Below are 288,358 nucleotides of genomic sequence, written 5' to 3'. Positions count from 1 at the left end.
ATTGTCATATATGGTCTGGTCATTGTTCATTTGCATATTTAGTCTCATATGTACATATTTGCATATTTAGTCATCTATACATATATACATGTATTTGCATATTGAGTCATACATACATATATATATGTATATATATCACCATTACCCAGGGCAAAGTGAATCTTGACTTCTGTGTTTGAAATTATATCTTTGATGTTTTTGAGCACATGTAGTACAGAAAAATGCTAGAGCCACTTTCTATGAACAGAAGGCTCCCATTGCATTTAGGGAGGTGATGGTTTAAAGTGTCAAGATAATTAATACAAGGAGTTATAACCAGGCAAAAGTGTTCCCCAGATATTCATGCAAGTTGCAACATTTTCTTCCTTATTTTTAAGTTTCTCTGATCTGAGGGAAAAAGAGAATGTGAAAAGCGCAGGATAAGAAGTGAGTGCTAGCAGGATCATGGAATCTGGGTAGCAGAGTACTGGCAAAGAGCAGGCCTGGAGGCGCTGTGTGGAGCACAGGAAAGGGAGTGTTGGGGACCAGAGGAAGGAAAGGGAGGAGTAACTGATGAAGGAGTGTGGGGTGGGAGACTTCCAACAGACAGCCAAAGACTTGGCTGCCATCACACTTTGCTCCTTCAGACTGCCTCTCTCCTGCTCTCATAGAAATATAATTCTTAGCTAAGCACTTGGCTACCCAGAAAAAAAAAAGAGATTACATTTCCCAGCCTCCTCTACAGTTGGGTGTGATCAGATGACTATTTCCTAACCAATGGGATGTGAGTAGAAGTGATGTGTACAACTTCCAGGTTGTTCTCATACCAGATACAGGAGTGCCGTCTCCTTCTCCTTTCCTATTGGAATGTGGCCATGATGGTCATGAGTTATCTTGGACCATTTAGATGCGGGCAATGCCCTAGGCACAGAGGAGAAACAAGATCGAAGGAGTCTGGGTCCCTTCACCATAAAGCCATTATACTTCCCCAAGACTATTTATGTCCAGGTTGTTACCTGAGAGAGAAGCAACTTCCATCTTGTCTGAGTCATTGAAATTGTGAGTCTTCTTACACTATGTCACCTGTGTCTATGAGGTTTCCCTTCTCCATTCATCTGTTTATCTGCTCTGTTGTATGTAATAGAACTTGGTGCTCTGCTTCCCAACATTCTCCTTGGAATATGCCTGGAGACAAGTCTGCTGGTCTTATCCCCAAGGCATCTACAGGGAGTGGCCAAAGGGGAAAAGCAAAGTAATAAACAGTGAGTGGCATGTGTGTCTTTTGGCTCTGGCTCCATAGCATCCACTAGCAAGCTGTTACCACACTTGAACCTCAGACTTCCGCATGCTGGGAGCCAGTCTCCTCAGAGGCTTATAGTCCAAGAATGCCATGAGGCTGCTTGGGGGGGTTCATTGTCATTCTTTCTTGCACACAGCTTGACAGCTTTGAGGCTCAGGACAACATTTTTTTGGTCCTGAATGGATGCATCTGTGCTAAGCATCATGGTTCTGCTCCAAGTCCTGTTTCTGCTCATCAGCTGTGTTGTTAATAATGTTGGTTTCTTTTTTTCTTTCCTCCTTTCTTTTTTCGTTTTGATCTCTCAGCAATTCACCCCCAGGACAATTCACTCCAGGACACCTGGTGAGCCCTAAGGAGACCTAGCTCTTAGCATGCTTAGCACTTGTAAAACAAGGACTACTGACTTTCCTTGCCTATTGCACAATTAAATTAACATTCATAAAACTTCCTGAGATGTTCCGGACACAAGCCATTACCTACAACATTTTGCTGTATTCCAGAGGGCCCTTTCTATTGCTAGCTGCTGGAGTTCCATAATTCCTTGCCCTGGTTTGTGCAGAGGGTGGCCAAACAGTGGTCTCTGTACTGTTTCCGCTGGCCTGATTAATTGTTGCCAGACTTGCTGTTCTCAAGGCTAGAAATCATGCCAGCTGAATCGGCTTTGTGTTCAGGACATTTGCCTTAAATGACACCAAATCCATTCTTGACCCTAATTATATAAAATATGCTTCAATAATTTCCCACTTGGTGAATTAAAATAATGCCAGTACTGCTGCTTGAACCTCTCCTCCTCACTATAACTTGATTAAGAAGCATTCAACGATCTTGAAACATGTCATAAATTTCTTCCCATGCTATTATTCTTGGGGTCCCCCAAAGAGCTGCCAGGAGCCAAGTCCAGTGCCAGGACTCTACTGAAAGGGACTGAGATGGATTGTGGGCTGAATTTTAAACTTAGGATATTTCCAGCAGCAGACTCTGGGCTTCTTTTTGACGCCCTCCCCACCTTTCATGCACAAACGTACACTATTTGGTTACTAATAATTCTTGTTCCTAACTTCTCCCCATATAACTCATTTCCACACATGCATTCTTTAATATCTGACATCTGTCAAAGTTTTGCCAAAAAGCTGCATTGGTGCTCCAGCATCTGAGTGGCCAGGGTTTTTTGTTTTTGACTGCATTCCAGATGGATGCTTCCGGCCTCATTGTTTACCATGAGACACACACAGCTCTTGCTTCCTCTCATTCTTCTTTGGGCACCAGGTTTCTCTGTGCTTCAGTGGCTACGGAAATCTCTCCTCTAAACACATCCTGTCAAACACAAAGACCCAAACCATCCAAAACTAGAAGCCCGACTTGGGGTTGTTATGCTTGTTTCTTACTGCCCAAGTGAATCAGATTTTACACATTCTAGCAGCATGTGTCCTGTTAACCAAGAGGGGAGGACATGATATTCTGTCATTAGGATAAAAATGTCCTGATTGTACTTCACGTCTCCGATGGGATGCCACACCATCATACATGTCGAGTTCTTTAAGGTGTTCAAATGAGTGTCTCTAATGCTACTCCAGTTGCTGAGATGAAAGCTGGCTTGACAATGATCCTCCTTGATCGACACATTTGTTCCAGCTCTATTGCCAAAGCCTCATATTCATTTATCTTCTCTGCATAAGGCCAAGAGGTTCAACCCCCTCTTTATCTCACTCTGGGATGAGGCTTGGGCAGCCAATGAAGGGTATCTCCCCAGGAAGGTTTTGTTTCTTTGCTTCTTAAAAAGCACCAGAGGGTCTCTTCATCCAGGGAAGACTCAGGAACCCCTAAACTCGTCATTACACTCCAAGTACAGAAGGGGGCAAGAAATTTCTCTCTTTCAACAGGGTTCTTTCTATAGACTTCTACAGTGATGTGTCCTCTCCGAGTGAATTGGATTGGTCCTGGGTTTCAGACTAAATATCCATCATAAAATTTGCCTAGCCGTCCACCAATTTACCCATAGCACACTGCACGTGCTCTCTAGGTAACCACGGCCAGAACCTCAGCTGCTGCGGCCTGGGGGTCATTCTCCACTGGGTCTCTCCTGAATAAATAGTGTTATCCCCCTGAGACCCACATCTTCCTGCTGCTCCCCCACAATGAATCCTCAATTCAGCATACAAATGTTGAATGCATACTCTATGCCAGATGAAGCAGGCAGAAAGTTCTTAACAATGTTTTAGTCTTGCATCTCTGAAAATTCCAGGACAGCTCTGGACTCCCTTTGTAGAAAAATGCATGTGCTATACATATACATTCTTTTAGGCAATCTCCTGAGTCCAGCCAAACAACTCCAGGTTAAGAACCCTCTGAATGCAAAGAAACTGCCTAAGACTTAGACACATGTAGGGCTGAGATGTAGCTCTGTTGTTTACCAACAGTAGGACCTTGGAGAAACCCCCTCCAACTCTCTGAATCTCAGTTGCTTCAACTATAAAAAGGGACTCTGGTAGTACTTGCCTCAGCCTCCTGGCATTTAGTGAGGTTTTAGTGAGAGAATGGATCTAAAGGCAGATGATTGTTATTGCACCTGAGCACTTACCACACACGTGAATTGACCAGGATTTCAAAATCTCACCTCTTGGAAAGGAGGGAGGTGAAGATTTGTGATTGCCTATGTTCTTCAGATGAAAATTCCAAGGTGGACTAAATGACAGGGTTTGACAAATTGAATCTAAATCTTATTATAACGCAGGGATAAGAAGGTGACCAAATATTAGGAACTATGGAGGTTTGCAGATCTAGTTCAGCCTCTGATTCCACCTTAGAGAGCTCCTCATCTACCAACATGCTGAAGACCTATTAATAGCTTGGCCCCATCCTGGAATCGTTTCTGTTGGTTGATGTCTCTCTGAGGATTGAGAGGCTCGCATGAGGAAATTGATTCAGGTGAAAGTTCAATACAGCTATGATTTATTTGGCCCAGAACTAATCAAGAGGGAAGTTTCTTGGGGGTATTAAAAGGGATCCCTTTCACCCGCAGTGCTTTAATAGCAGTTCTCCAGGGTTTTGGCCCCGACTTCCACTCTCCCAAGATGATTTTAGGTCGGGAGTTTTGGTGGCACCACCAGAAATATAACTGGTGCCCAATATCTGATCCTGCATTCTGTTGACGGACATTTTTGGTGAAGGATCCAAGCCTCAGCTTCCATTTGCCTTTGATGGTTTTGTTGACACTTGAACCTGGAGTGGGTGTTCCACCAGTAGGCAGGGAAGTAGGAAGACCTGAACTGTTTCTGTTCAAAATATGAACAGAACTGGACAAAATCTGTTCTCAAAAGGTTCCTAGAAGCTTTAAAAAACAACATTTGATTGTGTCTTCTTATAAAAGTAAAGCATGACAGCTTGTTGTACAAAAGGTACATCAGCAGTCCTTTGTGCCAAAAGTTTGAACATCACAAAAGTTTAGGAAGCCAGGGAGGGAGGAACAAAGAAAGGAAGTAATGAAGGCCAAGAAAAAATCAAAACCAATGAAAAGTCAATGTCAGCAGTTCCCAAATGAGCAAAAGCCAGATCTGTAGCTAATGACCAGAGCACACATGTCCATTTATATGGGCCTGAGAATCCTCTTTACAGGACCATTTCATGGATATATTTGAGGACACTGATTGCTACCCCTCCTCTTAGTTAAGATTTTTCTGGGTGGAAACATATTGCATTAATCCTCATTTTTTATGAGAAAGGAAATAACATTGGGCTGTTTGAAGAGTCACTAAGGATACTGTCTAACATTAAACATTCAATTGTATAAAAATAGATAATAACAAGGAACACTTATAATGGGCTTTATAGCAAACCTCAGACTTGGGTAGACTTTCATTCTTTTGATCCTCACAACAGCTCTGTAAAGCAGATAAAACAGACAGCTTTTATTAATCTCATTATGGAATGAAACAAGGCTCTGCAGGGTGTCCAAGACTACAGTCTGTCCTGTGTCAGCTTTGTGGTTCTCTTCAAGCCATCAGACCACAGCAAGAGAGAAGGAAGAAGCTCTGTGCCAGTAGCTAAGGGGAAGAGGATGGGAATTGGAGACATTCACCCCTAGAAGGTCCTGAATCAAGGGTCAGAAACACCCTTCATACAATTCAGGGCTGCATTGGTCTTACGATCTGAGGGGCAAGTACAAAATGAGGCTGAGAAGGGATGGTTGAGATGGCAAGGAGGTCACTGGAGTGATCTTCAGAGATAACCAAGGAATGTGTGAAGCCCACATCCTGTTGTGGTAGGACTTTAGTGAAGGGCCCAAGACTCTGCTTCCATTTGCTTTTGATGGTTTGTTGATACTCAAATTGGGGCTGGTAATCTACTAATGGGTAGGGAGAACCTCAAATCCAGGTTTTTCTGGATTCTTTAGTCTAGCGCTTTCTCCACTTCAGTAAATGGTTTGCATAGGAAACCAAAAATGTGTGTGCATCGTAACAACTCATTTCTGGCTGCAAAGTGAAAACCGTGAATCAGCTAGAATAAAGTCTTGTGTGAAGAATATGATTGTAATCACACAGAGGTGCCCAAAATGATGGAAAGGGGCCAGAAATGCTGGAAAGTGTCTGCATCGTGTGCCTGAGCCACCTAGGGATGGAGAATCTCTGGTTGGGGGAATGCTTCATTTCTTCTGTGAGGAGGTAAGTGGGGGTAACTCCCCTGCCTGCTAGATCCATGACTCAGCTTTGTATAGCTTTCTTTTCAATTAGCCAAGGTTTCCATGTGTATTCCCCAGAGCATGAGTTCTTTAGAACGTTAACAGGAGTTATGTGAAGGAAGGCTACAGGGCCAAGCATGGTGGTAGGTTAAACACAAATTCAGCAAGCTTTTCACCATGGATCATTCAGACCCTTTAATATGCCAGGGTGTGCTGTGCAGTTCCAGGAGGGGCATTCAGGATGCAGGTGTTCCCAGATTTATTTGGCCATGGGACCCTTGCCACGTGAGCATCTTGGGAGAAGGGTGTTCTGTAGAACAATTTGTCTATAGATGATTCAGATCTTCTCATATTACATTCAGATGAGCAAAGAAAATGTAGCTCCTTCGTTTTTCCCAAATTGGTCTAATCTTCCTCATCAGAGCCCACCCTGTAATGGGGGAGGGGCTTGGCGGGGGTAGGAGTAACTCTATTTGGTTAGGTCCAATGTGCTTGATTAGATCCAGTCATTTAAACGGTCTTTCTAGATCTTTTCAGGACAATGCTCCACTTCCACCTCTGCTTCTCTAAGGTGACATGTAAGTATAAGGGAGATGGCTATTTTTGCCATGACCCTATGATGTTAGAGGGAAGTTGGGGTTCTTAGGTAGATGTGAGGTCTATCAGTTCCTTGCTAGTCTCTGCTGTGGAACAGCTGGCTGGGACTGCTGCATGGGTGGTGACCACGGGTCTAGGTGCCCTCCTGGTGTTCCTGCTGTCTTCTGCTGCTGGTGTAACTCACAGACTGACCTCTCTCAGGCTGACTTGGTCCACCATGGCTTCTGCTGGCACTACAGACCCTTCTGAGTTTCTGCTCCCATATCCTCTGCTCTGGGGCCACACTACCTCTCACCAAGGTCCCTTGGCAGATCCAATGTCTCTCAATTCAGTTTCCTTGTCCCCTAAGAGGGCACATGGGGACAGTGGGGGGTATCTTTCACATCACATAGGAGCCAAATGCCCTCCACTAGATTATGCTGTGCCCCTGAGTTTTCTCTGATGTGGCTGCACATGGAGGGTTCTTATGAGAGCTTACAGGGTAATCCCCTCCCAGGAATTATTAGTTCCAGAAGTTTTTTGGCCAATTCATAGACAATCGTGCCATCTGCAAACAAAGACCATTTTATTTCTTCCTAATCTGTATACCTTTATTTCCTTTTCTTATCTTATTGCATTAGCTAAGACTTCCGGTACAATGTTGAAAAGAAGTGGTAAGAGGGAACATTCTTGCCATGTTCCTGGTCTTGATGACAAAGTTTCAGATTTCCCCGTTAAGTATGATATTAGATGTTTTTTCCTAAAAATTTCCAAGTGTATTTTTATATTTAATTTGTTTAAAGCAGAATCTAATCAAAGTTGCCCTGCAATTGGTATTAAAATATGTATTTTTATTTAAGGAGTATTAAGTAAAGTACTCAATTAATTGGTGTCAAATTAATGTTTCAAAAAGACACTGATGAAATAAATGTCTTTTTACAGCTCATTTACTCTAACCATAATCCTATCAAAATTAACCTGAAATTCTTAGTTTTTATTTTTTTAATGTGGTAAAGTTATTTATATTGACTATGATAAAAGGATATTATCTAACACATATTTAGTGTACATCTATTTTTTTAAAAAGCTTTATTGATATAATTCACCCTTTTAAAGTGTGTAATTCAGTGGTTTTTACTATGTTCACAGAATTGTGCAGCCATCACTGCTATTCAATTTAAGAGTATTTTCAACACACCAACAAAAAAAATCCTACACCCATTAGCAGTCACTCCACATTTCCTCCTGACATCAACCTCTGTCAACTACTTATCTACTTTTTGTCTCTATGGATTTACCTATTTTGGACATTTCATATAAATGGAATTATACAATATATAATCTTTTGTGACTGGTTTCTTTCACTTTGTGTAATGTTTTCAGGATTTGTCTATGTTGTATGTACTGGTATTTCACTCCTCTATGGCTAAATAATATTCCATTGTCTGGATAAATCACATTTTGTGTATTCATTTACTAGCTGATGGACATTTGACTAGGGTTGTTTCCACTTTCTGGCTATTATGAATAATGTGGCTATGAACATTCATATACTTTTTTTAGTGTATATTTTCAGTTCTCTTGAGTGTATACTTAGGAATAGAATTTCTAAGTCATATGGTAATTCTACATTTAACATTTTGAGGAAATGTCAAGCTGTTTTCCAAAGTGGCATTATTGTATAATAATAATTATTATTATGATGATTTTTGAGACACTCTGTTACCAGGCTGGAGTGCAGTGGTGTGGTCACAGCTCACTGTAGCCTCCACCTCCCTGGGCTCAGGTGATCCTCCCACTTCAGCCTCCTGAGTAGCTGGGACTATAGGCATGCACCACTGTGCTCAGCTAATTTTTTTTTTTTTTAGGGATGCAGTTTTGCCCTGTTGCCCAGGCTGGTCTCAAACTCCTAGGCCTAAGTGATTTACCCACCTTGGTCTTCCAAAGTGTTGGGATTACAGGCGTGAGCCACCACACCTGGCCTTTATCATTCTTTGTTGAAATAAGTATGTAGGGTCTATTTAAGAGACAGCAATTGGTTTTACTGCTGTCCAAATATTTGCTAGCTTTGCCAATATGACTGAAATTTCCCCAATCTTACTGCTTAAAGCTAAGACATTGAATGCCTTACGTTAAAAATATACTCCTTTAATAGAAATAAAATATGGAGCCAATTCCAGTTAGAAGATGTTTATCCACTTGGCCTGGGTGAATGGAACATCGATCAGGTAAATTTTTTTATTTTTTATTTTTATTTATTTATTTATTTTTGAGATGGGGTGTTGCTGTGTTGCCCAGGCTGGTCTTGAATTCCTGGGCTCAAGCAATCCTCCCACCTCAGCCTTTCAAAGTGGTGGGATTACAGGAGTGAGCCACCGTGCCTGGCCTGGTCAGGTAAATTTTGAAAGGAAGGATTGGTCAGGAAAGGTCCAGGAAGCCCAGTCTTGCTGGAGAAGGGCTGGCTTGGGGATAGATGAGAGTGAAGGAGGGGAGGAGGAACAATCTGGAGGAAAGAGTTCTGAAGAAAACTATGCAGGAGTGCATAGGGCATATGTTACAGTTTTGCTCAGAATTGGTATTCCTTTTTTGTTATTCTAAGGCTGAAATTAGAGTTAAACACTTATCAACATTAAGTCAGTCCTAATTAGATTTACCTTTTGAAAAGAAGTAAATCCAGTGGCCTGGTCGCAAATGTTTAAAAACTGGCTCTCTAGAGGGAAAAAGCCCTATTTGCAGGATTTGCTCATTTCTGTGGTGTAACTACACTCACCCTGCCCAATTTCATGCTACCAAAGTGATGGTATTGAACGTGTCGTTGGGAAGAGATATGCATAATTGACTATCTTGAGCTGGTAAGAGCTGGCTCTAACACACCACTGATTGAAGTGAGGGATTAAACCAACAGATAGAATCAGGGTGTGGCAGCTTATGAGAAATTGGAACTAGCTAGATTAGCGGGTATGAGAAGAGGAGGCAGTATGAAAGTAGGCCAGTCCCAGATGAGAAGAGTAACTTGGCATAGAAAGGCCACGTTCTGCAGGTTGAATCTTGGTGCAGCTCTGAGTTTCTCTTGTACAATGCAAATATCCTTCAGAAACACAGAGACCTACTCAAAAGGCTGCTGCCACAGTTCTGTTGCACTTTGATAATGGTGCAGTCATTCAGGCCAAAGTGTTTTCTGCTGCTATGAATCACCTGATGAGGCTTGCGTGGACTGACTTGGCCTCCCAGAGGCTGAAATGAAATCAAAGAGACAGGATAAATGGAAGCTTTTCCTTCCCTTTGGTGTAAGGCTATGTGGTGTGAGCATATTTTCTGTTGGGAATTAGTAGCTTGGAGAAGAAGGCTCAAGCAAATCTGGACCAGGTGTTCACTCCATTTAGTCTTAGAGCCAAGAAAAACCATTTTCTAGACACTGGAAAGAAGTAAACGGAGAATGCCAATTAATGATCATCTTTCAAATTCTTTCTTCTCATCCAATGGACTGGGTTTTGTCTGGCCTTCCAGGCTCCACTAGGCAATTGAACCTCATTTCTGCAGAGAATTTTCTGATGATGATGAGTCAAGGCACCCAGTGGGGAGTTTTAAAGATAGATGACTTCCTCTATGAAATCAAAGCTTTACCTGCAGCAGGATCTATAGAAAGCTAACACAGGCAGTAGAAAAGGAGAAATTCAGTTACTCAATTGGGAGGTGCAAGCAGAAGGCCATGGGTGTCAAATCACCAGGCTGATGAATTTTTCACAGAATCTAGTGTTTTGGCAGAATTGTCCTGAGTGACTGGTTGCTTAGGCGATGTGCAGACAGCTTTTTTCTAACTCAACGGAATGCCAAGTATCTTTTTTCTTTACCTGCTAGACCCTCAGGGAAAGAAATCTGTATATTTTAAGAAGGCGCATATATTTCCTTTGTGAGCAAAATGAAACCGAGGAGATAATCTTAATAAATTATGATTGTTCTCTTATCCTGATGAGGAGAAAAGAAAGGTTGATTCTCCTTCTAGAGCAGTCTCTTGATCTATCCAATCTATTAAAGAATAATTGAACCAACAACAATCATTTCCATGAAGTATCTACTAATTACGCAGCTCTATAAACAGTCTCTGCGTTCAGACATGCCAATTGCTAAAAATGGATCATTACATCACTAAGGGTGTTGTTAGAGCTATAACTACTCCCAGATTCAGAAGATCTAAGCCTGAAAAATGAGTGCTGATGTTTTATTTTCTCTTTCTTGATTGTGCCCCAAATTTCACCTCATATATTCTGAAACCTATGCTTTACTCCAAATTCTAGTCTTTGTATTAAGATATCTCAAAATACACCATTTTCTTTAAACGATTCACACATTTTTTAACCTATTCAGCAAACTCCAAGAGAGCTGATAGAAAAGGTACCATGAACCAAGCCTGATATAGTCAATTCTAGCCTCTATTTTTATCTTTCAAATGAGGGAGTTGGATTATGTATGAATTAGGATTAGGCTCAATTGTAACAGAACCAAAATAACAGTGACTTAAATTAAGCATAGGGTTATTTCCCTCTCACGTAAGTGAAGCCTGGTGGTAAACCATGCAGGGCTGGTACAGTTACTCCATGATCATCAAGGACCCAAGCTCCTTCTATCTTGTTGCTCTGCCATCCTCCAAACATGGCTTCCACTTCCTGGACTAAGATGGTCACTCTAGCTCAAGCCATGAAGCCAACATTTCTGCTTTTAGTGAAAAAGGGCATGTCTCCTCTCTGAAAAGGTACCATCAGAGTCACACTCAACACTTTCACTTATAATCCACTGGATAGCTGCCAGAGAATCTGGAAATTGAGATATATACTCTGAGACGCTATTGATCAGCTAAAAATTGAGGATTCAGTTACCATGGAGGAAAGGGAGTATAGACATTGGGAGGAGCTAGCTGTTACTACCACAGATTAAAGCAGTGATTTTTAAATTGTGTTCTCAAAATCCTAGGGTTTCAGTATGTTGTACAGGGGCTACTGTAGGTTTGGGATGGGGGACATGTGGACAAATTTACATTGGATTCCAGAACACTTCTCAAAATCTGGACACCTGGATCCCCCTTTTTGAAGTTCAAATGTGTTAGGACATTTCTGATGGGTGCAAGTGGTGTGGACTGAGAGCCACTGACAGCTGACTGGTGAGAACTCCCAGGGTATCAGAAGAAGGGATGCTTTAGTGGTACCTTGGGCTGGTTAAGGGGAGATTGGATTCTGGAACAGAGTGCCAATTCTGAACAAGAACACATTAAGCTGGTGCTAGGCCAGTGTTCAACACTGACATCATATGACACTGACGGAAGAAATAAGTGACAACTGAGCCCTGAAATTGGACTAAGATTCTCTATTTTTTAAAGAGGATTGTGAGCCAACTAATAGAGCAGAGTTTCTCAACCTTGGTACTGTGGACATTCAGGGACGGATAATTGTTTCTGTGCATAACTGTAATGTGCATTGCAGGATCTGCCCGCCAGATGCCAACAGTATACCTCTAGCTGCAAAACTGAAAATGCCTCCAAACATTGCCAAATATTCCCTGAGGGCAAAATTGCTGATTTAAAATCCATGTAATGCTGTCCACTTTTATACATTGCTAATGGGTACAACTGGACACCAATCCTTTCATAAATTAGATGGGCTACATATCAAAGACCTTAATATGTTCATGACCTTGACTTAATAATTCCACTTCTTAGACTCTGCCCCAAGAAAACAATTTGTAAAAGGCTTTCTGCCTGAACATATGCATTCCAGTACTATTTTCAATACAGAAAATTTGGCAACAATGGAAAAATGTTAAACATTAGGGAAACAGTTAAGTAAATTATGGCAGATCCATGTACCCACTGAAATGTGCTTGTGAGTCTATAATAACATGGGGAGAAACTTACGATATAATAAGTCAGCAAACAAAAAACTATGCAGAGAAAAAGACAAGAAGGAAATTCACTAAAATGGCAGAGTCTGGGAGTGGGTTTGGAATGATTTTATTTTTCATCATTTCCAAACTAAGCTCCATATGAATGACTTTATAGCAATACCAAACTATAAAACAAAACTTTAAAAAATATCTTATTTAAAGAAAATACCCTGGTGCACACTCCTTGTGAATGGTGTCTGTCCTGGAGAATCCACAGAGGTTTATAAGCATTCCCATAAGCTCAGGCTATGGGGATATAGGCAGACACAGATATTCCTTCTTGCACAGAGTTGTCATGCTTTGTGCCAAGTGACCCTGCCACCCTTGCCATAATCCGTTGAACCAGGAAATCCTGTTAGAGGTAAAAGCTCCAGTAGGCTGGGTAGAAGGAAGCCCAATCACCTATGAAAAGGCTTGACCCAAGGCATTGTCGGATAGAAGCCTTTGATATTGGAGAGTGACAAACAGGATCGATCAGGAATTGTGCATGTAAAAAACTTCCTGAGGAAGCATCTCTGTCCACTCCTGAGAGATTAACAAGGACAACCAGCCCTTAAGCAACTGTGAATCTCCAAAGGTGAGAGGTATTATTGTGGTTCTCCACAAAGCCACAGAGAAGGCTTTCCTTGCTCCTTCACTCTCTCACAAAAAAATTCTACAATGCATAGCGATCTTGACAGAGTGTGACCCAGTGTCTACACAAAGCTTGTCTCTGTGTCAGTGTGTATAGGAGACATATAGGGCAGCTAGAACCCTTCTTCTTCTCCTCAATGGCCCCAAAGGACACACCACAGATGAGTGGCATGGAAAACTTGTTAAAGTTCCAAATGCCAAGCTCCTCCACAGATAATCTCACTGGATAGTCTTGGGGAGTGGGGCATTCAAGGATTTATATTTAAGAGTTCCCAAGTAATTCTGTTGCGTAATTTGGTTTTGGAATCATTGTTTTACTCACTACTGGAATAACTCTACCCTCACGCTCTAACTCTGAAGTAATCCTTAACAATATGAGGTATCATCAAAAAATTAAATGTAGAGTTGTCATGTGATTCAGCAATTCCATTTCTAGGTATATACCTAAAAGAATTTAAAGCAGGGTCTCAAAGAGATACTTGTACACCCATAACAGCATTATTCACAATAGCCAAAATGTAGAAAGCAACTCAAGTGACTGTCAATGGATGAAGAGATAAATAAAATGTGGTATATACATACAATGGAATACTATTCAGCCTTAAAAAGATAGGAAATTTTGACACATGCTACAACATGGGTGAGCCTTGAGGACATTATGCTAAGTGAAATAAGCCAATCCAAAAGTGACAAATACCATATTATTACACTTATATGAGGTACCTAGAATACACAAATTCACAGAGACAAAAAGTAGAATGACGGTTGCTGGGAACTGGAGGAGTGAAGAATGAAGAGATATTTTTTAATGGCTATGGAGTATCAGTTGGGGAAGATAGAAAAGTTCTGGAGGTGGATGGTGGTAATGGTTATACAACAATATGAGTGTAAATACCACTGAACTCTACACTTGAAAATGATAAATTTTGTTTTATATGTATATTTTATGTTTTATATATATATCATGACAACTGTCACTTGGCACATAAAATATATATATAATGCTTTATATATCTCTCCCTCTATATATAAAAATACATATACATCTTTTGACACACACACTTACACATTCAGCCACATACCATCAGCAACCACCAAAACAAATCATGAGATATTTTTTCTAGCAAGGAAATAAACTGCCCCAAAGAAATCATAGCCAATAAAATAACTTTTTTGGGGGTGCAAAACACTGTCAGAGATAAAAATCTTTAGGAAATAAAATTAGTACAAAACAAACATCATATCAGGGTCACTCATCATAAAATAAACAGAGAGAAACAGGAAATGGGAGACTAAAATTAATCTTCTATTTAAAGGAAAAAAATCATTCCCAAAAGTTTACAAACAAATCTTTCTGGATCTTTAAAAACATCTCTGAAATGTTGCAGTTTAAAGACCTTAGAATACCATCTCCATTCCCCACTCCCTGAAGTGTGCATTTACTTCCTCTCTTATAAACTTAATCTTTTTGGAATGTTCAAATAGATTTGGTGACTCTGGTGAGTGCCCAGCAGAAGAGCCCTGTTTCAGCAGGGAAATACTTTAGGGTGGGCAGGACTTGCTATAAACAAGATGGAGACAGACAAGATGGGGAGCAGGGGAGACTGTGTAATATATGATGCTGCAAGTGGGAGGAGGCATTTGGCAGGAGATTTCACAAATATGAAAGTCTGCTATCAGGATGGTAAGCTGCTAGTCATTGTTTTCACAGACAGTGAGACCAAAAAAAGTCAGCTTTAAATACAGCATGAGTGATGTTTAAATGAGGTGAAAATTCAAAACAACAGTGGCTTTAAAAACACAGAAGTTTATGTTTTCTTCATGTAACAGAATCCAGAGGTAGGGAATGATGTGGCAACAGTGAAGTTGTCAGGAACTCGGCCCCCTTCTGTCCTTCTGTCTTGTTGTTCTGTCATTCTCACTTCGTGGGTCGATGTGACTATTTGACTATTTAAGCTTTGGCCATCAAGTTATATTCTGGCCCCGGGGAAAGAGGAGGACTGAGGAGGCCCACTCTTTCCAGTAACAGAAGCTGTATATTGGCACTCCCATTTATATCCAGTGGCCAGAACATAGTCTCATGGCCATACCTAACTATGAGAGAGGCTAGAAAACGTGGTCTTTATTCCAGGGAGCTGTTTACCCAGTTTAGATAGGGAAAACTAATATTGGGATAGAGGATTTGCAATCTTCGGCACTGGAAAGTTAGGTCAGAAGATAGGACTCCGAAAGTCTTTTTCAGTCCAAGTACTGTAAACCTTTTACATGAGACACTTCTAGATGCTCTGGCTGAATCGCTTCAGTTAATCCTTACAACTTCCCTGGGTTTATGGTCTCGTTTCCACTTTACAAACAAAGCACTAAGATTCCAAGAATTTATGTAACTGAATCCAAAGCAGCTCCATAAAGTGTGCTATTGGCCTCTAAGTTCTTCAGGATCAGCCCTGTGTGTTCCCAAAGCCCCTTTCCCTGTGGCACCAAGAGGTGGTAAGCAGAGTCTGGCCAGGGGACAGCTGCATTGGTCTATTGTAGGTCTCTCAGCTGTAGGCATGGTCACCTCTAAACACATATGTCTTCTTGACTCCACACTCTGCCATGGAGGAGGCCAGGAGCCTGTTGCACGGAAACTATGCACATCATCTCAGCTCTCCTTTTACCTGGGTGTCTTGAAAACCAAGGCTGGGCTGCTGGCTTACTTGGGTTTTGAGCTGACGTTAGCATTCTGGAGTGGACTTACTCATTCTCAGTTTGACTGCTGCACTCTCTTTTGAGAACATGCTTGCGCTAAAAGGTGTGTGTGTGTGTGTGTGTGTGTGTGTGTATGTGTGTGTGTGAGAGAGAGAGAGAGAGAGAGATGTTTATTGCAGGCCTCAGAGGACCAAAGAGGAAAAGGGGCATCAGCCACAGAGCTGGGTCCTGTCCAACCCCACACACCTGCTCCCCTGCCATGCCTGGCCCCCCAGTGCTGAGACATCTGTTGTCAGGAGATAATACCTGAAACCAACAAAGCTGAGAAGAAGTCTCCTTTTACTGGCTCTATTCTCTCTTGACAGATTATATGGGTTCTTTTCATATTTTCAAAGAACCTTCTTGGGGGATTACAAAATTTAATGTTTAAATCACTGAGGATGAGAAATAAGCCAAGAAGAGCATTTTTAAAAAGGGACAGGTGGCCTGATTTTGTTCCTGCCTGGGAGCTGCTCACTCCACCCCAACACTCAGAGGGGAAGGTTTCTCCTTAGGGAGCCGGCTGAGAGCAGCCTGGAAGTTCTGAAAACACAGATGTCTCTGTGTTGCTGTGGAAAGACCATAGAGGCTTCTTAATTCCACAGCAAAGTCATTCCATGGGAGTTTGGGGCTGACTTCCTTAGAAGCACGGTTCCCGTGAGAGAGGACAGAATCTTGGTCACCTCTTCCTTTCACAGACCTCCTTTCTTCCCTGAACTACACCTCCACCGTCTTGCCTTTTGGCTGCTAAGTCAAATCCTTCTGAAAAGCTCTTAATTTCTGTTTTTAAATATCTTTTCAACAAAAAACATACAAGTAAACACTTGTTTGTTATAAAAAGTTTAGAAAATAGATAATTTTTTAAAGGAAAGAAAAATTGCCTGTTTTTCTATTTCCCAGGGTTAATTGTGGCTAACTTTTAATTTATTCTTTAAGCACTATATATATGTATTATATATACAAGCATGTGTGTATATAAAGCTTTTTTTAAAGGAGAAGTCAGCCGGGCGCGGTGGCTCATGCCTATAATCCTAGCACTTTAAGACGCTGAGGCGGCAGGATTGCCTGAGCTCAGGAGTTCGAGACAAGCCTGGGCAACACGGTGAAACCCCATCTCTATTAAAATACAAAAGAAATTAGCCGGGTGTGGCGGCCTGTGCCTGTAGTCCCAGCTACTCAGGAGGCTGAGACAGGAGAATTGCTTGAACCCGGGAGGCGGAGGTTGCAGTGAGCCGAGATTGCGCCACTGCACTCCAGCCTGGGCAACAGAGCGAGACTCTGTCTCTACAGAAAGAAAAAGAAAAAAAAAAAAAAGAAAAAAGGAAAAGTCGAGTCTGGCTATTTTATAACCAATTTTGGCACTTTCTACATTAATAAATATACATTTGCAATATTGTTCTTAATGGCTGAAGATATCCCATTGCATCACCATTTTTAAAAATATCCCCTCTTATTGAGCGATAAGATTAATATGCTGCTCTAGTTTTTAAATGATTGTTATAAACAAGATCTTATGGCACATTCTTGATTATTGCCTTAGAATAAACTCCTAGAAGTAGAATACTAGGCAAATGCTTTGCAAGTTTTTAGAAGTTTTTGATATATATGGTCAAATAACCTATAGAAAAGTTGTAATAACTTACACTCTTGTCTACTGTATCTGAGGGGATTCCCTACATTCTAGTTTATGGTGGACACTATGTTTTTCTTTAAATTTCTGGAAAGTCAATGATATGCTATAATCTTTTGGAACAGAACCACAATTATAGATCTGTCCTGTACAGAAAGCTTTTCTTCCACTACAACTCCATCTGAGAACTCAGAACCGAAGGCTGCCAAAAAAGGAGCCAAATTAGAACCAAATTCAGATATGTCCGTGTTCCAGGACATCCTTTCATTTCCATCAGCCTCTGAACATGCATCTGGCCAAACAACTGTCTGTTATTTGTGACCTAGGCTGGATTCAGTGCTGACCTAGATAGAGAAGACATTGTATTTCATTATCAGCTCTCTCAACCATTTGGTCCTGGCTAAACAGGTTACCCACACGGTTGGAAACTTCATCAGTCAACTAGCTTTCCTCTTGCCAGTTTTTTAATAAAAAATATTTCCTATCTTGCTCTTTACCTCAAAAAAGAAGGCATAATGACTTTTTTTTTTGCCTGATAGCTAAGTAGCTTATTTTTTTTAAATCTTGATAATCCTACAGATTCTATCACAGCACCCGAAAGCTCTGAGAGGGTAGAAAGAGATAAAGGAGAAAGATCGAATTCCCATGGTCACAAGGACTTGGGCCTGAGGAGTTGTCTCTGCATGCTATCAAGCTTATTTAAATATTTGAAATATTTGTGGTTGAGGGGGAAATGCCAATTATCTTCAAAAATGAGATTCTGCTCTTGGCTACAAATGTTTTTCCAAAATCCAAGGATTAAAGCAGATTGTTTTTCCAAGCTCGTGAGCTATTTTTATCTGCAACAATATGGAGCACATACACCTGTCTGCATGCACATCAATGTGCCAGGACACTTGTGTTCCATCATGTTGAAGGCAGAGCTATAAAACAGTAAGATTTGTACCTTAACACTTAACGTGGAAGTTTATTGCTATGGGATGAAGGACTATCTTTTTTTATAGTTACATATTTTCTCATATGCTGTTTTGGGATCTCAAAATCAGTCACAGGAAACAAATTAGACATATTTTTATTTATTTATTTTTTTTAAATATCAGTAGCTCTTAGGGTACAAGTGGGTTTTGGTTACATGGATGGATTCTATGGTGGTGAATTCTGAGATTTTAATGCACCGTCACTAGAACAATGTACATTGTACCCAGTATGTAGTCTTTTATCCCTTCCCCTGCAACCTCTCCCAACCCTGAATCTCCAAAGTTCTTTGTATCACTCTGTATGTCTTTGTGTCCTCTTAGCTTAGCTCCCATTTATAAGTGAGAACATATGGTATTTGGTTTTTCATTCCTGAGTTACTTCACTTAGAATAATGGCCTCCAGCTCCATCCAAGTTGTTGCAAAAGACATTATTTCACTCATTTTTTAGCTCAGTAGTATTCCATGGTATATATATATACCACATTTTCTTTATCTGCTCATTGGTTGATGTGCATTTAGGTTGGTTCCGTATCTTTGCAATGTGAATTGTGCTGCTATACACATGCGTGTGCGTGTGTCTTTTTTACACAATGACTTGTTTTATAACTTTAATTTTAATTTTATTTTAAGTTGCAGGATACATGTGTAGGATGTGCAGGTTTGTTACATAGGTAAATGTGTGCCATGGTGATTTGCTGTACCTATCCACCCATCACCTAAGTATTAAGTCCAGCATGCATTAGCTATTTTTCCTGATGCTCTCCCTTTCCCCACTCCCCCGCCAACAGGCCCGAGTGTGTGTTGTTCCCCTCTCTGTGTCCATCTGTTCTCATTGTTTAACTCCCACCTATGAGTTTGGTTTTCTGTTCCTGCATTAGTTTGCTGAGGATAATGGCTTCTAGTTCCATCCATGTCCCTGCAAAAGACATGATCTCATTTTTTTCATGGCTGCCTAGTATTCCATGGTGTATATGTACCACATTTTCTTTATCCCGTCTATCATGTTGGTGGGCATTTGGGTTGATTCCATATCTCAGCTATTGTGAATAGTGCTGTAATGAACATGCACATGCATGTATCTTTATAATAGATTGATTTATATTCCTTTGGGTATATGCCCAGTAATGAGATTGCTGGGTCAAATGGTATTTCTGGTTCTAGGTCTTTGATGAATCGTCACCCCATCTTCCACAATGGTTGAACTAATTTACATTCCCACCAACAATGTGAAAGCATTCCTATCTCTCTGTAGCCTCGCCAGTATCTGTTGTTTCATAACTTTTTAATAATCACCTTTCTGACTGGTGTGAGTTGGTATCTCATTATGGTTTTGATTTGCATTTCTCTAATGATCAGTGATGTTGAGCTTTTTTTCAAATGTTTGTTGGTCACATAAATGTCTTTTGAGATGTGTCTGTTCATGTCCTTTGCCCTCTTTTTAATGGGTTTTTTTTCTTGTAAATTTGTTTCCGTATTATACTTTACTACAATTCTAATCCTCATACCAACCGCCTCCTTAATCGAAAATAAGATACTCAAATGAACCTGCCTTTGTAGTATAAACCAATACACCGGCCTTGTAAGCCAGAAATGAAGACTTCCTTCCAAGGACAACTCAGAGAAAAAGTACTTGACTTTACCATCAGCGCCCAAAGCTAAGATTCTAATTTAAACTACTCTCTGTATTTTCATGAGGAGGCAATTTTGGGTACTACCCAAGTATCGACCCATCCCCCCCACGACAATTCCATGTATATCGTGCATTACTGCTAGCCACTATGAATATTACATAGTACTATAATTGCTTGAGCGTCCATAGTACATATCAGACCAAATTCCACATTAATCCTTTCCCCCATGCTTACAAGCAAGAACTAGAATAGAAGTTCCTTGTAGACTCTGGATATTAGACCTTTCTCAGATAGATAGGTTACAAAAATTTTCTCTGGTTCTGTAGGTTGTCTATTCACTCTGATGATAGTTTCTTTTGCTGTGCAGAAGCTTTTTCTTTAGTTTAATTAGATCCCATTTGTCAATTTTTGCTTTTGTTGCAATTGCTTTTGATGTTTTCATCATGAAATCTTTGCATGTGTCTATATCTTGAATGGTATTGCCTAGGTTTTCTTTGAGGGTTTTTATAGTTTTGGATTATACATTTAAGTCTTTAATCCATCTTGAGTTAATTTTTGTATAAAATATAAGGAAGGGGTTCAGTTTCAATTTTCTGCATATGGCTAGCCAGTTCTCCCAGCATCATTCATTAGTAAGGAATCCTTTCCCCATTGCTTGTTTTTGTCAGATTAGTCAAAGATCAGATGGTCGTAGATGTGTGGTCTTATTTTTGAGTTCTTTATTCTGTTCCATTGGTCTAGGTGTCTGTTTTTGTAGCAGTACCTTGCTGTTTTGGTTACCGTAGCCTTGTAGTATAGTTTGAAGTCAGGTAGCATGATGTCTCCAGCTTTGTTCTTTTTGCTTAGGATTTTCTTGGCTATATGGGCTCTTTTTTGGTTCCATATGAATTATAAAATATTTTTTTCTAATTTTGTGAAGGATGTCAATAGTAGTTTGAAGAAAATAGCATTGAATCTATAAATTACTTTGGTCAGTGTGGCCATTTTCATGATATTAGTTCTTTCTATCCATGAACATGAAATGTTTCTCCATTGTTTGTGTCCTCTCTGATTTTCTTGAGCAATGGTTTCTATTTCTCCTTGAAGAGGTCCTTCACTTCCCTTGTTAGCTGTATTCCTAGGTATTTTATTCTCTTTGTAGCAATTGTGAATGGGAGTTCATTCATGATTTGGCTGCTTGTCTATTGTTGGTGTATAGGAATGCTTGTTATTTTTGCACATTGATTTTGCATCCTGAGACTTTGCTGAAGTTGCTTATCAGCTTAAGAAGCTTTGGGGCTGAGGTAATGAGGTTTTCTAGATATAGGATCATGTCATCTGCAAACAAAGACAATTTGACTTCCTCTGTTCCTATTTGAGTACCCTTTATTTCTTTCTCTTGCCTGATTGCCCTGACCTGAACTTCCAATACTATGTTCAATAGGAGTGGTGAGAGAGGGCATCCTTGTCTTCTGCTGGTGTTCAAGGGGAATGCTTCCAGGTTTTTGCCCATTCAGTATGATATTGGCTGTGGGTTTGTCATAAATGGCTCTCATTATTTTGAGGTATGTTCCTTCAATACTAGTTTATTGAGAGTTTTTAACATGAAGGGGTGTTGAATTTTACTGAAGGCCTTTTCTGTGTCTATTGAGATAATCATTTGGTTTTTGTCTTTAGTTCTGTTTATGTGATGAATTACATTCATTGGTTTGTGTATGTTGAACCAGCCTTGCATTCCAGGGATGAGGCCTACTTGATCATGGTGGATAGGCTTTCTGATATGCTGCTGGATTTCGTTTGCCAGTATTTTACCGAGGATTTTTACATTGATGTTCATCAGTGATATTGGCCTGAAGTTTTCTTTTTTTGTTATAGCTCTGCCACGTTTTGGTATCAGGATGATGCTGGTCTCATCAAATGAGTTAGGGAGGAGTCCCTCCTTTTCAATTGTTTGGAATAGTTCATATAATGACTTCTTTTCCTTTGGGTAGATACCTAGCAGTGGGATTGCTGGATCAAATGGAAGATCTACTTTCAGTTCTTTAAGGAATCCCCATACTATTTTCCATAGAAGTTGTACTAATTTACATTTCTACCAGCAGTGTAAAAGTATTCCCTTTTTACCACATTAATGCCAATATCTATTGTTTTTTGACTTTCTAATTATAGCCATTCCTGTAGGAGTGAGGTAGTATCGCTTTGTGGTTTCAATTTACATTTCCCTGATGATTTGTGATGTTAAGCATTTTTTTCCATGTTTGTTGGCTATTCATATATCTTCTTTTGAGAAATGTCTATTCATTAGACCTATTTTTAGAATTCTCCATTGTTAATTGTGTGGTGTTTTTATGGTCTCTCTGCTTTTGCTCAGGCATTTACTTAGTCATGCAAAACATCCTTGTTGGGGGCCCACTTTGAGCAAAGCCCTCTGCTGAGTTCTACGGAAGGCATCAAGGCAGAAGCCCTAGTCCAGCTCTTTCATCAACCAGTTGATGAAGGAGTCTTAGTTTATACACCTTTAAAACAAGACACTTGTGCTTACTATCCCATTGGGCATTAACTTCCCTACACTGTGAGCTCCTCATGGCAGTGCACCTTTTCATATACCTGCTGACCATTTGTATGTCCTTTTTGGAAAAATGTCTGTTCAGGTCTTTTGCACATTTTAAAATCAGATTATTTGTGTTTTGTTGTTATTGAGTTGCATGAGTTCCTTATATATTTTGGGTATTAACCCCTTATCAAACATACAGTATATATGGTTTGCAAATATTTTCTCTGAATCCATAGCTTGCCTTTTCATTGTGTCGATTGTGTCCTTTGCTGTGTAGAAGCATATGTGGTGGTGGCAAGGTCCTGGGCAGTCCCTAGTTAGCATCCAATGCCACAAATCAGCGACATGTGACTCACTCTGGAATGAGGATGATCAAAACCTTCATGGAACTGTCCACTCCAGCTATGGATGCAAGCATAGGTAAGCCTGACAGATGCTGAAGTCACAACAGAGGTGTCTGATTCAGAACCTCACACAATTTATAGTCATATATTTGTTGATATTTTGAAATTTTTTATGAAAACTTTCAGATGTACATGATATAGACAGAAGAGTATAATGAAACCTCAGACACTCATCACCCCACTCAACAGTGATAATACTGCCTCCCATTACTCCTTGCCTTTGAATCCCAAACATCCTGCTGTTCCATCCCTTATGCGTATCTGAGATTTATAAGGACTTTTTAGAAATGTAACCACCATGCCATTATCCACCCTAACAAAGTTAACAATTATTCCTTAATATTAGATTAGTTCTCTCAAAGATATCTCTTTAGGATTTTTTTTTTTAAAGTCAGAATCCAAACAAGGCTCATTCATTTCATTCAATTGTCATATGTTTAAGTCTCTTTTATTCTCTAATAGTTCCCAATTCTGACTACATCAAACTGAAAAGCTTCTGCACAGCAAAGGAAACAATCAACAAAATGAAAAGACAACCTATGGGATTCAGAGAAAATATTTGTGAAACATATATCTCATCAGGGATTAATATCCAAAATATATAAGGGACTCATACAACTCTATAGCAAACAAAAACAACCTGATTAAAAAATGGGCAAAGGACCTGAATAGACATTTTCCCAAAAAGGACACACAAGTGGTTAGCAGGTACATGAAATGTGCCCAACATCACACATCATCAGGGAAATGCAAATTAAAACCACAGTGAGAGATCATCTCACACCTGTTAGGATGATTATTATCAAAAAGACAAAAGATAACAAGTGCTGGTGAGGATGTAGAGAAAAGGGGACCTTGGACACTGTTAGTGGGAATAAAAATTGATACACTCATTATGAAGAAACAGTGGGAGTTTTCTCAAAAAATTAAAAATGGAACTACCATATGATTTAGCAATCTCACTTCAGTGTATATATCCAAAGGAAATAAATTTAGCATGTTGAAGACATATCTGCACTTCCATGTTCATGAAAGTATTATTCATAATAGCCAAGATATGGGATCAACTTAAGTGTTTGTTAACAGACGAATGCATTAAGAAAATGTGGTAAATATACACAACGGAATACTATTCAGCCATAAAAGAAGAAAATCCTGCCATTTGTCCCAACATGGATAAACCCAGAGGATGTTATCTTAAGTGAAATAAGCCAGACACACACAAAAATATTGCATGATCTCACTTTATTGTGGAATTTTAAAAAGTCAAATTCATAGAACCAAAGAAGAATGGTGGTTACCAGTGTTAAAATAGTTAAAATAGTTAGTTGGGAGGTCATTAGGCTAAGGAGGTAAGGCCTTGGGTCTTACCTAATCTTAACCAAACAGAAACTGCCAACAAATCTCTAATTAGGGATTTTCCACTGAAATAAGGCTACTGCTCCACTTTAACCAATCAAGTATTTTCTTTGCCTTACTTTCGTGCTCATCCTATAAAAGTCTTCCTTTTGTGCCCCTGCAGGGGAGTCCCCAAACCACCTGTGGTCTGGAGCTGCCTGATTAATGAATTGCTGTCTGCTCAAATAAACTCTTTAAAATTTTAATGCACCTAAGTTTACCTTTTAACACCACGGATAGGGAGTGCAGCAAAGGAAATTGGGAGATGAAAGTAGGATGTACAGCTGGGTAGCTGTAGTTAATAATACTGTATTGTATATTGCTAAGAGAGTAGAACATTGAGTGTTCTACACACACACACACAACTATGTAGAGTGATGGATATGTTAACTAGCTTGACTGTAGTAATCATTTTATTATATATATATATCAAAACATCACATTGCACACTTTAAATGTACACAATTTTTATTAAAAACCAAAACAGTTCTCATTCCTTTTTGTTTCCTGTTCATGTTATTGATTTGTTGAAGAAACTTGGTCATTTATCTTGTAGAATGTCCCACAATCTAGATTGGGCTGATTGCCTTTTTGCAGTGTTGCTTAATTTGTTCTTCGGTACCCTATATTTCCTGTACACTGGTAAGAGATCTAGAGGTTTTTTAAAATTCAGGATTAATTTTTCAAAGGCAAGAATGTGTCATAGTTAGTGTTGTGTATTTCATGTTGCCTCACCTGGGTAGACACATAAAGCATGGTTATCTCACTAATAGTGATAGATCAGTGGGTTTAGATGGTGTCAGCCTCACTGCTCTGTTATGAAATTCCCCATCAACATTTCCCCTAAGGTTTTCAGCATCCACTAATGATTGTTTCCTAAATTAATTATTCCACTAAAGTCACAAATGGAATTATATAATTCCTCCTGCATTTAATAGTGGAAATTTTTCTATAAAGAAATTTCTCCAGAAACAATTCAATTATCCAGAAATATAGTTATACAGACTAGAAAGTTAAAATAAATGTTTTTTTCTATTTACCAATTTTTGAAGTAATGAGCTGAAGCCCTAGCAACCTCTAGTGGAGAACCATGATCTTCTCCTTTCTTTTCTTTTTTTAAAGTATTATTTCGAACTCATGGATTTTTATATTGCTGTTTTAATCTACTGTTCTATTTTTTGTTGTTGTTGTTGCTAAGAATTTCCAGTCTTCTGGAATGGAAACCCTTCAGGTTGACCTCTGGGTATCTTTTACATAGTCTTCATAGTTTTTTATAGTTGTTTTTTTTTTTTTTCTGGCACAAGATGTCCCAGGCTCATCTTGTACATTTCCTACTCACCCTTGGAGTCAGTCATCTCTCCAAGGAGCTCTGCCTCTTATATTGAGAAACGGTATTTAGAGACCACAATCTGGGCACTAGGGGTGCTTGTCATCATCAGACTTTTTCAGTGGATAGCACTACAAATAAATATTTTTTAGAGGGAAATATTGTAATTTCATACTCTATTTCCAATTCAAATTTCAAATTACAGAGTTTCTATTTAACCTTACTTCAATATGTAGACCTACTATAATTTATTCAACTAGTTCCCTATTGCATGATTATTTGGTTAATGCCTGTCTCCTGACAGACTCTATGTTCTCTATGATGTCTGCTTTTACTTCCTTCGGTGTCCCTTGTTCTTAGCACAATACCTAGAACATAGTGGATGCCCAAACGTGTGGGATAAATGGATTCTTGAATGTGTGAAGGTCACTTCTAGCCCTGGAATTCTAGCCTCCCTAGACCCAGCTACAACTCACTAAGTAAACGCACCTTCAAAATCACTGGAGTTCCTAAACCTGAGAGTGTACCTCCACCCTCTAAGTAAGAAGAGACCCCCATGAGAGATTCCTGGCCATGTCCCAGGCACAGGGAACTCAGGGAGCTGAGGCATGGAAAAGGCAGAAAAAAAGGAGAACTCTAGAGATGGAAGCCATCAAATGGGAAATAGAGAAATTGATCACACCTGCCTGTGGCCCCTCCATGTGTGTTTTGCTCAGTTTAACCCAAGACTGTTTTCTTTTGCTTCGAGGAGTGGCGGTGCTACAGGCTTTCCAGGTGCTACGGGCTGCAACAGAGGAGGCCTGTTGCGGTGTTTTTCAGTGCCTTTTGTGGTGGTTTTGATCTTTTGTGCACTCCCTTCTGACACTCACAAGGAAGACTTGTAGAGTGTCTAATTGTTTACAGGACCATGGACCCTCACAGTGATTTCAAGAGTCTGCAAGTGATGTGCTTGAGGTTTCACCTTGATGAAGTGGCTGAGCTGGGACTTGAACAGATGCCCCTGGAATGCTGAGTGTCTTTCCCTCTGATTACCTCCTTCCCCACAAAATTCACTTCAGAGAAACAAGAGGGCTTGGGCACCACTTTCCTTATGCCCCAGTGATTCTTCTTCCCAAGAACTTAGTTGAGATTGCCAGTTGCATTTGCCTTTGTTGTTGTCAGTGTCCTGTGGAAAAAGGTTGGCTGGTTATTCAGAGTGGAACAAAAATATTTTGAGGCCTCCTTTTCCCACTCTTGTTAGTGAAGGCTTTTGTACTGCCCTGGGGTACCTCCTTGATGCATATTCTTTGTTGATGTTATTGTTGTTGTTTGTTTGTTTGTTTGTTTTCCTTTTTAATTTATAAACAATATTTTCTCCAATTCTAGGAGTTATATGTGTGAGGAGATTAGAAGATTGAGAAGATTAGAAAAATGAAGAAAAGCATAAAGAAGAAAAGAAAGCTTGTCTGGTCTCCCGCCACCCTGAGTTACAGTGAGGACTTGGTGGGCTGCCTTCTGTATTTTTGCCTCCCGTGCCCTCCAGATCCATGCCCTGTGCTGCTCTGTGCCTGCAGCCTCATCAGCAGGCCCTGTGCCCTCTTGTATGACTGGGTTTGGCTACTTGGAAGGCCTGGCAGAAGGAATGAGAGTAAAGTCAGTGAAATTGTTCCTCTGGCTCCCTCCCTGCAAGGTCACCTTGTTGCAGATCACTGCTCCTCTCAAGACCGAGGAGCCTAATGAGACGCTGTCTCCTGTCGCGCTCTGCTTACTGTCCCTTACCTCTCTCCTTTAGATGTAAGGATGGTAAGTGCCTAGCAACTGCACTATTGGTTGTGCCCCTACCCACCTGCACTTTTGTAACTATTCCCTCCCCAGGTCATCCTATGTTGAGCGTGCCATCTGTTTTCTATTGGGAATCTGATTGATTTACTTCCTGACTCACTGACATTTCAAGGCCTTCCCCCTGAAGTTCCCACTGCCATGAGCTTTCCCGAGGTTTCCAAGCCATGCATGGTATCTAGAATAAATGTTGGGGGCCTGAGGAGAGAAGGCCTCTAATTTTCTGAGTCTTGCCTGGTAGCACCCCCAACCTGACCATACACAGAGCGAGGCCCACATCCATGTGTTGTGATATGAGGGATTCCACACCTCCACCCACTCCCAAGAAGCTCCAACTCCTGCTGCTGTTATCCCTTTATTAAAGTCACTCTGTTGGTTACCTGAATTATCTCCAGAAGGTCCTCCGCCAGTCGAAGAGAAAGTTGTAAGAGAAAAGGAATGAGCCACAGCTTGCTCAACCCAAGGTCTTTGTGCATATTCTGCCTCAGAGCCCCACTCACGGACTGGCTGAATCCTGCTGACCTCTGTGGCCTCAGCTTTAATGAGGCATCCCCTGCAAAGCCTTCTCCAAGCTCTCCACCCCGGTTAGGGGCCCTTCTTCTGTGCTTCCTCATGACTCTTATTACAACGTGTTGTAACTCTCCTCATGAGGCTGTGAGGTCTGCGAGGGTGGGATCTGTGTCCCGTTCACCCTTCCACCTGGCACTTGGCCATAGCACCTGGCACATAAGCACTCCATACATATGTTGAACATTGCATGTTTGGGATATCCTCCAGTATGAAGTTTCCCCATGAGATCCATTTTGAAGGACTATTTACAGTGGGAAGACACCTTGATTTGAATGAGCCAGCCACCTCCTCCTTGAATACCATATACATTAGAATCCATTTGCCCATCCCCACAGGCACTGATGTGATGGGACCCTGAATAGGTGTGTTTATTGGATGTAGGGGTGGAGTGTAGAACAAAAAGCAAAACTTTGTCAGAGATCTTTATGGGGTTTTGACATGGGAAGGGGCAGAAGAGTATAAAAGCAGAGCTACGGAGATGGAAAAAGACTCTTTTTATTCCATCATTTTCCCAAGAATCAGGTGTAGAAAAAAAAATACCTGTGCTGCTGAGGATCATAGGGAGATAGACTTCAGATGCAATTTCAGTCTTCTGAGGTCACTTATGCTTTTATCTACCTTTTTCAGCTTTACCTGCTAATGTGGGGGCAGGGGAGCTTTATGCATTAGTGAAATACATCTCTATTTGCATAAAGAAACACTGGAAGGATATACGGGAAACTAATAAAGTGGTGACCTCCAGGGGATGGAGGCGAGGATCCTAATAGACTAGGGTAGCAGTGGAGAAAAACTTCTCAATGATTCCTTTTGATATTATTTTGACTTTTGAATCATAAGAATACGTAAGCTATTCAAAAAATAAAAAATTGCATCTAAAAATTTTTCCTTGAGAAGAAAAATAATCCTCAAATATTTTTTACTTTCACCCACTTAAGTGGAGCAAAAGACTCAATGTTCATCTATTCTACCCTTTTACACATTCTTATGGAAAAACCATGAGACTTGTGTATAATAACAAAATGTTGCTGTGTGAGCAGGGCTCTTTTGGGAGGGAGTGGTATTATGTAACATTTGCTTTTGCATGAAGAGTATTGGTGATTCCTATTTGAACCACAATGGATGCATATCTTTCAATCTAATTAGAAAATTAGAAGACCCTAATACTGATGTGGTAAATATAGAAACCTAAACATTGTAAGGGAGAGCAGATTATCTGCAATCAACTACGTGGATAGCACAGCAGTAGCCAGTGATGTGTGAGAGAACAAACTTTGCTTCCTTCTAAGTGTGGGACTTCCAGACATCTACAGGTATGGATGCACAGCAGAAATTTTGTTGGTTGCCGCCTGCTGCACGGATGACAGAATTTGGAGTAGAAGCCTGAATTAAAGTATTCAGGTCACATACTGCTTTTGGTTCACAAATTCCAAATTCACCCATTCTTCCTGATTCTCTTAATAGGTTACTAGTAAGAACTCTCCATAAAAGCGACAGTTGGAGGACTGTGTGGCATTCACTCAGAAGAGCAGAGGGGATTTACCTCTTTGGAAAGCAGTTTGCACTCATCAGGAGAATTCTTGTATCCCACCAGTGCTTTGAAGCCTGCTTTGAAAATGACTGTTAAAATTACTGCATTGGCAAAAATTTATAAGCTACTCTGCCGTGAGATAGCCAAAGTCCTAGAGAATTGGGACTCTGTGATTGAAAAGGCCACTCACCCAAATCATGCTTGTTCCCAGTGAGGAGCAGCCCTTCAAATGATGAAGGTCCTTCTGAAGCATCAGTGTTGGCATCTGGGACACTTTTTCTAGAAAGAACTTGCTGTGTGAACTGCAAACACTTGGGGGAATCTTTTCACAAGGAGGTTCTAAGAGCTGAATAAGCTTTGAGGAGCTCCAGCCCTACTCTACTCCAGCCCTATAACTTTCAATCATAACCAAACTTCCCATGGCAATGCTATGGTAGGGCTTTTGAAGCAGTGGCTTTAGACCCACTTGTTTCACTGTGCTCTGGTCTTCTCAATCCTCTTGTCTTAGGATCTTGCCAGCAACTGCCCTGTTTTTTTCCCTATCTCTTAGGTCTGATTCCTCACTCATTCTTCGGGCTTGAAGACCCTCTTGGGCTTCCCCAGCTTGGACCATTTCAGGCTGTCATTTGTGACTTGCACCTACTCTCTTGTTCTTCCTACATCTGTTCATTTCAATTATCCACTCACCTGACCCACCTGCAGTTTCATTTCCAGTTCCAGCGGCCCAGAAGGGAGGTGAGATGTAGCAAAACTACATCTTCAAGTCTCCTGAATCCAAACACACCTGCCACGGTTAACCATCGTGTACACCTAGGGACAAGTCTGTGTTCAGCCGTGTGCTGTGGATCTGTACTTTGCAGGAATTGAGAATATGTATGAATTTGAGGTTGATAGCTAGGTAGATACTGAATTATTTCCATATCACTTGGTATAGCCATCTTCCCACCACCATGACCACCTAGACCTTTCCTCAGAACTCTCTGGACCTTCCCTTAATCCTGCAACTTAAGGGGCAATGCCTGGCCAACTGGGGGTGGGAGGATGCCAGTGGGGCTTTGATTGGGTACCCTGACCAACGTTCTTTTAATTGGTTGATACCTGAGCCATACTAGTTGATATAGATCTTAAATATCAACCTGTGCAAATGTGCTGTAGTTTTAGACATTTCCATATCAAAAATGAAAAAGAAAAAAAAGCCAGACATGTGACTGCCATGTCAAACATTCTCAGCCTGCAGTTTCTTCTCTTCAAAGGCCACCCCAGAGGCATGAATGTTGGTTTGCAACAAGGAGATTATTTCATAAATATTGCTCTTTGCCAAATCCCCAGAGGCTCTTGAAGGTTGGGTGCTAATAAAGCTTGAATTATTATTAAGCATGTGGTCTATGTAGGTCATTGCCAAGTACTGGCCTGATGAAAAGTAAAGAAAAACAAAGCAAACACAATAACCCCAGATAGAGCATGGATGAGGAACTGCAACCCCGTTCTCCAAACAAGAAACACACCTGAAATCTCTTTTCTTTTTTGTCTTGAGACCAAGAAGGACTTGGTTTCCCCACCTGTAAAATGAGGGTCATAAGAATCACCTGCTTCACTAGTGTTTTAGAATTTTTGACAATATGCTTCTTTAGAAGAAGGGGGGCGGCCAGCGAGGAATAGTGTTGGTAGACTCAGCTTTATCCTGTAGCTTTAGGTTTTCAGTTGCTGACACATGTTGCAGTATTTGGCTTTTATTTTACCCAGCAACCCCAGAAAGGGGGTGTGGTAGGAGTAGCAAAAGGAAATGCTCCAAGAATTCAAGGTCTTGCCTGAAGGAAACCGCAGATGCCTTAGTCAGATTCTGCACGGAGGCTCTTTTCCAGATGTTCACAGGGAGATGACCCATGTCAAGCTTTCGGCCACTTGGGCAAGTTTCAGGATTGTTCTTTAGGGAGAACCTCTTCCTGAGCAATGAGGAACATGTGCATTTCCCAAGCATCCTGTTGGGTGGTAACGTTCCCTTCCTTACCAAGGTGCTTCCAGCTGAAAGGGTGTCAGTGCAAGCAGGAGAGGCAGATGAATGGTCTGGGGCCTGGGGTTAGGCATCTGGAGGAAGATGGTGGGATTGGAGGTATCTGGGGGTTATTGCTGGATCCTAGATTTGGAAAGATGCTCTGGGGGAGAAGGCAGTAGATCTACTTGTGCTAATATGGTCTCTGGCAAGAGGATTCCAGGCTGGGTCGTCTCCTCTGACCCTAGCAGAGAATGGGAATCCTTAAGAAGGAAGCGTAGAAAGCACAGGAAGAGAGGAACTCAGGCTAAGCTGAAGGGAGGAGGGCAGAGCTGGCGGAGTTGTAGCACAGTGGAGACCACACCGAGCCCTAAGTATGCTCCTTTTTTTTAAAGAAGAGAGAGAGAGAAAGAAAAAAAAACTCAGCTAATGTTTACTTCCTCCTGTTTTACAGAATATTTGAAGTGAACCTGTACCTTTAGTTTCATTTACATATGAAATAAACACATGTATTTATTTGGCGCCAGGCACTCTTCCAGAGTTTCACAAGTTTTAACTCATTTAGTCCCTGTGACAGTTGGAGGTAGTTAGTATGGTTACTCCCATTGCACTGTGAGGAAACGGAGGCACAGAACGGTTGAGTGACTGGTCCCCACAGTTATACTACAGATGAGGAGGAGCTGAGATTGGACTCTAGGCAACCTGGCTTCCAAATCTATGCTCTTGACACTTGACTTAGATTTTTTAAAATAGACTTTATTTTTTAGAATAGATTTATAGAAAATTAAGAAGACAATATTGAGAGTTCCAATATATTCCTTACCTAGTTTATGCTATTATAAACATCTTACGTTAGTATGACACATTTGTTACAATTAATAAAGCACTATTGATGAACTATTATTAACCAAAGTTCATAGTTCATTTGGATTTCCTTAATTTTTACCTAATTCTTTTGTTCTGTTCCAGGATCCTATCCAGGATTCAACATTACATTTAATCATAATTTGTCCTTGGGCTTCTCTTGGCCATGACAGTTTCTCCAACTTTCCTTGTTTTTGATGACCTTGATGATTTTGAGGAGTGATGGTCAGGTGTCTGGGAATATGTCTGATGACTTTTTCTCATGATTAGACTGGGGTTCAATCCTTGATTCTTGATAGGTATAATGCAAAATTCCACACTAGTTTTGTTTTTTTGTTGTTGTTTTACATACTTGTTTCTTTTTGGAGGAAGAAAGAGACTCCTGTTTTGTAGTTGTTCTGGGTCATCCGGTTCCATTTAAAAAGAATAATCTTAACACAGACTCTCCAGCTGTTATGAGGCAAAAGGGCCCTTGGTCTGTGTTAGCCTCCATATTTCAGGATTGCAGGTTGCATTCAGCTCCTTCGCGGCCCTAGGCTGGCCCTGTTCATTCATCCCTGTTAAGACTGGACCCTGGCACAGAAAAATGTAAAAGGAACACTGTTGGGGGCTCGGCACTGTAGGGCTCTACCCTACCCACTTATCTGTCATCTGGTTTTACTTGCTTCCTGGTAAGCAACTCTTCCTCATGCCTTTGTCTTACCCCACTTAACCCAGAGCGACAGCCTGCAGCATGCACATGGCTAGCTGCCTCCCAGCTCTGGACCCTTGATGCTGTCTCTGTAACCTTTCTTGTTTTTTCTGCTGTCTTTGCAGAGGCATCTCCTCAGTTACTCCTGCATGTGCACATCTGTAGGATTGCTACCCGCCACCTTCCTTAGGGGCTGTCCTTGTAAGTGGACCCAGGCACTCAGCAAACCCACCATCCCAGTCTACAGCACTGTCAGATGCCTCCTTGTGGTCCAGACTGGGGACACATCCCTTTTTTCTTCTCAGAGAGAACTCAGATCATAAAGATATTTACATATGGAAGAAGTGCTTGAGATATGGTCTTGAGATTATAAAAATACACTCAACCTTTTAAAACCATGGCAACACAAGAGACAAGAAGGCTGAAAACTAAAGTGCATTTAAATATGGCTGTAGGCTACAGGTTTGGAAATATAGTTTTTTAGGAAAACAATTAGAGGGAATAGAGTCCTGCCTTCATTCTCACCTGTATCACTTAGAGTCCCACCAAGCTCTAAGCCCAAACCCCAATACATGTCTGTTGGCTGCATGAGTGAATGAACCTACAGAAGAAATTTCCCGGCTGCCTCCAACAGGTCATAGCCCATCCCTTCTCCATCTCTTTTCCTCCTTTCCTTTGGTCTGGACAGTCGGATAACAGGTTTGTGGCTCATGTTACCTTCTCCACCTTCCTTGTGATACATTGAGTTCTTGGCCGCAATTCTTCATCTTTTGCTGCATCCACACCCTTTGCTATGGAACTTTGCTGATCCTTTCACAACTTTGGAAGAATACTTCCCCACCCCTTGACTTTGGGCTTGGCCATGGAATATTAGCAGATGTGATGCACAGAGGGGTTGAAATGTGCTTGTGGGACTGTGTGTGTCCTCTTGTACCTCTGCCATTGCCATGAGAAGAGCATGCCCCAGCTAGCTTGCTGGTCCTCGGAGGATGGCAAGCATGTGGAACAGATCTGGACCAAACTGCAGCCTGGGGCACAACCCTGCTGATCCAAGCCAAGATCAGCCAAATACCCACTGATATGTGATGTGTGAGCAAGTAACAAATGCTCAGGGGTATGCTACTGAGGTTTTGGGTTGTTTGGTGCCCAGTAATAGCTGATGGAGACACCACTCTACCTTCCAGTCTCTCTTGGAAATCTATACAGGCAGAAGTCTTCTGGCAAGAGGAGTCTTCATGTCAAATCCTGTCCCCGGAGACCATTCCTTCCTTATGTGAGCCTAGTGTGACTCACCACTCCCAGAAAGCATTAGTGTGTTAGTAGCAACGGTAATTAATGTTTACCTGGAGTTTTATTAGCAGAAGGTCACTGTGACATACAACTGTCTTAGGCAGTAGAGAGGCCAGGATTATTGTGCCCATTTTGCAAAGAGAAAATAAAACACTCAGACAAAGTGAGTGATTCACCAGGGCTGGATGAGGAGGCAGCTGTCTGAAGGGAGAATGAGATAAAGGAGTTCCTTACACCCAGGGGGAAGTCACATTTGTGTGTGCGTGTTTTCATTTTTATAACTTTTTCATCATAAAAGGAGATGTATGTCAATTGTAGAAAAATAGGAAAATGTAGAAAGCATTGAAAAAGTCCTGTACTACCTACTAGTGTTTTTATTTATTTCTGTTTATTTTAATGCATGTATATTTGTTATATATCTTTCATAAGTTAGAATTATGTTGTATATAAAAGCACTTTCCCCATGGCATTTAACATTCTTTAAAGACCTAGTTTCTAATGTGTAGTATTATGTTCTATGGACTAATTCTAAGTTGTGTTAGCATTCTCTATTTTTGTAAATGTAGCTTGTTTATGATTTTTTACTATTAAAAACAATGCTTTCGTGAACATCTATGTTGGTGTGGGAGATAATTTATGTATTAAGTGCATGGCACATGGTATACTCCCTTCAGTGTAATAAATGGTAGCAGTATAAATATTTGCCTAAATACCTGACTATTTCCTTTAGAGTAAACTTTGAGATGAATTTGCAGAGTTAATAAGTTTTAATATTTAAGCAGTTTTTGATACATATTGTTGAATTGCTTTCCAGAAAGGATGTCCCATTTATTTTACTAATGATAGTGTTGAAGGAACCCATCTCACAGCCTCCTGGCTGGCATTGAGTATTCTCCGGAAAAAAAAGCACTGCTAATTTGACAGGTGAAAAAGAGTAGCTCTTTGTTGCATTGTTGATTACTAGTGAGGCTAAAAATTCCATCATAATTATTAACCATCAGTAACAGGATGACTCAGAGGGACATTTGGGTCAGGCCCTGGCTAATAAATAGCTTTGAGTGATTGAATTATCAAAGGTGGCCATGCTGCAGGTTTGAATAGAATTGCTAAGTCTAGATGCTAAGGACTGGAATGGTTCAAGTGTTGACTTTATGGGCAGGAGTTTATTCCCAGTCCTGCCTTGCTCAATGGAAAGTACTTTCAAATGGACAAAATTCTGACGTAGAAGTGAGACAGGACTGAGAAGGGGATGCTGGGCTTTGGAGTTGGCCAATCAGTCAGTAAGAGCCCCCGTCAAAAGAGGAGCTGGGAAAAAAGCCCCTGTTCAGCTCTTTGGGGACTGGGGCTGCCAGTGGTAGCACCTCCAGAGTTCGTGGAGGTCCATGGGGAACCATCAGGTGTATTTGGACCTACAGGCAAGTCTGTTCTCAGGGAGGATGTGGGAATGTGAACTCAAGTTTTCCCACCTGGTGATGTTGTGAAATGACTCAGCCACCAAGCTGGTTGAACTAGACCAGCCCCTGCCACACTCCTGTGTTTCTGTTCCTCTAGGCATGGCTGACACCCCCTCTCTCCTTCCCCATGACTCCCCAACTCCAAACCAGAGTTCGCTTGCAATCGCTTATTCGCCTGCGTTGTCACTTTTTTTCATTCACAAGTTATACTCCTCCTCTTGATACAAGCTACTTGAGAGTGGAGATAGGATTTTATTATCTCTGTGTCTTCAACAGATATGAGTGTGAGAATGAATGAATGACACAGTAGCATCTAGAGTACACCAAGAGTAAACGAGGGCCTCAGCATCTAGTTGGGAGAAACAGCCAAAGTTTATTCTTTATCAATCTGTTTCACCACAGAGTTTTGCTGGATGGAAAAGTTACACCTCAGATATCAGGTTCTGTGGTTGGTCAGGTATTTGGCAGAGAGTGCATCACGCATCCTGGTGCCCTGAAGGGTTTTTCTGTTTTTGCCCTGCTTTGACTTTGCACTGAGAGCCAAGTCTCATCAAAAGGAGGATTTTGTTTTAACCACCTGCCCAGCTTTCTTCTAACGCAGTGGTCCTCAAACTTTCTTGAGAATCAGAATCACCTGGAGGGCTTGTTGAGACACAGAGAGCTGAGTTCAAACCCCTAAGTTTCTAATTTTATCATTTCTAACAAGTTCCCACTTGGTGCTGTGGCTGCTGGCCTGGGACCACAGTTTGAAAACCACTGGTCCAAATGTTTTCATCTGGCCCTGAACAAGATGCCAGACTGACCTTCCAAATCCAAGAAAATAGGTATATAGAATATTCGGCCACTGTGCCAGGGCCCAGCTCTGCTCATCCCTATGTCAGGACTGGGCTATCTTTTCTTGGCAGGAAGGCACAAGTAGACTGGGCCATCCAAGCCTGAGTTAGACGGCCTTCAGGGCCTACAAATCACTGTTGCAGGGTCTGAAACCTTATCAGGGTATTCAGTAGCTTCCCATAGAAGCACATAAAATTGAAGGAAGATAGAATTTTATATCCTGAGAAAAATCCAAGCTCTAGGACCCCAACTTTGTACATAAGGCAGTGGCCAGGTGTCTCACCTGACCCCTTCCAGAGCTCATTCAAGAGATGGCCCAGCTCATGGTAGTCCATGAGGGCCTCTGTGTCCTCTCCATTCTGCCCAGTCTGTGACCTCGATCTTTATAGAAGAAGCTGAGAACCTAGGCTAAGACTTGCTTTCCACCAGCATCATCATCACACTTTAAATAAAATCTGAACTCCTTACCATGCCCTCAGGGTGCCTGGTGCTCTGACCATCCCTGCTCTCCAACTGGTCAACTTCACTGCTGTCCCTCAAAAACCAGGCTTGTCCCATCTTGGAGCACTGCAGCTGCTCCGCCTAAAAGCTGGAACCCCACATGGGACACTAGGCTGGCTGTTCAGGCATTTCCTCTCCAGAAAGAGCTTCAGTTCACCCTCCATAAAGCAGCCCCGCCTTCCACCTGTACCTTCTGTCCCTAGCTTCCCAGTACTTGTCACCATCTGCTACATGCTTACTAATCTGTTTACTTGTTTATGATCTGCCTGCCTGTCCCCTCCAGAATGTGAGCCCCACGAAGGCAGGAACCTTGTCTACCTTCCTCAGCTGTGGCCCCAGCATCTCGAACACACCTGGCACATTGCACATGTTCCATTAAGATTTATAGAATACACTTGTAGGCTCTGCCAGATATACCATGGAAGGCAGGGTCTGAAATGCTTAAATAACATACCCCAGATCTTGACTCGGAAATCCAGAATCAGGCTCCAGGTTCACTTCCTAACGACTTGTTCAGATGGGAAGAGCCGGGGTCATAGGTGAGGCTTCTGTCCCCACACCTGTTGCTCTGGACGGGCCCCTCAACTTGTGTTGGCCTGACCTGCCTCACCTGCCAACGGGTTGGATAACATTTGTGTTGCCCATCCCCAAGGCTATGTCAAGGCCCAAAGGCAGTAGCTGCTGGGAAAGTGCTCTGCTAGGAAAAAGGTGTGGGGCAAATTTGAGTTTTGGGCTGGTTGTACATCTCCATGGCTTTAAAATCTGCACATGGCATTTAATTTTAGACGAATTCTCCATTCTTGTTGTGGTTTAAAAAGCAAAGTGTTGTTTAACTTCTTCATAAGCTTAAGGCAAGTTCATGACAGACTAAAAATCTAAGGAGTTACATTGGAAAAAGGAATTCTAGAATTTGAGGCTCTGCCAAGGGATTCTTCCCTTGGTCATTTTTTTGCCTTCATTTCCTGCCCCATGAACACACTTCCCAGGGACAGTTAGGGGAAGACCTCAAAAAGCAATTTTGTTTGACATCAGATCAATAGCTTGCTTAGGGACATCTGAACTCCCTATCCAGCCTGATATGAAGTCCTCTTTAGCTATCTGGCCTCCCATTTCTGACTTGAGCAGGGAATTAAAGGAGAAAAGTCCTTGTGGTGAAGTCCTTGGGGTAGGGTTGCCAGAGCTAGCAAATAAAAATACACGGTGCCCAGTTACCTTTGAATTTCAGATAAGCAACAAAAAAAGTTTCACTATAAGTATGTCCCAAGAGATATTTGGGACATACTTATACTAAAAAAAGAGTATGTGTTATTTATCTGCAGTCTAGATTTAACTGTGTGGCCCCTATTTAATCCAGCAGCCGTAGTCTTGGGCACACCCTCCTATCTGCCAATCTTGGCCCTAGGAGGAACAGGAAGACTACCTGCACTTTTCCTAACCTGTTTTACCCTACAAATGAGAATGTTTTGCTATTAGTCTCCACTCACTCCAGCCCCTTTTCACTCTGTCCTGGTCCTGGCATGTGGGTCATGGGCAATAGATGGACGTGACCTTAAGTAACCCGCCTGCCAGGGCTGCTGCTGAAATGCTGCCCTTGGAATCAGCAGGGTACTTACCAAAGTGTGATGCCAGCAAAATGCTCAGTTCATAAGACAAACCAGGGCAGGAATGTGTTATAGCTGTGGGAGCATTTGATTCTTAGATAAAGGGCCTAGGATACCCAGAACGCTCCCTTGAATGCGGAGCAAAACTTCTGGGTCAGCTTATTTATTTTGGTATTACTAAATACCACTTTGATTACTAATAATACCTTGCACTCATGTTGTGCTTTTCATCCAGGGATCTCTAGGTGCTTTATTAACATTTGGCAGCATAGCCTTAGAACCTTTGGATTACATAATTGTACAGAGAGATTTTTTTTTTTTTTTTCTGAGATCGAAGGCTTGGCCCTTCATGGAAGAGACCTAGACAGAAGTTAGAAATATTTAAGTCCAAACCTGACCTGGGTGATAGACATTTGGGTACATATTCCCCACCCCACCTTTTTGGAGTGCTAGCCTCTCAAGTATAAGATTAGTACTGCCTTCCCCACACTTGACCATGTTTTTTTTTAGAAACCCTCAGTATTTAGCACAATAACTGGAACATGACCAGTGCTGAGTATATGTTTGCTTAAATCAATGGATGAGTGATGAACAAATAGATGGACCTGGAAGAAAACTCTGGGTTCCTTCTTTCCTTTATATTCTTGTGGGTGGAGTGTGAGGCAGGATGCTGTCAGCCCCATGTCCCTATATCCTCAGATCCTTTCGCCCCTTCTGGGCACATCAGCTCCCCTGTGCCTCCTCCCCAGCTGCACCTGCCTTTCTTTGTTGGAGGATGGCCAGCAGCTACCAGAACCCCTTTGCCTGCATGCACCATGGGATGCAGACCTGAACCAATGGCTGGGGGATGCAGGGACAGAAATTCTCCCTCCTCCCTGATGGGGACACTTGGGTGAGCCCTCTGAGAGATTATGCCAACATCATCCTTCAGGGGACTCTGCTTGGCATCATAACCTTTGTTTGTTTTCCTACCCTTCTCAGTCCCTTTCCTCACTCTACTTAGGATTTCCTTGAGAATACGTCCTAGTGAGTCACTTGCACCAGAATCTTCTCTCAGGGTCTGCTTCTCAGAACCTAGCTTGATTGAAATGGGGGCATTTGGATGTGTGTGTGAGTGTGTGTGTGTGTGTGTGTGTGTGTGTGTGTTTGAGATGAAGTTTCATTTTGTTGCCCAGGCCGGAGTGTGGTGGTGCAATCTTAGCTCACTGCAGCCTCCATTTCCCGCTCCCGGGTTCAAGCGATTCTCCTGCTTCAGCCTCCCGAGTTGCTGGGATTACAGGCGCCCACCACCACGCCCAGCTAACTTTTGTATTTTTAGTAGAGATGGGGTTTCACCATGTTGGCCAGGCTGGTCTTGAACTCCTGGCCTCAAGTGATCTCCACCTGCCTTGGACTTTCTAAGTGCTGGGATTACAGGTGTGAGCTACGGCACCTGGCCAAAATGGGTGCATTTGGATTTCTTGACCATGGCTCATATTTCCAATCATGCTGTCTCTTTTTCCTGCAAGAGGAAGGACCTTCTAATGGAAAACAACAACAACCAATCTTACTATTGGGTGAGAAGCAATAGAAGACAAGGAACAATCAGGACTTTATATATCTACCAGGACAATTCTATAGAGTTTCAAATTGGAATTTTCTTCAGCAAAGACAGCACAGCCATGGATTGCTGTCAAGTAAGCTTCAAATTCTTATGCACACAAGCCAGCGGCCCTTCTTACAGGCTCCCCTCGAAGGGGTGGGAGAGCCTTAAGAAACCTCCCTGCAAGGACCAGAAGTCAATGGGGATGATTGAGAGATGGAGGGAGGGCTCTTTGATGGGAGGCCAGGCAGGACCTGGATCAGAGTGTTTTTTTGCTTCCTCTTATTTAGATCAGGGAGCTTGGTAGCAAAATGGTGGGGGCGGGACACTGAGTCAATGGCAATGGCCTGTCACTATGTTTCCTGGGAAGACTTTAAACATTTGTTTAAATTCAATTCAACTTTTTTCATTTTATTTTTAGTTGACACCCAATAATTTTACACATTTATGGGATACAGAATGGTATTTCAATGCAGGTACACACCATATAATAATCACATCATGGTAATTAGCATATCCACCACCTCAAACATTTTAAAGAGTAATTTCTGCATTCCCTGGGTCTTTCTGGTCCCAGGACTTCCGATTTGTAGAGACCGAGTTCAGTTGTTTGGAGGGGCTGTTTCCCTGTCTCCATCCAGGGGTTTTAGGAAGACAAGATGGAATGGCATTTAATAACTTTTCTGACAGTACTAAAAGGGTGATGGCAGGGTTACGTGTCCCTGAGCTCCCTGAGATTTTACTGGTTTGTAATATTTTAAGGGGCCCCGGTGATCCTTCTATAACCTACTTCAGAGGAAAACATTTATTATTAACACTGGTTTAACACTTAACTTTCTAGGGTATTTGTGGATGACACAGTCATACATCTGCCTTTTTATAGTGCTTTGCGGCAGAGCACAAGACCTTCTGGCTGACACCTCATAGATCATCGAAATTAAGACCTCTAGGCAAGCAGAAGAAAGCAGGGTGGGGGTGGGGAGGGGACAGCAACTGGGGATAACTCAAAAGGTTTCCAAGTTAACTTTCCTTTAGAGATAGACCATTTTCATTACAGAGTAAATTATTCTTAACATTAAGATGTCCTTGTTTCCGTGGCAACCCACAACAATTTGAAAGGAATGGTTCTCGGTGGCCATACAGTAAAGTGATATTTCCTACCTGATTGGTGGCAGGCAATGATTAACTCAGAGTTGGGATCAGCCAGCCAGGGGTCAACCTCCAACTGTTTTGCATTCAACACCTCAGCCCTTCTGTGTTAAAGCCAGAAGAAATCTGGAACTCCGAGATCCAGGACTAAAGTAGGTTCTCTATCTCCAACATAAATTGTATCATTATAGTATATGAATTTTTACTGGAGACTTAAAATATTTTATTATCAGAAAACTATGACCCAAGGAAGAAAAATGTCTAAGTTTTGACTGAACTTCCCTCTTGGTTCAGGGTTGGCTGGCAGTTTGGGATCTCTTTTGTCTGTCAATAAAAAGACAGGTAAGAGATCATATTATGTGGTTTTGGATGCTATTACGCCCGTGAGCCTCCTTCCCTCAAAGTGGCCAAATGTGACATTTGGGGAATGCCTTATTTTCCACTGCTCTTTAGCCAATCATGTCTCCAGAGCTTTATCTGGGCCACAAAACCCACTTTGTAACAAAGGACCCAAGGGAGTAACCATGTTTTTGTCCCCATGCACTGGGACCAGCAATATTTTTGAGAGAAAAAAAAACCATGATAAAGGAAATTCTCTGAGAAGAGGATTAAGGGTCCCAAAACAGCCACTGGGGCAATTCTTGCTGGAGATTACATAAAACTTTGCATCTTTTCACAACAATGCGGCTGCTGTTTGCTCTGGACTGTCAGGAATCAACAGTGTGTTATATGAAATGTAAAACCCATCCATCTGCTGGGATCCTTTTCCTTTTCTTCTTTTGTCAACGGTGTGACATTAGCAACACCATATGACATTTGCGTCATGCATCAAGTACATGCCTGTTGGTTTCCAAATGATTTGTCCAGAGAGAAATAGAGCATTACGACCCAAAAAAGGCGGGCGAGGAGAAGGAGCTCTGCCCCCTGCTGTTGCTGATCAATAAAGCTCCCCTAAAGGCACTGTACCACAGAAGCTGGAGAAAAGCAGAAAAAGCCTTCTGCGCTCTGGGAAAAGGAAAAACAACCATGGGGAGAAGCTGCAATTGCTGCTATCGGAATGATAAAAACAACGGCCTGAAGCCATTGCCTGCCTTCATGGGCGTCCTTTCCTCGTGTCCAGGCATCCAATCTGGAGTAGTCACTACCGACTCATGTCGTATTTTTTGTTTTTAAATCCTAAATGATGAGATATTTCAGTCTTCTGTCTCAGTTGTATGTGTGTAGGGGGGGGGTATATTTATAAGGAACAACAAAACCCCTTTAAACTGTTGTTTTGATCCACCATGGCACAGAAGTCTTTCTGGTAGGTGAGACGGGGGTGTCTGCCCATAACCTTCATGCTGAGGAAGACACAGCTCCTATTTAACATTACCCATGTTTGCACGGCTAATCAGAGGGTGTGCACTGCCAGTGAGTCCATCATGAAGGTGACTGAATAGGACTGGATTGTTTGGTGATGGATAATAAACTGTTCAGGGTCGATGTAAAATGCGTGGATCCATTCCTTTCCTGGGAGCCTTGCATCAAGTGCTTATCTGCTGTCATAGTCTCCTCCTCTGTGCCCTCCCCAAGCCCTCCAATCCCTTCTGTGGCCCTCCTTCCTCCCTGCCTCCCTTTCTGTCTCCTGCCTGCACAAGTGCCAATACAGAACCTTCACTTCCCTCCGCCCCAATCATCCTTTCTCCCTGCTGACGTAGGCAGGCCAGTGTCCAGGATGAAGAAGTCTTTTCTTTTGACCCCGTGAACGTGATGGGCAATGCCTCTGCAGGCCAGTGGGTGGGAAATGCTTTTGAGTTGTGCTGACAGAGAAACATGGGAGGAAGGGGCTTCATCGGACCCCTGCCTTCCCTCCCTCATCTAATTTGGACCCAACCAACTCCAAGGCCTCCTAGTATGAGATTCATCCCTCATCATTGTCTTTATTATTATTATTTTTTTTGAGACAGGCTCTCACTCTGTTGCCCAGGCTGGAGTGCAGTGGCACAATCTTGGCTCACTGCAACCTCTGCCTCCTGGGCTCAAGCAATTCTCCCACCTCAGCCTCCTGAGTAGCTGGAACTACAGGCACCCACCACCATGCCTGGCTAAATTCTTTTTATTTTTATTTTTATTTTTTGTAGAAATGGAGAAACGGGGTTTCACCATGTTGCTCAGGCTGGTCTTGAACTCCTCAGCCTCCCAAAGTGCTGGGATTACTGGTGTGAGCCACCACTCCCGGCCCTTCATCATTGACGTTTAAGGTGTGTCTAAGCCCCTTGACCTAGGCTTGAGCAAAGTCACCACTTTAAAGAAGTAAAGTTATTGATCCCCATGATGAGGAAAAGGCTTCCCAGACTCTGATGTGTAGACCTAACCACAGGCACAAGGGGAAAGAGAAATGTGTGACACCCTCTCCCCGCCGAGTCTTTCTTCGATTTCCCCTGAGAAGCAGTTTAGCATAGTGGTTAGGGCCATGGCCTTTGGGGCCAGACTACTTGGGTCTGTGTCTTGGCCCTGCCAGTGGCATGTTCTGTGACCCCGGGCAAGACATTTAATCTCCTAGTACCTCAAGTTTCATATCTGAAAAATGGGGTAGTAACTTACCTGCTGTATTGGGTTGTCAGGAAGATTCAATGAATAATACAAACAAAGTACTTAAACTAGTGCTTGGTTATTGTAAACACTACTTAAGTATTAGCTCTCATATTCTACCACCCAGACGGGGCCTAATTCACGAACACAGGGCCCTGGACTCAGAAGGGCTCCATACTTGGCTTACTGCTTTGCTGTCATCATCTTGAAATTCTTAATAATTTTATCTTTGAACTTATGTTTTACAAGTGAAGTCAATAAGACAACAAAGCATCGACATGAACAGAGATGTGCAAGCTTTATTTGTGTATAGCATTTTTGATGATGCCACATGAGCACAGAATTCCAGGTGATCCACAATGCAAGGGAGTTCAGTGAAACTCAAAATAAGTACAAGGGAACCATGTTACCCTATAACTGAGAGCTGCAGGTAACCCAGAGAGGCCATGCTTTCCATCCAATCAGAACTTGCCTTGAATGCAGAAAGAGGACAGTGGGGTTCTAAGAACAGCCATGGAGCCCTATCATGTTCTTATTTATGTTACTTCCCTGTATTAACCAGCCACTTACACTGAAAATGATGGCAGAAGGAAAGGGAAAAAATAGGGCAAACACAGTTCCTTTTCCTTTCAGTCTTTCCTTACTCACCGGTAAGATAAAGGTGGAGAGAGTTGGTAGAATGTACATGTATCAGGAAAGGAAATAAGAACAGTTAGTTTTATGCCGCATTTCCATTGTCCTTGTAGGAAGGAGACATGTAAGCAAATATGAGCTATAAGATACAAATTGTGGGCCCAGAGTGGTGGCTTACATCTGTAATCCCAGCACTGCGGGAGGCCGAGGTTGGGAGATCATGAAGTCGAGAGATCAAGACCATCCTGGCCAACATGGTGAAACCTCGTCTCTACTAAAAATACAAAAATTAGCTGGGCGTGGTGGCGCGCACCTGTAATCCCAGCTACTCAGGAGGCTGAGGCAGGAGAATTGCTTGAACCCAGGAGGTGGAGGTTGCAGTGAGCCAATTGCACCACTGCACTCCAGCCTGGGCAACAGAGTGAGACTCCATCTCAAAAAAAAAAAAAAATACAGATTGTGCCACTTTGGTGCATCTGAGTTAGATACTCTTATACATGCATTTAAAACTGGCATTGCATAATATAAACTAATGGTAGAATTCATGCAAATAACTTTATTTATACTAAGAACAACATTACATAACAGATTTTTAAAAATGTCATGACGTCAGAGAGAGATCACAGAAGAAAGGCAAAAGCTTTACATTTTAGTGCTTTTAACAACACTTTCCCCCCCTTTTTTGAGCAAGGGTCCTACTTTTTTATTTTGTACTGGGCCTTGCCAATTATGTAGCAAGCCCTGCTCGCAGGCTAACTCCCTTCATGCCACTTCTCTTGAGTCTCTTGTTCAGCCTTGTTTCTCTTACAGCTTGGGCAGGGTCTGGGAGGCGGAAAGAGAATTGCTGAGGTATTTTTCAGCTGGGGTTTGACTTCCAAGGGGAAGTCAGGACTCTTCCCCCAAATAGTTTTTTGAGGCCTCATGGTGACCTGTGAACTGTACCACCCCTAGCTGAGAAAATGACAGTAGTACTCACTCTTCAGCAACCAAAATCTCTAGTCCAGTGTTTGCCGGATGTCAGGCCTGAAAGGAAATTTCAGCCAGAAGAGGAAAGGAGGAATGATAGCGAAGACCCACATTTTGCGAGGGGTCATTACCAGCCAGAACTCAGACCTGAGGACCAGCTTGGTGCCTTGTTTAGAATGGCAAGAGTGGAGCAGGGTTGTCATTTCTCTTCCTGGGATCAAAATCAGACAAATCTCCTATTTGGCTTACCAGGCAATAAGTGGATAATGCCAGTGAATGTCAGTGCAAATTACAGCTCTGGCCTCCTGTCGTCAGCTTTGTGCTGCTTCTTGTCACTTTAATGCAAAGAGACAGCATGGAGCTGATAACAAGCCAGAAGGGTGGGGGATCGGAGGGGGTAGCTGTGTCAGGGACAAGAAAAATACATGTCAGAGAGAATGATTCAAGACAGTAAAAACCCACACTGATGCTTTTTCTTGTTTGCCTGTTTAAGGGGTTGGGTGCCAAGACAATACCTCTTGAATATCCAAAACTAAGCAGCTACCTCATCTATTCATCCACCCAAGCATCCACCCACCCACCCATCCTCCTCTGTAAATGAGGGCTGGACTGAGCCTCTTGGTACACTGGAATTCTTTCTTTTTTTTTTTTTTTTCCAGACAGAGTCTTGCTCTGTCGCCCAGGCTGGAGTGTAGTGGCATGATCTTGGCTCACTACAACCTCCACCTCCTGAGTTCAAGCAATTCTTGCACCTCAGCCTCCCAAGTAGCTGGGATTACAGGCATGTGCCACCACACGTGGCCAATTTTTGTATTTTTTAGTAGAGATGGGGTTTCACCATGTTGCCCAGGCAGGTCTCAAACTCCTGCCTCAAGTGGTCCAACCACCTCAGCCTCCCAAAGTGCTGGGATTACAGGCATGACCCACCATGCCCGGCTGGTACACTGGAATTCTGAGGGACTCCTGCACCCACCATCTGTTGAGCACAGCCACTTTGCCACAGTTGAGTTTAAGTAGATGTTTGAAAAACTCTTAGGAGGAAACATTTCTCTTCCTAGCAAAAAACAAGAGCTTTGGGGAATTTTCGTCAAAGTCAGCCCAATGACTGCTCAAAAGCTTTGGTTTTACTCTATTAAATTACATTTTTCTTAAACTGCTGGGTGAATGTTACTGTCTCAGAGACCCCCTCAACTGACAGATAAGATCTCCCTTCCAGCCACCTGAAGAAAGAGTGAGTCTTGCATTTTACATGCCAAGATTTGAGTGTGTCCATCTGTCTTGGAGCCTGCAAGGGTCAGCTTACAAAAATATGCAGCCTCACTTTATCTTCCACCCACGTTACAAGTTTGAGGAACGGGTACAGTCAAGGCAACAAGAATCCAGGTCTTTCTATAGTTGTGCTTGCTAGCAAATTAGTGTCTGAGAATTTGGAAACAGTACCAAGAGGATAATTATAAGGGGACATACCTTATATATCTTCTTAGTTTCCCTCTATGGCTTCGTACCCTCTTCTGGATAGTGCCCATTCACTCCTGGATGCCCTCCACTTTTGGACTGGGTGAAACACCTCACCATGGGACATGGGATCTGGTTTCTTGGGCAGTCATCAGGGACTGGATAATGCAAGGTTAGTAACTATTCAGGGAGTGGACATTGACCTAGGCGACAGAAGACAGATGGGCGCAGGGCAGATAACTTCCCCCATCCTACTCTGTCTTGTGGGTGCCTCTGCATCATTAATCCTTCCTGCAGCCTTTTCAGAGAACTCTTTATACTAAGTAAACATGCAACCTGGTGTCCCATCCAAGATTATGGTGGGTGAAATAGGTCATCACAGTAGTGCATTGCATTACTTCTCATGACTTCTCTTCCCTCATTTTCTGCCCCCTCATCTCCATTGCTCTGGGCTTGCAACTTCTAAGCAAATTAGAACCTCAATCCTTGCTCAGGTTCTGCTTTCTGAAGGACCTAGACCAAGGCAGGAAATCGTATTTGTTCAGCACCTGCCAAGTGCCCACAGGTGCTTGTGATATATTCAAACTGGTTACGGAACTTGGAAAGCTCATTCAGAAGAGCAAGAAACATGTCCCAAGGGCACCTAGGAAATCAGCAGCAGAATGGGAGTAGAATTGTTAAAACTGGACTGAAGCATGGCTGATGAGAAAAAGAAGGAAAAGAGGGAGGAGCAGAATGGAGATTGGGTGTCATCAGGTCTTTGGGTGCCAAATGAACAAAGAGGGCTTTTGTGTCGAGACTTTCAGGTTAAATCCCAGGCATCCAAGTTGGTGACCAAGTTAGGAAAGATTTCTGTTTTGGGGATTTAGCTTATACAACGCTTTTGTGTTTTCTTTGTGGCAGAAGTTTTTAAAGAATGAGGAAGGGTAAGCTTTCAGTACCAGTATATTAGTTATCTATTATTGCCTGACAAATTATTCCACTACTCAGTGGTTTAAAATAATAATAATCAGCTGGGCATGGTGGCTCATGCCTATAATCTCAGCACTTTGGGAGGCCAAGGTGAGCAGATCACTTGAGGCCAGGAGTTCGAGAGCAGCCTGGCCAACACAGTGAAACCCCCGTCTCTACCAAAAATACAAAAATTAGCCAGGTGTTGTGCTGCGTGCCTGTAATCCCAGCTACTTGGGAGGTTGAGGCACGAGAATCGTTTGAACCCGGGAGGCAGAGGTTGCAGCGAGCCGAGATTGCACCACTGCACTCCAGCCTGGGTGACAATGTGAGACTGTCTCTAAAAAATAAAAATAAATAAATAAATAAAAGAACAGTAATCAATTATTGTCTCTCAAAGTGTCTGTGGGTCAGGAATTCAGGGGTGGTGTGGCTGGGAGGTTGTGGCTCTGGTCTCTCATGCGGTTAAAGTCAAATGTTTGCTGAGATTACAGCCAATTGAAGGCTGACTGAAGCAAGAGGATCCATTTCCAAGATAGTTCACTATTAGCAGGAGACCTTAATTACTTTCTTCAAGAGCCTCTCCCTGTGGTGGCTTGAGTGTTCTCATGACGTAGTGGCTGGCATCCCCTAGAGCAAACTGTCCAAAAGACCAAAGCAGAAGCCGCCGTGCCCTTTATGGCTTACCTTCAGAAGCCACTCACCGTTCTCTTCACCATACTCTATTGGTCACACAGAAAGCCCAAGTTCAATTCAGGAAGAGTACGGCTACCAGGAGGTAAGTGAGGATCCTGCCCGGAGGAGCAACATTTTTGGAGACTGGACCACAACCAGCATCCTGGAACATGAGAGCTGGGAGAGTTCTTAGAGGTAATCTGTTTCAATATTCTTATTTAGTAGCTGAAAAACCCAAAGGTCAGAGAGGTTAAACAACTTGCTCCAGGTCGCTTAGTGAATCATCTGTTCACACTTAATTCAGGGTTCAACAGTGCCTGCAGGAAGTCCATTTTATGAGGCCATATGAGAGCCGGACCTCATGGTCAACCAGCATCACTATGCTGATGAAGAAGGAAGGAAGAAGTCAGGAGTGATGCATTAAACAAGAGTTGCCAAATGAATACACTGCAAAGCTGATTATAGAAGTCCATTCATTTATTCAAGATATATTTATGGAGTGCTTACTTCATATTTGGCATTGGCTGGGCACTGGTACAGAGGTAGGCAAAAACATGCTCTTGCTCTCTTAGACCTTGTGGTGTAGTGGGGAAAACAGACATGAGTTGTGTAGTTCCACAGATAATGGAAGTACTATGACTATGACAAGTGCTTTGAAGAGGAGGCTGAAGACTGTGACAGCCCAGAATATTAGGTTTGTTCCAGCCAGCGATGCTTCTCCAAGGAAGTGATGATTCAATTATCACTTGACAGCCTGAAAGTGAGTTCTAGTATCAATGAGATAATGATTTTTGTTCAAGTTTTGTTTTTTTAAGATATTATATTCTCCACCTCCAAAAGTTCCATTTGAGTTTTCTTTTATATCTTCTACTTCTCTCAGAATTGAGTTTGTGTTTTCCTTGAGTATCCCTTCATATATTTATGAGATTTATAATAGCTATTTTAATGTCCACGTTTGCTAGTTCCATCATCTCTGCTGTTGCTGGGACTTCTTCTATTTTTCCTCCTGGTTATGAGTCATATACTCCTGCGCTTTTGTATGCCTGGTCATTTTCTACTGGATGCTAGATAATGGGAATTTTACCGTGTTGGGTGTTGGATTTTGTTTTATTCCTCAGAAGAGTGTTGGGCTTTGTTCTGGCACACAGTTACTTGGAAACAGTTTGATCCTTTCAGGACTTGCTTTTAAATTTTGTTATGGTGGTGTTATCAAGCAAAAGAGCTCACTACCTGATGTATGAGAAGCCATCACCATGTCATCAGGTTTTTTCAGAAAAGGAAAGCCTTTCCTGTGAGTCAACCAACAAGGCGACAGAAGTTAAGCTCAAATCTGTCTCCCTGTGCTGGCTTTAAGGCAATGTTTTTTATTAGAAAAGGTTTAGGGGGTAGATTTTGGGATTAGTAGGTGATTGGTAGGAGGGAAGGGGAGGTCTGGAAAGTCTTTGGACGTGTGTAGTTTCAAAAAATGTTATTTTATGGATTGTATGTGTAAATTTGGGGGAAGTGAGTATGAATCACGTGGTGGAAATTTATACTGTGACATCAGTAACCTTGTTTTGCCCAGGCTCCAGTTGACCACAGTGGTCCCAGCCAATTTCAGCCAGTTTTTTTATCTTACAAAAGCAGAGAGAGTTTCAGCATTTTAGCAAGTTGTTTCTTTTCTCATCCATCATCCTACAAACTCAAGAATTTCTGTCAGTCATTAGTTTCTTTAACTCTTTGGGGCACAGTGCCATAGGTCCAGGAAACCTCCAGTCTAGGGCTAAGCTAGCCCTATTCTTAAGCCAATACCATTCTCAAAATGTTATCCATGTATTACATGGCTGGTGTATAAATATATTTTGGCTGGTGAGAATAGCAATTGTTCCTGGCCCTGTAAAGACTCCAGGAATTATTCTATCTGCACCTTTTAGGTGGTTCTTTTCCCTGCCTTGAAGAATTTTCTCACACGCATGCACTGATCAGAGATCAAAGACTTGAGGTTTTTACCTGACAATCTCTGGAGTTTTCTCTCTGCATGTAGAACTCCCTCCTCTCTGGTTCCCTGCCCTGCAAATTTGAGCTGCCTTGGCTCTGCAAAACTCTGAACCGTGTCTCCTCAATTCTGTAAGACCACTGGGCTTCACTGTGGTTCTCTCTAGGCAATGAGCTGGTGTCATTGCAGGGCTCACCTTACTTATTTCCCTTCTTTCAGGGATCACAATCTTGCCTTGACTCTTAAACAAGGTTGAAAATTGTTGCTTCCATATGCCTTGTCTAGTTTTCTAGTTGTTTAAGGCTGGGGTAGAAATCTAATCCCTGTTGCTGCATCATGGCATTTTTTTTCTTTAATTTTTTAAAACAGCTTTATTGAGGTTAATTGATATATTTGCATCTATTTAAAGTGTACAACTGACAACTTTTGACATATGTATATACACATGAAGTCATCACCAAATTCAAGAGAATGAACATATCCATCACCTCCAAAGGTTTCCTCATGCCCCTTTGCAGTCTCTCCTCCTGGCTCCCTTGCCCCACCTCCCAGAGCAACCACTGATCTGCTTTTAGCCATAACAAGTCAGTTTGCATTTTCTTAAGTTTTGTATTAATGGAATCATGCAATATTATTCTTTTTTGTCTGGCTTTTTTCACTCAGCATAATTATTCTAATTTATTCGTGTTTTTTATATCAGTAGTTTCTCCCTTTTTCATTGCCTAGTAGTATTTCATTGTATGAATGTACCTCACTTTATTTATTCATTCGGTTTATACCATGTTTATTTATTCATTACTGATGGACATTTGAATTTTTCCAGTTTTTGGCTATTATGAATAAAGCTGCTGTATATATTCATGTAAAAGTTTTAGTATGGGCATATGCTTTCTTTTTCTTGGGTAAATACCTAGGAATGGAATGGCTGAACCATATGGTTGGTGTATATGTGTAACTTTTAAAGAACCTGCCAAACTTTTCCAATGACATTTGTTTTAAAGCCAGTTTTTATAATATTTGTTTGTTTTTAGATCCATGTGGTAGTGTGGCAAATCTTTGAGATATTTGGTCGTCAATGTTCAACTTCTTTTATTCTGAAGCACTAACTATGCTGTGGCAACTGTCACATTGATAAATGCAGTGCCAGCCTCCACCAGCTTGGCAAGCAGACTTTTACCCCAAAACAGAGGAATGACAGGGGGAGAATATGAGGGGCTCTCAGTCCGCCTGACAGCAGTGAGAAAAGAGTCAGAACCCTTGGACCTTTTGCTTTGAGGCATTTAAATGGAAATAAAAGTAGATTTATTCTTTTTGGATAATTCATCCTTTTTTGTGATTTTTTTGAAAACACGAAATGTTTGAGAACTTAGATCAGAGGTGTTTTTGAAGTTTTGATCTGTTTCCTTGATGTTGTGACTTTGAATCTCCTGTCTGTGAATAAATTCAGCCTTTGTTTCACCTTTCCCTGCTGAACAATGCCAGTAAGTGTGAAGGAAATATCCAGTAGAGATAAGTAGCTTTGCTTTGATCCATACACAAATCAAGCATGGAGTTCCTTTTAACCAATAGAGGACTTGGATTCACAAATGCCCGCCTGGCTCTGAATCATGCACATATTTTATAGAATGGGCAGCGGCAGCACAATCTATTTCTAACAACCTCCTTCCCGCTCCAAAATGCCCCAGCGCAGATGGACGCTCTTAAAGGAGTTGCTTACGACAGCCACACACACTGGGCAATATTTTCATACTTCCACTAATATCTCACACAGTTTGAGATTTCTGGCACTTGGCAATATTATTATTGAAGTGCAGAGACCCTTGAAGGCTGCATAATGCCAGGGGAAGGGGGAGTAGGGGTGGAATATAGCATGGAGGAGAGTGCTGATTCACTCTTCAGCATCACTGTCGTTCTAACTCTGCAGAAGAAATGGAAGATCTATCAGATGCCTCCATCATCTGATTTTTGTGCTGTGCAGCCCATCCCTGCTGATGGCCTTGGAGGAGATGGCAGCTTCCCTGGAGATGGCAGTCACCTCCTTCAGAAACAGCATTGTCCTGAGACTCTGAGGCCGGCTGGCTTAGCTCACATCGCAGCTTGAGGAAAGCCATAATACAATGTTAATGTTCATATTCATAAAGTACCAACGACAGAAATGCAAATGACCCCCTCACCACCTTTGCTTAGCTTGGCCTCCTGGTAAATCTTCAGCTACAGGGTCCCTGATAGTTATTCTGTTTCCCATTGTTGGTTTTAGGCTTTCTTCTTAACATTGAGGTTGCTTCCTGTTTTGTTAAGTAGATTTCAACCTCCCATCTTCTCATCCTCAGAAATAATTTGTTTGCATGGAGCCTTCATGGGACCTGAAGCCACCCTAATGCTGGCCGTGGCTCTGCCTCTGCCTTGAGGCAGAGGCCACTCAACCCAGACTGTGGCCCAGCCTCCTCGCCTGGGAGAAGTCCCAGTGAACTCCCAATGCCCTTAGCCAGACTGGTTGATACAGATGAAGAGTTAGACACAGGCAGAGTTGAAAGTGATGTCATAGTTAATGGCAGATTGGAAAAAGAAGAGCCAATCCTTGCCAGGCACTCCAGTTGTCCAGCAGGTGACAGGTGGAGTCCCCAAGATGTCTCCTTTTTGGCTTCCACCTCCTTTGGGATGCTTGTTGTGCTGGGGAAATAAACATTCAATTGATATTGTTGCCTCCAAAGCCTTGGTACTGTGGCTGAATGATTGCGGTTGTCATGGCAGCAAGCAACATTTTCATTATCATCTGTGGCCTTTCCCCCTCCCCTGGGAATTGTTTGACATGATTCTGGTTTCATTCTAGTTCGGTGCCTTGTCTTTTGGGATGGCTGTCTCCTTCTTGCCTCCAACAGGGGAGAATTCCTGTTGGTTTGAAGGGATGGGATAACATAGGGAAAGGTGGGTGGGAGCAGGGTGAGAGGAGAGAGAAGAGACAAAATGTTTTGTGTGTACTGGGGGAGATTGGGATGTGGGGACAGACTGTCAAGGGAAACAGAGGTGGGGAGGGTCATGCGGAGGGGCGGGCAGGCTCCTCAGGAAACTCCATGTTCATATGTGCAGACAGGTAACTACAAGGATCATGGCCCCTCTCAGCATCTCCCTGCACCAGGCTTGTTTGAGAGGCCTGTGTGGTGCCCTGTGCCTTCCCCTAGAACGTCAGCTTCTGGTGAGCTTGGGCTGTTTTTGCTCCTCAGTCTCTGCCTCCCAGGCTACACCATGTGCCTCATAATCATAAGCAATTCAATGCAGAATGAATGCATGCACGGACAGACATTCAAACACTTCTTAAGAAGTTATTATTATTGGATAAGGCTTTGAGGGACTGATTGATGGGGATCAAAATCACTAGAGACAGACGGTCAAATTCACATGCCAGTTTGTGGATTTGTTCTGGGAAATGCAGCTTTGCAAACAGTGGGGGATATGAACTGGCTGGTCGGTGGGTTCTCTTCTTTGAGGGAATTTCCCCCCTTTCTGGGGCATTCTGTGAGGCTGTCCCTCAGATGCACTGATTACTGTGGAAGTGAAGCTGGTGTCCTTGGCCAGGGTGGTTGGCCAGCCTCCCTGGTGCCTTCAGCTTCTGGGCACCCCCAGTCTGAGATGCTTCAGGCTCCTGGCCTGCAGGAGGAGGAATGAGACTTAGAAAGTGACTTCTTATCTGCTCAGGGCCACCCTTTTGCTCCTCTGCTTAGGATGTGTCTGTGTGTTTGAGAGCATGCACGCCTGTGTGTAAACACACCCAGAGACTTCCGGCTTCCTGCAAAGGACAGGGTACAAGTGACTGAATCAGTGGCTCTTCTACTCAGCAGAGCAAATGTTCAGACCTCTTGGAGAGAGGAACAGGATGGCAGAACACTTGCTCCTGGGGTGCTGACTGGCACATGGGGACCACCGACCAGCCCCTACGCCTGCCTATGCCTGGGGAGCAAATACCACAGGGCAGCTGCAGGGCAAGTCACTTCCAAAAAGACAAAGTCCACTTCTTGAAACCTCTCTTCCTTCCTCACAACTTGGCTCCTCCTAGATCCTGCTCAGGTTGCAAAACTGTGAGGGTGAGAGGAAAATGAGACCCTGGAAGAGCAGTCGTCTCCAGGAATGTGTGAGATGTACCCCTAAAGTTCTGGGAAGCTGGTGGTGTCAACACCTTCAGAATAGACAGGGAGGAGGGGAGGGAGGGACAGAGGTCTCAAGCCCTTCGGGCCCCACTGAAGGGCAGCACCTCCGAGCTGGCAGACACCCTGACAGTGGCACAGTGGTTCTACTGCCCGGCAGGCAGGCCGGTGGCTACAAACTGCTTCTGGAACTCAGATTTCTCAGCAGTTCCAGGTGCCACGAGAGGAGGCAGAGGATCCCAGGGCAGCCGCATTTTTGCCCATGTGTCATGCTGGGTTTATCAACCAAGGGCCCCACAGAAGCAGAGGGTACATTCAAAGTGATAGAGTGAAGAATAATTTTGGAAAGAGACTTATCCAGGGGGTGGGCAGGGTGAAGGAAACCAACCCTGAGAACAGAGTTGGCCAGGGACTAGCAATGGCAGGAGGCAGTAACCACCCTGAAGAGACAAAGGAAGGGCCAGTGCTAAGGAGTCTAAGGAGGCCAGGCACGGTGGCTCACTCTTATAATTTCAGCACTTTGGGAGGCCGAGGCGGGCAGATCACCTGAGGTCAGGAGTTGGAGACCAGCCTGGCCATCATGGTGACACCCCATCTCTATTAAAAATACAAAAAGTAGTGTGACGTGGTGGCAGGCGCCTATATTCCCAGCTACCCAGGAGGCTGAGGTGGGAGAATCGCTTGAACCAGGGAGGCAGAGATTGCAGTGAGCTGAGATCATGCCACTGCACTCCAGCATGGGCAACACAGTGAGTTTCTATCTCCCCCACCTCACCCCCTACAAAAAAAGGAGTCTAAGGAGCGTGGCTGCACATGTCACACTGTCAGAACCCCAGCCCTGCAGAGGCCACCAGCCCCAAGACCACCAGGGAACCAGCCAGCTGGGCACTCAGCAGGTCAAAGAAGCAAACAGCAGAGCTCAGGAGCCAGGGACAAAGGGAGAGTAACCAGCACTTAGAGCATCCAGAGAGCAAAGGCGATGCTAAAAAAAGAAAAAAAAAAAAGCCAAATCTTGGACCCCCTCTATTCTACCCACAAAACCTGGGTTCAACTCCTGACTCTGCCTCTTACTTGTTGCTCTTGACCAAGTTTCTGAACTTCCATGATCCTCCAATCTTCACTTCCATATGGGCATGATGATAACTTCCTTGGCTAATAAAGGAGCCATATAATGACCGTGATGGTGTTAGGTAGGCTGTAAAGGCTATGTTGTACTTTCCCCCAGTATGGTCCCAGGGCTCCTTTTGGAGTAGGGCTGCTTACAGACCCTTCTTCCAGGCTCCTTTCGGTGGGTGGCGACAAGGAGAGAGTGAAATGAGAATGGTGAGGGGAGAATGCCTCTGGTCTTGCTTCCTGGGGATGCCCCATATGAAAAGCTGGACCTTGTGTTCCTTCTTTTATGGTCAGAGCTCTGTGTCACCTCATGCCTAAGCCCAGCCCTAGGAAGAGGAAAACGCTTACAGTGGAAAATCTTAGCTTATGTCTAGTGTTGGCAGATACCAGTCTATGAGAACGAACAGGGAGCACACAAGGAAGCTGACCCATGCTGACCAAACTCACAGGAGATTGACAGATAAACCCCAATGCTACCTTAAACACGTGTACTGAATTCTTCAAGTTCTTTGATGTCTGAAAATCTGCCCCGAGTGCAAAAAACATCAGAGGCTCTGTGTGACTAATCATGTGGCACTGTCTATAAAAGAAAAGAAAAAGGGTCCGTTAAGTCTTTTCCCCAAAAAAGGCAGGAAATCAGGGAGGGAACAAGTTTGTTGTTCTTTGCCCTTAGTAACTCTGCTTTTAACTCAAGCAAAAACACTGGATTAGAGGAAAAGGATTTATATCCACAAAATATCCCCTACTAGTGTCTCCACACCATTCTTCCAGCCTCTCTCCACCTTTGCCTCTCCCTGCTCCTTTCTCTTCTCGCCTTTCTTCTCTCTCTAGACTCTCTTAGAAGCTCGAAAATAGTCCCCAACTCTTTATGGCAGAGTAGCTTCAACTTCAAGGCCTCATTTTCTTTCCCAAGCATTTATTAATACTAAGGTCTTTTTTTTTTAGTTTTTTCCAAAAAAAGATAGTTCCCTCCCTAAGAGGAACTCCCATGCCCCTAGGATAATAGAGTCATTGCATCATCTTTCCTAGACAAACCCTTACAGCAATTTTCCACCCCAGTTTCCCCTAAGCACCCCAAGGGTTTAGCTATTTGACCCACCCCAAATGCTACTCCTTTTAGGGAAGGTTGCTGACCCAACTCCTTGTTTCTTCCTGGCTGTCTTTGGAAACGTGTTTATCATGGAAGCAGGTGGTGTTGCAGTAGGAATGTAGACAGAAGAAAGTTGGCTGTGAGATCCTGGACAAAGTATGTAACCCCCATAAGCCTCCTTGAGGAAGGAATAAAAGGCAATATACAAAGCTGTTGCAAGGACTGATGCATGTAAAGATCCTCTGTCAGCCGCAAAGCTCCATGAAAGTGATGATTGTTTATGCAGGGGGCTATGCTGGCCAGGATACCAAGCAAGGTGGCATCGATTGCCTGAGTCTTCATGTGTCTTCCTTTCTTGATGACAGCAGCCTTACTGATGCACTGGTCCACACACTCTGGTGCTTCCTTCTCATGTGCAATCCAAGGCCATTCCTGTTGGTACATAAAGAACAACTTTGTGAATAGGGGACTAGTGCCCTGCCAGAGATAGAACATCTTAGGCTATGGAAATTTTCAGTTTTGGGGATTTAAAAGTGCCCCTATGCCTACACACAATCCTTGCCTCTGACAACCTTATAGTTTACAGCAGCAGTCCCCAACCTTTTGGCACCAGGGACCGGTCTCATGGAAGACAATTTTTCCATGGACTGGGCGTTTGGTGTGGTGGGGGATCGTTTTGGGATGAAACTGTTCCACCTCAGATCATCAGGCATTAGATTCTCATAAGGAGTACATAACCTGGATCCCTCGCATGTGCAGTTCACCATAGGGTTCATGCGCCTATGAGAATCTAATGCCACTGCTGATCTGACAGGAGGCGGAGCTCAGGCAGTAATGCTCGCTGGCCCACCACTCACTTCCTGCTGTGTGGCCTGGTTCCTAGCAGGCCGTGGACTGCTCTCAGTCCGTGGCCCGGAGAATGGGGATCTCTGGTTTATAGCAGGCAGCAGTTTAAAAATCATTTCTCTACTTTTGCTTCATTACACACACAATATATTTATTGTATATTAATTAGAAACAATAGATGGATAGAAACAAAGGGAGAATCCATTGTAGCTCCTCACCCAGTGAAAACCACTGTGACATTTTAATGTTAATACAGCCATATTTTTTCTGTGTATTTGGTGTGAACTTTATGACATTTTTGTGCATAGTAGTCATGCTTTTTTATTTTTCCAAGTCAAATCAAAACTATCTCAGTCATCCGCTTTTTAGATTCATTCACTCACTCAACAGGTATTTACCGAGTGTTTATTTTGTGTCAGGCACTCTTCCAGCTGCAGAGAATATAGCAAGGAGAGTGAATAAAAAGTCCTTTCCTTGCCCAGCTGACATTTTATCTTAGTTGAGGGAGACAGACGATAAACAAACGAGTAAGAAATATAGCAAAACAGCTGGGGATAAGGGCAATAAAAATATCACAGCAGGGGAAGGGCTTTGGGAGTGTCAAGCAGGCTTCAGTTTAAGATGAGTGCTCAGCAAAAGCCTGAAAGCAATGGCCTGAAGGAGAGAAAGGATTGAACCATCTGGAGACGGAGGTAAGAGGGTTCCAGCAGAAGGGACAGCACATGCAAAAGCCCTGGCATGTCCTTGGAAGCACAGGGAGATCGGGGTGGCTGGAAGAGAGCGTGTCAGCGGTAGGAGGGAGTTGGAGATGAAATAGAGAGGTCACCAAGTCTGACTGTGTAGGGCCTTGAGGGGTGGTAGAAGGATTTGACTTTTCTCTGATCATGATAGGGAAGCATTGGAGGATTAGAGCAGAGCAGTAACATGACTTAACCCTAAGAATAAACTACAGGCAGGAAAAGGTAGGAACAGGGGGACCCGTTATGAGGCTATTGCAATAATCCAGGTGAGGGACAATGATTACTTGGACCAGGAGGACATTACAGGTGCAAGATGAGATGGAGTCTTGATATATTTGAAGGTAGAACTGATGGGATTTCCTAGTAGAAATATGAGACAGGGAAGAAAGGTCAGAGGTGACTCCAAGATTATCCTGAGGCAACCAGGGAATGGAGCTGCCATTTTCTGAGGTAGGAAAGACTGTGGGAGGGTGGAGCTTGAGCAGACAGATTAGAAGTTGGTCTTAAAATTTTAAGTTTGAGATGATACATAGCCAAATTGGATGTCAAGAGGCAGTCTGGGGTTTGGGAAGAGGCTGAGGCTAGAGATACAAATCTGAGTTTTGAAACCAAAATATTGATATTTAAAGCCACAAGATTATTAAGGACGTGCATGTAGACAGAGAAAAGTTTCAAGGAGTGGGTCCTAGATTAAAAGGAAGAATGACCTCTTCTTCCTGGGGCAACCCCAGATCCCTGGGTGGCCCAGAAACTGACCCTGAGTTTGTACAAAAATGGTACAATTTCCATTCTTAAGTGGGAAGAGCTCTGACCCTTAATATTTGACTACAGCAAGCTTCTCTTGCCTTTAGTGACCACCCCACATCACAGATGAAAGATGAACCTTTGTGGTCAGATAGATATGGCTGAGGAGTATCCCTTGATGACCTCACTCCTTGTACCTCCTGCTCAAGTTGCCCAAATTCCTCCAGTGCATGATGGTCAAGGGCACCCAAAGCTAGGATCTCAAGGTCACTATTCATAGTCCCATGCACGACCAACCCCACACAACTCCACCTGCTCTTGCAGTGCACAGTCAGAATCCTTTGGATGTCCAGTTCTCAGTTTCCTTCCCCTCACCATGGGTAGCCCCCAGAGATCAGTCAGCTTAGCTTTCAAACCTTGAAACAAAATGAGTTGATTCCACTCCCTTTCTTGCAGTATAGTGTTACCTCCAAGAGAAGACCCTGAATGTTAAGGTGTTTGAAGGGGGCCCAGTGAATGACATCCCCTTTCTCACTTTCTCACTTGAACCAATTAAGAAATAATTGAACCAATTCTGAACCCATTAAGAAATAAAACAAAGGAGTAATAATGCAGATGAAAGCCAGAATGTCACTTATACAGATAAAGCAGATGTTGGAGAAAGGCTCATCATTGGCTTCATGTCCTTCCAAGTGCTGAACCCCTGAATTAGGCATCTCACCCACCCAAACATGGCAGAGTTGGACCAAGGATCCGGTCCCTATGACATGTACAACATGGGTGAGTAGACCCAAGAAGTTCTGGGCTGTGCTGTCCAGCTTCTCCTCCCAAACTCACAATCAGAATAACCTCTCCCTCCAGGGCAGGGGGATTGAAGAGGGTGGAGAGAGTCCAGAAGTGCCATATCAGGGGTGCTGTCTCCACTTGGATGGAAACATCTTATGGGGATAAGCTATCCTCACTTTCAAACCTTCATCAACATAACTTCTAAAAGACAAAAGACTCCTTTAGCATCCTTGGAAGTGGTGATTCACTCTTCCAGTGGTGAACAAGGGGAACCTGGCACAGCTCTTACAAAGACAATGAAAAACAAACCACTATGTCATGTGTAGATATCAATATGCAAAGAGATGTGCACACACATGTGGGCACACACAGACACACGTATGGATTACACAGTATGCTTATAGCATATTTTATAACTGCTCCTTTCACCTAAAACATCAAGACTCTCCTTCTAATACATATACTTTTAAAATTGCCTTAATGGACAAATGTCATTCCATTGTGTGGTATACCCATCTTTTAATAACCTGTCTCTTATTGTTGGTTTTCTGGTTTGCTTCCAATCCTTTTCTACTATTAAAAAAATACCTGAACCTTCTTTTAGCTAAATTGGCTCATATTTTTTATAATTTCCTTAAGCTAAATTCCTGGAATTGGATTTGCTGGTTTAAAGGGCAGGCAGGTTTTCAACACTGGTTACATTTTGAAAATTATGTAACAGATGTCATTGATGTAGTCCAATGTGCAAAGGACAAAGAGAATAGACAAATAAGTTAGTTTACCTTTCAGGCTATGAGCTCCCATAGTGGACCTCTGTGTCTCCCACAAACCCTGGGACTATACTGGGTACCTTAGAACTTCATCTCATTGTGTGTTAGCTGATGGACTGAAGAGAACTAATGGGAAGGGATGGTTATATATGGGCTTTCTGTATATGACAAAGGCAAGTGCATTTTCAAGAGTGAGTAGAGGCCTCTGCCAGCTGGGTAGAGGCAAGCATGGTGGTTCTTTTGCCAGAATTCCATGCTGTTTCTCTGTGCTTGAGTGATTTGGTTTGGTACTCTAATACCAAGCCAGGCAAGGATACTACAGGAAAAGAAAATTACAGGCCAATATCTCTGCTGAACATAGAAACAAAAATCCTCAACAAAATACTAGCAAACCAAATTCAACAGCGTGTTAAAGGATCATACACCACAATCAAGTGGTATTTATCTCTGGAATGTAAGGATGGGTCAACACACGCAAATTAATAAATGACATACCGCATTGACAGAATGAAGAATTAAAATAATGAGATTTTCTGCATCTCAATAAATGCAGAAAACGCATTTGACAAAATTTAACATCTTTTCATGATTAAAACTCTCAAAAATTATAGATAGAAAAAATGTACCTCAACATAGCAAATGCCCTATGTGAAAAGTCCACAGCTAATATTATACTCAATGGAAAAAGTTGAAAGCTTTTCCTCTAAGATTGGAAACAAGATAAGGATGTCCACTCTCACCACTTCTATTTAGTAAAGTACTTACTGGAAGTCCTAGCCAGAGCAATAGGAAAGAAAAAGAAATAAAAGGCATCCAAATTGGAAAGGAAGAAGCAAAATTGTCTGTGTTTGCAGGTGATACCATCTATTAAAAAACCCTGAAGACTTCACAAAAAACTATTAGAACTAATAAATTCAGTAAAGTTGCAGGATACAAAATGAACATTTCAAAGTCAATAATCTATCCTTTCTTTTCCTTTCTTTCCTTCCTTCCTTTCTTCCTTTCTCCTTTCTTTCTTTCTTTCTCTTTCTTTCTTTCTTCTTTCTTTTTTTCTTTTTTGAGACACAGTCTCCATCTGTCGCCCCGGCTGGAGTGCAGTGGCATGATCTCAGCTCACTGCATCCTCCACCTCCCAGGTTCAAGTGATTCTCATGTCTCAGCCTCCCGAGTAGCTGGGATTACAGGGGTGCACCACCACACCCAGCTTATTTTTTGTATTTTTAGTAGAGAGGGGGTTTCACTATGTTGCCTAGGCTGGTCTCAAACTCCTGACCTCAAGTGATCTGCCTGCCTCCCAAAGTGCTGGGATTATAGGCATGAGCCATTGTCGTGGCCAAAAATCAGTAATGTTTCTATACACTAACATTGAACTATCCAAAAAAGAAATCAAGAAAACAATCCCATTTATAATTATAATGACATATATATACACACACACAAAAAACGTATTATAGACATATAAAACTTAGAAATAAATTCAACCAAGGAGTGAAAGACATACACTGAAAACTATAAAATAGTGATGAAAAAATTGAAGAAAACACAAATAAATGGAAATATATCTCATGTTCATGGATTGAAAGAATTAATATTATTAAGATGTTCATACTTACCCAATCTACAAATTTATGCGATCGCTATCAAAATTCCAATGACAGTTTTCACAGAAATAAAAAATTGTAAAATTAATATGCGATCACAAAAGACCCTGAATAGCCAAAACAATCTTGAGCAAAAAGAACAAAGTTGAAGTCATCACGCGAATCAATTTCAAAATCTGCTACAAAGCTATAGTAGTGAAAAGTTCATGGCCATGGCATTAGAACAGACTTGTACAGCAGTTGAACAAAATACAGAGACCAGAAACAAATTCATGCATTTATAGTCAATTGATCTTCAACAAAGGTGCCAAGAACCTATAATGAGAAAAGGACAGTCCTTTCAATGAATGGTGTTGGGGAAACTTTTGCGTGTGGAATATCCCCATGTAGAAGAATGAAATTGGACCCATATCTCACACCCTCTACAAAAATCCATTCAAAATGGATTAAAGACTTAAACACAAGACCTGAAACTGTGAAACTACTAGAAGGAAGAATAGGGGAAAGCTTCTTGACATTGGTCTGGGCAATGAATTTTTAGATGTGATTCTCCAAAAGCACAAGCAACAAAAGCAAAAAGTAGACAAAAAGGATTGCAACACACTAAAAACTTCTACACAGCAAACAATCAATAGAGTAAAGAGACAGCATAGGGAGTGGGAGAAAACATTTGCAAACCATACATCTGATAAGGGATTAATACCCGAAATATATAAGGAATTCAAACAATAGCAAAAAAAGTAATAACCGAATTAAAAAGGACCTGAATAGACATTTCTTAAAATACATATAAATGGCCAACAAGTATATGGAAAAAATGCTTAACATTATTAATCATCAGAGAAACGCAAATTAAAACCACAATGAGGCATCACCTCATACCTGTTAGGATGGCTATTATCAAAAAGATAAAATAAAAGTGTTGGTAAGGATGTAGAGAAAAGGGAATTCTTGTACACTATCGGTGGGAATGTAAATTGCTATAATGGAAAACGATATTTTAAAAAATAAAAAGTAGAACTACCATATGACGCAGCAATCTCACTTCTGGGTATGTATCCGAAGGAAATAAAACCAAGATGTTGAAAAGATATCTGTACTCTCGTGTTCATTGCAGCATTATTTACAATATCCAAGGCAGCCTTAAAAAAAGAAGGAAATCATCTCATTTGCACCAACATGGATGACCCTGGAGGACATTTTGCAAAGTGAAATAAACCAACCAGAAAGACATACACTGCATGATCTCACTTATATGTGGAATCTAAAACAGATGAACTTATGAAAGTAAAGAGTAGAATGGTGGTTGTCAGGGACTGAGAGGAAGTGGGGAGAGGTTGGGTAATGGGTATGAAGTTTCAATTAGACAGGATGAACAAGTTCTGGAGATCTATTGCACAGCATGGTGATTATAGCTAATAATGTATTGTGTACTTAAAAATAGCTAAGAGATTAGATCTTAAATGTTCTTACCACAAAAAATGATAAATATGTGAGGTGACGTTTAAGTTACTCAGAATGATTTAATCATTTCACAAATGTATACATATATCAAGACATCACACTGTATACTGTAATACATATAATTTGCATTTGTCAATTATACCTTAATAATGCTGGGAGGAAAAAAAAAAGAAAGAAGAAAAAGAACACCCTTCTGACTTCCTTTGCCATAAGATCCCCCCAGATGGCCTGCTACCAGAACTGCTATCTGTGAGCTCAAGGATGGGCACGGTATTTGCTTTGTCCCCAGGTCTGTGCCTGAAGCCTGGACCCTCATGAGCTATTTTCACTCTCCATGATTCCTGGAATGCTTGTGCCTCTTTGGATTGTGTCTCTGAGCAGTTGTTTAGTTCAAGGGCTAATATTTTCCTTGAAGCACCTCCAGAGAAAACATGAATGCACACAGCCCCATGAAAAGACTTGGCTGCTTACACCCCTGGTCACAGGATGATTTGTGTAGTAGCGGGAATAGAAGCTGCTAAAGGGTTTTCAGCTTCTCAGGGATAAAACTAAGGGAGTTTCTTGCTGTGACCAGGAAGATGGCCCTCCAGAACACGGAGGGGGTTCCCACCTTCCCTTGGTTTCCCAGAGCACGGTGGAGAGGTTAGGACTCAAACAGATGTCTGTTCAAATCCTGGTGCTGACGCTATCTCACTGTAGGAATGTGAATGAGTTACTTAACCTCTCTATGCCTCAGTTTTCTTGGCTGAAAGTGAAGGTAGCAACACATAGCACTTAGGGTTGTGTAAGGAACTAATTGGATAATGTGTATATAAATTACTTGGTTTATGGTAGGTGCCCAATTGATGGTAGCTGTTAGTCTGCATCAGTACCACTAAGTGTAGACAATCAGGAAGCCACACTAGAATGCCAAAGAAATGGATAAAAAGACCATTGAACATCTCTCAGATATAACATCATTATGACTCCAGGGCATAGCACATAGTTAGCACTTGGTAAATATTTGATAAACTCAATGAATGAATGGATCAATCAGTATGTCCTAGGCCATCTCAGACATGCAGGTAGCAATGAGGGTGAAGAGCTCATCTCTGGAGGAGCTAAGAAAATCCCTGTGATGATTATGCTATTAATAAAGCAGCAAATAATTAAGAACAGTTGCTCCATGCCTGATGCTAAACTTCACAACACCCTTATAAGGTGGTGCTTCACCCACATTTTACCTAGGAGGAAACTGAAGCACAGAGAGGTCCCATAACCTGCCCTATCTCATGCAGTTAGAGATAGTGGAGCAGCGTCTATGTCTGGATCTTGGGGCAGGAAGGTGGTGGAGCAGTGCCTCCTCCCGCTTGGTTAAAGTGACAATGGGCAAGGAAATTGAACTCAATTTAGCACTGAAGGCAGATGGAGGCATTTCCTGAATGAGGACAGGATACGGGGTGGTCACTCGGTTGAGGCCAGTTACGTGCATGGTGCCACCACAGTGAGCTCCTACGTGGCCTGATCAGGTTGCTGAGGCTTCACATGCTCTTCTGTTTGGAGTTGGGAACTGCACTGCCATTTATTAGATGATCCCAAAATGCCCTGATGTATTGTACACTTCAAAGTCTGCTTGGTCATGTTTCAGTATGTTTTCACCATTTTCATCATCCAGCTGAGTAATTTTACCTAGAATAACAAACAACACACAGCTATTTAAAAGATCTTTATCACTGACATTCCTACTGCAAACGAATGGCATTGCTATTATAAATCTGAAGCTCTCTAGCCCACAAACCTGTTTATCCTTTTTGTTTGTTTGTTTAAGACTTAGAATACAACTTTGTTAATGTGAAGTTTCTTAGGGCATTTTTATCGCCCCTAACAAATGACAAGCAAGAAAAATATCAGGACTAACAATGTCCTCTTAACATGGCCAAAGGTGATCGAATGGGGAAATACTGGGGGGCCTGGCATGGGTCACCAAGCCCCGTGCCACATGAGTGAGGTCACCTGCTCCCCAATTTGCTTGGACTATGGCTGTGAGTGCCAAACGTGAGTCTTGGCCAGCTCCTGGGGTGTCAGTTATGACACCTGCCAGCCTGTCCTGACCTTCGTCAGGGATGACACTGGCTGGGTGAAGGGTGACCCAAGGAAGCTCGTCCATTGTTGGTACCTGACCCATGAGACGTGAAGGTCATTGGAGCTGAGCCAATCACATCAGCTCCCACTAGGATGTGGCCCAGGTCCCCAGGAGAGAGAGGATTGGTCCACTGGGAGCAGTAGAACCTACAGGGCCCCAAAATTGAGAGGGGCTGTGGCTCCCTGGGAAATTGGGATCGTAAACTTTTGACAGTGCTTGACTGTAGGTCTGGTTCTCTGACTTTCCCTATTTCACAGAGAGGACTCATCATGCCTGGGTTGCACAGTGTCCCCTCCTAGAGCATTCTGGTTGAAGGCCTTTGCTCCCCGCTTCCCTGTTCCATCCCTGGTCCTAGCTGGGGCAGGTGAGAGGAGTCCAGAATTGGGCAAGTTGGGTGGCTGAGTTCCATCTCCTTGGTGCTCTGCGTGAGTGTCCAAAGGACCTTTCCGGGCCATAAAGGGATCACTTGCTGCTCATCATTGCCAATGAACAGTTCTTCCTCCCTAAGTTCCACATCTCTGCTCAGGAGCCTGAGTATCTGGGGCCTTTCAACAGCCAAAAATAAGCTACCATGTATGAGGTATGGCTGTGCTGCCCTTCAACTTTTAGCAAGATGGTAGTGGATTATGTGAAGAGCCCACGGCTGGCCCTTTCATGATTTATGTTGCCTCTCTGAGCCTCATCTTGAGGAGCACTTTGAGAAGGCCTGACCCATGCCCAACAAAAAGCTGATCTGCCAGAAGTACAGCTAGTGGGAATGACTGGTGACCTTGCCAATCCTGCAGGCCCCTCTGTGACTTCACTCTTAAGCTAGGCCACCGTAGAAACCATTCCTGGTCTCCATCTGGGTCTAAGTGGTGGTGGTGAGGTCCTGCCAGTGCCTGACCCTCCCTAGAAGGAGCTCTTCGGGGTTCTTAAGCTGTTTGTGGGATAAGCTCAGATAGAAACAAAAAGCAAGCTTACAAAGGACCAAAAGACTCCTATTGTCTTTGGTCCTCACTTTCTCTATCTGAAGACAACGAGGGAGTTGGACAAGCCAATCCCAGAGCCTTTCATTGCCCTAATCAAGATCAAATATAGAAATGTGAGCCAGAGGGAAATACAGGAGCCCTATCAAAGCTAGGCATGATAGGGCCTAGCTTGGTGTCACAGAGAGGAGGGCTCAAGGTAGGGGCTAGGAGGAAGACCCCAACCCCTATGGCCTGTTTGAGTGTATTATGTCCCCACCACATCAGCCAGTGTTTACAGGTTCTCTCCTGGGTTCTGATCTAATCTGATCTACTTCTGCACTGGGCTGCTCCGTCTCCCTGACCCCGTCTCCCCATCATCTGGGAAATTTTTCCACAGTTCCTGTTTCTCTCCTGAGCTTCCCCTTCTCTGAGCCCTTAAGGGAAGGACAAAGTAGGACCCTCAGGTTGGGATTTCTGACTGCAAGCAACAGAAATTAACCAGATCTCAGCTGACTCGAGCAAAAGAGAAATGCATGAAAGGACACACAAGTAGCCCCAGAGAAAGGCATGTATCAGGGTCAATTGATTTTTATCCTTGTGTGGCTCCACCAAGATTGAAATTCCTGGGAAGAAAGGATCTGCTTGGCCTTATGGGTTGGAGCGGGACTGGGCTAACATTTCTACCTACGCTGAAAGCATTTTCTAATGTCAAATGAACTGCTGTTATAGAAAACAAGGAGAACATCTGTTGAACAGACAAAAACAACCGATGCTTATCATTGGCTCATGCTCGTTAGAACATTCTGGAAACACTTTAGGATAGAGGGAGAAAGGTCTTGCTATTTCTGCTCTTTGAAACTGCAAATAAAGAAAGTTCTGCTTTTGGAATCTGACCTGGCCTTAAGATGGATCTGTTTAACTTGTCAGCATGTTGACAATGATAATGCCTTTGTTAATGAATGCCTTTGTTAACGAATGTTCCACATTCATTGACTTATTTTTTCACAACTCCCTGTAAAAAAGGGAAGCAAGGCATTATTATTCCCATTTGGCAAGTAAGGAAAACCAGGGCCTAGGCATGAGTGGCAAGAACATAAAGGACATGCCTGTGGCTACTCCTCTCCCCTCATTCTTGAACCCTCAATGAGACCAGAGGCCCAGCCCAGTGACCTGGCTCCTTCACCTTCTGGCTCCTTGATCTCCATAACGAAGATAATGATGTCAAAGGACCTCCCTGGCCAGTATCTTTAAAAGGGAAATGACGATCAGGCGGGGTGACTTATGCCTATAATCCCAGCACTTTGGGAGGATGAGGAGGGTGGATCACCTGAGGTCAGGAGTTTGAGACCAGCCTGGCCAACATATGAAACCCTGTCTCTACTAAAAATACAAAAATTAGCCAGGCGCGGTGGCACACGCCTGTAATCCCAGCTACTCCGGAGGCTGAGGCAGTAGAATTGCTTGAACCCAGGAGGCAGAGCTTGCAGTGAGCCGAGATCATGCCACTGCCCTCCAGCCTGGGTGACAGAGTGAGACTCTGTCTCAAAAAAAAAAAAAAGAATGGTAACCTTAGACTCTGAGAAATTCTTCCATGTTTTTCCTAATATGCATCTCATGAGCTGCCACATTTCCTTCTCTCGCACAACTTCAGGGATTGCAAGCAGGTTTTGCACTCCAGTTGCCAGTGACTGAAGTAATATACTGGGAATCTTAGGTCAAGTGTGTGTGCCTGTCTGTGGCTGTTAATGTTCCAGTGAGCCCCCGGAGCCAGCCCAGTGCCTTCCCAGGACAGGAGATGACCTTCTCTCCGGGGATGACAGTGAAGTTCCTGGAGCATTGGGTGCAGGAACAGGGCAGGTATCAGGTACAGAGGCCCAGATTGTCGCTTTGCAAGCAGGCTGTGTTAGGCTCTAGCTGTCTCTCACTCATTCCCACGGTCTATATATTCCCTTTGTTTCCCCAATTTTCTTCTTTCTCCTTGCCTTTCTCCTCTTCCTCAACTTGTCTGTCTCTCTCTCTCCTGTGCTTTCATGTCCTCTTTCCTCCTAGAAGCCCAGCCCCCTTGGTTTCCTCTTGTCCCTCTCAGGGACAAGAGTCTAAAAAGACAATATGGCCAGGCACAGTGGCTCAAGCCTGTAATCCCAGCAGTGTGGGAGGCAGAGGCAGGTGGATCGCCTGAGGTAAGGAGTTCGAGACCAGCCTGACCAATGTGGTGAAACCCCATCTCTACTAAAAATACAAAAGTTAGCTGGGTGTGGTGATGTGCGCCTGTAGTCCCAGCCACTTGGGAGGCTGAGACAGGAGAATTGCTTGAACCTGGGAAGCAGAGGTTGCAGTGAGCAGAGATTGTGACACTGCACTCCAGGCTGGGTGACAAGGTGAGACTCCTTCTCAAAAAAAAAAAAAAAATTAAAATTAAAAAATAAATAAATGAAAATAGAAATAAAATAACCCATGGGTTATTGTCCCTGGGTTTGTCCCTCATAGAAGCCCAGCCTTGGCAAGTGCCCTATCACATATTATCTATTATACGAGCAGCGCCATTGCTATCACGATGGGATCTGTCATGGAAAATGCAGAGACTTTGAACCCCAGACTCAAGGTTGAATCTTCCTCCGCCGTGTGGCTTGGAGCAACTTGTTTCACTTTAATGCGCTTCAGTGACCTCTCTATAAAGTGCATAATCATCATCATTAGTTCCCGTAGAGAGTGCATGAGATGACAGGTGCAAGGACCAGCCCAGGGAGGTGCCTCGGTCACAGGGAGTGACTTTCCTAGGAGTCTTCTCACACGTGTCACTGTGCCTGGGGCCAGCTTTCCTGGGAGACAGGTGAAAAGCCAGGCCAAAAACACAGGAATGTTTCTGCTGGAATGTGTCCCTTCCTGCCCTCAAGATCCCATCTCCTCTTCTAGCTTTGTTCTCACTTTTCAGTTCCCTTAATGTGATATCTCTGGTCACTCCACACTGGGCCACCAACGGGAACTGTGAATGATAGAAAAGACCCATCCTGGGGAGTCATGAGTGAGCATGGTCCAGCTTCCCATATCCTGCCTCCAAGGCTGCGGTTTAATCACCAAACCATCTGAGCAGGTGTTACACGTAATTCGGGCCAGGTGTGGTGTAGGGAGGAGGTGTGGAATGACTCAGATAATAGATTTTGAAGTCAGGGTTATGTGAGTACAAACCCTGACACGTGTCTCCAAACCCTGTGACCTTAGGCAAAGTTACTGATCCCCTCTGAGACTTGGTGCCCTATCTGTAAACTTTGGTGATGACCCCTTTCTTAAGGGATTATAGGAAGCATTAGAGGTCATCTGTGGAAACCCTCTGACACACACAAGGTGTGCAATCAATCCTCCCTCCCCCATGTTCTCCACAGCCAGAACAAGAAAGAATCGCACATGCTTGCATGGTGCTCAGTGTGCCCCGAACTGTTCAAGCGCCTTGCCTGTATTGTCTCATTGTATCCCATCACAACCCCATAAGGTCACTTATGTTATTATCACACTCATCTTACAGATAAGAAAACAGAGGGATGGAAAAGTTAAGTAACTTATTCAAGGTCACCTAGCATGCCAAAGCTGGGAGTGACAGTGGCTGTAATTGGTGGGCATTTGAGCTCGACTTGCATGGGAAGCTTTGGTGGAGAGGTGGGGGGTTCTATGCCCTAAAGTGCACACAGGGCTATAGAACTCCCACGACCCCCTTGCAGATGCTGCCCATGGGGTATGCAGAACAGTCACATGAGCCCAACTATCTAAGGACTTTGTCTGCAGGGGCTGCTGGATTTGTGGCCACCAACTTCTGCTGGACCTGTCTTTCACTGCATTTGCTTGGCCACAGTTTCTCAGGACTGTCCCCTTTTCTCTGGAGCTCTTTCCAGCAAGTTTATTAAAAAGAGGGACCAGGTGAGCAGAAACAGCTTGGATGTCAGAGACCAGGAGACTTCTGGCCACAGAGCCTGAACCATTTACTCTGTTACCTGAGATTATTTTTTCAAATGTCAAAGGCCTAATTTAGGATGACCCAGATGTTCACCAGTGCTCCAATTAATAAAGAAAAATGTATTTAAAAAGCCAACTGCAGAAGCAAACACATTTTGCTTTCGCAATTCTGTTGGGCTGCACCCTGGCCTTGACCTTAAAATAGCTCAGTTTACGTGCTGACAGCATATACATACACAGTCAGGATTTCCTGTGTCTCCACCTCACCATTTCCTCTCTGCCTCCGAGCTGGTCCCCTTCATTCCTCTTCCTCTCCCTCCCCACAACTTGTTTAGGTCTGTGAGTAAATGTATAGGAATGTTCTGGGAAGCAGGAACATTTAGACTCCAGCCAGACAGGAGTTCAAATTCCACCTCAACCATTTCCCAGCTATGCAAGCATGAGCATTTCACCTCTCTGAGTGTCAGATTTTCACTGGAAATTGTGAGAATACATGAAAATGATTTATCCCAGAGCCTAGCACAAGGTAAAAGAGCAATAATTGGAAGAGACAGAGAAAAGCCTTTCACCAAAAGCTAAGTGTGAGTTGGAGGCAGGGTGCGGCCTAGGGGGCCCCTGGCTGGCTTTTGGAGGACCTGCATGCCATTTGTCTCCCTCCACGGCCTCTGCCCCAGACATGGATTAATCCTGCTCTCATTTCTGCCTCTGAGATGGGTGGGCCCCATCTCTCCACAGAGCTGTCTGCGACTCCCTCCTACCGAAGTAAAAGGGACTTTTCCTACATGTCTGCCCAGGACTCAGCCAGACTGATGAACTGACCTTGGGGAACATTTGAACAGATTGAGGTGATGTTTTTACCAAGGCCCAGGAGCGATGCTTCAGGCAGCTCCAGCTGTCCGCTCGGCCTGTATTTCCCAAATATCTTGGACCAGGAGTGCCAAAAGCAAGCCCCTGGTCCAAGACACCTGGGAAATATTGGCCATGAACTATTCTGGCCATTTAGGAAATACTGGCTGTAAACTATGCTTAACACCAAAGGAGGACCAATGGTAGCCACTTGGACAACAGTAGACAGAACCATAGACGAAGATCTTTGCCTTGAACTTGAAGTCACACTGCTCAGGTAACTGTTCTGCCAATCTGTGCATCCGTGACCTCTACCTTCCCATTGCAATCAGGAGCCAAGGTCCAAAGATCATGGTTAGACCCCACTCTGCTTGTGACTCATGCATGACACAGGGCAGGCCATTACCCTACCGTTCTGGCTGAAGGCAATAATCGTGTTTGACCTCTCCCTGCCTCGTAATGGTGACTCGGAGGATTAATGAGGAAATGAGAGCTAAGCTTTGTGAATGCCAGCCTTGTTCTCACGCTGGCTCCTCTGATTATTCCACAAAGCCAATGAGAAATAGCAAAGGTCAAAATTCTCTGGGAGGTTGAATATTCATGTTGCAGGAGGCGCCTCTCCAGGTGTGGTTCTGTGCTCATGGTCTGTGTGTCTCTGTTGCCAGGCCCCAGGGGGCACACTTACAAAAGGTGTATGGGGTGATGGTGGTGGCATGGGTGTGGCATCTCCAGGTGCAGGCCACATGCCTGGGTTGTTTCACATGGCAAGTCAGCCACAGAAATGGGTCTTGCTAGGCCTTTTGGAAGCTTCCAGTGGTGCACCTCACAGACTGAACAGCCCCTCTCAAGATGAGGGTTACCATAAGCAATGCCATCATCTGTCTCACTGAGATGCTGCTACTCAACATTGGCTCCACTTGTTTTCCACAGTCAACCTTCATATGTAATTTAATTTTGCTCTCTCTTCTGGTCAGTTGACAAACCCTGCAGCACCATCTCTAGGATGCCATGGCTGAGGCCAGAGCTCTAGGAGGGCAGGAGCAGGGGAGCAGATGGGACAGTCAGCTGTGGCCCTGCTTCATGCAGCCAGCTTGGAGGAGCTGCTTCCCTCGGTGCTGTGGATTTTTTGAGTTAAAATTGAGAGCTTCCGGCCGGGCGTGGTGGTCACAGCTGTAATCCCAGCACTTTGGGAGGCCGAGGTGGGTGGATCACGACGAGGTTAGGATTTCAAGACTAGCCTGGCCAAGATGGTGAATCCCCGTCTCTACTAAAAATACAAAAAATTAGCCAGGTGCGGTGGCAGGCACCTGTAATCCCAGCTACTCGGGAGGCTAAGGCAGGAGAATCACTCGAACTTGGAGGGCAGAGGCTGCAGTGAGCCAAGATCGTGCCACTGCACTCCAGCCTGGGCGACAGAGTGAAAAAAAAGAGAGAGAGCGAGAAAGAGAGAAAGAAAGAAAAGAAAGAAAGAAAAGAAAGAAAGAAAGAAAGAGAAAGAAAGAAAGAAAGAAAGAAAGAAAGAAAGAAAGAAAGAAAGAAAGAAGGAAAGAAGGAAAGAAAGAAAGAAAAAGAAAATTGGGAGCTTCCTTGGTAAAAGGTCTGGACAGCATCAAACTGGTTACCTCCAAATCATCAGACTTAGGGGTAGAACAGATTATTTCCAGTTTAAGTTCGTTTGATAAGTAGTCACTCAAATGGTTCAAAAATCAAAATAATATAAATTAGATATGATGGGAAATCTTGCCCACCTCTGCCCTGGTTCACCCAGTCCCTCTGCCATACCCCTATGGGAAGCTACTTTTATTAGCTTCTTATGCATTCTTCTAGTATTTCTTTATGCAGATTCAAATATGTATTTTCATTCTGCCACCACCGTTAAGCACACAAAAGTTAGCATATGGTATTCCCTGTGTATCTGTCAGAATCTGAATAGGAAGCAAACGGCATGCTCCAGCCGGGTAACTGAGGAAGGTTTAACTGTTCACAAGGGTGTGTGGACTAGGTGTGCAGGAGGCAATGAGGAACAGGGCTGGCAAATGCAGGGGAGTCAGAGAGAGAGAGAGAGAGAGAGAGAGAGAGAGAGGGTGCCAAGGAATAAATACCCCCACCTCGCTCCCTTCCCACTCTCTGGGCCTTCCACAGGGCCCCCGTTGGCCAATCCCTACCAGAAGTCATAAGGCAAGGAGGCCTGGCAAGGAGGCCTGTGGGTGCAGTCTTTACAAGTCAGCCTCCGGACACAGAGCATTCTGGAGGCAGGTATGGACAGCTCAGGGGTCCCGCGGAGAATGCATAGCACACCCTCCAGGGACACTGCCTTTGATTACCTGACAGTGTATCCTGGAGATCTTTCCATATTACTCATGAGTTAGATTTTAACATTGCTCCTGTTCCACTTGCTCACCTTCTGCCCAGCATTGCCAGCGCACTTCTCCCAGGACAGCTGCTGCGCACCACTGCAGAGGGTATTACACCATCCGGCCATCACATGGCCTAGGTCCCAGTGTCCACCAGCCTGCTGGAGTAATCCTTTCCTTCGAAAGCCAAACATAGATCTCCGGCCCCCTTGTACATCCCTGCCAGCAGGCCAGTGCTCTTCTGGGTACTTCCAAGAAATGTTAGGGTGTCACAGTCTCCTCGCAGTCGCCTGACCCCCTCCCTGCTCCTCCTTGCCTCTGGCTCTTGGGCCATTCCTTTGCACACCACAGGCTCACAGGCTTTGCCTGAGCATGGACAGAGCTCTCTCCACCCCATGCAGTGCCTCCAACGCATAGCACATGTGAAACACTCTGCCCTTGGGGCATAGGGACAGCAGAGGGTATTAAGGCACAGAGAAGGAACACAGTTAACATCTATCAACTGTCCTCACTGCTGGCAAAATTCATTGTTGGCCCTGCCCCAGGGAGTTCTTTCTTGGCCATCTGTTTCCCTGGGCTCCTGCTATTGCCATTGCTGGGCCCTCCCCTCCCATCCTTCCTCCATTTCCTTTCTCCGTGGAGACCCAGCCCCACGCCACACTGCCTGTCCTCCTGCAGTTCGGCTGCTGCCTCTTTCTTCTACTGTCTTATACGAAGCAACTGAGCTCCCACTTGCCTCGCAGTCTCCCACAACTATGAGTCCAATAACTTGTTCTCTTTCTTCTTTTTAAAAATGTTATGTGTTTATATTTTAGAGATGGGGTCTCATTATGTTGCCCAGGCTGGTCTCAAACTCCTGGCCTCAAGCATTCTTCCTGCCTCCGCCTCCTGAGTAGCTGAGATTAGAGGGGTACACCACCAGACCCAGCAATTAACTTGCTCTCTCAAACCAAAGGGCTGTTTTCTCTCTAGCTGATTCCTGCTAAACCCCTATCCACATTATCCACTGGAAACATAACATGGGCCACAGAAGTAATGCTAGATATTCCACTAGCTATGTTTAAAACATTAAAAGGAACAGGTGAGATTAATTTTAATATATTCTACTTAACCCAATACATACAAAATGTTATCTTTTCAATGTTTACGCAATAGAAAATTATAATGAGATATTTTCATTCTGGCAGATCATGAGCTATTTTAAATTTGGTGCGTAGTTTGCACTTAACAGCACATCCCCCTTCGCACGAGCCGCTTTTCTAGTGTTCTGTAGCCACATGTGTCTAGTGGCTACGATATCAGGCAGAAGGGCCCTAGAGTGCAGAAAGACCTATAGCTAGCTTTTTCTAAACAACCAGATGCCCACCCTCCACCACTCAGCGGGTACAGTGAGTTCATGCTGATGAACAATGTATATTTCATTGCGCTTGCTTCTCTCGCCATGAAAACCTCTATGCCCCCTCGTAGCTCACTGAGACGATTCCAGAGATGAGTTTTATGATCTTTGTCCCGGACTCTTGTGTCTTTGTCTCCTGCCCTGAGGCCAGAACCCCACCTCAGCTGCTGTTTCCAGAGCCTCTGGGGAGTGTCGGCACTGCCCCCAGGGCATTGGCTGTGTTCTTCCAGGTGCTCCAGTGGCCTTAGCCTGTGAGTCCTCATTGTACCAAAGCTACTCCATGTACCTCCGGGCAGGAGAATGCCATGCTCCCTAACTCCTTGTCACACCAAGTCAGCAGGGCCCCCCAGTGGTGTTGTTTGAATATAAACTCACAGTGGAAACAGCTCCTTTAGGAGGACTGAGGTAAGAATCAATATTTGAGACAGGCAACATTTGTCCCTGCTACTCCTTTCTCTTTTCAAGCAGCTGTGCAAACCTCCTTTCCTTGCCTCATTTATGTTCATTAGTATGTGGGAAAAAATGGGAAGAGGCAACACAGTGTTTCCTAAAGTAGTTTCCTAGGATGTTACTTTGCTTTTACTAGAGGGGGTCCTTTATCAAATAAATAAGTGCTGAGTTAGGCAGGTATCTGAACTATGGATTTCAAGCCTTTGGTACCATAATGTGTGCTCCAGTATCCATAGTATACAGCATCTTTCAACTCTTCTGACTGTGGGACTCCCTTTTCTGTAGCTTATTATGAAGGATTAGAATTTCGAGAAATGTTTTTTCAGTGTCCTGATAAATACATGAAAATCTTTCTCTAAGTCTAGTTAGAAGTTTCTCTTCTTCCTGAGAGCCCTGGTAGAAGCGGGGTTTTGGGAAACAGTTCTCAACCCCTTGGACACTAGGCATCCTGCTCCAACCCCAGCTCTGTACTCTGTGTCTGTACACTCTGCAGGGCCACCATGCACCTGCCCCTACCCCCACCAGTTCCCAAGCAGATATCTGATTGATGCAGGGAGCTGAAATCCCCAAACACTGAGCTCAAGCCAGACTCTGGGGACTTGCTTTCTAAGCAAAAACCTGTTGCTGCTACATGTCCTGAAGGCCCTGAATACAGCTCCCTCCCTCATTTGCTTATCTTTAAAATATTTTTTATTTTTAATTTTATGAATTAATCTACTCTTATTAGCATTTAAAATAATAAATCTCCCTGACATCTGATTGGCTGCCCAGAAATAACAGCTATTATCAGTCTGGACTTCAACCTCCACTTCTTCCTATGAGTTTATTCACAGTGTAAGTACCTATGAAAATTCAGGTTTTGTTTTGTGTGTTTTTTTTTTAATGTAGCACATTGTATGTATTTTTCTGCAGCTTTTTAAAAAATGTGATGTCTTAGAGCTCTTTTTACATCAGTACATGTCAGTAACTCTGTTTTCAACTGGGCCATGGAATTTCTTAATATTGATCTGACCATTCTCTAACTGATGACCATTTAGAGTGTTTCCAGTTTTCATATTTGCAAACAAATTTGTAGTAAATGTCTTTGTGTACACAGATAAGCATATCTCTATAGTTCAGAACCACAATATGGATGATTAAATTAAAGGTGATACATATTTAAATTTTATAGATATTGCCAAATTGCCCTCCAAAATGACTGTACCAATTTACCCTCCCATAGAATAGTACGGAGAACCCATTTCCCCACATCCCAGGCAATTGTTAGAATCATCACATTTTAAATTCTTTGGTGAAGTTGTAACCACCTGATGAGTTTCCTGCCTGCTGCACAAATAAAGAGCATGGCATTGCAGTGAAGAAAGAGGATTAATTGATGTGAGGCTGGTCATGCCACCTGGGAGATGGAATTATTACTCAAATCAATCTCCTCAAGATTCATAGGTTAGGAGTTTTTCAAAGGTAGTCTTGGGGAAGGGGTTGGGGTGGCTATGCAATGGGTGCTTGCTGCTGTTTGGTTGGGTTGGAGATGAAATAATGAGGAGTTGAAGCTGTTCTCTTGTGCTAAGTTGCTTCTGGGTGGGGCCACAGGAGCCATCAGTATCAGATATGCAAAAAACCTGAAAAGATATCTCAAAAGGCCAATCTACAATAGTGATATTATTTGCAGGAGTAATTGGGGAAGTTGCATATATTGTGCCCTCCAGAATAATGGGTGGCAATCTACACCTTAGCACAGGGGTGTCCAGTCTTTTGGTTTCCCTGGGCCACATTGAAAGAAGAGGAGTTGTCTTGGGCCACACATAAAATACACTAAGACTAACAATAGCTGAGGAGCAAAAAAAAAAAAAAGTCACAAAAAAAATCTGATACTGTTTTAAGGAAGTTTATAATTTATGTTGGGCCACGTTCAAAGCCTTCCTGGGCCACATGGGACCCAACTAGCTTGCCTTAGCAGAATTCAGGCTCCTCTTCTCCTCCTAGCCTGGTGGCCTTCCATTTGCTTTATAAAGGTGATTGAGTTTTGCGGAAGGGCTATTATCATTTAAACTATAAACTAAATGTCTTCCAAAGTTAGCTCAGCTGCTTAAAAACTAAAGGCTGGCTAGATCAAATCTTCCCCACTGCCATAATTTTCTCAGTGATATAATTTTTATAAAGGCAGTTTCAAAGTGAGGGTGAAGGGAGGTAGGAGAGCAAAATATTTAAGAGGCAGCATCCCAAAAGGCAGGCCCCTGGTCCAACAGGCAAGTTGGACCCAACTCTGAGGGAAACAGGGTTAACAGAGCAAACTGAAGAAGACTTTAAAAGCAGTGCAGTTAATATCCCCAGAGGAAATGAGGAGGACATTACATCCATATAAAAGTAGGCTGATATGAAACTAGAAACAATTAGAGGGAGTAGAAATAAAAGTTTGACTATACAAACTTTTAAAAACCATAAGAGTTGAGATGAAACTGCTGAAGAGCAAGTGATAACTTGTAAAGTCTGGTTGAAGTTTTTACCAGAAAGGGCACACAAATGGACAAAGATGTAAAGGGTGTGAGAAGATAATTAATAGACATAGGTCTAGAAGTTTGAACATTCATCTAACAGGATTCTCAGTAGGAAAAAAAAATAATCAAAGAAATAATAAAAGGAAACTACCCTGAACTGAAGAAACACTGGCAAGAAAAATCAAAGTAGACCCACACTTCAACACTGATTTTTTTCACTTTGTCTTCAAAATCTTTTCACATTAGAATATAAACATCATTCTACCTCATTATTTCTGATGGTTGCATAGAAGTCCATAATGTGTGCATGTACAAATACACACCTCATAATGTATTTAATTATTTTTCTGTTCATGAACACTCACGTGATTTCCAATTATCACTGTTACAAACAATGGTCCAATGAATATCCTTGTACATACATTTTTTTTCTTTTTTTTTTTTGAGGCAGAGTCTCACTCTGTTATCCAGGCTGAAGTGCAGTGATATGATCTTGGCTCACTATAACCTCTGCCTCCTGGGCTCAAGGAATTCTCATGCCTCAGCCTCCCAAGTAGCTGGGACTATAGGTGTGCACCACCACACTGGGCTAATTTTTGTATTTTTAGTAGAGTTGGGGTTTTGCCATGTTGCCCAGGTTGGTCTTGAATTCTTGGGCTCAAGCGATCCACCTGCCTTGGCCTCCCAAAGTGCTGGGATTACAGGCATGAGCCACTGTGCCTGGCCACGTCTTTGTGGATATGGGTGAATATTTCTGCAGAATGGATTCCTAGTAATGTTTTGTTTTGTTCTGTTTTGTTTTGTTTTTCCTTTAATATAGAGCCTTGCTCTGTCACCCAGGCTGGAGTGCAGTGGTGCAATCTTGGCTCACTCCAACCTTCGCCTCCTGGGTTCAAGCAACTCTCCTGCCTCAATATCCCAAGCAGCTGGGACTACAGGCACTCACTATAATGCTCGGCTAATTTTTTGTCTTTTTGTAGAGACAGAGTTTTGCCATGTTGGCCAGGCTGGTCTCGAATTCCTGACCTCAAGTGATCCACCCAAAGTGCTGGGATTACAGGCATGAGTCACCGCACCCAACTCCTAGAAATGTTAATGCTAAATTGCATTTAAATTTTTTATTTATAGCTGCTGCCAAGATGCCCACTGGAAGGCTGTAACAAATGACATTTATGAAATTGCTGATTTATCATATCATAGGCAACACTGGATTTTAGGGCACATTTCTTTTGTGTCAATTTGATGAGTGAAAAGTATAATTTGCATTTATCTAATAATATGTAAGATTGAGCTCTTTTCACCTATTTGTTAACCATATTCATATTCTCTTACGTAAATTTTCTGTGCTCTTTATCCATTTTCCTATTAGATTTATTGCCTTTAAAAAATGAATTTTAGAAGCTTGCCTTGTATTCTTTCTCAGCTCTCAATGGGCCCTTTTCTATCTGACATCTTTCTTTAGCACTAGGACATTTTCTTCTACTGTATCCTTTTTATTTCCTTCTATTCATTCTCTGGTTCTCTCCTCTGGAAATCCTATAAGAAACATATATCAGTGTTTGCTTCTATACTTCATATCACTTAACTTTAAACAAGATGGCATCTCTTTATTTTCTTTCCTAATACATTTGGGAAGAATCCTTTAGCTTGATCTTCCAGTTTACTAATTTGGTTTTCATTTGTCTAGTCAGCTCATTTCTTGAGTTTTTGTTTTTTTTTTAATGGCAGTCCTGGTTTTAATTTCCAAGGATTCTGATTGTCTCTTTTTCATAGAGACTTTATTTACTTTTAAATGGATGTGCTATTCTCTTAACTCTCTCTGGCATATTCATTTTAGTTACTTAAAAGTTTCTTATGTTTTAGGTATAAATTCTACTTTCTCAGAGTCAGTTCTATTTTTGTGTTTGGTGCTTCTTTCAGGCTCTGGCTTTTCTGAAATATCTGGCAATTCCTGCCTGTCTGTTGATGTTTGTAGATGAACATATGGACTGAAGAGTGTTGGTGGCTGGAGGACATTTCCTTACTCCACGTGAGAATGCCATTGCTGTGGCGGGGAATGTAGCTTCTTATATAGGAGCTAGCCTCGGGTTCCTGTGTGTGTACAGGGGAACCGTTATGGACAGCGGAAGGGAACTAGCGCAACCATCCTGCAGACCACGCGTAACTCGCCCTTTCTCCTGCGCTTATTGCTTCCTTCTGGAATTCCGGGCAGAGAGGATTCACTCTGTGATGATTTGCATTCAGCTCTGCAGCATGACAGCCTCTGTTTCACTTCATCATCAGTCTGTTCTTTCCTGTTTCCCAGAAGTTCCTTAATCTCCTAGACATTGACCCTACTCCTGACTGTCCACAACCACTACCACTCAATTTTTATTTTTGGATTTCTTCTGTCGTTTCAGTGAGATTTGGGGAAGAAAAGAGGCAAACATCATTGTGTCCTTAGCTATGTTGAAGTGTAAAACACTTATTCTACATTTAGAATTATTTCATGAGAATAAGTTGCCAGAAGTAGGGTTACTGGATCAAAAAGCAGGAATATTCTTAAAGGTGTTGATACATATTTACAAACTGTTTGCTAGACTGAGTAGTAGAACAGAGGGGGGGCGGTGGCTTTGGCAGGGAGATGGCTGGGTTACAATCTCAGTTCCTTCACTTGCCAGTTGTGTAACCTGAGTTAGGGAACCACTCTGAACCTCAGTCTCCTCATCAGTGAATCGGGGATGGTAATGGAACCAACATTTAAGAATACTGTATGGACAAATTGTGTCAAACATCTTCACCAGGACCCAGCCTATAAAGGTGTTTGATAAATGCTGTGAGTCAGCGTTTTTTCAAATAAGTGGTTTGTCAGCATCAAAAAATTGTGGATTCAACCAGGTGCTTGGGAAGCCATTCCCTTTCACGGCCACTGGCATTTCATGCTCTCAGATAAATCACTTCCCAGCTTGGTATCTCTATTTCCAAAGAAAGAAGCCCCCTTCCTACCTGCCTTTCTGTGAAGCCTTCTGTGAAGATTCACTATAATTTATAAAGCCCCTAGAAATGTTCAGAAAAAAATCTTTTTTCATCCTTGGGGGTATTTTAATGAAGGGTCCTGAGCCCCTGCCTCTAGCTCCAGAGTCGCTACAAGATATATTCCTCTTTCTGAGATCAGTCAGGTAAAAACTACTGTGGGAGAAAATGTCTGGTCTTTATTCTGGGCCAAATTCTGGAAATTTAATATCTTCCTCAGTTGGGGTATTGTTCTTACAACTTCCTTTTCCTATTTGACAGCTTCTTAATAAGAACTCTCCAGCAAATCTACTCCAGGGAGGCAGTCTGAACCTTCACCACATGCCAGTCCAGGATGCCAGGAGCTGAGTGTTTCTTGTATGCCCAGCCCATAAGAAGGGCTGGAGGTAGCTCTCGCTGGAAACTCTGAGGCCACTGGCCCAGGGGGGCAATGACCTCAGGGTATTAGGAAGCATAAGGATGAGAATATTTAAAGAAACCAACTCAATGGCAAAGAGACAGAGAGAAAAGCTTCTGGAATTAAGGCAGGCCCAGTGCAATGGTCAGCCAGGGCCAGCACTATGAAAGGTCATTGAGGCAAGGTTCTGGCAGAGTGGATGAGGCAAAGTAGGCTGGGAAGGGAAGGGAAGAGGAGAGCTCATTTGGAGAAGTAACAGGAAAAGTTATAGGGCAACCACAAGGCCTAAAGAATCTTATTTTAATTTTATCTTTTTATTTTATTTTTAGTAAGCAGTAAAAAATTAAAAACAAAAAATCAAGGTGCAGGGCATGAACTTGACCAGCACCTGGCCTTTACACGGTAAGAGCCACCACTGTTTAAGGATCTCTTCCCTTCTTCCTCTTTCCTAGCTCCACTTTCACTGGGGCTGGTGGCCACCAAACTGGAAGGGGGCTGGATGGAGGTAGGTGGGGCCATCGGGAAGTGCCTTGCAGAGGCTAAACAAGGAGAAGTCAAGGAGGATGCAGGGTATGGGTGAATGCCTCAAGGAGAATAGGGATTCATTCACCAAAGAGACTCTTCAGTCCCCCATCCGTTAGCCCCTATCTGGACACAGTTGGCCTTTCCCTCTGCTCCCCGAAGGGCTGTGCAACTAGCACAGGAGAGTGCTACCTGGGAGCTGAGTATTCCTTGACTTCTTGCTGGTGAGATAGGAAACAGGCATAGAAAGATTAGGTAACTTGCTCAAAGTCACACAGCTAGGAAGGGGGAAGCTGGCATCATACCCAGGTAGTTTCTAAAGTTTCTGCAAGGTATAAATACAATATCCCAAGAAGCTCTAGGAAAGCATTACCAAAGGTTCCCAGATGGCTCTCAGAGCATCTACGTACTGTGGGCAAAGTGGTCAAAAGCAGAAAGGCCTACACACGGCTGGATTGGAGAGCAGGGAAGGATGGCTGTGAGCAAGTTAAGTCATAGCCCTTGGGAAATGTATTCTCACTCTACTGTCCCCAGTAAATTGCAAATTCTCTTCATATTTGGGAATATTTGTATTAGTCATTCTCACACTGCTATAAAGAAATACCTGAGACTGGGTAATTTATAAAGAAAAGAGGTTTAATTGACTCAGTTCCACAGACTGTACGGTAAGCACTACTGGGGGGCCTCAGGAAACTTACAATCATGGCAGAAGGCAAAGAGGAAGCAGGCATATCTTACATGGTCAAGCAGGAGGAAGAGAGCAAACAGGGAGATGCTACACACTTTTAAACAACCAGATCGCGTGAGAACTCAATCACTATTTTTTTTTAATTATTATACTTTAAGTTTTAGGGTACACATGCACAACGTGCAGGTTTGTTACATATGTATACATGTGCCATGTTGATGTGCTGCACCCATTAACTTGTCATTTAGCATTAGGTATATCTCCTAATGCTATCCCTCCCCTCTCCCCCAACCCCACAACAGTCCCCGGTGTGTGATGTTCCCCTTCCTGTGTCCATGTGTTCTCATTGTTCAATTCCCACCTACGAGTGAGAACATGTGGTGTTTGGTTTTTTTGTTCTTGTGATAGTTTGCTGAGAATGATGGTTTCCAGCTTCATCCATGTCCCTACAAAGGACACGAACTCATCATTTTTTCTGGCTGCATAGTATTCCATGGTGTATATGTGCCACGTTTTCTTAATCCAGTCTGTCATTGTTGGACATTTGGGTTGGTTCCAAGTCTTTGCTATTGTGAATAGTGCCGCAGTAAACACACATGTGCATGTGTCTTTATAGCAGCATGATTTATAATCCTTTGGGTATATACCCAGTAATGGGATGGCTGGGTCAAATGGTATTTCTAGTCCTAGATCCCTGAGGAATTGCCATACCGACTTCCACAATGGCTGAACTAGTTTACAGTCCCACCAACAGTGTAAAAGTGTTCCTATTTCTCCACATCCTCTCCAGCACCTGTTGTTTCCTGACTTTTTAATGATCGGCATTCTAACTGGTGTGAGATGGTATCTCATTGTGGTTTTGATTTGCATTTCTCTGATGGCCAGTGATGATGAGCATTTTTTCATGTGTTTTTTGGCTGCATAAATGTCTTCTTTTGAGAAGTGTCTGTTCATATCCTTCGCCCACTTTTTGATGGGGTTGTTTGTTTTTTTCTTGTAAATTTGTTTGAGTTCATTGTAGATTCTGGATATTAGCCCTTTGTCAGATGAGTAGGTTGCAAAAATTTTCTCCCATTCTGTAGGTTGCCTGTTCACTCTGATGGTGGTTTCTTTTGCTGGAGAACTCACTCACTATTACAAGAACAGCAAGTGGGATGTCTACCCCCATGATCCAATCACCTCCCACCAGGCCCCTCCTCCAACACTGGGGATTGCAATTAGACATGAGATTTGGGTGGGGATATAAATCCAAACGATATCAAGGTTAATAGTGAAATAAATGGACAAGGAATTATTTCATTTTTCTGTAGGGCAGGTCTGCTAGTGATAAATTCTGTCACTTTTTGTTAATTTGGAATATCTTAATTTTGACTTCATTTTTGAAAAATAGTGTTGATGATTATAGAATTCCTAATTGACAGTTTTTTACTTTCAGCATTTTGAATATGTTATCGTGCTGCCTTCTGACCTTCATTTCTGATGAGAAGTCTGTTATTCATCTTATTAAGAATCCGTTTAATGTGGTGAGTCTTTTTTTTTTCCCTGTTTCCAAGATTTTGACTGTGTTATGTCTTGGTGTATATTGACTTGAATTTGTCTTGCTTGGAGTTTATTGGGCTTCTTGGATGTGTAGATTAAAAGTTTTTCATCAAATTTGAGTTTTTAGCCATGATTTCTTCAAATAGTGTTTTGCACTTTTTCTCCTCTCTCCTTCTGGGATTCTATTATACATATATTGGTACACTTGATGGACTCCTACTGGTTTTTGAAGCTCTGTTTATTTCTCTTTATTCTTTTTTCTGTCTCTTGACCAGAATGGATAGTCTCAATGGACTTATCTTCAAATTTACTCATTCTTCTGCTAGCTAAAACCTGCTGTTGAGCCTCTCTGGTGAATTTTTCATTTCAGCTATTGTACTTTTTGACTCCAGAATTTCCACCTGGTTCTTTTTTATAATATTTGTCTCTTTATTGAAATTACCTATTTGGGGCAGGACATTGTAATATTTTTCTTTATTCCTTAAGACATGGTTCTTTGAACATGTTTATAATAGCTGATTTAAAGTCTTCATTTAGTGATCCAATATATGGCCTCCTTTATGAATAGTTTCTGCCAATTGCTTTTTTCCCTGGATATTAACTATACTTTTCCGTTTCTTTCATGTCTTATAATTTTTGTTGAAAACTAGACATTTTAGATAATATAATGTGGTAGTCTGAAAATCAGATTTATTCTCTTCCCAGAGTTTATTGTTGTTATTACTGTTTACTGAGTGACCTTCCTGGATTACTTCTCTGAAGTCTTTATTCCTTGTAGTGTGTGGCCACTGAAGTTTCTACTCAGTAGCTTAGTTGTCAGTTAGTTATTGGTCAGAAGTTAGTTTAAATCCCTTGAACCAATAAGTCTTCTATCCTTCCTAAGGGACTGTGTGTGTGTTGAGGCATGCTTCCAATACACAAGCAGTTTACCCCTCAGCCGTAGCTTTCCTGTTTTGCTTGTGCAGAGCTTCGAGGTGAGCCAGAGATGAGAGATGAGGCCCTTTCATTTTTTTTCCTAGGCATGTGCATAGTTCTGGATGTGCATGTGGTTTTCTGGATTGCCAGGGATCTGTCAAAACTTTTCAAAATGTGTTATGGACATCTCATTTCCTAAATCTTTCTTTTAAATTTTTGGCCTGCTCTTTAGTGTGGATGCTTTAGGGATGGGATTTTTTTTAGATGCTCTAAACCCCAGCTGGTACCTCCAAGGCTGCCAGTTTTTATAGTTACAGTAGAGCTAGGCAGTGATTGTTGGGAGTAGGTCAGGTCACAAAGCCATAAACTGACCAACCTGGGCAATATAGCAAGACCTCATCTCTATAAAAAAAAATTAAATTAAAAAAATTAGTCAAGTGTGGTGGCATGGGCCTGTAGTCCCAGCTCCTTGGGAGGCTGAGGTGGGGGGATTGCTTGAGCCTAGGAGTTTGAGGTTACAGTGAGCCATGATTGCACCACTGCCCTTCAGCCTGGGTGACAGAGTGAGACCCTGTCTTTAAAAAAGTAAAACAAAATAAAGCCATAAATTGCTACTCTTATGGAGGTTCAGTAGTTCTTCTTAAGTAAACTTGTATTGTTGCAAGCTTTTGGTTGATTTTTGGAGTTAAGAAAAAGTTAATTTTAACAATTTTTTGCCAGTGTTTTCATTACTTTTATGAAGAAACAGATTTATGAAGGTTCTCACTCTGCCATTCTGGTCCTCTATTAATTTACATTCAGCAGTTTTTCCTTTTTTGTTAGTCTAACAATACCACTGTAGACATTCTTGTACACATGTCCTTTAAGCATTTGTCTGATTACTCTTAAATAAATTTTTCATGCTGGATCAAGGAGATAATGCTTAAAATTTTTATACCCCAGCAATGTAATAACAGTGTGGTCCCTTCAATAACATGCTCAACTCCTTTCCAGAATTGGGTTTGATCATTCTTTTACGTCTTTGCTGGTCTGATATGCAAAAGAATCATTTTTTGTTTGAATTATCATGTCCTTGATTACTAGTGAGAATAAATATCTTTTCTAATATTTGCCACTATTTGCTCTTCTTTTGTTTATATTATAGCTTTTCTCTATTCCTGTCTCCTCCCGTCTCCCTCATTCTCCCCCACCACATCTCCCACGAAGAGCCTGAACTCTTTGAAAGGTTCAATTCCACTATTGCCTTATAAACCAATATATCTAAGTGCCAATGAAAAACTGTCTCAGACCAACTCAGAAATGCATGATGAAGTCATCACCAAAATGTCTTGGTGTAACAGATGTTATAGCTTCAGCATCAGGGGTGTTATTGCCTTGTACAATTGCTTGTGTGATCCCATTTTCCTGGGGTAGCACGGATGACACTCCCAGCCTAACAGGAATCGGTTTTTCTGCTTTATGATGCACTCTAGAACCGCTAATTATGTCCATGTCACCCCCAGCTATTTGTTATCTCTTTCCTTCTCCAGACTGAGAGATGGAGGAGAGAAGTCAACCTGGCTTGTCCGAGGGGTGCAGGATAGCCTGCAGGAGCCCTGCCCAGACTTTGAATGTAACTCTCCCAGTCACAGCTTTTCAGGGGCCATCTCACCTGAGTCACCATGGGGACAAAGTACAGGAGGACCTTGCCTTACCCTGCTCATGGGAGACTCCGTCACAAGAGCTTGTCTCCTGCGGGAAAAGGAGGCCCAGGAGACTCAGGATCCCATTCTGGTTCTGCCTAGAGTGTCGCATCCTGGAGAACAGGAGGATACCCTCGGGCAGCCCTTGCCTCTTACAGAATCAACACAGTCAACAGGAAGATGGGAGGTGGGACTGGCTGGCTTGAAGTCCTGTCCAGCCCGGCCACTTATGATTGGGTTACCAATGAACACCTAGCCCCTGCGTGAATATTCAGAGGTTGGGGAAGTGCACCCTCCTCAACCCTCACCTCCTGCTACCCACACAGGACACCAGTCCTCAGTTTGGTCTGGGGAGTCAAGCTGCTTGAGCTTGAATCCCACCTCCACTTCCTACTGGCTATGTGACCTTGAGCAAGTTATTTAAGCTCTCTGTTCCTCAGTTTCCTCACCTATAAAATGGGGACAATGCTATTACCTACCTCAGACAGTTGCTGGGAGTGGTTCTAAGAGAGGTAACAGATATACAGTGCTTCCAACTGTGACTGATAGACAGTAACCACTCAAAAAATGTTAGCAATCAAAATGCTTTAGAGTTTAGCCACTGCTCCTAGCCCTGCCCTCTGCAGCCATTGTCTATCTCAACAGTAGGAAATCTGCTAGGGCTGGGGCACACTGAGCACTGTGCCAGGATGCCCACCACCTGGGGATGGATGAGGAGACAGGCTGGTGGAACCCTGGAACCCTGCTCCTGCACTGTTTCCTGGGAGAAGAATTTGTGCCTGCTCCCAAGTGCAATATATGGAGCCCCATGACTTAGAGTCAGAAAGATATGCCTTTAAGTGCCTGCTCCTTATTGACTCTCCATGAGACCTTCATAAGGGTGAATTCCTTAAGCTCTGGGTGTCGATTTGTTCATTTTGAAAATGGAAATCAGAGTATGCACCACTTGCTGTGTTAGGGGAAAGACTAAATTGCTAATGCCTAAGACCTGATAAACACCACTGGCACCACACTAAGGATTCATCTTGGGTTGTAAAAAGTGACATTCTGCTCTTATCATAAAGAGCCCCCCGCCCTCACCTCCACAACCCTATTTCGAATAAAGGACATACCAAAGTTTCTGCAAATTTGGTCTTATCTAAAGCCAAGCAGAGGTGGCTTTTATGTGATGTGACATAAAAATTCAGACTGAGCCCTGTTTTGCTTTCTCTTTTGGCTGCTAACTTGACCTAGCTGCCTTTCTTCCCCTCACACCACGGGAGCTCGGGTTGCCAGGTAAAATCAGCACAAGTCTAACACTTCCTGTCAGCTCAACCTGAGTTTCTTCCACTTATGCTGTCTGCAGTGGCTTCGGCATCCCAAGCCAAGGGGCCAAGGGTGCTGTGTGGCTGTGCTGACACATCCCCTTCCCCTTGAGTAGCCCTGGGACCTGGGATGCGGGAGAGGGAGCAAGTGAGCCAGTGCTCAGAGAACAGCCACCTACAGACCCCCAGGCAGGAGACCCCAAAAGGCCTCACTTAGCCTCCACAAAGAACCAGGCCCTCTTCCTCAGCGGAACCATTTCCAGAACGCAAAGCATCCTCTGGGGAGGTCCAGCTGCTGTGCCTTTGCCACTTCTCAGTGCTGAGCTGGTTTGGCAGGGAACGTGGCAGGCAGCAGTTGGCAGTCACAAGGGTCAGAGGAGCATTCTGTGGCATTTTTACAGAGTCACGTTTCTGACTTGATTGAAAGTAGAATCTTTAATAATATATAGGTTTTAAGTGACTGAGGGTTGCTCTTGCCAAATCCTAGCATAAAGCATATTTTTACAGCTGGGATGAGAAATCCCTGAAAAACGGCACTTACCATGGAAACGCTGACACAGCCTTTCATTCCCTTCACAGTGATTAAAATCCTCATTTCAATTTGTTTTTCTTTATTTTGAGCTAGAGTCATTTGCAAGCCCAGGAATACATCTCTCTGTGAAAGAAAACGAAATGCTGCCCTCTGTCAGAAATAAAATGGAACTGTTCTTAACTCACTGCAGTGGTACAAATCTTGCCTTGAAGAATCATGAAAACCCAGGAAATCAGGCTTTCTAGCCAGAGTAGAAACTCCTGCAGAACTTACCTTGTTTCCTAGGGAAAGTAAGACAGAGACGGGAAGGCAGGCAACCAACGGTGTGTTATCAAACCAGGGGCCGCTATGGGCACCTGGAGATTTAGCCTTTGAGGAATTCTGGGAGCCATTGTAGCCAGTGCACTTCAGGGCCATCCTGCCTACAAGGTGGGATGCTCTGGGGTGTTTGTTCGCCAGTTCCCACCAGTCACTGGTTTCAAGCTGCCGCACATCAGTTCTTATGCATTTCTGGCCTGCTGCTCATTGCAGGCTCCAATGGCCAGAGGGAGCCCTCAGGCAAAGAGATGCAGATTTGGCAGTTGGAGGCCCAGCCCTTGCGCTGGTGAGGCCTGAGTGCATATAGGGAGCCCTGATCTGTCCGTTGATCCCACTCTCCATTATCCCTTTTATGCTTCTTTGGACTGTTTTATTTGCAAGTATATTTAATATGGTTTGGATGTTTGTCCCCTCCAAATCTCATGTTGAAATGTAATCCGCAGTGTTAGAGGTGGGGCCTAGTGGAAGGTGTTGGGGTCAAGGGGGCAGATCCCTGATGAATGGCTTGGTGCCCTCCCCATGGTAATGAATGAGTTCTCAATCTTCGTTCACAGGAGAGCTGGCTGTTTAAAGGAGGCTGGCACCTCCTCCTCGCTCTCTTGCTTACTCTCTCGCCCTGTGACATGCTGGCTTCCCTTCCCTCCTGCCATGACTAAAACTTCTTGACGCCTCATCAGAAACTAAGCAGATGTGGGCTCCATGCTTCTTGTACAGTCTGCAGAACTGTGAGTCAAATAAACTTCTTTTCTTTATAAATTACCCAGTCTCAGGTATTCCTTTATAACAACACAAAATAAGCTAACACAATATTTCATTCCCTTGGGGTTCAGGGAATTCCCTGTGTTTATCCAAGTCTTATCATCCATGCTGAACCAAAGGCTCAGTGATCCTACTAACCAAATGCCCAGGAATGTCTTTCTACCTTTCCGAATCTTGTAATTGGAAAATCCATAATTGACCTGGCCACATGTCTTAATTTGCCAGTGAGAGCTCAGCAGTGTTTCTCATTTAATAGCTGATGTGGTCTCAAATTTCCCAACCTAACAAGGCTTCATTCAACTCTGCAGATCATATTAGAACTTGGCCTAATGAGACCTGAGCATTTCCCTGATTCTGCACATGGTCAGAGCTTGGCAACAGGGTTTTCCAGAGTGTTCCACAGATAATCAGTCTGGAGAGATATTCCTCAGAATGGGGATTCAGAGATGAGATAAGCCTGGTAACATCACTAGGTATAGCACCCTCTTAAAGATCATAAGGCCCACCAGGATATTAAAAGCTCTGAGAAGTCCTGCAGGGAATAAATCCAATTAGCTTTGTTTAACTCAGTGTTTCCCAACTTATTTCATCACTGGACTAGTTCTTCAATGAAACATCTATTATCATCCTGTAACATACCAGATATAGTACACTTAACTGGATTTGCCTTTTATTTGTTTTCCCCCCTTATTTTAGTGAATTTTAAAAATATTTTTATTATGCAAGTATGACATGTTTTGTAGAAAGACTGGGCCAGAGGCAGTGGCTCACGCCTGTATTCCCAGCACTTTGAGAGGCCAAGGAGGGCAGATCATGAGGTCAGGAGTTCAAGACCAGCCTGGCCAACATAGTGAAACCCCATCTTTACTAAAAAAAAAAAAAATACAAAAAATGAGCATGGTGGTGGGCGCCTGTAATCCCTGCTGCTTGGGAGGCTGAAGCAGGAGAACTGCTTGAACCCGGGAGGCAGAGTTTGCAGTGAGCTGAGATCATGCTTTTGCACTCCAGCCAGGGCAACAGTTCGAGACTCCGTCAAAAAAAAAAAAATAAAAAAATACTGAAAAAATACAAATAAGGAAAAAAGGAAGAAAAGGCACCATGACATAATTACTGTGAACATTTTGGGTTCTGGCAGCGCATGTGTCCATGTTTCAGCATTCCTTTGTGAGAAGCAGTTTTTATTATAACAAAAATTAATCTGTCTTCCCAGATTATATTCGGTTTTATGACCCTTGATTCTAAGTAGCAGATTTCATAAAAGAAAACACACATTCTAGCCAGCAAAAGCCAAAGAACCATTCTGAATTATTTCCAAAACCCCAGGTGGAGGAAAATTCCTCTACCATATGTTGCACCTTTTATGGGAAGTGGCAGGCCAAGAAAATAAATGAATTGGTAGGAAGAGGAAAAAATGTGATTTCTCAACCATGGAAAAATATTTATTATAAAAAAGGCAATAATGAAATACACTGAAGAATTTGGAAGGTTGTCTTTGGAAGATGAGCCCAAAGGTGACTTTCTTTGCTGCTGTAAAATCAAAGCATAAAGATAAGTATTTTGTAAAGCATCCTCTCTCCCCCGACAAAACCAGTCACAGTGGGAGTTAAAGCAGAGTAGGGAACACCGTGTCTTGGTTGGGGGAGAGAGAGCCTTGCCTGGGAGGTGACACAGCCCCTGGGGTAGGGCCAGGTGCGTCTCTCCCAAGAAGCACTGGGCTTGCTGCATGACCTCCAGATGCGGCAAGCCATGTGTGGGTCCATGGGTGGCTGCAGGGGAAGCAGGAGGTACAGTTGGTCACAATGACATCAGAGCAGCCCTAGGAGGGAGCACCTTAATTACCCCCTTCACAAATGGTCCCTGAAAACCTGAGCATGTTTCTTCACTAGGGGCTTTGCCCTGGCTATCTGTTCCTTCAGACTGGCATCATCTTTCAGGTCTGAGTTTAGAGAGGGCCTGTGAGGAACCCTAGAGCACATAGCATTGGGGCAGGGCCAATATTTGCCTGACTGCAAATCCTACAGTCTCAAGCTTTGAGCTCTCACAGGGTTTTCAGATAGTTACAGTTTAAGAAGGGAAGATTTCTGCCTTAAACTTGGCACGTATGTGCTATCTGAAGTCTTGGGAAGAATATCTGATGCATAACTCCAGATCTCCTTCTTTTCAAGATAATGGCATGTCTGAAATGGCTGAAGACAACTCTGATTCTGTCCTTTGGGGACTGGAAGACCATTCTGGGGTCGGGGTTGGGTACAGGCTCTGTGCACACAGTCACAAGCCACAGCCCCCTTGCTGCTAGCCTGTGTCCCTTGCCCTCTTGTAGCAAGAACCAGCCAGTCCTCCAAGCTCTGTGACAACACTGCACAAGGCATGGACCCAGAGGAAGCCCCTGCAAACAGAGCCAGCTGCCCACCGATGATGGCCACTGAGTGCCAACCAGATGCCATACTGTCCTACTGCCGGAGGGGGAACCTAGAGAGAAACATTCACTTTCATTTTATCTCATCTTCTTGTGTCTACTCCTCAGAGCACTATCCCTGACCCCCTATATAACACAGCAGCCCGTGTCACTGTCAAACCCCTGATCCCTGTTTATTTTTCTTCTTAGCATTTATCACTCCCTCATATCATGGTGTCTCTCTCTCTCTCTCCTTAATGATAGGCAGGGACATGAACCATCTGTTCACCTTGATTCTCCAGCACCCAGAACACTGCCTGGTACCAAAACATGCTCAATAAATATCTGTTAGTTGAACGTCTGCCTGTCCTTACAGTACGATGGGTACGTATCAGAGCTTCAGGAGTCCAGGTAAGGGCTGGTTGGGTATTCAGTCAGTTTGACTCCAGTCAGAATCCTGACTTCTTCTTTAGTTATTGCAGTAGGCGTCCGCTGTCAGAGCAGCAGTGGATGACACTGAGGGACCTGGGCTCTAGCCCTCTTCTCCTCTGTGACCTCCAGCAAGTCCCTTCCTCTCTGCCCATCAGCTTCCTCACTTAGAAAAAGAAGTGAGATGGACTCTAAATATCTTAGGGTAGGTTTCTATCCCCAAGGCAAACACTAAAAGAAAAGTGGTTGATTAGGAAAGAAAACCAATAGGGGAGTGGGAGGGTGGGTGTGACCAGCTAGGAGGAGGCCATGCAAGGGTGCAGTGTCAGGCAAAGTGCCCTGAAGGCTTCCCCTTGGCTTCATCTTGCAGGGAACCCTGGCAACAGTGCAGGTCACACCCCAGAGTATCTTGGTCAGGGTGAGGCTGGAGCATGTACCCCTGCATTGTCATCCTTGGTCAAGTGCATCCCTAGAGGGCTGTAAATTCCAGGCATTTCCAGCCCTCCATAAGCACAGGCAGAGTGAACTACAGCAGGCTGCAGGCAGCCCTCAGATAAAGACACAAATGCTGCCTGTTGGGGTGGGAATGGTAAAGGGAAAGACCGCAATATGGGTGGAGTGTTGACATGGTCTCTTATGTGAGATTTAAGAAGGTCCTTTCCCACACAGTACTCAACAGTCTTTCTAGAAATGTGAGTTTTGACAAAGGACTTACCAGGTGTGCCAGCCTGTGCAAGTTATTGAATCTCTTTAAGCCTCAACATACTCAGCTGCGAAACCAGGAATAATGACATCTCCTCTACTTGTATCCTTACTAGTTTAAAGATGCCCCTGATTCGCTACAGAGGGTTGCACAAATGGCTAATGATGCTACCATGATCATTCTCTATTAGTTCTCAAAGCAATTTTAAGGGATTCAGAGGCTTGCTCTTCATATTAGTGCATTACTATGTGCTATACCATGTAACACACCAAATTTCAGTGCCTTTACACAGTGAAGGAATATATTTTTACTTATGTAACAGTACAAAATGTTTCTAGGTTGTTCTTTGTTCCCTTGGCTGGAGAAAGGGAACAAAGTAGATGGGGATATCAGCTCAAACCAGTCATTCAGAGACCCAGGCTGAGAGAAGCTCTCCCACCTTCATCACGTAGCTTCCAAGGTTACCCAAGATCATCCCGATGCACATTGACCTTGAGCAGACAGATGGGGAATAAAGAAAGGGTCATGCACGGAAGGCTTTCATGCTCCCGTTCCATTGGCTGGAAGTCAGTCACATGACCACATCCAGCTGCACGGGAGGCTGGGAAGTGTGGTCTAGCTATGGACCCAAGAAGAGAAAGAAAAAGGTTCAATGATGGGAGAGCAGGCTTTGCCACACTTCTGCATTTTACAGCTGTCATCATGAAGACATGAAGCTACTCCCTCAGTAGTCTGGCTTTCACAGGTTTTGTCTGTGCCTCACCCCCTCCTCCTGCCCTAGGCCCACTCTTGGCAGGCACCCTTGCCCTGCCCCCTCACACTACCCACACGTGCTCATGGACTAGTTCCTGGATTCCTGCTGTATCTCAGCCTGGAGGACACACCTTACCATAGTGGGTTCTTAATGGGGGCAATGAGGTATATTTGTGGTTTCAAAGTTTCTCTTACAGATTTTTACAACCTGGTAGGTGGTACCCAAAGCTCCCAACTCAGCATTTAAACACAGAGAGCTCTTATTTCCTCCCTTTTTACTCCTGTCAACACCTGCCACTTTGGGGCTGTTGTTGCTGTGTATAATTTATAATAACCATTTCAGAAAGAAGGTATATTCCTACTGGCCTGATGCACGTCCAGCACTTTGGCTCTTCCAAAGGAAGAGGATGGCTAGAAATAGGATCTTGTTTCACCTTCAGCATCCCATAGAAGATGAATACTTCATTTTATGTACAAGACAATCCAGGCACTTCCTGAGAGTCAGAGACTTCCTTGTGTAGCTGGATTTCAAAAGAGAAAGCCTGGGTTCATGCCTGAGAATAGAAGAGAACCATAGCTGCTTGGATCCAGGTGGGCTTTCAGACCTCATGTTTCTGGATATTAGCTTGGTTACCAAAAGCATGTGGAACCCAGCAACAAGACATTCAGGAGCTTCTGTTCCATCCCTTCTCCCTGCATATCTTGAATCTAGGAGTATCAATGATTGGAGATTTGCCCTGAGAGATAAGGAACCAAGTCTCTCTTTATTTGTCTTTTAATCCTTCCTTAAGGGCTCTGTAATTCAGCATGTTTGGAATTATAAACAGCTACATTAGTGGTTGACTATGGACACGTTTCTGTAACACCTGTACCTAAACTACAAGAGTGTGCTCTTAGGGGTATCCTCTATTTCCCAGGTTTGGATGAAATTTGAGCCACAGAGATCATCTGTGACTGTAGATTAGGAAGCAAGAGTCCACTAATGTGGCCTAAGACCCCTTCCTGGGCCTCAGTTTCTTTATTTGTAAAATGGGGTGGCTGTACAAAAATGATCCCTCAGGTTCCTTCCAGCTCTGACACCCTTCCATTGGATTCCTGCCTTGGCCGATGGCTGACTCACTCTTTGAAGAACACGCCTGTGGTTGCAGTGGTGGTAGTTTCCTAAGACTCCAGGCGAGGGCAGCAGGCAGTAAACGGACGCTGCTGCAGGAATTCAGGTGAGGAGCATCTCTGAGGCAGGGAAGGATTTCCAGAAGAAGAAGGGCTGTGGCCACCATGACTCCTCTTCCTTTCTCTTGTGATAACGTAGGCTGGGGCATCCCCCCATCCCTATGCCCTCTGATACCTGATGGTCCTCTATCCCTGTAGATTCCACCATCCTTGTTAACTACAGGGCTGCCCGTATTTCAGGCCTCCTCCCTGTTTCAGCCCTGGAGACCATGTGCTGCCTAACAGCCATCCTGCCTGCCTGAACATTTATTCCCACATCTACGCCCTCCCATCCCAGCACCTCATACTCTGTTTCAGCCTTGCTTTCTCCACCCTTTTCCCCACCATCACCTCCATCCTATGGGAATGAGAACACAAATGACTGCCTCCCTGAGAGTGAACAGTTGCAGTCACAGCTTCTAAGGAGTGTGGGCCAGGGCTGGTCCTCAGCTGTTGGCTCACAACATCTTCTTTCTGGAAACTCAAAGGTACTGCCTAGAAAAACCCGCGGACGCCATGCTCTGCATACACCTCGTGCTCTGGTGTTTCAGCAAACAGACCCTGGGGTCCTATTTAGAAGCACAGGAAACCTTTTTGTTCATCCTCTGCTTGCACTTCTGAACCATGCCTGGCTTCCTGTCAGCCCCAGGCCTCTGCACATGCTGCTCCTCTCCCTGGAGGACCCTCAGCTCTTCTTTCCCCTGCCAGCTCCTTCTCCCACTGCAGGGCCCGGCTTCAGAGGCCTCCTCTTTTTGGCTCTTCTCCCCTTCCTGCCCCTGCCCAAGTCTGTGTTCAGATCCTGATTCCATTAAAACAACAAAAACCTAATCTGGCTGACAAGCAAAATGGGAAATTGTTGCAGGGACATAAGATATCTCTCAGTGTGGCTGGGAAGTAAGATAATTGGATGTGGGAACAGGAGAGAAGAACAACCTGGCTGTCCAGTCTAGGTGCATCCCTGGAATGGGCAAGCCCCATTCATTGTCTTATGTGTCTCAGCCAAGCTGCAAAGGCCCAGAGAAAGTGTGATTGGCTCATGCCATGCAGTTGGCCCTGGGCTGACAGTGGACTGGTTTACAGCCCCTCCAAGACTCTGTCACAATGTGGGACAGGCAACTCCCAAATAAACTCGAGGTGCTGATGGACAGGAGGAATGGAAACTGAGGGGGCGGGCAGAGAGCAACACAACAAACTCTGAGACAGAGAATCATTTGCAAGAGGTGTATTAGGGAGGGTTCTTGGGATCAATACCTGTGGAAGGAAGGGGATGCAGGCAGGATTGAGCAGGAGAAGTTGAACTGAACTGCAGTGCAATCCCAATAAAGACCTCAGCTTTAGAGATTTAGAGCCCTAAGTTGGGGCAAAAGACCAAGGCCTTTTTACCTCTGGGTTGACCCAGGAGGCCCATCTGAATTGGAAGCAGGTGTGGCATTGGATAAGGCAGTTTTCTTGAGCTGAAGTGCTTTCCTGGAAGAGCTGCTGATAGTGCTCTTTGCAGCTGCAGGAAAAGTGCTCCATTGCTGAAGGGGTACCTGGGCAGTACATCTGGTGTGCACAATAGAGCTGATGGATATCATGGTCTCCTTCAGTTTTCAGGGCTGCCTCCCTACACCTTTATTGCTGTGGGATCACACCTTTCAAATACATTTGATTATCTCTAAAATAAACACCATTAAGGAAACGGACCTGCTGCCATCTATCTGATTTCAAAGTAAAAAGAAATGAACGTTGGCTTATAAGCTCATTTACAATGCTTGTGCAGCCAACCACCGCTGTCCATTAGAGCAGTCAGCTGGGAGCTGCCTGGGGTGGGAGACGCTCCTTTACCAGGACAATCCTCTCCTGACGGCAGAGGGCCTCCTTTGAGTAATTTCCCCAGATGCAAACGCATCCCTCACGGACCTTCTGAGGCTGATCTCATGAAGCTGTAATACACTCCTAGCTCCCCTTGGAAATCTGAAAACAGTGAAACCCAGTCCGGACCTGTTCCAAAAGTCTCAGCTGGCAAGGCCGGGGGAGAGGCTGGGATCTGGGGAAGTGGCTCAGAGCCCAGGAGTTATTGTAGGGACAGCCCTGTCAGGCCTCTATGGAGCAGAAAACTGCAAGGCCAGAAGGGATGCATCCCTTGACACCTCCCCCACCCCATGACATCACTCACATGGCACGGTTGGCCTTACCCCGCAGCACTTGAAGATGCTCAGACCTTGAATCGCTCCCAAGGTCACACAGTGACTCACATGCTGCTTGTTAGCATCATCATCTACTGTTTCTTCTTTTTCTTCCTACAAGAAAAGGCGTGACAGAGGGATTGTGCCAAGTGGGTATTAGAGCCTTGTCAGGGAAGGCAATATTATACGATTCTAGCAGCTTGAAATAATGACGCATAAGAAACCTAGCTCATAAATTTACCATTGCTATTTGTCTATGGATTCCGTGTCATGGATTTTTTGCAAGTCACCCAGTGTTCTCACGCAGCTGCACAGGGCTGCAGTGAATACGGACATCTGACACCCAGAGAGAGGGGCAGGCCACAAGGCTGAACACGAGAGCACACCCAGGAGTATAGGGAACATTTATTTCCTCTGAACCCATCCTCTCTCTGCTGTCTTCAGAGGTGAAGAACAAAAATAATGCTCAAAAAGATTGAAAGGACTGGTAACCTTGCTGCACAGAATCATTATTCATTTCTGATCTGAATACATTAGCAAGCCAAAGAAAAATCCAGTATACAATATGCATTCAGACTCCATGACCCTTATTTCCCATTCCGCAACTTCGAACATTGGCTCGGTGACTGAGCACAGACCCTGCAGGCTAAATCAAGGCAAGCTGAAGCTGGAGATGGTTCTGGACCTGTTGGTGAAATCTCTAAGTTAGCTGGTTACTTTTCAGTGCCTAAGCTGTGCATGGAACATAGATTGAATGTGCAATACCAAGCGCCACAAGGAAAATGTCTTCACGTTAAAGGAACAGAGCCTTGCTGACTGTGGTTGCCGTTCTTCACAATGGATAGTCCTGTGCTGCAAAGACTTTTTTTGGATCCCCGCCAATGTTAGTCTCTGCAAGACAGAATTTGATTTAATGCAGCAGGAACTGAAGACCAGCAAGACAGAATTTGATTTAATGCAGCAAGTACTGAAGACCTTACTCTTCAGGGACCCTAATTCTATGTGGGATCGTGGATTTCAACGTACTTTCTGAGAGCCACACTTTTGGCTAAATGTAGCACATCATTGGGACCTGGTCCCAGCTCTTTTATTAACTGTGTGAGCCTTGACCATGACATTTGATCTCTTTGTACCTCACTTTTCTTGTCTCTATGAGGTGGGTTAATATTCTGAAATACCGACTGAGTTTTTCTTATCATATTTTCCTATACTCAGCCCTTTCCCCAACCCTTACTCTTATTTAATCAGCCAGGCTTTGTTTAGCTTATTTTTACATTTCTTTGCCTCAGGGAAGCAGTGTAGATTAGAGAAAAAGGATATTTTTTCCTGACTTTTAATGTTTTAGGCCCAATAGAGCTCAGCAAGAATATGAAAAAGATAATAGATTTGGAAGAACAATAATGTAAAAGCAAATCATCCTGATGCTAAAACTAGAGATTTCCCTGGCTGCAGGAAAGAGCGACAGAGCAGAAAAGATTCTACAGACCTGCTTGGTCCATGAGCTGGGGAGTCCTGCATCCAGCCTCCTGCATCCCTGGTGAGTTCTGGGACAACAATAAGACAGGTTTGGGAGAATCTGGGGACAGAGAGCAACTGGACCCCTATTCTTGGGTAAAGCCCAGGAAGTAGTAAGACTCCCAAGTTTGGAGGTAGGGAAGTGAGACAGGGAAAGGAGAAAAACCAGCAGATATATGCTCATGAGTGGGGTAACCACTGTGGGGAGCTGGGGCTCAATTCTGTGGCGGACCCCTGAGAAACCATGAAGAACACAACTGTTCCATTGGAAGACAGGGAAGATGCAGCATTTGTCCACTGATTCTCTTCCTTGTTGGATGAGAGTAGCCCAGGGGATAATCTCCCCTTCATTTCTTGATAGAGCAAGCACCCACAATGGTGAAAAACACCTCATATAGAAGAGCAAAGAATATACGTGCGTGGGGAGGAAAACCAGCAGCATGTAGGGTTCTCTATTCCCCATCTGCAGGCAAACTCAGAGGTGGCCCAGGAGGGTATGGGATGAGACACTCACAGCAGTTTCTACATGAGAGTGATGTCCCAGCTGAGTAATCGGGTTCAGATAAAATGAAGTTGAGTAGAACAATAACAATTCAAATCTTGCACTTCTATATGAACGAATCATGGTTTCCCAGGTAGCTGTTCTTGTGCAAAATCCTAAGAGTAGCCATTGAGTCTTCTCAATAATCCATGAGATGGGCATTAGTTCCATTTTACAGACAAGGAGACTGAGGCTCTGAGAGGTTCAGCAACAAATCTCTGAGACAGGATTTGAATTTGTGTCTGCATGACTCCAAAACCTTCCATTTGTCCCCTTGAACTCTATTTCCTGACCAGCTCTTGGTGTCCTTCTCTCCTGACATCTAACCCCACAATTAGATGATGACCTCCCTCTTGACCCTTGAATCTGATGGCTGACATTGTTCTTACTTGCTCTGGGGCCAGCCCTTGTGGACAATGCTCCATCTTATTTATACCTGTGCGTGGCAGAACACTTTCAGTTGCAAGTGACAGTATTCAACTTCAAAAGCTTAGTTGTTGTTTTGTTTTGTTTTGTTTTGTTTTTTTGAAACTATTTGGGAAGGATCTAGGATATTTCATGTACACCTGGGAAAGGCAAAGGTGCTGATGGGTCCCAGAGATGCCTGAAACTAAAGGCTGTGAGGCTCTCTCTCTCTCTCATTTCTGTTTCTCTCCGAGTGTCAGCTTTATTCTTGCCTAGTGCAGGCTGGCCTCCTACATATGGCTAGAAACAGCTGCCCCACTTTTCTCAGAACCAGCTAGAGAAATTAAGAAAAGACTGTTTTGACCTTGCTTGCACAAGCTGTCCATCCTCAACCAATCTCGAGGCTGTTCCCAGAGAAGGTAGAGCCACTGTGAGCCAGGAAGTAGCCCTAACTGGAGTGTGTGAAGCCCCTTCCAGCCAACATGGATTCAGACACTAGGGCTCCATCTTGAGAACCTCATAGCCCTTGAAACAGGGCTAAACACATAGTAGATGCTCAGTGAACATTGTGGCAGACTGCATTTCCTAAGATGTGTGCAGCAATGTCTCTCAACCCACATTATCTTCTTTCAAAGTGATTTCTCTCAGTGACACTCTTCTCATTGAGATACTGTGTTCATTCCATATTCCTTCCCCTCAATTTGGGGTGAACTTCTGAGGGTATTGAAAATGACACTTGGTTATTTCTGGGTCATAAAAGTCAATATAGCTTCTGCCTATATCGGGATGCTTACTCCTGGAACCCAGCTACCATGCTATAAGGAGATCTAAGCAACCATATGGAAAGGACCCATGTAGATGCCATAGCTGGCAGTCCCAGCTGGGGATCCAGTCAACGGCCAGCATCAATCATTAGACATGTGAGTAAATGAGCCTTCAGTGGTTCCATACCCCAGCTGTTGGGTCACTCCCAGCTTTCAAACCTTCCTTCACAGCTGAGACTCCAGATATCATAAGGGCAGACACAAGCTGTTCCTATTGTGTAGTGATATGGTTTGGCTTTGTGTCCCCACCCAAATCTCATCTTGAATTGTAATCCCCATAATCCCCATGTGCCAAGAGACAGACCAGGTGAAGGTCATTGACTCATGGGGCAGTTCCCCAATGCTGTTTTCATGATAATGAGTGAGTTCTCACAAGATATGATGGTTTTATAAGGGGCTCTTACCCCCTTCGCTAGGCACTTCTCCCTCCTGCCACTTGGTGAAGAAGGTGCCTTACTTCCCCGTCCCCTTCCACCATGATTGTAAGCTTTCTGAAACCTCCCCAGCCATGTGGAACTGTGAGACCATCAAACCTCTTTCCTTTCTAAATTACCCAGTCTTGGGCAGTTCTTTATAGCAGTGTGAGAATGGAGTGATACATGTAGTTTCTAAATTTCACACCCACAGGATTCATCAGCATAACAAAATGGTGGTTGCTTTACCCTACTAAGTTTGGAGTAGTTTGTTACACAGAAATAGTAATTGGAACAAATACTGACTGGTTGCTTTGCTTATGTGATGCTATTTGACTGTATCCTGTGGCCCAGAGTGATTTTGTGATCTCGTCCTTGCCTAGCTAGTTATTTGAGCTCTTAGATGAGCAGGATTTTTTCCTAGTAGAGATGTGTCTCTGTCCTCTGCTTCATTCTCCTATACCTTCCTTTCCTCCCCCTGCCTAGACCTTGATAAAATGTCTTGCATTTTGGATCTCATCTCTAAGCTTCATTTCTACTATTGGTTCATAATGTACCTTTCGTGTTAAAATATGACCAAGCCACATAAAGACACAAGAGTGGCAATGAAGGGAAAGGTAACAACACAGTATCTATATTAGGTCATGAAAGCAACTGCAGCCTGAGCATCTCCACTGACGTCTGTGCATCTCTCAGGACTGGTAGGCAGAGCAGTCATGCCCGCAACTCACCCAGGCTGACAGTGTGTCATAGAATCTGTATGAGTTTTGATTCCTTATAAAGCAGATCTTGAGACTAGAATTTGGGTACAGATAATTTATTTGGAAGCTGTCTTGGTTTGTCCTGGCTGCTATAATAAAATACCTTAGATTGGGTAATTTATAAACATAGAAATTTGTTGCTCACAGTTCTGCAGTCTGGAAAGTCCAACCTCGAGGCACCAGCAGATTCAGTGTCTGGTGAAGGCCAATTCCTCGTAGATGGCACCTTATATCTATGTGTCCTCACATGGCTGAAGGGGTGAACAAGCTCCCCTGGGCCTTTTATATAAGGGCACTAATCCCATTCATCAGGATTTTGCCCTCCTGAGCTAATAATTGTCTCCTAAAGGCCCTACCTCTTAATACTATTGCATTGATGATTAGGTTTCAACATATGAATTTTGGGGGACACAAATATTCAGACCATTAGCAGAAAGTGGTCTCAAAAAAGCATGGTAAGAGAAGGGGAAAGAGAGTCCAAGAAGGGAGGAAAGCCAATAGAGTATATAATGATGATCAGATTAGCTGTGGGTACTGGTGCTGTAACTGGGGTATAGTCCTACTGGGAACCCACTAAGCAACTATGCAGATCATACCTCAGAAGTGTCTTATCAAGGGGCCAGAAGCTGGGGTATTTATCCACCAACTCTTTCCCCTTGTTAATTGAAGGTTGCTTCTGGTAATGGACTCCCTGGAATTCCTGCCCAGCTTCTCATACATCAAGCACAGTTCTACAAGCAGAGAACACCCTGGGGAGTAAGTCACAGGTACTGTGGTAAGAAACTGGCAGTGTGGAAGTCCTAGCCAGAGCAATCTGACAGGAGAAAAAAATAAAAGACACCCAAACTGGAAAAGAGGAAGTCAAATTATCTCTGCCAATGATATGATCATATACCTAGAAAGCCCTAAAGACTCTTCAGAAAGACTCCTAGATCTGATAAATGAATTCAGTAAAGTCTCAGGTTACAAAATCAATGTACACAAATTAGTAGCACTGCTATACACCAACAATGATCAAACTGAGAGTCAAAAAACTCAATTCCTTTTACAATAGCTACAAAAAGAAAAAACCTTGGCAAATAATTAACTAAGGAGATCAAAGATCTCTACAAAGAGAACTACAAAACACTGCTGAAAGAAGTCAAAGATGGCACAAACAAATGAAAATACATCCCATGCTTACGGATGGAAGAATTAATATTGTGAAAACAACAGTAATACCCAAAGCAATCTACAGATTCAGTGCAATTGCTATCAAAAGACCAATATCATTTTTCACAGAATTAGTAAAAACAATCCTAAAATTCATATGGAACTGAAAAAGAGCCCAAACAGCTAAAGCAATCTAAATGAAAAAGAACAAATCTGGAGGCATCACATTACCTGACTTCAAAGAATACCACAAGGCTATGGTAATCAAAACAACATGGCACTGGTATAAAATAGATACATAGACCAATGGAATGGAATAGAGAACCCATAAATAAAGCCAAATACTTACAAACAACTGATCTTCAACAAAGCATACAAGAACATACAGTGAGGAAAGGACACCCTATTCAATAAATGGTGCTGAGAAAGGTGGAGAGCCGCATGTAGAAGAATGAAACTGGATCCCTACCTCTTATTATATACAAAAATTAACTCAAGATGGATTAAAGACTTAAAACCTGAAACCATAAAATTCTAGATGGAAACCTAGGAAAAACTCTTCCAGACATTGGCCCAGGCAAAGAATTTATGATGAAAACCCCAAAAGCAAATTCAACAAGAGCAAAAATAAATAAATGGGACCTGATTAAACTAAAAAGCTTCAGCACAGCAAAATAAATAATCATCAGAGTAAGCAGACAACCTACAGAATGGGAGGAAATATTTGCAGTCTATGCATCTGACTAAGGACTAATACCCAGAATCTACAAGGAACTGAAACAAATCAGAAAGAAAAAACAAACAATCCCATTAAAAAGTGGGCAAATGACATGCATAGACATTATACTGCTCAACATCACTAGTCATCAAGGAAATGCAGATTAAAACTCCAATGAGATACCCCCTACCCTAGCCAGAATGTCCATTATTAAAAAGTCAAAAAACAATAAATGTCATAAGTCTACTTTTTGGGCTTTGCTTCCAATGACAATTTAATTTTCAGAGCCTTTGCTGTGCAGTTTGGCCTGAGGGTGTATCTAGTGCCACTGGGGCTCCCACTGATCCCTGGATGCTGCCTATCGGGCAGAAGGAGCTTTTCCAGATCTCAACCACCTGGTGCCTCTAATGGGAGAAAGGAAGTCTCTGGCTCACAAAAGCAAAGATTGCTTTCTGGGCTGGGCACTTGTGGTGGGATACACTTGCCAGGGCCACCCAGTCACCAGGAGGAGGAGGGGAGTCTCCAGCCCACGGGGACAAAGATACTTCTGGGGCTGGGCCACCTGTTGCAATGAGATCACTCTTGCCTGAGATGCCTGGCTGCCCAACTGTCTCTTGGAAGGGGAGGCTTATGAAGTCTTAGGCCCAGTGGGGAAGGAGAGTGCTGTTCTTGGCTGCTTATTGTTATCAGGGATCCTGATCCGTGGGTGAGGGACTTAAGCTGCCCTGCTTCCATGTTGTTCCTTCAGTGGTGGGGTCCCCAACCCATCAGCTTCCCTCTTTCCACTGTTTAGAGTTCTCCTTTGGTTGGCCATTTCAGAGTTTATAGTTGAGGCATTTCCAGAGTTTATAGTTGTACTTACTGGGGAGAAGCAAGGAGAAACAACTGTACACCATCTCATCTCTGTCTTGTTTTGTTGGCACAAGAACCCAAAATAGCCACGTGGCAGTTCCAACTTCCAACTTAATGGGCCTACTGTTGAGTGCCCTGGTGTAGGCCTTCTTCTCTCAGGGAACAAAACCTAGACCAACAGAGCCCAACCTTGTGAAGGGTAGAATAGAAAATTCTGCATGTGTGTTTTTAGTTACACGAGTGAGACAGACCACTGTCACTGCCACCCCTTGACTCCTGAATCTGTTTACTGTGGCTCTGGGAGATGTGGTATACATAACAGTTGCTGGTTTCAAGCATATATCACACCCCAGAGGGCAGCGCCCCAGCTGCTCATGGTCTCCCAGCTGGTGCCATGATGGAGTCTTCAGGAGGTCATGCTACTCTTCTGCCAGGGCAGCTGCTTCTGGGTGATGGGGTACATGGCAAGACAATGAAGTCCATGGTCGTGAGCCCATTGCTGCGCTTCTCTTACTCTCAAACAAATTCCCTTGTTGGAAGGAATGAGAGATACCATGATGGTGAATAAGGTATTTTACAAGTCCATAAATGGGGCAGTTGGCAGAAGCACTGTGAGCAGGGAATGCAAATTCATGTGCGGGACTTATATCTCTTCTAATGAGGACAAATCTCTGCCTCCTCTACGATGAAAGGGATCCAATGGACTCTACCCACCACAAGGGAGCTAATTAATTCCTCAGGGAATGGTGGATACTGAAGAATGAGCATTGGCCTCTGCTGTTGGCAGGCACTTAGTGGTACCAGTAACCACAGCACCCACAGTGGAGAAGTCCAAGTTAATGAGTCCAGGTGAATCCTCTGTATCTGCCACCATGTTTTCTTCCTTCCATCTCTCCTCTAATCTCCTCCTCTTCCCTCATTATTTCCTTTTTCCTCTTTTTTGTTTTCTTCTTTCTCTTTACTAAATGTGATTGTTTTCCTTATATAATAACTAAAATGAATTGCTATCTCATATCTCTGTACCATTTAATGATCTAGATCTTCGTTTTTTCTTAATTAAGGTTAACATGAGTCGATTCAGGTTTTTTCCATTCAATTCATAATTTTTTTTCTCCATTCAGCACTTTAAATATCTCCTTTTACTTTCTGGCTGGTATCCACTTGGGGAGTTACAAAGCATAGAGGCATTGTGACTCAGCGAAACTGGCAATGGGTCCTTCCTGTGCTGACTTTGCTGAACTTATATTATCCCACCACCCATAGATGTCTTTATCTCCTCACACTGGGACCCTCTGAATCTTCTGCATTCCCGTCTAGTTTTCTGTTAGGGTGTTCACACTGACCTCTGCTATTACTTCTCCTTGAGGTACTCTTCAAAGCATCTTCAAGGCCACTAATATTTTCTCTTTGCTAGCATTTTCATGCCTCCTCCTTGGGGACATAGGAAATATCTGGCCGTGCTGTTGCACCATCTGCAGACTTTGGGAAACTTCGTGAAACCATCAGAGCTCCCTGGCTACGCTGTCATCCCTGGTCACTTCTGGTCCACTATGCATGGCTTGATTTTCCAGCTCCCTCATTTTCCCTTCAGCTTTGTCCCTTCTTCTATGTAGTCCAGAGAGTGAATTTTTTCATTTTGGCAGAGAACACATTTTTCTTCATTTTCATTTTGTTTTTTGGTTTTAAGAACGAAACCTTGCAGATAGAATCACAGCATCTGTGCCTTCCTCGCTGATCTTCTTTCCCACTCCGTCTCCAAAGGGAAACATTATCCTCAAGTTGATTTATATTTTTCTTTATGGAAATTTTTATACTTTTAAAACATATATTTATCTACAATAAATTCTATCTACTGTGTTGCCTGTTCTAAATCCTTTTATTTGTGGTATTGCATCAGAATGCACATAGGATTTTTCTATTAGCTTTATTAATTTAACATTATGGTTTCAAGATTACGTTTATACATGTGGCTCTAATTCATTAATTTTAGCTGCTGCTCTGCATGAATACTTTACTATTTATTTATCAATTCTTTCATTGATATGGACATTTACACTGTTTCCATTTTTTTCTTTTTGCAAGCATAAACCCTCCTTGTGCAGGACCCCTTATGCACAAGTGTGAGTTTTTCAAGGCATACACCTTTAACAAGAATTGCAGGAATTCTAGGACACAGGCTATCAACACCTTTAACTTTATTAAATATCAAAAGATTGCTTCACAAAGAGTTGCAGCAATTTACATTTTGACGAGCAATGATTAAAAACCACCAATCTCCAGGATCCTTGTCAATATTAATACTGTCAAGTTGTTTTGTTTTGTTTTGTTTTACATCTTTGTCAATCCAAGGAATGGTATCTCATTTTTGTTTAAATTTGTGTTTCCCTGGTTAATAAGAAAGTTGAAAACTTGTCATATGTTTATTGGCTATTTGAATATCTTTTGGGAACTGCCTTTTTATATCATTTACTTACTTTTCGCTTGGGTTTTGGATCTTTTTGTTATTTGTGCAAGTACTACCTGAAATTTTGGGTAGTAATTCTTAATAACAATGTACAAATATCTTCTAACAGTCAGTGGCCTTATTTTTTGTACTTTATTTGTGATATTGTTTGTTTTGCAGGTGGGCTGGTAATTAAACTCTCATCTCTTGGCTTCAAACTCACTTCAACAGCAACAGGAGATTTCACATTTAACATAACAAAAATGCCATTATTTTCCTGTGTGGTTTATATTTTTGTGACTTGTTTTTTTAAAAATTTCCTATCCCAGTGTCATATTTTCCTACATTTTCTTTAAAAACTTTGAAGTTTTGTCCTTCACATTTAGTCCTTTTTTGAGCTCACCTAGAAATTATTTTTGGATATGGCATTAGATAAGGATCTATTTTATTCCCACACACATTATCTATATCTTCAGCATTATTTATTGGATAACCCGCCTTTCCTTTATTGATGTGTAATACCATCCCTGTCACGTTTCCTTTCCATGTATGTATAGTCTATTTCTGGGGCTCTCTGTTTTGTCCCTTTGGTTAATCTTTGTGTCATTAGACAAATATTATAGCATCTTATTACTGTAGCTTTATAATGAACTTTGACATATGGTAGGGTAAGATCCCCCCTCCTTAGTCTTCTTCAGAATTATCTTGAGTCTCCTTAGCCCTTTACTTTTCCATATTAATTTTAAGATCAGCTTATCTCAAATTAAAATATAAAAAGAAATGCTTTGAGAGTTTAATTAAATTTATGCTGTATTTATATTTCTCAGGGGACAAATGACATCTTTACAATATTATATTTTTCTATGCATGATCATAGTACATTTTCCCATTGTTTCAATCTTTTCCTCCTATGTCTTTCAATAATATTTTGAATTTTGTTTATTAAAAATCTTGTTCATCTTTTTTATTTTACTTCTAAATAGTTTTGTTGTTTTTGTTCCCACTCAATTAGTATCTTTTTAAATTTTTATTTCGTAATTCTTTTTTGCTGTATGTATAGAAGCACTGCTGGGTTTTTTGGTTTTGTTTTGGTTTTGTTTTTGGGATTTTTTTTTTTAAGCTTATCTCCAGCAATCTGAGAAAAAGCATCAGTCTTCATTGTTTATCTAAAGATTTCTCACATTTTCCAGGTGGACTGTGACTCTTCTGCTTTGAAAGCCCTTCAGTGGCTCCCCATTTCACCCAGAGGGAAAGCCAATGTCCCTACCATGGCCTGTGGTCTTTCCCCTCCCCTGATCTCTCTGACCCCCTCTCTTGCTTCCCTGCCCCTCCGTTTCTGCACTCTAGTCACACTATTTACTATTCTTTGAAACACACTATGTTTGTGCCTGCCTAAGGCCTTTGTACTGACTGCTTCCTGTGCCTGAAATCCTCTTCCCCAGATTCCCACGTGGCCAATTCCCTCAGCCCCTTCAAATTTTCAACTAAACATCACTTTCTCAATAAGGTCTAATCTTGGCCACCATATTTAAAATTTTAATCCCACCTTACTCTACCCTGGACACTCTTTATCATTTTATTCTCTTCTACCCATAGTTTTATCATCATCTAAGACATGACATCATTTATCCATTTATTATGCTTGTTGTCTCCCCCACGACTTCGTTAGAATGCAGACTCTACAAGGTGAGAGAATTGTATCTGTTTGGTTCACTGACATATCCCAAGTACCCAAAAGAGGGCCTAACACATGTTATGGGCTAAATAAATTTTAAATAAATGGATAGATACAGCATATTAAAAGAACCAAGATGCTTTGCAGTAAAGAAACCTGTTTGTTTTTGTTTAACCCAGCGTTTCACGGACTTATTTGACTATAGAACACTTTTTATTTTTTGCCTGACACCCACTGTCATCCCATGGAGATTTTAAATATGATGCTATAACATCTTCAGTCCAGTGGACAGTCATTTTATGGGGCCTAACGTTTGGGGTAAAACAAGGGCTTCGTGGCACTCTTGGAACACCCAGAGCTGAAAAATTCAGCTTGCTCAGTGAGGTCACACAGTGAACCCAGACATTAATTTCCTCATCGGAGAAATGGGATCTTAAGAATCAAATGCTCTTGATTAAAGTCTCATGACATGGGGTGTTCTAGGTAAATCAGGGTAAGTGGATCTCATACAACTTTCAGAAAGTTAGATAGTAGACCCAACTGTAGAGCCACACTGACCATAAGGAAACATGCTTTAATAACTTAGAAAGTACAGTGGGATCTCACAGTGCCTCATAATGTGGTGACTGGTGCTTCGATGTCACTGGGATACCTGAGAAGGCCAACACTTGGATAATATGAAAGCTGGATGTCAGAGGATGTCAATAAAACCAAAGGTGTCCTTCGCAGAGTCTCAAATGTCGTGCAGGATGCAGTTATTTCTAGTTCATTGGCTAAACCCAGTTGCGGCAGGTTGAGATTCCAGGAGACTCTGAAACTCTGAAATTTGTATGCTGGTGGTATATTGAGGTGTCTCATGGGAGCAACATCTGTGAAGGCTGAGGGAGGCAAAATTGGGCAGAGGGAGAACTTGAACTGCAATGTTGTTGCAAACTCAGCTGGTCTCACAGGGAACTCTCAACTATGATGATCCTGTAGAGATATCTAACATTGAGGAAGAGAGCTGAGCCTTTTTCCCCCATATTAATAAGGAGCTGGGGGAATAAAAACACTGGCCTCTCTCTCTTCTCATCCCCTGATCTCCTACTAGTGCTTCTCATTGGCCAAATTTCTTGCTAAGCTGCCCCTTTCCCAGTCCTCTGATTAGAGAGAAGCTTTTGTGGGTACTTTTTCCCTCTTTTGGTGTTTCTGGGTTGTTAGCTTCTTCAGCTCCAAGCCTTAGATATATAAGGCAAAAAGTAAGCCCAGAGAACTCACTGCCATGTTGTTCCTTAAGTCCTGAGGTCCCTAGTTAGTCTGCATTCTTCTCTCTATCTTTCATGGCATTTTTTGGTTCATTTTGTATATAATATCCAGGGAATTTAGATGTACTTAGCAGGAGGAATAGGGAAAAGTACGTTTACTTCATATTCCTGGAAATCCCTGATCACTTTTTTTTTTTTTTTTTTTGAGAGTGAGTCTTGCTCTGTTGTCCAGGTTGGAGTACAGAGGCATGATCTCGGCTCATTGCAACCTCACCTCCTGGGTTCAAGCAATTCTTCTGCCTCAGCCCACCAAGTAGCTGGGATTATAGGCACATGCCACTGCACCTGGCTAATTTTTGTATGTTTAGTAGAGATGGGGTTTCATCATGTCGACCAGGTGGTCTCGAACTCCTAACCTCAAGTGATCTGCCTGCCAGGTGAGCCGCCTTACTCAGCTTTTTTTTTTTTTTTTTTTTTTTTTTTAAAAAGTCTCCCTCTGTTGCCCAGGCAGTGGCATGATCTTGGCTTACTTCAACCTCCGCCTCCCAGGTTCAAGTGCTTCTCCTGCCTCAGCCTCCTGAGTAGCTGGGATTACAGGTGTGCGCCATCACGCCCAGCCAATTTTTGTATTTTTAGTAGCGACAGGGTTTTGCCATATTGGCCAGGCTGGTCTCAGGTGATCCGCCCTGGCCTGGCCTCAGGTGTTCTGCCTGCCTCGGCCTTCCAAAGTGCTGGGATTACAGGCATGAGCCACTGCACGCAGCCCACGTTTTAAAATTAATATAAAAGAAGTATTTTTAGGAAGATGATATGACTTTTTACAGTGGTTTATAATTGATAAAATGGATGCTGGCCTTCTATATGGAAAAGTTCTCAGCTTATGTGACTTGATACTTTAAAGACTTGGCTTTCCCACAGATCTCTTGACTCTCTTTTGCAGAATAGGTGCATATAACTTCTGATTCCTTAGTATAAGGTGGCCCATTAATTATGGATATCAGTTACCAATAGTTCAGTAAGCCTCCAATGAGAACAGCTATAAAATTCAAAGTGGTCTCTTTTTTTATGTTTTTAAAATGAAGCAAATTTTCTTCTACAGGCCAGGCCTAAGTCTATAATAAGATGCAAACAAGTTTAGTTAGAAAAAATAATTTGTCAACCTGAAAAAGAGCCTTAGAGAGACAGACAGGATCTCTAGAACAAAAGATTTTAATTGCAAATTGCAAAGCGTTGCAACTGGGGATATATGTGCTATGAAAATCATAGGCCCACACAAGGAAATTCAGGACAAAGGGAAGTTTTTAAAGACAAAGAGAAGCCCATGCAAACTGCTTTGAAAGAAAGCTCATTGGTTACAGGCACTCATTGCAGGAGTTGCTGTTAGTCCATCAGGGAAGAAAGCCATTGCTGTTCAACTGTCCCGGTCCAAGGGTACTATCTGAAATACTGTAGGCCAGAGGAAATTCCTGTGATGAGCTCTCCTTGCTCTGTTTACAAGGTAGAGCAAGCAGTGCAGGCATTTCAGGAAATCACGTCTGACAGCTTCTTCTTCACGGCCCTCTCTGACTTCATTTTGGTTAGGGTTTTCACATAAATGACTATTTTGTTACTGTTAACTTCCACATGTTGCAGGAGTGACATCAATGAAAATGGTGGAATAAGGACATCTAAAAGTCTCTCATCTATAAAAACCATGAGAAGGCCAGGCACAGTGGCTTATGTCTGTAATCCCAGCACTTTGGGAGGCCATGGCGGGTGGATCACAGGTCAGGAGATCGAGACCATATTGGCTAACACAGTGAAACCCCATCTCTACTAAAAATACAAAAAATTTGCCGGGTGTGGTAGCATGTGCCTGTAGTCCCAGCTACTCGGGAGCCTGAGGCAGGAGAATCACTTGAACCTAGGAGGCAGACTTTGCAGTGAGTTGAGATCACACCACTGCACTCCAGTCTGGAGACTCTGTCTCAAAAAAAAAAAAAGAGAGAAACTGGCAAAAAATATTAGAATAAACTTTGTCTGAACTCTGGAAATTAACAAAAGGCTTGTGGCAATTCAGAAAGCATTAATTTAAGAAAAACGGCTGAATCTTGGTAAGAACAGTGAATTTGGTGATATGTAATTTGCTCCACATTAGTCCCCCCTTATCCTCCCAGGACATGTTCCAAGATCCCCAGTGAATGCCTGAAGCACAGATAGTCTCCAATCCTATATATACAATGTTTTTTTCCTATGTATATGTGCCTATGATAAAGTTTAATTTATGAATTAGGCACAGTAAGAGATTAACAATAACTAATCATAAAATAGAACACATAACAATATACTGTGACAAATATTATGTGAATGTGCTCTCTGTCTTTATCTCTTCTTTCTCTCAAAATATCTTATTGTATTGTACTCACCTATTTTCAGACCATGGTTGACCATGGAAAGTGAAACCGTGGGTAAGCGGGGGACTCTTCCCATACCTAATGTGCAGTAGTCTTAAAAACTAGCATCCTACAACCATGGTAAAAAAACACTAGCAGCTAGGCATCCACTGAAGGGGACAGAACAGAACAGAACAGGGTTAGAGCTCCTTCAAAGTTTAGTATCAGAGAATTGTCATTATTTGGCTTTTATTTTTGTTCCCTGGAAGACATCACTTGCAAAGCTCTCTTTATTTCACCTGATTCAGAAGTCATTCAGTGGAATCCCCTTTTCTTTAGGGGAATTTATGGAAAAGATGAGAATCAACTATTAAACTATGCAGCTGCCTAATGGATAACAGTAGGGCAAACAATAGGTTAACCAAAAACATAAAAGGAAAATTGAGGAAAGAGATGTCCACATAGAGGATTTGAAAAGCTCTGACCTATTCCTGGAAATCTACAGGCTGTGCTCTAAAGCTGTGCACATGGCCAGGGCTGTGTACATGTTAAGGGAAGACCTGTGAAAGCCCTAAGCTCTCACCTCTGTCTGACCTTGAGGCTCTGCATGAAAAAAGTGAAGGGTAAGGCAGAATTGTCAACTGCCAATCTGAGTGTTGAAGAGGTACATCACCCTTGGCAAAGTCTGGGAGACTACCAGTTCCACATATTTGAGGAAATATCTTTCCAACCCATACCTAACAAAGTAACAGAGCAGGGACACCAGTGGCCACAGACAACAAAGATTTACACTAATGCAGAATTAGTTGAAAAAAAGTCATAAACAAACAAACAACAACAATGACAAATAGCAACAATTAAAAAAAAAAAAAAAACCTGGGAGGGGAAATCTGATTTTCAGAGTTGCCATACTGTATTATCTAAAATGTCCACATTTCAACAAAACATTGTAAGAAACAAAAAGTATGACTAATACACTGGAAAAATGGGCAATTGGTAGAAACTGTCCCTAAGGAAGCCCAGGCATTGTACTTACTAGAAAATAGTTTAAATCAGTTATTTAAAATATGTTCTAAGAACCAGTTTGAGACAAGCCTGGGCAATATAATGAGACCTTCTCTCTACCAAAAAATGTTAAAAATTAGCTGGCATGGTGGCACATGTCAGTAGTCCTAGCTACTTGGGAGGCTGAGGCGGAAGGATCCCTTGAGCCTGGGAGGCAGGGGTTGCTGTGAGATGAGATTGCACCACTGCACTCCAGTCTGGATGACAGAGTGAGATCTGTCTCAAAAATAAATAAACAATAAATAAATAAATAAATAAACTATGTTCTAAGAACTAAAGGAAACCAGGCCTATAGAAATAAAGTGTGAGACTAATGTTTCAATAAAGAGAAAATATAAAGAAAAAGGTAGAAATTACAAAAACGAACCAAATAGAAATTCTGGATTTGAAAAGTACCATCACCGAACTGAAAAATTTATAAGAGGTTCCAAACAGCAGATTTGAGCTGGCAGACGTAAATAAGCAACAAACTCAGAGATAGGTCCATTGAAATTATGGTCCAGAAAAAGGAACAAGGAAAAATGAACAGAGCCTCAGAGACATGTGTGACACTGTTAAGAGCTGAATGTTTGTCACCCTCAAATTTATATGTTGAAACCCTGTGACGCCCAAGTGATGGTGTTAGGAGGTATGGCCTTTAGGAGGTAATTAGGATTAGATGAAGTCATAAGGGTGGAGCTGTCGTATTGCCCTTAGAAGAGTTATGAGAGAGCCTTCTTTCTGTCTCTGCCCTTCTGCCATGTGAGGATATCGTGAGTAGACGGTTGTTTATAAGCCAGGAAGTAGGCCCTCACCAGACATCATATTTACTGGCAGCTTGATCTTGGACTTCCCAGACTCCAGAACTGTGAGAAAGAAATGTTTGTTGTTCAAGTCACCCAGTCTATGGTTTTTTTGTTATAGTAGCTCAAATGGACTAAGACAGACACACCATCAAGCATATCAACATACGTATAATGGGAGTCACAGTGACAAAGAAGGAAAAAAAGGGGCATAAGAATGTTCAAAGGAATGATAGCTGAAAAGTTCCCAAATTTGGTTAAAAACTGTCTACACATCCAAGAAACTCAACAAATTCCAAGTAGGGTAAACTCAAAAACATCCACACCTATACACATCATACTCAAACTACCAAAAGCCAAATATAAAGACAGAATAACTATCGAGGAAGTGAAAAAATGACCCACAGAATGAAAGTTTTTGCAAATTATGTGTCTGATAAGGGTCATGTATCCAGAATATTTAAAGAATTCTTACAACTGAATAATAAAAAGACAAATAATCCAATTAAGAATGGCAAAGGTTGTATACATATCTAAAGAAGGTATACATATAGCCAATAAGCACACAAAAAGGTGCTTGACATCATTAGTCATTGAGGAAATGCAAATCAAACCATGAGATACCACTTCATACCTACTTGGATGACTATAATAAAAAGGATAGAAAATAAGTTTTGGAGAGGATGTGGAGAAATTATATTTTACATATTATATGCCTTAGAATATTATATATTATATGTATCATCATATATTTTAATTACATACTATATATCACATATTATATATTCATTTTATATGTGAACAAAAAATGATAAAAAAGGCCAGACACAGTGGCTCATGCCTATAATCCCAATACTTTGGGAGGCCAAAGTGGGCAGATCACGAGGTCAGGAGGTCGAGACCATCCTGGCCAACATGGTGAAACCCCATCTCTACTAAAAATACAAAAATTAGCTGGGCATGGTGGCGCGTGCCTGTAATCCCAGCTACTTGGGAGGCTGAGGCAGGAGAATCACTTGAACTCTGGAGGCAGAGGTTGCAGTGAGCCAAGATAGCGCCACTGCACTCCAGCCTGGCGACAGAGCTAGACTCCATCTCAAAAAAAAAGAAAAAAAAAGAAAAAAAAATACTGTAGTTGCCAATAGAATGATAAATATACCTGCGATATAAACTTAAGGAAAAGGAGAAAGACCTAAAACTGCAAGTTCACTGCGAATGTTGCAGTGTATGTGGTGATTAAAACACAGCAATAGTCTTATGTTGGAGAAATTAAAGATTTTTCTGAGGTATTACTTTTTAAATAGATGAAAATTGAAAAAGGAAATATAAGCACTGCTCTAATTGGTTATTTTGACTTTCCTTGAATATTGCCACATCATGGCATAGATGCATGATAGTCTTGTATGTATCTAATATTCAGGGGGATTAATAGCCAAAGTTAATTATTGGCTAAGTTTGGATATCCAATGTTAACTTATCAAATTGTCAGAAAACAGAAAATTGTGAAGTGAATCACTTGAAAATGGTGTATTTTTAAAAGTTTGATTACCAGCACATCACACATTTTCTTTCATATTGGACATCAGTCTTTTAATGAGCCTGAGCTACAATGGATACACACACAATGAGACAATAGAAGGAGAAAAGAAAGAGATGGGAAAAGAGTGTAAGTGGGGAAGGCGGGAATAACCAAGAAAAGCTTGATACAATGTGCGGGAGCTACTTACATGCATGATGAGAGTTAAATTCTGAGTAAGAGCTGTGATGAGAACCTGCTGATGGCTTTCTGTGGGTTGGGCTAGACTTTTGATGCTAGGATGATGGACAGCTCTCAAATCCTACATAAAATGCAACTGCTTTTCATTCATTTTGGAGCAAAAATAATTTGCTTCCTCCCTTCTAGAACTGTGTAGCCCAGATTTCCTTTCATTACAAAAATTTTCAAATATTCTTAAAAACACAATAATACAATAAGCCTCTATCTGCCCAATCCCAGTTATCAACCTGTTGTCAGTCTCATTTCATCTACCCATACTTTTGTATATTTGTTTTACGCTGGGGCGATTTAGTGCAAATCCTGACATCATAGTATTTCCCCCCAAATTACTTCAGGATGCATTTCTAGCTGATAAAGACATTAAAAAAATATGACCACCACGCCATTATCGCGCCTAAAAAAATTAATAAAAAATTCTTCATATAAATGTTCAATTAGCATCTAGTCAATATTTTGGCCAAGAATGCCTCAGAGTTGGTGCTTTACACTTCGCATTGCATCACATGAGTAGGCACATAATGCTTGGTTATTCCACTTTTGTAGTGCCAAGATGGAACAGTGCATCCAGGTGTTATCACCCTGATTTTTTCTTATAAAGTTCTCCATCAACATTTCACCCAGTGGTTTCAGCATCCATTGAGGATTGTTGCCTAAAATTACTCTAAAATATTTACTAACTGTATCCTTCCATCTGCCTTTATTAGTTGGAATTGTCCACACAGAACTTGCATTACCTATCTGGTTACACTGAAAAGCAGTTCATGCAGGAGGGACAGGACAAATGCTGGAATCTTTCCCTTTCTTTGTCAGGATCCCTAGTAACATTGAAGATTGACCAGTAAATGTCTATTTTTCAAAAGTATCATTATAAACATGGATTTTGATGCAGTCAATGGCAATTTCAGTCTACTGCATTAATTTTTTACGCTTAAATTGTTTCATTTTTAGCCAGTGGGAGACACTTCAGGTTGACCCCTGGGTGCCTTTGATATGATGCACTAAAATTGACAGTTATCTCCTTTTGTGGCACAGCCAGGACCATCTTGTACATTCCCTGCTCTGGGTGTGAAATCAGCCATTCCTCAGGGAACTCTGATTTCTTTTAGTGGGAAATGGTATTTAGAGACTACAATTCAGGCATAAAGGTCACTCATTGCTCCTAGGCCCTTTCAGCAAACAGATCTAAGATACACACATGTCTTTTTAGAAACAAAGAAATAACAAGGTACTGGTATTTCCTATTTACTTACGAGATTACAGGGTTTTCCCATTATTTCTTTGGTTGTACAGTATCTTCTTTTCTTATATCCTCCCAGCTTTTTCTGCCTCCCTGAATTTGGTTGGATAGGCCCAAGACCTAACCCCACAGTGGCTTCAGATCCATCCTTTAGCCCCCTCCCCAATTTTCCATCCGAGCACCTCCCAGCTCTGAAATGTAATGAAATGTCTGATAGTTTCCTCATTAGAACTAACGTAGTGGAAATGAAATGAACTTGAGGGCATGTGCTGAAAATCTTCCTATTCCAGGCCAGCCCAAGGTCATGTGAGCCATTGGATCCCATAACAGTAACATTTCCATGTAAACCCCTCACAGCTTTCCCAGGAAATCACTCCTGGCAGAAATGCCTCCCTAGCAAAATCACAAGCAAAAGTAATTAAATGAGGTTGGTAGTCAAGAGCATATCGCCAGAGAGCCCATCTCTGATATTCCTCTGAGACAAAGCTGAGTGTTTTTCCATTCTTTCTTTCTTAAAAAATTGGAGTCAGGTTGAATTATGTTCCATAGCAACTTCTGCCAATGAAGTTGTCATGGTTACAGGTGAACTGGAAAGTGAGCAGTGACAAGCTGGGCTTGGAGTCCCTGAGCTACATGTCTTAAAGATACATCCATTTGTCTTCTGATCCTGGCCAGAAAAGTAATGAGAATTAATAGCATCTCCCAGCAAGGTATAACCTTTGGACAGATGCAGACCAGGGGAAGATAGAGCCAAGGGCCTCTTCAAATAAATATTCTCCTCCAGAATCCAGGGTCACGTTATTCCCCCATGCCTTCATCTGCCCACGCATGGGTGATGGGGCTGAATCACTGTGTGCTTGCAGCTTCCCAAATGCAGAAACCGTGAGCTTTCCCAGGGATTCTCCTTAGATTAGAAACCAATAAATAATATCTCCCTCTCATCTATGGTAGTGCCGTCCAATAGAAATAGAATGCGAACTACAAATGCAAACCATGTATGAAATTTTACATTTTCTAATAGCCTCATTTTAAAAGGTTAAAAGAAACAGGCGAATTTTAATAATTTATGTTTAACCCAGTATATCCAAAATGCCATTTCAATATGTAATTAATATTAAAATGAGAAATTTTACATTCTTTTTTCATACAAAATTTTTGAACTTTGGTGTATACTTTACACTTATGGCACTTCTCAATTCATTATAAACTCTCATTGGAAATACTTGATCTTTACTGAGATTTCATAAATCTTAACAGTTGAAAAAGTTGGTTCACATACTCAAGTTAATCCAAACATACTTAAGGGTTTTAAAATAACAAACTGAGTATGTTCTAAATATTAAATTTAAATGAATTAAACTGAAATAAAATTTAAAATCTAACTCGTCCATCTCACTAGCCACATTTCAAGGACAAAACAGCTACCTGTGGCTGAGGACTACTACATTGGACAGCATGAGTCTAAGGCTTTGCTACTCAAAGTGTGGTCCCAGATCAGCAGCATCAGTATCATGTGGGAGCTTATTGGAAATGTGTTCTTGGGCTCTACCTCTGATCTGCTGATTCAGAATCTGCATTTTAACATGATCCCCAGATGATCCTCATGCGCATTACAGTTTAAGGAGCTCTGCTTTAACGGAAAAAAATCTAAAACTCTTAATGTGGCTTTTAAGGCCCTTGATGAGCTGACCACTGCCCCAATTTCCACTCTCATCTGTCATTCTCCAAATCCATTTTCTATCTCTTCTTCCACAATTCAGTCTCTGTTCCTGCTCTTCTCCACTTACCTGGAAGGCTCTGTTTCTTTTTTTCCCATGGACTATCACCTTCCTTCCAGACCCATTCAGATGTCACTTTCTCTGAAACCTTTTCTGATCCTTGCATTCTGGCAGTGTTAAACATCATTTCTCTGCATTTTGTATCACTCTGTACCTTTGCTACAGAGTCCTGTTCTTGCAGCCTGGTTTTAACACCTATTTACTGTGAAGTCTTGGGCAAGTTACTCAACATCTCTGATTTTCACTTTTTCATTGGGGAAATGGAAATTATAAAACTGCCTTCATGCACTTGCAGGGATTATAGATGCAATAATATTTCCATGTAAAGATATCAGTAGTTTCTAAGTCATGGGGCATCTTTGGCCACTTATCATTTATGTAACATCTTAGACAGTCACTTAAGCCCTTCCGGCCTCAGTTTCCTCATCTGCAAATAAAGGAATGCGACTAAGTATTAGGGTTTGAATATCTGTTCCTCCAAAACTCGTGTTGAAATTTAATTGCTACTATGGCAGTATTGGTGAGTGGGACTTTTTGCTTTTGTTTTTTGAGACAGACTCTCACTCTGTCGCCAGGATGGAGTGCAGTGGCGCCATCTCAGCTCACTGCAACCTCTGCCTCCTGGGTTCAAGTGATTCTCCTGCCTCAGCCGCCTGAGTAGCTGGGATTACAGGTACCCACCACCAGGCTCAGCTAATTTTTGTATTTTTAGTAGAGACAGGGTTTCACCATGTTGGCCAGGCTGGTCTAGAACTCCTGATCTTGTGATTTGCCTGCCTCGGCCTCCCAAAGTGCTGGGATTACAGGAGTGAGCCACCATGCCCGGCCAAGTGGGTGGGACTTTTAAGAGGTGTTTAGGTCATGGTATTAATTAATGTCATTATTGCAGGAGAGGGTTCACTTGCTCTTGCTATCGTTCTCTCTCTCTTTTTGCTCTTCTGTCATTCAAGGCCTTCTGCCATGGTATAGCACAGCAAGAAAACCCTCACTAGAGGCCAGTACCTTGATCTTGGATGTCCCAACCTCCAGAGCTGTGAGCCACACCTTTCCTGGTCTTTATAAATTACCCAGTCTGTGGTATTCTATTATAGCTGCACGAAATAGACTAAGACACTGGAGCTCTAATATTATGTTTCTGAATTACATTGTTCAGTGTGAAATTTCCTTAAAGACATGAAATGATGCTGAAATTTTTGCTCCTTTCAGCTTATGTGAGCACAGTCTTTCATTTTCCAGAGTTTGCTTTTCACCCATCTCTTTGGCTCTTCTCTAAGCCCTTCCCCTGGTTTTAATTGGTTGGATCTGCTTGTGGTTTGATTGACTGGTTAGAACATTAGTCTGTAACACCTATCCCCAAGAGCATAGGTGGGATAAGCAATCTGGGTGAGAAGCGATACTCTATGCATTGTACATAGTCTGAAACCATTCTTATTCTTTCTTAGTGCATATTTGACGTGTCCAATCCAATGGATATTGAAGAAGAAACATCCAAAACACAAAGTAACACACCTAAATTATGATTGAAAACATATGCACGTTCATCTGCTAGAGCAGAAGAATGAAGGAATCTATGCATGTATGAGGGCATCAGGTGCTCAAATTTGGCCAAGAGGTGGTTTGTTGTGATTGTTCATGAGGCCCATGGGCTACTGAGGTCCTGTGGTGGATTCCATCACTACTGCCTTCTTCAGGGGTTTCTCCCTCCAGCCGCAACTGTTGTGCACATGTTATTGCCCAGCGATTGCCATTTTGATATGATCCTGACCCTCCCTACTTGAAGCAGTCGCTTGCTCCTGGAGAGGCACTTAATCTCTTCCTTGAGACTTTTTAGGAATTGGGAAATAGAGTAAGTTCCTCTTTGTTGGCCTGGCATTTCCAACATAAATCTTAAGGATTATGGTTTCTCCCATATGGTGGAAGCTGATCTATGGTGAAGGGAAGAAAATGAAGCCAATATGTAGAGAGAAGCTGAGACAAAAGATGGAGCACACCCATATGGCCTCACTCCTGCTCTTTCAGGATTTCATGAGCCAATACATTCCATTTCTATCAATGGTCATTCCAATTGGATTTCATTTACTTACAACCCATAAACTCTGAATTCTTCTTACATATGAGGTCCTGGTGTGGTTGGCTGGTTAGCCTTCTGCCAGTGCCACAGATATTGGGAGTGCTGACCAGGCTGTCCGGGGGAGGATGCTCTAGACCTAGATCATGACCTGGCATCCCAGTGGCAGCAGCATCCCTAGCATGCAGGTGTTACTTCAAACCATTAGAACACAAAGCTCTTAAGCATCCAGGTCACAAAAGTAGCTCACCTTGTTCCAACTCATTCTAATGCTATGTGGGGAGAGAACATCAAGCCAGGGGACACAAGTGTCCAGGCCCCCAGCTTTTACATTTCTCCATGTGAATTGAAATTCAGATCCATAGCTTGTAGATATCAGTCTTTTGTGAGGATAATCAGTTTGAATCAATTCTCTCCAATTGATCATTTCTAGGGCAAGTGCAAGACAGTTTCTGGGCAAGTAAGTTTTTGTGGCACACTGAGTACTGACAGCTTCCCAGAACAGCAGCACCCTGAGGCCTTTTGCTGTTGCTCAGCCTTCTTCTCCTGGCACCCATATGCCCACCACATGTCTGGCTTCAATATTCCTGAAAGCTCCTGAGCCTTGTTTGTTTATTGTTTTTAGAAGCTTATACAGTTTTTGGGGTTTTTCTGAGATAGGGTCTGGCTCTGTCACCAAGGCTGGAATGCAGTGGTGTGATCTCAGCTCACTGCAACCTCTGCCTCCTGGGCTCAAGCAATCCTCTGACCTCAGCCTCCCGAGTAGCTGAGACTACAGGCATGTGCCACCATGCCTGAGTTTTTGTTTTTTTTGTTTTGTTTTGTTTGTAGAGATGGGGTTTCACCATGTTGTCCAGGATGGCCTTGAACTCCTGAGCTCAAGCAATCTACCTGCCTATGCCTTGCAAAGTGCTGGGATTACAGGCATGAGCCACTGCACCCAGCAGAAAAGCTCTTATAGTTTTCATATGTCAAAAAGTAGAACTTCAGAAAGAATCTGATAATACTAACATTTTTAAACACAGAAAGAGAAAAATGTTTAGGTGAAGAGGTCATTTCCAAGTCACAAACCTACATGAGGTGTTAGGGCAACTCAAAATACTACAGCTCTGGAACCATTGTGCAGACAATACAAGATTCTAGGGGGTAATTTGATAAAGTTTACAATGGAATTTTGTTTTTGTAAAAAAAATTCTCATCTCCTCCAAAATTCTTTTAGGTTGACCCCAGACAAGTATTGGATCTGAATGTGAGGTTTAGAGGCTCTCTTGCTATTAGGAAGAAAGCAATGCAAGGGAAGGGTGTGGAAAATGGATGAGAATTTTTAACAAGCAAACATTTCCCAGCATCTGTACTGTCCATGTGAATTAATTATAAACAAGAGCAGTGCAATAGCCTGTCTCTGAAATGGCCCCTATGGTCTCCCTGGCCTGGTAATTCACACTCTTGTGTAATCTCCTTCCACTGAGTGCATCCTGGACCTAGTGAATCACTTTTAACATGTAGAATACAGCAAAAGTTATAAGATATCACTTCCCAAATTAGGTTGCAAAAAGACTGTGACTCTTTCTTGCCAGCCCTCTCTCACTGTCTCTCAAAGTCTTTGCCCTGGAAAGCCAGCTGCCATCTTGTAAGCTGCTCTATGGAAAGGCCCATGAGGCAAGGAACTGATGTCTTTGGACGACAGCTGGAGGACCCAAGGCCTCCCATCAGCCACATGAGCCAGCATGGAAGCAAATCCTCACTGAGTCGAGCCTTCACATGTAACCAGTGGACCTTTGTCCAAACACCATGATTATAGCCTTGCAAAGTGCTATAATCAGATAAGCTGCATCCAGAATAACTGACCCATAGAAATTGTGAGATAATGAATGTTTGTTGTTTTAAGCTGATAAGTTTTGAGGTACTCTGTTATAATACAAATGACTAATACAAATGACAATGTGAGAGCCAAGAGAGACCCCTGCCTACTTCTCCAGCCTTATTGTTCACCACTTTTATCCTGTGCTCCAACCATAACAATTTAATTTTTTTTTACCATTTCCTAACACTCTATGTGCTCTGGCTCATTGGTAGGTTTCTGCATACTCCATTCCTTCTTCCTAATATACTAATCTTTACCACCATCCCCCCAACTTCCTTGTCTATCTAATTCCTATTTATTTTTCAACTCTCAGCTTAAATATCATTTCCTTTGGGAACCCCTCCCTGAGCCCCTAGGTCTGGGTTAATGCCCATGATAGTGCCCCCATCACATCCTGTGTTGTATTAATGTTTACTCAAAAAATTGGCTGTCCACCAACCCTAATAGGCAGTAATTGCCACCATGACAGAGATTGTGTCTGTCTTGTTTATCGCTGCCTTGTGTCTTCTGAAGCAGGCCCAGAGCCTGGCATATAATAAACAATCAATAAATATTTGTTGAACATTGTTGAGAACTAGGAAAAGAGGATTGTAAATGAAGGAAGATGGACTGGAAGCTAGAGTAATTAGCCCCCACAAAACTAATCAAAGCAACAACAAAGGAGACCCCAGCTTGGGATATTTCTGAAAGTAGAGCTCATGGGATAGGAGTTAGGTGGCTTAGCTGTGAGTAGGGCAGTTGAAACTGTTCTCTGAGGTTCATGTATAAAAGTGGGTTGCTTTCCACGAATGCCCAGAAGTGAGAGAGAATTTAGGTGGGGTGTTGTGATCAAATCTAGGGGTGGGAAAGGAGGGAGGCTGTATGGAAGAACATGTCGGGGGCGGGGGACTTTAATTGGATGTTCACACCAGAAGTGCCTGTCTTGTCACAATGTTAAAACATTTTCAAATCTTCTGGTTATGATCTTCTCACAAGGCAGAGGCATTTGGAAAATGTGCAAAGCATTTCTGGGGTCTTAAAATGTGTCATTTGCCAGCTTTACCATCCAAGTCCAGTTCCATCATCTATCTTGGACCTCAATTTTCTGACCCATAAAATAGGAGGAGTCATCTAAATCATTGCTAAAGTCCCTTTAACCTCTGTAAAATAAGTAATTCCTCTATGATCTGAAAGAGTAAGCAATTGGCTCATGTTACTGGTATAAGTAGATTCTCCTCAATGGAATAAAATGTAATAATCTCAAACAAAGTAAAAACATGCACCATAGCAACAAAGAAAATTAAGCGCTTATTAAAAATAGAAAATGATAATTTTACAACATCTGCGTTCATCTCTAAGGCACTTAAAGGAAAGTGGTTTGGGCCAAGGCAGATGAGTCAGTTCCCTCATTCCAATCTATTTGTGATTCCCATGAGAATTGCTGTCACTTCTTAAAGACGCCTTTTGCCAAGACACTTGTGATCTATGGGTAAATGAAAAAGGCAGGTTACAAAACAAGGCACACAGTATGACTTCTCTTGGCATGTTGATGTACTCACACAAAGAAAACCTTTTAGGAGGTGATATACCAAAAGGCTAACTGCAGTGCTCTCTGGATGGTTAAATTAAGGGTAATTTTAAATTACGTTGTTTTAGCTTCCATGGCTTTTGCTTTTGCCCATAAGAAGCATACTATTACTCCTTCAATAAGGCAAGCACAAAAGCTTTGTCAAAACTCCTTTTATTTCCAAACTTGCACATCCTGAGTAGTATAAGCCTTGCAGAAAGAAGACTGTGTCACAGACATCATTTTATCAACAGAGCTCCAGCGATCTGCAGTGTGAGCAGGCTGGGCTCCCTGGGGCCTGCGTCCAGTCCAATCTCCACCTACAAGCATGTCTCTGATGTACCCTTCAGAAAACAGAGGGATTATTTCCTCATGTTTTCAGAATTTTGTGTAGTAGAAACTTTGATTAGGCAAAGGAGGCCTTTTCCAGCTTTTAATTATTATGACATTCATAATTCTTTTTAAATAATGTTTTCCAAGATTCAAATAAAATGCACTATAAGTTGATTGTAGACACTTTGGAGAATATAAAAAAGTAAAAATAAAATAAAAATCACCTATAATCTTACCACTCACAGAAACATGTTTCATCCATTGAAACATGTTGGAATATGTTCCATTTTTTTTCTTTGCTCCCTCCCAAGCTTACATATGTGAATATCTTGATGTGACCAGTCATGTCCTATTTTTTCCATATAAAACTATATCTGAAGCATTCTTCCATATAGTTGTTTTTCAAAAGCATGGATTTAAGTGGATTCATGAGATGCTATCATATAGATGTGTCATAAGATACTTACTCTCCTGTTGTTGGACAGTTGGGTTGAAGTCTTGCTTTCTTTCTTTTTTGGCTACTGTAAAAATATAGTTATTATATTTTCCTGGATTGATGTTTTTGTCATGACGAAATGTACCTGTTTCTCCCAGCAATATACTTCTTGGCACTTTAACACGCTTTATCTTCAGTTTCTATTTGGTTAATTCTTGCAGTGTTTGTAGTGTTTTCAATCCTTGTGCTTTCTTGTAAGCAGCACATAATTGAATTTTATTTTCCTTGATCTAGTCCGACCTTCTTTGTCTTTTAATGGAATATTTAGTTCATTTATACATAAATGTGGTTGCTGATATCTTAGGGGTTTAAATGTCCAATATTATTATTTGCTTTACCTCTGCTATGTTCCCTTTTTCTCTTTCCCTGTCTCTAATTTAATCATCTTTGTTGTTATTTCATTTTCTCTCCTGTTAAGGTTTGTTAGTTCTCTGTCTTTTTAGTGGTTATTCAAGAGATTTCAACATGTGTCCTTGACTTTTGAAAGCCTAATATAAATTAGTACTCTTATCATTCTTCTTCAATTTTGTGAGGTTCTTAGATCATATAACTCAACTTACTCCTCTTTTTTGTATAATTGTTGTCATATATTTTAATTCCATATGTACTTTAAACCCCACAAGACATTATCATTAAAATGGTGTTCTACAGTCCATAATCCTTTATATTTATTCACATATTTACCTCTACATTTTTTCTTCATTCTTTTGTGAGTTTGCATACTTCCATCTGGGATCATATCCTTCTGCCTGGAAAACACCTTCACTATTGCTTTTATTACAGATCTGATAGTGGTAAATTACCTCAGTTATTGTTTGTCTGAAAATGTCTTTATTATCCCTCTATTTTTGAAGGCAATTTTTGCTTGGTATAGAATTCTATATTTGTAGTTATTTTCTTTCAGCATTTAAAAAACATTCACATTTTTAAATTAACATTTAATTTACTCTGAATTTTATTTTATTTTATTTTTTAGAGACAGGGTCTCCTTCTGTCACCCAGGCTGGAGTGCAGTGGTGTGGTCACAGCTCTCTGCAGCCTCAAACCCCTGGGCTCAAGTGATCCTCCTTCCTCAGACTCCCAAGTAGCTAAGACTACAGGTATGCACTACCATGCCTGGCTAATTTTTTACATTTTTTTGTAGAGAAGAGGTCTCGTTTTGTTGCCTAGGCTACTTAAAATTTTAACAACAATTAAATTTTTTTATTTTAAAAATGTTTAAATGTTTAAAGATGCATTTTGATTTCCATTATTTATTTTAAGAAGTCAATTGTCATCCTTACTATGACTTTTTAAAATGCAATGTGTCTCTTTTTTTCTACCTTTTAAGATTTTTTTTCTTTATTTTTGTTTTACAGCAATTTTACTAGGATTTGCCTAAGTATGATTTTCTTTGTAGTTACCTTGCTTGGATTTCATTGTGTTTCTTAATATTTTTAATCAAGTTTTATGTCTTTCATCAGTTTGGGAAAATATTTTGCTATTTTCTCTTCAAATATTACTTCTGTACCATTTCCTCTTTCCTTTACAGGGTTCTAATTATATGCTTATTAGATTTTATTTTTACTATCTCCCATTTGTCTCTGAAATCTTTTCCATATTTTTTCTTTTTTCTCCTCATGTGTCAGCTGGATATTTTCTACTAACTTAACTTCCATATTACTAATTCTCTCTTCAGAAACATTTAATCAGCTATTAAACCTATCTAATGTGTTCTTAATTTTCTTTATTATATTTTGCAATTCTTGGATTTTCTTTAAATATGTTGAAAAATACATTCCAATTCTCTGGCAAAAATTTTCATTTTGTCATCTGCTTTCTTAAACATATTAATAATAGTTATTTGAAAGACTATGTTTAATAATTCTAATATATGGATCACCTCTAGGTCTGTTTTTATTGTCTGATTTTTCCTTTCTGCTGTCTCTCGATATCCTGGGAATTTTGGTTGAATGTGAAACATCATGTGTAAAATATTGTAGAAACCCTAAATGAGCCTTTAGCTTATGGCAGGCAGTTAGAGTTAGGACAGATCATGTTAAGCCAATTGCAGATTGAGGGTGAGTATCAGTTTTTTTGAGGTCTAATTTATTTTTAGCTAACCTTTACTCCCAGGGTGTAAGGTCTCTAGGGATTCCATCTGAAAGCCTGAGTTATTTGCCAGAGTCTCTCTTTTTTAGTGGGACTTCAAAACCAATTTTTATCCCCCATCTCTCTGAGGCTGCAAAATCTGTTAATCTCTTCAACCTCTTAGCTGACACTATCTGCTCAGTTTCTCTAAGCCTACACTATTGGTGATTTTGTGATTCCGTATCACTTAAAAACTTCTTTTTGTTGCTTAGCATCTCTGGCTACACCACTCATGAATCCACAGATCTTTTGTTTGTTTTTGTTTTTTTGAGACAGAGTCTTGCTGTATCACCCAGACTAGAATGCAGTGGCACAATCTTGGCTCACTACAACATCTGCCTCCTGGGTTCAAGCGATTCTTCTGCCTCAGCCTACCAAGTAGCTGGGACTACAGGCACGTGCCACCACGCCCGGCTATTTTTTGTATTTTTATAGAGACGGGGTTTTGCCGGTGATCCACCCACCTCAGCCTCCCAAAGTGCTGGGATTACAGGCATGAGCCACCATGCCCAGCCCGTTCCGCAAATCTTTTGAGGGGAAAACAGCACAGAATGTCAAGTCACCTTATTTGATTTCCCATGTATCCTGAATCTTGGATGCTCAAGTTATGGCTGTCTTCGTAACTTTCCAATCCCTAAACAGATTTGCCTGAGTCTGAGCTTTCTAGCTGTTTTCAGTAAGAGGTTTCTTCCTGCAACAAGCTAATCTAACATTATCCTCTTTTTTGCTACTCTAAATATTACTTCAATTAGCATCCTTATACATAAACCTTTGTCTATATCTCTCCAAATTCCTTTGGATAGATTTGCCATAATGGAAATTTCTGAGTCAAAGAGTACACATTTTTAAGGCTTTTGATACATATTGTCAAATTTCTTTCTAGAAAGATCATATCAACTTACATCACCAGCAGCACTGTGTGAGGGTGTCCAGTCCAAACTGTTAATTGATTGCTATATCATATAGTATGCCAAGCTTTATAATAAGCAAAGATAGCTTCAAATGCTTGGAACCAATTTATTTTTACTCTGAAAATCAGAGTCAATTACCCAACATTTGTTGAAGAGGAAAGCAGATGTAGGTATTAAAAATGTACAACATGATTGGCATGTTACATATGTTACCTAAAAAAGTTCTGTTTTATAGGTATAGTCCATTACATCAATGCCCCAATTCCTGACCTGTCTCTGTATACATGTTCTTTTCACTTCTAAGAATCATGGATTCAGAGCTCAGCAATGTGACTTTCTTTGGCCAATGGGATTGCTGACTGACATGATACAAGCAGAGGTGTGAAAAAGCATTTACACCATTGGGCCAGTGCTCTTGCAGTTTTGCCACATCCATTAAAAGGGCCTGCTTCCCCTAGCTTGTTGGTACCAGTACAAGGGGAAGAAACATGCAGAGCAGAGCCATGCAAGGTAAACTTCTCCAGCCAACCCACATATGCATGAGCAAGCCCAGCCAGGATCAACTGAGCCAGCCCCTGCTGACACACAGACACGTGAGTTATAATCATAAATGATTGTTATTTTAAACCCCTGAATTTTGGGGTAGTTTGTCAGGCAGCAATAGCTAACTGATAACAAGGTATCATTGTATACATTTTACGAAGGAGAAAACTGAGGCTTAGATAGATTCAAGTTTATAGCCAACCTGTGTTACATACTTACTTATTTTATGCCAGGCACCTTTCTAAGTTCAAAGCTTATGTTATCATGTTAAATCTCCTCATAACCTATGAAATAGATTCTATTACTATTATTGCCATGTTACAGATGAGGAAACAAGTAACTTGCCCAAGGTTATGCACTTAGTAAGTGGTGAGTCTGGCATTGAAGCCAGGCCTCTCTTATTCCAAATTCCATATTTTATCCACCTCATTATGCTGCTTCTACTAAACTAGGTATAAGGGAGTGGAGGTGTGGCAAAGATAGGGGGTTAAGTTAAAAACCCTGAACCCACAGAGCTTACAACCTGGATGGGAAGACAAGGTGTGCACACAAAGCATTCAATATGAGTATAAGGTAATGTTACAATATATCAGTGCCAAAGGCTTTCAAGGTCATGTCTCCAGCTCAGCCCATTTCATCTGAGCTCCGCACATGTTGATCTGCAACTCTGTGCTTAACATCAATCGCTATTTCCCACTCTGATCCATTCTCTGCCTGACAGCTATCTTTTTTTTTTACATCTATCTTTTAAAACTCAAAATCTAATCATATTGAATCTTGAGGACATTATGTTAAGTGAAATAAGCCAGTCACAAAAGGACAAACACTGTATGATCCCCCTTATGTGAGATACTTAGAATAGGCAAACTCATACAGACAGAAAGTAGAAGGGTGGTTTCCAGGAGCTTGGGGGAGAGGATAATGGAAAGTTATTGTCTAATGGGTATAGAGTTTCAGTTTTACAAGTTAAAAAGGGTTATGGGCATGGATGGTGGTGATGGTTGCACATTACGAATGCATTTAGTGCCACCAAACTGTACACTGACAAATTGCTAAGATGGTAAATTTTGTTATGAGTATTTTACCACAATAAAAAAATTTGGAAGAAAAAAGTGTAATCACTTCCTAGCTCAACATCCGTCAATAGCTTTCACTGCTCTGAGAATAGAGATAAAAACCATGAGCACAGTTTACACGGCACTGCATACTCTGTTCTGTGCTCACCTCTTTAGCCTCATTCAGTTCCAATTCTCCCACTTGCTGTTTCCCTCTTCATCTCCAGCTTCACTACCCTGGTTCCTGGTGCTGAGGGCCTTTGCACATGTCATTCTTCCAGCATAAACTGCTTTCCAGAGTGCTCCCACCTCTATTTAGATAGCTCACATCTTCAAAGTAGCCCTCCATGATTTCTCAAACAGGAGCATGTTTTCCTGCCATCCTCTTTTAGAGCTCTTGGTTCTGTTCTTTGACTTCACTTTGTCACTGGTTTTATTATATACTTGTGTGCTTATTTGATTAATTTTGGTCTTTCCTGCTAGATTTTGAGCTTCAGGAGATCATGGACAGTGTCTGTCTTGTTCTTCATTGCAGCTACAGCATCTGGCACAGGGCTTCATATGAAGTGATAAATTAATGGATCAATGAGGCAAAGTACAGGAGATGCTGTTGGCTCCTGCTCCTACCACATCCCCTCAGCCTTCCTCACTCCCTTGTATATTGAAGGCTTTCTAAGGAAAGTACCCGGGATTCTCCATCTGAGGGCTTTCTTTGGAATGTTCAGTCCACAGGTGTGGGGCAGAAGGAAGTGCTGAGACTCCTGAAAACAGCTCCTGCCAAGATGGATGGTAAAGCCTCCCCACTACCCTAGGGTGGCTCTGAGGAGCACTCTGCACAGCCTCCAGAGTTTCCCTCTGGACTGAGCTACCACTTCCTGCAGTGATGGCTTTAGTTCACCCTGTGTTTGGCTTCCTTCCCTTCCTTGTCTCACTTCTCTCTCCCTGGTTAGCTTCCTGATACCACCTCTCAAATAAACCAACTGAAAAGAATGTCACAACAAATGAAAATCATGGGGAGGGAGGAGACATCCCCATAGAGGGTGATTTGGATAGTTTCTATGCAGCACCTGGGCTGTTAATTGGACTTCGCAAACCTGGAATTGGAGAAGGAGCATGGATGCAGCTCTATTTGCAAAGCTGCAAAGGAGAGGTGTAGAAAAGTGAGCAGCGGCCAGGCGCGGTGGCTCACGCCTGTAATCCCAGCAGTTTGGGAGGCCAAGGCGGGTGGATTACGAGGTCAGGAGATCGAGACCATCCTGGCGAACACGGTGAAACCCCGTCTCTACTAAAAATACAAAAAATTAGCCGGGCGCAGTGGCGGGCGCCTGTAGTCCCAGCTACTTGGGAGGCTGAGGCAGGAGAATGGCGTGAACCCAGGAGGCAGAGCTTGCAGTGAGCCAAGATAGCACCACTGCACTCTGGCCTGGGTGAAAGAGCGAGACTCCACCTTAAAATAAATAAATAAATAAATAAATAAATATGAGCAGCCTGTGTTGGATCTCCTTCCCTGCCCACAGAATGAATGACTTTTCTTCTCTAACAAGCTGTGTTTGAGTTGTTTTAATAATTCTTTTCCATCACCTTCAGGAACCTTCCTTTTCCTAACTGGCAAATTTTAATGTGACAGTGAGATCATTTGTTCTTTAGGTCACATTGCCAAATCAGTCCTATTACTATTTTTGCTTTTTACAAAATGTCTCTTTCACAGTACAGGATCAAATACTTGACAGAATAACAAAATATGGGACAGAGCAAATTAAAGAGCCTGGTCTCCAACCCTCAAAGTCAGGCCAAGGGCTGGCGATTTCTCTGGTGAACTGAGGAGGAAAGGGGTGATGGAAATATGATCAGAATAGGACAAACAGAAGGTTTCTTCTCTTTCACCCCACAGTCATTTAAAATGTCTGTCAAATGATTGCCCCCATCCAGCTTGGCTGTGAACCAGTAGATTCAATCAGACTAGAAGCGGGTTTTTTTGGTTTGTTTTTCTTTTCTTTTCTTTTCTTTTTTTAAATAAAGGAAACGAAGCCAGCAAGCCTACAGCCTTCCCTTTGATGGATGTAATTCAGCCAAAATGCCCAAACGTACGTTGCAGATTCTCCAAAACACTGATAAATATCCCAAATGATATATTGCCTAGTGAAGGAAATGGTTGAAGAATGGTGTTTCCCATGCAGAACTAGGGACCCAAGTCTCCCTCTTGATTTGGTGCAAGAATTCCAGAAGTGGCAAGGCTGCTCACATAGCATCTGGGTAAAAGTCAACTCACCCATAGATGGGCCTCCACAGGCTAATCTGCAGATATTTTCTTGATAGAATTTGTGTATGATATACAGCAGATCATTTAGGTTGTTTGAAAAACAAAAATAAAGCAGAGTCTCAGTGAGAAACTCAATAACTGAGCATTCATTACTATCTTCCAAGCTTTCTGAGGCATTATTCAAGGCAGAGACCTTATCTATCTTGTTATTTTCAGAGTTTTTACCTGGATATAACATATCCTCCAGTCCTGCACCTCTTGACAATAAGGCAAAAATCTGTGCAGGCTGATGGAGATACACAAGTGGGAACTAAGTCAGAGACTACAGATGACTCTGGGGTCTTGTGAAGAGCTGACTTGTTCAGGCTTTCAACAGGTGGAGTCAATGCTAAGTGAAGCTGGTCATTCTAGTAGAATGAAAAGACATTCAGGGAGAACTAAAATGGACCATAGGGAGAAAATTAAAGGTCAATAATTTTTTTTTTTTTTTGAGACGGAGTCTCGCTCTGTCGCCCAGGCTGGAGTGCAGTGGCGTGATCTCAGCTCACTGCAAGCTCTGCCTCCCGGGTTCACGCCATTCTCCTGCCTCAGCCTCCCAAGTAGCTGGGACTACAGGCACCTGCCACCATGCCCGGCTAATTTTTTTGTATTTTTAGTAGAGACGGGGTTTCACCGTGTTCGCCAGGATGGTCTCGATCTCCTGACCTCGTGATCCACCCACCTCAGCCTCCCAAAGTGCTGGGATTACAGGCGTGAGCCACCGTGCCCAGCCTAAAGGTCAATACTTTTTTAATGGGTTCTGTCTCTCTCTCTCTCTCTCTCTGCTCTCCTTCTCTCTCTGCTCTCCTTAAGCATCTTGGGTTGGGAGTCCTCTCCAACCTTGAATGGCCAACTGAAAATGTACCTCCCTACTGCCTTACTAATTAATAGTTAATAAGTACTGAACCATCACTATGTGATAGACATTGTGCCAATAGCTTCCCAGGCTTATTCTATTTAAATTTACACTGCCATATACTAAGATGGAGAAAAAAGTCTTAAAACGTGGCAATAGAATTTCTTTTATTAAAAAAACTGTCTTTTGAAAGCGTGAAGTATTTGATGAGTATAGGAGATCGTACAAATTGATTCACTGAGTGCTCTCTCCAATGAGAAACTCCATCTCCAGACTTTGTGCAGGTTGGGGATCACCTAAGACCCAGGTTCCACCAAGCAGATGCAAGCAGATGTAAGTTGGAAGAAGGAAAGGAATTCCACAAGGTGGTATCCTGCATGCGGAAATGGCAGAGAGGAGTTTGGCTTCTCTATGGCTGGCAGGGACAGGTCACTTCCTGCTCATAGGAGGGGCAGCATGATCCTGGGGCCAAGATGGCAGCTGTTCCCTCGGCAGTTTGGTTCTCGGACATTGTGGTTGTAGGGCTTTTCCTAGAAGCCCGTCTAGAGTCTGTTTCTTCTTCATCTCAGTGACTCTGTGGGTCACCTAACATCCCTTGATAAACCATCTTCTGCTTAAGCCAGCCAGAGTGGATTTTGTTGTGTGCAACTAAGATCGTTTCTGACACACAAGGCAGAAGATGAATCCTCAAGGGCCTGGGTCCAGCTAGTGCTGAGGCCTCAGAGAGCCGCAGTGACTGCCCTGCATAAGGCAAAGAGAAGCAACTGTGTTGAAAAAGCCAAGGGCAGGAGGAGAGGAGAGGAAAGCAGACAGCACACACACGGCATGGAGTAGAGGAAGCGCCAACAGAAGCCTCCATCATAGTTGCAGACGAAGAGCAACTAACTTGGATGTTGTTTGCTATGTGGTGCATGGGACATGACACATCCCCAACTTTGTCAGTTCTTTGGTAAAGTCTATTACTCTATGACTCTCACAAATGCTTTATATAAGTGAGGGTTTGTTGCAGGAACTAGCAAAGCAGCAAAATTTCTTTGGACTGATGCCTAATAGCAACCATGATGGAAGTTCACTGAAGCCATGGGGCGGCCTTGCAACCAACCAGGCCAAGAAGCCGGGAGGATCCAAGTGCCTTTCCCTGATTCTCAAGGAGCAAGGAGCCCCCAGCTGACATCTGTGCATCATGCCTGCACAGCATCATTTCCATTTTCTGAATGAAAAATTTGAGGCTTAAAAGGGTCATACAGTGACTCAGGTGTTCATGGTTAGATCTGCCTGATTTCAAAGCCTGAGCTCCCACTCATAGTAAGCTGCCAGTTTAGCCATAAAGCCAAATTAAAGTACCAGGAAAAAGCATATGATAAATACCAAGCCAGCAAGTAGAAAATGCAAAGGGGACAAGTCCCTTTGCTACCCAGTCCCAATCTGGGGATCCCTTACTGTCCACATGGACATTGCAGAGTTGAGGGTTCTCTATGAGCTGCCTTCCCCTGGCCTTTGCTCTATGTGGCTTTCTGATGATCTCACCTTCTCTTGGGTCTCAGCTGTGAGCTCCCTCCTGGTTCTCTCAGAGATCACTAGCATTGTTGTGGCCCTGGTCATACCCTTGGCTGTGTTCTTTGCTCCCTAGAGTCCTTCAAAGGCAACATTTTATCCCTCGAGAACTTGAAAGATAGGAAAGAGAGAAAGTGCCTTTCTGTACTTTTTCAATGCCCTATCTTTATCACTTTGCCACATGCCTAACACTGATGGAACCCTTACTCAAACTGGATCAAGCAAAAAGGAAAAAAAAGGAGAGAAGGGAATTGATTGGCTCATGTTTCTGAAAATCTCAGGGATTTTAGCTTCAGGTCTGGTTGTATCCAGGGACTCAGAGGGTCTCTCATTCTCTTACTCTCTTTCCTTTCCCCCCCCCCCTTCTCTTTACTGCATTTCTTTTATTCACCAATAGAGACTCACCTTAGGTGCCTCTTGGCATATTCCAGGCTCACATTCTTAATGACTCCCAAAGAAAGGGGCTTCTCTTTCTCAGGAGATACAACTCAAGTCCTAGAACTGACTCTCATTATCCACTTCTGAACCAAATGCTGTGGTCAGGGGTAGAACTGCTGTAATGGCCAAGACTGGGTTATGTCCCACCCCTGGCACTGGGACAAGAGCAGCCTACTCAAACCACATGGACCGAGATAGAGGAGGAATGGCTTTCCATGAGAACTCCAGGGAGTGTCCCCACAAGGAGAACAGATGCTGACTGAGCTAAAACAAGAAACATCCACTGTTCTGCCTTTACTGCCTTCTCTACACCCAGTCTTACCTTCTCCTTCACCATATACCTTGTTCAGAGCATCACTCCTGGGCTCTGTTGGAATCTATCTGAATGCATCTCCTCCCTTTCTCAGTGGAACTTTCCAGATCGTGGCTCTGCAAGGGACACACTCTGGCTTGCTGGCCATGTCTGCCCAGCCTTGCCTCATTTTATTCCCAATGTTCAGCACAGTGCCTGGCACAGATACAGTGTTTGGACAATGTCTGTGGGCTGACTGGATGAGGCCAGGGGAGCAGAGAGGCCACCAAGCTCTTTTTCATTGCTGGGGTGGACCCAGAACAATTCCATGGTGCTGTCTCAAGACTGTAAGGGAAAGACCCCAGATTCCAGGCTGACAGAGCCATTGTGTTGGGATTTCACTTGGCTCTGCTTCTTCTTTCAAGTTGCCAAATTTCTTACAATAACATATGCCAAAGGGCTCACCATACATGGAATGTATCCCTTAGTTGAAAAGAGCCCCAGATCCGGGGTCTGGGGAAGGAGAGAGAGAAGCCAGGATAGGTGCTGCTTGGGAGTGAGGTACAGAGGAAAGATGTCCCAGGGATGATGCTCTCTTCCTACCTGCTGAGGCCTGTGATGTTTTCGTGGGGAGAGGGGAGGATGGAGGAGGCACCAGCTGTACTCGCACAGGTGTTCCTGCCATGAACATACAACATGGGACGAATTGACAATGCTTCACTGGGATGACTCTCAAATGAAAATCTCCACTCCACTGTGGCTGTTTGAACAGTCAGGGCTGTAAAAATGGTCATTTCTCCCCATCTTGATCATATCAGAACTTTGAGTCCTTCTTTTCCAAATGCCTCACGAATTTGAAGAAAGTACAAAGATGTGGTTGGATGATAACCCAGGGCTTTTTCCTCCCCACAGCTGGGGCTGTTCCCATACAAACCAACAATGCCCTTCCAGGGGCCCTTTCAGGATTTCATTTAGCAGGAGCAGTTGGTAAATGGACCCACCAGGGACCTGGAGAGCCATTTGCTTTGAGCTACTATATTAGTGCTGTGTCCTGACAGCCGGCCAGGCAGGAGGCCCACAGCACACAGACCCAGTGGGAAGACTGGGCAGCCCCCACTCATGAATTGCCAACTTAGTGCTACCGGCACTCCTCTGAATATAAAAGAAAATGACTGCTGTTAACTGGGTAACTGTGATGGCCTTGGAGTGTCTGAGAACCTAGTTTAAGACAGACAATCTCCAATAAGCTGACCTAGAAAATTCCTGTCACCTCTGCCCCTATGCCTCTCTGGGTCTCAGTTTCTTCCCCCGAAGATGAAGGGTAGACTCCCATTGTCTCCAAGAGTCTTGAGTGTTAACAGCCACACACTGAGCTTTGCCTTATCTGCTTCCTCTACCTGGAAGAGAACAAAAGGAGAACAGTTATTTACAGACCATTGAGCAGCCCTCTTCAATCTTGGAGATGGTCTGCCTGTCCTCTGACTTCCTGTTGAATGCTTACTTTGGGGGCATTGCAGCTACAGGGGAAGTGTTTGTGTCATCTCCCTACTTTTGTGCTTTGGTTCAGAGAAGGGAGGCTGCACCCATACTTCTGCTCCATGTCTCTTCCCACCTCCCTCTTGGGAAAAGGAGTTGATAATCCAATGGATCCAAGCCTGACATTCACTGGGGCTTTACGCTTAGTACAAATGCATTTCCATAAGCCCTTTCCTGCTGCAAGTAACAGCTTGTAGTGTGTAAGTGCACGCACATATGTTAGAACACATCTCCAGGATAAATTCCCAGTGGAGGAATTTCCGAGTCAAGAGCAAATGCATTTAAATTTTTAAACTTCTGATTGTCCTCCAAAAAGGCTGTACCTCATTGCAGAGTGCTAGTAATCTACCCAATATCCATTCTCCCTTAGTAATCAAAAAGCTACATATCTGGGCCTCTCTTGTAAATGGGGTGGCCAATGAGATGTAAGCAGACGTTTTGAGTAATACATTTAAGAAGGCCCCTTTGCTTCTGCACCTTCCTCCACTTTCTGTGTGGATGTCTGTCTTGATGGCAGGAGCTATAGCAACCTTGTTATAACCTCAAGGATGGAAGGTGTGTACTAAGTACTGGGATAAGAAAGGCCAAATGAGCCTGGGTCCCTGAAAATCCTTGTAGAGGCTTCAAACAGTTCTGAGCTGTTTTCTCGTAAGTAAGCAAACAAAGTCCTAATTGTTCTAAGCTATCTCAGTCAGGCCTGTACTGCTAACAGCTCAATGTAGCCCCTAACTGATTCACACTGACTTTCTCACCAATAGCCAATAGTGTATGTACACCCCTGTGTGTGTGTGTGTGTGTATATATATATATATATATATATATATATATAGAGAGAGAGAGAGAGAGAGAGAGAGAGAGAGAGAGAGAAAGATGGAGTCTCACTCTGTCGTCCAGGCTGGAGTGCAGTGGCATGATCTTGGCTCACCGCAACCTCCACCTCCTGTTTTCAAGCAATTCTCATTGCCTCAGCCTCTTGAGTAACTGGGATTACAGGGGCCTGGCACCACACCTGGGTAATTTTTTTATTTTTAGTAGAGACGGGGTTTCACCATCTCTGGTCTCTAACTTCTGACCTCAAGTGAGGCCAGGCCAGGCTCACTTGGCCAGGCTGGTGTCAAACTCCTGACCCCAAGTGATCTGCCTGCCTTGGCCTCCCAATATGTACACTATTTTTGACCATAACATTTCCAGTGGAATTATCCTCCAAGAAATCCAAGATGTGGGGCAAGAAAGACTGAAGTAAATTACTGAGTTGTAGATTTCAGAAGCAGCCATATTCACGAGGTAGCTGTATCTATTTGAATAAATGAGCCACTAAACAGATCCAAGCAAGTGACCCATGATTGTCCTGTAGCGTGTGTGGAGGCCAGTTCATGGGGTTCTCAGTCATGTATTTCCCAGGATGTGTACCACATGGACTTCTTTTCAACAAAACCCAGAGTATTTACCACTAGAGGATGTGTCTTCCTTTTGTCACTCATTCGGAAAAAAAATCTCCTTTCGTAAGCCTGTATGGGCTGGACAATTCAAATAACAGTCATCTGCAGGAGCAAAGGAGAAGGGCAATGTTGAGGATGAAGAGGTAAAAGAAGGGAATGATTCAGAATTATGCAAATTGCACACGATCACAACTTAAAGTTGATTAAAGGCACTGCAATGAGTTAATCTTCAATTTCAGGAAATAAATGTCTTTTATAATTATCCTCCTCCCAGGTAGCATCTAATTATCTATAAAAATCAGTGCATAGCAGGGGCCTTATCAATGCCCTGATTTCACCTCCTGCTCTTGCAGGATGGTGAATACTCACTGTGGGAGGGAAAGTGGAGGGTCCCCATGGCAAACAGACTTGATAAGCTCAGATGCTAGCAAAATGGCCTATCATGCTATCAATGAGCTGGCCAAATATAACTTTGAATTTAAAATATACAATAGGGAAGATTTACAAAAATTATGTGTTATCAAAAATGATTATTACATTTTAAATGCATTCTTTTAAAATTCCTTCAAAACTTCATTTCAGTGCTATATCTGGAGAAAGAAGGCATGGTTGCTTGGCTGGGGGAAGGATCCTTGTGCTTTGCCTCTTCTCTCACAGCAGCTCCCCTAGGCCTTACTCTGGTCTCGTTTTTCTGATGTGGGCACAGCTTCCACTGGATTATCTGGCTTCCCATTTCTCCACTTGCTTTGTGTCTGAAGATCACTTTTCAAAACCCAAATAGATGCATGGGTTTTAAACTGAGTAGAGTTATAACAAGTTGCTAGAATTTCTTCATGCATTTAACAGACAAGTACTTTTTAAAAATCTTATATATTTTTTGACATGGCCTATACTTATAGGGCCACCCTGTAACAGAACAGTAGAAGCAAGACTGGAAGAGGATGGAGGGAAAGAGAGATATTGCAGGAATTTACACAACTTGGCAGTGGGGAGGGACAGGGAGCAGAAGAGGTGCAGCGTGGCATTGGGGAGAATGGAGGGAGAGATGGCAGGTCAGAGATGTTAGTGTGGCATCACACCAAGCTGGGTTCCATCTCTGTGCCTCCATTTGCCAGCTACATGGCCTGAGGCAAGACACTGAATGACTTAGCCTCAGTTTTCTCATCTGTAAACTAGGGACAAAATTAATCTACTGCATAAGGTTGTAGTGAGGATTAAATGAGATAATTTCAACATAAAGCCAAACACATGATAGGCACTAAACAGATGGTATCTCTTATTATCATTGTGGTAGGCAGCCTCCAAGAAGGTCTACTATGATCCTTGTCTCTTGGTATTCAGCATCTTGGCATGGTCCCCTCCCAGAATGAATCAGTGCTGACCGATGTGATCAACAGAAGGCTGCAGAATTGATCATTTATGAGGCTCTGAGCCTTCTCAAATGAGATCATGAAAAGGAGTAGCAGCTGCCTTGGTGTCTTGAATCAATTGCTCTGGAGGAAACAAACTGTCTTGTCTTGAGGACATTCAAGCAGCTGCATAGAAAGGCCTGCATGGAGAGATGCAAACTTTCTACCCCTTTGAGCTAGCCATCTAGGATGCGGATCCTCCAGGCTCATTCAATCAATCCTTCAGTTGACTATAGCCTCAGCTGACATCTGACTGCAACTTTATAAGAACCAATCAGCCAGGTCACTTGCAGATTTTGGACCCAAACAAATGGTGAGACATAACAAATGATCATTGTTGTTTTATGCCACTAAGTTTTGGGGTGATTTTTTATGCAGCAGTAGATAACTAATATGGGATGATAATATTCATTATCTGATGTTACATAATCAGATTTGAAAACCTAGTGGCTCAAAAATAACAAAAATCATTGATTATTGTGGTTTCTGTGGGTCAAAAATTTAGATAAAGCACAACAGGGACAGATTAACTTTGCTGTGATGTTCAGGGTATCAGCTAAGGTGGCTTGAAAGCTATGGGCTTGTATTAGTCTGTTCTTGCACCGCTATAAAGAACTACCTGAGACTGGGTAACGTATGAAGAAAAGAGGCCTAATTGACTCACAGTTCTGCAGGCCGTACAGGAAGCACGGCTGGGGAGGCCTCAGGAAACTTACAATCATAATGGAAAGTGAAGAGGGAGCAAGCACATATTCACATGGTGACAGGAGACAGAGCTTGCAAAGCAGGAAGTGCCACACATTTTTAAACCATCAGGTCTTGTGAGATCTCACTCACTATCATGAGAACAGCAAGGGGGAAATCTGCCCCCATGATCCAATTACCTCCAACCTGGTCCTTCTCACAACATTGGGGACTGCAATTCACCCTGAGATTTAGGCGGGGACACAGAGCCAAACCATATCAGGGCTGGAGTCATCTGAGGGCTCATTCGCTCATATATCTGGCAATATATATTGGTTGTCAGTTGAAAGCCTAGCTGGGGCTGCTGGCTGGTATACCCATTGTTATGGACTGAATGGTATCCCCCTGCCCTCGAATTCATATGCGGAAGCCCAAACCTTCAATACGTCAGAGCATGACTGTACTTGGAGATATGGCCTTTGAGAGGTAATTGGGTTAAAATGAGGTGATTAGGCTCATTTTTGGGTTAGGCCATAATCCAATCTGACTGGTATACTCACAAGAAGAGGAGATTGGGACACACAAGAGACACCAAGGATGGGCATCCATAGGGAAAAGGCATGGGGGGGCTCAGTAAGAAGGCGGCCATCCTCAAGCCATGGAGAGAGGCCTCAGAAGAAACCAACCCTGCTGACACCTCGATCTTGGACTTCCAACCTCCAGAACGGTGAGAAGTAAATCTCTGTTTTTTAAGCTGCCCAGTCTGAAATTTTGGTATGGCAGCTCTAACACATTAATACACTCATGCAGGTCCTATCCATGTAACCTGAGCTTCCTCACAACATGGTGAATCTGTTCCCAAGGCAACCAGAGAGAGACAGAGAGAGGCTGTACCACTTTTATGACCCAGTTTCAGAAGTCACATAGCATCACTTCTGACATTTTCTGTTCATTGAAGTGAGTTACTAAGTTATGCCCATATTTGAGGGAAAGGGAACTAGACTCCCCCTTTCAAAGGAAAAATAGTCAAATAATTTGCAGACATATTTAAAAACCATCCCAATCTTTACCATCACCACCATGTTCATCATGCAGATTTTAAGATACTAGCAGGCCAGCCAGGTGGAGGTGTGTATGCCCCAAGCAACTTGGATTGGGAATGTGGATCTGGAATTCAGGGCTAGAGATGTGGGTTTGGAAGGCATCCACACAGAGAAATAGAAAGGGAATATGACCCCAGACAAAGGGAGAGGGCTTGGCCTTGAGGAATGCCTAACTCAGCTTGGCACGCATGAATACGGATTTAAAATGCTGGGAAAGACCTCAAAAAGCCAGCTACCTAACCCACCTTGGATATTTAATAAAAAGAAATGTACTAGTTTTTTCCAGTCTACTAAAGCTTCCTACCAGCAGTGCTCCACAGCCAGAATAGTTTTCAAAATATGATGGACTCAAAGATGATCAGTGTCTGCAAACTGGGTCCTAGGTGACCTACAGGCCATCCTGTTAGATCCTATCCAGGAGATTCAGCTTTGGCCAGAACCCAATCCCTGTCCACCTCCAGCAAGGGGCTGCTCTCTTGGACTGTTAGGTGCCTCTTTCTATCAGTGACTATGACTGGCTATCTTGTAGAGACTCATAAACTCAACACAGGAGCTTTTTAAAACTTAGAAGTTTTTTAAACAACTTATATTTAAAATAACAAAACAATATATGTTCACTTCAGAATAAATTCATACAGGTAACCAGCAAGATGACAATAAAAAAACACCCATAGTCTTACCACGCTGGGTCATGGCTCATTGAAATTTTGCTGATATCCTTCTGTGCTCTGTGCTGTTACTGTGCGCAAATATATTCTTTTTAAAAATGGGATCTTATGGAATATTTTATACTTTTTTCATTAAATATGATATAATGTGAAATGTCTTCCACTCTATTAAGTTAATACTATTTTGCAGCAGCCTTTCAATGATTTCTGAGATGATCTGTGATTTTACTTAATCCTGCATGACTGAGGAATTAAGCAGTTTCCAAATTTGTTTTTTTTCCTACTTTTTATCTTGAAATAATTATAGATTTGTGAAAATCTATAATAAGGTAGTACAGAGAGGAATCTCTTCATCCAGTTTCCCCCAATGGTTACATTGTACGTAATTATAATACAATATAAAAATCAGGAATTTAACCTTGATAGAAAGTTTGTGTGTAGTTTTAGTCATTTTATCACATGTGTAGATTTGTGTAACCACTACCACAATCAAGACAAAGAACTATTTCATCAGTACAAAGGTTTCCCTTCTGTTACCCTTATATATTCACACCTACACCCTGTCTTCAACCTCTGACAACCACTAATATTTTCTCCATCTCTATAGTTTTGTCATTTCAAGAATGTTATACAAATGGGAACCAGAGTATGTAACCTTTTGAGACTGACTTTTTTTCATCCAGCATAATGCCCAAGTTGTGGCATGTGTCAATTGTGCCTTTTTATTGTTGAATGATATTCTTTATATAGATGTAATCACAGTTTATTTAACCATTCACCTATCGAGGGGCATTTTGTTTGTTGACAGTTTTTGACAATTACAAATAAAGAAAGTAGGAACAATTGTGTACAAGTTTGTGTGTTAACATAAGTTTCCATTTCTCTGGAATAAATGCTCAGGAGTGTGATTGATGAGTCATATGGGAAGCATATGTTTAGTTTTTTAAAAGAAACTACCATGATATACCCATCTGTGAGTAATATATGAGAGATCCAGTTCTGCGCATACTCACCAGCATTTGGTATTTTATTTTTTAAGCTGTTTTGTAGTTGTTGTTGTTGTTGTTTGTTTGTTTTTGAGATGGAGTCTTGCTCTGTAGCCTAGACTGGAGTGCAGTGGCGCGATCTCGGTTCACTGCAACCTCCGCCTCCTGGGTTCAAGTGATTCTCCCCTGCCTTAGCCTCCTGAGTAGCTGGGTTTACAGACGCGCACCAACACATCCAGCTAATTTTTGTATTTTTAGTAGAGACGAGGTTTCACCATGTTGGCCAGGCTGGTCTTGAACTCCTGACCTCGTGATTCGCCAGCCATGGCCTCCCAAAGTGCTGGCATTACAGGCATGAGCCACCGCGCCCTGCCTTTTTAAGCTGTTTTAAATAGGTGTATGGTGATATCTCAGCATAGTCTTAATTTGCATTTCCTTTATGGCTAGTGATGAACATCTGTCCTTATTTGCCATCTGTATAACTACTTTGGTAAAATATATATTAATGTCTTCTGTATATTTAAAAATTTATGATCCAGGATACAGTTTATCTTAATATATATACCAAGGTGCTTGAAAAGAATGTGTAGTCTGTTGGTGGGTGAAGTATTATGTAAATATCAATTAGATTAGGATGGTATTAGTGTTGATCTTTTCTATATCCTTGCTGACTTTCTGTCTAGTGTTCTATCAGTTGTTGAGAGAGGCATGCTGAAGTTTCCAATTACAGTTGCAGAGTTGTCTATTTCTAATTATAGTTCTATCATTTGATTTATTTATGTTAAGGCTATGTCGTTAGGTGTATCCACATTTAGAATTATGTCTTCTTGGTGAATTGACCCTTTTATCATTATATAATTATCCCTTTTTTATTCTTGGTAATTTTCCTTGCTGTCGATTCTACTCTCTCTGAAAGTAATATCACCACTTCAGCCTTTCAGTTTATTATCATCTAAACAACACTATTCAGCCTTTGCAGTCATCCACAATTATTAGAATTTCTTGGTTAGAGGCTTTTGACTACATGTTTTTAAAGGTTTTTGGCTGTATTGACAAATTGCCCTGCAAAAATTTACCAACTTAATACCTTAACATTTGGGCTAATTTAAAATAATCATAAATTAAAGGCAGGGCTTTCCCAATTTGATAGGTAGAAATCTTATAACTCTATGGAGGTGGAGTTGGTGGTGGTAGGTGCATCTCTAGAAGACTTAAGTTCAAAAAAAGTCAAGAGATCTAAAAAAGAAGTCAAAAGATCTAAAATTCATAAATCAAGAAATAGGGGCATATGTATATTCTGAGAATCCGCGGGAATGCCAGATGCCACAGCCATAAGTAGCTGCCCTTGAGGACTGGACAGCCAGGACTGGACGGTGGGATAAGGTGACAGCTGGTTAATGGAATGGTGCCGCAGAGGACTGGTGCTTTTGTAAGTTCTCTGTAGCATTACAATTTTTAAAAGCATGTAAACGTATTAATTACCTTGACTTTACAATGACATTTGGTTGTTGGTTAAACTTGCATTTAAATTTATTATCAGAACTCCCATAACTGTGTAATCCTAACACTAAGTAAAACTCAGCCTCTCTGGGCGCAAATTATCACTCCCAACATTCCGCAGGCTGGTGGCGGCGCGGGCTGTCCTCGGACGCAAAACTACACCTCCCAGGATTCCGCGAGCCAAGGTTCTGGCCGGGGCCAGGGCAACCGAACTCGCGGCTCTGCGCAGGCGCACAGGCTCCGCGCCGGGCTCGCCCGCCGGGCAGGCGCACGGCGGACACCTGCGAGCCTGGAGGTGGCGGTCGCTGCGAACCCGGCGGCGCGGCCAAACCTGTGCTGGCTGCCTGGGCCTTCTGGGCCTCCTGGGCCAGAAGCTGGCGCCGGGGGCGGCGGCGGGGTGGGAAAGCGGCGCCACCGTGGGGCCTCCTGGACGCGTCGGCAGAGGTGGCTTCGTCCCGCGGAGTCCAGGCTTCAGGTAAGACGCGCGCGCTCGGGGCTGGAGCGGACTCCGACACCCGCCTGGGACTTGAAGTGGAGGTGTCGAACCCTCGGCCCCCTGGAGGGGACGACGCGGTGCCGGGCCCCGGGGTGAGGGGGAGGTTCTAGGACGCCTTCGGGAGCCAGGAGAGTTTGCAGAACTGAGGGGTGACGTGTGAAGCGAGCTGAGGGAGGCGCGGGAGGTGGGCGGGGCGGGGGTGGATCCTCAGGGTCGGGGGCCGGGGATTGGGGGTCGGGGGCCGGGGGCCGGGGGCCGGGGACCGGGGCAACGCCCTGGGGCTTGCCAGTTCGAGCCCTCAGCTCGTGGCAGGCACTGGCGTCGGGTCCTCAGGCCCTTTTGCTTTGGGAGGTGATGGGTGGTGCACATTTGGCGGGGGTGGTGGGGAGCCACGCGAGGTGCGCGGAGCGGGCCTGGGCCTCCCGAACTGCCTTTGAAGGCAGAACCCCGGCAGGCCTGCAGCTGATCCCTGGGCGCCTTGGGGGCCAGTAGGGCACCTACCATGTGTGTCCGGTGGTAAGAGCTTGCCACGGCCTGCTTGGCAGTGCGAGTAGCCTCTGAAGAAGGAACCCAGTGAACTCCTGACTCCATGTGTGTGTTTAGGAACCCGTCTCCAACTCACTGATGGGAACTCTCTGCTAAAGTATGTGACCCTCAGGCCAGAGTCTTGCACCAGGTGCAGAGCGACCAGTGTCTGCCTACTTTATTGCCAGCCAACACTTAGAGCGTACTCTTGGGAGAAGCAAGGCTCCGCGTGGAAAGGGATGACTTCAGGGTTATGGGGCGAGCTTGATAGGACTTAGTAGCTAAGAGCATAGACAGAGGAGGTTTCATTCACCAAATGTTTACTACAATATGTGCCCCGCCTTCAAATCTTGGTTCTCGGCTACTAGCGGTGTGCGTTTGAGCAAGTCACTTATCCTCTGTTTCTTTCTCTGTGAAGTGGAGATGAAAGTACAGTGCCTTTATCACGGGGTTGCAGTGAGGATGAAATAGTGCCAGGCAAGTCCTCAGCCCAGTATGTCTAACAGTAAGTGTGTGGCAAATATCAGCAGTCGTGGTGACTAACGACAGAAAGTGTTAGAGGTGCTTGGAGTCCAGGTTCATCTTTAATGGGACTAGCTGCCCTCTCTGGCTCTCATGAATCTTGCAGATCTTCCAGCTCATCCTTTCAGTATTAATTTTGAGGAATCTCAGTCCCTGCAGAGCTAGGAAAGAGCATAGGTCCCCTCATCCCCAGGGATGGTCAGCACGTTCCTTCCTGAGCCTTGGGCCCCTGCGAGAACGAGAAGGAGAGTGGAGATCTTCAGCAGAAAGGAGGGCATGGTGCTGGTGGCTGGGCCCACCGTGGCCATGTAAGCATGCTAGTTGGCAAGTTCTTGCTCTGAGCCTTGCTTTAGAAAATATTTAGCAATAAACAAAGCCTTCTAGTAAATATTGCACTAACTAGAAAATTAGATTACCAGATCCCCCATTCCGAGGGTCCTTGCCAATCTCAGGTTGGTTGTCAGTGGGATACTTTCCCCCAGGACCTACCAATCACGTGATTCCCAGGGTTTCTTAAATTGGATGAAATAATGAATGTGAAAGGTGGAACCTGCAAATGTCATCATGGGCTTTGGAGTCCGTCTTGGTTTTGAATCCTAACCCCTCCACTTAATTGCTGTGTATCACTGGGCAATTCACTTAATGCCTCTAAGCATACCTTCTTAAATGTGAAATTGAATTAATAGCATTTACTTCAGGTAGTGGGGAATAAATGAGATAATGCGTGTAAAGCAGTTAGCACTGTGCCTGGCTGAGAGTGAAAGCCAGTGAACAGGAGTTATTTTACCATTACGATTAATAATAATATTAGAAAAATAATTGTCAGGCATGGTGCTTTGCCTTTGCTGTCTCTTTGAATTCACAAAACTACCCTGTGAAGTAGGTATAATTGTGTTTTTCAAGCCAGGAAGTGACGGCTTGGAGAGGTTAAGAATTGGCCTAAGGTCACGTAGCTGCTAAGTGACAGGGATGGGAATTCATATCCTGGCATCTCCAGCTCCAGAACTGGTGCCATGTAATTCTCCTTCTCTGCTGCCCATCGTCCTTGCTGTTCTTGCATTCCTGAAGCCCAGTTATGACCTGGGGCAGCCTCCAGTCTTGCAGCAGGGAGTCTTCTCGCACCAAGTGGGTCAGAGGCAGGACCCTGCAGCCTGGCTGTGTGTTTCCTCTCTGTGGCTGGTGTTGGATGCGTGGTGAAGCTGTAGGGGACAGTCACTGAGTGAGTTCAGGGGAGGAGGTGTTAGGAAGAGGCAGCCCAGGCAAGCCCTGTCGCCTCTTTAGGGTCTCATCACTGGACAGCAGGGCTGGGTGAGGGGGCAGTGCTGGGTGAGGGTGCAGGCTGGGTGGGACCTGGGAAGCTTGTGTATGAGAAGAAATTCCTTGGTTTAGCTCCTGGGAAATGTTCTGGGGCTGCATAATTCTCTGAGCCTTATCTCTGCTTTGCGAAGGAGAGCAGCCCTTGAGCTGTGGATAAGGGAGGAGAAGGAGCCCCGGACTGAGAGCCAACATTCTGCCATTTTAATCCTGGCTGCCTGTGAGAGCTCACACTGCCTCTCCAGACCTCTTTTATGAAATAAAGAGTTGGAGGAAATCATTTCTAAGGGTTCTTGTAGCTCTAAAGGGCAGTGGTTTTGTAATTCTAAATTGATGGCTTAACCCTCTCAGCACAGTACCAGGGCACATGGGATAATTATCACACTAGTATGTTACTTAGACTCTCCTTAGGGTGAGAGAATGGCCACAGCTCCCTAAGCCACCTGTCACAGCTGGGTACCCTCTGCCTGGCTGGGTGGGGAGGAATTACAGCAGGAAGCCTTGGGTTGCTAAGTTACAGTCCAGGGCCTGTGGTTCTACATTTCCAGGGCCACCACACCTGCTCTGCCCTTGACTAATAAAAACTCACTGCTCTCCAGTCTACTCTGCTTATCTGCCATTGAGTGTTCCTCCAAGTCTGATGACAGATGAGCACAGTACTAAGAACAAGACCTTAGTGAGAGGCAGATTCAAATCCTGGTGCCCCTTCTTGAGCTTTAAGACCTTAAGCAAGGTACTTAACTCCACTAAAACTTGGTTTTCTCATGTTAAAAGAAAATGGGGATAATATTGGTACTGCATTGGAGGGTGAGGCTTAAATGAAATAGGTCAGGAAAAGGCTTAAGACAGCGCCTCTCGCATAGTAGGTGCTCAGTAAAGTAAGATGGTGAGACCATTCATCTTTATCCCCTACCCAGAGGCCAACATCCTTTTTTTCTTAGTTAACCTGGACAAGGATCAGTCCTTTTGTTTTCTCTGGCTTCCCATGTCTGCACTGGTACATACTCCAGCACCTCTAAGAGAATCAGATCTTTCACTCTGCCAGTGGTGACTGCCATTGGTACAATCTTATGCTACAAATTTATCTGTTTTCTCCATTCTGAAAAGGCTAAGAGAAGGCCCCTTCTTTGCTGTGTAGTTGCTCCTCAGCCCTGAGCTAAGCCTTAGGAAGGGATTGGGGACCTGGTCTGCTGTATTGCCACACCCAGTGATGAAACACACCCCGGGGTCCTTTGACAGTGGAGGTTTGTGGCAGGAATCATGGCACATCCTGGAGTGGCATCTGGAGTTGCCACAGTTGTGCTGGGTCCCAGAGCTTCCAAGAGAGTCACACAGTAGCCATTGTAAGGAACTGGAGATGCTGTCCAAATTTGCTCTGTTCAGGGGCTTCTTTCTCGGGGGACCTACCTCCTCTCTGCTGGCCTGCAGGGATGGCCATCTCCCTATGTCCTCTACTGGTGGCTGCTTTAGACCCAGACTCCATCCTTAGTCCATTTAGCTGTGGCCAAGAGACCTGGACTCGTTTCTTGCCACTCCCACACCACAAATGGTGCACTTTGTGTGGGAAGGAATGGGTTGGGGCAACTTGTCTCAAAAGGGAGCTTAGAGTCTGGCGGGCTTCTCAGATTGTCCCAGAGCTTAGGCTTATGCATCATCTTAGCAAAAGCTAGGAACAGAATTTATTTAGCCTTTACTGATACTTATGGGGAGGGTTATTCTCAATTGAATTAGTTGTTTAACCTGGGCTAGATAGAAATGCCTTGCTGAGTATCGCAAAATTGTGAAATGTTAGAAGAACCTCAGAGCAGTTCCTCTCAGTATTGTGCACATGTAAGAATCACCTGGAAGCTTTATTAAGACACAAGTTCCTGGGTCCTCATCTCAGAGAGATTCTGGTTCTGCAGGTCTGAAGTGGGGCCCAGGATTCTGCATTTCTCAGATCCCAGGTGATACTGCTACAACAGGTCCACGGATCCACTGAGTCCTGCTTTGGAAGACACCATGGCCAGCCCTATCCCCGCTGTGGAGTAGTCCACATGGGTTGTTTTTGTTTTTTGCTAGACCACTTCCAGGCAGGGGCTCACTGCCCTACAAAGTAGCTGATTCCTCCATGCTCAAACAGCTCTAGTCTTTAGAAAAGTCTTCCTCCAACTGACCATGCTGAGCTCCACCTCCCCGTGACTTCTTTTTGCAGTTCTTACTCTAGGTCCCTGAGCAGCTGGCACAGCTGTGCTGGGCAGGACAGAATGGGAATCATATGTGCCCACAGTCCACACTTGTGCCTAGGGCTTGGGTTGCACGTGTCACCATCATGTATGTGTGTCCAGTCAGGTAGAAGGGGTTGCATCCACTCCTCAGGAGCAGCCTCACTCTTGTGCAGCAACTCAGGTATTTGAAGACACCATGGGTGCAGGGGCTTCTTTTCTCCAGTAAAGTGGCCCTACTCCTTCTAGCATCCTACCCAGTATAGGGGTTCTCAGTCCTTCCTCATTCTGGCTGCCCCAAGGTGAGTGTCCCAGAAAGACTCACATAGGGTGGGGTCGTATTAATGACTAATTGTACAGACTCTAATTCCTCACGAAAATGCATAACCTGAACCTAATCATGAGAAAACATCAGACATTGAGGAATATACTAGAAAATAGCTGGCCCTGACTCTTAAAAATTGTCAAGATCATAAGTTGAAGATAGACTGAGAAGCTACCCGAGATCGGAAGGGACTAGAGAGCGGTGATAACTGGATACCATGCTTCATCCTGGACTGGATTCTGGACCAGAAAATAGAAACCATATGTTAATAATAATATCATTGTCATTATAGTATCAATATTCATTTCATTAATTTTTGTTGTGTGAGAGAATGTTTTCATTCTTAGAAAATACATGCTAAAGTATTGAGTGCTAAAGGGGCCTGATTTGTTCAACTTATTTACAAATGATTCAGAAAAGAGAGAGAATTTGTATACAGTTGCCCTCCTCAGGGAGACTTGTTTCGGGACCCCCCACAGATACCAGAATCCAAGGATGCTCAAGTGCCTGTTATAAAATGGTGTCATTATTTGCATATAACCTACACAATCCTCCTGCATACTTTAAATCATCTCTAAATTCTTTATAATACCTAATACAGTGTAAATGCTATGTAAATAGTTGTTATACTATATTGTTTTTAAATTGATACTTTTTTTGTATTTTTAAGTTTTTTTTTAATATTTTTGATCCACAGTTGGTTGAAGTCACATATGCAGAACCTGCAGATATAGAGGGCTGACTGCATATAGAGAGAATGATTAAACAAAGATGTCAAATTAGCAGTTGGTGAATCTGGGTAAGAGTGTAGGAGAGTTCTTTGTCCTACACTTTGTCCTTACTTTTTTTGTAAATTTAAAATTATTTCCAGATAAAAAGAAGGAGATCGCAGACCCTGTAGCCAGCCTACCTGGGTTAGTCTTATCATTGCTTCCTCTGTAAACTTGGCTTTCTAACCTTTCTGAGCTTTGATTTTTACCATCTATAAAATAAAGATTATCGTTGCAAAGTGAAGAATCTGGCACCTAGTGATTGGCCAGTAGATCTTAGCTATGATAGTATCATTATTATTAGGAAAGGGAGGAGTTGAGGGTGACATGGTGGTAATGAGACCAAAGGAAAACTCAGCCTAATCCTGTCACGTCCTTCTGCTTGCTGATGTGGGATCTCAGGGTCCCTGGGTGTCTGGCAGGGACCTGGCTGCCATAAAGCGTCACCCTGCAGAAGGCTTTGCAAGTAGTCATCTGAGCCCATAGGGCTGTACTGTTGAAACCCAGGTCTCCTGGCAGCTTTATCTCCTGCCTTCCCTGGCACTTCTGTGCCTGCCCCACAGCCTGGGATGCCCGACCTTTACCTGTCTGGGTATGCAGTGCCCACTGAACTGCACATGGCTTTGGGCCTGGCCATCACTGCCCATGGCTTGGAGGCCTCATGGTTTGCTGGACATTTGTGAGAACTAGACAGTGATGCTTGCTGCAGACAGATTTGTAGCAGTCATGAGTAATTGGGACATGTAGACACATAACAGAGATGCTCATCTTATCCTCCATCACCACCAAAACACCTCCAAAAACTTGTTCAAAACTCACCCACCCTCCAGCCAGCTTCCCTGGACGATCTCTTGTTGTGCACACTTCCTCGTGTTTCTTTGTGAATGTTTTATGCTTCCTATACTGGGTGTTTTTGGCTCTCTTGATCAGTTCAACCCTCTCAAATTGGGCCTGAGGGTCCATCTGGATTTGTGTACACACTGGGGTCTGAGCATTCCCTGTAAGAATTGTTTTCATTTGATTTTGCAGTTCAACCTAGAAAACCTGGTATAGGTGTGTTCTCCATTACCTTTGTGAGCCACACAACAGAGGTTCCCACTGTTCTGTTCCCTGTTTGCATCCCCGTTTATGACCACACTGGTACACAGTGATGCCAGAGAGGACCAATACAGGCACATGTCACTTCCAGGTGACCCATTTGTGCTAAGCAAAAGCCAGATGACACGGCAGGCTGTGTGGCAAGCAAAGGTTTCTGCGTTATTTGGAGGCTGAAAACCGGTGAGAGGGTTGCATATGAGCTGGTGTAAGGCCAAACGTCCTGCCCCACACTCAAGCCTTGGTTTATCCTCAGCAAAGACCGACATCACCCTTCTCACCAAAGTAGTACAGACTTGAATTCTGTTGGAGTTTTTCCTGCTTTGAAGGGGTTCCTTTTCTATTGATAAGGCAATATAGTCACAGTCATCAGCTGTTGATGGTGGATTAATGTCTCCAGCTTTGACTTTGCTTTGCTCTTTATTCTAAAGCAAGAAGATACTACCCATGTCAAAGTTTTAATCTAAGAAAGTGAGCCCTTAACTAAATGTTAAATATGCCTTGATAATTAAATGTGTTAAGTTTTGCAAGAACCACTCAGACTGCCAAGATTTTGCCAAAGGATAAATACCTTGGTCAGAAAACCTGATCTATAAATGCCTGAATTTGTCAATAGCATTAGGTTAATATTTAATTTAGGAGCAAATGTAAGCATTATGTTATTAATACCAGTTCCATATACTACTTCAGATAACCAAAAAAAAGGAGGGGGAAAGAGATCATTCTGAGGATAAGCTTGAGTTAGTGAAACATGTTTACTCCTTACTAATTCACAACATGTAAGACAACAAATCAATACAGGACTGAAAGCTTCCACAATCTAGCACTAGTACTTCAGGCTGCATTTAGGACAAAAACACTTTTCAGTGACAAAATAAGATTTCTATAATTTTCAATTGGAAGTGTGAACAATCCTTAAAAGTCAAATTGCTGTGAAAGTAAAATATAAAACCTTCTGCACCGTTGCTGACCCCCTCCTGGCCTGAGCCCTGCCTGATCTTCTGCAGCCTGGATCTGGCAGGTGCTGGCTGTCTGGTCCCTCCACCTCTGTAACCCTTCTTGTGGAGGAGTGACCGGTGAGCTGCTGGTTCTGGCAGTCACAAAGCTGGGAACCCGGGCACAGGCCATGGTGAGGCCAGCAGGACAGGGGATTTGCTTTAGACCAGAGCTTGCAAACGAGCATCCGTTTTTAACTGGCAACCATGAGGCCAGCAGCCCCAGGCCTTGGTGCACGTTGTCTTCACTCAATTTGAATAATTGCCAGAAGTTACAAATGAGGACATTTCACATTTTAAATAGATTTTTGCTTCTCTGGGAAAATCAGAAGAGTATTGCTATGGACTGAATCATGTTCCCCCCATTTATATGTTGAAGATCTAACCCCCCTGTGATTGTGTTTAGAGATAGATCGTCCTAATAATGAAGCTTAAATGAGGTCATAAGGGTGGGGCCCTAATCTGATAGGACTGGTGTCCTTATAAGAAGAGGAAAAGAGATCAGAGTGTTTCTGTCTCTCCCCACCTCCCTCTCCCGGCTTCCTTTCTCCCTCCCTTTCCCCCTTGCTCACCTGCCCCTCTCCTCCCTCCCCACCACACAGAGAAGAGGCCATCTACAAGCCAGGAAGAGAAGCCTCACCAGAAACCAACCCTGACAGATCTGTGAGAAAATTCTGTCATTTAAGGCACTCAGTCTGGTATTCTGTTTTGGGAGCCCAAGCAAACTGATACAGATAGGTACCACCAGGCTGCTTTCCCGCCATTCTCTCATCAGCTGGCATTAGGTGTTCTGTCTCCAGGTCACACAGCCCACCCTCAGCTTTACTTTCTCCATTGGCTCCGGCCCTAGCAGGCATGTGAGTGTGCACCTCCTACTCTGGGCCCAGAATTCCTGGAGCTTTTACTCCTTATCAAACCTTAAAGCCCTTATGGGCTTTTCTGTGCCTGTGTCTGGGGCTGGCCAGGGCCCCCAGAAGTACAGCCTGCACCCAGCACCAATGACCACCCTCACGTGGTGAGCTCCCCAAGGCAAGTGGCCCCACCCCACCTGCCCAGCTGTTACTGGGGTCTGCAGTTGCAACAGCATTTTTGACATTATCCTCTGATGCTCGGAACAGCTGGGATCCTAGAAAGGAGGATTCACTAAGTCTGGGAATCTGATAACATTTAACTGCTCTTGGGAGCTTAGTAAAGTGGTTTGGGGGAGTGAATTGGTAGCTTCCTCCTGTCTGCCTCAGTTTCTAAAGGGATTTTCTAGGCATGTTTTTAATCTCTTGTTGATTTCTTTTTTCTCTTTCTTTTGAAAAAATTTTTGTTTTATCATGCTTTGTCCTGGCTGAGCCACTAAGCCCTTTGTTCCCCACTCCAGTTGGTCTCTAAATTTGGTGCCCAATGTAGAGGAGGCAGAGGCAAATAAACATGGTGGTGTTGGAGTACCCTGGTCTGTGTGGCCCTGGAATGCCAAGAAGGTGAGGTCCAAATGGTGCCTGGGCTATTAGCATAAGACAGTGCTTAGAATCCATGTTCAGATCCTGCCTCCATTCTGTACATGCTGAGGGACTTGGACACATTTACTTAGCTTCTCCCAGCTTCTGTGTCCCGATCTATAAAATGGAGTAATAGAAATAGTGTTAGCCTCTTAATGTTGGTTTGAAGATTGAATGAGAAAATATACCTACAGTGTTCAGTATACTGCCTGGAACATAAAGTGTTAGAGGCTGGTGATTTTGAGTGTATTTTTCAAGGTAAGAGTGGGTTCATATTTAATAGTTGTTGGTAATCTGGGAATCAGTTTTAGGTGCCGATTGGATCCTTGGTAGCAGGATGGGATGGGAGGTACAGCACGGGAATCAGCTGCTGGTCCCAGAGCAGAGGAGGGGCCAAAACTCCGCTTAGGGCACGAGTAAGAGGAGTGATAGGAAGAGGCAGCTTTTCCTAGTTTGATTACCTCCACTTTTCTAAAGGAAAGCAAACAAATAAGGATCAAGGTTGTTGGGTCCCCTTTGAAGCCCTTTTGTCTCCTTCAAGAGTTTCACCACTGAGCACTGTGATCACATCCACCCAGCATTCACTCATCTTCCCTTCTCCCTGCCCCATAGCCTGATGACTTTCAGCTGGTCAGCCAGTGGCATTCTCTGGTCATTGTCATGGGTCCAGGAGGGGACTGGGCTGCAAAGTAGGGTGGGATGTGCGTGCCCTTATTTGGGCTCGCTCCTCCCTGATTGAGTCCTCTGAATGTCTGAGGTGTTTCTTTCTCTTCTCTGCCCCTTGCCCCACTTTAATGAAAACTGGATCTCCTGTATCTTGAGGGTGGTTTTCAACAGTCTTTAGAGTCCAAGAACACTAGGTTAAGACCTAAGCTTCACACCTGTTGTAACCTTGGGCAAGTCACTCAACCTCCTCAACCTCCGGTTCCTCATCTAAAAATAGGGAATAACGATACTTCATAGGGTCGGGGCTAGTACATAGAGGAACACTTTAGGGCAAGACAGCCGAGAAGCACTGAAGCATGCAGCTGTCCTGGCATGGAGCAGGGGCAAGGCTGGAGGACCCTTTGTTAGGGCACCTGTCATGTCCTTGCCCAAGCAGGAAAAGGGCTGATCTGTTTTTTATTCCTCTGTGTGGAATGGCTCGTGTCAAAGACCATCTGTCCTGTACGGATCCCATCTCATTGGAGGCTCTGTAAGCCCAGAGGGCAGTGGGGTCCTTTGCATCAGTGACCATCGGACCTTCATGCCCACCCGCACATCCTAAAGAATCAGCCTCTGTTTTCAGGAAGGCACTAAGTAGAGACAAAATGTATTATCCTGGGAGGCCCATGCCTCAAAGTGCCACCTCTCACCTCCTCATGGCAAGACTCCATCTGGGCAGCCCTTGTCTCTGAGAGGCAGCACAGGTGGACGTGCTTGGTGTTGAATCCTGGACTGTTGACTCATGGTTCAGCCTCTGAGCCTCTCTCTGGATGGAAAATGGAGACAAAGTGCACCACCCTGCTGAGCAGGGGTAAGGAAGGATTAGCAAGGTTGTGTATGCATGTGAGGGACCTAGCATAGCACTGAGACGTAGCAGGAGCTCAACAGGTTGGGGTGCTAGCCAGATCTGACTGCAGACAGGGTGAGCTTGCATGACTGCTCAGAAGTGGGTTCACTGGGAGACAGGATTACAGACAGCAGGTGCAGGAGAGGCACATTCCAGCTCTGCTTTTGTGCTCTCAGAGTAAGTGTACAAAGGAGGGTGGGCTGCTTAAAACTGAGAGGGAGTTCCTTGTCACTGCACAGTCAGATTTCTTGTGATGCTGGGATCCTGGCCCCTGCACATTTCAGCAGAGCCAGGAGTCAGATGAAGTGGGGCATGGAGGCCTTCAGTCTGAAAGAATTCTTATCCCTTTGTCGCCAGTGCCCTGGGGAGGCAGTTGGTGCACAGACTGCCCTGAACAGTGAGACATTAGGACCAAGCAGACAGTGTCAGTCAGACCAGGCTGCAGTCCTGTAGAAGACAGCGGCTTAGCTCCAAGTCTCTTCAGTCTCTAAGGCCAAGGAGGCCCACCTGGGCTCTCTCACTTCCCTTGCCTCCTTGCTGCTGTTCTGTTGTCAGTGAGACTGGCAGCCTCTCCAGGCTGTGATAGCCCCACAGCAGTGAAAATTGGCCTGGAGAAAGGGGAAATCACTGGGTCTGTTGCCCAGTAAGCAACTTGGCCCAGTTATTCTCCAACATTGTGAATTTTCCTCCTAGAGAATTGTGTGTTTATTATCCAGGAACATTTCGATGTGGTGATGGGGAAAGGCCTCTTTATCTTCTTTAGGGCTGGAGATCCGATTAATGTACTCCTTGCCTCCATCTGTTGTCTTTTGAAAACCTTCCTGAAGATTTTGCATGATCCTTCAGTTTGGCTGGCTTATGCAGGTTGTTGGGAGGAGGGGCAGGTGCCACAGGAGTGTGGGAAATAGACTGACAGTGTTTTGTAGTGACCACTGACTGCCCAATTGCTTGTTGGCTTCCTACTACCACACTTTGGCTACCTAATTCACAGTAGGTAGAAGTGCAAGGGTGGCTTTCCATGTCTCCATAGTGACAAAATACAGTAATATCTATGTTTATTAAGGTTCTCCTCTGGATTCAGGACTAGATCTATTTTTTTTTAAGTCTCCCAGGAGCAGATCCTGAGATCCTAAGACAAGGATTCTTTAACAAGTAGATGATTTGTATTCAGTCCCAATAGACTTGTAAACATGAATGGGGAGTGAGAAAGTGAGAGAGGGAAGGGAAGGCAGCCAAAAAGTATGTGTGTCACACTTGTTACCAGTGGGTAACCCTGGGACTTAATCCCATTGGGGAACCCTGGGAGCCAGTGTAGAACATGTCTCAAAGCTAACCTGCCTGGGGGGTATGGGAGTAGGGTATTCATCAGACAGCGGTGTAGGCTGCCTGCTCATAAGTGGTAAAGTTGGTAGAAATCCCCAGGCAATCAGAACTCCAGGACCTATGCTCTAACCACCATGCTGTTTCTAGCAGAATGTTGCTCTGTCCATCCCCAGCAAAACTTTCTTCCCATTTTCCCCTTGGAAGGGTAACTCAGAAACCTGAAATGCCCAGTGCAGGTCCATGCAGGCCAGTCTGTCCTGCCTTCCATCAACACTATTCTGGCAGGGCCTGAGAGTGGGGATAGGAGGATGGAGTTGGGAGGGGTTAGGTACTGGGGGATTGGGAAGACTTAGCAGCTAATTAGAAGCAGCCCCCATGTCCTCCAGTCTCAAAGGCTGGTCTCTGCTTAGTTGCCAATTTGCCTCACAAGGTCCCCACCCATATTTCCTGGTTTATGAGCTTTGCCCTAAGGCCCTGATCTCAGTGCTTTGCTGGGATTGGCCACTGCATGTACAGTCAGCCAGGTCCAGATGTGGACCCTAGACTCCTGCCTGCGGCCACTGCCCCATATCCCCACCTGCTGCCAATTCTGCCTAAGAGAGGGGCAGGTGGCAGAATGATCACTAGAGAGATGATGCCTGGTGGCTGAGATGCCCACTCACGTTGGAGGTAAGTCTTTCCTCTCTTCTAGCTGATATTCCCTGGGTTTGTCTGTTTTGGTTTTAGCTTCTGTTGGAAGCTATTCTTTGATCCGGGCAAAATGTGCATCAGCTCATAGGGCATGCATCTGCCTCCCATCTCTCCAGAGAGGGCCTAGTTTTGTTTTTCCTGAATATCGATTTATTTCTTGTTTACTCTTCAGAATTCTCTTGTAATTTATAAATAGTGATTTCTTTAATTCTTTATTGTTTCCTTTTTAACTTATTTATTTTGTCAAGTAAACACAAAAGAGTACAAATATATAAAGAACTCCACCATCTTCCACAGTGATCAGTATCCCCCTGTCGGGTTCTGTCTGTCTACTTTGTTTGCTGGAGGATTTTAGAGGAAACCACGTTCATGTCATTTTACATGTCATTAATATTTATAGAGACTCATGTTCTCAGCTGGGTGTGGTGGTCCACACCTGTAATTCCAACACTTTGGGAGGTTGAGGCAGGAGGATTGCTTGAGGGCAAGAGTTCAATACCAGCCTAGGCAACATGGCCAGACCCCTTTCTCTACAAAAAAATTAAAAATTAGCCAGGCTGGTGGCCCGTGCCCATACTCCTAGCTACTTGGGAGGCTGAGATGGGAGGATCGCCTGAGCCCAGGAATTTGAGGTTGCAGTGAGCTGGTATCATGCCACTGTACTGTAGCCTGGGCAAGGCCACAGTGAGACCCTGTCTCAAAAAAACAAAACAAAACAAAAACTCACGTTTCTTATCTAATTTATTTTAAAAATAGATAATTTAAAATAACTTTTTTATTTTGAATACATTTTAGACTTACAAAAAAGTTACATAAACCACTTCTCCCCACTTCCACTACTATTAACATCTTACAGAGCACAATGTAATGATGAAAACCAGGAAATTCACACAACACATTAAACTGCAGACCTTATTCAAAATCGTCCCACTAATATTCCCTTTCTGGTCCAGGACGCAAACCAGAATCCCACACTGCATTAAGTTGCTGTGTCTCTTTAGTCTCCTCCAATCTGAGGCAGCTCCTCCATCTTCCCTTGTCTTTTATGACCTTAGCCCTGTCAAGTACTGGCCAGGTATTTGGTAGAACATCCCTTAAATTGGGTTTAAGGTTTTCTCTATTAGCTAACCTACAGACCTTATTCAGAGCTAGAACTGGAGCGAGAATCACGGATCCCCATTTAGAAATGTAGATTGAAGTTACGCATTTTGGGCAAGAAAACCACAGAAGTGAGGTCCTGTCTCAGTGCATCATATAAAGGGGTACATTACGTCAATAGGTTATTACAGGTGATGTTAATTTTGATTACTTGGTTCAGGGCATGTCTGCCAGGCTTCTCTACTGTAGTTTCTATTTTTACCTTTGTAATTAATATGCACCTCATGGGAAGAATCTTTGAGACTATGCAAATATCCTCTCATCATACTTTTTCACCCACTAATTTTAGCATCTATCAGCAGATCTTGCCTGCAACAGTTATTACTGTGATGTTTGCCAAATGGTGATCTATTTCCATGATTGCTTCTACATTTTTTAATTGGAATTCTCTAAGGAAGAGCTGTCCTTTCTCTCCTAATTATTTATTCATATCAATATTGACTCATGGATATTTTATTCTATGGGTTATAATTCATTACTATTACTTTTTAATTTTGGTACTAAAATTATCCAAGATTTAGCTGTTGGGAGCTCTTTCATGCTGGCTCCTGTGCCTTTTCACTGTCTCCCCATCATTTTTTTTTAAATACTTTTACATTCTGGCACTACAAAATGTTCCAAGCTTGTCTTGTACTTTCCCTGCCCTAGCCCTGGAATAAACCGTTTCTCCAAGGAGCTCTGGTTCCTTTTTGTAGAGAAAGATATTTAGAAACACAGATCTGGGTGCTGGGTATACTGATTGCTACTGTCATTGCTTCCAGGCCCTCTTGGTGAACTGAACTAGGAACGCCTATAATTCCAACCATTTTGTTAGCTATGACAGTTATCACTGGATACTTTGTGGGAGGAGAATGAGTGTCTGAAATTAGCACCTTGATATTTTGTGTATACAAAAAGTGTTTGAACTGTGCTTGACATAGTTCCTCTTACAACTGCCAGTCCAGTCATTCCTTTAGGGTAAACACTCACAAATATTCCCACTGTTCCTCCTGCTCATGTTCCTCCCTGGTGCCTTCCTCCCTTCCACCCCAGTGTGAGTTCCTCTTCAGTTCCCTGGTCTAGATCTGAGCTGAGGATCTCAGGGTGGTCTCCCTTCCACCCCCTGGTAAGACAGTCTCTCCTCGCTGTCTTTCCATTCTCTTTTTAAACCTTTTGTCCCTTTTCTTATTTTATCCTTTTTTTTTTTTCTTCTCCTAACCTCAAATGTCAATGAACTCTCCCTCTTTCTGGTTTCTTTCTAGCTCCTGGCTTCTCCTCTTTCCTCCTAGAGATCAGATGTCGGAACTCCAGCTGAGGGCATGTCTTACTGGGCACGCAGATGTCCTCTCTTGAGAAGAACTGTCCATACCATGGTGGTGGTAAGGATAGCTGGTTCTTATGGCAGGACCATGGGACACTGGTCAAAAATGGTCATATCAGCACTTTACTGTAGTTCAGCACAGTAGTTCTTAGTTAGTGGGGTTGTATGGAGAATGTCCAGTTGGGGGCATGCCTATTTGAAAGAGCATGTGCAGTGATATAATTTTACATTGAAAAGTAAAATATATAGATAGATGTTGATATAAAATACCGATTTCAGAAAGTAAAGGTTGATGGAATCCACTGGTCTTGAGGAGCAGACTTTGCAGAAGAGAGTCTTGTGAATGAGGGAGAAGGGGATACTGAACTTTACAGGTCAGTTTGGGGCATGAGAGAGTTTCTCTTTATTATCAATGGGTGTATGGGTTGGAAAAGACTGAGAAAACACTGAGTTTAATTAGATTTCTCAGCTGCAGGGTTTCTAGGCTCACACACTCCCCTAGAGATGAACAAGGCTGACTGGAGGTGATGTTAAAACCTAGCTAAGAAGGCAGCCACAGAACTCTGGCCTCTCACCTGTGGCTGGCCCAGAAGTTCTCAGCCCGTGTTCCACAAGAGCCTTGAAGACCTGAATGAAGGACATGAAGTCAGGGCCCCACTATATTTTCCTTTCTGCAGGGCCGTCAACATAGCTGTGACTTTATCCTCTTCTCTCACCACCAAGAAGGCCCATTAAGATGTGAATGAGTGGAAGTTTTATTAAAGGATGAGCTTTGAGTTCGTCAGAATTTATTTAAATTTAAATCATCTGCAGACTTTGGGACTCGAATTGCCATCAGGAACATGCTCCTGTGCCCACTTCATGCAGAGTGTGACCCACCAGCTTCCTCTGTGCGCTCCCTTCTAGGCCCCTCATTCTAACACTCAGGCTCTCCTCTCCTGTATTAAATGGGGAGACTCTGAGCTTGGGAGCTCCTAACTGGTTTTTCTACCTCTGTTCTCCCAGAGAACCTCCAGGCTGCTCTGCTCCAAGACCTATAGTAGCTCCCTATTGCCTATAGGATACAGTTCAAACTCCTTGATCTGGCATCACACCCTCAGCTGATTTTTCTAAGTTTCTCTCTACTTCTCCTTGTGAAGCATCCATTCCAACCAGACTGGATTGTGTGGTGTCCTTGGGTCACATTCCCTGGACTGCCTCCTAGCCCCTGCCTTTGTACTGTTCAGATATCACATCTCTGTCCCTCTGAAAGCTCCAGGAAACAACCACACCAGAGGACTTGTTTGCTCCTCAGGAGGGGTCTGGCACTTCCTGCCTGCAGGGCTCACTGAAGCCCACCTTCTGCCCGTGCTGTGACACTTTGGTGGCCTTAGTTCTCGTTCCCTACTGGCAGGTGGCACCTGTATAGAAAATTGTCGCAGATCCTCTATTTGATTGTTTTCATGTCTCATGAAAAGGTTTCTTAGGGAGGGGGCTTCATTTACCCAAGTTATAGAAGAGTCCAGGGGAAACTGATGCCAAATAATCCCCCTAAGCTAGAGCACAGAGCTCAGAAACAGAAGATGCAGCCAGACCCTGCATATTTGCCTCATGCATGACACTTTGCAAACAAGTTCTCCCTCCATACCAGTTGGAATGTTCTGGCTGTGGGAAGCCAAAATCCCAACCCAACCTGGCTTCAGCAATGAGGAGTTACCATTTCTCACAGCAGGATGTCCAGAGATGGGGCTTGGAGATGTCACCAGGGTCGTCTGTATCTCTTTGGCCATGCCGTCCTAGGCACTGTCTTTGCCTCAAGCTGGTTTCCGCATGGTCAGCAGATGGCAGCCAGCAGCCTTGGGACAGCACCTTCTTTTTCTGTCCAGTGGGTAGGAACATGGCATGCGACACCTCATTCCTCAGCTGAATTGGTCCCACTCAGGTAACTTTGCCACGGCTGGGCCAGTAACTGGCCCAAGAAGTAGGCTCTGCTGACAGTCCACCTGAGGTGCAAGGTCTGAGCTTCTCTGAGCCTCGTGGGTGTCAGCAGGAGGGTGGCTTTCTGGGCACACTAGGGATGTTGTTAGGAAAAGGAAGAGGGCAGTGGCTGCTGGGGGAAGCAACAGTGTCCATTATGTCGTCTGTCAGTACACTCGACCTGGACGCCCAAGAAGCAGAGGGTTGGCGACTGACCAGGCCCAAGGTGCCACCAATGACATAGTGACAGCGTTCACTGTCTGGTCTGTCTCCATCTTTTTTGGAAGGAATCTTCTCCTGCTTAGCTATAAAATCCTTTGTTTCAAATGACTGTGATGAAAAGTGACAGTGCCTGCCTCACCACTGATCAGTTTTTGCGTTGAGTCAGATGAAGGCAGCCACGTATGTCCAAAATGTTTTAAAATGCCAATGTTTTGTCTATATCCCAGTGGCCCTTTATTAGCTATCTGGTGCCTTAAAACCTTTTTATTTTCCGCTCCACTATATACTGCACCTGTTAGGTTGAACCTGATGGAATGAAATTGTGGTTCTTATAAGTCAAAAGTGGTTGAGTATCACCATTCACAAAATTCAACTATACATCATTTCTGACCTCCACATTCCTGTGAGGTGGGTACTGTACCCCCATTTTCATTGATGAGGAGCCTGAGTTTAGAAAGGACATGCAGTAGGTCGAGGAGCTGGGGTTTGAACCCGAGTCTTTCTGTCTTTTTATCCTCAAACTTATCCAGACAGTGCATATCCTCTTCTGGGAGCTACCTGCAACCAGTAATGCATTGGAAACTGAGAGCCAGGCTGGTTTGGGAGATGATGTGATAGCTACTGATTGATCAGTGATACCTTTAAAGGTGTCTCCAGAAGAGCAAATCCACAAGTCAAACTAATGTATGGAGTTGGCTTCCCGAGACTGAGGTGTTCTGACCGTCCTAGATAGAAGTTCCCCACCCCTCAGGAGGGTTCAAGCACCTCATCCATATCAGACTGGCCCGGGCCGTGGAGCTAGGCAGGTGGATGGCGAAGTGGAGTCCTAACTTCATGAGAACCTGAACACAGAAGCTGCACAGCTGGGCCTGCTGGTGACCTGGTGGTCTCCCTAGTCATCCCCACTGGGAGGCAGCGCTGCAGCAGGTGTGTTCTAGAACACTTCCATTCTTATTCCTGATTTGCTGTGTGACGTTGGGCAAATTGCTTCTCTGCGTAAAATGAGGACTTGCTTAGTGGTTGTTTACCTTTGTAGCAATGGAATTCCTTCTTAAGAGCACAGAACCCCTTTTTCAAATGAATTCTTATGGTCCCTATATTAGTTTTCTAGAGCTGCTGCAACAAATTAGCACACATTTAGTGGCTTAAAATGAAAGAAATTTATTCTCTCCCAGTTCTAGAAGCCAGAAGTCCAAGATTGAGGTGTCAGCAGGGCCACGCTCCCTCTGAAGGCTCTAGGGGAGAATCCTTCCTTTCTTCTATTTTGCTTCTAATGGTTTTGGTCATCCGGGCTGGTTCTTTGGCTTGTAACTGCATCACTCCGGTCTCGTCTTCATCTTCACATGGCCTTCTGTTTCTCCGTGTGTCCTTTTCTATCTCTTTTAAGCGTAGTCACATTGGATTTATGACCCATCCTCATCCAGTATGATCTCATTTCAAGATTCTTATCTAATTGTCTGTGCAAAGAGCCTTTTTCCAAATAAGGTCATCTTCTAAGGTTCTGGGTAGACATGATTGCCTGAGTGGGAGTCACCTCTCCTTTCTCCCTTCTGAGAACAAAAAATGAAGCCACTCCTTTGTATCCTGGCTTAGCTGGGCTTATATTTATTGCTGGCATCCTGCTTCATAGTTTATTGCTAAACAGGTGAGAAGCCCAGGTCAGCGTGATGCTTTGTCTGATCATCCAGGCACCCAGGAGCCAGAGAGGCATAGCAACATGTCCAGTGTCACACAGCAAAGTGATAGACCTGATCTGAAGTTCTGCAGGGTTCCGGCTGCAACATTTGGCCCTTTGTCTTTCCCCCATAGTACGTGATAGGGAAGAGTCACATGCATGGCATACTCCTATGGGCATACAGGTGTTGTTGAAACCCGAAAGATATTTTGCAGTGAAGTAAAGTAGAACAGTAACTCATACTAGCTGTTGCTATTAATAAGGCATAACTAACATGTAGGCTGCTCACTGCTGCCCACAGCTTAGGCAGTGGGGTTGTGGGTCCTTGTGCAAGCTAAATGGTGATCCTCATCTTCCTGACTCAAGATGTATCAGAAAGCAACTGAGTGATGGTGATGTGATTATAAGGATGACATTGAGCCTACTCTAATTTATATACAAAAGAAATAAGAAAACATTTCCAAGCTTTTAAACTGATAAGTGGTAATGTGATTCATGGCCTGCTTCTTTGGTTAAGAGCTACTTGGTTTTCCTCAAATCTGTTTGTACCCCAGAATCACCTGGGAGCTTGGTTAAAAAAAAGCAGGATGCCAAGGATACCTCAGGTTCTGGTCAAAATAGAGTAGACAAATTTATCCCTATCCCTTTTACTAATATAGCTAAAAATACTGGACATTATATATAAAACATTGGAAGACTGAAAGGTGGAGAAAAGAGTGAACCAGCTAGGGATCCTGGAACTCACAGAACAACATAATGGTGAGTTCTCTGGGTTTTCTTCTTGCCTCCTATATATTCTACCGTGGTGCTAGAGAAGCCCACAATCCAGGAATGCCAGTGAGCACAGAACAAAACAAAGCCCCAAGGAAGCTTGGTCTCTTTTGTCAAAGGACTGGAAGAAGGAACAGTTTAGCAAAACTTTTTTTTTTTTGCTGTAAATACCCCATTCCTGCAAAACACCAGGGAAAATTGCCTCCTCCTCCACCCCTCAGTTTTAGTAAAGGCCAGATGGATAGCGTATTAGTCCGTTTTCATGCCGATAAAGACATACCCGAGACTGGGCAATTCACAAAAGAAAGAGGTTTCTTGGACTTATTCCACATGGCTGGGGAGGCCTCACAATCATGGGAGAGGGCAAGAAGGAACAAGGCACATCTTACGTGAATGGCAGCAGGCAAAGAGAGAGCTTGTGCAAAGAAACTCCTGTTTTTAAAACCATCAGATCTAGTGAGACCCATTCACTATCACGAGAACAGCACAGGAAAGAACCCCCCCCAACCCAAGATGCAGTCATCTCACACCAGGTCCCTCCCACAACATGTGGGAATTATGGGAGCTACAAGATGAGATTTGGATGGGGACACAGAGCCAAACCATATCAGATAGCCTAGACTTCCACCTTTGCCTAGTGGTAACCAGCTGCCCCACACCCTCCCCACTTGATGGGAAGCCTAGACTTTCACGACCACCTAGTAGTAACATACGTCCTTCACTACCATAGTCCTCTTGGGGCCTAGACTTCCATCCACACCCCAGGGTGTCATTGGAGGCCAACTGCAGAGCCTGGGTTTTGACACCCTGACACACACTCTGTGCTGAGTATCCCTCACCCTCCCAGCCACGATGGTATTGGTGGAGGCTGAGTAGGGAGCCTGGATGCCCACCCCCGCCCAACAGTAAAGAGTCAATGCTCTCCTTTCCCCCACGAGTACAGTTTTAACAGAAGCTACTAAAATAGAAGATTTAAGTAAGATCCAGAGTATCATAACATTATGACCGAAATGTCCAGAATAAGTTTTAGCAAAAAAAAGAAGTTATAAAAACTAAATGGAAATTTTAGATATGAAAAATAGAGTAAGCAAAATTTTAAAATTACTGAATGGGCTCAATCAGGAATGAAAAGGACACAGGAAAGAATCAGCAAACATGAAGCCAGAATGATAGAAATCATCCAGTCTGAACAACAGGGAGAAAAAAATACCAGAAAAAAATTAACAGAGCTTCAGAGATCTGTGGGACAGTACAATTTTTTTTTTTTTTTTTTGAGACGGAGTCTCGCTCTGTCTGTCGCCCAGGCTGGAGTGCAGTGGCGCGATCTCGGCTCACTGCAAGCTCCACCTCCTGGGTTCACGCCATTCTCCTGCCTCAGCCTCCCGAGTAGCTGGGACTACAGGCGCCCGCCACCATGCCTGGCTAATTTTTTGTATTTTTAGTAGACATGGAGTTTCACCATGTTAGCCAGGGTGGTCTTGAACTCCTGACCTCGTGATCCACCTGGCTCGGCCTCCCAAAGTGCTGGGATTACAGGCGTGAACCACCGCCCCCGGCCAATACAATTTTTTTTTTTTTAATCTGGCATTGGTGTAATTGGAGTCCTAGGAGAGCAGTGTGGGGCTGAAAAAGTTTTCAAGGAAATAATGGCTATTTCCCACATTTGGGGGAAGGCATGAGCCTACAGATTCAAGAATCTGAGCAAACCCCAAAGAGGATAAACCCAAAGAAACCCACACCAAGGCACCTCAGAGTCAAACTTTTGAAAACTCAACAAAATCTTAAGAGCAGCAGGAGATAATGCATTCCCTCCAGGGAAAAACAATTCGAAGGGTAGCAGTTCCTCATCAGCAGTCACAGAGGCCAGAGGAGGTGTCACAGCATCATTTTTCACATACTGAAAGAAGGAAAATCTGTTCCCCAAATTCTATACGCAGTGAAAATATCCTTTAGGAATGAAGCTAAAATCAGACATTTCGACATGAAGGAAAACTAAGAGAATTTGTTGCCAGGAAGTTGACCTTAAAAGAATAGTGAACTAACAGAAGTTCTTCAAAGAAGGGATATAGGAATGGAAGGAAACCTGGAACATCAGGAATGAGGGACGAACATAAAGAGTAAAAATATGGGTGAATATAATAGATGATCCTTTCCCTCTTGAGGAAATCATACTTGACAGTTGAAGCCAAAATTACTGTCTGATGTGGGTCTCATTATAGGTAGAGGAAACACATAAGACAATTATAAAGGAACCTAGGTGGAGGTAAAGTTTCTACACTTATTCAAAATGTAAAATGTCAATACCAGTAGACTGTGATAAGTTACAGATTATAGTATGATGCCTAGAGCAACCACTAGAAAATCTATATCAAGGGATATACTCAGAAACACTACTGATAAATCAAAGTGGAATTCAAGTAATTCACAAGAAGGCAGGAAATAAAAGAAACAAATAATGCAGATGCCTGAGCCATACTCCAGACCTACTGAATCAGAACCTCCAGGACTGGTGCCTGGGAATATGGATTTTTATTTAGCAACTACTCTTGAGGATTCCAGTAATCAGCCAGGCTTGAGAACATCTGGAGTAGACCAGTATTTTTTAAACAGTAAGTTGCCAACCTGGTGAGTAGGTCGGAAAGTTAATTAAGATGATTATGGGCAGGTTTTTTGTTTTGTTTTGTTTTTTGTTGTTGTTAATGAACTTAGAATACAGTGTACTAGAAAAAAAAAGCTAGAATGTATGATACTTGGTCAGGGTAATTTTCATTTCCTGAAATTTGGGGGTGGGGAGTATATAATATATTCATATGTGTGGGCCCAACCTTTGGATAAGAGTAGGCCAGAAGAGATCTCATGCCTCCAGGAATGACCTTCAACTAAGTAATGCCCAACAGGAGTTGATAGACATGTATCCCAGCTTCCATACTATATCCAGCATATGATCATGGGAGGAAGGCTACACATGGCATTAACTGCTCATTAATGTACCCTGTATGTGTTGGCTTTGGTCCCTTCTCTGTCTCACTTTCCCATTCCCCTACATGTGTTTCATGGGATAATTTCTCAAACTGTTTTGATTCAAATCCTTGCCCCTGACTCTACTTCTTAGGGAACCTAGCTAAAGACACCTTCTCTTTCTAGGCAAGATGCACTTGGATTCTTTTCATTGCAGGGAGGCAGGAATTGCATCAGGACCTAGCCACAAGGGAATAAAGGAGCAGCTACTCCCTCGCAGTTCAATGCCCTGCAGGTGTCAGGTGTTACCTGTGCTGCTCCTGTGTCACAAAGGATGAGCTTCTTCAACTGTCTGAATAATCCTGGGTCCCAGAGCAGGCATGATACCCTTCACAGTATCGCAAGAAGAGGGAGTAAATGCTCACCCCTAGCCAGGCCTCTCTGTCATTGTGTGTATATGGGAGAGGGCATTTAAAACCCTATTGGTTTTTTTTGCCTCAGTACACAAAACATTTTTCAATGATGATACCCAGATACAATTATCTTACCACTGAGGGGACGAGTTTCTACCCTCCTCCTAAGGGATTCTAAAAGCCAGAAGGCATGATTTCTAAAGGAGCTTTAAGCAGGAGCAAAGCTTAGCTGACCATACATGTGTGTGTCTCTCAGAGGCGGCATACTGGGGTCTTGGTGTGCAACCTGGGAACAGTGTTCACAGATCTCCAATGCCAGTTGTTCTCATTTAAGGAAAAGTCATTACCCAGAGTCCAGGAATGTCAGGCCCCTGCAAGGGATTTTCCTATGGCCTGTCTTTCCTATGGCCTCTCTTTGTTAGCTTTTGCTGCAGCAGTGCTTCATCACAAACAGCCCCAGAATTTCAGGGATGTTTAATCAGCTGTTGCTCAGCCCTGATGTCTATGTGTTGGCTGATCTTGGCTGGGTTTGGCTGATCGCACTGCTGCTCTTGGCTGGGCCCACTCAGTCATGAGGGATCAGCTGAACTAGAACAGGGCATGGCTGGAGCAGTTCTGCTTCATGTGTATCTCGCTCCTCTTGGGGCCAGCAAGTTAGCCTGAATACATTCTTCTTATGGCAGTGTCATAAAGAGGGCAAGGCCAGCCCAAACACTTTCCAAACCTTTGATTATGTTCTGTCTGCTGACATCTCACTGGCCAAAGCAAGTTAAATGGCTAAGCCCAAAGTCAGGTGTGGGGATGCACTTTCCAACATGGAGGCGATGGGGAGGGAGAGAATATTTTAAACAATGGTCTAATCTACTACGCCTACCAATGTGCACAATGGCTGCAAGGATCCAGTGCTGTAGCGGGCACACAGAGCCTAGCTACAGTGCCTGGCACATAGCAGGAGCTTGTAATGATGCCAGGAAGACTGCCAATTCCTTTTTCTTTTCCTTCTCTCCTCGTGCAGGCTTTCACCAGTTCTCAGGATGCCCATAGGGATGGGTGAAGCCCGCCTGGCCTGTGGTGCTTCCCAGTGGCCGTCATCTCATTAGGACCCCACAGTGGCATTAGGATGCACCTCTCGGCGGTGTTCAACGCCCTCCTGGTGTCGGTGCTGGCAGCGGTCCTGTGGAAGCATGTGCGGCTGCGTGAGCATGCAGCCACACTGGAGGAGGAGCTGGCCCTCGGCCGACAGGCCACAGAGCCAGCCCCAGCACTGAGGATCGACTACCCGAAGGCACTGCAGATCCTGATGGAGGGCGGCACACACATGGTGTGCACAGGCCGCACGCACACAGACCGCATCTGCCGCTTCAAGTGGCTCTGCTACTCCAACGAGGCTGAGGAGTTCATCTTCTTCCATGGCAACACCTCTGTCATGCTGCCCAACCTGGGCTCCCGGCGCTTCCAGCCAGCCCTGCTCGACCTATCCACCGTGGAGGACCACAACACTCAGTACTTCAACTTCGTGGAGCTGCCTGCTGCTGCCCTGCGCTTCATGCCCAAGCCGGTGTTTGTGCCAGACGTGGCCCTCATCGCCAACCGCTTCAACCCCGACAACCTCATGCACGTCTTTCACGACGACCTGCTGCCACTCTTCTACACCCTGCGGCAGTTTCCTGGCCTGGCCCACGAGGCACGGCTCTTCTTCATGGAGGGCTGGGGCGAGGGTGCACACTTCGACCTCTACAAGCTGCTCAGCCCCAAGCAGCCTCTCCTGCGGGCACAGCTGAAGACCCTGGGCCGGCTGCTGTGCTTCTCCCATGCTTTTGTGGGCCTCTCCAAGATCACTACCTGGTACCAGTATGGCTTTGTGCAGCCCCAGGGCCCGAAGGCCAACATCCTCGTCTCAGGCAATGAGATCCGGCAGTTTGCACGGTTCATGACAGAAAAGCTGAACGTGAGCCACACAGGAGTCCCCCTAGGCGAGGAGTACATTCTGGTCTTTAGCCGAACCCAGAACAGACTCATTCTGAATGAGGCAGAGCTGCTGCTGGCACTGGCCCAGGAGTTCCAGATGAAGACAGTGACAGTGTCCCTGGAGGACCACGCCTTTGCTGATGTCGTGCGGCTGGTCAGCAATGCCTCCATGCTGGTCAGCATGCATGGGGCCCAGCTGGTCACCACCCTCTTCCTGCCCCGTGGGGCAACTGTGGTAGAGCTCTTCCCATATGCTGTCAATCCCGACCACTACACTCCCTATAAGACGCTGGCCATGCTGCCTGGCATGGACCTCCAGTATGTAGCCTGGCGGAACATGATGCCAGAGAACACAGTCACACACCCTGAGCGGCCCTGGGATCAGGGGGGCATCACCCATCTGGACCGGGCTGAGCAAGCCCGTATCCTGCAAAGCCGTGAGGTCCCACGGCATCTCTGTTGCCGGAACCCCGAGTGGCTCTTCCGAATCTACCAGGACACCAAGGTGGACATCCCGTCCCTCATTCAAACCATACGGCGCATGGTGAAGGGCCGGCCAGGACCACGGAAGCAGAAGTGGACAGTCGGCCTATATCCAGGCAAGGTGCGGGAGGCACGGTGCCAGGCGTCAGTGCATGGCGCCTCCGAGGCCCGCCTCACTGTCTCCTGGCAGATCCCATGGAACCTTAAATACCTGAAGGTGAGGGAGGTGAAGTACGAGGTGTGGCTGCAGGAGCAGGGGGAGAACACCTACGTGCCTTACATCCTGGCTCTGCAGAACCACACCTTCACTGAGAACATCAAGCCCTTCACCACCTACCTGGTGTGGGTCCGCTGCATCTTCAACAAGATCCTCCTGGGACCCTTTGCAGATGTGCTGGTGTGCAACACGTAGCAAGCAGGCCACAGCCTGGCCTCAGGAAGGTGGCTCCTGCAGTTCAGCGTCCCTGGGCCCATTAATCCCACTGTGGAGACTTCTGGGAACTATTTATTGAGCAGGCCTGTGCCTCCACATCATCTTGTTGTCTCTGGGGTGTGGTGTCACAGCACTCCTCTTTGCCCTAGAGATAAGGGACCTGACTTCCCCTTCTCCCATCCTGAACATTTTTACCCCTGGAGAAGTTCCTTAGCAGGGAGGAGGAAGAGGAGAGGAGGAAGCAAAGAATCACAAGGAACCTCTGGCTAGGTGATCCTGATGTTTCCTACTGAGTTTTTCTGGTATCCAGATTTCTGGAAACCGAGTAATCATGTACTGTTTGATTGGGTGGTTCATCTGCTTCCATCCCAGTGAAATTTACCTGTAGCCCAGTGAAGGGTGTGTTTGGAACATTCATTAAATGATTCTAAGCATCTTGGTCAAGTCTTCTTATTGGATGGGAGGAAGGGGAGCTGGTCGTCAAACTCCAGGTGCCCTTTAATCTTGATTGTTAGCTAGGGAGACGTGGCAATGGGAAAGCGCCCAGGATGGCGAAGTGAGCAGGCTGGTTGGATTTCATCTTGACTAGCTGGACTGATATCACAGTTCCACCTACATGGGATAAAAGCCTAGAAGTAGGTAGGAGAGGGCTGAGGGGAGGAAGAGCCGTATCCACCATGGGTTTTTTTGGGGCTCAACTAGACATTAAGACTCACAAGACCTGGACAGATCATACCTGGCATCAGAGTTTCTTAGAAGGATGGAGAGAGATGCTCAGCATGCCAGCAGGGCCATGTCAGCAGTTCCCTTCCACAGGAGCAGTCCTTACATCAGTAGTCCTGAGGGCCACCTTGATTCAGAAGCCCATGCCCCATAGGAGTCAATGTGTTTTCAACAACCCACAATCAGAGTTCCCAGGGTCCCTCAAGGGACATGCCCAGTTATGAGTTTCTGCACTTAGGGAAGCCTAAGGCCATGGTTTCTTACCAGGTGGTATAGCTTATTCTTTGTCCTTCCAGCCCAGGTGTAGTTTATCAATCAGAGGTCAAAAACTCCCATGGGCAGTTTGGCCTAATACCGTACCTGACATTCAGCTAACTGGCTTGTCTGGCTTCCGTGGGAGCAGAGCTAGAAAGTTAGCCCAAGATAAAATCTGTCCTGAAGAAAGAGGAGTTTTGGCCTTTTATTGTTGGGGAGACCTGCTGCAGGTCTGACTCCTGTAAGGGGGAGAGGGAGAGAAGCTGGGGAGAGGAGGTAGAGCCTCAGGCTGTAGCTCAGTGCTGAGAACCTCTCAGCAGGCTGATAGGGGAGTTCTTGAGCCAAAGGTGTCCATTAGATAAGTATTCCCTCCCACCCCCCGGTGCTAGTCGTCACCTGGGAGCCGCAGTGGGAAGTGTGGCCTCAGCATCAGTACCTTGGTGGATTCAGCATGGCAGCTGGGCCATCCCTTGTTCTCTGCTGCAGGAGATCTGAATGGTGCATTTTCATGGTCGCCATGGATCTTTATGACATTCCTTTCATCCAGAATATCTTTCTCCCTAACTGTAGCTTCCATCTGCTGCCACCATAAACTGCCATGAGAATCCACACATCAAGACTCAGCTCAAAGCCAGAGATCTCATACACTGCTGGGGCTGGGGGAGTGAAATGGTACAACCACTTGGAAAACCATTTGGCAGTTTTTACTAAAGCTGAGCACTTAGTTGTCCTATCTCTCAGCAATTCCATTTCTTGAGATATATACCCAAGAGAAATGAGTACTTATGTCAGCAAAAAGACATGTCTTAAAATGTCCATGGTTCTACTCTTAATGGCCAAACACCATAAACAATTCAAGTGTCCATCAACAGGTATATTCATACAGTGGACACGACAATTTTAAAAAGAATGAAGTGAATCTCAGACAACATTGAGTAAAAGAAGGCAGACCCAAAATACTTACTGTATGATTCCATTTGTATGAAGTCCTAGAACAGGAATACAAACTTATGGCGATGGAAGTCAGAATGGTGGTTACCGGGAAGGGAGGTAAAGACTGGGATGGACACAAGGGGGTTGTGGGTTGGCAACATTGTGGTCTTGGATGGTGGTTGCACCGTGGACATTGAGGAAAGCCATCATCCTGCTTACACGGTACATTAGTGCACTCACTCACCTCTGTGCTTTCTGTATGGCACACCTTGATTTAAAAGGAAGACCACTTAGCCCAAGGGCCAGCTCTCCTGAAAACCCAGTTTGTCACACCCAAAAAGCCTTAACTCTGCTGGCCCCGCCACTGTCTCCCGGGAAGCACTTACCTCTCCGCAAGGCCTTGCTCACAGGCTGGGAGCTCAGTGAGAGTTTGTGTCATGTGGGTCACAGCCAAGCAAAAGCTCAATGAATGGTTCCTTGCCTCAATGAATATGTGTATCTCTGCCTTTGTCCCAACTTTTTTACAAATTGGGAATCTGCTTTATGTGAAATTTTGCCCCCCTCTTTTTTTTCCTCTTTAACATTAAGACATGAACACTCTGCCATGTCACTGATGACTATTCTTTGGAAACAAGACTTTGGTTAGCTAGAGAACGTTGTGTACAATCACTAGGAAATTAGCCTCCTTCCCCCAGGCTCCATGGAGGAGCTGGATCCATGCCCAGCAGCCCAGGCCACCCCTTGACAGCACTGAATAGTAGCAGCATTTTTTCTTTTGCTGCTGCTGCTTTTTTTAAAAAAAAAATTTATTGGTGTTTATGGTGAAATACTCAGATTGTCGGTGTAGAGTTACATGAGTTTTGACAAATACATACATCCATGTAACACACACATCCCTACAGGATAGAGACCATCTCCATCATCCTCCTATTCATAGGGGAATGAATGTATAAATAATCTCTTATGACTCCTATATATACATAGACACACACACAAACACACATACACACAGGAGTGATAAGAACTTATGTAACATTAAGGGCATTTACATTTCTCTATCCTGTTTATTATAAATCTGCATCTTAACCATCAAAGAGTCAGGTGAAGGTAAGAGCACAAGAGAGAGCTGAGGTCTGGGATATGTAGGCAGCTACTAGGCCAAAGCCTGTCACAAGTAACCCAGCGGCTCCCTGGGCCAGAGCTCCTCAGCCCTTGGCCTCTGCTCCTCTTCCCCCTGACCTCCACCATGAGTCAGCTCTGAAAGCATCCTTCTGGCTGTAGGTGGGGTGGCAGCAGGGGCGTGCCACGTCTGGGCAGGGGGCCCATGTGGGAACTTGAACGCATAAGGAATGCCTCAGGTGTTCCTCAGCCCCTGACCAGCCTCCAGCTGTTCCAATCAGCCACAGCCCGATATAGTCAGGCTGTCCAGGTGCACCAACCTCTGCACCAGGCCCTGCCTGACAGTCCATGTGGCCCACAACTGATGGAAGACCTAGTTAAGCCAGGGTTTCCACCCTTCAGGACAGGAGGGCAGTTTCAGGCCTCCAAGTAGTCTTCCAGATGCAGGGAAGGAAAGAAGGGAGGCAGCCTCCTGCTGCCACCATTGGTCTCTGCAGAAGTGCAGCCCTGTACCCTCCCAGTCCACACCACTGGTGATCATGATGGCCTGGCCAGGCCCCTGCAGTCAGCACCAGAGGCAGCGAACCAAGGCTGCATCGACCTGTGGACTGGCACTGTGGGCCTCCCTTCAGGAGGATACAGGTTATGGGACCCAGGTCCCACCACAGCAGCAGCATAAAGCCAGCCTCACAGTCAGCTCTGGCCACACTGAGCCTGTGGGAAAGCAGGTGGGCAGAGTAGTTACCTTAAAGGGATGTGGTCTGAAGCCTCCTGTGTCATTTCTGTTTCCATTATGTTTATGAATTTTCGAAAGCCAAATAAATTCTAATTAACATTTAAAAAAACACACCCCTTCCAAACAGCAGTATAGTCAGAAAGCTGTGTGTCCTTTAACCAAAGGAGTTTCTCTTCTCAAAGAAAAAATTTCATGAAGTCACACACAACTAATTTAGAATTTGAGATAATTCTATCCTGGATCCTGGGAATAAGAAGTACAAGAAGATGTAATCTTTGCCTTCTGGGAGCTTATATCTAGTGGAAATAATCAAATGATGTGTTTTTGAGTCTTGTACTTTCAGACTTTTGACTGGTTTGGATAGGTCAGCCTTTTCCTAGGGTTGCTAAATTTAGCAAACAAAAGTAGGGGACACCCAGTTCAATTTGAATTTCTGATAAACAATATTTCACAATGCTACCTTTTCCAACTAATGGAAAATGAGGGTGGGGGTGGATTACTGTATAACCGTGAGGTTAATATCCCCAAATCATTCCCATTTTCCAAGTTCAAATATAGAGACACTGGTGGAGAAGGAAGACTCAACCATGCCTCCACTAAAATAAGAAACAGCGACAATACCAAATGCCAGCAAACATGCAGAACAACTGGGTTTACATTCATTGCTGGTAAGAATGTAAAATGGTACTCTGTGAAATACATGAGCAGTTTCTTGAGAAATTAAACATATACTTACCCTGTGACTCAGAAATTGGACTCCTGGGCATTTACCCCAGAAAAATGAAAATGATGTTCACACAAAAGCCTGTACACAAATGTTCCAAATGTTCCAAGAAGATTTATTTGCAATAGCCAAGAACTGAAAATGACCCAGATGTCCTTCAATGGGCAAATCGTTAAACAAACCGTGGTACATCCATACCATGGAATACTACTCAGCAACAAAAGGGAGTGGGTTACTGATACATCAACAACTTGGATGGGTCTCAAGGACATAGTGCTGAGTGGAAGAAAAGCCAGCCTCAAAAGTTTACATCCTGGGTGGTTCCATTTATGTAACATTCCTCTTGAAATGACAAAATTATAGAAATGGAGAACAGATTTGTGGTTGTCAGGGTTTAGGAATGGGAGAGAGTGAAAGGGGTAGGTTGGTTATATAGGAGTGCAGGAGATCTTTGTGGTGATGAAACAGTTCTTTATCTTGATTGCCGTGGTGTTTGATGAGTGTACACGTGATAAGAGGACTGTGGAATCACACATATTGTACCAATGTCAAGTTCTTGGTTTTGATATCACACTACAATTAAGGAAGATGTAACTACGGGAGAAACTGGGTGAAGGGTACACAGGACCTCCCTGTACTATTTTTGCAACTTCTGTGAATTTGTAATTTTTTCCAAAACAGAAAGTGTTTAAGAAATCCTTGGAAGGGCTGGGGGAGAGTGCTCCAGGGTGGGCCTCAAGGAGCAATTCTTCAAACACCGCAACCCCAGAGGCTGCTGCTGGGGCTGTGAGTTCAAGAACCACAAATGGAGCTGGGATTTAGGGATCAGGATGCTGTCACCAGTGCCACAACCACCTCTCAACCATCACAAAGCTGGTGACTGGGCACTGGAATCACAGTCCAGCCCCACTCTGCCAGCCTCCCACCCTCGGGACCCAGAAAGCTGTCAAGTGGATACTGAAGCCTGCTCTAGAACACCTCTCATCTCCACCACTTTGCCTGTGAACTGAAAATAGCTAAAAGGTACAGGAGGACGTCTACACAGGAGGACGGCTCCTCCCAGGAGAGCATCTGAATGGTAGAATCTAATTTGCATCCAGAGCCCAGCTGCAAGGGAGCCTGGGTAATGGAGTGTGCAGCTTTTCAGTCTCAGCAGCGCAGGAGGCTCCGTAGAAGGAGGGTGGGTGGAGGTTGGGCAGCCCAATCCCTGACATTCACCATGGTCACCCACCAGAACTAGATGTGCCTTCATGTGGGCTGCAGAACTTCCATGTGGGCAGGGCAGAGAAAGGATGCATCCATTCATTCCTGATGTGAAAATCATCCAAGATGCCTGGGATCCTACCCCACTGTTGTGTGTGGGTGCATGTTTTAAATGAAGCAGCAGTCATGAGAACCAGACAATCAGATATCCAAGAAGCAGGGCACCCTTACCATTCCCTTTAGGCATGGCTTCCCGGGTCATGCTCCTCGTACCCAAGGTGATGCCCAGTGCACCACTCGCCTGACACATGGACACATGGAGGGCAAAGCCCTGTTTCCTGTTGTTATGCAGAGTCTGTGGTATACAATGATCCCATAGCAAATGTTGCTGGGAAGACACACACAGGAGACTGTAAAAATCCATATCCTCATATCCATCAGCTAAGTGACTTTACCTATACCTACACCTTGAGGGGCCCTGGACCTCCATTCCCTGGTGCACTAGGGACCTTCTAGAGCTCACCCACCTTAGCCTGCTCTGGGTCAGGGGACATGCCTGTGGTGGACCTATCACTCCACCTTCTACTCTCTCCCTGCACCTGCCTCAAAAGGCCAGATGTTCCCTAGGAATCCTTACGAGGAGCTAGGTCCTACAGTGGAATTTCGGACACTAGCAGTAGGTCAGCGGGGCCAAGTTAGACTTTCCTAGCATTTCTCAGATCACACCTCACATATGTAAGTAAGCCTGCTTCTTTCTTGCAGGCCAAGCCCCTCCCATCGCCAGCACCCCTCTAACCAACATCACCTCTGGGATTCCCTGGGACTCACTCCACCATCTCCCCAAGAGGTGCTTCCTCCTCTGCCTCACAGCTTCCCAGGGTGGGCAGTCCTGCAGTCCAGCACTCTCCCCTACCCAGCCTCTTCCAAGTCCACTGGACCCATGATACCTACTGATACTTTCCTGCACAAACTGAGTGCTACCTCTGCTGCTGTGTGAGATGTCTCAAACCCCGAGTTTCCACCTAGAGACAATTTCCTCTCTGGTTACATTGCTTTGGAGACTCAGTGATTCTTCCCTGGTTGCTTGGACAAAACCACCTCTGTGCCCTGCCCAGAGGTCCCAAAGGCTGAGCTCCCAGCCACCCCAAAAGTCTTCAGCCCCTATACCCAAATGCCATATCTCCAGATCCCTGAAATGAGCACCCCTGAGCAATGCTAACCAGAACCCAATATAGGTCAGGAGAGGTCTCAGGCAGCACCTTTGCTGGTCCAGGGTTGGGAGGAAGAGGCAACAGAGGAGGAAGAACTCCACAGTTCCTCAGAGAGATCATAAGAAATTTTCTTGGGCCTCCTCCCCTTTGAAGAGGCATTGGGGCAGGGTAGATGCATGTGTGAGGAGAGGAAAGACCAATGTCCATAGCAAGGCATCCTTCAGAGCCAAAACCTCCTGCCTGGGCAAAAGGAAAATGGGTAGTCCAGGAGAGAGATGGAGGAAGTCTACCTGAACTGGCCAGCGTGCCTCGGAGGGCCAGGCGGTGGCTGTTTACTCACCCACAGGCCCAGGCCAAGGGGAAATATCTCCAGATATTCACAGAGGTATCTCCTGTATTTCTGTGTAGGCAGAGATCTTCCTTTGACCCCCTTTTGCCAACAGTCTTTGTCTACTCTCCCAGGCTTTCTGGATCCTCGGTTACAGGAGATGTGCTTACCAAACACAACACCAAGACACACGCTCTGACAGCCAGACAGAATATGGAAGACTGGGCCTGTCTCCAAACATCTGGAATGTGGGGCCACCATAGCATGGCCTCTTACTCCTTCCAAATTCTACATTCTCTGTGGGAAATTTGCTTGATAATAATTGTTGAACAAGTGAATGAGTGAATGAATATAAGAAGGAAGGAAGGATGCTATAGTGGTTGGGACCAAGGGCTCTGGAGTCAAACAGACCTGGGTTCAAATCCCAGCTCCACTAGTTACCTGCTCTGTGACCTTGGGCAAGAGACCCAACCTCTCTGAACATTGGTTTCCTTATCTGTCAAATGGGAACAATAGTGCCTACCTTGTGGAGTTGTGAGAGTTTGAGATGAGGAAGTATCTAAAGCTCTTGGCACAGCGTGAGACCACTGTAAATGTTTAGAACATGCCAGGTGGTGCTTATGGCTGTCTTAGAGTGAGCCTCCTCCCTCAGACAAGCTCAATGCTGCCCATTCACAAGGCAATGCAAGGGTGACATGTTCCAGTCAGGGACGGAGGGACAGGCTTCTCACAAGCAGAGTGGTTTATCATTCCTGTCATACCCTTTGAAACATCATGTGGCCTGGGCATCCCTTCATCCCACACCAGCTGCTTCCGCCGCCAGCCCCTTTGGGATAAGCTACAGCTCCTGGTAGCTGCCTCCCTGGAGTCACCCAGGCTCTCCTGTTGCGAAACAATGACCATATTTCTCTCCACCAATAGAGGGCAGCATTTTCTGCCTGGGATTCCTGCGAGGAACAGGTGTGGCTTCCCCAACCAGCTCTCCCTAAGTGGACCTGAAATCTGGAGACCCCCTCTGGCATTCCTCAGGGGGACCATCCTTTCCAGCGGCTCTCCAAAGCAAAGAGTCCCGAATTGTAGCATTTACCGATTTCCATGGTATAAATACTTTTACCGTGGCAGATTCCAGGCCACCAGTGTGACATCACTGAATGCAGAGTTGGAAAGAAATGCATAGTAGTGCACAATTACACAGTGTTTCCACCATACAGATATACAATAGATGTAAATAACCTCAAGATCACAGATGATAGCAAAATGTAGTAAAATAATTGTAAGTGATATATTTTGAATACTTATTACTTTTGTTTCAATTTATTTGATGGTAACGATATATAGGTTTTTTTCCTCTTTTTTAATACCCTTCAATTGGGATATGCTTTTTAAAGAAAATAATGAGGTGGGTCTCGCTATATTGCCCAGTCTTGAACTACTGAGCTCAAGTGATCCTCCTGCCTCAGCCTCCCGAGTAGCTGAGATTACAGGCTTGCACTACCACGCCCAGCATATAGGTTTATTTTTTAATAATGGCTGTGCTTTACAACATAAGCTCTTGCAAGCCAATATGAACAGACTACAGTATTTCACTGTGGCAGGCTGAAAGAATGTCCCTCCAAAGAAATATTCACTTCCTAGTCCCCAGAATCTATGAATACTACCTTAAATGCAAAAGACTGAATAGTATTTTATTTGGTGAAAGTGATATCTAAAAATCCTGAGAGTAAACTCTTACCCTGGATTATGCGGGTGGGCCCTAAATCTAATAACAAGTGAAGTGTCCTTGTCCGAGCAAGGCAGTGGGAGATTCAACACAGACACACATGGAGTGGAGAAGGCAATGTGAAAACAGAGGTAGGGATTGGAGCAATGCAACCACAAACCAAAAAACAAAACAAGGCCGGGTGCGGTGGCCTGGCACTTTGGGAGGCCAAGGCGGGTGGATCATCTGAGGTTGGGAGTTCAAAACCAGCCTGACCAACATGGAGAAACCCCATCTCTACTAAAAATACAAAATTAGCCAGGTGTGGTGGCATATGCCTGTAGTCCCAGCTACTTGGGAGGCTAAGGCAGGAGAATCACTTGAACCCGGGAGGTGGAGGTGGCAATGAGCCGAGATCTCACCATTGCACTCCAGCCTGGGCAATAAGAGTGAAACTCCATCTCAAAACAAACAAACAAACAAACAAACAAACAAAAAAGGAGGAATGCCAGGCAGCCAGCACATGCTAGAAGAAGCATGTGACAGATTCTCTCCAGAGCCTCAGGTGGCAGCATGAACCTGCCAACACCTTGATTTCGACTTACCCCCAGAACTATGGTTTTGAATCACCCCATTGGTGGAAGATTGTCAAGGCAGCCTGAGGAAATGGTTACGGGCCTGACGTTTCTTCTCACATGGACCTCAGATATTTGCCTTGTCCTTAAGCAAACCAAAACCAATGGCTGCCTTCTTTGCAGAGATTTCTTCCTTTGGATTAAAAGCTGGGTTAAATCTCCTATCCCTCCTGAGTCTTCCTATCAGTCTCCAAACACTCTGTTTGGAGGGACTTACATAGTTCAGATTTTGCTAGAATAAGCTGTTTGTTTAGTTCTCAAATACATTGTAGAATGATTCCATCACAATTTCCAAATTGCCTGGCATTTTCACAAACTCCGGAGAGGCTCCACCTTTTCCTTAACAGCAAAGACTTGAAAAATGTTGTCCCTGGACCAGCAGTGCCAGTAGTACCTGGAACTTGATAGAAATGCAGATTCTCAGGCCACACCCCAGGCCCACTGAGTCAGAAACTCTGAGGGTGGGGTCCAGCAATCTGTGTTTCAACAAGATCTCCAGATGATTCTGATCCTGGCTCAAGTTCGCAGCTGCAGCCACAAATGGATGGTTTCAGAGTCTGCTCAGGCTCTCAGACTCAGCAGCAGGCCAGGGGACCCGGGATGATGTCTGAGAGGTGGGGTGGGGCTAGCCCAGAGCTCCTGCACTGAGGAGGTTGCTCAGGGCTCCAAGCATGTGAGCCGCACACTGCAGGAATCAGAGCACAAGGAAGACACCAGCTCCTGCCAGGAGAGGCAGCCCCTCCAGCCTGGGTAGAGCCCTGCCGTCCAGATGGCTCAGGCCATGGGAACTTCTGCCTATTCTTCCGACCGCCACTCTCGTCCATCGGAGCACTCACTCTCTAGATCAGCCACAACCTCTCTGGTGCCTTTGAAACACAGAGTGCCTGGGGGTGCGGACAGAGGAGGATAAGCACTCATGCTTCCTACTTCCACTCAGTTGATAATAGTCTGCCCAGCACGGGCCTACAGTATGGCAGAAGTCAGTTAAACCTCAGACCACTGAGGCACGTGGGCTGGCTCCTCACATCCCTCCAGCCTCATGGGGGATGAACGGGCCAAGGAGCTGCTTGGCTTCCTTCCAATCTCCAGGCTCCCAACCCAACTCAGGGAACCCACATCTGACATTCCACTCAGGGTGGGGGCCGTGGCTAGGGGAGGAGGAGCATCGCATTCACCCCTCCAGGGAAGAGCCATCGCCTGCATCCTTGGCCAGGCCTTCCTGGACTTCAGGATCCTTGTCTGCAGAACAAAGGGGTTTCAGCCAAGTCAGGATGACTCAAAGTGCATCTTGAGGAATGCTGACAGATGTTACTTAACGCCTCTGTGCCTCATCTGTAAAACAAAGATAACAGCAACACAAAGGCCACAAAAAAACCAAAGGAAGGGCTCTTTGATGACAACATAAGTTTAGGAAGGGCTGCACTGAACAGGGCTCTGGCCTCAGGACCACAGAGCCTTCAGATGCTGCTGTGGCCACATCGCCAAGATGCACCACACCCAGGGCCTCCACCATGGAAACTTCTGAAGTCAAAGATCTCAGGATCCCTGAAGCATCTGTCCAGCATCATGGGTAAAAATCTGCTGCTCCCATCTGTGTGGCCTCAGGCAAGCCACCTGTCTTTTTTCCCTCCCCGCTACCTCTGCCATTCGTTCCTTATCTGTAGGGTAACCATAATCAAATTGGGGTTGTTGTTAGTCATTCATGAGATAAGATGTGTAAAGCCCTTGGCATGAGTTATTACAGGTCTGTCCAGAATCCCATACTCAAACCCTGGGGGCCAGATGTGATTCAGAATTCTGAATCTCTCAGATTTAGAAAGGTAATATGGTTCACATGCCGTGCATTATGCAGTGCCCTCAGCAGAGTCCGAGGTTACACCCAATAACCCAACACATCACTATTTCTGCAGTAAGTTGTACAAATATTCACACTGAGTGGGACATGAGTTTTAGCACCAAACATACAAAAAAGCTTTTGATTTTCATGCTCTGGGGAATTGCTGGTATTGCATCTAGAAGGTTGCGAACCTGTGTTACTATCTTCAGCTCCTCCAGCTTGGAAACCATCATTTTTCTTGGAGCAGCCCATTCAGCTGGGGATGCAGGGGGAGCAGGTTGGACCTGGGGTGAGGCCTGTCTGGCAGCACGGAGGCTGGCAATTGTGATTGCCTCAGCAGACCCTCTGAGGCTCATCTGCCTGAATCGGAGCAGAACCCTCACCCCACCCCACCCACTGCAGACCCATGGCAGCTCCAACCCTACAGACTCTTCTACACTTAGTGGGAACATACTGATTCCCAGCTGTTTGCTTCACTTGGCACATGGTTCTCATTCCAGAGGGAATGGCTGGGTGAACAGCAAGCACTGAGGCAAAGAGGCTTTCTTGAAAAGGATAAAAGTGGATGAAGTTTCCAGTTTGCAGGAAAGACACAGCTAATAGATTAGGCAGACTTTAACAAGCCAAGAGCCAATTGCATGTGAATGTGCTTGGCCAGGAGTTGCAGTTTGCAGCTCCCTGGACTAGAGAACCAGCCCTGCCACATCATTAACAGAAAGTTCTTCTCCTGCTAAGCCTTCTGAATCCAAAGGGATTAGCAGAAGAGGAACTGTCAGGGTGGCTGGGCTGGGGAGTGTGGTGGGAAAAGCGGTGGTCTTGGAAGCAAGACTTGCTAGCACAGTTCCTGATGGGTTTGAAGTCCCACCCTTCTACCTACAAGCTGGGTGAGCTTAGGTACGTTATTTAACCCCTCTGTGCCTCATCTGTAAAATGGAGATAGTAACAATCACACCTCCCCATGTTGTTGCTGTGAGGTTAAAAGCTTTGATCCATGTAAACCACCTATCCTAGGGAGTCTGCCCTTCTCCCCGCCCCAGGTAGGAAGAGGTCAGTGTTGATGGGAGTGCCTGGAAATGGTGTCCTTCCCAGACGAGCTAAGGAGGGAGAGCTGGACCCTATGCCACAGTGCTACAAGTGGCTGCTGTGCACTGGGCAGGCTGAGAGGGGCCACTCCATATCTGCCCATGTGCCCCCACTGTCTATGCTGAGCAGACCTGTTCACATCAGCACACAAAAGGGCTTGGTGCAAGCTGGAGCCTTGCTCACTGACAGGAAGAGTCCGGCTTGGTCTTTTCAAAGAGAAACTCTACATACACACACACACACACACACACACACACACACACACACAAAACCAGGCAACCCTGCCAGGCAGATTTCCCCTCCTTTCTTAGGCGGCCACCTCTGCCCCATTTCAGTGTAAAGGAAACCTGCTCTCAGAATGTGGCTCAGTTTGCCTACCCTTCCAGGTGCCGGGCCAGTGCCTTCACCTGGATTACTAGCTAACTTTGTTTAATTCTTACAGCCAGGCAGTATGGAAATCAACAAAGACCAACCAAGGGAGAACAGACAGAGGCTTGCTACGGCAAGGGGGTCAGCACCATCACTTGCATTTGGCAGTGACTCCAAGACAGGCAGGGACTGGGAAAGCTTTATAGTGAGAAAGAAAGGGAAGGCTCCAGGTGCACCCTGATTGGAGGCTGCTGGCATGAGAGACACTGGAGGTGGGCAAACTAGAGGTGGGGCATCCTAACTGATTGGTTAGGGGAGCATATTTGGCTTTCTCTGATTGATCCTGAGTTGGAAGTAGGGACAAAAATAAGGAAGCTGGCAGTCACTGACTAGGTCCTCACCCTACTGAGCAGATGCTACAGACATTGTGGTTGGTTCTCTGAGCTGGTTGCTGCAGAGGTGGTGGATAGAGTTTTATTATTATATGTAGTTTGGGCATTGTCCACTTGCACGTTCAGTCTCTCGATGGTGAGACAGGATTAGATCTGTTTTATTTCAAAGCGGCTGGTTAAGTCACAAAGTAGAATGAGCCTCATCCTAATGTGAGAGCTCCACATTATGTTTTGCAACGAAATGTTTCTTTGTATTCCTTTCTTCTTGCCATTTTCTAGGATGACAAGTGTCTCACTCCCACCTCTGGCTGAGTGTAGGTCTACCAGGCAGAAGGCAAAGCAGAGACTGTTAAACAGAAACTGGCTGAGGCCTAGAGGAACAGCATCACTTGATAAGGGTATCCTTGGAAAGAACTGAGAACACAGGAAGAAGAGAGGAGAAAAGACAAAAAGTCAAAGTCAAATAAACATTGGTGCCCTTAAGAGAAATGCCTGAAATCTCTAAATCCAAACTCACTTTTCCAAGGGCCTGAGTCTTGCCCAGGACACTTCATTTCCACGCCCACTGAATATGCCAGGCATGTTGGTTTATTGCAGGCCCCTGCTACCTATCTCCTACATTAGGTTGTAAAAGATCTAGCAAAAGGCACAGGGCCCAGATGGTTTTATGGGAGAGTGCTATAAAACTTTTGAGGAACAAATGGTTCTTATTTAAACTCTTACAAAGCATTAAAAAGATAAAATAAAATTCTGAATTTATTTTATGAGGTATGTTTAAATTTAATAGTAAGATAACCATGGAGTGCCCAAAAAGGAAAACCTTATGAATGTATATGCAAAGATTCTAAGTAAAATATTGGCAAGTTAAATTCTGCAGTTCCCAAAATGCTAACATATCTCAGCTTAATAGGTTTATTCTGAGAATGTAAAGATTATTCAGCATTAGAAAATAAAGGAGAAAAACTATATGCTCAATAGATATTGAAAAGAGCATTTAATAAAATTCAATCCCCATTCTTGATTTTTGAAAAATTATTTTAGTAAGCTAAGAATAAAAAGAAACTTCCTTAACTTAATGAAAGATATTTATCAGAAATGATTTCTTTAAACCTGACAAAACATAATAGAAACCACAGAGGTGTTCCCATTAAAGTCCAGAATAAGATGTGGATGCCTACTATTGTTGCTATTATTACTCAATTTTCCTCCAGAAAGCTCCCAACCTAAGTAATAAGACAATAGAAATAAATGAGAGGAGAACACGCACACACTTATGAAATATAAATGTAAAATTATCATTATTTGAAAATATTATTTTCTACTTAAAAACTATAAGATATGCATCTAAAATTCTATCTAGAAAAATCTAATCAAGAAAAAGAACTCATTCTCAATAGGAGTAGAAATTGCAAACTATCTTTAAAATGAGCTTATTTGTTGAAGAAAACTTTAAAATGTTACTAGAGGCCGGGTTCAGTGGCTCATGCCTGTAATCCCCGCACTTTGGAGGCTGGGATGGGCAGATGCTTTGAGCTCAAGAATTCAAGACCAGCCTGGGCAATATGGCAAAATCCCATCTCTACAAAACAATACAAAAATTAGCTGGTCGCGGTGGTGTGCACTTGCCGTCCCAGCTACTCAGGAGGCTGAGGTGAGAGGATCACTTGAGCCCAGGAGGTTGAGGCTGCAGTGAGCTGAGATCTTGCCACTGTACTCCAGCCTGGGTGACAGAGTGAGACCCTGTCTCAATAAACAAAAAATGTTGCTAGAGATTATCAAAGAATAGGTGGATTGATAAACCTGAATGAGAGCACTCAATATTCAGATAAGTCAGATTCCCACTAATTATAAATTCAATATAATCACAATCAAAACACCAATGGGATTTTGAGGATAAAAGGAGAGGGGTGGCATGCTTCATAGACTGACATTATCACATGAAAGACAAATGCACAAAAATAGCAAAGGAAAAAACTAAAGTAGAATAAAAATATGGGAACTCAGCCTACCAGACAGCAAAAAAAGAATAAAGTAACTTTAATTAAAACACTGTCATACTAATGCAGGAACTGAAAAATAATATCAGAACAGAGTTCACAAATGGACCTCTGTGCATGTGGGAACCTAATATCTGATAAACGTATACTTTCACAGCAGTAAAGAAAGAATGGACTATGAAATAATGTTACAGCAACTAACTATCCATTTGAAGGGAAATGAAACTTGTTAGATCCCTAATTCACACCATTCTCTGCTTAAATCCATATAAAATATAGGTTTTATATATTAATTTAGAGGGAATATATAAGAAATATATAAGAAATACTATATAATATATAAGAAATACTGTATAATACTAGAATAAAACACAGATTATTTCAATAACCTTGAAGTGGTGACAGCCTTTCTAAGAAGGCATGAAACTCAAAAGACTTAAAGGGAAGGATAAACAAATTTGACTACGTGGAAATTAACATTTTACACTTGGCAAAAGACTATAAACAAAGTTAAGAGACAAATTACAGGCTGGAAGAAAACATTTACACAGCAGAGGAAAGATTGATCACACTTATTAGAATCAAAGATTTCCAACAAATTAACAAGCAAAGGGCAAACATCTTAAAAGAAAAAGACAATGCAGAAAAGAAAATACAAATGTCTGGCAAATAAGGGGAAAGATGACTTCATTCACGATTAAGGAAATGCAGCTTTTAAAACAGGTTTTCCTCCTAAATAGACCAAAAAAAAACCCCCAAAAGTCTGAGAATGCCAAGTGTTGGTGAAGGTGTAGAAAAATAATCAGTCTCCTACCCTCTTGGGAGAAATGTAAATTGACACCACCATTTCAGAGAGCAATTTGGCAGTTTCTCTCAGAATACTGAATGCCCATACCCTTTGCCCCAGAAATCCCTTACGGAAATCTACCTCGCAGAAATACTTGCACGCCACGCAATCATGTTCATGGCAGCAATGTCTGTAATTGATGAAAAATTGGAGCTACTTAAATGTTCATGATTATGGGACCAGCTAAAGAAAATATGACACATCCCTGCCTTGGAATTTCATGCAGTCACCAATAAAGATTGGGTCAATTCAGATGGCTGATACAGAATATAGTTAATAAAGTAAAAATATAGTGAGTTGACAAAGCATGACCACACTTTCATTTTTTAATTTGCATGTAGTGTGACCATGAATAACACACACACACATACACACCGCTAGGGAGTTTGTGGGACTTATGCTTTTTGTCATATGCTTCTATTTTTTATGGACTTGTTTTTACTGAGCATGTATTACTTTTAGACTTTTATAATTTTTTAAACCAAAAACATAACTGAGTAATAATTGAAAATTTAAAGTCTATAAAGACAAACGCATTATGTTTCATTTCTTAGGCCTGAGTCTACTTTCAGCCAGAGCAACTCCAGGTTGCAAGTGCAGTTCTATGAAGATTGTACCTTTATTAGGTTGGTCTCAGGTATTGCATGCAGGCGTGCACACATGCCACCCACACCTACACACCTCTACACACACACAAAATTCTCCCGCTCTGCATATGCATGTGCATCACACATTTTTACAGTTTCTTGAGCAGCTCACAGAACATTTTTGAATGTATTTGTTGGTGCAAGGGAATAAATAGCCAGAGCCGAGAAGGCAGAAAGGGACGCTTTGAGATTGAAAACCCCGTGCTACCTCCACCATCCCAGGCAGGTGAAATATCCCGTGACATCCTTGTGCCCCTCTGGCTTCTGGCTTTTCCCATTTGTCCTCAAGATGAGTGAGCCCAAGAAAATGTGGCCATCAGGATGGATGCTCATTGACTCACGGCTGTGTGCGGCTTATGGGTCCTCGTCCCTGAAGAGTGTGAGGTTGTGCTTTTGGATGTGTCCCAGCAGCACCTGTCCTCGCCGCTCCAGGGTCTGGAGGACCTGCTTCAGCCCCTGGGCTCCACCTTGGCTTTCCCAGAACACTGGATCCATCTGCAGCGACTTCAGCAGCATGTTCTGTAGACACCCTGATGCGAGAACCTTCACGGCAGACTCAGGAAACCTGGAGCAAAGGCCCCAGAGCCCCGTAACAGAAAGAAAAAGCAACAGTAATCTCAGAGAATTTCAATAACAGGTGATGCCAGATGGCCAGAGCTTGCATAGCTGAGGAACTCTGGCAAAGTCACCTGGCAAACTCCCCAGACCTGCACCTGCTATCTCATTAACAGAGGACCCTTTGCCTGGCTTTGCTGTGAAGGCAGGGGACAGACCTTTCAGATGGGTCCCATCCTACAGAGAAGCCAGGTAAATAAAGTCTGCTATCCCAGGCTCCACTTGGCAAATGCAGGGCCAGAAAGAATCCTGGGAAGGCAGAGCTGCCTGCCAAGAGTGAGCTGGGAGGGGTAGACTCTCCAGCCTAGCTCTCTCACCCAGAACAAGGGAAGGACTAGCCTTCCCACACCCCAGCAATACAGCTAGTATTCTGCAGGCACATGAGGCCCTCTGGATATTGGGGTAGGCCCTGCCAACTGTATCCCCTCTCAGCTTTCCCAGGGCTCCCCACCACCGCCTAAAGTTCTGATCCAACAACTTCTGTCTGATGGACTGTGGGCTTCTCAGGGCCACAGTTGAAGGTCCCAAGGTTTGCAGCAAGGCCATCAGGTCTCAGTCCCATGAACTTCCACCCAACCCTTTTGACCCTCACCCATCTATGCCCTCCAGCAGCCGAAAGTTCAGCTTGTCCTCAGGGTGCTGAAGGTTGCCAGCGTTATCGATGTAGACCAGGTGAGATGGATCGCTGCTCCGGACCTCAGGGAAGAGGGTGGACAGAGACAGAGGTGGGTAAGGGTGCAGCTACGGCTGGCACCTATGGACTTGGTCAAGATTAAGGGGCTGAGAGCCCTGAGCTGTCAGTCCCACAGTCCATCCTAACAAACAGTCCTCACCGCTGAGTGCTTACTCTATGCTGGCACTGTCCTAAGTGCTTCCAGACATCCTGTCAATTAATTCTCCCAGGAACCTTAGGAAGCAGGCACTAGTGTTAGCCCTATTTTACAGAAATGGTGGCACCTTCTTTAAGTTAAGCAATTTGCACAAAATCACACAGCTAGTAAGTAGCTGGGCTGTTTCAAACCCGGACCCATAGGGCTAAGCCATAGCACCATCTGCTAAATCGCAAGGCCAAAGGACTGATCCTGTTTTGATGGCTGAAGGGGTGAGGAGCAAGGGTGGGAATCAGCAGTTGCCAAGGTAGCCTGCTCCTCGGGGCCACCGGCTGTGAGAGGCATCGCACATGTGCTGCTCACATGTGTACACACACTCAGTCACCCCTTTGTGCCACCTGTGCCTGTGCACCTGGGCATCCCCCTGAGCATCACTGAGATCACAGACATGTCCTTTATCCTCAAAAAGCACTGACCATAATCTGTTTCTACAGAAGAGTTTAGCAGCTCCTAAACCTTTTCAAAACCAAAATCAGCACCAGAAAATTCTTTAGTACCTTAAAGAATATGGTGTGGTTGTGGATGGGAGGCCATCTCTTCTGGTCCCCACTCCCATGCACGCACTCCTTTCCCACATAGCCTCCAAAAGTCCATGGGCATTTCCCACAATCCTCTCCAGTGGCCTAGGCTTAAGCTATGAACTTCTGTTTCCAGGACTCCAGCTTCCCTTCTCTCTGCCTCTTCTCCTTTCTCACCCCACTCCACATGTCAGGATCACCTTTTGCTCAAAGCCGGGTGACTCTTCCCTCTGGAAACTGCTGTCCTAAAAGATCTGTGAAATGCCTGCTCACCAGGGGTAAACAATGGCTATTAAAACTTTGTCTCTCCCATGGATATTTACCTTTGACCAGGGAAAAGGAGAGATGGCTCTGGGGGTAGGGGAGGAGAATTCCCAGCACCACCACTAAGCAATCCTGGCCTTCGGGTAATGCGGCCTCCCTGAAGCCCATCCCTGGACACCATGCTGACAGCTACCCTCCAAGAGCAAAGGGAGGCTGTGAGGACACTATGCCTCACTGCAGGAGAAGATAGAGAAGCCCTTCCCCGGGGGAAGCACCTTGCTTCTTATGCAGAAGAAGTGGCTATTCTGCCCTCTCCAATGGCCTTGGCACATTGCTTCCCACCCTGGACTCTAGTTTTGACAGGAGCAGCACCAGCCTGTGAGCCACTGCAGTCTTGGGTTCATGCCCTAATGCCGCTACCGTATGGCCTTGGAGATTCCTTTCCCTCCAGACCGCAATTCCTCATTTACTGGCACAATGAGGATGTTGACTAGACACACCATTCTCAAACTCTACTTCCAGGAGCCCTAGTTGTTCCCTGGAGTCTCTTAGGGGCAGTGGAGACAGTGAAAACAAGGCTCCAGCCCCCACCCCACACCCCTCCTCAGGCACATTCTTAAAGCTCCATTTTGTCAGCTTTATATATTGCAGACTCCTGGAAATATTCAAACAACTGGTTCTGCTGCTGAAAAGAACAAGACTGGGAAACCCCAGCATCAACTGATCTCTGAAACTTGTTAACAGCATCTTCTGAAGGACACAGAAAGACCTGGGTCTGGGGTGACAAGGGATGGTGTGGAGGAGACGTACCAGGATGTGGACCAGCCGCAGCTCGGCTGGGTTCCGGCATTTCTCTCGGAGCCTCTCTTCCACACAGGGGTCTGAGGGCTCAGGCTCGAAGCCACAGCAGTAGCGATCCAAGCGGTCGTGGACCTGTGGAGACACCCAGCCTTTGGTGGGGTGCGGCAGGGGGCCTGCCTCCACCAGGCACAGCATGGAGGCCACCTGACCTGCTGTTTCCTACATGACCCTGGGGCCACAGCAGGGGTGACCCTCAGTGGTTCTCTGTGCTGGTCATTACTAAATGGGGCTTCCGCTTTCCTCCTCTGGCCAGATCACTCTGCACACCAGGAGCTGTTTGCTCATGCCTCAGGCCAGTGTGGATTTTCACCCAGTGCCCACAGCTTAACCTACACTGTTGCTCTTCAGCTCTAGCCTGGCACCTCTGGGGCTCTGAATGCTGACCGTCTGCCTGTCTACCTAGGGAGATTCCATATCACTCTATTTTTTCTTTAAGCAGCAAATGCTACATCAGGGATTCCTCCTTTCTTTAGAGGTGTAAGTCCTTCAATGATCATCTCAACAGCTCCAACTGGACAGCTCTTTCACCCTGCAGCAGGCCTGAATCAAGCCAGGGAAAGAGGAGGACATCCTCAATGTGGTGTGCAGTCAGTTCTGAGGAGCTTTGCCACCCTTCCCCTGAACAGACACATACAGATGACACCCACAGCATTTTAGAGTGGATCAGAGGATTCCTAGAATCACACTTCCCACTCACTTGCTTCCGGGATGCTTTCTTCAGAAGCAAAGGTGCAGCCTGCAAGTCAGCAATAGGAAGAATCGTGGGTCTGCCCCAGCCCTGACCTACATGAGGATAGTATCTGCTGTAAGTATCTAGGACAAAGAGGTTGCGGATGGAGAGGCATACAAGCAAGAAGTGGTAGAGTCCTCTGAGGATGGTTAGGGGAGGGCTTGCTGTGGGGAGAAAGACAGGAAAGGGAGAATAGTCGAAGTGAGGAGTTGGTTTGGAGAAGGTTTGGGAGATGCTAGGAAGTGGATGAAAGATGAAGCGAGGGCGGCTGAGCAGTAGGGAATCACCATCACACACAGGATGGGCAAGCCGGGGAAAACTCATTCTATTTTCCTTTTATGAAGGAAACTTGGTTTGATGCAATACCTCAATGAGTGCCTAGGGTAGAAGGTGAAATCCCTGGAGGTCTGGGTGAGGGAGGACTTGCTTTGCATGGGACAAGAAGAAAAGTTAGTTTCTTGCTGTGGAAGGAGGAGGACAGAGGAATAGAGAAGGTGAAGGGAAGCAGGGAGCAGCAGGAGGCTGGGGCTGACATGTGCCCTCCCACAAGTTCCCTGTCCTTCAGTGAAGCTGCCGCCCTTGTGAAATGTTTGGTGGATGCTGAGCTTTGAGTTCAGGTTTGGTGTGGGCCAAGTCAAGGTAGTGCTCACGGCACATGAAACAGAAAGAGTCCATCTACTCCTTGGGATTTGTCCAAATCCTAGGAAGGGCTCCAGACCCCACAGGTTATGGGACTAGGGGTTTTAGTCATTTTCTTAAATCTCCCAGGTGGTGGTGAAAGTCAGTGGGGAGGCCTTGAGGATCTCTGGGATCTACCAGTCAGGACAATGAATCACATAGGTATCTAACTCTCAGGCTGCAAAATGTACTAAGTTCCTAAAAGAGCCTGGCGTGGGGAAGACCTAGATTGGACACTCTGATCCCATCTTTGCAGAAGGGCTAGTCTGAATTAGAAAGCCTGGGAACAACACTGGAGAGGAAGACATCAGCCTGGGAACCTGGAAACTCAATATGAAGAGAGCAGAGCAGACCTCATTGCAAGAAAATTGTCATTATCTGACGTGTCTGGTGATTCCCTGGTAAACTCCACTAAAAGGCATGGTTTTTTGGTTGCCCGGTACTAAAAGCCTTCTCCTGGAAGGGTAGAGGACATTTGTTGAGAACATTTACTGGCAAATGTTTCAACAGCATGGCTGTCTGAGACAATGGATAACAGTTGGGACAAACAATAGATTAACCAAAAAGCTTTAAAAGGAAAAGATAAGAAATGAAATGTCCAAGGGGCTGTGAAAAGCTCCAATATGTTCCTGGAAATCTAGAAAGCTACATGCACATGTGTAGGACTGTGCACATGTTCAGGAAAAAACTGAAAATACCCTAAGCTCTCACCTCTGGTTGACCTTGAGACTATACAAGCACGAATGAAGGCAAAAGCAGATTTGTCAATTGCATACATACGTGTTGCAGATGCCTCAACACACACACAGAGTTCTTTGGCAAAGACTAGGAGACTTACTGGCTCCGGAAATTCATGAAAATCTCCTGCTCAATCATCAGCTGATCACTGAACTAACTGAGCAGAAATTTCAGTGGCCATATACAATAAAGAATACAGATGAATATAGAATTTGTTCATAAAAATAAAACAAGCAAATAAAATCACTACAAACAAAAACAACTACAACAAACAGCAATGACAAAAATCCTGGGGAAAAGAAGAATCTGATTTTCAGAGTGGCCACTTTATATTATTTAAATACTCAGTTTTCAACAAAAAAATATGAGACAGTCAAAGAAACAAACAAAGTATGGCCAATATGCATGAAAAAAGTCAATCAATCAAAATTTTTCCTGAGGAAGCCCAGATGTTAGATAAAAAAATTTAAATTAGCTATTTTACATATGTTCAAAGAACTAAAGGAAACCAGGCCTAGAGAAGTAAAGTATGAGAATGATACCTCACCATAAAGACTACATGAATAATGAGATAGAAATTATAAAGAGAAACCAAATATAAATTACGGAGTTGAAAAGTACAACAACTTTTAAAAATTCACTGAGAGGATCGAACAGCAGTTATGAGCAGGCAGAAGAACGAATCAGAAAACCTGAAGATAGGTCCACTGAGATTATCAAGTATGAGGAATAAGAAGAAAAAAATGAAGAAAAATAAACAGTGCCTCAGAGACCCATGTAACACCATCAAGTGTACCAACATATATATAAGAGGAGTTTTAAAAGGAAGGGAGGAGGATGTGAAAATAATATTAGAAGAATTAATGTCCAAAACCTCCCCAAATTTGGTGAAAAGCATTGATCTACACGTCCAAGAGGTCCAGTGAACTCCATTAATATAAACTGAAAGAGACCTACACCTAGAATAAAACTGTCAAAAGCCAGAAAGAGAATCTTAAAAGCAGCAAGACAGAGTAATTTGATATCAAATTTATCAAAAACCATGGAGGCCAAAAGGCAGAGGAATAACATTCAAAGTGTTGAAATTAAATTAAAAAAAGAGAGAGCCTGTCAACCAAGAATTTTATATACAGCAAAACTATCCTTCAAAAATTAAGGAGAAATGAAGACATTAACAGAACAACAAAAACAGAGTTTATTGTCAGCAGGCTTCTTCTACAAGAAATACTAAAAGGAGGACTTCAGGTTGAATGAAAGGACACTAAGTAGTAACTTGAATTAATATCAAGAACTAAAAAGCTCTGTTCAAGGTAACTACATAGATAAACATAAAATACAGTATAAATGTATTTTTTTTTTGGTCTGGACTTCTTTTTTTCCCCTCTGATTTAAAAAAAAACTGCTTAAAGCAATAATTATAATCTATACTGATGGGCAGAAAATGTATAAAGATGTAATTTGTGACAAGAATAGCATAAAAGTGGGGGGGGGGACAGATTTATATAGAAAGAAAGTCTTTTTACACTATTGAAATTAAATTGCTGGTAATCTGACCTAGATTGTTATAAATCAAGATGTTAACGGTAATCCCAGTGCAACTACCAAGAAAATAACTACAGTTCTAGTCACCAACTAATCTCACAAAACCAGATGTTAAGAAATGAGACAGCATTCAATAGTCCCAAGTACTGTCCCCAAACATTATTTTCTCTGTTTTATACAGTTAAACATGGAGAAAGCACATCTCAGGTCTAGATAGGCTGAGGCAGTAGACCAAATGGATTAAATATATCCACTGATTCTAGTAGAAAAACAAGTTTAGCCCAGAGGCCAATGCACAAAGCCCAGAAGACTGGTCCAGCTTGGCAAAGAACCACAGCCCTGTTCATGCAATAAGCCAATTAGCAAGACTTCCTGAGGAGGACCCTCTTTACTGCTTTGGCCTCCTGAACTTTGGGTAACCAATATTCAATTTTTCTTCTTTCCTCTAATACCCTATTATAAAAAATTTCAAACATACAGCAAATTTGAAATAATTTTATGGTGAATATCCACATACCCATTACTAAAATTCTACCATCAATATTTTATTATACTTACTTTATGACATATCTATTGATACATCTCTATATCTATCCATTAAGTCATCTTATCTCTTATTTTTTATGCATTTCAAAGTAAGTTGCAGACATTAGAAATTTCCCTCTAAACACATTGGCATGCACACCACTCATTAGAGTTCCTGGTTTTCCTGTAAGAGAATCAATCTTCCCTGCTAGATACAGTCTGATGGCATCAACAATCCAAGTACCCTGCACACCCAGCCATGAAGTGAGGATGGGGTCCAAGCTCCCCTAACCATATACCCTCCATCCTTCCCCTGACTCTTCAGGCTTCCCAGGCCTTTTTCTTCCATTCCTCGAAGCCCTTAATGTCTTACCAAATGTAGATTCTTTTCTTGCTTATGTTAACCAGAGTTAGTCTCTGTTGCTTGGAATCAAACTCCCTCCAAGTGATGCGCCCCCTGAATTTTCCTTCATCCAAGTTAAACACACTTGGGTTCTGAAACTATGGTAGATGCTTTTGATGCTCTCCATCCATGAACCTAGGGCTCACCTACAGAAGGTCCCAACCATACAGTCCCCATATGTAGAGGTACTCTTGCCTATAACAGGCTTGACCCACCCACGCAGCAGGCAAATGTGCTGGAAAATCAATGCCCCCAGGAGCAAGCTTCAAACAATGACTTATGGCAGTTAGTGTACAAGTATCATAGCCCCTCACCTCCCAGGGGAATGATACCCCACAGCAGTGTTCTACACAGTCTGTCAAGGGCCCTCATCTGGGTTCAGCCTCACTTGCCCATGGTGGCAGCCTGCTCTTTACTGTACCCTTCATTAGCTTTTCTTCCTTCCCTGCTTCACTTCCCCATTTGCTCACCAGGTTTCCTAGGACCACCTCCCAGATAAATTGCTCTATTCAAATTCTAGTCTCAGAGTCCCTTTTTGGGGAACTCAAACCTAGATAGAAACCCCTCACGGTCTCTATTGCTGTCACATGTCCAGGCTTTTGTTGATCAATATTCTTATCATACTTTAGTACCTAGCACTGGACACAACAGCTGAGAATCAAGTTACGGAGTAGCACAGAAACATCGCCTCCCTGATTCCAGATGCTAAGAATGAATTAGTATCTTCACCAATCTTATTATATTGTTGACACCTATTGTGCATGTCTAAAACTAGCAAGTCTCTGTCTCATATGTGTCCATTCAGCCAGGGCTTCATTAACCTGCCTTTATACCACTGACTCACAGGCCCTCAGTAGACTTTGCATTTAACACGATTCCATTTCCTCCTTTAATCTTTCATTGCAACCCATTGAATCTTTTTTGGATGGTTTTGCTGTCACATTCATTTGCTTTTCCTTCCCCTGCCAATTTTAGGTTATGTGCCACCCAGACCAGTAAGCTACTATACCAATGGGAGTGTTTTCAGCCACAAGTAACAGAAAAACCTGACTCAAAATGGCTTAAACCATAAGGAAGATTGAGATTATCTACAGAAGGAAGTCTTGAGGAAGGGCAGGTTGGGTGGATTTAGCAGCTCCATATTATCATGATAAGGACTTGGGTTGCTTTCTGCCCTCCACGTTACCACCCACAATGTTAACAGCATCCCAGTGTTGTCTTAGGATGCCTGCAGGTAGTTGCTGTGGGAATATGTTTCCTTGTCCCTGTCCAGCAGGAAAGAGAGAAGAAGAGTATGAGAGAAGGGGAGAGAGAGAAGGAACCTCTCCCCTCAACAACCATGGAATAGAAGGTCTTCCCTTCAGCCAAATTAAGAGGCCAATAGCAATCAGTGGACCAACAGCAATCAGTGGAAGACGTTAATGCACTGATCCTTGAACCCATTGCCTCTGAATCCAGGAATAGGTGGAAGGTGAATCAAATCAGGGCTCTGTGAGGAACGACTACAGAGAGACTGGCTGGGTCCCCTACAGCCCAGATGTCCTCATTCAGGCTACTAATAAAAATGTTGGCTAGGACAGGGTTAGAGAGTTCATTTTAAATCACTAAAGCTAGTATCATACCACCTGTATTAGTCCATTCTCATGCTGATGCAAGAGATGGGCTCCCACAGTCTTGGGCAGCTCTGGCCCTGTAGCTTTGCAGGGAAAAGACCCCCTCCCGACTGCTCTCACCAGCTAGCATTGAGTGTCTGCAGCTTTTCCAGGTGCACAGTGCAAGTTGTCAGTGTGTCTACCATTCTGGGGTCTGGAGGACGATGGCCCTCTTCTCACAGCTCCATGAGGCAGCCCCACTGGGAACTCTGTGTGGGGGCTCTGACTCCACATTTCCCTTCCACATTGCCCTAGCAAAGGTTCTCCATGAGGGTTCCACCCCTTCAGCAGACTTCTGCCTGGACATCCAGGTGTTTCCATACATCCTCTGAAATACAGGTGAAGGTTTCCAAAGCTCAATTCTTGTCTTCTGTGCAGCCACAGGTGCAACACCACGTGGAGGCCAAGAAGGTTTGGGGCTTGTACCCTCTGAAGCAATGGCTTGAGCTGTACTTTGGCCCCTTTTTTGGTGCAGCTGGGATGGAGGGCACCAAGTCCTAAGACTGCACAAAGCAGCAAGATCCTGGGCCCGGCCCACACAACCATTTCCTCCTCCCAGGCCTTTGGACCTGTGATGAGACGGTTGCCATGAAGACCTCTGACATGCCCTGGAAACATTTTCTCCATTGTCTTGGCATTGACATTTGGCTCCTCATTACTTAAGCAAATTTCTGCAGCCAGCTTGAATTTCCCTCCAGAAAATGGGTTTTTCATTTCTACCACATCATCAGGATACAAATTTTCCAAACTTTTATGCTCTGATTCCATCTTAATTGTAAGTTCCAATTCCAAACCATCTCTGTGAATGCATAAAACTGAATGTTTCTAAGAGTATCTAGGTCACATCTTGAATGCTTTGCTGCTTAGAAATTTCTTCTGCCAGATACCTTAAATCATCTCTCTCAAGTTCAAAGTTCCACAGATCTCTAGGGCAGGGGCAAAATGCCCAATTTCTTTGCTAAAGCATAGCAATAATCACCTTTATTCCAGTTCCCAACAAGTTCTCATCTCCATCTGAGTCCACTTCAGCCTGGACTTCACTGTCCATATCACTATCAACATTTTGTTCAAAGCAATTCAACAAGTTTCTAGGAAGTTCCAAACTTTCCCACATCTCCCTGTCTTCTTCTGAGCCCACCAAACTCTGCCTGTTCCAACATCTGCCTGTTTCCCAGTTCCAAAGTCACTTCCACATTTTTAGGTACCTTTATAGCAGCACCCCACTCTTTGTGGTACCAATTTACTGTATTAGTCCATTTTCATACTGCTATAAACAGCTGCCCAAGACTGAGTAATTCATAAGGAAAGAGATTTAATTGACTCACTGTTCTGCATGGCTGAGGAGGCTTCAGGAAATCTACAATTATGGCAGAAGATGAAGGGAAAGCAAGGAACCTTCTTCACAAGGTGGCAGGAAGGAGAATGAATGCAGGAGGAACTACCAGGCACTTATAAAACCATCAGATCTCATGAGAACTCACTATCACGAGAATAGCATTGAGGAAACCAACCCCCATGATTCAATTACCTCCATCTGGTCTCTTCCTTGACACGTAGGGATTATGGGGATTACAATTCAAGATGAGATTTTGGGTGGGGACACAGTCAAACCATATCACCACCCATATATGAGCCTACTCCATGCTTTCATATGCACCCCATCCTTAGCAAGAGCCACCAGAGGCTACCAACACAGTGGTTTAGTGCAGAGATCAGAAAACTTCTCTATAAAGGACCAGAGAGTAAATATTTTAGGCTTTGGAGGCCATACAGTCTCTGTCATAACTACTTAAGTCTGCTACTGTAGTGCATATCTTATATATTATAGATAATACATAAACAAATAGGCATGGCTGTATTCCAATATGTTGGTAGAAGAGCTGAGGCAGGACTGGCTTGTCTGTCATAATATAAAAGAGTCTTGGAAGATGTCCAGGGTCCAGGGTCTAAAACCCCTCATGGCCTTTGGAACACCAAGCTCTGTGCCAAAGGGTGGAAGGCTGCCCTGCCACACCACAAATCTAAGCTCAGGGCATAAAACCCCTCATGGCTTGGATAGAATCCAGGGCCCAGGGCATAAAACCCCTGTAGCCTCTGGAATGTGCACAGATTTGTTGGTTGCTCTCCCAGGCTAGTAAACATGCTCTCCATTATCTCAAGCAGCAGAGCATATTCTATATGTGTCAAAGAAAATGCTAAACCATCACAGCTACACTTGATGCACCGCTACCTTTCTACGCCCACATCCTCACACCCTCACCTGTTTACCCCCACATCCTCAATGTCCTCACCACCTGCTTCTTTGTTTGATCACCAATAAATAATGTGGGCTCCCAGAGCTTGGGGCCTTCACAGCCTCCATACTAGTGTTGGCCCCCTGGACCCACCTTATGCACTCTTAACTTGTCTTTTCTCGTTCCTTTGACTCCGCCGGACTTTGTAGCTCCCACGGCCTCGTGTTGGGTGTGATCATCCCAACACCAATAAAACCTTATGTGCACTGAAATTGAATTTCATGTAAATTTAGATGTCCCACAATATTATATTTTCAATTTTTTCAACCACTTAAAAGTGCTAAAATCATTCTAAACCATTCTACAAAAAGGCAAGGAGTGAATTTGGCTGCATTGTGGGCCACGGTTTAGTTTGTGACCCCCAGTTTGAAGTCCAGATGAATTTGGGGATGAATCCTGCCTCCACTATGTCCTGGCTATGCGCATTGAGGAAATTACTAATCTTGCTGTGCCTCAGTTTTCTCATCAACAAAATGGGGAGGTGATACTCCCATGGGGCCATGTTGAGGACCACACAGGATGTAAAGCAGGAGGTGATTGTTATGGAGAGTTCCCAGAAGTCTCTGGCCCTGGAGGGGACAGGCCAGTGGTTCCCTCCTAAAAAGCGCTGTCCTCACCCCCCACTCACCCAGCACTACAGGCCTGAGAACCAGAGTCTGACATAAAGTAAGTTATGATGGTCTAGCATCTCTTCCATGCACAAGCCTAGTGTTTGGAGGGTGACATATCTGTGAGACAGAAACTCACCAGCTGAATTCTCTTGGGCCAGGAGAGCAAATGTCAGAGCAGCTCTAGCAAGCCCAAAATGCAATAACTGCTCTGCATTTTGCTTCACACCTGCTGCATGGCCAGCCAAACCCCCTTGCTCCCACCAAACCCTCCCTGCTCCCGTCTCAAGGCCATTCTGTGCAGATTTAAACTTGCAGCAGCATTTATTTCCAGAGGAAGCTACAAGAAATACTGGCCCATATGATGCGTGCAGTGCTGGCTTCCCAGAATCTACACCCATTTGAATGTTTCACAGTGAGGGTTTGGCTGGCACACTTGCCAGTGTGATTATTCTGCCACACTGTCTGGTTGGTTTTTTCTACAGAAGAGAAATTAGGTTTAAACAGTAGCAGACTAGCAGCCAAACAAGACCAAGCTTAACTTTCATTCCCATATTCCTTCAAGATTTGATTTTTTCCCCTTTTTGAAAAAATGAAGAGATACCAAGAAAAAATGATAATCCTTTAGAGTTTGGGTTTTCTGGCAGTGTTACATAATCGTGTGGACTGAAGTTTTTGTTTAATTTTAGTTAAGCCATTGTAATGCCCTTACTCTGTGCCAGGTATTATCCTTAGTGCTTTACATATCACAAGTCATTTGACCCCTGCTAGCAGCCAAGAGATAGATACTGTTATTGTTCCCATTTCAAAGATGAGGCTGAATAATGAGTCACAGAGGCTGAGTAATGTGATCCAGTCCCCAGAACATGTTTATCATAACCAGAGACTTAGTTGAAGGTTTTTGGATGCAAGAACAAATTGAAGTGCATGACTGGCTGCCAGCATGAAGGACATAGTAGGGTCACTGCCTCTGTGACTTCCCAAACAGGACATCTGGATGGGAAAAGATACTGCAGTCTGCCAAGAAGGGATAGCAGGTCCAGCTGTGGGGGTGGGAAGGTCCAGAGTGAAGGCTCTTGGGCCAAGACTCCTCAAGCAGTGCCTGATCTGGGTCTGGTAGAGTCCAGAAGAGCCACTTGCTGTCTCTGGTGGCCCATGTCCCTAGCACAGAGACACTTCCCCAACTGGGAGCAGTCACAGGCCTGGGACCTTCACGGTGGAAAGGGTGGCTGCTGACTAGGCAGGCTCACTGCCTGGGGGTCAGAGAGTTGCAGCATAGTTGGAGGCAGGAGGAGAGCCAACTCCCCTTCCCATACCCCAACACCTCTCTCCAAGGAGGGTGGCAGGCTGCTCCCATACTGGCTGGCTGGCTGTTGAAGAATTTGGTGAGGCTTTGGGGAGGTCAGAGTGTGAAAGAGGAGGGAGTTACTCGGCACTGACTCTCACTCTCCTCTAAGGACTCACCTTGCTGTGCTCCTTGCCTTTCCACATACACGGCATCTTCCCTGGAAGCTCCAGGGAGGGAACACCTAGACTGCTTCATCTGCCCCAAGCCCAAGGCCAGAAGCCTCAGCACCATCTTCGGAAGCCGGTGAATAGACCAGCTGATGGGCTTTGAGGAGCTGGATTGAGAAGGACTATAGCTTATCTAAAAAGAGACCATCTGTGGAGCCTCATAAATTTTAAACATCAACGCAAAACCCAGCAGCCATTAAAAGATGAATCCACCACAGCAAAGTAGGTTCTGGCCAAGAAAGCTAAGAAGAATCACCATTGCAACACTGTCACAAAATGTCCCACTTTAATAATTAGGGGGGAAAATATGGTGACTTCTCCCACAGATACCCAAAAGGCATTGGAAAAAATTACACATCCATTCCTGACAATGAAACTCTTTTTTGCTTTTGCTTTCTTTTGAGACAGGGTCTGGCTCTGTCGCCAGGCTGGAGTGCAGTGGCATGATCACAGCTCACTGCAACCTCCACCTCCTGAGCCCAAGAGATCCTTCCCCCTCAGCCTCCTGAGGAGCTGGGACTACAGGTGCATGCCACTTTGCTTGGCTAAGTTTTAATTTTTTTTTTTTTTTGTAGCGACAAGATTTCCCTATATTGCCCAGGCTGGTCTTGAGCTCCTGGGCTCAAGCAATCCTCCCACCTGGCCCACTCAAACTGCTGCGATTACAGTTGTGAGCCACTGTGCCTGACCTGAAAACTCTCAATAAGTAGGAATAATGAATAATTCATCATATTTTCAGTCAAAAGCCAGCATGGTGTTTAATGGTGAAACACTAGAAATTGTCCCGAATCTGTAAGAAACATGTCATGTCTCTGGGGCCAAGATGGTTTCCTCAGGCAGTGCCTGATCTGGGTCTCGTAGACTCCAGAAGAGCAACCTGCTGTCCCTGGTGGCCCATGCCCCCAGCACAGAGACGCTTCCCCACAGTGGGAACAGTCACAGGCCTGGGGCCTTCAGGATGGAAAGTGCTGGGATTACAGGTGTGAGCCCCTGCACCTGGCCTGAAAAACTCTTAATAAAGCAAGAATAATGAATAGTTTATCGCAAATCTGTTAGAAACATGTCATGTCTATCATTCCATTAATATTTACCATTGCTCTGTGACACCAGCAAATGTAATGAGGTAAGAGTAAGAAAGAGGAAATGAAAAGACAGAATCCCATTTGTTACAGATGAAATGATGGTATGCAGGGGAAGCCCAAGAGGATAAACTGAGCAACTGTTAAAAGCAAGATGAAGTCAGAAGGTGGATGGTGGCAAAGTTAATATGCAGAAGAAATAGCCTTCTTATGGACAAAGAGCTACCAGCCAGAACATGTAATGAAATAAAAGATCCCTAGACATTTCTCAAAAGAAGACATTTATGCAGCCAAAAAACACATGAAAAAATGCTCACCATCACTGGCCATCAGAGAAATGCAAATCAAAACCACAATGAGATATCATCTCACACCAGTTAGAATGGCGATCATTAAAAAGTCAGGAAACAACAGGTGCTGGAGAGGATGTGGAGAAATAGGAACACTTTTACACTGTTGGTGGGACTGTAAACTAGTTCAACCATTGTGGAAGTCAGTGTGACGATTCCTCAGGGATCTAGAACTAGAAATACCATTTGACCCAGCCATCCCATTACTGGGTATATATCCAAAGGACTATAAATCATGCTGCTATAAAGACACATGCACACGTATGTTTATTGCAGCACTATTCACAATAGCAAAGACTTGGAACCAACCCAAATGTCCAACAATGATAGACTGGATTAAGAAAATGTGGCATATATACACCATGGAACACTATGCAGCCATAAAAAATGATGAGTTCATGTCCTTTGTAGGGACATGGATGAAATTGGAAATCATCATTCTCAGTAAACTATCGCAAGAACAAAAAACCAAACACCGCATATTCTCACTCATAGGTGGGAATTGAACAATGAGAACACAAGGACACAGGAAGGGGAACATCACACTCTGGGGACTGTTGTGGGGTCCGGGGAGGGGGGAGGGATAGCACTGGGAGATATACCTAATGCTAGATGACGAGTTAGTGGGTGCAGCACACCAGCATGTCACATGTATACATATGTAACTAACCTGCACATTGTGCAAATGTACCCTAAAACTTAAAGTATAATAATAAAATAAAATAAAATAAAATAAAAAAGATCCCATTTCCAACAGCCACAAGAAGATAAAATACCAAGGAATAACCCAACCTGAAAGTGAAGACCCAGCTGAAGAAAACATCAAAATGCTTCTGAGGAACGTGAACAGATGGAGAGGCATAACCTGTTCTCAGCTAGAATGACTGTATTTCAGGATATAAATGCTCTCTATATTAATCCACAAAAACTTGATTTGATTTCAAGAAAATCCCAAAAGGATCTGGGAAGGGGAAGGAACAAGCAAAAAAGTACACAAGAATATCAAGAAAATTCTAAAAAAGAGCAGTGAGAAGGACCAAGTCCTACTAGTTATTAACATAAAATATAAAGCTCAGTAATTCAAACAGTGTGACTCTGGCATATAAATAGACCCTTTCCTGGAACAGAAAAGAGTCCAGAAATAGGCCTATATACTTATGGAAATTGGCTCTATGGTAAAGGTAGCCTTTCAAGTTGAGGGAAAGATTGATTATTCAACAAATGTCACTGAGACATTTGGGTTGCCGTCTGAAAAAAAAATAGTTGTTTTATACCTTATCCCTTACTCCAAAATAACTTCCAGATGGATCAAAGATATATCAAAAACATGAGGGAATTTAAAAAATAACGCTCAAATGAGAATAGCCTTTTAAAATATAACACACGAACCTAAAAATCAGAGAAAATCCTGGTCATTTTAACAATGTACATTTTTAAAACTTTCTGCACTGCAAAAAGACTATAAACAAAGCTTAATTACAATTGAATCTAAGGGAAATGTTATATACTAAATGGAAAACAAAGGGCTAAGTTCCTTAATCTATAAAAAGCTCTTAAAATCATTAAGAAAAAGACCAACAACCCAACAGAAAATAGGGCAAAGAACATGGATGGAGCTGGAGGCCATAATCCTAAGCAAACTAACTCAGGAACAGAAAACCAAATACCACATGTTCTCACTTATAAGTGGGAGCTAAACACTGAATACACATGGACACAAAGAAAGGAATCACAGGGGCCACACAAAGAAGGGAACGACAGTCACAGGGGCCTACTTGAAGGTGGAGGGAGAGGATGGAAAAACTACCTATCGAGTACTATGCTTATAACCTGGGTGACAAAATCATCTGTACACTAGACACCCATGACACAAAATTTACCTGTATAACAAACCTGCACAGGTACCCCTGAACATACAAGTTTAAAAAATACATAAATAAAACCTACCTAGGCTAGGCACAGTGGCTCATGCCTGTAATTCCAGCACTTTGGGAGGCCGAAGCAGGCGGATCACCTGTGGTCAGGAGTTCAAGGCCAGCCTGGCCAAAATGGCAAAACCATGTCTCTACTAAAAATACAAAAATGAGCCAGGTGTGGTGGTGGGTGCCTGTAATCACAGCTACTCAGGAGGCTGAGGCAGGAGAATCACTTGAACCCGGGAGGTGGAGGTTGCAATGAGCCAAGATTGCGCCATTGTACTCCAGCCTGGGCGACAGAGTCAGACTCCATCTCAAAAAAACAAAAAAACAAAACAAAAAAAACTACCTGGTGGCAGATTGTGCTGGTAGCAAGAAAAATAGATGTTTAAAAAAAGAGAAGAAAATGGGGCAAAGAATATGGATAGTATTTTTGTCTTTTGTTTTAAAACGCTTTTAAACAGAGGCAGGACTAAGATGAAACCAAAAAAAAAAAATCAAAAGAGGTACTTTCTTTTTTTATATACTAAAAGAATAAAGATGTTTATTAAGCACTGTAAGTTGCATTCAATAGCCTTCAGATACACCACACCAGAATCCATCGACAGTCAATCAAACCCAACAGCAGTTCATTCTTGCACAATCCATGTGTCAGGGCCGAACTCCTTTCAACTTACAGTAAGATCCTACTTAGTCCTCGTGGGCAGGGGTTGGGGAATTACACCTCATTTCTGATCACTAATGTGATGAAGAGCATCAGAAGTATATAAAAATGATAAGAAGTGATTCTGATTTCAAAGTACATTGTTTGGAAACATTAACAAAAACATCAAAATGATAGAAGTATACCTGCTTCTACTAAATTCTTGATGGGAAAGTTCTCAAGAACAAGCAATTTGTTTCCTGCTACAGAATGGGGGATTTTTTTTTTTAAAGATCAAAGAGTTTTTTTTCGCAGAATTTCATATTTGCTAATATGAAAGCATAAAACAGCAACAAAGAACAATAATGCATACAGCAGTGAATACACCAGTGTAATGTTGATATTAGAAATGGCTAGATAATTTTTGGGGGGCTTTAGAATAAATGCAACAGAGGTCAATAATCATAAAATTTCAAGGTTAGCGCAATATCAGTCAATGACTAAACAGAATTAACATCTTTTCTAGGACTATTACTGATTATTAGTATTTTTGGTTTGCAAATGGGCACATACTGATAAGAATGGAAGAAAGGATGATAACATGCACAATATTAACCACACACTTCAAAAATTACGAACTATGCAGAAGTTTAGCTCAAGTAGTCGTATTAAAGGTCTACATCCGATTCAAAACCACATAGTTCATTGACCCCAGATGCATGGCGTGAGTCACGAAAAGCTTCAGAACACATCGTGTTGATTTTGAAAGGTCATTTGCATCTTCTATGATTTCAACTTTATCTCCATTTAACTTGCTCGTAAAGTATGTATGACGTATATTTAAAATCAGCAGAACGGCAATATTACTCTATAATTTTTGAGTTTTGATAGTTGCACTTTTTTTTTAACACAAAAGAACCACATCAACAGTGATGAAATTTAAGAAAGAAAAACTGTGGTTGTTCCTTATTTCTGTCATAATCATAAAAATCAAAGCCTTAAAGAAAGCTTCATTGTGAAACAGTAATGCAAAATCAAATATAATGGCATACATATGGTGCCAAATGCTAAAAATTATATTTTAAGCTATATATACTTTAAGACTGCCAAAATTTGTTTTCTTTATACTTCAAGAAACACAACTATAGGCTTTTATCATAACCAGTTTAAACCTTATGTGTACTTCATTTTAAGAGTGGGAGTCAAATGCTCTTCATTTTCTTTCTCTTTTTTGTTTTATTGTAGCATTTTGACTATAACTGGTTAAAATTAAAAATGTATCATTTAAATCTCTGATATCAAAGAGGGATCTGAATTTCCAAAGTCCTCATTTTTCTCTTACAGAAAGGACAAAATGTACATAACTGCAGGTTCTTTCTCTCCAGATATTCCTAAATACCTTACCCTTCCAGCATCCTTCACTCTCTATAAAAAGTAAGTTTACTCTTCTTTATTTAAGACAGCTGCCTCCAGAGCAGCTTCTGTGTGGTAAGGGCTGTCTGTACTTAGTGCATTTGAATGAGGATTTGTATTGCACATTTTAGAGTCATTATTCAAGGCACTTTCAGAGTGGCTGGGAGCCCTGGCATCACCTGGGGTCCCGTTCATCTGGGGAGTTGGCTTCTCCTCGGCCATCGCTCCATTTTCAGCCAGGGACCTGTCTGAAGACATAGCAGAGGACTTCGATCCCCCAGATTTTGACTTAGGTTCTTTGGCCACTTCTTCCACTGAAGCAGCATAAGGAGGTCTGCCCTGAATCGCTGCCTGGTTTGAAGTACTGACTTTTAGTGTTGTGCAATTGCAGGGTCAGCACCCAAGAGTGAGCATGCTCTTAATTTTTTGCACCTTGGAAACCACCCTTGCCTCATGTGTTAGTCTATTGCTGTGTAATAAATTACCATGAACTCAGTGGCTTAAAAGAACACATCTATGATTTCACAGTTTCTGTGGGTCAGGAGCCTATTACAGTTTTGCTAGGTTCTCAGCTCAGGGTTTCCCCAGGCTACAATCAAGGTATGGACCAGGACTGGATCTCACTCTAGCTCAGGGTCCTCTCTTAAGCTATTCAGGTTGCCAGCTGACACCATCACTTGCAGTCGGAGGACTGAGGTCCTCAGGGTTGCTAGGGTCCTCCTAGATGTCTCTTCTCCCCATAGGCAGTTCATAACGTGGCTGTTTACTTTTTTCCTTTTTTTCCACCTCAGTTGAATCCAGTTGACCCACAGATCCTGGAGCAAGAATAAAGAGCTGGTGTTTTAAGCCATTGAGTTTTGGAGGTTTGTTACACAGTGTTATTTCAGCAATCACTAACTAATACAGAGTGTTATATGGGATTTGTGAAGCATAGGTATGCTTTATGGGGTGTATAAGAGATGTGTATGTGTGCAGTGCTTGTGTTTTGTGCCTACATAAATGGGATGTGGTGATGTACACAGAAAAACAAGGGTTTATACAGGATAAAACCAAAGGAGCAAGCAGACCTACTCAAGAGTGGGCTGTATGCAGTTTGTACCCAGCCCCTGGTCAGAAGGTTCCTGTGCAGGAAAACCCGTTCTACAGCCCTGCCTCTCTCTGCCTTGCCAATGGTTTCTAAGAAGGTGGCATTAGCCAGACTGGGGGTGCTTGACTTGACTGGCATTCAGCAAACCAGGGAAGAGGTGGCATGAGCCCAGCCGAGTCATGTCTGCCCATATAACCAACCTGTGTATGCTTTGGCTACAGAGACTTGTCCCCACAGCAGGGCTTGGCAGCTGAGGAAGAGTCCCACGCTGCAACCCTGAGAGGTGAACAGAGGGGCTCTGTGTGGAGCAGAGAGCAGCTGCAAGCACATCAGCTGGACTGGGGCTTTGCAAGGAGCTGTGCCTCAGAGATCAAGGCCCCAGGACACCCCTACAGGCATCCCCTTTTCCTGCCCTCGTTCATGGACAGCTGAATGACTGTGATTCAGAGAGTGAGCTCTAGAGTCAGACCATCCAGGCTGCTTCTCAGCCCACCAGCTGCCACCTTGGGCAAGTAACCTAATTTCTCTGGGCCTCAATTTCTCAACTTTAAAATAGGATTAAATGTAGTATCTCACTCATAGGTTGCCATGAAGAGTGGATGAGTTAATTCCTGTAAAGTGGGATGGTACCTGCTTCTTACTGAGTATGTGCCACCCGCCATGCACTGTACTAAGTACATTACATGAATGACCTTGCATCCAGAAACTATGCGTGATCAATGTTATTATCTGACGAAGGCTGGGATCCCCAGAGGACAGACCAGAATTCAACTGAGAGCAGTTTACTTGTGTGCTAACTCCAAGAAACACAAGTAGAGTGGGGGAAGAGAGACAGCAATTACTACTGTGAATAACTGGGCTCCAATCCTGCTAATTTAACTGAGAGGTGTGTAGAATACGCATACAGGGCATCTATACACCTACTCTCCTCAGTCACAGTTGCAGGCTGCTCCTGGGGGCAACATGACCAACCTTCCTTGTTTGCCCACAACTGTCCCAGCTTCAGCACTGAAAGTCCTATGATCTGGGAAACCCCTCCTTCCCAACATGCATGGTTGGCCACACTACCTGGAGGGTACTCATTCCCCAGCACTTCCAGTGCAGCAAGCAGAGCAAGCCTGCAGATGCAGGTGCCAGCAGCCAGGAGCTACCATGTACTAAATGGTCAGGCTCAAGGGGATGAGGTTGGGGTGCACAACCCCATTTTGGGGTGAGAAAAGTAGAGCTGAGAGAGGCTAGGTAATCTGCCCAGGGGTACACAGTGGGAAGTGGCCTGGGGGTGGGAGTTCAAACCCAGGTTGGTCTGATGCCAAGGCCCATGCTCTTGACCATCAGGGTCCATAGCTCCTCCTTCCACAGAGCAGCCACGGGGACATAGATTGGAGGAGCTGGGAGGACGACAGGAGATCAGCTAGTCCCGTGACTGGAAACAGACTTATCTGCAGGCAGACTGGGGTAACATTCAAGAGGCCGGGAGGACAGTAGGTGAGTGTCAGACAATAAAGAGGTAGAGCCTGTGGCCAAAAGGAGAGTATGGCAACCTCCAAAGGGGGCAGCAGATGCTCAGCTCAGGCTGCTTCCTGCTATATGGGAATGAAGGACCAGTATTACTAAACCATCCAATTTTTCAAGGGAAGCTGGATTTTTATGGTAAATCTCTGAAGTATTATATATTATCTAAGAATTTTCTAAAATAGAAACCCAACCCCATGTGGATGAAACACCACATATTGGTCCACTCACCTCTGCAGGTAACCCTAAGGGCTGACATTGAGGACCCTTTCCTTCAACAGGGGTCTCTATAGAAATGGGGGCTGGTTCCATGTGCATTTGGTGCACACATCCACCCTCACTGAGCTTTATCTGTTTTTTGTCTTTGTTTCTGTCTGGCCATGTTTCCACACATGTGTATCTATGGCTGAGATCCAGCTCATGGGCACCAGAACAGCCACACTGGTTGTTAACAGACCAGTTAGTAAATAGCTGGTGCCTGTAGTCCCCCAGTCAGCCCGTGTACCCTGACAACACAACCCCTTCCCTGGGATTCCCACACTACCCCTCGATCCAGCAACTCCAGGGTTAACTCCTGACAGTTCAGGGACCTCAGCCAGCACAGTTCCTTCTCATTCTTCAGTGCCCAAGCATCCTCACTTTCTCCCTTCCTCTCCCATTCTCTCCATCGCTATCTCCACCTCTCCCTCTCTCTTTTTTAAAAATTATACAACCATCTTGAATCCTTGTTGACTCAAAGACATAAAGTTATAAACAGTGGTGTGCTGATAAATGTTCAACAATCAGCTCTCCAGGAGTAGAGGGGAGTGCTGATTTGCAGCATTTGCTGCTTTCCATGGTGTAAACAGATATTCACACACCGATGGATTTCAAGCTACCAACATGACCAAATGTGGAGTTGTCAAGAGATGTGCAGTGGCACACCATTAGCTAGCATTTATTATATAGACACGAAGCTGCAAAAGCACAGATGATAGTAATATAATTAGGAAATAATGCATTCTGAGTAGTTATTACCTTTGTTTCTAATATAATTTATTGTTTCTACAACTTAATTTTTTAATAATGCCTGTGTTTCACAACTAGGTCACAAAATTCCTGAAAATTTTAGCCATCAGCTCTTGTGAGCTGATGAGCTGGCTCCAGTAACCACTGGATAAATAAACAGAGGCAGGAAAATTACAAAAACAGGTACTTGGTGGTCAAAAAACCAAGACTTGGGGGAGAGTCACCATCTAACCTCAGGTGGGCAATTCAGGCCTCTCCACCCAGAACCCCCTGCCTCCGCAGCTCTCTACCCCTGCTGCCCAACCCCACCTACCTGCAACAGGAAGTCGAAGAGCGCCAGGCGTGCCCACTCGGTATGGTGGATGCCCAGGCATGGGGCCTGGCCTGGCCAGTTGCAGCTGTGTGCCAGCAGGGCCTGATACTGCAGCCAGCCCAAGGCCAGAGAGTTCTGATCCTCATCTGGGTCGCTCAGGTGCTGCACATCGGGCGCCCACCAGATGACAGGCCTTGCTCCACCGTCTGTGTATCGGTAGGGCAGGAGGGGGCTATGGAAGCGGCGGGCCACAGCAGGTAGGCTCCGGCGCAGCCCCAGCACACGATCTACGTGGAAGGACAGGACCTCAGGCAGGTCCCCAGGCCTCTTGACCAGGCCACAGAGCCCTTGGGAACAGAGTTGGCTGAGCCTGGGAGAGGACAGGTCCTGAAGGGCAGCCTCAGTGGAGAAGCCAACCTGTAGCACCTGCCCATGGGCGGGAACCCTGGCTTTGTCCACCACCTCCCCCTGTGCCAACAGCCGGAGCATCTGCACATCGTGGTCTGTCAGCCATGGGGGAGCCTGCCCACCAGTCCTCAAGCTGCTCAACAGCGTCTCAGCATCACACCATACTGACCCTTGCAGCTTCTCAACAGAGCCAGGCCACTGATGAGCCCCTGAGGCCAAGGTGGGATCCTCTGCTTGTTGCCCACCAGTCAAGGCTCTGTTCTCAGCTCCCAGCAGATCCCTGCCTTCTGCTGTATGGGGCCAGAGTGTCAGCCCAGAAGTAGCTCTCCAAGCCGGTAAAGCTGCCATGTCGCTCCCTGGGAGTGGACTGACCAGGGTGACCATCTCACTCTGTGTCTCCTGGATGGGACCGCCATGCTGGGGGTGGCCCAGGTCTTTGGTTTCTGGATCTCCAATCTCATCCTCCCTCAGGAGCACAACATGCTGAGTACTGAGTCTTGGATGTCCTGACAAAGTAATGTCCCTCCTCACCCTCCCTGGATGCCTAAGGTCCCCTCCTGGGGACTCCCTGCTTCTGTCCACTCTTGCTCTATGGCCTTGCTCCTCAGCACAGACCAAGATGGAGTTCCTGGGCAAAGCACGGCTTCTCCAGAAGCCCATGTTTCTTGCCCGCTGCCTCCGGCTGGAGCTCAAAGCCTGCCGGATATGGGTTGCAGGGGCGCCAGTTACCCCCTGAGGCTCCATGGGACCAGGGTCTGGGCCGGCAGATGGACGCTGTGGGGGAAAGCGGGTGACAGCCATCGCAGATAGGATCATCAAGAGGCAGAACGCTATCACTGGCCGCCTCTTGCCACGCAGCCTTCTCCGGAGCCAAGACGCCTGGGAGACAGGGTAGAAAGAAAAGCTTGAGATCTGGGAAATACATCAGCTCAACCCACAAAACAATGGGGATGGTAAGCAAATGAGGTGCTCAGTTCATGAGAGAAAGAGAAGAGCACAGCCCAAGTGGAGGGACAGCTGGCTGCCTTCAAGAAAGGAAATGTCAACTCCAGCCAACTGTGCTCCTGTTTTCAAGCTTGGCTTGCTTTTCCTTCTAGGGCAGCCTCTGCTGAGGCCTGCAGACCCATGCTCTTCTGTCTTATTCTCCCTTTGAATAAACTGCCATTACAACACTGTCACCATGCAACATAAGGGGCTTTTCTCACGTCTGTCCCCATCACCAAGAGCTGACCTTCTCCTTTTGTCTCCATGTGATCCCATGGACCCATTCTGGCAGATCTCTTGATGTCCCCACACACATGCCCTTACCCTTTGCCAGAGCACATGGCCACTCAGTTAGAGATGACTTTGCCAGCCTCCTTAGCAACAGGGTGTGACCACGTGACCAAGTCCCTGACTATGTCATGAGAGCCAACCACTTTTGCCAGCCCCACATGCTTAAAAGGAAGTTGGCCACCCTGGCCTTTCTCTCTCGCCATCCCTGCCGGTTGCACACAGATGTGGCAGCAACAGCTCTGCACATGTTAGCAAGGACACACCCTAGGGGCAGTGATTTCTCAACACGCAGTCCTTGGACTACGTTCAGGTCTTAGTTATTCAGTTAAATATATTCCATGCACATTCCTGTCCCCTTGGCCCCAGTTTCCCATTATTTCTTGGTTGACTGAAGTTCACATGGGACCAGCAGTATCAGTATCACCTGGGGACTTGTCAGAAATGCAAATTCTCAGGGCCCCACATCAGAATTACGGAATCAGAAACGGGCTGGGCAGCCTGTGTTTTAAGAAGTACTCTGGGTAATTCTGATGTGGGCTTAAGCTTGAGAGCCACTGCTCTAGGGCATCATGAGCCACAAAAGGGAAGGAACACAGTGTCTGGAGCAGTGCAAGCCTGCAGTTGGGAGTCTCTATACCTGTGAGCCTTTATGTGACAGACCTACAGGCAGAGCCCTGGTACATAATGGGAATCAACAGATACGTGACTGACAAAATGAATGGACAATCTAGTCCAAATCACAAAAAAACTCCCCAAATTAAGTTTACTTACTAAATCCACCAGATATTCCTTAGAGATTTTTGATACTATATGCAGTGTGAGGCAATTTGCTGGAATGCACAGAAAAGGCACACGGGTAAACAGAATTTTAAAGGTGTCAAAGAAACAACACCCACAAAACAAACCAGATCCCACTTTTTTCCCCGCATGTGCTTGCTCTTCTGAGAAGCTCCTCTGTGGGTGTCAAAAGGGGATTATCCGGGATCTGCAGTGGACATGTAGGTGAAGTCCATCCTCAGTAGCCCCCTGCTTTCTCTCAAAAGTACCACCTCTATCCCCCACAATCCACCCGAGCCATATCTATCCAGGGACCCCGACCCATGACCTAAGCTGATGGGGCCATCCTGGATCCTGACCCATGCTGGGCCAACAGATTCTCACCCCCAACCCCAGCCCTGGGAGCATGGGCTTGTGATAAATCAGCAAGGCTGACTTGTCCTGCTCATGAAATAGAGAGCAGGGGCCCATTGCCACCCAGCCAAAGATGACAGCAGTGGGCCATACTCTGTTGAGAGCCAGTCTGCAGGGAGAGAGAAGGAAACAGTTGCATAGACAAACCAGAGATGAAAACAGGAGGAAAGGCCTTGCCCAGCATCCTGCGCTGCAGTTCCAATTCTGAGCCTGGCCCAGGAACAGCAGTAGCCACTGCCTGGGGCTCTTCGGGACTGCGCAGCATCCACGAAACCCATTCTCACTCTACACTTGAGCTGTGGATCGTGGGTACTCCTGCTACATGCAGCCAAAAAGGCCTAATTCAGGTCATCTCTGAGTTCCCTTTCCTCTACAATTAAGAGAGCATTTCCTGGCTGGGCACAGTGGCTCATGCCTGTAATCCCAGCACTTTGGGAGGCCAAGGTGGGTGGATCACTTGAGGTCAGGAGTTTGAGATGAACCTGGCCAACATGGCGAAACTTTGTCTTTACTGAAAATACAAAAAGTAGCTGGGCGTGGTGGCGCATGCGTGTAATCCTAGCTACTTGGGAGAATCACTTGAACCTGGCAGGAGAACCACTTGAACCCGGGAGGTGGAGGTTGCAGTGAGCCAAAATTGCACTATCGCACTCCAGCCTGGGTGACAGCAGCAAAACTCCATCTCAAAAAAATAAAATCACAAAAGTCTTTCCTCCTTCAGTACCCATTTGACCTTCCCCTTCCTTCCAACAGCATGGCCTGGAGGAATGCCGCCCCTCATGAATTTCCTAATTTGTCTGTGTTTTCAGTCCCTTCTAAGTCAGTGGCAGTTTCTGCAGGAACCGAACACATTTCTCAGCACTGTAAACATCAGAAAATAATCAAAAGGAAGTGGAAATGGGAAATCTCAGTTACAGCCCAGCTGTAAAAAGTGCCCATGGCTCCCTCCTACCTCCAGTTCCTCTACATTGGTTCTCTCCCTGTCCTAACCCCTTCTGCCTCCTGGACATGAGGCCAGCATCTCCCTCTTAGCACCTCCATGAGTGGTGCACTGATGTCTCTTGGCCCCACTTTTGCCAAACACCTCAGCTGCAGGAAGCCAGTGTGTGGATCCCACTCTCTGGACCAGCTCCCTCATCTACAAGGGGTTGGGTTGGATGAAATAGCCTTTGAGGCCTCATTTCCCCCAATACCCAGTGATTCTAGCTCTTGGTGGACAGTGGAGGTGGACTGACTCAGCTGTGGGCTCCCCTGAACCTCCTCCTCCTGTCCATGTCAAGCACCTGTAGCAGAACACAGCTGCACAAGAGGAGCCACACACCACCATTGCCCAGTAAGTCAATGTAGGCCCTTGAGGGTGGCTTTCAAAGAAGAGGGTTGAAATGAGGGTTTTCTGCCCCTGCCCAGTCACCACCGGGAGACGCAATCACTCCCCTTGGCCTGAACAGTGAGACCATGATAACCAAAGCCTCCCTTGCAGCTCTGAGCTGATCCCCCAAGACTCAGTGGGACATGCCAATACAAGGTGACTCAGGGCCAATGGATACTTTCCATCCATCTGAAGCTGCTGCTGGAGGGACCACTTAAGCTCACCTTCCCTCCCCTATACCTGGAGGGGAGGAGACAGTAGAGAAAATCCCCTCTGGCCTCTGGCACCCACGTGCTAAAATATCTTCCCCCCTCACCTGACACCCCATGCATTCATGCTTCTGTGAAGCCAGCAGGTGAGCCTATATGTCCCAGGGCCACAAAGCCCTGCTTGGACACCCTGCTTAAGAAGGGGTGGGGTGGGGACCAGCAAGCAGAAGGGGTGGGGTGGGGACCAGCAAGCTAAATAAACAGTGGGGAAATCAGGTGAGTCATACTTCTGATGTCCCCCTCACTTCAGCCAGGGCCTCCAGGGCCACAGGGCAGGGAGACAAAGCCTAGAGAATATTTTCCTTGTAAGTTGTGTGGTCCTCTAGACAACCTGTGCTCCCCAAACCTGGACTGCATCTGGAATCTCTCGCCTGCTTACCAGAGATGGGACAGAACAATGGTTCTTAAACTTGCTCTGGGGATTCCTTCATGTTCTACCATGGGGTCGGGGGTTAGGAGATGGCTCTGTGTGCTCTGCACTTGCCACCCCCACCTACACACACATACACTTCCACCAAGAGAGCTCTGTGTTCTTTCATTAGGTGGGTTTAGCTAATTTACATTACTTGATATGCCATACATATTTAGTCTTAGTTCTGTTGTAATATTTTATGGTATATTTTCTGTATTGCAAATTCAAGATAAAATTCCAAGCCCCCTGACCATCTGAATGGACCCCTCCTTTTGGCCAAGGGCCTTCCAAAGTTAACCTGAAAAACTGGTTCAGGCCATCATGGGAAGAGGAAGCCAGACATGCCTCATTATACCGTCCTCCCTTTTGAAATTTAGGCCCAGCTGACCAGCATTGACATCAACACAGACCTTAAGACTGTTAGAACAGCCTCTTTATGTCTGATAAGAAACATTTACAGTCTATTTCCTCAAGCCAGCTACCTAGAGGCTCCAACTGCATGATAAAGCCTTGGTCTCCACAAGCCCTTATCTTAACCCAGACATTCCTTTCTATTGATTCTAAGTCTTTAGACAATAACTTAACTCTTTCAATCAATTACCAATCAGAGAATCTTTGAATCTACCTATGACCCAGGAACCCCTGCTTCCAGTTGTCCTTCTTTTCTGGACCAAAGCAATGTACCTCTTAAATGTATTGATTGATGTCATATGTCTCCTTAAAATGTATAAAACCAAGTTGTAGTCTGATCACCTGTTCTCAGGATCTCCTGAGGGCTGTGTCACAGGCCATTGGTCACTCATATTTGGCTCAGAATAAATCTCTTCAAATATTTTACAGTTTGACCTTTTCATCAACAATATTTATAATATTTGAAGTCTTATCCTATGTTTTCTTTTCTCTTACTTTTACTTTGTCTTTTGGTGTATATTTCTTATAATATTTAGGAAATTTTGATTTGGGTCCTAATTATTACCTTTATTATTGTATGCCCTTAATTGTCTGGTTCTTTAGACTGTAGCTCTTAATCCCCTAAAAAGAACAATATTAAAATTATTTCCTCTTCCCCCTCCTTCCCCTCCCTTTCCTCTACCATTCAATTTTCATAACTAGTATTATCTTTTTAAATGTTTATCTTTGTACAATTAAATGTGTTTACATTTCTGTGTATTTCTCAGCTTTAAATGATATTCTTCAGTTCTCTGCTATTATTAATGAAATAAACAGCATATTAATTCTTTCTCCCACCTTTTGCCTTCATCCCCCATCCAATTGTTTATATTTGTGTCATACGCATTGGTACAATAGGAAGTGTATACATTCGATTCCATCACTCTAATACCCACATTTGTTCAGGTCTTAGTTATTCAGTTAATATATTCTATGCACACTCTTGTCCCTTTGGACCCAGTTTCCCATTATTTCTTGGTTGACTGAAATTCACATGGGAACAATATTCTCTGATTTCTTGCATGTTCAAACTGTTTTCTACAGCATTCATCCATGAAGTAAAGTTGCCTACATAGAAAATACTTGGCTTACAGTTTCTTTCTTTGAATAGCTTATGGGTTCTGCTCCACTGTTTTGTAAGGTTAAGGGAAATCTAAGATTAAACTGATTTTTTACCCTGCCTGGCTGCCCTAAGAATTCTTTCTTTTTCTTTAACATCCAGTAACATTCCTAATATCTATCAGTGTTGACTGTTTCGGGTCAGCTTTTCTTGGCATGCAATATGCCCTATTAGAAAAGGTAAACACAAGTCTTTTTATTTCATGAGAATTTTCTTGAGCTAAATATTAAATATTTCTTCCATTCCATGACTTTATTTTTACTTTTTTCTTTAGGCTCTTCAATTATGTACACGGTGGCTCTCCTTTATCTTCCTTATATGTTTCTTACCTTCTCTTTAATCCTTTCTAACTATTTTCATTTCATTTTGTTCACTGTTCTTGTTTTTATACTCTATTTGACTTATTGTGTTTTACCTAATATTTATTCACCCTTTCTGTTATTTTCCACTTTTCCCTACTTCTTTCCAGCTCATATTTCACATCTTTCCATCTTACCATTTTTTCTTGAGTTCTTGCATTTCTGCTTTGTGGTATTTATTCACAGAGGGTATTTTAAGTTTTAAAAATTCATTGTGATAAGATTGCTCAAAATTCCACTGTCTCCAGGTAATATTTTCAGGTGGCCAGCCCTCATCTGTTAAGAAACATTGCTGTTCTTTGTCTCCTTTTTTCTCACAGTATCTCTGCATAGATGCTGGACTGTTTTTATTGTATGAGTTGGACCAGTCAATTGAAAGAGGTTCCTGTAGAACCCTGGTGGAATTTGAAATCAACCGGTTTTCATGATGCAGATGCTTTCTTCTTCTCATCTACCCCATGACCAGGCTGCATCCTGCAAATATGGCTTGTTAGCATGGCTCTTTATGTATCACAGTGTCCTCTGCTTTTCTAATCCAAATAGTCCAGCTGGATCCTCTGAGCCACTAAACTTGCCCCCATCCCATTTCCACACCCTTTTGCAGACAAGGGGGGTATGGTGATTCTGCTCCTCAGGTGTGTCACTCACCTTCCGGTATATTTCATTGGTGCTTTCTGAGATCTGCCAATTTGGGCTCCCTCTTCCACTCTTTCTCACTTCCTCCAACACTGCACCTGCATGAAACTGGCTGCTTCTTACGCTGTTCCCAAGTATTTTGGTGACTGCCTCCTAATTTATCTGAAAAAGGAATTTGCATTTTGTCTTCCATCTTCTTTGTTGCTTTCTGCTAGTTCCAGGGTAAGGTGAGGATGCAGAGTTTATGCTGCCGTGTTTACACCAGCAGTCCTCAATGGTACTTTTTTAAGAAGAAAGGAGTGTGCCCTTACCAAATGCAGTGACTAATCAGCCCTCAGAGCAACGACCTTTTTCCAACTTCCGTGCTCAGGAGCCACAGCACCCAAACAGACCTGAGAATTCCAAGAATTTTGTTCCTGCTGCACATTTCCACAAGATCTATTCACCAGCTTTGTGTGAATCGAGTGCAGCCTCCAGGCTGATCACTTAGCCACATTCTTCTGGAGAGACCACCCTTGAAGCCCTTTGGAGTGACATGGACCAGGAAGTGAGGTGATCCACCTATCCCAGTTAGACTTCTAAGAGTGAAGGAGAGAGGGAGGGACCACAGGGTCACCTAGCAGTTCTCCACTTTATAATTTATTCACCATCTCATCCCCTCTCCTACGGATTCCCATCCTTCTGTTTCCAATCTAGCTAAAAGGTAGCACTGTCCACCCAGATACCCAAGCCAGAAATCTGGGCCTGACCTTCATTCCACCTTTCCTCTGCCCCATACATCTAAGTCTTGCAAATTTTTCCTCCTAAACAGCTCTTGAACTAATCCGTTTCTCATTAGACCCTCTGCGACTGAGCCCAGGCACCCTCTTCTTTACCAGGACACGTGCAACAGCCCCCTTTGCTCCCACTCCTGCTCCTCTGCAGGCCACTTGCCACAAACTGGATCATACCCTTCAAAGTCTCCTTAGAGAACACCTAAATGCCAGAAGTGCTCTAGCCATGCTAAACTTCTTTCAATTCTGGACAGTGCCAGACCCACTCTGTCTCCACACCTTTATATGTGTTGATCCTTCTGCCTGAAATAGACCCCTCCTCCTGTTTCCATTGCTCAGGTCTCAGCTTAGACACCACCTCCCCCAGGAAGCCTTCCCCTGAGACTCCTCAATGAATTGGATGTCCTCGCCGTGTGCTCCCATAACACACTGTTCCTTCCCAAGCACACCCCTTTTCACTCTGTACTGGATTTGATCATTTAATGTCTGTCTCTCAATGGATGGGTTGATCCATGCAGGCAGGACATGGGCTCACAATTGCATCTCCAGACTATCACAGTGCCTGGCACATGAGAAGCTCTCTGCAAAATGAGCTGTCAGATAAGAGGGGTTATCAGGGAGGTGGAAACACTGTTCCCTGGCCTGTGGCACTGCACGTCTGCTGGTGAAGAGGGCTCCTCCAATCTCCAAGGCTCTTTTCTGTTTGGAAAGCCAGCCACCCCCACCCACTACCCAACACAGCAGATGCTTTTTGTGCCCCATTATTTTAAAATGTACCCAGAATTTGTTTCAAGCAAACACTGCACCTGCAGTATTTGGTAAGACACAGAGACACAAAAATAATTGCCATGAAATAAGTTTTTGTTATATTCACAGTCAACTAGAAACAGGAAGTACGGCATGCCACACAGGGCCACAGGAGCTGAGATGGGCAGGCAAATTGCGAGAGCAAATGCAGCTGAAGCCTTTACTGTGGTTTTCACAGTACGGAATGAGCAAAGTAAGTTAAGCTAACTGAAATTGAATAATTTCAGCAGGCTCTGGGCTATAGGTGATAGAGCAGAGGACAGACAGAAACCTGATAAAAGAAGATGGGTGATATAGACTCAGAATTGGTTGGTTTGCACATGAAAGGTATGCTCACAGGCCAGTTGATTACTCTCTCTTCTTAAGAATTAGCTAACCCTGGGAGGGGCAGTCCTTCCCTAAGTCCACAAGGCACCAGACACCAGAGCATAAAAAACCAGAAAATAAGAGAATATAGTGAACACACCCACGTTATGTCCCCGTGGCCCCCGATTGACTCCAGCTGCCCCCACAGCAGACAATCCTCCTGTGCACTGCCGTTCCCCACCTCAAGGACCTGATCACTCCTGCTTTCTTGCCTGCTGTGCCAGGAAGCTCAGGGGAAATTAACACATCTGGTGACAGCCCTCAAGCAATAAGGGACAAAAGTCAGTGGGTAAATAAGCCAATCTCCCTCCTGAGAGGCATTCAATATGGTTGCAACTAACAGTGCTCAGTAGGTCTGAGTCTCTTTTCTATAAAACAAATGATGCCTTGTCACCCCCTAAGATACATTTATCTGATGATTTTTCTGAAGTGAGAACCTAAATTTCTGTCCCAATTAGACATGCTTTTAATTTGGTCTATATTGCTATTTTAAAAAACACACAGGTACTACATGCATAGATATGCACTGTTAAAAACCCATATACCAAATAAATCAGGGCAAAATCGAACATCTTCTCCTCCCCAGAGGAAGCCACAGTTAGCAATTAGGGTGTGCATCTTCTCAGGCTGTTGCTTTTCTTCGCATTATAACATATGCATATGTCACAGTGTATTAGTTTCCTGTAGCTGCCATAACAGATTACCACTGACTTGCTGGCTTAAAACAACATAAATGTATTCCCTCACAGTTCTGGAGGCCAGAAGTTCCACATCAGTTTCACCGGGTCAAAATCAAGGTGTCAGCAGGGCCGTGCTACCTCCAAAGGCTCTAGGGGAGAATCTGTTCCTTGCCTCTTCCAGCTTTTGGTGGCTGTCGGCATTACTTGTCTCGTAGTCACATCACTCCAGTCTCCGCCTCCATGGTCTCCTCTTTTGTTTGTGTCAAATCTCCCTCTGCCTCTTACTTATATGCATATTTGTGATGGCATTTAGGGTCCACCTGGGTAATCCACAATAAGTTCCCCATCTCAAGATCCTAAATCAGATCTGCAAAGATCCTTTTTCTAAATGAGATAACACGCACAGCATTTGGGGATAATTTTTCAGCCTACTACACGTGGTAATTATTTTCAGCATAAAGGAAATGACTATGCCACAACTTGCTTTGATTGACATAAGAGGCCCTGAAGCTTTTTCCGTATTTATCCATACAGAGGTGCTTTACTCTTTTTAACTGCTGCATAATATTTCACAATGGAAATGTGCCATGATTTCTTTACTCATCCTTCATCCTTTTTATTATAACAAACAATATTGCACTGAACATCCAATACATGCAGCTCTTGGAAAGAATCTAAAAATTTCTATAGATGAGATGCCAAGAGAGGAAGTTGTTGGGCCCCACTCCTTCTCATTGCCCTTACCCTTTCATCATATATAAGTTACTATCTCCTTTAATCCTCACAACAACCTAGAGAAATGAGAATTATATAATTCCTATTTTACAACTGAGAAAACAGAAAGGTCCAGAGTGCCAATGTTTGCCCATGGCCATATAGCTGGCAAGAATACCAACATTTTAAACTAACACTAAAAGGGGAAATGGCCATGGACAAGTTGGCTTGGTTTTTTTTTCTTCTACAATGAAAAATGTGTTGAATTCCTAATATGTATTCTCAAAGTATTGGATACCACCAGGGAAAAATAAATCATCTTTTAAAAATGTTTCAAGAAGACAGACTGTTTTGATCCTTCTTTCAGCCTCACTTGGCTTCAGAAAACCTGGGGAAAGTTGGCAGTTGTGCAGTTGTGCAGAGAGAAAAGTTCAAAACGGCCATGAGCAGATGTCCCAGGGAGGGCCACCCAAGTAAAGCTTTGGGAAAAGAAAAGCAGCTTTGATCAGACTGAAAAAAAAACCATCATCTGAAGAGAAATATTCAGCTGAATAATAAAGAGTACATTAGAGAAAACATAAGGGGGATGATGCAGAATCTACTACAAAGTTTGCTGGTGAGACCCAAACTGACCCTGCCATTGCAGACATGCCGGGGGGGCGGCCCCACCTCCTCCCCTCAATTCTAACCATCCAAATTACACACCCTGTCTTTTCTGCCCTTGCAATGTTCATGGCATGAGGGAAAGAGAAATGGAGTTACCTTCACTGTGTGGTTCTACAGCTACTCTCTTTCTCCTTCTTTGTCAAGCCCCTACCTCCCACCCCTTCACCAATACCCCTCCTTAATTCCTCAGAGAAGATGCCCATGGGCTTAACAGTCCCATCCGCCCACAGTTGCAGAGGAGGAGCAGTGAAAACAGGGGGGTAGCTAGAGAAATAGACACACAGGTTTTGTTGAAGACACCTCTGAGTTCTGCTTCTGCCCTTCTGAGCTGCATTACAATAGGCAAGTCACACAACCTCTCTACCCTGCTTCCTCAGCTATAAAATGGGGAGAAAGAGATATCTTCTCCCTCCAGGAGTTGGCACAATAAATAAATGAGTCAAAGTATGTAAAAGGCCCACTACATGGTTGGGTATATTTACATGAGTGGTGGGATCCGGGATTTTCTGTCCCCACTTCTGGATACAGTCTACCTTTCAGGAGTCTGAAAATACTCCTCTTCCTGGGTTTTGGCTCATCATAAAGTCAGAGTAAAAATGGGGATATTTGGGAGCATAACAGAAGGTAGAGACAGAAAGAGAAGCTCTTTCATTGTAAAACCACAAGTGTCAGCCAGGAGGAAGCCACCTGGGCAGTGAGAAAGTTCTCACTGTCTGCTGAAGCTGCCTCCCAAGATAACCAGGATGGAACAGGAAAGAATTTATTGGCCTTTTAAAATCACGTGGAAAAGTGAGGAGGGAAAGGGTGGGAGCCAGAAGGGAAGTATGTCAGGGAGTTAAAGGAGAAGACAGATTCTGACAAGAATGGGGTTGGGGCTGCCTAGCAATTGTGGGAAGGGAAGCCAGGAGAGTTCTGCCTGAAGGAGCCCAGCCCACTGAGAAGCTGGGGAACTGTGCGGGGCAGGGGACAGAGGCAAACTCCCTGCCATTGCCTCCACAAGGGTAGAAACAGCTCTCAACCGGGAAGTGCAGCTCTCAGCCATGAAGTTCGAACCATCAAGGGCAGTGTCCTTAATAGCATTATTTGTTTACAATTCTGGGTTCCCCACCTTACCATGGTTGCACTGCAGATGCAGTCTACTTCCCTGCCTACTCTGTGGCTTTGGCCATGTGACTTGCTTTTGCTACCAGGATATGAGTGGATATAACATACACCATGTCCTACTGGAGGCTTTAAATGTGTTTGTGTGGTTTGGCTTGCCTCCTTGCAAATCTGTCCTCACCGTGAGAAGAGCTTGCCCCAGGTGAAGCATCTGGAACAAACCTGAACTCAACCTTCAGCCTGGAGCCAACCCAGCCATGCTCACCAGGCCCAGCCTACCCAACTCCTATTACCAAAATATAGGCATATGTTTTGGTTAGCTATTGAGACTGAGGCTATTTGTTATGCAACATTATTGCAGCAAAACCCAACTAATACACACCTTTTGGTGGCATCTCTCGGGCTCAATGTGTGCCCTCGGTCAGATAACAGGCAGGCAGGTTAGCAGTGAAGCCTAGCACCCCTCCCTCAGTTAATAAGAGTGTAGTGCTGTCTCTACAAATGGGGCTTAGGCTGTGATGAGGATGATGGTGCAACCCAGTCACAGATTTATCTCTTGAACCAGTTTCCCCAGTAAGATGGTATGGAGGGAGCCTTCTGTCAAATGGAGGTCTTTTAAGAAGGACTTTTCTGAAAACGTTGAATACAAATGGACTTTGCACAGAGACAGCTTGAGAAACAGGGACGCTTGGAGGAAAGGACCGTACTTAGAGTTTACAGTTCGTACTGTAATAGGCAGCAGGAGATTTTCCTCATTTCTGTAGGGAAAGGAACGCTCTTCTTTGGGGAAATCCAATCAGGGTCTTGCCTGACAGTTTGGCACTAGATCTCCACTCCCCAGACTGCCTCTATGCCCTGCACCACTCTACACCCTGACACCTCCACTGCCTACAAATATGACTGCAGTTGGCTGGCTGCACAGGGACCAGCTGGCAAAGACAGAGGCTAAGTCATCTTTCCTCAACTACCAGACATCAAAAAAGGATGACAAAAATCTGGTCCTCCACCAAACTGCCATGGACAATGGGATAACATGCTGGGCAGGGAAGATGGAGAGAAGACAGATCACATGCTCTTCTCCCCACCCAAACAGACAAAATCACAAAGCACTTGTAAAGTGTTTTCTAAGAGTTTTCTGGGTGGGAGAAGGGGTAGAGGGAAGCCATGTGATGGTGTGTGTGTGTGTGTGTGTGTGTGTGTGTGTGTGTGTGTGTGTGTGTGTGTGTGTGTGTTAAAAACGGAATTTGGGTCTAACTCTGGAGTCATCACTAAAGGTGTGACAACCCCTTAGTTTCTGATCCCCGACCTTTGCCCCTTTCTAAACAGCCACCCTGCCTCATTCATCACTACTTAGGCTCTGAGTTAAACTGGCAAAGATTTGGGAATTTGGAGTTTCTGTTCCATTTCTTAAAGTGCAGTTTGTCACAACAAAACTATGGCTGGGGTGAAAGGGAATATATGAGCAGACTTTTTCAGAGGGCTGCATTAAAACCATATGTCCCAGTCCTAGGAGGAACTCAGCAGGCAACCCTGCTTTCCTTGATTTCCCAAAGTCAGACCTCAGGCAGGCAGAGCTGAACCGGCCTCTAGGGCAAAGGCAACAGGCACAACCTCCCTCTCCAGTCAGATATGCTGGGTCCTGAGAGGCTGGACTGTTTGCTCCACTGTGGGCAGAATAACAGGCAGCCTGTCTCCAAAGCTACCACCAGGCCAGGCTCCCTTGCTCAGCTCCATCAGAGGGCTTTGATTTTTCCTTACACATCAGCAACTTCAAGACAAGAGTGGACTTTTGCCCCTGTAATTTCTGGCTCAGCCAATTCCAGGAAAAAGAAAGAAAACCAAAAGAATGATAACTAACATTGATTCAGCATTCGCTACATGTCTGAGACTGCTTGAAAACCTTACTTATAATTTAATCCTCATGCCCGTCTTATGAGATACGTACTACTGTTACCATCCTTATTTTACAGGTGAAGAAAACAATGCATAAAGAATCAGAGAGGCCCAAGGCTCACACTGCTAACAAGGGCAGCACCAGGGCACGAACCCAGGCAGTCTGGCTTCAGAGCTAGCTGACCTAGTTGCTGTGCCACCCTAGGAAGAAGCTGCCACGTAAAGCCCCTGCTCCAGCCCTAATTCCAAAAGACTGCACTGGGTCTTGGGGTGGGCCTTCTCTCAAAGGGGGCTTATCTGTTCAGGACTGCTCAGTTTATCCACAAGTGAGGCTTGAATGAGGTCAAAGGCAGGTTGCAACCTTTTTCTATCAGGACAAATTGAGGAAAAATAAAAATATTTTTAGGTTAAATGTTTTTCATTCAAAATGAAAACAGCTTTGTTATGTCTCTTGTCCTCCTTTATTCTTTTAGAAATAGAAGAATATCAATGAGAAAAATTCCACCATTTGATATACTCCAAGCTGGGCATATTTGAGAGGTAGCATCAGAAGCAGCTTACTAATAATCTGTTATCCTTAAATTAGTCTAGGGCTTGATAGCTAAAACAGGCAGGTTCTATGCCTCCTGCTTATTCCACAACCAGATGGTGCCCCAGTCCCATGTCAAGAATTATCCAGACTATCAGCCAGGAAATTGAAAACATTTGACTTGTGAGGTGACTATAGCAGATCCCCAAAAAAATGACCACTTATTGAGCACATACCATGTGCTAGGAACTCTCAAAATCCTACAACATATGTGCTAATATGATAATGTTACAATGGTAGAAATTCAGATTACTGGCAGGCAAGATTTAAATTTTCCAATAGCCCATGTACTTCTCACTTCACAAACAAGGATGAGCGAAGAATCCACAGTCTTGGGATAAAGATGTGAGTAAAGGAGGGTGCTAAGCATGGGGAAGAAATCTGGGATTTTGCTGCGATTTTTGCTGTCTCATTCAACAACTTCCCGTAACTTCACACAGCCCTTTCATATGACTAAATACAGCCACTTCCCGTGACCTCAAGCAGCCCCTTCCTGTGACTTCATACGGCCACTTCCAGTGACTTCACACAGCCCTTCCTGTGACATCACACTGAATCTTCCTGTGACTTAACACTACCTCTTCCCGTGACTTCCCACCTTCCTGTGGCTTCACCCTGGCCCTTCCTGTGGCTTCGCACTGGCCCTTCCTGTGGCTTCACACGGTCCCTTCTTGTGACTTCCCACAGCCTCTTCCTGTGACTTCACACTGTCCCTCCCTGAGACTTCTCCTTGCCCCTCCCTGTGGCTTCAGACGGCCCCCTGTGGCTTCACACTGCCCCTTCCTGTGGCTTCACACAGCCCCTTCTTGTGACTTCACACAGCCTCATCCTGTGACTTCACACTGCCTTTTTCTGTGACTTCACACTGCCCCTCCCTGTGACTTCCCATTGCCCCTTCCTGTGGCTTCACACTGCCCCTTCCTGTGATTTCCCACTACCCCTTCCTGTGACTTCCTACTGCCCCTTCCTGTGGCTTCACAGGGCCCCTTCCTGTAGCTTGACACAGCCCCTGTGACCCCACACTACCCCTTACTGTGAACTCACACAGCCCTTTCTTGTGACTTCACACAGCCCCTTCCTATGACTTCACACTGCCCCTTCCTGTGACTTCCCACTGCCCCTTCCTATGACTTCACACTGCCCCTTCCTGTGACTTCACACTGCCTCTACCTGTGACTTCACATTGCCCCTTCCTGGGACCTCACACTGCCAATTCATGTGATTTCACACTATCCCTCCCTGTGACTTCACACTACCCCTCCTGTGACCTAACACTGCCCCTTCCTGTGACTTCACACTGCCCCTTCCTGTGACTTCACACTGCCTCTGTGACTTCACACTGCCTCTATCTGTGATTTCACACTGCCCCTTCCTGAGACCTCACAATGCCACTTCCTGTGACTTCACAATGCCCCTTCCTGTGGCTTCACACAACACTTCCTGTGACTTTACATGGCCCTGTCCTGTGACCTAACACAGCCCCTTCCAGTGGCTTCACACAGACCCTTCCTGTGAAATCACACAGCCCCTTTCTGGGACTTCACACAGCCCCTTCCTGGGACTTCACACAGCCCCTTCATGGGACTTCACACAGCCCCTTCATGGGATTTTACACTGCACCTTCCTGTGACTTCCCACTGCCCATTCCTGTGGCTTCACATAGCCCCTTCCTATGACTGCCTATGGCCCCTTCCTGTGACACTCCACTGCCCCTTCCTGTAACTTCCCACTGTCCCTTCCTGTGGCTTCACACAGACTCTTCCTGTGACTTCACATAGCCACTTCCTGTGGCTTCCCACTGCCGCTTCCTATGACTTCACTCAGCCACTTGCTGTGGCTTCCCACTTCCCCTTCCTGTGACTTCCCATGGCCCATTCCAGTGGCTTCAAACAGCCCCTTCCTGGGACCTCACACAGCCCCTTCCTGTGAACTCTCACAGCCCCTTCCAGTGGCTTCACACAGCCCTTCCCTGTGACCTCACATAGCCCCTTCCTGACGCTTCACATAGTCCTTTCCTGGGGCTTCACAGACTCCTTCCAGTGGCTTCACAAAGCCCCTTCCTGTGACTTTACACTGCCCTTCCTGTCATGTCACACTGCTCCTTCCTGTGGCTTCACACAGCCTCTACCTGTGTCTTCACAGGGCCACTTCTGGCATGTTCACACTGCCTCTACCTGTGGCTTCACACAGCCTGTTTCCCTGTCATCACAGCCCCTACCTGTGGCTTCACACAGCCTGTTTCCCTGTCATCACAGCCCCTTCCTGTGACCTCACACTTCCCCTTCTTGTGGCTTCACACAGCCTCTACCTGCAACTTCACACTGCCCCTTCCTATGACTTCACACTGCCTCTTCCTGTAACGTCACACAGCCACTTCCCGTGACTTCCTATGCCCCTTCCCGTGGCTTCACACAGCCCCTTCCTGTGACCTCACATTGCCACTTCTGCCCTCACACAGCCCCTTTCTGTGACTTCACAGAGCCCCTCCCTGTGACTTCACACTGGCCCTCCATGTGACTTCCCAAACCCCATCCTGTGGCTTCACACAGACCCTTCCTGTGGCTTTACACTGCCCCTTCCTTTGGCTTCACACTGCCCCTCCCTGTGGCTTTACACTGCCTCTTCCTGTGACTTCACAGTGCCCCTTCCTGTGGCATCACACAGCCTCTTCCTGTGGCTTCACACTGCCCTGCCCCTCCCTGTTACTTCACACTGCCCTGCCCCTTTCTGTGACTTAACACTGCCCCTTTCTGTGGCTACACATGGCCCCTTGCTGTGGCCTCACACAGCATCTCCCTGCCTGTGGCTTCACACTGCCTCTACCTGTGACTTCCCACTGCCCCTTCCTGTGGCTTCACACAGCCCCTTTCAGTGACTTCACACACCCCCTCTCTGTGACTTCCCACTTCCCTTCCTGTGACTTTGCACAGCCCCTTCCTGTGGCCTCACACAGCCCCTTTCTTGTGACTTCACACTGCCCCTTTCTGTGTCTTCACACAGCCAGAGATCCTGTGACTTCACACAGCCCTTTCCTGTGACTTCACACTGCCCCTTTCTGTGTCTTCACACAGCCAGAGATCCTGTGACTTCACACAGCCCCTTCCTGTGACTTCACACTGCCCATTTCTGTGTCTTCACACAGCCAGAGATCCTGTGACTTCACACAGCCCCTACCTGTGACTTCTCACTGCCCCTTCCTATCACTTCACACCGCCCCTTCCTGTGACTTCACACTGCCCCTTCCTGTGACCTCACAAGCCCCTTACAGTGGCTTCACACAGCCCCTTCCTGTGGCTTCCCACAGCCCCTTCCTGAGAATTCCCACTGCTCCTTCCTGTGACTTCCCACTGCCCCTTCCTGTGATGTCATACTGCCCCTCCCTGTTACTTCACACCACCCTGCCCCTTTCTGTGACTTCCCACAGCCCCTTCCTGTGACTTCACACTGCCCCTACCTGTGATGTCACAGAGCCCCTTCCTGTGGCTTCACACTGCCCCTCCTAGTGGCTTCACACAGCCACTTCCTGTGACTTCACACAGCCCCTTTCTGTGACTTCTCACTGTCCCTTCCTGTGGCTTCACACAGTCCCTTCCTGTGACCTCAAATTCCCACTTCCTGTGACCACACAAGCCCCTTTCAGTAGCTTCACACTGCCAATTCCCATGGCGTAAAACAGCCCCTTCCTGTGATTTCACAGTGCCCCTTCCTTTGGCTTCACACAGCCCCTTCCTATGACTTCCCATTGGCCTTTCCTGTAGCTTCACACCACCGCTTCCAGTGACTTCACACTGACTGCCCATTCCTGTGATATCAAAGTGCCCTTTCCTGTGGCTTCACACAGAACCCTGCCTGCGACTTCATACCACGCCTTCCTATGACTTCATACTGTCTCTTCCTGTGACTTCACATGGCCACTTCTTGTGACTTCCCATAGCCACTCATTCTGACTTCCCACTGTCCCATACTGCGACTTCACAAAGCCACTTCCTGTGACTCCCTGCAGCCCCTTCCTGCAACTTCCCACAGCCACTTCCTATGACTTCCCAATGCCCCTTCCTGTGGCTGCACAATGCCCCTCCTTTTGGCTTCACACTACCCTCCCTGTGGCTTCACACTGCCTCTTCCTGTGACGTCACACTGCCCCTTCTGTGGCTTCAGACTGCCCCTTCTTGTGGCTTCACACTGGCCTTTCCTGTGACTTCACACAGCTCCTTCCTCTGACTTCACACCATCCCTTCCTTTGACATCCCACTGCCTCTTCCTGTGACTTCAGACAGCCCCTTCCCGTGACTTCACACTCCTTCTTCCCATGACTTCTCACTGACCCTGCCTGTGGCTTCACACAGCACCTTCCTGTGACTACCCCCTGTCCCTACCTGTGACTTCACACAGCCCCTTCCTGTGACTTCACACTGCGCCTTCCTGTGGTTTAACACTCCCCCTTCCTGTGGCTTCACACAGCCCCTTCCTGTGACTTCCTACTGCCCCTTCCTGTGGCTTCACACAGTCCCTTCCTGTGGCATCACACCACCTCTTCCTGTGACTTCACACTACCCCTTCCTGCTGCTTCTCAAAGTCCCATTCTGCGGCTTCACACTGCCCCTTCCTGTGGCTTCACATTACCCTTCCTGTGACTTCCCACTGCCCTTTCCTGTGACTTCACACTGCCTCTTCCTGTGACTTCCAACAGCCACTTCTTGTGACTTCCCACTGCCCCTTCCTGTGGTTTCACAAAGCCCCTGCCTGTGAACTCACACTGCCACTTCCTCTGACCTCACCTAGCCCCTTTGTGTGAGTTCATCCAGCCACTTCCTGTGACTTCACGTAGCCCCATCCAGTGGCTTTACCCAGTTCCTTCCTGTGATATCACACTACCCTGTCCTGTGACTTCCCACAGCCCTTTCCTGTGACTACTTCACACAGCACCTTCCTGTAACTTCCCACTGCACATTCTGGTGGCCTCACACTGCCCCTTTCTGTGACTTCCCACTGCCCCTTCCTGTTGCTTCACACTGCCACTTCTTTGGCTTCACAATACCCCTCCCTGTGGCTTCACAATGCCTGTTCCTGTGACTACCCACTGCCTCTTCCTGTGGCTTCACACAGCCCCTTCCTGTGACTTGACACAGCCCCTTGCTGTTACTTCCCACTGCACCTTCTTGTAACTTCCTACTGCGCATTCCTGTGGCCTCACACTGCCCCTTCCTGTGACTTCACAGCACCCCTTGCTGTGGTTTCACACGGCCCCTTCCTTTGACTTCACACTGCCTCTGTGACTTCTCACTGCCCCTTCCTGTGGATTCACAGAGCCTCTACCTGCGATTTCACACTGCGCATTCCTGTGGCTTCATGTTGCCTCTTCCTGTAACTTCCCACAGCCACTCCCTGTGACTTCTCACTGCCCATTCCAGTGACTTCACACAGCCCCTTCCTGTGACCTCATACTGCCCCTTCCTGTGACTTCACACTGCCCCTTTCAGTGGCTTCACACACCCCTTCTTGTGACTTTCCACTGCCCCTTCCTGTGACTTCCCTCTGCCCCTCCCTGTGACTTCCCACAGCTCATTCCCGTGATTTCCCATGCCCCTTCCTGTGGCTTCACAAAGCCCCTTCTGTAACTTCACACTGCCTCTTCCTGTGATTCACACAGCCCCTTCCTGTGGCTTCACACTGCTTCTTCCTGTGGCCTCACACAACCCCTTTCTCTGACTTCACATAGCCCCTTCCTGTGACCCCATTGCCCCTTCCTGTGACTTCACACTGCCCCTTCCTGTGGCTACACACAGCTCCTTCCTGTGGCCTCACACTGCCTGTGGCTCCACACTGCCCTTCCCTGTGACTTCACACAGCCCCTTCATGTGACTTTCCACTTCCTTTCCTGTGACTTCACACAGCCCCTTCCTGTGACTTTCCACTTACCTTCCTGTGACTTCACACAGCCCCTTCCTGTGGCCTCACACAGCCCCTTTCGTGTGACTTCACACTGTGCCTTCCTGTGGCTTCACACTGCCCCTTCCTGTGGCTTAATAGAGCCACTTCCTGTAAGTTCACCCTGCCCCTACTTGTGACATCACACAGCCCCTTCCTGTGGCTTCACACTGTCCCATTCAGTGGCTTCACACTGCCCCTTCCAGTGGCTTCACACAGCTACTTCCAGTGGCTTCACATAGCCCCTTCCTGTGACCTCACACTGCCCCTTCCTGTGACCTCAGAAGCCCCTTCCAGTGGCTTCAAACAGCCCCTTTCTATGGCTTCCCACAGCCTCTTCCTGTGACTTCCCTCTGCCCCTTCCTGTGACTTTCCACAGTCCCTTTTTGTGACTTCCCACTGCTCCTTCCTGTGACTTCCCATTCCCCTTCCTGTGGCTTCACACAACCCCTGCCTATGGCTCAACACTGTCCCTTCCTTTGGCCTCACATTGCCCCTTCCTTTGGCCTCACACTGTCCCTGTTACTTCACACAGCCCCTTTATTTGGCTTCACACTGCTCCTTCCTTTGGCTTCACACTGCCGCTTCCTGTGACTTCACACTGCCCTTTTATCTGGCTTCACACTACCCCTTCCTATGACCTCACACAGCCCCTTCCTTGGCTTCACACTACCCCTTCCTGGCTTCACACAGCCCCTTCCTAACGTCACACTGCCTCTTCCTGTGGCTTCATACTGACCCTGTGGCTTCACACAGCCTCCTCCTGTGACTTCACACAGCCCCTTCCCTTGGCTTCACACAGTTCCTTCCTGTGATGTCACGTAGCCCCTTTCTCTGGCTTCACACAGCCCCTTCCTGTGACTTCACATAATTTCTTCTTATGACATCTTCCAGCCCCTTCCTATTGTTTCACACTGCTCCTTCCTGTGACTTCACTCTGCTTCTTCCTGTGACTTCACATTGTCCCTTTCTGTGACTTCACACAGCCATTTCCCATGGCTTCACACAGCCTTGACTTGCTGCAATTCAGTGTGTGCTAAATCCTAGAAGCCAGCCCTGCCTTGTAAATGACAGCCCACACAGTGGGTTCTTACATACAGAAAAAGGTTCCTATTTGCAATAAAAATCTCTTGTGGTCTCCTCCTAACCATTTTTTTTTTTTTTTTTTTGAGATGGAGTCTCACTCTGTCACCAGGCTGGAGTGCAGTGGTGCGACCTTGGCTCACTGCAACCTCTGCCCTCCAGGTTCAAGTGATTCTCCTGCCTCAGCCTCTCAAGTAGCTGGGACTATAGGCGCACACCACCACACCCAGCTAATTTTTATATTTTTAGTAGAAACAGGGTTTCACCATGTTGGCCAGGATGATCTTGATCTCCTGACCTCATGATCTGCCCACCTCGGCCTCCCAAAGTGTTGGGATTACAGGCATGAGTCACCATGCCTGGCCCATTTCTTAATCTGCCTAAGCAAATGCCCTCTTGGCACATTTGAAGAAAACTATTTTGAACAGTTAAAAACACTATAGATATTTTACCTTAATGGATTTGTTGGCGGGTGGAGAGGGGGGAGTTGGGGAAGGTAAGAGGCTAAAGGTCCATGCCAGGGTGTAATTTGAAATTCCTCTGAGGCTCAGATCTGAATCTCATTTACTTCAAGCAAATATGGTAGGAGAAGCCATCCATGTGTCCATGGCTGTCTGTCCAGGTTCTGCTGCTTAGCTTCCATAGCATAACATCAGGGATATTGTAATCTTATTATGTGATGGAAACTTCCTTGGTGAACAAATGGCAATAGCTAGTGCTGGGGAAGGAATGAAAACCAAAAGCCTTAGAAAATGATGGTTCTCAGTTAGGATGGGTGTGGGGAGGGAGTGGTACACAGGGAGACAAGACCCAGAAAATATTCGCTTTTAAAGCAAGAAAGAAAGGAATGTCAAACTTAGAGATGGCAGAAATCTATAATCCAAATGAATTCTCCACCCTCATGAAATACGAAAGGCAATTCAAAAAATCGTTTCGGCAAAGGCCTCAGCCAAGGTAAAAATTATTTTTCAAGGACAGTGATAGAAATTGAAAATTTAACTCTTGCAGCCCACTCTACTGTATTTCATGGGAGAATATAAAATGCTATAATGGTGTTTCTCAAATTTGGGAATTTGAGAAAGCCTCAAGAACTAGGCTTTCTTGAGAAGCCTTGAAAGCATTAGGGTTCTACTGAAGAGTATGGCCTAGCAGGAAGAAGGCTCTGGCTGGGTAATATCTGAGTACGAGTTCACCTTTTCAGACTCCCTCCTTCACCAGAGTGGTTTCTGTTATTGTAGGTACTGAGTTGCTATATATAACTGCCTGGAACCCAACATGTGACTGGTAGACAACAGGGAGTGAAGGATACTGGGAAAGGCATATGATGTTAGGCACGTACTTTGGAGACCCTCAGGGAACCAGTGTGGGAATCCAGAGCACCCTGGGGCAGGAGGCAGCTTCCTCCAAAGGAACAGCGTAGGGGTGAGGTTGCTCCCCAGACAAATTGTGCTGCATTACAATTTTATCCTTCTATTCTGACCACCCCTAATGCCAAGCACTGGACCAAGAAATAAGGACACCAGTGCGAAGAAGGCTTGGCCCCTGCCCCCCAGCAACTCACTGTCTCAAGTGAAAAGGTAATGATAAAATAATTTCCCTCATGCCAATTCTGGCAAATCTAGCCTTGCCTACATTCAGGCCACTTATCTTTCCAAACTTGTGGGACAGGGCTGGTGAAGCATGGAATGCTGGACAGCAGTTCTGGGTGTCACCACCTGAGGTCTCCACCAACACCTGATGACACCATGAGTTTGTTACATGTTTTTCACTGTTATGGCTAGAAGGATGTTGCCTCCAGATATTCTCACAATGACTCTACCAGGTAGGAAGGAAATATCATACCATTTTATGGCTGAGGAACTCGAAAAAGAGACTTCAAAATTTGCTCAAGGTGACACACCATCTAAGTAGAAGAGCTGAGATTCCAACTCTGGCCTCCAGCCTGCAGAGACCAAGCCCTTCCCAGCACACAGGAGCCAGTTCTGGCCCTGGGGACTTCAGGGCACATGGGGGAAAGAATTAGCTCAGGCCATCAGGGGTTTATCCAGAAGCATTTTCAATGCTCCCAGATAACCTGGGGGAAGCAGTGCTAGCAGAAGGATTTTAAAGACCTGAGAAATACCTGGATCCGTCTCTTCATTACATTGGCTGGGGTTCCTGACACCAGCTGAGACATGGGAGATGATGAGTTGTGTTATCTTTCAACAAATAATTACACTCACTTCAGAAAGGCAGCATCTAGAAGGATGCACTGAAGGATACACAGGAGCTGGACTCTCTAGGTCCAACCCCCCAGCTTTGCCCTAATAAGCATATATCTTCACATCAATTTCTGCATCTGAAAAATGAGTATGAAAATGGTTCCTCCCTCAAAGAGTTGCTGTGAGGATTCAACATATTTTAATGTATATAAAGTGCTGAGAACAGAGCCTTGCATACATTTTTATAGTTGTTACTTAGCATTATCATTAAATCTCATGATTATTAAATCTCCAAGGTACTTGGGAACTCCAGCACCTCCTTTAAGTTACTGCCCCATGCCGCACTCTCTCCATCTGTGGATGGGCTGGTAACAGTTACAGTCACAGCATTCTGAACACTGGCAAACCATGACTGAGAGGAAAGCGTGTGAAGAGGTTTCAGGGACTGATGCCAAGGTGCCTCCTCAGAGCCACCACTTGCTCAAGTGACCAAAAGAGTGACCTCTGACTCCCTGCTCTGCTGCTCCCAAGTGCAGTTGACTTCTAAAGCATGGCTGCTCTGTACACACCTGTAGAGTCCTGGTGAGGGCGAAAGCATTCCTGGGCAGATGCCTGGCAGCAGGAAAGCAGGGCTCAGACACAAAATACCTCTTAGAAGACTGGCACTTGAGAAGGTTAAAACAAAGCTATAGTTGAAATCTGAGATGGAAAAATTAAATGTTTCCTTTTTCCTTCAGTGAGTCTATCAGATAGGAAGCCTGTACACTGAATGGGAAATAAAGAGGCCTTGCAGTGGGGATGCTCATGAGGCATTTCCTGACAACCGTGGGCATACAGCTCCTTCCAGTCAGGTGACCTCCGGCTTCAGAGGACTAGGAAGGAAGCAGGCAGCCACGTCTGGGGGTGCACGTGGCACCATGGAGGCGTGGAGGTCCTCCCTCGAGAGACTCCAGAACACCAACTGTAGCCAGCATTGTTGAGCATCTCCCATGCCAGACCCTGTGCCAGGTACCTGATAAGACAGTTCCTCTACTTCCTGCAACCTCCCTGGAAGGGAGGTATCATTCCTCACATTGGGAAGCTGAGGAAACTGAGGCATAGACAGCTTATGTCAGTTTCTTACAGCCTCATAGCTAAGTGGCAGAGTTAGATTCAAACCCAGGTCTAGCTAACTCCATCAGTTTATTAGGCGGAGTTTTGACCCTGCTATTATAGAAGCCTAAAAGAATAAGAGTTGTTTCTCCACCTGCCTCTCTTCTCCAAGCAAGCAAGCAAGCAAGCAAGCAAACCCGGAGAGCTGGAAGCCATCCTCTTCCTGCCCCAGGATAGAATAAAAAGGCCTTTGCTTTAAAAGCCAACCAAGGCTCCTAAAGGTAAATTGAGCTGGGCTGTCTGACTGATATCAGGTCACCTAGGTGAGGACAGGCTTGGAGCCAGACAATTTGATTTAGAAAAGTAATGCTGTTGTTCAGCTAAAAATGGTAGATTAAGCACCTGCTATTCTCTTTCTTTCCTCCTGAAATATGAAAATAACAGTAAAGTGTTCTTATTTTTAAAGAACAAACCTCTAAAGATAAAGAGAACAGGAAAGCAGTCAACCATAAAAGCAAAATTCAGGAAGCTGGAAAGCAGGTGAATGAGTAGCAATGGCCTGAGCAGACTCATGAAAGCTGAATCCTAAACTACAAGGCAGGTCAAAACTCAACATGATTTACACCAAGGGAGCCCCCAACAGGTAAAGGACTGGCGCTGATAGGATAAAAAACAAAAGGATTGGCTGAAAGTCGACTTAAGAAGAAGCTAGACACCCAGATCTCCATACTGTGAAGTCAGGCAGCTGCCCCTCCTGCACCCAGCAAAAGACTGAAGGTTTGTTCTATGGAGAGAAAAAGCTAGGGAATCTACATGCTGGGAGACACCTGGGACAGTTGAGGGAAGTGGGGACTATACTGAAAACAGGAGTTTTAAGAGAACATTTACATCCTGAACATTGAAATATTGCAAGGGCCCCCCAAGTATCCAACACAATGGCTAAAAAGTGAGACCTTAGTGGTATGGAATTCAGATATTTGCAATTGCCCCACACACTTGTATTTTGATGAGATCACCCCCTAGCAACAGTATGTCCTGTTTCCATGGTCATGGAGACAGTTTGTTGCTGCAGCCATTAAAAGCAAAAGCTTCAATAGCAATGGCTGTTGGGGTCACCTATCCTGAGCTTCACCACTTGGCAGTGCTGTGCCTCTCACCTGCTCTCCTATGACTATCAGGTGTGTGATACTGAGGGGTACACAACCCGGAAGTATAGGGAAACTTATGTCGAGTGGAGCAAAGCTTTGATCATTGGGAGACTGAAGACAGTGGGTAAATTCAAGTGGTCCTGAATTCAATTTATGCAGCTTCTTGGATAGGTCCATAGGATCACACAATCAATTGCCTGTAGCAGCAGCCAGCTTGATAATACATCGCCATATCATCTCTCCTGTTTCCCTGCTTCTCTTTGGGTGTTTCCTGAGATTGTACTCCCAAATAACAGCACATAAGCCTCCAGCCTCGGGCTCTGTTATTAGAAAACCAGGTTAAGACAAACCAAGGCACATCATTGTAAAGCTTCAGAACACTGGGGAAAATATCCTCCAAGTTTCCAGAGAGAAAGGGAGAAAAAAATAAAACAAGTTTTATACCAAGTAATCAAGAATCAGAATGGCTGTGGACTTCTTTACTACAATACCCGAGGCTAGAGCACCATTGAGCAAAGCCTTCAAAATCTGACAGAAAATTATTTCTTTTAATTCTATACTCAAGCCAAACTATCAATCAAATATGAGGGCAGAATGAAGGCAATTTCAGGCATATAACATTTCAACATGGTTTACCCCTCCTGTAGTCACTTTTAACAAGCTATTGGTTAAATTACTCCACTAAAACCAGGAGGTAAGCCAAGAAAGAGGAAGACATGGAATGCAGGAAACAAAGATGCAACACAAGAGAGGCAAAGAGACTCGTGGGATGCTGGGAAAGGAGGATCCTAAGCCAACGGCTGTGCACCGACCAAGAAAGCAACCAGCTCAGAAGGAGCAGGTCAAAAGGCTCTGGGCAGGGGGTTTCCAAAGAAGGAAATTGATGTGTGCTTGAGTCTATTAAGAGGAAGTTGGCTTGTGATAAGTACATGAAAAAAACTAAGGAAACAAAAAAGATGATTACTAACTAGAGAGAAACAGAAAGGTGCCCAGGAAAGGAAAGGTGATCATAATATAATACAGCAGTCCCCACCCCTTATCCTTGGAAGATACGTTCCAAGCCCCCCAGCGGATGCCTGAAACCTTGGACAGTACCAAATCCCATTGCCATAAATCAGAACACATTTCTAGAAGTTCATGTCTTCCACCCACAAATTGAATGCCTTTTCCATCTTAATGAAGCACTTATCACACACTTTGGCTGTAACTTTTGCCACAGTTTGAGGTGCAGCAGCAAAACTAGCATGAATTTCTCTTTCTTCAGAAGACAATTTCACAGATAGCAGATTCATTCTTACTGCAGATCTTAGCAACCCCAGCCTACGATTTTTTTTTCTTAAGTAGAGAAACTTTCATATTCTCACTTAAATGAAGCACTTTCAGCGTCTCTTTGTCACACTCCAATTGCAGGATCACTACTCTTGCACTTTGGGCCATGATGAAGTAAAATAAGGTTTACTTGAACATGGGCAATGCAGTACTCCAATAGCCATCTGACAACTGAGACAGCTACTAAGTTACTAATGGGCAGAGAGCATCTGCAGTGTGAATATACTGGACAAAGGGATGACTCATGTCCCAGGTAGGACAGAGCGAGATGCCACAAGATTCATCACACTACTCAGTACAACAACACACAAATAAAAACATAAATTGTGTATTTCTGGAATTTTCCATTTAATATTTTCAGACTGCAGGTAACCTTGGGTAACTGAAACTGTGGAAAGTGAAACCAAGGGTACTACTGGATACTGCTCAGCCATTAAGATATCCATGTCCTAATCCCCAAACCTGTGAACAAGTTACCTTATGTGGTTAAAGGGATTCGGACGGTGTGATTAAATTAAGGGTCTTGAAATGGGGAGATTATCCTGGCTCATCTGATGGGCCCGATGTAATCACAAGTATCCTTTTAAGAGGGAAGCAAGAAGGCAGCCATGTGATGACTGAAACAGAGGGAATCAGAGTCAGTGAGAGAGAAGATGCTGCACTGGTGGCTTTGAAGATGGAGGTAGAGACCATGAGCCAAGGAATGCAGGTGGCCTCTAAAGGATAGAGGTGGCAAGGAAATGGATTCTCCCCCAGAGCCTCCAGAAAGAACTGGCCCTGCCAACACCTTGATTTTAGCCAAATAAGACTCACTTTGGACTTCTAATCTCCAGAACTGTAAGAAAATTAATTCGTGTCGTTTTAAACCAACAAGTTCCTAGCAATTTGTTACAGCACCAATACGAAGCTAATACAGCTGTGAATAGGTTTTAAGTAGTCATAATGTAAACACTGATCTCACCAAAATTATTACCTAATTATATTGGGGGAATGGATGGATGAGAATAATGTGTCTGTACTGGAGGTGGGGAAACGTGGTGAAAGGCCCAAATCCTCATCTTCCATAGAGGGGAGTGAATAAATAATGGTCAAAACTGAGAACAGTTTGGGAAGCACTGTTCCAGTTTTCCACCCTCATTTTTGATAAATGATGAAAAGGAACTCCAAAGAAGCTGTGGTTGAGCTATCCAGTGAGTCATCTTCTACTGAGAAGAGGGTGGGTGGGTGTAGGCTCTTGTGTGACGATCACTCATAAGCTAGTTTATGTTTTGTGTCTTAAACAATAAAACAGCTGATCAGTTAACCTAGTCATCCCCCAGTTAACCTGGGGGAAGTATTGGCAAGATCTGACATCTGCAGTCTCAACTGCTAGGTGAGAAGTCATTCATTAGCCTTCGCTCTGAGCAGCTCAATGTCTCCTTGGCCAATGAAATAGCTTTCACCTGAAGTCAACTGGTTTTATTTTCCGTGGCCTGACCCAGACATCTCTCCCCATTGAAGACATGCTAAATACTAAAAACTCATCTTGGGAAGCCTAAGAAAAAAGGCCTTCCTCACTCATTCTGCCACTCCCAAACACCTGAAGCCTGCCAAAGTTCTCCAACCATGAGGCAGGCAGGAAAATAACAGTCAGAATCCAGGCTCTCAGAGGGCAGGTAAATGTTACCAAAACAACGACAGCCTCATAGATCCTAAATGAATGAATGAATGAATGAATAAATAAATGAATGAAATGCGTATATTCAAAAGAGTCACTGATACAGTAGTGGGATTCAATTATCACTAGGGGGCAAAATCACTTTCTCTGAGTCAGTAGTCCCAAAACTTTTTGGTCATACACCTTTACTGGTAAAAAATCTGAGCACATCCTTCCAATATTTACAAACCATTTTTTTCCACTATTTACAAATTAGAAGCATGTAATACTACATAAATATGTTCATTATAAAACATGGGCAAGAAATTTAAAATCATAAAAGAATTAGATAAAATAAACGTAAATAGCAGTTCTGATATTTTCCTGCTGCACCTGGTGGATTGTCTAGTATACCCACTGAAGTGGCTGAGCCCCACTTTGAGACCTTTTATCTGGTAGCAGGCTGCCTTCACTCTGCTACCAGTGTGCTACCACTCTGCTGCCAGATGACTCTGGCAGGGAGTGACTTGAGTTTGATTCTGTCTATCATCTATTTTTTTTTTTTTTTTTTTGAGACAGTCTCACCCCGTCACCCAGGCTGGAGTGCAGTGGTGCGATCTTGGCTCACTGCAACCTCCGTCTCCCTGGTTCAAGCAATTCTCCCACTTCACCCTCCCGAGTAGCTGGGATGACAGGAGCCTGCCACCATGCCCGGCTAATTTTTGTATTTTTAGTAGAGACACAGTTTTGCCATGTTGGCCAGGCTGGTCTCGAACTCCTGACCTCAGGCGATCTGCCTGCCTTGGCCTCCCAAAGTGCTGGGATTACAGGTGTGAGCCACTGCGTCTGGCCTCTAAGGTTTTACTTTGAACACATCTAGTCTCCTTTAAAAATGCATATTTATTCACAATGTACTAGACATAATCTGAAGGGATTATGGGACCAAGTAAAGTAGCTATTTTCCTGTGTAAGGCAGGAGGATCACCAAGATTGAGATCAATGCTCTAAAGATTCACTGCAGAAATAAATTAATCAAATGGAGTCCAGCCACATTTGAATAAGAAAATTAAGGCATAATGAACACCTGTCGTCCTCAAACATTCAGAAATGAAAATCAGAGAAAAAGGTCTGGAAACAAGGAAGGTGGGAATTGTTGAGCTTGATTTTCAAGCATAAAAGAACTGAAGAATGAGATGGCTGTAAACCAATGTTTTCCTCACTCAGAGCCAACCAATAGAAATACAATGTGAACCATATAGGAAATTTCAAAGTTTCTAGTGGCCACATTTTTAAAAAAAGAAAAAGAAACAATTGAAACTCATTTTAATAATATATTTTATTTAACCTGATATATAAAAAATATTATCAGTTCAACATGTTATCAATATAAAAACTATTAATGAGATATTTTAGTTTTTTTGTAACATCTTTGATATCCAATGTGTATTTCACACAAACAGCACATCTCAATTCAGACCAGCTACATTTCAGTATGTGGCTGGTGACTGCAATATTGAACAGCACAGCTCTAAACCAAGGCAGAGGTCCTTGGAGCCCCAGGAGCCCACAGAATGCTTGAGAAATGCTATACTAAAGGATAAACAGCAGTAGATCACTCGGACCAATAAAAACACAAAAGCAAGCATAAAAATTGTGGTACAGTAGAGTCCCAGCTTACGAGAGATCAGATTCTGAATACAGCAAATCAGACAAAAATTAAGTCCAGATCAGAATTACCCTTGAAAATCCCTTAAGAAAGAAATTGATATGCCATCAGTTTTTCCTCCAGCCTTAGGACACATGCTGAGTCTTTTGTCTCAACAAAATAAAACCGCAGAGTTGCAAAATTATGTCACGTACTCAGCCTCTGCGACTGTCGGTTTGTCTTGAGAAACAAACTAGACCATCTAACAAGGAGGATTCTGGGAAGAAGAATGTTTGAATGCGGACCTACCTGGCTCCACTCATATTTAAAAGGAGACCAGTAATGATTAACACCAGAATAGTAAGCTGATTTCCAATCAGCAAGCTTTCTATGCTGTGTAGCTTTTAGTAATAAAAAGCATCCCAAAGGGAAGGGAGACCATACGTGACAGTAGAAAGGGCAGGGCGCCCAGCAAGCCTTGAGGAGCCACAACTGCGGGTGGGAAAGAGGGCGGTTGAAGAGAGACAGGCAGCCTGGTCAGACCCCTGGAGCCTGCAGGAGAAGGGGAAGGGGTGAGGCAAGGACCCACCTCACAGGAAGCCTCCCTACCCCTCAGAAATTCTTCCTCCAAAGCAAACTTGACTGCCTCCAGAGGCCTCCAGTGCCAGCAGTCTAATTACACCCGCAGGGGCCCACCTATCCCCACCTTCACCTTTACCTTCCTCACCTCCTCTCATGTCTCACTGAGGCTCCTGGAAAAAATAGTGTCCCTGGAAGTAAGTAGCCATAGCCCCTCATCTTGGATTACAGCTCTCCTCTTTTGAAAGGGATCAAATTAATCAATATTTCCCCTCAGCTCCCTGTCTGCAGCTTCATGTTCACAAACAAATAGGCAAGCTCTGCATTCTTGTCCACATACTTGCTGGAGGCCGCATAAGCCTGCTGAGCACAGACCAATATTTCATAATATCTGGCTCCTTTTCTTTGTTCTGGCCTCCTGCCCTGCTCTGGCCAGGCCAAGTCCGTTGCAGGCTAGATGTGGCCACGTGCTGTTTGGATTTAGCTGTATCCAGTGTTAGAAGGAATGATCGCTTTCCCGGACTGCATATCATCAAGTTCCACCAAGAAAAGCAGCAGCTGGAAGAGTTTCGCTCCTTCCCTTGTGTCATGACGTGGAACTTCTTACAGCACATGACCCGGGGTCGGCTTTCTGGACTAGGCCCACAATGTCTGCGCCCTGTTCAGGGTTCTGCCAAGGTGAAGATCTGGCACTGGGTGTTCCCAACACTGAGGCATCTGGAATGATGTATCTGGTGGACAGGGAGGGGCAGGGGTGGAGGAGGGGAAGAGAAGCCAAGGAGAGAACTCTCCTCCTAGGAAAATGTGGACTCAACCCCCTCTTCCTTTCTGTGACAGGCACCCAGGCATCTCCACCAGTTCACGATGGTGCCATAGGGTCTCAAAAGAACAAAATTTTTCTTGTCTTCATGAAAATGTAAAATTTAATTGAGGAAATGAGTCCAGGGCCAGATTTTCAAAGACAAAACTAGCAAGCAAGAGAAATTAGTCTTCACTGTCCTCCATGCCCCACTTTGCCCCAAAATACAACTACAATGAAATGGTCCATCACCACATCCATGTGTTGAATGACTGTACAGTTAATTTCTTGGGAGCAGCACTCTACAACAACTAAAGTGAGAAGGATATTCCTTACAAAGTATTAATGTGATTTTCCTGTTTGCTTTTCTGAGAACCTAAGCTTGATCTTATTCATCTACTTGGAAATGTGACAGAGGAATGTAACAAAGATAATATGCAATGTCGGCCAAGGGAATGTCCGCCTTCCGATGTGTGAAATAGAATTATATGGAAATGCATGGTCTTGTAGGCATAGCTGCTGTCTTGAGAGAAGATTTCCTAGATTCCTTCATCTCTCTCTTTAGCATCAAGGGCCAAGCCTGGAGAATCTTGCTGATTCGGCCCAGGGGCCAAAGGAGATGTTTATGCAATCTCCTTCTGCTTTTGAGACTCTGTGGCTGTCTGTCCACAAACTCAAAGAGGAATCTGACTGAAGAGCAAAACCCTACCTCTGGAAGTGGTAGAACACAGCAGTTACTTGTTAAACATCTAGTAACTACTGATTTTTCTTGTTTTGGTAGATGGGGGTCAGAAAGCATTGGAAAGGCCACATTGGTCTCACTCCGCCCCAGGAGCACGCAGCTCCAGCCTGACCGCTCTCACAGGACTGGGCCAACTGATGATGGGTAAGAACACGTGGTCCTCAAGACAGAGCCTGGACAACCCCTGTAGTAAACTGAATACTGACTCCAAAGACGTCCAGGCCCTAATCTCTGGGACCTGGGACCTTTGCATATGTGATAAAGTTAAGGTTCTTGAGAGGAAGAGACTGTCTTAGATTAGCTGGGTGGATTCTAAATGTGATCACAAGTGTCCGTATTAGAGGCAAGTGGAGGGAGAAATGAATACAGAAGAGGGCACAGCAAAGTGATGATGAAAGCAGAGACTAGAATGATGGTCTCTGAAGATAGAGGAATTCCTGGCACAAGCTAGTAACACAGGCAGCTGCTAGAAGCCAGAAAAGGCAAGAAAAAGGATTCTCCCCTAGAACTTCCAAAGAAAACCAGCCCTTCTGACAACTTGAGTTTAGTCCAGTGAAACTTGTTTTGGACTTCTGACCAGAGCTATAGAGAACAAATCTGTGTTGCTTTGAGCCACTCGATGTGCGTCAATTTGTTACAGCAACAATGGGAAATGAACACAACCCCTATACTGGCTGCTGCAGAGATTGGCGGCATGACCTCTTTAAGACGCCTTTCTACTGTAGAAGTCCCTGGGCAACAAGGGGGGCCAAGAAGGCCAGGCCCAGCATGCCCACCTCAGGAATCTGAGTACATCAGGGTGGGCTGCGAGAGAGCCAGCCACTGAAGCCCCAGTAGACAAGCTCCTCTCCTCCCCACAGCCCTGCCCTGGGAGAAACAGCAGGGAGGCGGGCTTGGGGTTGACAGCTAGACCCAGGACAGAGGTTGCTGGGCACCTTCACCCTGGGGTTTGCTGCATGTGGAAGGTGCCTGCCTGTGGAGGATAAGCACCAGTGTGCACCAGCTCCGTCCAGAATGTGGAGAATATATTGGCAGGGAGGAGTGGTGATTTGGAAATGCAACAATGCACGCATTGCCTTCCAAATTGGCTTCATTCCCACCAACCCCAACCAAGTTCAAGAAGGGGGACAGTTCCATCAAAATGAGAGAGTAGTTCAATCAGATTGTCACACTGTGATTGGAACCCATTAGTACAAGAGAAAGAAAAGGAAAAGAGAAAAGGAAGAGAGGAAAAAAATAAGTCATAAGGGTATATTATTTCATGAGACTTTAATTTCAGCTATACACACTGATATGTACACGTGTACACACACACGCACACACATATTAGGTTAAAAAAAAAAAGTCCAAAAGCCAATAGATAAAATGACGTAGTTGTGGCAGTAAGAAACAAAGAGGCTTTTCTCATGCTGTGAATCCTAGGGAAGCTGACACTGATTAGAGGGTCCCTCCACCCAAATCTAGGCATCACTAGTAGCCACGGAGGAACAAGTCAGAACCAGCTATAACCACAGAAGTGATATCAGGTGAACTGGCACCAGAAAACCCCAGGTTAGCACCTAAGGTCACAGGGAGCGGGAGTAAGCAGGTGGGAGGAAGAGCCACCAGGAGGAGAGGGCCACCCACACAGGGCCGTCTGTCATAGCAGGAGGCAGAGACAGAGACCCCCTCCCCTGCCTACTGCACACTCCTGCTGAGACACCTGTCCTGGGTGTCCTAGCTCTTCACTCATTTCTAAAATGGTGGAAGGTTTAGCACCCGCCTCCTAGGGTTGATATGAGTGTTTAATGAGTTAATGTGTATACAATTCTATAAAAGTCGCAGGGACATAATAACTGTTCAAAAGGTGGTCACTCCCATTATTAACATTACCCCGCTAAGAACAAGCTACAGCAAAGGGCAAACTGGGCTAAGTAGCTGAGCTCCAGGTCTGCCCTAGACACACCCACCAGCCATGAACTCTGCCAGGTGGTCCAGTCCCGAGTGCGTCTCCATCGCTTGCCCTGTCCCCACCACCCCTTCTTCAGCCTCTCCTGGTTCTCGGATATGAGGCCCCCAGAATATTCCACAAAAGCCGAACCTTCATCCAACCAGCTCTTGGGTGGAGAACCCTTCCATTAGGAGTTCTCCTGGCTGCGTCTTCTACAGTGTTGGAGCTCATCACAACCAGTGTCCTCCATACAGTGGACAGCGAGGCGATGTCCCAGACCACTTAAAGGACTTCAGAAGTGGTCAGCAGCAGTATGCCTGCTGGGACGCTAATACCCCCAGGAGCAGCCCTCAACTTACAGCAGACAGGAATTGGCAAATAAAGACTCCATCCTCTTTACCTGTAGGGGAGGACAACTCCTAGGAGTGACATGTTCCTCACGGCCTCCCAGAAGTTCCCAGCAGGACTGAGCCCCAGAAGTCCCCAGCAGGAACCTGCCCTCTCATGCACCCTGCACTGGCTGCCTTCCTTGTCTCACTTCCTCCCTCCGTACTGCTGTCTTCTGGTGATGTCTTCCAGATAAACTGTTTGCACTGGAATCCTGGTCTCAAGGTCTCCTTCTGGAGGAAGCCAACCTAAGACACAACCTTATAGGGCCATTATGCTAATTAAATGAGATAACTGTCAAATGCTTACAATTATTCTAGACCCGCAATAGATGCTCAATAAACATAAGCTATGAGGGGGAAGAAGAGGAGAACTCCTCCATTGTGCAGCTGTTATTCCAGGTGCAGCTGAGGAGGGAAGAATCTGCACCCAGTGAGGGCCAGAACAGCCCATGGAGGAGAGGCCCCTGGGAGATACACCTTTGAAAAAGAATGTGCATGTGTTGTTTTCCAATGCGAATATGATTATCCCCATCTCTAAGGATCCCAGATCTCCCTCTCTCTCTCTCTCTCTCTCTGTCTCTCTCTCATGCATGTGAAAGTAGTAGCTTGAACATGTAATACCTCACACTTGAAACATGGAAAGTCAGGCCAAAAGGGAGCTCCAAAGAGCAGAGAGCAGAGGCCAGAGGTGAGATCAGCAAGACCTATTGAGGGCCTTCTCACCCTCAGACCCAGCAACTCAACCCCAGACACTTCACACACAAAACTATGTTCCTCTGATCCTCTGAAAGGGAGTTGCAGATGTCACCCAAGGTGCAGGTAGCAGAGGGTAGAGGGTGGGCAGGAAGAAAAAATTATTCATCTCCTGTCCCAAATGAGGAACACTGGCTGGTGGGGTTGCTCATCACAGGGCCCCTCGGCCTGGACATGATTCCAGCCCAGGTTCCAGCCTCAGCTCTGAAACTGCTCGGCCTATGAAGGGATTGTGGGATGTGCAGTTCTGCACAGGGCCCTTAGCACATGCAGCTGCCAGCTCTCTGCTCCAGGGACAGAGTGACCTACTTGTCATCAGAAAGACAAATGGCCTCTCAGAGTTTGTGCACATTCTCCAAGGAGACCACAAGTCCTGAGGCTCAGTGTAGATGACCTACAGCCCACGGGGCACAGGCTGAGCCAGGAACTGAGTATCCTACACCCAAATGGTCACAGGGAGCACCCCTCAGTCCCTGACCACAGGACCATGACCTTTCTCCAGTTTCCAAACTATTTGACAAGTTTCATCTCTGGGCCTAGAGGGGAGATGGCCAGGTCCCCATGGCTTCCTGCCATCACCAGCCTAGCATAGCTGCAAATAACACATGGGCTACTGATCCCAACTCCACTGTGGGCATTGATCTCAAATCCACTGTGTTCTTGCTGTGTGACCTTGGGCCTTGATTTCCTCATCTGTACAATGGGGGTCATAATAGTACCTAGTACCTCCTTCATAGGGTGGTCCATTCATTAGTTCATTAAGTAGGTATTTCCTGAGCCAAGCACTGTTCCAGGCAGAAGAGAAACATCATGAACAAAAGAGACAAAAGCCCTCTTATGGTGGTAACATTCTGATGGGAAAAGAATGTGACCTGTCAATCATAAAAATAAAATCACTCTACTAAACACTATGAGAGTTACATGAGGTGTTGTAGATAAAGCATTCAAAACAGAGCCTGATGCACAGTTAAGTTCAGTCAATGTTAGCTGTCATTAGGATTGTTGCTATTACCATGATGGTAATTTCCTAGCAACGCCCATGGGATCAACTCCATGGCAGGGATCCTGGCACTGTGCTGAAAGCAAGAGCCCCATAGGCAGGAATGTCAACGGAGTGTCTCTTATGTCCCCCTGTTTGCTGGTTGCCCTGGTCCAGTCTCCACGTTGATTATACGTTGGGGCTTTGCAGTCCTGCTAGCCCCAGGAGCCCTCTCCACATCCACAGCTGAATTAGCATTTTGTTCCAGCTCACAAGAGCGCCAGTGTGGGAACACCACAGGCCAGATGGAATTTTGGAGACCTTGTCATTTGTTGGAAATTTTCTCTGGCTGCCTTTGTATTAACAGCCACACATTTTGCTCTCAGATCTGGGAGTGGGGCTGGGATCAAGAGGGGGTGGGGATTGCTGCTGAAAAATAAAGTAAGTTTCTTTCTGGGCTATACCTTTCCAACCTTCCAGAGATTTCTGCTCCCTGGCTGCTCAGAGGCCAAGATGCAACCTCAGAGAAGAAGGGGAGGGGAGCAGGTCTGTGCCTTCCCTGTGCATGTCTCCTCTCTTTTGACCAAACACATGACAACAGGGGAGGCCGAGCCAATTAGGAACACTTCGGGACAGAATCCACCTCGCTCTTCACCGGACATCCACCCCAGTCTCCAGGAGGTGGTAGAGATTCATACAGGATTAGACCTAGAGGAGACTTTATAAACCGGGACCCACAGGCCAAATCTGGCCTGCAGATGTGTTTTGTTTGGCTTGTAGTGTTTTAAATAAATTTGAACCAATATTTAAAATCCAGGATATTTCACATAAAAATTCAGATTTCTGGCTTCCCTTGAAAAAGGGGAAGTTCTAGTTATACTTTGGGCCCAGGTCCCTACATGGCTGGTGTAGAGTATGACACTCTCTCTCAATGACATGCTCCCTGAAGTTCACCACAGGCCTCACTACTCCCTATTGTCTCCCAAAACCAAGGAAGAAGGACAGTTGCCTTTGGCATCTCATTTGCCTTATTGTTTTTCTTATAGAAGATGAACACTTCTCTGACTACAGCTCAAGTAGACCTGAAAAAACAAAACATAGGCGGATTTGTTTTCGTTACACCCAGCCCACTTCCTTCACTTATGCTAGCAGCCTGGCCTCCATCTGCACTTCAATTTATATCTCTTGGTCCAGGGCTACAATGTCCAATATGAGAGCCACTAGCCACATGTGACTATTTACATTTGAATTAATTAAAATTTAAAGGTTTCCATTCCTGGTTGTACTGGCCACATTTCAGGTGTTCAATTGCCACCTGCAAGTAGTGGCTACTGTGTTGGACAGCACAGGATAGAACATTTCCATCATCTCAGAAAGTTCTGTTGGACAACTCTGGAGATATTTAAATATAAGATATAGGAGGCTAACAACCAATCGAAACATCTGTTGCCCACATCCTCCACATCTACACTGTGGTGGATGCTGTCGGGGGAAATGATATGCATCGGGGCTGCTGCCTTCCAAGAATAGGGAGAAAGCCTAATTAACAAGTCTCTGACTTCTCAGTCAAAGACAAGAGAAGTACCTGGCAGTGTCTGATGGACCCTCTTGGATTCAGAGAAGAGGAACAGGTCTCTGTGTCCATGGCACAAAGAAAATGTTCTGCTTGTCTACCGCATGCCCTCTCGGCCCAGTCCCAAGCAGAAAACTGCATCGGAGGCCTCCAGAAATGGAGGTTCCCTCAGCCCTCTCATGGAGATGCTGCTTAGAAGACTGAGGCTGAGCCTCCATGCATGTGTCTTGGAGGCTCCCCAAGCAAAATACACAAAGACAGTCAAATTGGGCTTCAGAGCTTGCCCTCCCTATCAGTGCTTCCTCCCCAGCATTGGCCTTCCCCATCCCCCTAGGCCCGGCTCCTGCCTCCATGCCTCCCCTGGGGTTGTCCTCTGCCCAGGCCTCCCCAAATCCAGACCTAGTTCCCTCCCAGGGCCCCTTCTCTAGTATTGCCCTTTCTTCTCCTCTATCTATACAAGATGCCCCTGAGACCCAGACCCTTGGGACCATGCTTGATGCAACAAACTAATTTCCAAGGATATTTATTTTTAGCAAAAAATTTCCAAAGACTAGATATCAAAATGCAACGGCTAAGTCCAAGTGTGAGAATTTTCAGGTTGATTGAGTGCAAAAAGCATCACATTTGTGGCTGGAGGGCCCACCTGGGAGTCCTTCATATTTATGAACTGCATGACTTGGCCATGACTCAGATTCACTGAACCTTTATTTATGGATCTCTAAAATGGGTCTCATACAATAGTCTTAACATTTAAAGGATGAGGATTCCGGGAGATAATGAATGAGACAGCTACAAAGTCCAATGCTTTGGGCATTGTTGTTATTGTGTTGTTATGCTACAATGACATAATACAATATGTTGTAAATACAATATGTTATTATTACTGAGGGGAAATTATCTTCCAACACCCAGCACAGTGCCTGGCACACACCAGGTTTTAATTTTTTAAAAGATTATTTTTTAATGGCCGTGGAGTAGAGGCTGGGGAAAGATGCTTTTAGGCAAAGGGGGCTTCTGTCACTCCCCCAGACACAGATCACATTGATGAATATCTACACAGAAGCAGGGGTTCTGAATCTTTTTGACACCAAAGACCCTTCTGGCCACCTGGTGAAGCTGAAGATCCTTCTCAAGATGCGTTTTTTATTGTATAAAATGAAAAATACAGGGTTACCAAGATAATCAATTACACTGAAATAATTATCCAGATCTTCTAAAAAACAAACGTGTGATATAATCCTACACGTGCTTCTTTATTAACACATTAAAAACCAATATCTATCAGTATACCTAATAACAAATGCACTTTCAAAGCAGTGATGAATAAAAACTATATTTCAAAGTGTCTGCTTCTACTGTCATTACATAAAATATCTGTGACTTCTCTTGGTGACAAAGTCACAGGTCCTGCCAACACTACTGTGGCTGGTGCCTACATTCATTATTGAAGAAACAATGAATTCCAGTTAGAGATGAGTGAAAATAAAGATGTAACTTTCTTTAACCTAGTGCTCCCCTGAATTCCATGCATTAAAGCAAACTAAATATGGCCTGAGAAGGACTCCGTACTTCTATATTTGAGTCCTTGTGGATGAACTGTAACCTAGCTTAATAGTCAGACAAAATTAAAAACCTAACTTAATAGTATGTGGCAGTAACAATGGCTGAGTGTTCGCCAATCCCAGCGGCCATACTTCAACCACTCATAGAATGTTCAAACTGCTCAAATAAGGCAAACGCCAAGCTGTAACCAATCTCACTGTTTCTGTACCTACTTCCGATTCCTGTACGTCACTTTACCTTTTTTGTCTATAAATTTGTTCTGACCACAAGGCACCCCTGGAGTCTTTGTGACTCTGCTGTGATTCTGGCAGCTGCCCGATTTGCGAATCATTCATTGCTCAATTAAACCCTTTTAAATTTAATTCGGCTGAAGTTTTTATCACATGCTTGGACCCCAGATCAAGAACTCTTGAACTAGGCATCCCTTTCCCCTTCCTCTGATTCCAGTTCACCGTCACAGGGATGGATCCCCAGGGATGAGGCAAAGCCAGCCCCTCTTTGGCATACATCCCAAACTCCTTCTGAGGGGAGCCAGAGTCTAAGGTATCCCCCACTCCTAATCCTTTTGTTGCACTGAAGGATCCTCCTGACAGTTCTAGAAGCCCAGGCCTTGCTGTGCCTCCAGGCCTGTCTGTTGTCCAAGGAGAATGTAATCACAGCCCCCATTAACTGAGCACTGACTATGTGCTGACTGTTACGCAAGGTGCCTTATGCTCATTAAAGCATTGAGCATACATTCCCACAAGGAGGCCCTGGTATTGCCAAGGGAAACTGAGGCTAAGAGGTTAAAGATTCACTGAAATGCCCAAGGTGGTGAGCAGGGTTTGAATTCAGTTCTGATTACAACTCACCCTCTTAACCCTTCATGCTTTAAAACCACATCGAGTAAGATATTACGGCAATCACAGTCTAAACTCAGCCACCGCCAGGGAGGGAAGTGAGTGTGAACCAGGAGCCAGGAGCCTCTCCAGACTCCCAGCGAAGTGACTACACAAGGCATCCCTGCCCAGTCAGCTTAAAGGGAGATGAGGGGATTTTAACTAGAGTTTCAGGGGAGAATGTTCTGAAAGAAAGGAATACAATAGCATCTTTGTAGTTGTAACAGGATCTTGGGCAGAGGGGTGGGGGTGGGGGGCCAGAATGTGGTAAGTAACTGTAAAAGCCAACTAGGTCCAGAGCCTGCAGACTGGCCAGGCTTGCCGGGAGGCTGGGAATGAGCACCCGTGCTATCCAGGAAGCAACCCTGCCAGCAGCCAGACCCTGAGCTGGGGTCCAGGTCCCCCAGGAGGCACACACTGAGCCTCTATGTGGACAGACAACAGAGCCACTCTGTCCTTGAGAAAGAACCCTGTGTGTCCCACTCACTCTCCTTCCAGCACAGGCACAGACATCCAAATGGCCCATTCACTGGCCGTTACAGCCTCCAGCCCTCAAACTGCCTGCAGCCTCCACCTCCGCTGGACCCAGGCACCCAGGCAGCATGACCGCAGCCCCCACCATAGTTTGGGCACAGCTTGAGCCTGGCTCCAGCCCCCGTACTCCATCAAACACCTCTGCTTCAGAGCCCAGGCAGCACCTCTGCAGCTGCTCTATGGCTATGCAAGTGTGTGAGGGTGTGTGAGTATGTATGCAAGATTACCAGTGTGTGGGTGTGTATTTCATTGTGACACTGTGAATGTCAATGTAAGCATGTGGTTTATGTGTGAGTGTGTGAATAATGTATCTAAGTGCATGGAGTGGGTAGATGTGTGTGTGTGTATATCTGCGTGACTCTGTAGAGGGTATGAATAGCAGAGATATCAGCAAGAAAAAGACCGATTGGCCAGGCGCAGTGGCTCATGCCTGTAATCCCAACACTTTAGGGGGCTGAAAGGGAAGAATCACTTGAGGCCAGGAGTTTGAGACCAGCCTGGGCAACAAAGTGAGACCTTGTCTCTACTGAAAATAAGAAAGAAAAAAGAAAGAAGGAAAAGGAGACTTATAGAAGAGAAGCCCCCAGGAGACTCCCAAGACCTCAGATGACATCCTTAAAAGAACTTTCCCCAGCCAGTGGCCTTGCCTGGCCCCCACCCCCACTGCTTCCACCTACACAGGTCCAAAGGACTTCAGGGGTCCCCAGACCTCCTCTCAACAGGCTGGGGTGAAGAGTGAGATAACCGCACCCATCATTTGCATACATGCCCATAGTTCCCCCAGGCACAGGCCTCGAGCTCATTCAGGTTTGGGTCCGGCCCCTTACCCCACCATTTCCCAGCCGCAAGAGCTCAGGCAAAGCATTTGGTTCCTCTGAGCCTTAGTTTCCTCATTAATAAAAAAGAGTGACACCTAGCTGACAGAGCAACACACCTGGCCTGCAGAACAACATGCCTGGAACACAGAACAACACTGCCAGGACTCAGAACATCACACGTGGGACTCTCAGAACATCAAACCTGGGACTCAGAGCTTCACACCTGGGATGCAGTCAATGACTGTCATTAAGTAGACAAGTAGGCTGCCCCCCATCCTCCCCAAGACTCGGAATTCCCGAGGGGCCTAGGGTATAGAGTGTGCTCATTCTCATCTCAATGCTCAAATGGAGGCCGGGCACATGGCAGGCAGATGCCTCTCTGATAAAAAAAAACTTAGTAAATGTGGGTTTCCTTTGTCCTCCCTTCTTCCACCACAGACAACCACCGCTGCTGTCCCAGAAGCAGGCAGAGAGCAGCACTCTGAGAAGCTGGTTGGGAGTTATCCCCAAGGGTGTATGCATAGGGACCCCTTTTTTTTTTTTTTCAGACGGGGTCTCACTCTGTCACCCAGGCTGGAATGCAGTGACATGATCATAGCTCACTGCACCCTCGACCTCCTGGGCCCAAGCAATCCTCCCACCTCAGCCTCTTAAGTAGCTGGGACTATAGGCACACACCTTTTTAAACTTTTGTAGAGATAGGGTCTCTCTCTACAAAAGTTTATGTTGCCCAACATAGACAAAAGTCTATGTTGCCCAGGCTGGTCTTGAACTCCTGAACCAAGGGATCCTCCCTCCTCAGCCTCCCAAAGTGCTGGAATTACAAGCATGAGCCACCACACCTGGCCCTGCACAGGGACTCTTGACCATGCAGACCTCCCAGCAGGTGCACCTGTCTATGCTGTGAGTCTAACGCTGGGAGCACCACACAGAGACTCCTCCAAAGAGACCCAAAAGAAAGCAGGTAGGATTTTCCATGATAAACAGGTATTGCTCTTACAATTTACAAAAGACAGAGATAAAACAAGAGAGTTGCAAAACCCTAACAGGCCCAAAAGGAAAATTGAGGAAAACGTTCCCCTATAATTAGGTCAGGAAAAGAAGCAGTGACAATATTCAAAAGAACAAGTTTCTAAGAATCCTACCTCAACTCTACATTCACCAAAAAGAAAGATCAATGGCATTCTGAACCCTAAAAGGGAAGTCCAGACAGACAGAATGGGACACCTAGAAGGAAGAGATTGCACAGACCTGGAGACAGAAAGCAAATGTGAGGACCCATCCCATCCATTAATGCACCTTTTCCCAGGCTCTGTAGGAAATGTGTTCCTTGCTCCTCCCTGCAACCCTCTCCCCCTATCGACGTTTCCCCCTTTCCTTCCACCTGGCCAGTAAGAGTTATCACATTATCCCTGGGCTGCAGTTCATTCATCTCCTTTGTAGATAAGAATGAAAGGGACTGCGGCTCCTGCACTTTTTGAAATTACGGCCCGCTAATGTTATGGTTTGACTGTATTTGGGTCTTCCCTTCCCATCTCAAAGATATCACCAAGCATTTAACAGCACTACAGTTACTTTTTAAATCCTTGCCAGAATATCTTGAGAATTTCCTAGTGCCCAGTGCATTGGAAGTCACCTCACAACACTGCTGCAAAGCCTGTCTGGCTAGAAGCAAGACTGGCCAGTGGAACCATTGGGTTTGTCCTGCTGATAATGCCTCCGCAGCAGGAGCACAGAGCTGACATTAGGGACAGCCCTGGAGCATGTGAAGCACAGAGAGGCAGTGGCAGTCAGCCCTCAGTCCATCCAGGCCAGCAGAAAACAGCACTGCTCTGCCAAAGGGCAACAACACTGACGAAACCCAGCTCAGAAGAGTGTGCCCCATGCAGCCCGGGAGCCCCGCTGCATGGCATGCTCACAAGCTGAAAGGGGCACCTGCCTGGCTCAGCACCATGCCTAGACGTGAAGGTTCTCCACAGAGCTGGTCTCGTTTGTCTCTGTGCCTTACTCTTTTCATCTCACATTCCTGTGTCTCTGGGTCTGACTCTTCTCGTTTTTCTCTCCCTTTCTCTCTTCTAATCTTATCCCCTCTGCTGTTTTTGACCGGTTCTTTGGCTGATGGCATTTCTGGAAAAATCCCTACCCAACCTGGCTCTTATAGAACCATGAACCTGATGCCCCAAGATGGGAGGATTTGAATCCTCCAGCTGGTTCTGGAAGAGGCTGTTTGCTCATTGCAAGCAAACACCCTCAAAAGCCAAACAAAAACTGCCCACAAGTAAACAGCATGTGATACAGCCCCTTCCCGCGGCCACTTAGCAGAATTCCAAGCTCATGGCAGGAGGAGAAGTTGGGCTAGGAAGGATGCAGCGGCCACAGCCCCTACCCACTCTCCAGCAGTGGTGGTCAGCTGGGCTGGAGGCCAGAAGGAAGGGAGCCAGGTGTCTACACCGGCTGGAGGAGAGCATCAGGGACCACAGGCAAGGTGGCTTGGGGGACATAAATAAACCCGTACACACAATTATTGTTGGAATTCTCTCTATCCTACCCCCATCCCTTTTTTTTTTTTTTTTTTTTTTTTTGAGCTAGAGTCTCGCTCTGTCGCCGAGGCTGGAGTGCAGTGGCTCAATCTCAGCTCACTGCAGCCTCTGCCTCCTGGATTCAAAGGACTCTCCTGCCTCAGCCTCCCAAGCAGCTGGGACTACAGGCACCCACCACCATGCCCAGCTAATTTTTGTATTTTTAGTAGAGATGGGGTTTCACCATGTTGGCCAGGCTGGTCTCAAACTCCTGACCTCAGGTGATCTGTCCACCTCAGCCTTCCAAAGTGCTGGGATTATAGGTGTGAGCCACCACACCCAGCCTCTCTCTATCCTACTCTTGTGATTATCAAGGCAATATGTACAAAATCAATTCAAAGGATTAAAGGGGAAGTATCCAACATTTCACCTTCACATTGCTCTTAAGAATATAACATAATAAGTGATTTTATAGAATTAAAATGATTAGTATCATTGTTAAGTTACTTCTATATATGATCATTTTGTGGGATATGATGTGGTTTCTCTTCAAATAATCTGATCAATCTTTTATTCTTTAATTCATAGTACCCCCTCCCCCCACTTTTTTCTCCTTTTTTTCCTTTTTGCCTTTGTTAGATGCCCAGGCATGCCACAGTACCAGGCTTTATCAGTACCAGCTCACGTTCCTTTCCTTATTTGGAAAGAGGACTAACTTTCTAGCTCATTACAGACACCCCTTCCCCTTCCTCTCCACTTTCTTTTATGTACCCACCCTATCTAAAAAAAATCAAAATGTTTAGCCAACCAGGATTAGTTTAGATTGTATGACCCAACCCCGGCCAATGAGGAAAGGGTACAGGGGCAGGACTTGCATCAGGAATAAAGGCTCTCGTGCCCCTTTGTTCAGGTGTGCTCTCATGGCAACTGGCCAAGGAGGCACCCCTCTGCGCAGAAGTAAAATTGCTTTGTTAAGAATCCTTTGTTTGAGTGTTCAATTTCCTTAGGATTTTGAGCATTATTCCTAACAATTTCTAAGTGTGACTAGAAAAGAAACACCAAAAGCTAAATTTAAATGAAAATGAAGAGAAAGGAGGAAGGCCGACAGAGACCCATACATCCGGATGCCTGAACAAGAACCTGGAGTCACTCCTGACCTGTTCTCAGCCTCCACATCTGAGATTACCAAGGGCTGGAGGTTCTCCTGACCTTTTCTCAGCCTCCACATCTGAGATTACCAAGGGCTGGAGGTTCTCCTGCCCAAACATCCTCCTACCTGCTCCTCTGGCCTGCTACAGAATCCATACCTCTATCCTGGCCCCCTGGATCACAATCCTTCTTCTCAGCCTCCAAAACCGCTCTCTAAAATGCAAACACAATCCCATCTCTCCAAGCTCAAAAGCCCTTCCATTGCCCCCTCTGCCCTAGGGACAATAACACAAACCCCTAGCTGGTGGGGAGAGCACCCACATCCAAGAGCCAGGCCCTGGCCCCAGCCCCATCTCCAGGAGGTTCCCCTGTGGTCCCAGCCCAGCTCCTTCCCAGCCAAATTTTAACAGCTCATTTTTGCCTCCAGGGGTTTTGCACGTGCTATTCCTTCTGCTAGAATGCCTTTCCCTCTTCTTTTTGTTATATATATATTTTAATTTACATACAGTAAAACTGAAACTTTTCTGCATCATTCTATGAGTTTTAACACATGTATTAGATTTGCATGTCCACCACCACAGTCAGGACACAACAGTTCCATCACTCCAGAATTCTCCTTTGTGCTGCCCCTTTGTAATCACAGCCTCTCCACCCCTAACCCCTGCAACCGCTGATCTGTTTTCCATCCCTATAGTTTTGCCTTTTCTAGAATGTCATATAAAAGGAATACCACAGTATGTAACCCAGTAGGATTGGTTTCTCCCACTCAGCATAATGCCTTTGACATCCCTCCACGTTGTTGCATGGATCTATGGTTCTTTTCTATTGCTGAGGAGTAGTCCACCGTATGGACATACCACAGTTTATCCGGTTACAGTTGAGCAACATTTGGGTTGTTTCCAGTTTGGGGCAATTATACGTAAAGCTATTATAAACATTTGCATCAGGTTTTTTTGTAGACATATGTTTTCATTCCTCCTGCATAAACACACAGGAATGGGATTGCTGGGATATATGGTAAGTGTATGTTTAACTTTTAAAAAACTAACAAACTGCTTTCTACTGTGTTTCCCACTTTCATGTATGAGAGTTCCTGTTGCTGGCATCCTGACCAATACTTGAGGTTGTCAGGGTGTTCTGCTTCACTTTTTAACTATCCTAACAGATGTACAGTGGCTTCTCCTTTCTTCCCTTGACAGAATCCAGATCCTCCTCAGATACTCCCTGTCCTGGAGCCTCCCTCTGCCCCACTCACTCCTCAGGTTGGGTCTATCCTTTCTCCATATCTTCAGCAGAATATTTGGCCCACAGGGCTGAAGCATTTCCTTGTGCTTCCCTCTCCCCTGAACCTACCACCTACCACCTGCTCCCCTGCCTCCGCCCACACACACACACACACACATGCACAGGCAGCCTCAATAAACTGTGTACTCCTCAGAAGCAGGGTATGTATTTTTGATTTTTCTATTTTCTGCCCTACACAATGTCTGGCTTAAAGCAGACATTTTATAAATGAATGGATGAATGAATGAATGACAAGACGGCAGGGAGACAGAGGGAGCATTAACACACATTTACACATTGAATGTGAATCCTCCATTTGTGGCCTTCTTGATATGCCACTCAGGAATTCCAAAGTCACTTGGGAGTAAGACTCAGTCCCTGCCCATGGAGACACCCGTTCCTTCAGAACTCGTGAAGGCCTAGAAATCAGAGTGAGGCCCCTATAACCGAGTACCCCCATTTTTCTAAGACAAAGAGAATAAGTTATTTTTTAAATTATTTTTTCTTCTGTCTTCCTCCTTTTCCCTCAATCCTTGCTTCCTACTTAGCTCTTTAGAAATGCAGTTAGAAGCTCTACCTTCCCTTCACCAAACACTCCCTATATGAAAAGCTTATGTAACTATGTGCTTACTTAGAAGCTCCAGAGCCTGAGCTACCTTCCACCAGGGGCTTGCCTCGAGAGATAACAGTCAATTTACAACCTAAAGTATGCCCACTCCAAAACTCTCTCCCACCTGGAGAGTATCTCAAGACAACGATGACCTTACAACCTAGCTCTGCCTGTGATGGTGCTAGCTCAACTCCCTGGTAGATAAGGCACCAAAGCAAGTCACGGAGACCCCCACCTGCTTGCTCACTCCCCTGCATGCCATTCATGCCAAGTATTCATTTAAAGGACCCTGCTTTCTGCTCTAAAGCAAAGCGGTACCCTTAAAGGCAGGAGCCTGTACCTCTTCCCCTAAGCTAAGCTTTAGAATAAAGTCACTTTCTTTATACTAGACCTCGCTCTTGTTAATTGGACTCTACAAGTGGTGAGTGACTGAATCTGCATTTCAGTTATACTCCTGCTGTTTCCTCACCCTTCACATCAGCCCTCATCCTGCTTCCCTTCCACTCTTAGCCTCCTTGACCCCAGGATTCACCAGATGCTATTATAAAGCACCTTCCATCTTCCACTCAGCTGGCAGTTCTGGAGCCACAGGCTGGACTCTGGGGAATAGGACCAGATCCCAGGCCACTCCCAAGAGTATGTGTGCATGCGTGAGTGTGTGTGTGCGTGCACATGTGTGTGTATGAGTATATGTGTGATGTGTGAAAGTCAGCGTGTGTGTGTGTGAGAGAGAGAGAAAGAGAGAGAGAGAGAGATAGGAAGTGAAATCCACATAAAGAAGGGCGGCCTGAGGTTTTCCCACAATCATGGCTCCCTCTCATCCTCAATCTCAGGCCAAGTGGTCCTTCACACACAGGCCTGCGCAGACACATCCAGAAAATGAGGGATCACGCCCTAAACTCCCTAGGCAGAAACACTTTAGCAGTCACATCACAAGATGATCCAAGCAAAGACAGCCCCAGGTGACTCACAGCAACCATGCCTCAAAGAAAACTGATGCACTCTGTGTCTCTACTAGTACCTTAGGTGGGGAGCAGACATTGGGCCTCCCAGACCTATTGGAAGGATGTCGGCATCTTTGAGGCCAAGCTGAAGCATGTTTCTCTCACTAGTCCCTGAAACAACTAAGGAACTCATTTCTTTGTGAGGCCTGTTCCCACCACCCCCTACATCCCTGTTTTTTGGATCAACCTCTGTTTGGTATGGTTGGGGCCAGTAGATTTACTTTAAAACACTCTGCTCCCTGCCCAGCCCTGCACAAAGCCTGGGTCAGGTATGCAACAGGAGCTGCAAGTAAGGGCTGTACCCCAGAAGAGAGAGGGGATCAAATTTCCCACAGGCTCCATGGGCTGCATTTCAAGGTTCCAATACCAGTTTAACCTCTTCTTTAGCTAAGCCTGATGACTTCTGCGACTCATTCAGTGCAGAGGGACTCAATGAGGGGACCCCAGCAGTAGATTCCAAGGACCCGCGGCTGTTTGGGGAGCTACATTCTCATCCAGTCAGCAGCGTTCTGCAAGGGAGACAGACTGGACGAACATCTGCAGGCTGGGTTTTCCTGCCTGATGAGAAGAGAGACTTAAAGAAGCAAGAAAACTACTTGAGGATAAATTTCATCTATACTAGATCCTTACTTAGAGAAGAGTCCCAGAAGCATCCCCTTGACTGGTATTGAATGAAAGGCACCTGTGACTTCCTTACCATTTTAGACCCTAACAAAAAGCAAACCTATTTTTGTGGGTCCTTTGTAAAGCCCCCAATCTTACAGCACATTTGAGACACCAAGTATTTTCACCTCCATGACTCCATTTGCTCCTCACAATGACTCATTTTACAGATAAGGGGCTAAGGTTCAGAGCAAGGCAGCGCTTACCCAGAGCCACAGGGTGACCTAGCCCAGCACAAACCCCATTCTGACTGCAAACCCCAGGCCTTTCCTCTGCCACTCCAAGCCACACCACATCCCTCAATTCTATGATGGGGCTGTAGTGACTGTGACAGGACCTACATGGAGAGTGGAAGGGTAAGAACTAGGAGACCCGGGCCCTAGCCCAGCTCTAAGTGACCCTAAAGAGGCCACATCCCTTTTCCAGCCTCAGCTCCTTGTCCTCTGAGTCTTAACCTCCAGGGATTTTAGCTCTTGGTTCTCCTAAGGAGGACTGGCCCATGTGGGCTCCCCTGGGACTCCATTTCACCCACTGCTGCCTGCCTGATGACCTGCCCACAGCACAGAGTGAAGACAGGCAGGAGGAAACTCCTCCCACAGCACGCTGGGCCCTGGGAGGATAGTTACAGTAAGAGCTTGGATAGAGAAAGAGGCCGGAGCAATTCATTCTTGTGAATTTTTCTGATTTCCACTTAGCTGGGCACTCAGGTCCTCATTTCCATGGATAATGAGAAGCTGGCCACATGCCACTGAAATCAGCCCCAATCCTGAAGTGACCTAAATGTCCAAAAATGGGGAGATGAGTATCAAAATCACGGTACTGAGCATTAAATGTATGGTAATAAAAGATTTTTCTAGAGATGTAGACATGGAAACGTGCTTTGATATAAACTGAAGTAAAACAAATCAGACTGCAAAATTCCATGTGTGGTGAAATCTCAGCTCTTTAAAATAATACTCAAAGAGAATAGGAAATATGCCAAAATGATAATCGTGGTTCCGTAGAAGTTGTGTATTTTTTCTCAAAAATCAGGAGGAAAACATTTTTTAATTGGCAGTAATAGTTTCAACTTTCTCTATCAATATTTTTCTTTTTTAATTTTTAACCCAACACATATATATCTGATTCTATCAATATTTTTCATCAAGTACAGAGTCCTTGGCAAACACCAAACCTCCCACCACCACTGCAAGGAAAGAAACTGACAAGTGTTCCAATCTTAGCTTTAGAAAAATACACACGAAGCCATGGGAATGACCCCTGACTCCTCAGGATAATCAAAAATGCCCCCACAGATACTGCAGCTCAGTGCTCTTTTCTTTCTTTTTTCTTTTTTTCAAAAGGACATTTAAGTATTCTAGACTTTTATTTGTATACTTCTAACCCAGAGTTTCCCATCATACATACCTTGGATCAATAATAGGATGGCATTAGGGAAATACTGAATAAAGGATACCGTATTCAAACAAGCTGGGCAAGTTCAAATCTCAGTGTAATGAATTAAAAGACAATACTCTGTGGAAGGACCCTCAAAGAGATATAGCATGTGATATATGTGATATCATATAATGGGAAATGATATAGCATCTATCATTTCCCAAAAACTATTTTAGGACTATCTCAAGGAATGACCACTCTATGGACATAGGGATATCTTGGGAAGTGCAGCTTTGAGCCCCAGCTTTCTCCCGTTCTCTCAGCCTTCTTGCCCTGTGGTTCTCAGCCCTGGCAGCACACTGGGCTCACTTGCAGAGCCTGAAAACATCCCTTGGTCTGGGTCTCATCTGGATTTGGGCTGGGGGATGGGGGCAGCCTGAGTCAGGGCTGAGAACCACTTCTTCCCCACACCTTTTTAGTTGTTCGTGCTAAGCATAGCTCAACACTAGAATTGAAATCCAGTCTCAAAATTATTCACATATCACCCATTTTTGGAGCTAAATGGCACCTTGAATAACATCTAGTCCAATCTCTCATCTAACAGAAGAGGAAACTAAGGTCCTCAAAGGATTCCTAGCCCCCTGCCTCCTCCCATGCTGCTTCTAGCCAGTGCCAGGCTGCCCTGTGGTCTCTGGACCTCAAGACCCTTCATTCAGATGGAGAAGCAAAGGACAGCCTTCAGACCTCCAAGGCCATTTCACTGCCAGAGGATGACCATCAGGCCCCTCTCTCTGCAAGTGAACGCTGAGACAGTGAAATGTTGACACAAGTCCTCTTCCTAACACAATACCAGAACCCAGAGCCAGGGACGTGAAACTGGGAAGCTGCAATGACTCACAGAACGGGAAGCTTGCGCTGGCAGTGGGGCAAACACACCAATGTTCCCCTAGGCAGCCTGAGCAGAAGGCAGGTACCATCTCTCCTCCAGGCACTCTGCTTCAGCCGCAGACCACAGAGCCTCTGCTACATTTGCCTTTAAAGCCAGGAGACTCCAGCATGCTAATGCCCCTCGGAGTGGATGGCTGCGGCCTGAGTTCTGGTAACACTCTTGCTCCTAAACAGGGAATTTGTAATAGGATATCTCCACACTTTTCGTTTCACATCCTGTACCCCCAATTATTCCCCCTTTTGAAGCTTAAGATTCCACTATTTCCTTCTCTTAGCAGCTTTGAGAAAAAACCTGAAGCTGGATAGGTGTTAGGAGGGGTGAAACATACACACACCCCTAGCCTCAAAGGTACCCTTCCCTGAGCCCCCAGCTCCTTATGACCAGCCCTCCACCTCTGTTCCAGCCACCTGCCAGGCCCCCCTGCACACAAAGGAGCTGTTCTCACAGAGACCCTCCATCCTACAGCGCAGTCTCTAGACAGCCTTCTAAACTCCAGGCCCAGCGAAACTCCCCACGAAGCATCTCCAGTGGGTTCCGATCTGCCCTCTGTGAGCTTGGAAGGGAAGGGAAGAGGCGAGCAGGCACGGAAGCAGCCAGGGGAGCCCAGTGAACTGCAGGAGCCCAGTTGGGGTTGCAGGGGTTTTCTGCTGCAGGAGAAGCAGAGCAACTAACCAGCGGCCGGGCCTGAGGGACGTCCCTTTCCTGGGGTTGCATGTGTCCTTTAGCTAAGCCGCCTGGGCCACATTCTCGATGGGTTTTTCTTTTCTGCCTGTTAGTGTCTGTGAAGTTGATCAATGGAAGGGCCACGTCCACAAGATCCTGGTTTCATCGTGACATCCCAGACCCACCAGTGCTTCCACATCTGCCCAACAGTCCTCCTGTCGGGGAGGTAGAGGAAGGCGGATTGGAACCTTACTAGAGCCAATTTAACTCAATGTTAATTGAGTTATTAAATGTTAATAAACGTTAGGACATTATTTTTAATATCAATACATAGCTAAATTAGAGAAGATAGTATAAAATTCACATGAACTTTGGAGAATATTAAAATGACTTCAAAAGCATCTCATCAGAGGCTGCCGTGGGTTCCCCAGGGAACGCTCCCCTCTCCCTGCCCTGTGGATTGCATGAAGATTGCAGAGTTGCGAGTGGGTTACGGTTCGGTCAAGGTGTGCAGATTCGTAATAAAAGCCCCCTTATTACGGTCCGCCCCACTAAGAGCGGCAGGAAAGCCGATCGCCCCCAGCTCTGGTGCAGAAATGAAAGCCGCCGCCGCCCCATGCAACTTTCGGGGAACAACTCCGGCCTCGGGAGGCAGCGCAGGCTGCGCGCGCCCAGGGCCGCTGCGCGTTGACTGCAGCCACCTGTCCGGGTGATCGCCCCACCCTCCGCTCATGCGTTCCTTCCCGCGAGTCCTACCATGTCCCCGGTGGTGCCTCGGCGCGCTCAGCCGGCTCGCAGACTCATCCCGCCTCCCCTTGGCCGCCCCCGGCGCCGTGGCTCGCCAGGCTTCCCAGGATGCGCGGCTACTCGGCTGGGGCGGGTTTCCCGGACTGAAGGTGCACACCTTCCCTGCAGCCAAGTGGCCCTGCGCCAACTCTCGGGAGATCGCTGCACACCGGGATACTCCGCGGGTGGGGAATACACGCCGGATCTACTGAGATCTACGGGGATCTGAGGGAGCCTACCCGCGGCCGCAAGCCTCTGCGGTCTACTCCGGACTTTTGCAGAGTTTGCAAAGTCCCTGCCGCGCGTCCCGGCCCAGCTTCCCTATTCCCCCGAAAGCGCGGGAGGGGGAAGCTCCCTTCACAATAAAAGCCCTGCCGGGGGCTCGGCCAGCCGCAGTCTTCTGGAGTAGGGGCCCAGGTGCTAGGAAGGAAAGGTCTACGCCCTGCCTGCCCGCCTGCCGGGTGATGCGCCAAGGCTGGACGGTGAGGGACGCCTCTAAGGTGTGAGGGTGCTTGGTGAGTTCGCTGCAACTCGGCAATATGGCTGAGTGTTGCCCAAACTGCCACCCTCTCCTGCCAAGCAGGACAAGTCTTTTTCTTTACTGTCGCTTGTCAGAAGGACAAGTCTTTTTTTTACTGTCACTTCTTCGCTTTGTTTGGGTTCAGTCCCCAAGAGGATTTGGAAGGAAAATCCGTTGACCACTAAGTTAATTAACAATGAAGAGTTTTTGTCCTTGAGAACTAATCACTGTTAAAGTCATTGAAGTAAGTGGCTGATACCTCTCTGCTTTGGATGCACAGACAGTGCCTTTGTGTCCCCTGAGTCACCTACTGCCAACAAAGGCACAGTCAGAGCAAGACCTGAGAGTCTATCCGTTCCTCGTTGGGGAATGTCCTGGGCTTAGGGGTTCTGTAGTCCCAAAATCAGGGCTAGCCCCACTATTAACAGCTGGATGACCATCGACCAGTCCCCAGACGTCTTTAGGACTTGTGTCCCCCAGTGGCCCAATGTTTGGACCCCAGGATTCTTAAGAGCCTGTAGACAATGGATGGAGGTGAGGCAGAGTCAGCAGTAGGGTGCTCTGAGAGAATTTGGGGGCCAGGCTGAAAAATTAGCCTCCAATACTGAAACTAACAGGAAGCATCATTAGCTAGATGAAGACAGGCATCTTCCCAGCAGTCTCCTGCCCCAGAATGATCTGAGGTTATCACTGATGGCAGTGCTTCTAAAGGGAAGCAAAGATCCAGAGAGTCCTCTTAAATTCTGTATGTGTGTATATGGGCAGGAGGAACAGATGAAGGGAAAGTATTCGGTCCTTAACATTCCAGATGCTTTCTGTACATTATTTCATGTAATAACCACAAACGATCCTAAAAGGAAAACTTTTGCAAATTAGGAAAGTCAGGATTAGGGAGGTGAAGTAACTTTCCTGAGACCAGATAGCCAGTAAACAGTTTAGCAAATCCAAGTCTATTTGCCAGAACATGAAACAAAGAGGAAGACTTGATATGGCAGGAACAGGAGGCAGGATGTAGCACTGCAAACTGCAGCTTGTCTGTGCATATGGACTACTGAAAGGACAGAGAGTTTGAGCCCTGGTTGGGAAATGAGGGAAGAGGGTGGAGGACAGTACAAACCATTCAGGGTTTTATTTAGATGTTTAGGGAGATGCTGTGATCTTTTGAGTCTCATTTTCTGACTGTGACCCCACACAAGATGTATATTAAACATATATGTATAAATGTAACTAAAAGAATGTTTTATAAAACATTACTTCATGTGATGCACTCTGACATTTTCTATTCTATTCCAATTTTACATATTTTTAATGATGGTCTCAAATCACTAACTTAGACAGGAAGAGAGTGCCCAGTATTTCCAGGATTACTGGAAACAGAACTGTTTTTCAAAAGAAGCAGCTCCAATGACTCATGGAACACACTTGGGAAAAGCTGCTGCAGGATCTAGCCCAGCCAAATAAAATGTCACACAAGAACATGGCTAAGCTGTAAAGAATTGTTTGTTGTTATAGCATATCCTGGTCCATCCTAATAACATGAATAAAATTACTTTTAAGAAGAATTACTTGAAAAGAGTCATAAATCAGATTTTTGTCATTTCTCTGCTCAAAACCTACCAGAGGCTTCAAATCTCCTGCAGTGTAACATGCCACATCTTACAGGGGCCTACAAGTCCTTTCACACTTTGGCCCTCATTGGTTCTCTAACATTATCTCTGCACACTCTCTCTCACTGTGCTCCAGGACACACTCACCTTCTTATTGTTCCTTGCATATTACAGGCAAGATCCCACCTCAGGACCTTTGCACTTGTTATCCCTCTCCCTAGAATGCCCCAGATATCCCCATGGTTTGCTCCCTCATCTCCTTCAGGTCTTTGCCCAAGTGTCACCTCTTTAGTGACGCCTTCTCTGACCACTCTATTTAAGATTGCACACTCCATTCCTCTTCAGTTCCACCTTGTAATTCTTTTTTTTTTTTTTCTGAACTAGGCAACTTCTTGGAAGCTATATTAAAGGGTTTTAAATTTAGATAACCAGTAAATCCCTCCGTTCTAGGAAACAACACTTCATGTTTTGTTACTTTCCAAATTTTTGTTGACTGGTGGTTGGCTGCTCCCAGGTTGTTGGCAGAGCCTCTGGTTACACTGCGGACCTTGCAAGTAGGAAATACTCAACTCACTCCACTGGGACAGGTTGGTGCTAGAGAGGAATATTTTATTATTTTCATGACAGGGTGCTCCAGGTTCATTAGGAGTGAGTCTTTCACCAGTTAGGAGGAGATTTCCAACTTGCTCTAAGGATGTTTTAGGGTTTCTTATAAACCGGTACCCCAGGCAGCTGCCCAACAGGCCCACTCTCTAATAAGATTCCATGTCTAGCTCCATTCCAGACTTACTGAATCAAAATTTCCAAGGCTTGAGTGTCTTTATATTTTTTAAGCATAGCCAGGGCTGAGAACTGCTGAACGACGCAATTCCTCTTCCTTGGCTCCCATATCCAAATGGCCTTTCTAAATGATTCTGGAATCTTTCTCCTCCTCACGGCCAGTTCTTTGGCTCAAACTTTTTTCATCACTTACAGTACTCTCAGAAACTCAACTAGCATCTCAGGCTCTACTTTTGCCCTTTCCAATCCATCCTGCACATTACTGCCAAAACGTAAACATGCGCCTGCCACTGACCTGTTCCACATAACTCTCAGGATTAAGTGCAAATTCCTCAGCAGCATAGCTTTCAGACTCCTTCAAGGTTTGACCTCCTATTACTTCTTCAAGCCTTTTACACACTCATAAACCTCCTTCAGGGCAGTTTCCTCCATCTCAAAGCCTTTTCTTGACACATTCCTATTTCCAACCTGACATACCTCCCTGCACCAGTCCTCCCCATCCTGAAGGTCCAGCACAGCATGTCCCCTAAAGTTTCTCTGTTGCAAATATTATCTCCTGTGACTCTCACTTCCTAGAGGAAAAGACGATTCTGGGCCTTCTGTCTCCATCTTCCTGGTACCAAGTAGCTACTTGATAAATGCTTCTGAATAAAGGAATGAGACAGAGAAGACTGAGGTTCAAAACTGAATCTACCACTCACAAAGCATGGGTCCTCAGCAAAGCCACTTCCTCTCCACTGGTTCAGGTTCCTCATCTGACAGATAAGAACCATCATCCCAGCCCAGCCTAACTCCCTGGATTCCTGCAACCATGTAATGTGCTCATATAAGTTACAACATCCAAGTCAGGACTTTTCTCATGGTAAACTTTCAAAAACATTTATTGAATCCAAGAATGACGAATGAGAAAAAAACTTCTTTTGCAGCAGAGAATGTTAGCATCCAGTTTACATTCTTTTTTTTCATTCACTTAACTCCTATATTTCAAGGGGCAGCAGTATACTTGGCCAAAAAATTATATATTTCACAACCTCCCTTGCAAAAACGAACAGCCAATAAGAAGCAAATGGAAGTCATTGGTGGGGCGCACAGAAGCATTTGAAGGGGGGCTGAGGTAACTTACATTATTGTTCAGCAAATATTCACTCCCTATATTAGTCTATTTTCATGCTGTTGATAAAGACATACCCAAGACTGGGCAATTTACCAAAGAAAGAGGTTTAAAGGACCTAGAATTCCACATGGCCTCACAATCGTGGCAGAAGGCAAGGAAGAGCAAGTCACGTCTTACATGGATGGCAGCAGGCAAAGAGAGAGAGAGCTTGTGCAGGGAAACTCCACCTTACAAAGCCATCGGATCTCATGAGACTTATTCACTATCATGAAAATAGCATGGGAAAGATCTGTTCCCATGATTCAATTACCTCCCATAGGGTCCCTCCCACAACGTGGGAATTCAAGATGAGATTTGGGTGGGGACACAGCCAAACCATATTATTCTGCCCTGGCCCCTCCCAAATGTCATGTCCTTACATTTCAAAACCAATCATGCCTTTCCAACAGTCCCCCCAAAGTCTTAACTCATTTCAGCATTAACTCAAAAGTCCACAGTCCAATGTCTCATCTGAGACAAAACAAGTCCCTTCTGCCTATGAGCCTGTAAAATCAAAAGCAAGTTAGTTATTTCCTAGATACAATGGGGGTACAGGAATTGGGCAAATACAGCCATTCCAAATGGGAGAAATTGGCCAAAACAAAGGGGTTACAGGCCCCATGTAAATCTGAAATCCAGCAAGGAAGTCAAATCTTAAAGTTCCAAAATTATCTCCTTGACTCCATGTCTCACATCCAGGTCATGTTGATGCAAAAGGTGGGCTCCCATGGCCTTAGGCAGCTCCATCCCTGTGGCTTTGCAGGGTATAGCCCACCTCCTGGCCACTTTCACAGGCTGGCATTGGGTGGTCTACAGCTTTTCCAGGTTCACAATGCAAGCTATTGGTGAATCTACCATTCTGGGATCTGGAGGATTGTGGCCCTCTTCTCACAGCTCCATTAGGCAGTGCCCTAGTAGGAGTTCTGGGTGGGGGTTCACACCCCACATTTCCCTTCCACACTGCCCTGGCAGAGATTCTCGAAGAGGGCCCCACCCCTGCAGCAAACTTCTGCCTGGACATCCAGGCATTTCCATACATCCTCTGAAATCTAGGAGGAGGTTCCTGAACACCAATTTGTGACTTCTGTGCACGTGCAGGCTCAACACCACGTAGAAGCTGCCAAGGCTTGGGGCTTGCACCCACTGACGCCACAGCCCAAGCTCTATATTGGACCCTTTCAGCCATGGCTGGAACAGCTGGGATGCAGTGCACCGAGTCCCTAGGCTGCACACAGTATGGGAACCCTGAGCCCAGCCCACGAAACCACTTTTTCCTCCTAAGCCTCTGGGCCTGTGATGGGAGGGGTTGCTGTGAAGACCTCTGACATGCCCTGGTGACATTTTCTTCATTGTCTTGGGGATTAACATTCAGCTCCTCGTTGCTTGTGCAAATTTCTGCAGCTGGCTTGACTTTCCCTCAGAAAATAGGATTTTCTTTTCTCTCCCATTATCAGGCTGCAAATTTTCCAAACTTTTGTGCTCTGCATCCCTTATGAAACTGCCTTATAGCACCAAAGTCACCTCTTGAATGCTTTGCTGCTTAGAAATTTCTTCTGCCAGATACCCTAAATCATCTCTCTCAAGTTCAAAGTTCCACATATCTCTAGGGCAGGGGCAAAATGCTGCCAGTCTCTTTGCTAAAACATAACAAAAGTTACCTTTGCTCCAGTTCCCAAGAAGTTCCTCATCTCCATCTGAGACCACCTCAGCCTGGACCTTATTGTTCATATCTCTATCAGCATTTTGGGCAAAGCCATTCAACAAATCTCTAGGAAGTTCCAAACTTTCCCACATTTTCCTATCTTCTTCTGAGCCCTCTAAACTGTTCCAACCTCTTCCTGTTACCCAGGTCCAAAGCCACTTCCACATTTTCAGGTATCTTTTCAGCAGCACCCCACACTACTGGTGCCAATTTAATGTATTAGTCCATTTTCACGCTGCTGATAAAGACATACCCAAGACTGGGAAGAAAAAGAGGTTTAATTGGACTTACAGTTCCACATGCCTGGGAAGGCCTCAGAATTATGGTGGGAGGTGAAAGGCACTTCTTACATGAGGTCGGCAAGAGAAAATGAGAAGGATGCAAAAGTGGAACCCCCTGATAAAACCATCAGATCTCGTGAGACTATTCACTATCATGAGGACAGCATGGGAACGACCTGCCCTCATGATTCAATTATCTTCCACAGGGTCCCTCCCACAACATGTGGGAATTCAAGATGAGATTTGGGTGGGGACACAGCCAAACCTTTTTACTCCCCTTCCCCCTGCTGCGAGCAGATCATATATCTTTACTGCACTGTTGTTGGGGTTGGCCATGGACTAACTCTGACCAATAAGACATGAGCAAACAGAAGCATTGTGTGTGCTTGTGCAGTATTGCTTGGCTTTGCATTCTGATGATGCATCATGTGAAGAACAAGCACAAAGGTAATTTGATCTTTTGAAATTAAAGTTGTATTCTAAATAAGTTACAGTCTTTAATAAAGAAATTGAAAAAAAATCCTGTTTATCTTGGCTGCCCTTTCCTGGTGACAGTTTTTGAAATTCTGAAATCATCTGCTAAAACTCAAGTCATTTTTTGCTGCATAAGTTTTTGAAACAACCTATGCATAACCATCGAACGACTCAGATGTAGTCAGTTCATCCTTCGTCAGGCTCCTTGTTGGCCTCTTCAAAGAGCATCAAACAGTTTTGGAGAAACAGCATAGAAATGTGTTAACTATAATCTTTTCTCCATTCTCAACCTCAATATATTTCCAAATTGAAGAAGAACATTGTTACGGACTGCAACCCCAGGGAGCCCTCACCAAGACACTAACCCTGCTGTCACCTTGATTTTGGACTTCCAGTCTCCAGAACCATGAGAAAATAAATTTCTCTTGTGTCATAGGTGGGCAATGACTAGCTGGGCCCGTGGCATGGAGGGGGAAAAGAATTCACCAAGACAGTTGTAAATAAAGAAAGGCAGATTTGTTAGACAAAGTATAAAAATACATTCCAAGAAAGCAATGAGCAAATCAACATGAGAAGAGATGACTGCAAAGAAAAAGGGCTTGCTGGAGATTTTATAGAATAGTGTTTATGCTGAAGAGGGCTTTGTGCAGTACTGATTAACACCAAGGTTGCAGTGAGCTAACTTGCACGTGTCTGGTGATCCTTGGGCACAAGAGGGCTACATGTCCTGGACCATGAAGAAAGGCAGGCTTATAGCTTATCTGCTTCTCTTTTGCTTTCCAGTCTTCTCTTTTTAAGCCATCCAGTCTATGGCATTTTGTTAAGGCAGCCCAAGCCTACTAAAACAGACATCCTTTTGTCCCACACTTGGAAAATATGATTTTATGGCAGGCCAACATTTTAATATCTTTTCTGTGGCTGACAACAATGACAGCCACGTCTAAAGAGGTGTTTTCTACTTTTATAGAGTCAAAAATCTTATTAAGTGCTTCTGCAGGTTTTGAGGAATTTTTAAGAGGCCAAAAATTTTCATTATAAAAGGCTCAATGTCAGGTAAGCAAATTATATGCCTTTTTAGCAGTATTGTATATAAGATATGCAGGTTATTTAGTAGGTAAGGTGTTTTCATTTTTTTTCTTTTTTTGGTAAGAAATTTATAGACTGAATGGAATTTGCCAAAATTTATATTTGCACTGTCTGCTGAATAGGCAGATTGCTGAGTAAAGTCCAGTTTGTATTTGAACACATTACCAATTATCTTTTGTGTTTTCTGTAGTTTTATTAAGATCTTAATAGAAATCAAGAAAATGATTTGAAACCTCCTTTTTCAAATCAAAGTACCTAACAGCTAGGGACAATATTTTTTGTTGCTATGATTTGACACATCACTTAATGTATGGTAGAAAGTATGATCATTGGTAAGATCTGACAGAATCAGCTCTACACGCCAGGGGGCTAACACAGCAGTTTCCCCCTCTTTTGCCCACAGGACTTTTTAGTTGCAACTTCTATAATCAGGAAATAAAACCTTACTCAGTTTCATGGAGCAATCAAAGGAACAATAAAATAATGCATGTTTGTTCATTCATGTGGTAAGCCCAAGCTAATTCTGTGGCCTCTGTGTTCCACTGAGCATTGATGTCTTTTGGGCAAGAGAAGGGATAAGATACTTTTGATTGATTTAGAAGTATTTGAATTTCTTATCCTAGACTTGTGAGATTCCGTCTCATCTGCATTTTCGTATCTCCTTCTCCACCATGCCCAATCCCAAATTCTTTTCATAATAGGATGCAGTATGCTTTGTTTCCATTATTCACCTCCCTGATCTGGTTGGATGTGTCTTTCCATCTATCATTAAAATAAGTTATTAAGTCTTTTCTTTGCAGTGATATCTGGGTCATGCTGGCAATTGTATAATAATAGTTCTTATTTTCAATATCTGAACTCTTAGAAAACATAGTCATAATATTCACAATGTTAAAAATTAATCCAGCACTATCTCAATACAAAGTTCAACAGCTGATCCACAGTCAAAATAAAAAACAGACTGTTAACACTCACAATTACAACACACTTAAGATGGACCCTTAAATCACATCACTTGGAGTGAAGCTATAATGAATATTCCATTATTGTGAACCACAAATCATGGTTGTCAACATCAGTGGTCAAGGGAAAAATAAGCAAGAGCAACTACAAAAGGCAGATAATCTATATCTTATCCATTTGACACTAAAACTAGTATTGCTTTCAGCCCCTATTTTTTGGGCAGCAATGTGGTTTATGTACTTTTCCCCCAGTCTTCCCCAACCAGCACCAAAAACTGGAACTTTTCATGTCCCAAGCAGGGGTTCCTGGGACGTGGAACTTTCAATGCTAAACTGGAACAGTACTGAGCAAACCAGGACAGTTGGTCACCCTAGATTAAAGGAAGCCCACTGGATATATCAGTCATATCCACTTTCAGAACAGATGGATTCAACTAGCAACTGATACATTTACTGAGCATCCACAATGTACCAAGTATAGTGCAAGGTATTTTCATGTACATTTAATTGTTTTAAATATTTATAACAGCCCCATGAATTAGCTATTACATTTTGTTTTATTATATTCTCCCTTTTATAGATGGATAAACTGAGGCTAAAAATACAGACTCCATCACTTATGGACTTGGGGAAAGAGGAAAATTGATTTTTGTCCTTCCCTTGGCTACAGAGGAATTATATCTGAGTCAACCAAAGATCAGACACACTGGCAAGGAGGAGCAAACTGGAGAACTCTAAGGAAAAGACAGCAAATTATAGGGGGATGAATTAGGGCCTGCTAATCCCACTATTCTTTACTGCCTCCTGGGCACTTTTTTGTTCCTGGAAGATTGGGACCTTGTTTGATTAAGAGTTGCCAAGGTGGGCGGATCACAACGTCAGGAGTTCGAGACCAGCCTGACCAATATGGTGAAACCCTGTCTCTACTAAAAATACAAAAATTAGCCAAGCTTGTTGGCGGGTGCCTGTAATCCCAGCTACTTGGGAGGCTGAGGCAGGAGAATCGCTTGAACCTGGGAGGTGAAGCAGAAGTTGTAATGAGCCGAGATTGCACCATTGCACTCCAGCCCAAGAGACAGCGTAAAAGACTCCGTCAAAAAAAAAAAAAAAAATTGCATCCCTTATGCAGTTGCTCTTAAACTTTTTTCCTGACGACAAACAAGAGAAAATTCAGATCCCAAGGCACATGACCATTATCTCACAGCTAGCATGAAATTTTTTCACCCCAATCCACTATATACATGTGTAACTAATGTTAAAATAATTAAATTATTATTTAAATGTTTTAAATACATTTCTGACATTGTGTTTCAAAATCTTAGGTCTAAAATTACTGTTTCAGAAGGCTGTACTGTGGGCAAGCCATTTACCATTTATAAGCTTCTTATCAAAGAAAATACAAAATTTCTCTCTTCACCTTTTCAAGCAATAAGAAGAATTTAGATAAAACATATTATTTAAGCTTATTACTTATTTATAACTGAAGAGTATAAATAATTGTATTTTTTCTGGAATTCTAACACTAGTTCTCACTTGCAAAACAGTCACAGCATAACCAGAAAAGATATATCACATGTAAAGACTAATTCGCTTGCCAAGCCCAAAGAGTTATTAGTACCTCATTTTCATACCTATTTATCTTGTGTTCCAAGTGCAGGCAACTAGGTAAGTATTATTTCCGTGAATATAAAGATTTATTATCTCCTCACCACTACAGATCTTACAGACACTGTAATAGTCTAACTCCACTATTGACGTTTGACAGCCAACACTTTTGATTCCCACCTCTCCCTCCCTCTTACCCTCTTGCCCACACCTGGACAAGCCTATTAGAACGCCTGTGGGCTTCCTCCCTTGGTGCTAGCAGCAAGTTCAAATCATGTAAGCCCCTGCAGGTACACTGGGAACCCTCACCCCATAACCACAATGAAACTTCAAGCCACTCTCCCCACCTTGTTCTCTTAACCTACTTTCAGACTGGCTTGGGTGCCTCCCCTGCCCTCCCCAGAAAGAATATTTAAGTAAAAATTCCCTCATATCCCCTTTGTACATGTGTGGCACCATCACTTTTGATACTCAATCCAATTTTGGATACATGGGTGGGTAGACGGTGCCATCCCATCAGGCAGAGTGATTACAACAGACATTAAAAACATAAAAAGATATTATGAACAACTTCATGCCAATAAATTTGATGTTTAGGTGAAATGAACAAATTCTTTGAAAAACACAACTTACCAAACGTAGCAAAAGAATAATAGAAAATTTGAATATAATTAAAAATATTGAATTCATAATTAAAAGCCTTCCCACAAAGAAAACTCTAGTCCCAGGTGGCTTCTCTGGTTAATTCTCCCAAATATTTAAGAAAAAAAAAATACAAACCTTATCAGAGGACTAAAGAAAAGTAGGAACACTTCCCAATTCATTTGATGAGGCCCTGATACCAAAACCTAACAATAACATTACAAGGAGGAAAAATTATAAGTCCTTATCTCTCATGAACATAGACACAAAAGTCTTAAAACAAAATATGAACAAATAAATCCAGCAATATGTATACACACACATATATGTAGACATGACATATACTGTAATATAATCATTAACAAGCAGAGTTTATTCCAAGAATAAAAGTATCATCAATGTAATTCACCATATTAATAGAATAAAAGAGAAAAATACCCTTTTAATAGATTTTGATAAAATTCAAAACTCATTCACAATAAAAAAGAAAAAATTCTCATCAGACTAAAAACAAGAGGGCACCAGCTTAATCTGCTATAGAGTTTCTATAAAGAACCTACAGCTAGCATTACACTTAATGGTGAAATATTGAACTCTTTCTCTTGAGTTTGGGGCTAAGACAAGAATCCAGTATCACTTCTACTCAAGGTTTTACTGAAGAGCTTAGTCAATGTAAAAGTAAGAACAAGAAATAAAAGATATAGAAGTCAGTAAGGAAAAATAAATATATCATTATTCATATAAATATTATTTTCTACATAAAAATGCAAAATTACCTATAAGCTAATAGAAAAAATAAATGAAGTTATCAAGGTCACTGGACACAAAGTCAATATATAAAATCTATTGTATTTCTATATACTAGCAATAAAAATTTGAAAATAAAATGTAAAAAGTTCATTACAATAATATTAACATCAAATATTCAGAAATAGTGAAATATGTTCAAGATCTCTACACTGAAAATTAAAAAAGCTTTCTGACAAATTAAAGAAGGTCTAAATAAAGAAGTTATATAGCAAATGTATGGATAGGAAGACTGTATTAAAAAGATATCAATTGTCTGTCAAACTGATCTGTAAATTCAATCCTAATAAGTTTACATCAAAATTAACAAAATGATTCCAAAATTTTACATCAAAATGAAAATGACCTAGAATATCTAAGATAATCTTGAGGAATAGCAAATTTGGAGGACCTATAATATCAAGACTTATAAAGCTTCTGTAATTAAGAGAGTGTGGGCCAAGTGTGGTGGCCCACGCCTGTAATCCCAGCACTTTGGGAGGCCAAGGCAGGCAGATCGCTTGAGTGCAGGAGTTTGAGACCAGCCTAGAAAACATGGCAAAACCCCATCTGAACAAAAAACACATATAAATTAGCTGAGCATGGTGGCACGGATCTGTAATACCAGCTGTTCCAGGGGCTGAGGCAGGAGGATTGCTTGAGCCAGGGAGGCAGAGGGTGCAGCGAGCCAAGATCACACACCACTGCACTCCAGCCTGCGTGACAGAGTGGGACCCTGTCTCAAACAAACAAAGCGAGTGTACTATTGACACAGAATAAAGAGACCAAAAAAGATAATAGAGAGTCCAGAAATAGGCCAGCATATATATAGTCAATGGGAAAATTATAATCTTTCAAAAATTACGATAGACCAATGGGAAAATTATGAACTTTGTCCACCCCCTAGCACCATAAATAAAAATTAAATTGAGGCAAATCATAGACGTAAGTGTAAAAAGTAAAATGATAGTGCTTATGGAAGAAAACACAGGCAAACAGCTTTATGACCCTGCTGTAGGCAAAGGTTTCTTAAATAGGACACAAAAAGCACTAATCAGAAAAGATTGCTAAATTTGGTCAAGCACGGTGGCTCACGCCTGTAATTCCAGCACTTTGGGAAACCAAGGCAGATCACCTGAGGTCAGGAGTTCACAACCAGCCTCTACTAAAAATACAAAAATTAGCCAGGCATGGTGGCGGGTGCCTGTAGTCCCAGCTACACCGAAGGCTGAGGCATGAAAATCACTTGAACCCAGGAGGCAGAGGTTGTAGTGAGCCCAGATGGCGCCACTGCAATCGAGCCTGGGCGACACAGAGAAACTCTGTACCAAAAAAAAAAAAAAAAAAAAGGAAACAGAAAGAAAAGACTGCTAAATTAAACTTCATTAAAATAAATAGTTTTTTTCTGCATCAAAAGACACTACTAATTAGGAGAGCGAAGAGGCAAGCCACAGACTGGGATATTCACAGTATGTATATCTGATGAAGGATTTTATCCAGAATATGTTAAAAGGTTCAAATCATTTTTTTAAAGACAATCAGCTCCATGGGGGAAAAAGGGGTGCCAAAAATTTGAACAGGCATGTCATATATAGAATATCCAAATGGCCAATAAGCATTAAAAAACAGTACTCAACATCATTAGTCATTAGGCAAATATAAATGAAAACTAAAATGAGTTACCACTATATCCCTACCAGAATGGTTGATACTAAAATGACTAATGAGAAGGAGAATGTGGAGCAATTAAAAACTCTCAAACATTGCTAGGGACAGTATAAATCATTACAACAACAGGCATACTTCAGAGATACTGCAGGTTCAGTTCCACACCACTGCAATAAAGCGAACAGCACAATGCAGTTATGTTTACACCATAGTGTAGTTTATTAAATGTGCAATAGTATTATGTCTAAAATATTATAGGTTGGCACCATTAAAAGTAATGATAAAAACCGGAATTACTTTTGCACCAACCTAATAACAATGTGTAACCTTAATTGTAAAATGCTTTATGGATAAAAATGCCAATGATCATCTGAGACTCCAACGAGTCATAATCTTTTGCTGGTGGAAGGTCTTGCCTCAATGTTGATGGCTGCTGACTGATCAGGGTGGTGGTTGCTGAGGTTGGCATGGCTGTAGCAATTTCTTAAAATAAGACAACTATGAAGTTTGCCACATTGATTGATTCTTCCTTTCAAAAGGTTTCTCTGTAGCATGCAATGCTGTTGGATAGCATTTTACCCACAGTAGAACTTTTTCAAAATTGGAGGAGATTTTGTTTCAAGAAACCACTTTCTTTGCTCATTCATAAGAAGCTACTTCTTATCTATTCAAGTTCAATCATGAGATTGTAGCAATTCAGTCACATCTTCAGGGTCTACTTCTATTTCCATTTCCTCCACATCTGCGGTGACTTCCTCCATTGAAGGCTTGAGTCCCTGCAAAATCATCCATGAGGGTTGGAATCAACTTCTTCCAAACTCTTCTTAATGTTGATATTTTGACCTCCTCCCACGAATCACGAATGTTCTTAATGACATCTAGAACGGTGAATCCTTTCTAGGAGGTTTTCAATTTACTTTGTCCAAAGCCATCAGAGGAATCACCGTCTATGGCAGCTATGGTCCTACAAAATGTATGTCTGAAATAATAAGACTTGAAAGTTGAAATTACTCCTTGGTCCATGGGCTGCAGAATGGATGTTTTGTTAGCAGGCATGAAAACAACATGAATTCATCTCCTTGTGCATCTCCATCAGAGCTCCTGGGTGACTAGGTGCATTGTCAATAAGCAATAATATTTTGAAAGAAATCTTTTTTTTCTGAGTAATAGATATCAAAATAGGCTTAAAATATTCAGTAAAACAATATTCAGTAAACAGATGTACTGTCATCTAGCTGTTGTTCCATTTATAGAGCACAGGCAGAGCAGATTTCGCTTAATTCTGAAGGGCCCTAGGATTTTTTTTGAATAGGAAATGAGCATTGGTTTCAACTTAAAGTCACCTGCTGCATCAGCTCATTAAGAGAGTCAGCCTGCACTTTGAAGCTTTGAAGCTAGACACTGACTTCTCCTTTCTAGCTATGAAAGTGCTCTTCTTCCAACATAAGGTTGTATCATCTGCATTGAAAATCTGTTGTTTAGTGTAGACATCTTCATCAATTATCTTAGCTAGATCTGGATAACCTGCCGCAGTTTCTCTGTCAGCACTTGCTGCTTCATCTTGCTCTTTTATGTTATGAAGGCAGCTTTGTTCCTTAAACCTCACAAACCAACCTCCGCTAGCTTCAAACTGTTCTTCTGCAGCTTCCTCATCTCTCAGCCTTCATAGAACTGGAGAGAGTTAGGATCTTGCTCTGGATTCGGCTTTGGCTTAAGGGAATGTTGTGTCTCGTTTAATCCTCTATCCAGACCACTAAAACTTAGTTATTTCACTTTCGTGAATTCACTAGGGTAGCACTTCTAATTTCCTTCAAGAACTTTTCCTTTGCATTCACAAATTGGCTGTTTGGGGCAAGGGGCTCAACTTTTGGCCTGTCTTGACTTTTCACATGCCATCTTCACTAAGCTTAATCATTTCTAGCTTTTAATTAAAAGTAAGAGATGTGTGACTCTTTCTTTCACCTGAACACTTAGAGGCCATTTTATAGTTATTAGTTGGCCTAATTTAAATATTATTAAGGTCTGAGGAGTGGGAGGGTGATGGAGAAAATGGCTGCTTCCTGGAGCAGTCAGAACACACCCAACATTTATTGAGTAAGTTTGCCGTCTTATATGGGTGAGGGTCATGGTGCTCCAAAACTATTACAATACTAACAACTAAGATCATTGATCACAGATTGCTATAACAGATGTAATAACAATGAAGGACTTTAAAATATTGCAAGAATTACGAAAATGTGATACAGAGATATAAAGTGAGAACATGATGTTGGAAAAATGGTGCTGATAGGTTTGCTCAAGGCAGGGTTGTCATAAACCTTCAATATGTAAAAAATGCAATTGCCTACCTTATAACAGTTCCATTCCCATATATATGTATGTGTATATTACGTATGTGTATATTATGACCAAAAAAAGTGTGTATTACGACCAAATTAATTATGCTAGTCTCAAGCTTGCTTTTTCATACAGGCTATATATTTACATATATACAAATACATATATATGTGAATGGAATTGTTTTATTGTAGGGTAGGCATATGTTTAGCATACATATACATATATTATGTATATGTATATATTTACATATACATATATATCTCTCTCCAAAAAGGAGTACTGAATAAGTTATCCCAAAGGCATATAAAAGGATGTCCACACTAGCTTTATTCACAATAGTCCCAAACCTAAAACCAACCAAATATCCATCAACTTGTGGTATATTCAGTCAATGGAAGAGTATTCAGCAATTTTAAAAAGCCTCTGCTGCATACAACAACATGGATAAATCTCACAGATATATTGTGGTGAAAGCATCTAAACATAAAAGAGTACATATTAAATGATTTTATTTATATGTAGAATAGATAACACTAACCTATAGTAATATAAATCATAATGATATCTAACCCTTGGGAGGAGATTGACTGTAAGAAAACTTGAGGAAGCCTTCTATGCTACCTTGATCTGGGTGGAGGGTACAATAAATCTCAATATTTGCCTCTGCTAAAGACTACCTTGCTAGTCTCAGGCTTGCTTTTTCTCACTTAACAATATATTGTGACCATTTACATGTCAGCAAAGATATCTCTTTCATTAATATTAAGTTGTTAGCGTATTTTTTCTTTTTTTGTGACGGGGTCTCATTCTGTAGCCTGCCCTCTGCACTGGAGTGCAGTGGCGCCATCATGGCTCACTGCAGCCTCAAACTCCTGGGCTCAAGCGACCCTCTCACCTTAGCCTCCTGAGTAGCTTGGACTACAGGTGCATGCCACCACACCAGGCTAATTTTGTTTTTTAGAGACAGCATCTTGCCATGTTGCCCAGGTTAGTCTTAAACTCTTAGCCTCAAGCTATCCTCCCGCCTTTGCCTCTCAAAGTGCTGGGATTACAGGCGTGAGCTGCCGTACATAGCTGGACATCTTTTTTTTTTTATTAAATGTACTTTCAGGAATCTTATTCTCCAAAGTAAGTTGTAAATGCTACAGTGGCAGGGGCTCCATCTTACAAATCCCATGAATAAACGGAACTTGGAGCTGTGGAAACAGTCCTGGGTTTAAAGCTGAATTTTGCCCCTTTGACTGTGCAACCTTGGACAAATTACACACCTTCTCCAGGTTCAGTTTCCACATCTATTTTTTTTTTTTAAATTGGGACAACGCCTACACAGGAAGTTGTTAGAAAGTTTTAAATAGGCAACGAATGTAAGGAGCTCAACACCTAGTAGGTTCTCATCAACTGATAGCTCCATTCTCTTCCATCCTCACCAAGCCTTGCTCATAGAGCCCTCAATAAAGCTGTGATTATTTTCTTACTTTGCTCCTGTATCCAAGCACCAGGGTAGAGAATGAATGAAGGGCAGTATCAGCTCAACAGTCTTCCTAATACCAATCATTTCTTCTCAAGGTCAAGAGCTTGTTTTTAACTTGCTTTTAACAAGAGCTTGTTTTTAATTTGGTTTAACTGACCACATCATTTGAGATTTGAAGATGAATCCTGAGAACTCATAGTAATGGGTTCCTTGATTCCTCTCACCGGTCATGGCCAGCAATCCCATCAGCAGGAATAAAAGGGAAGAAATGCACTGAGCTCTAAGCCTGGCAGGCAGGGTTTGACACAACCAGGCTGATCCCAGAATCAAGGGTACAAGAAAGAAATATTTTAAATAACGAGAATTTGAAGAAGCAAATAGCACCACCAAGTGGCCAACATTCCATATGGAAGTTGTTCCATGCCCAGATTCAGCCGAGTCTTTCCTAGCTACTGTATAATGTCTTGGCTTCACAGGGGTGGAGAGAGAAATAAGATAAATAAAGGGCAGTGAACACAGTTGATCCCTCCATCTGTTCCTCAACAAGATCTGTGAATATGTGCCCACTGTGTTTTGGGCCTCCTAACTTCATAATCAGGCTCTAATTCAACCTCTTGCCATGGCATTCTATAGACTTTAACCTGTACAAACCCCACCCTACTCCTATTTACTGCCAGCTGAACTCTCAATGTGGGATTTATAAAAATATATTTCTTGTCACAGTTCCTGTCTTCTACCATATATGGCTGCCTATCTACTTAGGGGTTTTCCTGAACAATATGAGGACAGTTTGTTCAAAGATGTAATCTTAGCACCAATCATGATGCTTGGCATGGAGAATGAGCTTAATAAATGTTTTTGAGCAAACTAATATAAAAGTGATTCAACTGTCCAATATATGATATATCCACTGACTTCAGAAATCATTTCACTCACTCGATTCAACACGTATTAAGTACCTCCTATGTGCCAATAATTGTATATGGGGCTAGGGTGACAAAGATGACTAGAACACCAGTCCTCTGCCCGCAAGTATCTCTAGGTTGGCAACAGACAGTCATGAACATGAATAATATAACCAGAGCTATGAGAAAGGAGTTAGCAGGCTTCTCTTGATACCTGGAGGAGAAAGAGGAATTCAACTTGCCTGAGTTGATGAGCTAAGGCCTCCAGGGCTTCTGAGCCAAAAGAGTATTTAGGATGAGTAGTTCTCCAGATGGACTATAAATGGGGGGTTGGGGAGAGGAATTCTAGCCAAAGAGAACAGGATGCTGTGCATGGAGTCTGAGCAGGGTCACCTCTGGACTTCACAGAGCAAGAAGCTGAGCTTTCTGTTGTGTTTGAGGGATACACAATACGCATCTTCACAAGGGTAGCATTTGAGGGCATTGTGGGAAGCAATAGGGGAAAACCCTCAAAACTTTCTCCGCAAAAGTAATAATTTCCTTTTTTCAACCAGGAATATTTGAAAACATTTCAAAATAACAACCTCTCTTTTTTCTCCCTGATAATCCTTTGGCAACTCTGCTTTCCTGATCCCTTATCTGTTTCTCTCCTCTCTCCTTTCTCCCCAACTTGTTACCTTTCCCCTACCCAGTCTCAGAATCCCTGCAAGAATCCATAGGAACCACTGCTGCCCCAGGTTAAGAGAAAAAATTAAAAATGGATCTTGAGCACGACATTTCAGGACCACAGACAGTGGCATGAAGCCTACCCATCCACTGACATTTCAGTCATGCCAGCTCCAACTCATTAGGCCCTCTGCAGACTTGAAAACATGGCCTCCAAGTTTACCAAGCAAACAAGGAAACACGGACACATCCAGAAGCAATAGGAGAGGTTAAAATGATAGAACAAACAGACAAATATTAGTCGAGGTATAAGAGATTTGAAGAATATAAAACAAAGTTGGCCTGATGGATCTTTATAGAATACTGCAACCAAAAATTGCAAAATATATATGTTGTTTTAAAGTATGGAATATTTCTTAAAATTAAGTGTCCATTGTACAGTCTCAACATATTTCAAAGGACTGAAATCATAAGAGTATATTATTTAAAAAGTATTCAGCCAAGCTAGAAATCAGTTACAAAAAATAACTAGAAAATCCTCATGTATTTTGAAATTAAGAAATACACTTTTAAATAACAAATGAATCAAAGAATATATTCATAATATAAATTAGAAAATTTTTGGAACTGAATGAAAATGAAGATAGCAACATTTGGAGATGCAGACAAAGTAGTAAATACAGAGAAGTTTACAGCCTAAACGCATATATTAAAAAATAAAAAGGTGGAAAACTAAACAGTTAAACACTAGCCCAAGTTAGAAAAAGAAAAGCAAAAGCAAAGGATAGAAGGAAGAAGTTAGTAAAGATGAGAGCAAAAATTAATAAAAGGGAAAACAAACATACAATAAAGAAGATTAAAGTTAAATTTAAAGTCCTTTGAAAAGACTAATAACATGGATAAACTTCTAGTGAGATTGATCAAGAAAAATGAGAGGTCACAAATAACCTCTTTTTCATGAATGAAAAAGACATAAGTGCAGATTCTATAATAATTAAAAATAAAATAAGATGATATGAATAACTTTATGCCACTACATTTACAAGTTTAACAGGAAATGAAAATTTTTTCAGAAAAATACAACAGAAAGAAAATTTTTTAAATCTGAAATCTTCCTATGAAATAGACTGCATCTGTAATTAAAATCTTCCTGCAAAGAAATCTCCACGCCCAGAAGCATTAAATTGGGCTTCCACAAAATTAATATGGAAAAAACAATGCCAATGTTACATAAAGTCTTCCAGAGAACGAAAGAAAAAGGTATATCCTCCCCAACTCATTGTATGGGGCTGTCACAATCTTGATAGCACAAAACCCGATGAGGACAGTATAAAAAGAAAATTTAGAGCCCAATATCATTCATGTGCATGGATGCCAAAATACTCTATACTATACAATATAGTATACATATTTGTTATGAAGGTAACAAAATTTGGAGATGCAGGTAAAGTAGTAAATACAGGGAAGTTTGCTATATAATACTATATAGTATACATATTTACAAATAGTAAATCAAACATCAAATTTTAAAAAGGGGAGAGGGAGCTAATATATCATTACAAATATTAGTTTATTTCAGGGATGAAAGATTTAACATAACAAATCAATCAATGTAATTGGCTACATTAATAGATTAAAGGATAAAAATCCTATGTTCATCGCAATAGATTTCAAAAGAGCATCTGATAAAATTCAGCCTTCTTTTCTTTCCTAATTATAAATTAAGGAAAAAACCTTACTGGCTGGGCACAGTGGATCACACCTCTAATCCCAGACTTTGGGAGGCCAAGGAAGAAGGATCGCTTGGGCTCAGGAGTTCAAGACCACCTGGACAACAAACATAGTGAGACTTCATCTCTACTAAAAATAAAAAAAAATTAGCTGGGCATGGTGACACGTATCTATAGTTCCAACTTTTGGGAGACTGGGGCAGGAGGACTGCTTGAGCCTGGGAGACTGAAGCCTGGGAGACTGAAGCTGCAGTGAGCTGTGATTGTACCACTGCACTCTAGCCTGGGCTACAGAATAAGACTCTGTCTCAAAAAAAAAAAGAAAGAAAAGAAGAGAGAAAAGAGAAGGAAAGAAAAGAGAAGGAAGGAAGGAAGGAAAAGAAAAGAAAGGAAAAAACCTTGCTAAAACTAGAAACAGAGGGATTCCCCTTCATTTATAAAGAATATCTATTAAAAGTTACAGTAGGGCTGGGGGAGGCAGAGCATTAGGAGAAATACCTAATGTAAGTGACGAGTCGATGGGTGCAGCAAACCAACATGGCACATGTGTACCTATGTATCAAACCTGCATGTTGTGCACATGTATCCTAGAACTTACAGTATAATAATAATAATAAAAAGTTACAGTAAAGATCATACTTAGTAATGAAATTATTGAGATTGGGAATAAGGCAAGAAAGCCCACTATCATCACTGCTATTCAACACGGTACCAGAGGTTCTAGCTAGTTTAATAAGAGAAATAAATAAAAAGTATGAGGATTTAAAAGACAGAAACAAAACTGTGATTATTTACAAATGATATAAGTCTAAAGTAATCTACAAATTAATTATGAGAATTAGTAGTTTAGTAAGATAGATGGATATAAACTCAATATAAAAATGCCAATTATATTTCTACATTAACAGTAACACTGGCCAAATTAACTTTTTTAAAAATCCACTTTATTTTCTGTCACTGCCATAACAAATTATAACAAACTTACTGCTTTAAAAATGTTTTAAATGTATAGACAAATTTATCATCTTACAGTTCAATAAATTAGAAGTCTGACACAGGTATCATCAGGCTAAAATCAACGTATCAGCAGGGCTGTATTGATCTCTGGAGCCTCTAGTGGAGGATCTATTTTCTTGCCTTTTCCGGCTTATGGATCCCTTCTTTCGTTCTTAGAGCCAGTAACATTGCATCACTTTCATCTTCTTCCGAAGTCACATACCCTTCTGACTATAGTCAGGAAAGGATTTCCAGTTTTAAGGTCTCAGGTGATTAGGTTGGGCCCATGCAGATAATCCAGGATAATCTCCCCATCTCGAGGTTCTTAACCTTAACCACATCTACAAAGTCTCTTTTGCCATGTGTAATATGTATAAGGCAATATATTCATGGGTTCTAGAGATTAGGGCATGGATATATTTAGGGGGAGGCATTATTCTGCCTATCACAATGCAATTTATAATAGCATTAAAATGTCAAGTATCTAGGAATAAATCCATCAAAGGTCTTTAAAATGCTACACATAAAACTGTAAAACATTATTGAGGACAAGTGACCACACAAAAGGCGGCATAGGAAGCTCTAGGAGTTGGTCTCTCCACCAAAGCAACCACTGGTCTGGAAAGAGCAATTGGAATCAACTAATTCAGAAATCTGGAACTTGATCAGATACTTAAAACAACCAGGTTAGTGCTCAATGAAGGGACAGACTGCCCGGGGGCCGGGGGGTTGGGCAGTCTTGTTTTGGTGACTGGCTGACCACCGATAATGGATGAGAAACTTCAGTGACCACAAATAAGGAATACACATCTTGCAAAAAAACAGTTCAGAAAAGTCACAAATGGATGGCTGCAGCACTCAACAAGCAAAAATAAACAATTCTTAAGTAGTAAAAGAATCAAATTTCCAGAGTTACCACTCTGGAGTTAATATTCAGAATGTCTTGTTCTCAACAACAACAAAAAATTACAAAGCATACAAAGAAATCTGGCCCACTCCCAGGGAAAAAAAAAAAGAATTTGGCAAAAACTATCACTGAGGAAGCACAGTGGTTTCTCTTGTATTTGATGCCACCGATCCACCGCATACTGACCTTAGGCCTTGTTGTATGTAGTTTCTTTCCTTTTACTATTCCTCCATGTTAGAGAAAAGACCTATCCTTCTTAGGCTTTGTTTAGCAGAGCTTCTATTGCTACTGGGCTTTTGCAACAAGTATTGACATTCTCATTTGATTCCTCCATAGTCACTTAGCATGCCCTATCTAGTGCCTCCAAACTCAGGGACATTAGTAAAATCTTGTGTGGAAATACTCAAATTACTGTAAACTTTCTCAGAAAAGGTCTTGAGTCTTTCTCAAAGAAGACTTCAGTCAGACCCATCTACACCAGCCTGAGGAAAGTCATCAATTAGAAGCAATAAAGTGGTGCTATGGTCTGAATGTGTCCCACAAATTCACGTGTTGGAAATTTAATTCCCAAAGCAACAATGTCGGGGTGGCGTCTTTTGGGAGGTG

General features: G+C 44.1%; 2 protein-coding genes across 8 annotated transcripts; one reads left to right on the top strand and one right to left on the bottom strand.

Annotated features, from left to right (window-relative positions):
* The first annotated feature begins 145,430 nt into the window (after window positions 1-145,430).
* POMGNT2 (protein O-linked mannose N-acetylglucosaminyltransferase 2 (beta 1,4-)) lies at window positions 145,431-172,337 on the top strand. Of its 2 annotated transcripts, XM_055381406.2 has the most exons (3): window positions 145,464-145,738; window positions 160,961-161,077; window positions 170,030-172,337. In XM_055381406.2, the coding sequence occupies exon 3, from the start codon at window positions 170,135-170,137 to the stop codon at window positions 171,875-171,877; it is 1,743 nt and encodes a 580-aa protein (XP_055237381.1). In that variant the 5' UTR covers window positions 145,464-145,738; window positions 160,961-161,077; window positions 170,030-170,134; the 3' UTR covers window positions 171,878-172,337. The 2 variants fall into 2 exon arrangements, with proteins under 2 accessions (XP_030865121.1, XP_055237381.1); XM_031009261.3 differs by lacking the exon at window positions 160,961-161,077 and having other exon boundaries at window positions 145,431-145,738.
* Window positions 172,338-176,482: 4,145 nt separating this feature from the next.
* On the bottom strand, window positions 176,483-265,802 carry GASK1A (golgi associated kinase 1A). 6 transcript variants are annotated; one of them, XM_063703729.1, is made up of 6 exons: window positions 265,442-265,802; window positions 211,791-213,077; window positions 191,734-191,856; window positions 189,844-189,947; window positions 188,978-189,201; window positions 176,483-182,703 (listed from the first exon to the last, which is right to left on the bottom strand). In XM_063703729.1, exons 1-5 carry the CDS (start codon window positions 265,442-265,444, stop codon window positions 188,991-188,993), a joined length of 1,728 nt encoding a protein of 575 aa, XP_063559799.1. In that variant the 5' UTR covers window positions 265,445-265,802; the 3' UTR covers window positions 176,483-182,703; window positions 188,978-188,990. The 6 variants fall into 6 exon arrangements, with proteins under 6 accessions (XP_063559799.1, XP_055237378.1, XP_055237380.1 ...); XM_055381403.1 differs by having other exon boundaries at window positions 176,483-185,559; window positions 265,442-265,787; XM_055381405.1 differs by having other exon boundaries at window positions 176,483-182,796; window positions 265,442-265,787.
* Between the last annotated feature and the right edge of the window lie 22,556 nt (window positions 265,803-288,358).

The sequence above is a fragment of the Gorilla gorilla genome, chromosome 2 (assembly GCF_029281585.2).
Source record: "Gorilla gorilla gorilla isolate KB3781 chromosome 2, NHGRI_mGorGor1-v2.1_pri, whole genome shotgun sequence".
In the NCBI taxonomy this organism is placed as follows: domain Eukaryota; kingdom Metazoa; phylum Chordata; class Mammalia; order Primates; family Hominidae; genus Gorilla; species Gorilla gorilla.
This window is presented reverse-complemented; position numbering and strand designations above follow the sequence as displayed.

Excerpts from the sequence above, each read along its gene's own strand:
- POMGNT2 (XM_031009261.3), top strand. The coding sequence starts at position 170,135 with ATGCACCTCTCGGCGGTGTTCAACGCCCTCCTGGTGTCGGTGCTGGCA.
- GASK1A (XM_055381402.2), bottom strand. The coding sequence starts at position 232,274 with ATGGGCAGTGAGAAGTCACAGGGAGTGGCTGTGGGAAGTTACAGGAAG. Across the intron at positions 213,078-232,184 it reads TGCGCAGTGTGAAATCGCAG|GCGTCTTGGCTCCGGAGAAG; the intron begins GTAGAGGCTCTG and ends CCTGTCTCCCAG. Across the intron at positions 189,948-191,733 it reads TGCGGCTGGTCCACATCCTG|GTCCGGAGCAGCGATCCATC; the intron begins GTACGTCTCCTC and ends CTCTTCCCTGAG.